This window comes from Malus domestica, chromosome 17 (assembly GCF_042453785.1).
Source record: "Malus domestica chromosome 17, GDT2T_hap1".
Lineage (NCBI taxonomy): Eukaryota > Viridiplantae > Streptophyta > Magnoliopsida > Rosales > Rosaceae > Malus > Malus domestica.
The window spans coordinates 29482726-29765999 of NC_091677.1; the positions used below are offsets into that span (position 1 = coordinate 29482726).

Here is a 283274-nt window from a genome sequence, read left to right on the forward strand (position 1 = left end):
CCACAAACAGGGAGTCCTCTAAAAGTTATAATAATTATAGCCGTTGGATAAAAAATGAACAGCCCAATGGGCCTGGTCAGGAGGATCCTTTCCATTTGCTCAGGAGAGGATCCTGATCCCTCCTTTAAATTGCTTCTATAGTTTTTTTATTTGGTTGAGGATCCTCTTCGGATTCTTTTTATGGGGATCCTAAGGATCCTTACATTATGACTGTTCATCGTATATTATGCAGTCAATTTTCGTTAGGTACTATTTATGTTTAATTTTAAATAAAAAAAATTAAAATAATTTATAACAGCACGATAAACGATAAATAGTTAAGATGTGAGGAACCCTAAGATTCGCACAATTTAAATACAGACGAGATCCAAATCCTTTTTAATTATTTAATTTTATCATGTGTTTTATTTATTTATTTATTATATCTTTCTAGAGCATTCTAGCTGTCTCCTTTAATATTGCTTTTATGGTTTTTTATAATTATTTTAGTTCTTATGTTTTATTCATTTATATTTTGGTCCCGCAACCAGTCCTCCTTTTGGACAAAAAAAATTATCAGGAAACACACCATAGCTCAAATCAAAATGACATTTGGGTAAATCTTCCAACAATGAAGATTAATTAATCACGTTGATTATAATTGAATTACAAAGTTTAAACATTAATCGTCACATAGTCAAGTTCGATAATTAAAACGCAAATAGAGGGTATCACATCAGTGATATTAGATCTGAATCATCCAGATATAAATTGTATAGTGTTTGTTAAGTCTTCGATGTGAGACTATATCCAATATGATACTATTCTTAGTGCATCTAAACATTATTAGCGCTATCTTATTTTTGTTTAATTCAAACTATATTTTAACTCATTTAAATTATACGAAGAAGGATTCGAACTTGAATACAGAAGAAAAACATATCTAGTCTAATTTGGTTAGGACAAGATTACAACATTTTCTTGTCTTCGGAAATACATAATAAAAAAGCAATGGTGACAATATGGCACGTGATTCATTATTTCTGTCCCATTGGTAGACCTGTAAACAGGTTGAGTTTATTGGGTTTGGGTTGGGTTCAACCCGACCCGTTAACAATTATTATTATTATTATTATTATTTGCATAGAGTTTATATTTTGTTGTTAAAACTTTACTGAAATTACTAAAACATCCTCAACTAACAGGTGCTAACAAGTTGATCCAAAGTGACCCGTTATTTAACAGGTTCACCCGTTAGCAATCCGACCCATTATGTATCCACCCAAATACTAATATTAACGGGTCGGGTCGGGTCCAAAATTCCAGGTCTACCTATTGGGGATGGAATTTGGGATTTAAGAACAATTGTTGCATGGTCACTTCAACCAAATTCTTAGATTTAATTGCAGGCCCGGCTTTGAAGGACAATCGTTTTGTTTTGGAACTCTAACGAAAAACTTCTGGTAATGTTCACTTTAACAAAAACCATATTTTTACATTAAAAAGTCAATCATGGTACTATTCATTTGACCCTTTATTTTGTCCTTATCGTTAAAACTCAAAATTTTCAAGCTCTTTTCATTAGTTTTTCTTTTTGTTTTCTAGTAATGAATGGACTTCAATTCAATCTAAGTTTTTATAAAAAAAAAAAAAAAAATCAATCTAAGTTGTTGAAAGGACAATGCATTTTTTTTGGGGCTAATATACGTCATTCATCTTTACCTGTAAATTAAAATGAATATATATATTTAAGTTAGTTATTAAAAGTATAAGAAGAAAATTATTGCTGGCATGTCATATTTGATTTGTTTGTAAGAAAAAAATGAAGAGTCTTTAAGTAGAGATTAGCAATGCAAAAAAGTATGTCTCTGAGTCCCTCAATAGTTTTGAAAATGTGTCGATAACATATTGATATTTTTCTCAACGAATATAATATTTGGACATATCAATTACATGTCGACCGTGAAAGAAAATTGTTTTAGAAACGTAGGTGGTTGCATATAAAGGTGGCAAATCAACCTATTGTGTTGTTAACTAGTCCCTATTAAGACTTATTTAGTTTAATTTTATTTTACACTATCATCTCTACTACCATTCTGACATCTATATTACAATGATATCAATTAAACGAATCTTAACGAATACTTATTTATTTACCACTTCTAATCGCATAGCGGGGCTCACAATCTTGAAGTATTTGCAAAAGGAGATTGCAACAATAATTTTGAGTCTAGCGGGGTTTGGTTTGAGGTACACTGGAATCTACGGGAGCTTACGTTTAGTTGTCTTTTTCTCTTCCCTTTATTTGTGTTAGTTGCTTTTTCAAAATGTTATATCAGCCTAGTATTTTTTTAATACGTCGATATTTCATATTTAAACAAAATTACAAAAAATGATTATTTGACATTTTGTACCCATATTTTTATTTTATTGGCAGAACACTACTCTTGCAGTGTACCTGTGATGTTTAAATTTTTCTTCATATAATTACCTAAGGAAAATGTTATTGACACTTCAAAAATCTCATTCTATATTTTTCACAAGTGTACTTTTCTTTCCAAATATAGAAAGTTTGGAGTGTAAAATTAGATTTTTGAAATGTCAATAACAATTCATTTACTTAATTATAATAAATTAATATCAAACTTGTCGTAGATAAAATTTAAACTCAACTTCTCACAATCAAATAAAAGTAAATACATGTGGATCACAATACAGAGTTTGAAAAAATGACTTAGAGTGAGAGCTTTGATTAAGGGGAACTTTAACGAAAAGTACCCGGTACTGTTCACTTTAACGAAAAACCACATTTTTACACTAAAAAGTCAATCCTGGTACTATTCACTTTACCATTTATTTTGTCCTTATCATTAAAACTCAAAGTTTTCAAGCTCTTTTCATTAGTTTTCCTTTGATTAAACGATGATTAGCCAACGTTGTTGTCGACACTCATTTCGTCAAATGTCAATTAAGACATCGACCTTTTTTGACTTGGTAAACATGTTGCAGACCTTGATCTCCACGCAATAATGCCACTTGTATTATTTCTTATTTATTTCTGTTTGCCTCATCTTTCATGGACCTGGTTTTGTTAATTAAAATGGAAACATACGTGTCCAACTAGAGAGATGTTTCAATATGACGAGAACATAATAGATACATCAAGTGTCATTAGTTGAATATTTAAAAAAAAATTCTAACCACTTGTATAATAACACTTAATGTACCGGACGATGTTCCTAACACTGAAGATTTCTCCAACTAGAATGCCAATGTGACGGTATTCTCAACCGATCACACAATTTCTAAATGGCAACGCGCTAAAGACTTAGGATATTCAGTATTGCATTCTCTGAATCATTAAATAAAAGCTATTATGATTTATCAGAATGCCATTTTAACTTCTATAAGTTTTACAGAACACGCATAAGATTTATATGTTTTAGGAACCGATCATGATCAACGGGCAATGAAGAAAAGAACAATCCACAGTTCATTTCCTCTTTCGCATTGTTCTTGAATTGTCAACTCATTTAAAATTTTCGCGGATTAAATGAAAATCTGTACAAACGTACTCAATCCACCTGAAATACAACGATAACACGAAAGAGAACTAACCTTCCTTCAGTTCTGCTGAAAAAAATATATGGCATGGAAGTTCACCTTTTGTTGGTTATGGAACAAAACACACCCTTCTACAGATTGAAAACCGGTGCTATCAACCGCTTTCCACAATATTTGATTTTCTCAAATCCTCCCAGATTACTATCCTCTTTCACTTTATAAAAGCCATAACCCGAGATCCATCATATGTGTAATCTTCTACTTTATCGTACGAATCAAATGTAAGATGATCAGTCTCTTCCAATAATCTCAAAAGTTCCTGTGATACTTCCTCATCTCTCTTATGAGGTTCACCAGTAACATACTTATCTAATTTATCACACAAATCAGCTGAAAAATAATCCTTTTCTCTAATTAATCTCAAAAGCTCTTGTGCTACTTCCACGTCTCCCTTCTCTTTCAAGTATTCAAGACATGCAGCCAAGGTTAGATGATTGAACTTCCGTCCTGGTCGACTTACCAATATTGCTTTTTTCATCGTATCCACTGCTTTACCCATCTGACCATCCATATGATATCCGGTTGTCAAACGAGTCCATGCGACTGCATCCAGCTCCTTACCGCTCTCTTCAAGCCGCTTTATATATAATTGGGCTTTCTCCAAAAGACCTTTCTTGCAGTACGCAGTGATCAGCAAGTTGGGAATTCGTATGTCAAAAAACTTGGCCACAGATTCCCATTCCTCCACAATCATCTCAGCACTATCAATGTCACCCAGCTTTAATAATGAACTTAGCATACAAAGATAGCCAGAATTGTATAATCCCACCTTATTTTTGTATATGTTCCAAATACGATAAACCTCATCTTTATTCCCAATAGCAGTGTATAAAGTGAGGAAGACTTCATATGCAAATTTATTTGTTTGATTGCCAACGAGTTGTTCTGATCGCCTAAGCATTGTTGAAGCCTTCTCTAATAAGCCAGCTTTCAAGAAACCATTTGCTGCAATAACATAACCATTCCAGTCTACATTGACCAAAGGATCGGCTTCTATCTTCATTAAAACCTTCTCCAACTTGTCTATCTCAGAAATGGCTGCATATGAATTCAATTGAATCTTCAATGTATAACTGTCATAATCAATGCCCTTTTCTTCCATCTCCTTTACCAGAATATCAAGCTTTTCATGTTTACCTATCTGAGAATAGAGGGTAAGCATAGCATTATAAACTAATGATCCTTTCAAATAACCTAATTTGTTCATCTTCTCGAAAATAATCTCAGCCTTTTCTGAAGATTTATTCTCTACATAGCTGAATAAAAGAGCACCATACACCTTGAAGTTTCTCAGTTGGTCTGGGATGCTATTAAAGTACGCCTCAGCTTGTTGTAGGCCATAGACTTTGGAGATCAAATCTAGCCGAACCGCAATGTCTCCTGGAGTTAGATACTGGTTCTGTGCATCACTCATCCATTCTGAAATCTAAAAGAATAACAATTCAGGGTCTTCCAGTTTCATCTTTTAATATATTATTGGTCACAATTCAGGGTCCATCTGTTTAATAACATGCAGAACACATACTATCAAATAGAAATGATTTGAGTTGACCATTGCTTCAGCAAAAACTTCCTAAGAATTTAAAAGCACATAACCAGAATCATTTACCACGGTCATCAACACACAAGCATTCATTAGCATCCACAAAAGGAACTATGTCTACTATGATTCATGAATTTGTGCTTTGTATTATTACATTTTCAAAAGCGTGTTCTTGAGAAACTTTACAGGTTGCAACGTGTACATTCTAATAGCTATAGCATTCTTAGCAGAGTGATGATAGTAGAAAGTTATAAGGGGAAAACAGAGTGTCTTTAAAATATTACTACGATAAGTAAATATCGCAAAAAGAGTACACTTGAAAATATACTAATGACAACCACCCTAGAAATGATAAAACAAACCAAATCTAGCAGTGTAAAACATATGTAACAGAACAAATTGTTGTTTTTGCGGCGCTTTTTCTTCAACCTCTTGTTAAATGGCAGTCTCTTTATTTGATAAGGAAATAAAATGTATACTACACGTAACTGCAGTCATCATATCCGCTTCTCCATTGAAACAATGTTGTCTTTTGCTAAAAACAATTTAACGATTCTCCGAAAATGATTATGGATTATCAGAGTTCATGTCATAATCAATTTTCATGTCAACAATCTGCGGTATATATGTAAATTAGCTCAGACTTCTTAAAATTTATAAATTGGGTTATTTATTTTCCATCATAATCTTTTCTATACGAATATTTTCTTCAAAATTTAATCTCACCGGATTCTTTGACTGAAATCGATAGGCTAGCATTGACTCCATTTCACATTCAATGCAATTTCTATGACAATATTATACAAGAAACCACTATAATCATTTCTTTTTCTTTTACCTGGAGAGCGTGGCTGTAGCGGCGATGTTTACGGAACAGCTTGATGAAACTCTGGAGCTCCCATTTCTTGACATCTCTCCCTTCTTCGACCCACTGATTGAGAATCGGTACAATGGAAACCCTCGGATTTCCGGCCTGGGAAATCCTAACGTGCAAAGGCTCAAACGGGGGTGGAGAGGAGGCCGTGGCCTCAATTGAGCAAAACAGTGCTCGAGAACTCCCAGAAATGGCATTACCACGCCATGGATTTGAACCAAGAAGCTTAATCATTGAACCCTAATTTCGTAGAGGGTTTTGGGAGAAATTGTGATTTTAGGGGTTTTAGGGTTTAGCAGTGTACTATGCCAACTCGACTTTTCTCATCTTTTATGTTTCATGTTTGTGAAGGGGCCAGTTCATTGCACAAAAAGACAATAGGAACGCGGCGTTTCGGATTAATAATATTAAAATATATGTTAATGTTTTATTTTTAAATATGTTCTTGTGTTATTAGGACGAAATATAAATGTGAGAATAAATTCATGCCATTCTATTCAAATCTCGCTGTTGACTAAAACTTTTCTCAGGTTTACTTTATGGGCGTTACTATCTCAATGTTTCTTAAGGAAAGTTTGAGATTAATGTTCATTTAAAAAAAAAATAGTAACGTTGTGCTTTAAGAATAATCGGTTGTAACATAAAGTAGTCAAATGTTTAATAAATTGTATTTTTCAAAGTGTTTTGAGTATGAAAAACAATATAAAAGCACTTGGTCAAATTTAATTACAAAATGAAAATGGTAGTAGGTGTAGCCGCAATTGTGGTTGTGATGATGGAGATAGTAGGGGGTGGAGGTGGTGGTTGTGGTGATAGGTTATGGTGGTCACACAAAAGAAACTATTAACCCTTAATATTACCCCGGCCTTAACTAATCTTTCCAATGACATTATACTGCACAATTTATGAGCAATTAGGGATGGGTTCGGTTTCATTTGGTTCGTCAAGGTATGAGATGCTGACGATAGTAGCACGCAAAGCGGGGAATCGAGGGTTCTGACTTATTAGTTTGGAGAAACACGCGGATTGCGTCCTAACGTAAGGTGTAGTAGGGTTTGAGTTAAAACTAGTGAAACAATGTCTTACGACAATTCAGTTCGGTTCAGCTTTTGAACCACTGAAATCGAAACTAAACCAGTAAATGGTTAAGAAATATGAAAATCCATTTGAATGGGCGAGTTTTATTCGTATCTGTCAAACAAGAAGCCGCATCTTTGGCCTCAAACACATGACAAAATGTTCTTACCACAGAAAATATAGATACATATAATTCCCTACGCGTCACAATGTATACAGCAGATACATCATTTATGTACCTGTGTTAGCAACAGGTATGTACAACATACCTCATTAAGCAAACTAATCCAAACTATCCACAAAAGCTAACAGCCCGCATACCACCACCTACGTCTGTCTGTCCGCTCCCAAGTCCTTCTCATGAGAATCGCGCGGCCAAGCAACAAACAGCTGCATGGTTCCCAGACAGCAACTCTATTCAATCTGCTCTGTAGAAGTGCAGCAACTTCAACGGTTTCACCGTTTCCTGGCACAAACAAATCAAAAAGCTAAAACTTGATTTTGCTATGACCATATTTAATCTCAGTTATAAAGGAAATCAGGTGAAGTATCCTACAGAAACCTCGATTCCCTCTTCAGATTGGGAAGGGAAATGAAAACCCGTCGAGCAATTCTCCAACATTTCAGGACTCTTCATCCATGCTCTACGTGCATCACTCACCTTTATCTTATACTTGAACAGCTGTGACATAGATAAAAAATCTACAGATTAGAGAAAGCAAACCGATAAGGTCTTTTTCCCTGCCTAGTTCTATCTGAGATATCAAAAGCGAGTTTTCTGAAAAGGTTTATCTCTACATAGCTTCTCTAATCTTTGATCATCACGTGCATGCTCTATCACAGGTATGGAAAATATAATAAGTTTGCCTTGCCAAAAGTTAATAAAGTTAAATTCAAGCACATAACTGTCGTGTAACAGGAATACCTGATACAAAGGGACATTTGGTTTCTCCAGGTCATCTTTATCTATGAGGATACCAGTGCCCTGACACTCTGGGCAGAATACAGAATACATTTGTGAGCTCAAAGCTATCATCTGACCATCTTTTCCATTGCACTTGGCTGCAGTTTTTCTCCTAGATCTTCTTCTCACTTTTGAACTAGCGGACTGATTTGTGATCATCTCAACCTCACACAGAAGTATCCAGTGTACAAGGCAGGAAGTATGAAACACATGAAAAGCCTGCATGCGCATATATCAAAATGATGCTAACTACTTTCTTTGAGAAAAAAAAAAAAGATAGAGAGAAACAGACTCTATTGCAGAATTGAATACATAGGTTTACAATTTTAAAGGGATCGAGGTACAGCAATGGGTGGGGGCGTGGAGGAGAGGAAGGAAGAGGATGAAAGCTATTTAGGGCTCACCCCATTCACATTTCGACTACTGCAAGCAAGCCTTCCTGTCTTCAAATTTATGAGAGTTGCTACATCTTTCCTAGGAAGCATCTTCTGTTGACAGATATCACACGTTCTGCCCGAAGCTAAACGCTGTTGCCGTCTTAACTCTCTCCTCATTGACTTGTTAATAAATCTTGTGTGCAGAAGCTGATCATCATACCGGTCTAAAAGCAATCTTGACGTTGACCCACTGGAAGCAGATGAATCTTCCCCGCATGAATCAAACTGATTACTTAGAGATTCACTAATATCCTCGGGGTCAGAGAAGAACTTTTTTCTCTTACCGCTGCTGCCCTCTGTTTCTTCTGTAGGACTGGATGAGAGAAGCATCCTTACATCATCAAGCAACCCCTTTCTACCCAAATCAATATTGTAACTGAAGGTAACAACAGCAAAGTTGTTCTCAGGAACCTTGAGTAAATCATTGCTAGCTGTCCTTGTCCCCAACCATTCACACCATATTCTACTAATAGAATTTGACACCTCATCCTGCTTGAGGAACCTTGCAGCAATTTGTCCAAAACCTACCTGCTTCACTTCTATGTCAGTAATTTCATCCCTAACCAGAATATTAGGGATCACAACAGAGGAATTCACTCCATCAGAATGCTCATTAGATTCATGACCATCAGCACCAAAATGCTCATTGCCATTAGATATCAAATTTTCCCCATATTTGACAACAGCAAGATTGTTTTCATCGTCATGAGACTTCAAAATCTTTTGTTTATTGCCATCTGGAATCACCAACTGCTTATCAGTCTCATCTGAATTATGAAAGAAAACCACACCATCGTTAAAAGGCCACGGGTTCGATTGCAAGAGAGTAACCTTAGCAGCAGCTAACCTGTCATTGTGAAGATTACCCTTCAAGTGATCAAACAACACTTTATCACTGTAACATGGCGCAAGGCACAAAGTACAGAAGAAAATGAACTTTTTCCCCTCTTCTCGTAGCTCAACATATGTGTGTCCTTGTGACCTCACATTGCGAAGAATTGTTCTTGTTGCTTGCTCTCTAAGACTACTAGCGCTAGTCTTTGGAAACCCAACGTCCCACCTTCCCGCCATCAAAGTTTCCTGCAAAAAACCAAATTCAACTTCGAGTGCAAAAGCTCCTTCAAGACCACCCAAGATCCAAGCTCAAATTCGAATATATCCACCCGTATCCATAGACAGAGAGCTTTCAACAACCATATGAAACTCGATAAAACTCAAATTTCAAGAACTTCTTTCAATCCCAATAACTCAAAATCAAACTTTCCCAAGAGTTACTCAAGAAGCTTCAAGAAACCCTAGAATTCATATACGAAACTCCGTTCATCACAAAGATCATAGAACTTTCAAAATCACCCGAACGAAACACGCAAAATCACCAAAATTCACTGTAACCCTAGAGCTTCTGTTCCCAACTCTTTAAATTCCGGCAGAAATACAGCAACAGAGAAACCGAAAACGGCAATAACAACCCTAAAACTAGGAAAATCTAGAAATGAACAGAGGAAACTCTAAAGGTACATAATGGAGGCGTACTCTGTATAGGATTCTTGAGGAAGCGCGGACTCCGTCGGTCAGAGTGGGGCGCGTAGCGAGCGACGCAGAGAAGCGAGTGAGAGCTGGAGTCCTCCATAGCCATCTCCATTGCACTCGAAGCTCGAACTTCGTAGGTGTTTGGAGAGGGGAGAAATTGGGGGAAAATCGAATGGGAAAGAGGAGAGACTGTTGAGATTTCAATTTCCAGATTAAATTTAAAATCAAAGTAGATTTCTTGGGTTCAGTTGACGTTATCTTTTAGAGTAATAATGTGATGATAATGATTGGTGTTCGTACGGTTGTGATGATAATTTAAAATCAAAGTAGACTTCCGGTTCATACGGTTGTGTTCATTTTGATCCTGAACAAGTCCCGGATTCATGAGAGTTTTAGAAAATTTAGTCATCTCATTCTCATAGAAGCGACCAATTTCTGCTCTCACATAAGTGACCACTGATTAAGAATAGTATGCTCTATTCCTCTTATTTATAAGATATCACTGTCATTAAGTATAAATATACAACCTAAAACTTCTGCACACAACACACTTCTTCCATCATAGGAATGAGGTATATAGTGTGTTAACTTCTTTGAATCATGCCCAACCAGTTTGCTTGTTGAACTTAGACCATGTGATCTCCAATCAACTAAGTTAGGTTTCCGCCCGGCTGATTCATTAGTTATGTTGGTTTCAACCTCATTCCCCTCGATAATCAACTTACTCTCTAGTCAAGCCTTTAATAATTGGTACCACTAAGGTTGACTACTCTTATGGTGTGCACTTCCATATTATGAAATTATTTTTCATATGAGAATAGTTGTAATGTTAAGTCCTCGAAACATATGTTAGGACTTACGTAATAATTTGCTAACACTAGGAAGTAGACTTCGCCCACATTTAAGGTATCTATAGAAGGTCTATAACATTGCCATACCTTAAACAATTACTCATTACAAGAGATGACATCTTGATTGTCTCATCTAATTAGCAAATTATGTTTCCATTCTTTGTAAGTAAATCTCATATCTCAAAAATAGATAAGCTACCCCCACAATTCTTCGATAATTGTGGTTAATTTCTAATGTTATTGTTAAATCGATCATGTTTTGTTCTTCAAAAAGTAGGAAACAACTAAAGATAGACCTTATGTATCTATCTTCCTAGGCCTTCATGCCTCACTAGCCATTATAGGAAAAGCACTTCTTGACTTTCATCCTTTCCATATTATGACTACCATGCATGACCATTCATATGCTTACTTAATAAGCATCATCATGTCTAATTTAATTTTGCAAGATGCTCCACACATTTTCAATATTTCGTCTTTTTCTTTCCAAAAGACCCCCACACTTTAACTTATTGGTTGCCATGACATTTCCCTCTTCTCGGAAATGCAGACTTCTTTAAAGCAGCATGAAAGTATGTACACTTTTATTGAGGTCCACACGCTAACTATCCAAACACTGACGTTGTTTCTCGTTTAAATAATTTCAAGACTTAATCTTCTCTCAATCATGGCCTCTTTGTATGTCTATCTTCTAAACCAAATTCCAGTGCCTTTTCATCAGATGATGCCAAGCGGTGCATCGTCTCAACTACCCCAAAGACACAATTCGGTGAAAGAGGAAAGACATCTTTTGGTGGTAATAAAAGGAAATCCTTAAAACATAGCTGCATTCAAATCCAGTGCTAACATTTACAAGGCATATCATTTTAATCCACTAATATTTCTTTAGGAAATATCGGGCACAACCAAACATTGAATTGCTCTGCATTTGTTCATGAATATATATGGGAAAAATCATCGTTCATGCTATCATCAGTCTCAACCAATTGGTTGGAATAGAGACCACGTAATTCATTTCCATTGAAACATATCATGATTTACACCTCTTCATATAGAGTTGTAACTTTCAGATTGCAAAATCTGAAAGAAAACCTATATCCAAATTGCCACATAACTTTCTTAATTTAATTACGGTCGTGGAAGTCATGATGCCCTTCCAACGTTTAGCAAAGAGACAGCCCTTTCCCTTTATTCATTTGTTGGGTATAAAAGGATGTCATCTCCAGAGACACGGCAGACGGAAAAACACACCAAGCATATAACTGACATAAGGAAAAACAGTTTTCCAAAAATTTGGAACTCCACTTTACCCCAAACAGCACCACGAGTTTGCATATTGATCATTGTATCAATTCCAATGTTTCTTCAATTCACCACCAATCCCTTCACTGGCTCTTGATCTTTCTCTATTTTGTATACTGAATATACAACAAGCAACATGCATTCTAATCTAACGCCAGACTCAGCAACAAATACTCAATTCTTTTTTTCTTTTTCTTTTTTTATTTCTCTGTAAAGAACACTCTGGGCATCATTCTATATGACAAATTCAAAATTTAACGTGGTGGGAACTGGTCAAAAACATCATACCCTTTCACTATCAAATGCATATATATTATTTTATTTTATTTATTAATCTCATATGCATGGCAGATTCATTTTATTGACAATAAGCAAAACATATGTCACACCAACATTTCGGCCTTTACTTTGATGAACTTTCTTCAACAACATTCGCCTTGGCTTCCATACTCAAAACCAAGCTCTTCTCATTCTTTCTGTTATCTTCCTCAATTCTCAGCCTCACAATGAGATCCTCAAGGGTTATCTCCTTACGTTTGTGCTTGAGATAACTCTTGAACTCTTTCCAAGAAAGTGGCAGTTTTTCTATAAAGGACGCCACTTGGAAAGACTCATTGATCACCATCCATTCAACATGAATGTCATGGATGATTTTCTAAAGATCTTCAGTTTGAGAGACAAGAGACTTGGAATCCACCATTTTGTAGTCCAAAAATTTGCCCACGACAAATTTCTTTAAACCAGCATCAGCGGTTTTATATTTTTTCTCAAGTGATTCCCAAAATTCCTTGTCTGTTTTGAATACCACATAGACATCATACAACGAATCATCTAATGCATTGAGAATATAATTTTTGCAGAGGAAATCATTATGTTTCCAGGCATCAATGGCCGTTAAAGTTTCTGCAAAAAAAATATTTTCCCCATCTGCATAGGCTCAGTCTCGTAGTGAACAGGGTTCACGCGTAACCGTTCACTCCAGCCTTGATTTTAGGGGCGTGCCTGAAGAATCAGGTCAACGCACCATCCATGAGGAAGATAAGCAGCACAACTGTACGTTGGAAGCAGGCTCCACCAATTCTCTAGTCCAGCTGTTGGAGGAAGCGGAGTGCAGACCACCCCAGAATTGCAGAGCGTCGAAGCTGCAGGCAGGAAGGCAACCCATCCAATTTGGAGACATACAACGGTTGCTCGATGAGCAACTTAGAGACTTCAAAACAAAATGAAACTTGGAGAACGCACTACGCATGTAGGCGGCTATCGTGAATGTTTCACCGTTCACAAACGAGATCGAGCAGAGACGACCTCCCCAGAGGTTCTCACATTGTTTGATGGATATTTGGACCCAGACCGGCACCTGAAGCTCTAACGAAGTGTCATGATACTTCCTTCACAAGCTGGACAAAGCCTTGATGCGCCATGACTTTGCACGGAGTAGTTCAAGATTGGTTCCATCGACAGTTTCGAACAACTCGCCTTCGTTTTCAGAAGGAATACTCATCCTGTCGAGTTATCAAGAATTGTCTGATCACCTCTTCAATGTGGTCAAGAAGCCCAAGGAGGCTATCAGGGAGTACATTCAGCGCTTCAAGACCAAGAAGGCCAAGATTGTCAACCACAATGAAACAGTCGTGTGAGCAACTTTCAAGCGAGGACTGCCAACATCATCCACTCCGCACAGACATCACCATAAACCCAAAGCAAATCTTAGCTGAGGTATTTAACTTAGCAGAGCATCACATGCTTTGGAACGACAAAAAAGGGGCAGCTAAGGCGCCATATTCTACTAAGAAGTTGAAAAATAAAATTAAACTAATTTGGACAAGAAATTAGCGAACCTAATGCTACTTATTGCTTATAAAATTGAAATCTTTTTCAGTTACCTCGTCCAAGAACTAGGCTGCGCATCTTGAGACGCGTCCAACAGGTTGCGCTCGTCTTGAGACGGCAGTCGCGTTCTGACTTTTTTTTGCAAGAAAGAAACCTAGTGGAACCTTCTTGAAAGCGAATATCCTGAAATATCCCCACCAATAACACGTACCAAGACTGAAACAGAACTTTTGGCAAAGGGTAACTTTGTCCAATCACTTGAATAAAAACCTCCCCGAAACGGCGGCAGTTGCATGATACCGCGTCCCAGTAGGTTTGGTAGGTTTTTCTTGTTTACTTTGAATTAGTTCACAAGTCTGGCTTGCTTTTTTGATAGACAATTTCAACGTTCTCATCTTCTCTTTCTACCAACATTCCCAGAAAATACATCTCTGCTTATATATTTAAGGAGTCTCCAAGTGTCTTACGGAAGACGTAATCGGGAACAATTTTCTCTCTAAGTTCCTCGAACAATAATCATCAGAAAATAAAAATCTGGTTTTGGTTTGAGAAAGTTTCTGGATTTGCGTCGTTTTGGCTGCGTAGTACGTCAGAGATCTTATTTAAATCCGATCAAAATCATGGGAGATTGCAGGCCATTGGGTTTCTTGCTGGGTTTGCCTTTTGCTTTGATCGCATTGGTCTTGTCTGTTCTCGGCGCTGTCATCTGGGTTTTCGGGTGAGTAGTAATTCTTTTTACGGGTTCTCTGTGATTCTGATTTTGTTGTTCTTGCCCTTCCTTCAACAAAGAAACTTTATACAGACGATTTGCATGCGCTGTTAACTATATATGAGATTATTATTTAAATTTTGTTTGATGATTAATCTTAATTTTGCAGGACGGTGTTGAGTTGCTTGTGCCCTTGCTGCATTTGTTTTAGTGGATTAGCGAATCTTGCGGTTTCTCTTATCAAGCTTCCTGTCAAAATTATTACATGGTTTATTGACCAGATCCCTTGTTGATCATGTGTCTCACACTTATTGTACGTTTGTACATTTCTTTCTTTTTTACTTGTTGATTCTTTATCATTGTATTTTAAGATTTTATTAGATTCGAATAAAACCGTTTACATCATATGGAACACTTTATTCGACCAATCCGGGTCAAACTCACTGACATCGGCCACCGGCCACCGTCCACCTACACCCGGCTGCACGATCACTACTTCTGGCATCTCCTCGCGGTACCAAACCATAGCCCCCTTGCATAAGGGCTGGTTTGGTATTGTTGTGCTTTGAAAAAAAAAACTGTTTCTACTGTACTATGAGAATAAGCAGCTTTAAAATAAAGCAGCAAAGTGTTTGGTAAACTTTTTTGTAAAAGTGCTTTTGAAAAAAAAAATAGTATTATAGTGTTTGGTAAACTTTTATATAAAACAGATGTGAAAAAAAGCCGGTTTTTCTAAACTGTGAAAAAAACTGAAATTGAATGTTTACCAAACAGAAAAAAACTCCTAACTTTTTTTTATACCCATTTTTTTTTCAGAATCACCTCAGTACCAAACCATATCTAAATTTAACCTTTGAAAGTTTTTCTCTATCTCCTTTCTAAAACGATCCCTTGCAAGTAATTTATTAAATTACAGTATCCGAAAATCTCATTAACTAGGGCAATTTGGACAGCACCTTCTTCAACTTCTTTTCATTAGCAATACAATCTGAGCCTATCTAAGATCAAGGAACTATTAATGGCTCTCTAAAAATCTAGTTATACGCTCCTCGTATAAGCGTATTTCTTTTTAAATATAAAAAGCTTAGAGTAAACCATTGAAATTTTAAGGCGTTAATAACAATCCCCAAAAAATAATAGCAACAATCTTTTTTGGGGCACGATTCAAGTTACATTCGACGAAAAAATAAAGGAGAATGGGAAAATATTTATAAAAAATCCCTATCAAAATTTGCTTTGTTCTCAAACATTCTCCAACTGTTGCCACGATTCTAATTTACATTCTATGAATAAATACAAGAAAATGGGCAAATAATATAAATACCCAACCCTTGTCTTCAAAATTTTTTAATGATCGCCGTTGCTCTTAAGAACATTTACAACTTACTCTTCACTGCGACACTTGTGGCTTATGTTTTGTTTCTTGGTGCTTTGAGGCTCTCACCAAATCTCTGATAGTATTGCATTTGCTGTGTACACAGTAATGGAATGAAACTTAAAAAGTCGTCGTACGGAAAAAAGAAATAGAAAAGAGAAGGAATTGTTCGTTGAGAGGCATTAGGCATATGAAAAACAAACATAAGCGTAGTACTTATCCATACCTGGTCAGTTACAGATGCTGCGATCTTAGCCAGTGCTTTCTCAAAGTGAGATTCTTTTATCGTCCATGGAGATGCATCTGAAATCCTCTCAGGTAATGTCAATTTCTCTTCAAGAGCAGCCATAGCAGCCTCATTCATCTGCATCAATCGATATGTGAGAGACAATCCAAATCACATCTCCTCCCCCTTTTTTCTTCCCCACCAATCCAAGAGAGGTCACGAAAACTCGACTCCAAATGAAATATTAAACTTAACGTCACAAACAAAGAAAATAATAGAATGCATATTTAAGCATAGACGAACCAGTGCACCAAGATCAGCTCCACTAAAATTTTCACACAATTCCCTTTGTCCAATCTCACTCAGATCTACACTAGCATCAATAGGCTTCTTCCTCGCAAGTGCTTTTAAGATCAAACCACGCTCATCTTTTGTGGGTGGGGCGACATAAATAAGTTTACCGAACCTACCGGGCCGCAGAACAGCACGGTCCATTACATCGGGTCTGACAAAAGGTATGACACGTAAGAGGTGCAGAATGATATTCCTTTATATCAACTAAAACTGAAGAATGAACAAAGAGCTTTACCTATTAGTGGCACCAATAACAAATACACCTCGTCGCTGCTCTGCGCCATCTAACTCTATAAGTAGCTGCAGTTGCAGACAGTCAGTTCATTCTATAAATGAATGAAAAATGAATAAGTTTCTACTTTCTAAGCAGTCAGTTCTTGACTGCCTTTGCAATTAATTTACCTGATTCAGCAGCCGCTCAATAACCCATCCGCCTTCTTTCCCCCGCTTTGTTGTTAAAGCATCAACCTGTCAATAAGTGAGGAAACAGCTTTAAAAGGCTATGAAAAGTAGGACACATTTTCCATGAATTTTTTTCCATGTCAGGATACCAGAGGACATGAAACCTATGTCACCTAGTTTCAAACAGTCATTTGGATAATTAAAAAGGAATTCAGTGTTTTGTATAAGAAAGAGTGTTAAATCAATTGAGATATTAGACATCAATACTGTCAATAAGTGAAAGAAAATGCTTTAAAAGGCTATGATTTGTAGGGCACATCTTTCCATGAAATTATTTCCACACCTGGAGACATGAACCGTATGTCACCCTTGGATACTTATACGAATTCAATGTTACGTATTCGGAAAGTGTACTAAATAGTTGCGATATTTGTCACTTTTTCAAGACAATGGAGTTTATATGTGGTTCTTTTCTGAGCAAACTTATGTTCAAACATAGATAGAACTATATCCTCTATTCCTACATAAAAAATAAAAAAACACAAACGCACACATGTAGTGTCCTCGTGTCTAGATTTTTGTAGTAGACAAGTTGGGCATCATATCAGTTTCAACACCCAGCAATAATGTCGATGCTCACAAAATGTAGGTAGAAAGTTTGGTTGACTCCTGATAGGAGCATATTTATGCGACTTTGTTATCTTATTTCTTTGCATTTACTTAGTTAATTTCTATTTATTTTGGTAATTTAAGTTATTTTCGTATTATTGTAGGTCTAGTTGGTAAAGATGACAATAAATAGCCAAATGGAGCAATTTGGAACAGTTTTGGACTTGGATTGGATAGCATGCGTGGATAGCATATGGGCTGGACGTTTTTGGTGTTTAAATGGTGTTAGACATGTGTTAAACTCTGGAGAAATCAAAGTTGAGGCTTGGAAGGCAAGGAATTACACAAGAAAAAGGAATCCTAGTAGAAAAGGAACATTATCTTATCCTATCTTATCCAACATTATCTTATCTTATCTCCAACTGCAAGGAGGAATCCTAATCACATTCCAACACTTTCTTATTCTTAAGAGTTCTAAAATAATTTAAAACGCCAAAACCTTTTCCTCTTTGGATTCAGTTGTTCCCCCCTATATATATGAAATTCCTGCAATGATTTAGGGTGTGCCGCACCTAACATTCATCCATTGAAGTTGCTGGAATTTTCAGAGTTCTTTCTATCTTTGTTTTAAGTTTCAATGTTTATTTTAGATTGTTTTTCAGTTATGATGAACATGTGTAACTAAGTTTCTTTTTAGGTAGAGGTGAATTCGAAGCTATGATCATATGTTTTATATAAATTGATTACATCTAGTTATTGTTTCATAAAACATGAAGGCGATTTACTTATCTGCTTTATAGAGAACTTATTCTTGTATGTTTATTAAAGGTGTACACTTAGTTTGCATGCAGGGATTTGATGCTAGAATATAAGAGAATTTCACCTGATCGTTATGAACTTATATTTGTAAGTAGTAAAAGTCACTAGTCATGATTGAGTTAAGTAAATTCTTGGCAGAAATATCATGCTTTTCATAGTTACGAATGTTTTGTCAATACTTATGATTTTCACAGAACTTAATGATCTTTAAGATGTATCTCTATCATGTTTTTCATAGTTAGGGAACTTGAGAAGAATAATTTAGTTGCGTCATTGAGTCCAATTCAATGAACTTAGGAAAATCTGAGAGTTAATTAGTGTTGTTCACACTTAATTTTGGGCATTGTCATTCGTGGTTTATAGAAAGAATAACTGGAAATCGATTTGTATGCATATGATTCATGTGTGGAGAAGAATCCTTTAGCTATCATTTCATCCATATTTCATTCACAACTTAATTTACTTGCTGCCATTTACTTTTGTTTTAATTAAATTCGTCCAAAATCCCCCTAGTCATCGTTTTGTTGTTAGTTTAACATAGATTTCAGTTTATTAAGTTTAATTTGTGTTGGTTAGCACTTACTCGTACTACAATTGCATAATTTATAGGGTTTAATTTGTGTGTTACCACATCAACTCCTCGCCCAGTGTTGGTGGAGGTCAGAATGGAAAAAGAAATATGGAGAACCACAGCAATATCATATATCTTGGTGTAAAAGAAAATTTTTGTAATGACCTGAAATATTCTAAAGGTTTAGCTTTCTCAAAAAAAATTTGCTATGGTGATCTGAAATGAGGTTTAGCACTATGTAGGACCAACTGTTGTTAATGACACTACAATAATTCAATCCAACTTCATCATGATAATCCCGTAATCTATTCCTTTATATGATTAAATGTTCAGATGAAATGATCCAAACCTATGGAAGCCGATAGTATTAATAACATTTAATAGGAAGAGAACCACAAACCTCATCAAAGAAAAGTATACATGGTGAGCATGTCCTTGCCCGACTAAACAATGTCCGAACTGCCAACTCACTTTCTCCAACATATTTATTCAAAAGTTCGGGCCCCTAACCAGTTAAAAAAGCCATGTCAACCAAATGGATCCTCTCAAATTATGCAAAAACATACATTGAAATGTTCATTGTTACACGACCTACATAAACAAGACCATACATCAATAACATTCAATGGGAAAAGCAATGACTGACCTTAATGTGAATGAAATTTGCTCCTGCTTCATTAGCGACAGCCTTTGCTATCAGTGTTTTACCACATCCAGGAGGCCCATAGAGCAAAAATCCTGTCTCTAAATCTACTCCAAATTCCTGAAACACAAGTCATTTCAAAAACATAATTAGCCACTTGATTCCAGACTTAAATAAAACAAATAAATAGACTAAGGTACAATACAGGCAGAAATACAGTATGAAGCATTGACCCAACAATATGATACCATAGAATACTGTAAATATTCATGTATAGCATGTACTGCAATAAATTAATAAGTCTCCACCGATGGTAATGTTTAGATTTAAGTTTCTAAAAGTTCATAATGTGTTCCAGCAAGTATTACATCAAATTTCCACGATAGTTCTTTATGGTGATATTCATGTTGTAACAAAGCGTGCAATTTTTTCGATAAAGTAAAAAATAACTCATGATATTGTTTGGCATACTATTCTTATACGTTGGTTAGTAAGTTCTCAACAAAAGGCCCATCAGAACCCCGACCTAAGCAAGCTATTTCACCAAAAGAGATATGTTTAAGGTGACATGTTAGGCTCTTTTTACTTGCAAAGTGAACGGTATTGGCTTACTAAGGAATGTGACGTTATCCTGTTAATTATCGTTTTTCACTAGCCATAAATGCCGCAGAACATAATTTGAAAATGAAATATGGGGTTAATACTAACCATATACAGATGAATTATAATTTTTCTACCGAAGTATGCACCATGACAATGAGCTATAAAGTATGGAGAGTTAAGCATCATTATTAAAATTTAAAAGTGGCAGAAATGGGTAAAGAAGATTCGTGTTGATCAACAGTGATTATGTTCAAGATCTTTTAGATCATATCAAGCCATTCCAAACCACATTTTTTAACAAAAATATATGACTTTATTTTACAAGCACACAACATACCAGCCATTCCGAGGAGACACAAACTTGAATAAAAAAGAAAAAAAAATCTTAATCTAAAAACGCATATACACAGATTAACAAAATTAGATAAAACAATAGAAAATGAAAATAACAATTACCTCATAGTTCTCAGGATATTTAACACGTCTAACAATATAGCGATCAAACTCCTTCCTTAAAAGATCTAATCCACCAACATCTTCCCATTTTACATTTGGAATTGCAGAGAATCCTTCTCTTTTTGACGACGGCTGAACCACTTCAACTGCTTCCTGCAGAAATGCACATGATAAGACCATTACCACGAGAATTTAATGCAAAATCAGAATAACTGGTTATTAACTCATAGGTAACTATGTAAGGCAAAATATGTGGGAGAAAAGGTATAGGTAGTTAATTTCGGAACACCTCAAAATCAGCCATAGTGATTGTGAGCTTTTCCATTTCTTCAGGCAACCATGGTTGCATCCACCACTCTTCATTGCCTTCCTCATCCATGGTATCTACAGACATATCAGTCTTCCTCTTGTGTATAATCCTTTTCATGGCAATGTTACCAGCTCTGTCAGCCAAGGCTTTCAAATCGGCCCCAACAAACCCTGGTGTCGACCTGGCTATTTTAAGAAGATCAAAAGAACCTTCAAGTTTTAGGTTGCGTGTAAGCACAGAAAGAATCTTAACCCTAGCATTTTCATCTGGAACGCCTAAAACAATCTCACGGTCAAATCGACCCGGCCTCCTTAGAGCACCGTCAACAGCATCAGGCCTATTGGTCGCTCCAATTACAAGAACATAGCCAGACTTGTTATCTGAACTTTGTGAGTTAGAATCTGCATCAGCTGATTGCACAAGCCTATGAGATTCATCCATGCAAGTCATTAGTTGTGTGACAATTCGCCTCTCCATCTCACGCTGCAAACTTTCTCTTTTCGAAGCAATTGCATCAATTTCATCAATAAATACAATTGAAGGGGCAGTTCTGTAAGCTTTAGAAAAAAGCTCTCGTATATTTTCTTCGGATGCACCTAAAATTAATGATAGCCATGGCAACTTATTACAATTTTACATAAGGAATTTCAGGAACATAAGAACCTTAACAGTACAAGATTTTTCAGCTTGAAAATTTCAGTCATTGAAACTATGAAATGAGTGATGGCAATACCTGAGACACCAGAGACGACTTCGGTGGCAGAAATCTTATAAAAGGGAATGCCGGTTTCATTGGCAATGGCATGAGCCAATTTGGTCTTGCCACAGCCGGGGGGGCCATACAACAGAATCCCAGACATTGGCCTAACTCCGAGCCACAGCGGGAGCTCTGGATGGCGAAGCGGCACAATCACCTCCATCTTCAGCTCCTCAATCACCTTCTCCATCCCACCTAAGTCTCTAAACCTCGGCCCCTCACTCCCCTTCACCTCAACCTCTCTGGAAACCGATCCCTTGGCTTCAGCTTCTCGGAATGTCTCTTGCCCCCCTCGCCCTCCATTTTCGCTCATCAGCCCAACCTTCTCGCGACCAGGAAGCTCAATTTCTACATTCTTCTCCTTCTTATCCTCGGCCGCCTTGGGCTTCAAGGCGCTGCTGGATCCCATATAAGATGCCCGGAGGCTCGATTTCATCACATCAAACTCCGGCTCCACTTTCTCGCTGTATATGGCGTCGTCCGAGTCCGATGTCGACACCGCCCCATCCTCATCCTCCTCTTCTTCCTCATCATCATCATCTGAAGATGGACGATCACCATTGCTCTGGCGAATCCTTCTGACGTGCGCCGTCTCCATTCTCTGCAATCTCTCCTCCATCTTATTGGCCTTCCGCCTCCTCTTGGAATTGCTATGGTCGACTTCTTCATCTTCTTCGTCGTCTTCTAGGTCGCTGACATGGATTAGGGTTTTGGATAGCTTGAAGGAAGGGGAGTCTAGGGTTTGCTGGACGAACTTGGTGAAAGACTGGAGCTTGATGCGGTGGTAATCTTTGTAATTAGTGCGAAGTTGGTGGACGATTTCGTCGAGAGAGGAGGAGCGGAGGTGCTTGAAGGTCTCCAGACGACAACGGAGAACCTTCTGCTTTTGTTCGGAGAGGGACCTCCCGCCTCCATCGAACCTTCTTCCCGTCTTCTTCATCTCTTACTTGGCAATGTTGGGTGCACAGTATCAGGGAGCCAAACCAAACTCAATTGAAACGTGAGGCGCGCTTAATTTAATTAGGGTTAGGATTTAGGTGGCCATTAAAACGGCGCAGTTTAAATGCTGTTGATTATATAATTTTTATTTTTCAATAATATTTTTTATGGATTTTTCAATAATGTGTTGGTTTTTTGGACAGAAAAAAATAGAGGAGTAATTAAGGATTTGTTTGCAATAGTTACATGTATTTAGGACAATGTTTACCTTAATAGTCAAATGATAATTGTATTAAATACACATATTCAAATTAATATTTCTTAATCATTAAATACATGCAATATTATAATCAATCCCGTAATTTAAACCAATCCAATTTAAATGATAAGATTTTAAATTTGTGGCCGAATTTTTCACGTAATATACTTTTTTTTAGTACATTGATTTTTTACACTAAGGAAATGAGGAAATCAGCTAACCCACACAATTGGCAACCTAATATAGTATTGAATTGATCATTCACGAGATTCGAACCCAATACCTCACTTCAATGTGAAAAAAAGTACCATCAGACCGTAGTAATGAGTGGTTTTCACATAATATACTTTTATGAACATTATTATATTACGCATTATGAGAATGGTATGATATCTCGTCTTCTTTTTTCAATCGAAAGAATAGTATCTTCAATATATCGAAGTCACCAAATTTGTCACATATTAATCATGGAAGGAGATTCAATAACAAATATAGCCATGGGTCTACAACCATCTCTGTATCAAGCTAGATTCGCAACAATTATAGCCCTTGGAGGGTGGATTAACTCGAATATGAAGCAAGGAAGCGACTCAGCCACTAAAACGATGAGGGCCACGATCACCTTAGAAACTAACCGGTAGAAAGTGATTTCGACCCACCACAACCACATGCCCGACTCAAACCCACGAATCTATCCCGAAATGAAAACATAGAAATGGTTGAGGATGACACTTTATTTAATGCACTAGAGAGATGGGAAAGGATGAGGCGCAAGGAAAGGGTGGAGAGAAGGAGTAGAGTGAGAAGGAAGGGGGTTTGCTGCCGACTCTAACTGTAGCAAGAGGTCAGTGGCCGTAAGATCTTTAGTTAGGGTTTGGTGTTTAGGTAACAAGGCATAGGAAAGGCAAAGAGGTTTTTCAAGACTTTATATGGTGTATAATGTGCCACATTATTTAATGCACAATTTTTTTTTTTTTTTGTTAAAAGTTGCTTTATTCCAACACAATAATTACACAAGAAAAGACCCAAATACATACACAAAAACAAAAAAAAAGGACCTCAGAAACGACTAAAGAGCCCAAAACAAAGAAAACGCCGAAACAAACCCTAGCAGCTTCAACCAGCTGTCGTCGGAAAGCTGCTTACCAACCAACAGAAACAAACGTTCCCTGCACACACCTAAAAACAAGCTGAACAGAACCCCAAAACAAATTCCAAGACACTGCCGAGCACCACACCGGTAGCAGCCACACATCGGCAACAAAGTGAAACCCAAAACAAAAGAAGCTAGTGGGAAAGAGCAACCCACTAGCAACAGTGTCATCAAAGGCAATCCCAAGGAAGGTGGTGGTGTGAATATCCGAGTGAAAACTCTACGCACCTTCCGGATAAAATGCAAAAAATCGCGGTACAAATATGGAGACACCAAACCAGGATGTGAAGTCGAAGAAAGATGTGGCTGATTGGGTGGAAGATGGATTGAAGTGTCGAGGAAAGTGGAAGAAAAATGAGAAAAAGATGGAAAGAAGATGCAAAGAAAGGGAAAAAGGAAGAAACGGTAGAATGATAAAAAAGAAAAAGGAAAAAAAGTAGAAGGAAGGAAGAAGGAAAGTGGAAGGGAGGAGAGAAGGGAGAAAAAACGGGGGAAAAGTGGAAGTTGGAAGAAAGTGACGATCAGGCCCTTGGAGAGGGGGAAACTGAAGCTCAGGGAGAAGGAAGGAAAAAGAAAAGTGGAAAAGGAGAAGAAGAGGAGTGCCACCGATCCTGGTCATAGCTTAAGGTCTACGGCTGCGGGAAGGATGAAACGGAGAACACTCAAACATTGTTGAGAAAGGCTCTCACAAGGAGAGAAAAGCTGAGAGCTTGCTAAGTTTTAAATTGGTTAGGGACTGATTGTATGAATTACAGAAAAAAGGTTCAGCATTTAATGCACAACTTTGGTGCATGAAGTATATGCAGCACCACCCATTGTGAAATATACAACTTATGAATCATGAATACTGACGACGCTAAAGATCGAATTGTACTAAAAATCGCAATGCACGATGATAGGTGTTGTGCTAGACCAACCCAACAAGAGTTCTTAACCTTCTTTTGGAAGAAACGAAAGCAAAATAATTTTCTGGAAAGTTCCAAGGACACCATCTTAACTGTTCATGTTCAATTACTTAAACTACAGTATGGTAATATTCCTCTTCACTTGTAAGTGTGAGGTATTAAATTCGAATTTCGTAGATCACGAATTCGATATCGAATTAGGTTGTTCATTATGTGGCTTCCGAACTCTAATGTAAAATATATCGTTGTACTTAAAGATCTGACAAAAGAATGAAAATTCTAATTGAAAATTACTATCGTTGAAACCGTATTTTGTTTAAAAAAGTTAAGAGAATACGTTGATTTATTAAAGAGAATATATAGATTTGTTAAAAAAAAAAAAAGTAAACAAGTATTCGCGCAAATGGTTGATCATGCCATGTTACTTGCCAATATTCTTATATTCTCACAAAGGTAAGGTTACTATCGTATGAACTCATTTATAATGTTTGCCGATATTTTTGTCTATCAGAATATGAAATTTAAGAAACTGTTTCTACTACAACAACGGGTTGTATTGTTCTTTGTTAAGATGTTGTGACACAACAAAATCATGTCACCACCAAAAACTTAGTGATTAAGTATCAAATCTTTCGTAAAAATTAACATATGCTCACATACAAAGTGTTTGTGAAAGGTTTTAATTTTATTTTAAAAATAAAATAAGAGAAGAGAGAATGTGGGACTGGAAACAGAGGTTATTTTTATTTTTTAATTAGAATTCAAATATGTATAGCTTAAAAAAAAAATTAATGGTGTAAAATTACATTATTATCGGTTTTTTTTATTTATCTTCAAATTTAATTATAGTGTTAGAATGATATTTCATGAAATTTTACAATAAAAGGTCTATTAATATATAATTTAAATTTCCAATCTCTCTCTACAATTTTCATTTTTCAAGTTTTTACTTCTCTATACTTTTCTTCTCCACTCTCCCTCTCTTACTCTCTCCTTTTATTTTCTGGAAAAGATTCAAGGATTTTCAGAACTAATTGGAAAAATATTCCATTTAAATGGAAGTTTAACTGATTACAACATCGATCTCATGGAAAACTATTGAATTAAAACGAGCCTTGCTGCGGATGAGTCGATGACCCATTAATTCAGGGAATTCATAATTTATTTTTCATTTAAAAAAAAATCGGCAAAGGAGACTGAATAATTTAACATCAATTAGTAACCATAAAAAGTAATAGCATCGCAACACATAATCCCCAATCGAAGAGATTCAATCATTCAAAAAGTGAAATTCATATATAAAATCCAAGCAAACAAACACCCCTACATCGTTTTTACATCAAAATAAGTACTACAAACGGAAAATTAGACATAAATAATCAGCCCTTCTTCCACGAATTTCCTAAATAATAGAGATGGATCAGCGTCTGATGTGCTTAACCCTGAACCAGCCCTTCTTCCACGAATTTCCGACGATCCTCACTCCTTTGTTCACCAAGTGTTTCAGCTCCCTCACCTTGTTCCCCAACCCTGCCATTCTTTCTACTTTCTAGAGAGAGAAACCGCCTCAAGTTTTAGAGAGAGAGAAAGAGAGCAGCAGAGAGAAAGAGAGTAGAGAGAATGGTTTGGTTTCGCGGGGTTTTATGGGGGAACCATGGCGGTGCTGCTGCTGTTAGAAGAGGAGGTGCTGTTATTGTGTGTTGGCACGTCTCTTTTGAGAAGGGAGCCTCGTCGGATCCAACACGCGTCATTACGTGGCGGAAATCCAACGGAGAATGGTTTAATCGTGTCAATGCGTGATTAGCCGACGTTCATTGCGGGATAAGAATAAGGATGAACTGACATGTGACAATGATATGTGCCTTTAATAAATTGTAAAAGATTTATTGAATACTTAAAGAAACATACTTTCATTATATTTTAATACTTCGTATAAACACTTACTTACACAAAATATAATAGATTTATTTAAATCCGCTTAGACCCCACCTAAGCGTTAAGCTGTAGCTCGCCACCGATTAGCGCCTAGTGTGTGTTTTAGAACCATGGCCTCTGATGTGCTTAACCCTGAACCAGCCCTTCCTCCACGAATTTCCGACGACCCTCACTCCTCTGTTCACAAAGTGTTTCAGCTCCCTCACCTTGTTCCCCAACCCTGCCATTCTTTCTTTCTACTTTTGAGAGAGAAACCACCTAAAAGTTTTAGAGTGAGAAAGAGAGCGGAGAGAGAGAGTAGAGAGAAAGGTTTGGTTTCGCGGGGCGGTGCTGCTGCGGTTAGAAGAGGAGGTGCTGTAATTGTGTGTTGGTCACGTCTCTTTTGAAAAGGGGGCCGCCTCGGATCCAACTCACGCATCACACGTGGCGGAAATCCAACGGAGATGGTTTAATCGTAATCAATGCGTGATTAGCCGACGTTAATTGCTGGGTAAGAATAAGGATGACTTTATTTTATTATATGGGACCACAACCGTTTGTAATTTATTTGGAGTTCTAGTCGACACGAAGTGGTGGGTCTTGAGTAAGGTATAAAATATTGATGATATCGAAAATATCGGTAGTCTAAAAATATAAAATATTGATGATATCGAAAATATCGGTAGTCTAAAAACACGGAAATTTGGATGAAAATATTAGAATATTATCGATATTGATAAAAATTGAATTAAAACCATGAAAATTGTAAGAAAAACTTGGAAATTTTTATTGAAACTTTGCAGGATGTTTATTTAGTCAATTATCTATTAGTTTATCACAAAAAAATGGAAGGAAATGCATTGCATGATAGATATAACTGATTTAAGTTGATTATACAGTGAGCTGACAAACATTGTGAGTGTAGAAAATATGTAGTAATTAATGAAAGAAGTTTAAACACACCATAATCATTTATATATAATGAATTAGTACAATATTTTACACTTTATACATTGCATGGTAAGATACATGAGTGACCTAGCAAGGTCTAAAATATCGATGATATCGAAAATATCGGTAGTCTAAAAACACGGAAATTTCGATGGAAATATCGGGATATTATGGATATTTTAGACCATGACTCTTGAGTTGCTCATAAGTTTCGAATCGTTGCTACAGTACGGTGTCCAATTCAAAATGGAGATGGATTGTCTACCCTCCCATCTCATGCCCTTCTCATCACGGTTAAGTCACGTTAACATTTTATATTGATTTTTTTTATAGAAATAATAAGACAAAAAGTAATGAGAATATAAAATGTTGACGTGACTTAATCGTGACCACATAAATAGAAGATGATGAGAAGGGCATCAAATGGGGAGGGGAGACAATTCATCTCCATTCAAAATAACTTGATGAAGTTGTAGGCCATGATCAAAAAAGAAAAAGAAAAAATACATTTAATCTAAATTAGTTTTTCTTAATTAAAAATAATTAAACATGGGCATGTTCCAACTTTGAGAAAATAAAAATTGTTACAAGTTAAATACTTAATGCTACATTGAGTAGAACCAAGTGAAGGTGGTGGGTGAATCTGGTGGTGGGTTATAGTAGTTAGATTTCTTTCTTTTTAATTCTTTACGTTATGAATTCAAACTTTTTTTCTTTTCTCTTTATGATGCGATTGATACGCAAAAGAGAGTTTGTGGGAATAATTTTCCATGACTTTTCCTAAGGCATGAAAAATACATTTCTCCATTTTCACATTTGGTGAAGTTGGAAAATGAAATAGAAAAGAAAGAGATAATTTAATCTTATACCGTAAACCAATCTTATCATGACATAACTTTGACAAAAGGTCCAATGTTATACAATAAATAAAGTACATTAGTAAAGAACCTTATCTTTAGGTCATGTTGGAAAGCAAGTATATATGTGCAAGCACTAATCATGATACAAATCTAGGGCCTTCCTGGATGGACTGACCTCGGATTGATTTACTCTGGTTATTTCCCACTAACTTCCTCCTTCATTCGAAGAAGTCACCATCAATGAAACTAGTGAAAAGTTGTACACAGAAGAGAAGTGCAAAATGGGTAAGGACGAAGACTTTGGAAGCAAAAGACGCACCAATCACTGATTGGCTCTCTTCCAGCCCTATTGGAATGGTTTAAATTTTAGGAAAACTAATGAAAAGGGCTTGAAAACTTTGAGTTTTAATGATAAGGACAAAATAAAGGGTAAAGTGAATAGTACCAGGATTGACTTTTTAGTGTAAAAATGTGGTTTTTCGTTAAAATGAACAGTACCGAGAGTTTTTTGTTAAAATTCCCTTAAATTTTTTGTAACAAAAGAGGTGTGCAAAAACCGTTGTGGCGTAACCCTATTCTATCATGTGGATGTTAGTGGGGAAATGACTTTGTGACCTGTATCCATATACAAAGGGAAGAGGTTGGCAAATGGAGAAAAGAAGAATATGATGATTCCTTCAAATCACATATTTCTGTTACAGAACATAATTATGACTTGTTGAAATCACCATGGTCCATGGCCCCATTCAAACTTCATCATAACAGCTTCAAATTAAAGAATGCCAGTTGCCAATGATATTCTATCATTCTGTTATTCCAGTCTTAAAAAGTGTTTAAAATATCAATAGAAGTAAAAATATCAGTATGCAAATTTAAAGAAATATTAATAATGGTTGACTTTGACGGAAATTATGGAAATTTTGCAACGGAATATGTACATCAACACTTTCAAATTTAGTCAAAATTAAAGAACTTTTTCTCAAAAAAGTTCAAATGTTTGAAATTTGTAATGAGTTGCGGCAAAATTTATTTAGTAAATCTGGTAAATATAGTCGATATTAATTGATTTTCCCATATCTCGCCGATATAGAGTGAAGTTTTCATTTCACCTATCCCTTTTCGCATCAGTCCTTGATTTTTTGAATATTTTGACAGAAATATCTACAATTTGGTGGAAACTTTAAAGAATGACTAACGAACAGTTTATACACTTTATTTTATAAATTGGGTAAAGGGTTTAACCAAAGACGCTTTGGCCGAGTGGTTAAGGCGTGTGCCTGCTAAGTACATGGGGTTTCCCCGCGAGAGTTCGAATCTCTCAGGCGTCGTTTCTTTTTACCATTTTGTAGAATTTGGTGAGCAATTGCTTAGTGGGGGAGGGTTGGGGTCGGTGGCTGGAAGGCCAGGGTGGTTGTTATTTTTTATTTTTTATTTTTTATTTTCTAATTAATTTTATGATAATTTAACAAACTAACAATGTTAAATTTTGAGTTAATTTGAAGGACACGAGTCAAAAGACTAGAAAAGAGACACAAATGAGACATGAAATTTAGTACAGCAAATCATCGACCTTGACGTTTAGGCCTAGGGAAAGGAAGAGAGAGAACAAGGAGATGATGCGTATTTTTTCTATTGGTCGTGCTTTTAGCTTAAGTCTACATCTCCTCATTATATTATAAAATAGCGATATTTATGCACCAACTTGACGATCAACATTAGCATTAGTCTAAATTAGAATAGAAATTATTTTGTTCACTTGTTGGAGCCAGTCGGTTTATGTTATTGAAACTGAAAGGTTCAAATATAGTGGGAGTTACTTAAAGTGGTTACAAAATCGAGTGAGAGCTCAAGTTTCCGGTCCAAGAATAAGAACATCCAAGTACATATCCAATGATGAACAACTGTAAGAAATTCTCACCAGATGAGTGAGCTGCACTAAAAATATGCGAGCTTTTCAAAACTGCAGACTGCCATTCATAGTGGACCAAATTTACCGTTTCCTCCAGCACAGGAGCGACAATGCAGTATACGAGGACATAAGCAGCTTGTGAGATGTTGCTGCTTAATTAACAAGATTTCCTTCAGTACAGGGCTGTTTATATCCTGCAACGACAAGGTGTAAAATAAGTTACTTGAAAGAGAACAGCATTTCCAGAACATTGTTAAACTGATGATCTATTCGTTCAGAGAAACATGAATGAGATGTAATAAGAATTTGAGAAGAATTTGACAACGGAAACGTATTAGACTTGTCTGATGCAGTTTTGAGATCCTATTTCTATGATATCATTCGCCGCTACCTAACATCAGCCAACATAAAAATGCTGAAATCCTTCCATCTCGTTACCTGAAATGTGTGTTTACTACTCACTAAGTAGTACTAGAGTGTCAGCTGCAGAATCATGTCAGCAAACCAAGTCATCAGGCCATGCAACAAAATATATGCATCCAGGTTTCTGATTGCCTTTGGTCCATTTTGGTTAGTTTGTTTTGTTGAATACATGTCAACAATCTGTGATAAATTTATATATGCTAATAAATAAACAGTGTATGAACAATGAACTAATATTAAACATAAATATTGAAGATCGAGGCTTGCGTACCGCAATGTCCTTGAAACAGAAATTTCGCCCCTACTCAGTGTTTGTAGTTCTCTGGACGTTTGTTTCACCAGGATTCAACGATCAAGTTAGAATTCCAGCACCGGAAAACTTAACTACTGACGAATTTCTTTGTGGTACTCTCAGTAAGAATGCTATGGATTATAGAAGGAGATTTATGCTTTCTGTGTTATAAATGTCATGCAGACGGATGTATATATAGTGAGATTATGTATGTTCGCAACAGGTATGAGAATGAGATGTGACTGTTGGGAGACATCTCTTTAGATGGGGTGCTGTGCTCTCTGCGTTTTTCATTGACTTCAAACTTCATCTGAAAAGATGAGTCTGTTAAAAAAATTAATTTAATTAAATTCGAAAATACGATATTCTAAACTACTTTAATTTACGGGTAGAGGATTCAAACTTAGGTGAAGGGCGGACAGAGCATACTGCTCTGGCCAACTTGTGAACGACAACGAACCTGGGAAGAAGCTTCATGGGTGCTTTCAGTTCATCACAAAAGCATTTGAAACAATGTTGGGAGCTGCATAATAAAGTGGTGGATTTGAAAGTGGTGCAACAGAGAGAATTATGGGGATAGGAAGGAAGCTAGGGGATTGGAAACATGTCCTCCAAATCCAATGGATTTTTAAGGTTGTGCAAACTGCCACTGGATATGTACTTGCAGTATTATATTTAAAATGCACAGGTGCTTAACAAAAGACGCTTTGGCCGAGTGGTTAAGGCGTGTGCCTGCTAAGTACATGGGGTTTCCCCGCGAGAGTTCGAATCTCTCAGGCGTCGTTTCTTTTTATTTTTCCCTCAATTATATAACCTTTTTTTTTTCTTTCGTTTTTTGTTCTGTTTCTCTTCGAGTGTGTTAGTTATCTTCGTGTAAGGGAGGCCGCCTATTTTTCTCCAGTCGTTGTAGATTCATCTCCGAAATTTTTCGAATTCCCGGGAACCATCTCCTTCCTTCCTATAAGCTCACAGCTCTCTCACTTGTACTGACCTAGGTATGTCTTATCCTCTACCTTCACTTTCTCGTTTATTCTCAAATTTACGATTTTATCAGAGGGTTTTAGTTTGGGGTTAGGATTCGTATTAGATTTTAGTTAAGGGTTTGGTAATTAGGATTTGGCTGCTTTTCTACATTTCAATGCACTTCCGTTTTATTTTATTTTGTTTTTTAATTTTTAGTTTCCATTGTATGTTTATGAATAGTCCATGATTGTTTATTATCCGAGATATCGACAAATTTGTTGGTGATGTTAAAATTTATCTTCGGGGAGGTCTGTATCCAAGATCCTCTCAGACACAGTTCGGGCAGGTCGTATTGTTTTAATAGGTTCCATAAGCTTGGGAAATTTCAAAGAAACAACAAAACTGCAGAAATTTCTTTAGAGTTTTTGGCTTGGAAAAGAAAAAACTTAGGGCCCGTTTGATTACTGTTTCGATTTTTTTTTGTTTTTTTTGTTTTTTCACTTTTGGGTTAGAAATGAAGGGAAATGCGAACAAAGAAAAGATGACTAAGGAGATGGAGGGTTTAGGGTAATAGGTAACAAATAGTGATAATGTGAATATTATGCCACCGTTGTGCAAATTTTTACGTGTTTCTACTGACATTGCAGAGGAACTTGCAACAATAATGAGTTGGATTTTTGGTGTGTTTGGGGACTAGGAAGGCAGTTTGGACACATCAAAGTAATTGGACAAAGGTGGACTGTCGGTGCTCGTGCTCAAATATATAGAACAATAAGCAGGAAGCAAAAGTAAAAAAGAAAAGATATGTCGGAGACTCTCTGAACAAAGATGATTCTTACAACTCAAAAGAGATGTACAGTAGAATTATATGTCCAGTCTACAAACGTTTCATACACATTACACCACAATGGTCCAAGTCCATACATACAAACTACAAAAACTCCCTTAATTTGGAAGGGGCATTGGCAAGCCAGTTTGCTTCTATCTTGCAAGCTTGCAATGATGAGTCTCTTATCCAACAAGGTAGACAAGTTCATGCACATGTTATTTGCAGCGGACTTGTCAAAAACAGCCTTGTCGGGACAAGGATCCTGGGTATGTATTTTCTCTGCGGGAGCATTATGGGCGCCAAGAACATGTTTTATCAGCTTGATTTGAAATATACTTTGCCTTGGAACTCGATGATTAGAGGGTTTACTATGATGGGTTACTTTGATTATGCCTTGCTGTTTTACTTTAAGATGCTGAGTTCTGGAGTTTCACCTGACAAGTACACTTTTTTGAGTGTAATTAAAGCTTGTGGTGGTGTGAATAATGTAAGATTGGGCAAAGCAGTATATGATACTATCCAGTTTATGGGTTTTGGAGTTGATATATTTGTGGGGAGCTCCTTGATTCGACTGTATGTGGACAACGGTTGTATTCAGGATGCATGGAGCTTGTTTGTTAAAATGCCTGTCAAAGATTGTGTTTTATGGAATGTTATGCTTCATGGTTATGTTAAAAATGGACAATTAAATAATTCTGTTAGAATGTTCTTGGAAATGAGAAGTAGTGAAGTTAAGCCAAATGCAGTGACGTTCGCTTGCATTTTGTCTCTTTGTGCTTCAGAAGCTATGATTGGTTTTGGTACTCAACTTCATGGGCTCGTTGTTGCATGTGGGTTGGAGTCGGATTCTCCGGTGGCTAATACATTGTTAGCAATGTATTCTAAATGCCAATGCTTCTCTGATGCTCGCAAGTTGTTTGATATGATGCCTCGAACTGATTTAGTGACATGGAATGGAATGATATCTGGTTATATACAAAGTGGGTTTATGCTTGAGGCTTCACGTTTGTTTCAGGACATGATATCTACTAGTGTCAAACCTGATTCGATCACATTTGCAAGTTTTTTACCTTCGGTTGCTGAACTAGGTAGCCTCAAGCAAGGTAAGGAAATTCACGGTTACATTGTAAGGCACTGCGTGCCTTTGGATGTGTTTTTGCAATGTGCACTTATTGATGTATACTTCAAGTGCAGGAATGTGGACATGGCACGTAAAATTTTCAGCAAAAGCACCAGAACGGATGTTGTCATCTGCACAGCTATGATTTCGGGTTTTGTTCTCAATGGGATGAATTGTGATGCATTGGAAATTTTTAGAAGGTTACTTAAAGAGAAAATGAGACCGAATTCTCTAACACTGGCAAGTGTTCTACCAGCTTGTGCTGGTCTGGCTGCTCTGAAATTTGGAAAGGAATTGCATGGAAACATCCTTAAGCATGGGCTTGATGCAAGGTGTTATGTGGGTAGTGCCCTTACAGACATGTATGCAAAATCTGGAAGACTCGATCTTGCTCATCGAGTTTTTCAAAGACTGTCTGAAAGGGATGCTGTTTGTTGGAACTCGATGATAACAAGCTATTCCCAGAATGGCAAACCGGAAGAGGCGATAGATCTATTTCGTCAAATGGGGACGGAAGGTGCCAAGTATGACTGTGTTAGCATTTCAGCTGCGCTTTCTGCTTGTGCAAACTTACCAGCACTTCATTATGGGAAAGAGATCCATAGTTTCATGATTAGAAGTGCATTTAGTTCCGATCTATTTGCTGAGAGTGCACTGATAGACATGTATGCCAAATGTGGAAACTTAGATCTTGCTCGCCGTGTGTTTGACATGATGGAAGAGAAGAATGAAGTTTCCTGGAACAGCATCATTTCTGCTTATGGGAATCATGGTCGTCTTAAGGAATCTCTTGTTCTGTTTCATGAAATGTTGAGTAAAGGGATCTTGCCCGATCATGTCACCTTTCTTGGTATATTATCTGCTTGTGGCCATGCAGGCGCAGTTGATGATGGAATTCTCTACTTCCGTTGCATGATTGAGGAATATAGGATCCCAGCTAGGTTGGAGCATTATGCTTGCATGGTAGATCTATTAGGGCGTGCTGGACATTTACGTGAAGCATTTGAAACAATAAAGAGCATGCCATTCTCCCCAGATTCGGGTGTCTGGGGAACAATGCTTGGAGCCTGTCGGCTCCATGGCAATGTTGAGCTTGCAGAAGAGGTATCAAGATACCTTTTTGAATTGGCACCGCAAAATTCTGGCTATTATATACTCCTCTCAAATATACTTGCTGATGCTGGAAAATGGGGGAGTGTGCTGAAGGTTCGAACGCTAATGAAAAACAGAGAAGTTCAAAAGGTTCCTGGGTACAGTTGGATTGAGGTAAACAACAACACTCATATGTTTGTTGCAGCAGATGGGAGTCACCCACAGTCTGCTCAGATATATTCATTGCTCAACAGTCTTCTTCTAGAACTAAGAAAAGAGGGTTATAATCCCAGACCTTACCTTCCAACACATCCACAGACATTGGGGATTTAATCTATAGACAGAAAGAAAATAGAAGTTCACTACACTCATTCGGTAGTTGGATTGGTAACATTTAAACTTACCTCCCCAGAGAAGGAAAAAGGGGTTCAACTCTCAAATTAGAAATCTGAAAAACTGCCTAAGGGGTCCCCTCTTGATTGTGTTTCCGACCTTGAAGATAATTAAACCGATGTGGTTTTGGAACCTTTTGCCACTTATTTGGAGGGTGTTTTCAGCTATGAAGGTATGAAGGTGGGTTTTCATCTGGACTGGTTTCCAATCCTAAGCATTTTTCTTATATTGAGGTCAATTTGCTCATATAACATATACCCATTTTTCTTCGTTGGTACAAATGTTCCAGCTTGGCCAGATGTTTTATGTTTGTCCCATCATACAAAGGTTGATAAACCAAAAAGACAACGGTGGAAATACTCCTTTGCATTTGGCAACAATGTACCATCATAGAGAGGTTGGCATATAAGGACCAACATAAAGCTCTTAAAGTGTAGGGTCATGACAGCTCGTGACGTTGCTGAAAGCAGTTTGGGAATTGTTGCATCACACCAGGGGGTAAGTTTCTGTGCTATCTATTGTTATAAAATTACGGATGATTATGCCTTACTACAATTTACAACCAAAGGAAGGATCATAGTTCTAGTCCATTGGGTTCCATTCTTTTTCAGTTACCTAACGAGGAAATCCATAGGAACAGGGTAAAATACGTTATTAGTGGTGGCCACACTAGTTGCCACGGTGACATTTGCAGCCAGTTTCACAATGCCAGGCGGTTACAGCAATTCGGTCCTCATGAGGGCGTCACAACCTTGTTGCAATCAGTCTCATGGGGTGTACACAGCTCTTCCATTACGGCACAGGGACTAACTCGATCATTTTCGAAATAGCTGTCGCAGTGCTGGGCAATGGTCATGCACTTGACCAAAGATTTGGAAGAGGTTCAAACTGCCTTATTTTCCATCACATATTCAGCCTATCCAAAGCTTTGGTTAACCTTTTTTTGGGATAGTTTCATTTGGGCCTGGCGGTTCTTTGTTTGGCTGGTATTCTTATCTTTTTCCAACGTTATTTCGATTTCGTCATCAATGATCTCTTCATAATATCCAAGTGAGGAGTGAACTTGTTTAGTAAACAGAAAAAGTCATAAAAATGGTTAAGTTAAGAAACACATGTCGAAAATATATCAAGGAGACATGAAAAAGACATATATAACTTGTTTGTATGTGTTTTTAAAATGACTGAAAACGTTTTTGGTGAAAATGTTTTTAAAATCAATTCTTAGTAAAAATGCAAGTAAATTATGGAAAAATGTTTTTAGTCATTTTAAAAGGACGTTAGCCTATAATTGGGAACAATGAATCTGTGGCAAGTGAGGAGTGTAACTTATTTAAAATCAATTCTTAGTAAAAATGCAAGTAAATTATGAAAAACGTTTTCAGTTATTTTAAAAGCACATTAGCCTATAGTTGGGAACAATGAATCCGTGGCAAGTGAGGAGTGTAACCTGTTTGATGTTTAAACAGAAATAGTCATTATTAAAAAATGATGCTGCCCATGTCATTTTAAAAGGACATTAGCCTATGGTTGGGAACAATGAATCCGTAACAAGTGAGGAGTGTAACTTGTTTGATGTTTAAACAGAAATAGTCATTATTAAAAAATGATGCTGCCCATGTCATTTTAAAAGGACGTTAGCCTATGGTTGGGAAGAATCTGTAACAAGTGAGGAGTGTAACTTGTTTGATGTTTAAACAGAAAATGTCATTATTAAAAAGATGATGCTGCCCAGGATCGAACTGGGGACCTTCAGTGTGTAAAACTGACGTGATAACCACTACACCACAGCACCTCTTTGATGAAAGATGTTAATATTATCTTAGATAACTAAATTAATTTGAAAGCAAAACCCACACTTTTCGTGGAAACCCAGCGTGTATCCAACCGTAACACGGTAACACCCAATCCGTCCAACACGAAAAACGAAAAATCCGGAAACCTTGCGATCATTAAAACTGATAGAAACGAAGGTGGACGTCGAATTTCCGATCCTCCTCCTCTTTGGCGTAGCTTCCGATCTTCAATTTCGTTGGGTTCCCTCCAAATTTTTGTAATTTTGGTGAATTGGGTGGTAGGTCAGAGGGCGGAGACAGACGGATAGGATGGGAGGGGTGGCGAGGAGCTGCGTGCAATCATTGCTCAAGTTGGTGAATTGTATGATTGGGATGGTAGGGCTCGCCATGATTATGTACTCGTTGTGGTTGTTTAGCGCGTGGCAGAGAAACATGCCTCACTTTCCCCCACCACTCGACCACTCTCACCACCATCCTACACCTTGGTTTGTAAATCTATCTAATCTTGGTTTTTCTTTCCTTTCTCTGGATTTTCTCATATTAGGGTCTGTTTGTTTCCTGAGAAAATGTGGGAAATGCAAGGGAATCCAGACTTTAAGCTTTCCATGCTGTTGAATTGTGTTTTCTCATTTTCTTAGACTTGGTTTTTGTTTGAAAAGTTAATTGCTTGTTCAGGAGGTTGCCATCATTTGCTATGGTGGGTCATTTCCCCTTTTTGACTGAAACCTGCCTTTTTGTTTCTTTTGTATAAAATTCGTAAGAGCCTTTTACTTTGCTTTTCGATTTATAGAGAGCAAAAAGGAGAGGGAAAAAATGGAAAGATTAAAGGAAATCACTGTGTCCGTCAATTTTTTCTTTTTCACGTTTAGATATTGAAAATCATTCTGATTTGGACGAATTTTTTGTAAGGATGATATTTGAATGTAGATCTAGAAAATGAACGGTCATGGAAAAATGTTGTGGAGAGGGCTCAAATAGTGCCATATGAAGTTACTTACTAGTTAGCGCTTGGGCGCTTGGGCACTTCTGATAGTGGGAGGCTTATGCATTGAAGAGGACTAGGAGATAACTGACATTCAAATCTGAAGTATAACAAAGATGATCAGAATCCACACTAATCAGACTAAAAACAAACATTGTTCTGCAAAACTCCCTTCTGCTGAAAACTGTCATCGCACTCACCTCAAGTGGACTTGTCCCTTCTTGACACCCAAAAAACCGTAAACTTTGCTTCCTCACATTTGCTGTGGACCAAGCCAACTCAAATTTTCTGTCCTTGACAATCTCCACTCCAACTCCAAAGTATTTGGCCAATGAAGAAACAATTTGTCAGTGTTTTCCACCTCCCCCTAGCACTACAGGGCAATAGTAAGAAAAACTAGCTTTAGGTATTCTCCTTTGAACCATGACAACTTGACAAGTGTTTACCTCAGCGTGAAGTGCTTTTTTAATAAATTTAGTTCTTCCTTAGTCATTTAATCATTTGTAGCAGTTGATTTTGGTGCGAATTGGGTTTTATGTCTTGGTTTTTGACTTTTTGGATGAAGTAAATTTGGTCTTGTCCTCAGCATTGTATATTTATTTTTATGTAAGTATACAATCTTTTTCTCAGTGCTGATTTAAAACTTCTTTTATGTTATTTTTTGGCATGAATTGCAGGTTCATATACACTTTTCTTGGTCTTGGGATCACTCTGCTTGTGATCACATGCTCAGGTCATATCGCCGCTGACACTGCAAATGGTTGTTGCCTTTATTTGGTATCCTTTTGTTTCATATATCTTTATTAGCTATTCAATTATTTGGAGTCAATAACGTCACATTCCCCACCAAATCGCCTTCTTCTTACTCAACCTTAAATTAAGCAACTCTAACAGCCCTTAACGGATCTGTTTCTGAGTGCTTCAACTGGAAGTGATTTTTCCACTCTGCAATTTTTCTGATAGCATTGTTGTTAGATATATATAGTTTTTGTAGTTTTTATTTTTCAAATTTTTTGTGCTTCTTGTAAATACACTTGGAAGTGCCCTTAGGAAGCATCAACTAGGTGCTTCTAAGAAAGCACTACAATGGGCTAAAATGGGCTTATCTGACTCAAAAGAACACAAGTTATAAGATCAAAGAATTTATTTCTCTTTATCCTTTTGCTGCTTGATACTCTTCCGTTTTTGTTCTATGATTATAGTTGTGTATATCTGTGTTTTCTTTCTCTTTCAAATTAACTTTTAATTATATTTATTAGGCTTGCAACAGGATCATTTCTTTCTTCCCTTACAATTTGTTCACGTCTCATTATAAATGTCATTATTAGATTCTTAATATTCTGTTAATGTGTTCATGTGCTCTAAATGGGGAGGCTTATGTGCTGCATCATTTTTTGATAATACTTACATGCTTGATAATTCTTTTCAATCTACAATTTTGAACACCTGAAATAGCTGCTACAGTTGTACTTGTATGAAGAGAGGTAGTAGGGTAAAATTAATCTACGTTAGATAAATATTGCTTTAAAGCTAGATAGATATTACTTTAATTTCAAAAGGCATATTGTCCAGTAGTTTCATCATAGTGGGTAGATTATATAGTAAGTGCTATTTATCATCATAGCATATGGACTTGTCTTTCTTTGGAAGTTAATGGATTTTAAACTAGATTGTCAGCTCCATATTTGCCATATCTTTTCAGATCATTTAGATTCATTTTGTTTTAGATATTGATTATTCATAAAACATTTGTAGAAATGAGTACAGTTCAATGGGGCTTCACTTTCTTTTATTTTTTTACCTCTGTTATCTTTAAATATATAGCCGACCCCACTTAGTGGGAAAAGGCTTTGTTGTTGTTGTTGTTGTTGTTATCTTTAAATATATATGACAAAAATGTCTGTGTTTTACCTTAATTGCATACAGTACATGGTGTTTGTCTTCTTACTCTTCATGCTTGAAGCTGGAGTGACTGCTGACATATTTTTAAACCGTGACTGGGAAGAGGTATATATCGAGTACAGTGTAGTTATTTTTGGTTAATGGGTTAATGACTTAGAGACAAGCATATTAGCGATTTGGTTATAATGCTGATAGTTTTTTTATTTGTGGCCAGGACTTTCCAGATGATCCAACTGGGAGATTTGATCAATTCAAAGAATTTGTAAGGTCGAACTTTGATATCTGCAAATGGATTGGCTTGTCAATAGTTTGTGTACAGGTCTGTCTCTCTCACTCTCTTTCTGTCTTTGTGTACTGCATGTTTGTGCATGCTTTTTTGTAACTTTTTTTAACATCTTGTGAGGAAATAAAAGTTAAATGTTCAATGAGTCTCACTTAATTTGTCTTACTAAAACTAGTAGACGCTGCAGAATCAGGCGAGTGTTTTAAATATATTTCAGGGTAAATGACCCCAATTTCCCTGTAACTTCAACCCATGTCTCCAGTGGCGGAGAAAACATGGGCACAGGGGGCACCGCTCCCTCTCATATTTTCTTTTTGGGGACTGTTGATATTAATCTAGTTAACTAGTTCCAAAATTGATTTTGAGTCGCAAGTGCCTCTATATTCTTCTTTGCTTTCTCACTCGTTCATGTCAAAAACCTGATTTTGTTGCGTATATTTTGTTAATATGAATGACTATTACATTATTAATACAACAAAGTAAAGAAGAATTTAGAGAAGAGAATGATAAAATTAGGAACGTTGTAACAATTTGCGCACTGCTAAGGGCTATCTGGTTTGCAGATCATGGCCATTCCTTATATGTTCTCTGTCCTCTTTCTGTTGAACGTTCGTTGTCTTCTTTTGCAGGGGCTGTCTTTGTTATTGGCAATGATACTCAAAGCTCTTGGGCCACATCCGTATTATGATAGTGATGATGAGTATATTCCTGAGAGGGTTCCACTCCTAAAGAATGCTGTTCTTCCACCTCCTTATGTCGTTGGTGACCCTGTATATGGTTCCAATGTATATGGTTCCAAAAGTGATTCATGGAACATAAGGATCAATGACAAGGTAGGAATGTTCGATTTTTTGAATGGGCCATGTTATATATCTGCGGCATTATTTCTTTACTTTTTTAAATCAAAGATCTGTATTTCGTTTCTCATAATTTATAAAACTCTGTTTCTAATTCTTGTGCCTTAATCTTTGTTACTTCTTTTCACTGGAGTATTTATAAAAAAGAAAAGGATCCTCTTATCTGATACTTTCACGAGTCATTCAGATTCTGTAGGACAGCTGAGAGTGTCATAAGTAGTGCCACTTTTATGGAACACACATGGACGTGTATACGTATATATTATAAATATTATATATTGATTAATATACCCTTTTCAAAGTGTGAAAATATCCCGTTGATTAAGTGAAGTCATGTCTTAATATCTGGTCCTGGGACAGTCTTGTAACATAACATGCTCAATGTCTCAGAATTTGTTTCGCGATTATGTACTACATATAAAATTTCTGTATAATGTATATTTACAATAGCAGGCCCTTTCCTGAGGGGATTCCCATTTTCAAGGATCACATTGGGCTCGCATATTTCCACCATGAAATGTGGTCCAATAAACTAAACCATCCTATTTTAAGGTCCTCATTGGATGATGATCCTTAAAAGTGACCTGCAACACAGAAAGGGGCAGGGAGGTTGTGAACCGCATTTGTATGAATTTTTGTTATTGATTCCTTCTGTTTTTTCCCTTTCTAAATCAGACAAACAGGTAAATCGATTGCTCAGCTGGGCTTCTACTTGTGGATGGATGGTAGCGTGGAGACACAATACGAGTGGAGGAACTGGATTGGAAAAATGAGTCATCTGATGTCGATTGACCAACTGAGCATTGAAGGTTTCATAAACTCGAGCAGATGAAGAGGGTGGAATTAGTCACGTACATACTTTAAACTCTCACTGTATACCTGAATGCTGAACCTGATGAAATTGACAGTTCATCGTTGCGTTTCTGTATATAGATTGTTAAACGATGCATAATATTTATCGATTTATTTGGAATCTCCGTTCAATCATCTTGTCAACTTTTACATGTTCCATGTGCGGACATCCCCAATTTCAGGATTAGAAGTTGGTTCGTTTCAGTTTCTTACAGGAACATGGGGGGTTTTGGCAGTTGGATTTGCAACTTCTTATGCATGATTTCTCTGGTCATTACAGGAACACGACGGAATGGTGGACGGAATCTAATGGCAATTGATTAATTGGCTGATTTTAAATAGTTCAAGGGTCAATTTCAACTGGAATAATAGTATAGAGTGTCAAACCGCAGTTTACCCCTTTTTTTTTCTTTCTATTTTCTAAAGTTTGGTTTACTTTTCGTCCTCCATACAATACAAAGGTATGATCTCTTCTTTTTTATTTATGGGGTTTGACAAATTCAAACTCGAACCTCTTTCTTACGTTAGAAAGGGAAATATCGTTTTAATGAAGGAACAAACTGTCAAATGATCTGAAGATATAAATTGACATGATTCAAAAATTTTATAATGTAATGTGGAAAAAAGGATAATTTTGTTGTTCATTTTGTAATTGCCTCAAACTTGAAGGGTGTAAAATGTAGTTAGCGAAAACTAGAATGTATTGTGTCATGAATAAAAAGACACCTACATTATTATTATTATTAAGAGAGGTGATTTTCACATTTTTTTATTTATAGCCATCAAATTAAATAAATCAAAAAATACCAAAATTAAACAATGGCTTGTGAAAATCATTGTCCGACACTAGGAACATGTCTTTCACAAATGAACAACCCATGCCACGAATAAATAAATAATATGGTATATTTGACTTTAAAAATAATGAAAAAAAATCTCATGTATTTTTGGTCAATCAAAAGATTGATTTACTTGCCTATCATTCCTTGCCGCATTAACATATATATAATATCCTCTAATAATTATGGGTAATGTTAGGGAGACCAAAATTTTAAACTAAATTTTATAAACCGAATGATGTGATTGTTGATGATTGAATTATTACTAAAATGTTGATAACGTTTCCTATTGATGACACATATTGGTTTGTAAATTTGATTTAAAAATTTGATTTCCTAGCATTATTCAATAATTATACACAGCCCATATATCTACGTATTCGATCTGACTGGGTTGCATAATTGTGTTCATAATTTATTTGCTCAAAAGTATAATTCTAACATTCTTCCTGTTTTGATCCATGATCCATCCACTGAAGACACGTAATTTTCAACTTCCTCAATCATACCATGCATGTTACCCTCCTAATGTACCCAATGACTGGGTTGAATAATTGTTGCTGTTGAAATCTTTCTGTTTGCTTTTATAAAAAGGCATGTGCCAAGAAATTCAACTTCTCTTAAACCCTAGCTAGCACAAGATGGAAAGTCTTGGGTGATATGGTTGCACACTCTGTAAATGTGCTCGCTCAAAGTACAGCCTTATCTAAGACTCTCCATTCAAGGAACCCATACAACACTTAAAAACACTTATAACTTAAAGTCACAAACCAAAACACGCAAAAAAGGGAAGGCATAATAAGAGGAAAACAATTGCAATGAGTTTATAATTCCGTTGGTTATAATTTACCTAAACGTGTATTTGAGGTTCAGTATGTTCGACTTCTTCTTGTAGGGGCTTGTATATCAGTTCATTAATAATATTCACTCCTGCATATGAGATTGCTCGTATCAAAGGAGGGAGGGGATATTTTTTTCATTCAGGAAAGCATGATTCAGCTTCTGTTTCTAAGAAGATCCCCATGTTCTTGAATATAATAAGTGCGTAGCTTGGTTCTTCATTGTCACAGAGATGAGCATTAATTAAGATAAAAATTGAGACAGTTTTTTTGTGGTACTTGCTGAATGGATTTTCAAAGTATCTTCTTCTACAGTTGCGCTACTTTAACTACCGGAAATTCATACTTTATTAGCATAATCAAAACACAATCTTATATATAATCAGTTCTAATTAAGCTTTATCTAGGAAATGCATCGTGCTTGCTTTATTGAATAATATATTTCTTTTAAGAGCACAAACTAACTCTTCATTTGTTCGATGCATTGTACTCATGCTTTATATCTTATTGGAGATGTGATTCTGTAATGGAGTTAGTCTTAATTAACTACTCGGTTAGCGATAATCAAGTACGTTTAATTAACTAAAGAATGTTATCTACTGGGTCCGGGCATCACCCCACACATACTTCAATGTTATTTTATGATGCTTGATCGGATCATCGTGCAACATGACTTTTGAAGAAGCACAAGGAAGGGCTTCGAATTGTTACCTCAAGCTTTAAGCTAGCTTCATATTAACTATGGTTCAAAATTGGAGGTTACAGTGCTAATATATAATTTATGCTCGATTCTTGTTTGCCCACCCACCTTATATTCGCACTCCACGAATAGAATTCTAAAAGAAAGATTGAAGGCAGAAACATGAAATTCAGCAGATAGGACAATTAGTTGGTGAAATTAACCAAATAACATCTTCTCTTAGAATTTTTATTTTTTTTCAAAAACTTACACACTTTGGCCCCTCGCATTCAAAACATTCACGCTCATTTGTATATGTGCTTCATACACAACATTCATATGCAAAAAGGTGCCTTCAAAGAGATTGAAGACCGTTTGATAACTATTTCGTTTTTACATTTTGTGTTGAGATATATATGAGAAAAGTATATGGGAGAAAGGAGAGATGAAGGAGGGTGATGGGAGAGAGGAAAAGAAATAAAGAATGAACGAAAAAAGAATCTCGAAAGTGAAAACAGTTCAACAAAGATTTTTGTTTTTTAATTTTAGTTTTCATTATGTGTGCCTTTTTCTTATACATCTGTGCTCATCATCCTTCATCCACTCTTCATTATGCATGAAATAAAAACATGATGCTTAAGTGGTTGTGTGAAGACCAATTGATTGTTTTGGTGCCAAATAGGGATTTTTATCACAATTGTCATTATGATTTGTGAAAAATGTACGTTTACTCCTTTGTGTTTCAAATCGATTAATGTCTTTTATGAATGTTGGCGGCACAACAATCAGAGAGAACAATTTTATTGAAAACAAAATAAAGAACACTATACAAGATAAAAAATATCAACAGTTTAATAAAACGAAAGTTGAACAATGAATTTGTAATGAACTTTTTTGCACATATAGAGGCTTGCGGACTTGTCATTTCTGATATTTGAACTTTAGACATCTCGTTACAAATGAAGAAGAATACCATTAAACCGTAATATTAAATAATAACTTAAAAACCATGTTAATTTTAACGATAAAACAAATGTTCATTTCCTAAGAAACATGAGTATTTCCCAAAGTGATTGCCCAAAAAAATCTGTTCAGACTTGATACCCTCATGTAGATGATGTCTAAAATACCCATATCGCTTGATCACCTCGCACAAGCTTCAAGGGAACTGGTAAAACTTGTAATTATTTCTTAGCAGGAGGAGCATTATCGTAAATCTGCTCACACTCATACTACTAGAAATTTGGCTAAAAGACACATTTTTTTATTGGTGTCTATTGTGGATATTTTCATTAATGACAAACCTTAATGGCCACTAAGCAGCCACTAAATTAGAAATGATGTCCTATGTAGAAGACTATATTGTTATAAACACCACAAATTAAATAACGGTGACACAATAAATAATTACACATTTGAACTTATGTGACAAGATGGTATGTAGTCATTGGCAGTATGATGATCCTCGTGACGCACGCACAGTAGGCCAGTGAAAGAACTTAGCCCATGTGACAAGATGATATGCAGTCATTGGCAGTATGATGAGGAGGTGGATTGTCTGCGCTCCTATTTTCATACTCTTCTCATTCTTTTCTGTTTGTATGGTTACGGTTAAGGCACGTTAACATTTTATATTGATTTTTTTATAAAAATAATAAAACAAAAAGTAATAAAAATGTAAAATGTTGACGTGGCTTAACCGTGACCACATAAAACAGGAGGAGATGCAAAGAGTAGGGAAATAGGACTGCAGACAATCCACCTCCGTATGATACTCATGACGCACGCACATTAGGATTCTTATTTGGTTCTTTCTATTCATGCATGTGCATGTAGGGTCCTGAATATTTATTTTTACAGCTTAGCCCATCTATGATTATTGGAGGCATTTGCCATTAACCTGACAATTTCTTACCTGATCTGTAAACACGATACTAAAACGTTATGAAAATAATAAATTTTGGATCGACATGATACTAATCGAATCATTATCGGGTCATCCAATAAGAACACATTATTAACAGGTTTATTATTGTAGGCCGTTGGCTTCAATTTACACCATATAGTTATAATCTAGCCATGTATGTATTGTTTGAACTTTGATGAAAGAAAACAAATATCATGATCTCAATGCTCTCAACATAAATCCAAAGCATAGATATGTCGATTGTTATTGTAGCTATATCTTGAAAGAGTTTGTAGTTTAGTTGATTAAGAACATTTTTATATGAATATTAGATTGAATCTAAATTATCTCTCCCCTATTTCATTGTAAGTTACCATCCAATTTGAAATCAGCACAAAATTCAATTCTTAATTCTAGCTAATTTACTACATGGCCGGAGTCCTTCACATATTTTGGAAAGGCTTATGGACGAATTAAGAGATTGATTTAAACTAGTGATCTAAGCAGCAGTTTTCTTTGTTTTCAAGGTCTTTTTCTTGGATCAATAAATATATATCGCTAAGAACCAACCAAGTGCAACCTTAGAATATAAACAAGCAAACAAAAACCGGATAATTATATATCCATGAATAGATGCTTAATTCCACTTCATCCACTTGCTTATCTCCACTTGTTAGGATTGATAAACTACAAATTTAGTTCGTGCACCAGACAACATTTTGTCTCTTGGGCCACACAAATTATAACCAATATTAAATCGTGGCTTTACGTCATGATTTCTCAAGTACACGTGTTTTAAGATAACTAATAATATGGAAACCCTAATGAGGACTTATTGGTAAAAGGCGTTATTCTTTCTACACTAGGAACTTTGACTAAAACCATATAAACTGTCAATTTTAATGGAAGTACTCAAACACAGAGGGCTAGCTGTAACATGTTTCCATAAGAAGAGAGGATCAGGTAAAGGACTAGTAATAGCCAAAGTAATATAATACGTTTAATTGATAAGAACAAGGGGAAAGCTTCATTTGAGTTCAATTTTGTTTCTTTAGATTGGTTGTTGCTTGTTAACCAACTAACTTTTGGTGCAAAGTACTTCATTAGCTTGATGTAAATATTGTTGGTTTCGTTTCATGGCAGTTTAAGTTTTTAGAGGCTAGTGTTTGTCAAACATGGTATTAAAGCTCTAGTTCTAAGAGTTTATGGTCAGTTAGAAACCTATAGGCCGCCTCGTTTGTGTTTCTTTCCATGTTTAAGAAGAGGATGTACGTGACATAGGGTGTTAGTATGCATTGTATGACACTTAAGTTTTTTGGGGCCTAGTTTTTTCTAACATTTTCCTTCTCACAATTGAAAGACATTTCAAGTTTGAATCTTCGTTTAGAGTCTTTTTCCCCTACGATCCCTTGGAGGGAGCAAACCAAAGTAGATGCCAGGTCAAGATGTTTCACAAAACGGCTCCCTATCGGCTATTAATAATGAACTTTAATCGCTTTAGCTAACTTTCAACCAGGCGCTTAATTAGTGCAGTTGTTCGTAAGTTATTTCCGTATTTGTTGTTTCTCTCTTTGCTTAGTTTCAATCTATTTCCCCCTCTTTCATGGCAAGGTGGGCAGCTGCCTACAAATATTGTAAAATTTTCTCAATCATATGAGATTTTACCCATCTAAAAATTGAGCAGTTGAGTAATAGCTTGATCGTTACATACATTTGGCAAAGATATTTTTGTTTGTACTGGTAACGCAACCATCATGCGACATTTTCATAATATTAAAACTCATCATCAACAATTTTTTCAGTTGTAATGTTGCTTTTTATGATCATTACTAGTGCCGGTTAATTTTAAAGAGTTTTCCTTGTTTAACATAACTCAAACGTTTTTGTACGTCGTTTCACTTAATTAAGATATGTTAAGGAGACTCTTTTAAAATTGAGATTCTCCATAAACTCTTTGTTATCTATTGTTTTAGCATAATTATGTGGCAACATTATAAAATATTATGTAAAAAACATGAGATATCGGAGAGGAACTCTAACAAATGAAACATTATTCTTCTAGATAAAATCAGTTAAAAGAAGTCAACAAAACCTGCCAATATCCCGGAAAATGTGTCAGCCAATTGTTCACAATGCGTTTTCTGTAACGGCGTCCTCCGTGGCCACAATTGCCCTCCCAGTATTTGTTGCACAACTGCCCTTCACGTCCTCATCTTTTAACGGCACACCGTTTACTTCATTCCTCCGAAACGACAAAAACACCCCTCCCTCCCCTCCGTGACTCCGTCCGGAATGCACAACTGAACAAAGAAACGACGTAGGGTAGAGTCAGGCGGAATTGACGCCTTAACCGTCGGTAGGGCCCAGGTTTCAGTGGCTTTTATCGTAATACAATGACAGGACATGGGGCGATGGTCATAGTGAAATTATTGAAGCTCTTTTTAGTTACGGCAGAAATACGAATATCATATGTTTTTTATGCAAGTGGAATAAAAAATTTTAGTTTTTAAATTATTAGTTTTTTAATATCATAAACCATCATTTTCATAAAAACACGTGATATACCATTTCGATAACGGTTATACTAAAAAATCTCTTATTACTGTGGCAGCTTTGCAGCAGGTGCTATATATCCTATATATAGTTATATACGATACAGAACATAACCTAAAATCCAAAGCATAGAAAAGCCTCTAATTCACTACACATTTGTCGGCATAGCTTTGTGCTCACTGTTGACCCAAACCAGTGCTCAGAACTTTCTCCGCCGCCGCCGCCACTCAACACCCACTTAATCAAACATTCTACCTCACAATGCAGCTCCTCCACCGCGGCTTCGGCCTTGTGTTGGTTCTGAATTCGTTGCTTCTGCTTGTGTCTTGTCAAGTTCAGCAACCCCGGGCCAGCACCCGCTGGCTCCCAGCCATCGCCACCTGGTACGGCAACCCCGAAGGCGACGGCAGCGACGGTAAGACCCTACCCTCAAACACAATTCAATTTGGTTTTAGCTTACAATGCCGCATGTTTAGACAGTCAAAAGTATCATTTGTACGTACAGTCTCAACAGATTTTGTACATCTCAGTTGTATTATACTTGCGTCAATTTAAATTTAGTCAAGTTGATTAGATCAATGTGCTTGAACTTCACTGCACCAAAGTTTGAATTTTCTTTTCCGTTAATAAAGATAAATTTAGAGTAATTAAAGTGAATTTTTTATACTTTTCTTCTGTTGAGATGGTACAAATTATTTTAATTGGTCGTGAATTAATTATGTCGGCATGTGCTTAATTTTGGTAGGCGGAGCGTGTGGGTACGGGTCAATGGTGGACGTGAAGCCGTTCAGGGCGAGGGTTGGTGCGGTGAGCCCGGTTCTGTTCAAGAGCGGCGAGGGGTGCGGCGCGTGTTACAAAATCAAGTGTCTCGACCAGAGCATCTGCTCGAGACGACCCGCCACAATAATCGTGACAGATGAGTGTCCGGGCTGCTCGAACGGGCCGATCCAGTTCGACCTCAGCGGCGCCGCCTTTGGGCGCATGGCTGTGTCCGGCGAAGGCGGTTTGCTCAGAAACCAAGGCGAACTCTCCGTCCTTTACCGACGGTAACGTTCGCATATGTCATGTTTAGCTTGTTTGCTTTAACGGTCCTCGTTCGCACAAGTCAATTTAATTATTTTACCTACAGGACACCATGTAAGTATCCTGGGAAGCAGATTGCCTTCCATGTAAATGAAGGTTCAACAAATTATTGGCTATCACTGCTAGTAGAGTTTGAGGATGGAGATGGAGACGTCGGATCAATGCATATAAGACCGGCACGTTGTCCTTCTCTTTTTTATACATTGCTGCATGCCTCTTGCAACTTTACTTACTTTACTTTTACATTTACTTTTGCTATTAAGAAAACAAAAATGTTCCTCGTACTACATATTTGCACCATATATCTAATAGAGATGAGACTCACATATGTTGGTGTGCCTTGCCTTTATTAGAGAGATGATACAAATGATGATACAAATATATAGTAAGTGTAACATTACTCGAAAGAAAATGCATGCCAAATCAACGAAATTAAAGATAGTTTTTCCTTGAAATATAACGAAGTACTTAGTCGTACAATTCCACGTTTTCAAATAAAAAGCAGTGTAAACATGTCCAAACTGGTTTACAAACCTTCAAAGAAAATGATACTTGTGTAGTGAATATTTTAGTCATGAGAAGCAAGACTTACATGTTATGAGCATATTGTTGCATTAACAATGTACTCGTGATATGTAATTGAGTAATTTGAGTTGTTATCTTCCAGAAACAACACAATTCCTATCGCAGACCTTAATCCGAAACAATTTTGCAAAGCCATATTTTAGCGTTAATTAAGTGATTAAAGAATTTAAAGTTCACTAATTTTTTATTTATATTTTTGTGTTGGTGGGATGGTGCAGGCAAGTTCAAGCGAGTGGATCGAGATGAGTCATGTATGGGGAGCTAATTGGTGCATAAATGGGGGTCCTCTAAAAGGACCATTCTCAGTGAAGATTACAACTCTCTCGACAGCAAAAACTCTCTCAGCCAGAGATGTCATTCCCGGTAATTGGTCTCCAAAAGCCACTTACACTTCTCGCCTCAATTTCCACTACTAGCTTGGCTTAATATTTGACAAACAGGTCATGATATATAGAATATAAGCACTTTTTAATATTTGACAAACAGGTCATGATATATAGAATATAAGCACTTTTTTGACTAAGCATTTTCTAGGCCCGAAAAAGGGCTTGTCCGGTTGTCCCCATGAGACAAAAGTAGCCGTTGTCGGGTTGGTGTTTTTTGTTTTTAAAGAAAAGTAGCCGTTGGATTGCACTAATTAATTATAATGGCATCCAATGCTCTTTCTTTTTCTTGTTTTTTTTTCCTTTTGAACTTTCCTGCTGTTCCGACTGCACTGAGATATGTTGCCAGCCCTCTCCAAAAGGAGAGAGAGCGTGTGTTCTTGCTTTGTTAATGCTATATGTAAGTTTGTGGACCCAATGGTGTTTTAATGAATTTGGACCCTTTGATTGCACTTTAATGTCGCGTACCATGGGAGATCTCTGAGCATACAAGAACTCATGTTGGAGAGAAAAGCTTAACTATAGAGTAAGATAAATAAGAAGATATACACCAATGTATAGATAAACTATTGTCCTTATGTATAGGGTGATGTTAAACACTTTAAAAAAGAAATTACAGACAATCACTCATGTAAATTTAATTGCATCAACGATTAACAGACACTCACATACACAATAGCTAGCTTGGTTGTCTGAGTATATAGTCTCTAGTGCGGCAAAGTAAGTGAAGGAACAAGATAGAGTTTAGACTACGTACTTTCGGCTGTAGAACATTAATTTATGAGTTCATAGAAGGGGCCAGGGGTTTCTATTCCTATTCCAAAGGGTAACAGCCCTAAAAATGAATGTCAGAACCTGTAATTGGACTGCATAATGATATTCCTCTTCACTTGTAAGTGAGAGGTCTTAGGTTTGAATATCGTGGATGACGAATCCGATACTAAATTGGGTTCCCTATTGTATAGCTTAACCGAACTCTCCCCTCCCTTAGTGTAAATATATCGTTGTACTAAAAAAAATGGAGATGTTTTGGTCACATCACATACATATATGATCACCCACACGCTGATGTGTTTACAACCTTCAAATCTCTCACAATTTGCAAGGGCTGCTTGTGTCGAGAATTTTTAGGACGCCGGGAATACTCTCGTCATATCAAGTATCATAATATAAGTAATTAAAATATTCATTTTTAAATATCTAACTACTTGTATTATAATACTTGCTATATATATTTTTTTAAATTTGATCATATTAGATTTTAGCCATTACATTCAATGAATTTATAAATATAAAACTAAAAAAAAAAATACACATATATGGTGGACTAGCCTCCACCCCATCAACCCATGGGAAATTCTAGCCTAAGTTTGCTCTAAAAATGAGTTTGGGGTTAACACTCATATTTGGCCTAAGGGTTGGAGCAAGTTGAGGTAGATTTATAACTTAAAATTTGAGTTTTACTTCAAGCGTTAGAGTAGGTCTAAAAAATAATAGTGGGCGGTTATTTACTATTTGATTTTGATCTTAATTTATTAAAGAAGTATAAAAATAAAAGTTAAATAATCATTGACCGTCAGATTAAAATTGAACGGTTGATGAGCATAATATTATTTTTTTTTTGAACCATAAGGTCTTGGAGAACAAAATTCTTTTTTTTTTGGGTCAATATATACGAGATAGGATCCTCGCCGGATCCTCTTGTGGGGATCCCAGGAATCCTTTAATCCTATCCACTCATCATACATCATGTGGTCAGTTTTCGTCAGATACTATTTGTGTTCAATTTTAAATAACATAATTTAAAATGATTTCTGATCGTACGATGTACAAAGACATGATTAAAGTATCCCGAGGATCCTTAGGATCCGGCGAGGATCCTTAGGATCCGGCGAGGATCCTATCTCAATACATACTATTTATTTTTGTTACTCCTCACCAATAGAACTTTGCCAACTCAAGAAGATATTTGTAAGAAACAAAGTTTTATGAAAAAGATTCTTAAAGATTATGCAAGGAAAACCAATAGCTAGGAGGAGCAGCAGGAAGGATCAAAAAAACATTTTATTAAGTGGGGTGCAATATAGAATACGTAATTAAGATAAAAGTCAAGTTAATGATAGAGAATGACGTGATTATCACTTAACATAACAAGGTTGGTAGTTAGATTGTGGACATTCTGTTACATTGTCAATGTAAGTTTTTCTATTTCAACGTGATTGAATTACAAAATCAACGTTTATTGTACACCAATCGTGTACTATTACAATATAGACGTATGTTATTACTAGGGAATGTTATGAACTTACACAACATCGTAATCGTGCATTAAAAAAAACCTATTAGTTTTAACATAAATTTCTTAAGATAAAATTGCGGATTTAAATGAAAATATCCCCAAACGCAATGATACAGTGAAAACCTACAGTAATGTCGCAAGCAATTAAATGAAAACCATCTGAACGAGAACGACCCGACAAAATATGCTAGAGGTTTTTAATTTTGTATTTCTTTGGGGTTGGGCGGGTTGGAACGACGCGGGGGGGGGGGGGGGGGGGAGGGGGGGGGGAGGGGGGGAGGGGGGGGATCATAGAAAGACAATTGGGAATGTAAAAAAGACTTGCGAGTCTATTGGTTGGCAGCACGGTAGAGATTAGAGAGTGTTTCACTCTCATGTTATATATGAGTCTGGAAGTGGAAGTATAGATCATCTATGTATGCTCTGAGGGAGCTAGGGGGGCCGAAGGATTCCTCATTCGACCTTATAAATTTCTCAACCTGAAAGTATAATCATCTCAGGCTACATCAAAGTTGGATCATCCTGGTATCCTATCAACTGCCTATAAATATTCCACGTTTTAGAACTAGACGTATGATTAGTAAGATAGTGCTATTCAAACACTTGTAATTTTTGTTCTTGTTAATATATAATACTTGATTAGGTGAGTTACATTTAGAGTTGGAAAGAGTTGACGATGACAGACTCAGCTGAGGAGAGCAATAGTGTAAACGGAGATCACTCCGTAATTCAAGGGAGGAGGGAGAGAGATGTGAGTTAGAAATAAGTGATGTGGGTAACCAAACTTCGAGGGGAAATGAAAGAGATGAAGACGAATTATTAGCGTCCCTCATAGAAAAAAGCTTCCCCAGGAATTTTCAGAAACAGATCCTACTTGCATATTCAGAGTCCTTAATAAACTTGGCAGGGACAATGAAAATGCTTTTGTTCCACGAGTGGTTTCAATCGGGCCGTATCACCACGGACGAAAAAGGTTCCAAGCCATGGAAGAATATAAGCTACGGAATTTGCAATGCCTCCTCAAACGCAAACCAACTCCAGACACCAGTTTGGTGAAGTTTGTCAAAGAAACCAGAAGCAGAGAAGAGTTTCTTCGTAACTGCTATGACGAAAAGTTTGATGATCATCTGAGTAGCGATCAGTTAGTAGAAATGATAGTGGTCAATGGTTGCTTTATTTTAGAACTTATCCGCCGAATGAATTCGATTTCCAGAGATCATGATGTTTTCAGTATGCCAGAGGTGCATTCGACAGTTAAAAACGACTTGTTGCTGCTTGAAAACCAGCTTCCGTGGAAAGTCCTCGAGTGTTTATTCAACCTGACAAAAGAATCAGAAGAGACTTCTCTACATCGGCGAACTTCGCTATTATGTTTCGAAGTTATGCATACTTGGACGATCAGAGATTCCTTTTTAGAATTTATAGATAATGAAAGGGAGACATGGAAATTCAGACATTTACTTAACAATGCAAGAGATTTGCTTGTTGGATCAGTATCGAGGAATAAGGAGAGTCTTTATGAATATTGGGTTCCTATTCCCTCAGTGACACATCTTGAGGAGATTGGAGTCAAATTTCAACTTGCATCCTGGGGGACAGAGCTGTTGTGCATAACCATCAACAGGGAAAATGGAGTGATGAAAATTCCACATATGACAATTGGAGCCAACACAGAATGTGTCTTTAGAAACCTCATAGCCTACGAACGGTGTTCAATGAAGCCCCATTACATTTTGTCTTATGCCATGCTGTTCAATCAGCTTATCAAGTCTACCAAAGATTTAGACTCTCTCATTCAGAAACGAATTGTACGAACCGAATTGAGCAAGGAGGATACTGTTGTTTGTTCAATAGCCTTTCCAATGACACTGCATCCATCTCGTTCGTTTACTCTCGACTCGCCTGGCACGTGTATGAATACTATGAAGATCGTTGGCTAAGGTGTTGGCTAGCACGGATCAAAAGGGATTATCTATACAATTCATCGTCAATCTGGTTAGTTTCAAATGCGGTCATCATTATTCTCATTCTTACCGCCACGCAGACCTTATATATATTAAGGATAAAATAGTCAAAGATACATCTTAGCTTGCTGTGTAATTGGTTAGATTAGTTACAATCGTCAATAGTTGGTTAGTTGTTAGAATCTACTTTGTACAAGTGTGTACATCAAGCTTTGTGTATATATACACTATGTAATCTTATTATTTTTTTAATAAGAAATGGAAAATTATTTTCTCATTATGGTATCAACCACCTCTGTCTAACGACCTTCTCCTGATCCCCTTTTTTCTTTCTTGCTTCCTCTAATTTTCTTCTCAAAACCCTAGCTATGGCGGCTCAACCTTCTCCGTCCTCTGATTCAGCTTCTCCAGTTCATTCCCTTCCTACTGAGGTTTCGTGCTCTAATTCTTCGATCCCTTCCATTACGATTCAGAATATTGGATCGCTTGTTTCGATCAAGCTTACTACAACAAATTACCTCACTTGGAGTGCTCTCTTTGCTCCAATCTTTTGCCGGTACAATCTTACTGGTATTATTGATGGATCTATGGCTGCTCCGCCGAAATTTGTTTGTGATTCCGCTGGAACTCTCACACTTACACTGAATCCAGCGTATGTAGCCTGGTTTGAGAATGATTAAAACATTCTCATTTGGATCCATTCAACTCTCTCTGAGTCTTTGATTCCGTATACTGTGGGAGTCACATCTGCTCGTGATCTTTGGTCTAAACTTGAATCGCGTCTTGCCACAGCTTTTCAATCGCACATTCATGAACTTCACTCTTGACTTCGTAATATTACCAAAGGCGATTCTTCTGCTACCGCCTATCTTCAACAAATTGAAGCTATTGCTGATGCTCTTGCGAATACCGGTGCTCCAATTGATGATTCTGAATTGATTTCGGTGACTCTTCACGGTCTTCTTCCTGAATTTGATTCTTTCATCGATGCGATTCAATTTCATCTTGGATCTACCACTCTTGATGAGCTTCATGGATTGTTCCTGAGTAAAGAAATCCAATTGGCTAATCGAAAGCCATCAGTGCCTTCTTCTTCATTTCAGGCATTTCATTCAGCTTCTGGATCCTCTTCTCCTGGTCTTTTGCCTACGCCATTGCAAAACCCTAATTCTCAGGCGTTTGTTGCTCATAATTTCAACATTGTCCACTCACACCAAAGGCGTGGCATGGATCGTGCTTCTTCCAACCCTAGGTAGTCTCAATCTCGTGGAATGGATCGGCATTTCTCCAATTATCGATCTACAAATCAGCGCCATAATTACACTCGTCCAAACAATTCACGCCAAACCTACAATTGTGGCGGCCGTTCTGGTCGAAGAATTTACTGTCAACTTTGTCGAGAATATGATCATGAAGCCATTCAATGTCTTCAGCGCATGAATCCTCATTTTGGCATCAAATCTTCTCAGTCTGCTATGTGCGCCAGTGTCAAATCTTCTCAACCTGCTACTCCTACTTGGCTTCTTGATTCAGGTGCTAGTTCTCACATGACAAATTCATATGACAATCTACAAAATCCAGAGGCATACACTGGTCCAGAACAAGTTTATATTGGCGATGGCAAATGTTTGCCCTTTCTTAATTCTGGCTCTTCTAAAATTCATACCTATGCTCATACATTTGCTCTCAATAGTGTACTGCATGTTCTTGATTTGAAACAAGATTACTCTCTGCAAATCAGTTTACAATTGATAATTGGTGTTCTATTCACCTTTATCCCTTTCACTTTACTGTGAAAGATCTTTCTTCGGAGATGATGCTTTTTAAAGGTCCTGTGCGAAATGGCTTTTATCGTTTCCTTGCATCTCTCCTTCTTACTGGAAATCAACATGTGTTTGCTGCTTCTATCACTGCCTTTCAGGATGTTTAACATCAACGCTTGGGACATCCCTCTGTCAAAGTGTTGAATAAGTTGTCTTCAACATCTAGTATTCCTGTCTCTACTAGTGTCACCAAGTCTTTTGTTCCAATTGTGTTATAGGAAAGAGTTCTAAACTCTCTTTTGGGTCTGTAACTAGTACCACTTGTAAACCCTTGGAATTCTTGCATATAGATGTATGGGGACCTTCACCAGTTCTTTATGTTACAGGCTATAGGTATTACATCATCTTTGTTGATGATTTCAATAAGTACACTTGGTTCTTTCCTCTCAAGTGTAAATCTAAAGTGTTTTCTACATTTGTATATTTAAAGCTCATTGTTGAAAACTTGTTGGGAAATAAAATTGTTACACTTAGATATGACTCTGGTGGGGAATATCTCAGTTCCATGTTCATCTCGTATCTCAAGGATAATGGTATTCATCATCAGTTGAGTTGCCCTCACACCCCCGAACAAAATGGGTGTGCTGAGCGCAAACATATGCATTTAGTTGAAATTGCCAGAACCCTTTTAGTTGCTTCTTTGGTTCCACATGTTTACTGGGTTGAGGCTTTCTCCACAACCATTTATCTCATCAATCGATTGCCCACTGTGCATCACTCTTCACCTTGGGAATTATTGTTTCACAAGCCCTCATATTATACTTCACTGAGAATCTTTGGTTGTAGCTGTTTTCCCTGGTTAAAACCATATACCTCATTTAAATTGGAACCTAAAAGTAAAGCTTGTGTTTTCATTGGTTATAGTCTTAAACATAAAGGCTATAGATGTCTTGACTTGCATTCTAAGAAAGTCTACATCTCGAGACATGTTCAGTTTGATGAGTCTACATTTCCCTTTCATTCTAAAGTTCCAGATTCACCATCTCATCACTGTTATCCACCATTATCTCCACCTACTATTCTTACTACCCTTATTTTTCCTCAATTACATGTTTCTTATTCTCCACCCTCCACTTCCCTTCCTTTTCAATCTTCTATACCTTCATCCTTGCCATCTCAATGTCCTTCTCCTTCCCCAGCGGATACTTATATCCCCCTCCTCAATTCCTCACCCTCTTATCTCTAACCCTCCATCCAACATTCATCCTATGCAAACTAGATCCAAAGCAGGGATTTATAAACCCAAAGCCCTTCTTTCCACTAAACATCCTCTACCTCTACATCTATGTCTAGATTACTTGCCTTCTACCTATATGCAAGCTTCTAAATTCCAACAGTGAAGACAAGCAATGCAAGAAGAATTCAATGCTCTTCTTCAAACTGGTACTTGGAAATTGGTTCCTTCTCATCCATCTCAAAATATTATGGGCTGCAAATGGGTATTTCGAATAAAAAAGAAGGTTGATGGTTCAATAGATCGTTATAAAGCTCGGTTGGTGGCCAAGGGGTTTCATCAATAAGAAGGTTTGGATTACACAGACACTTTTAGTCCAGTTTCAAAGTCTGTTACCATTAGGCTTTTGTTGACCATGGCAGTTCAGTTTGACTGGTTTTTAAACCAACTTGATGTTAGTAATGCCTTTCTCAATGGTACTCTATCTGAAGATGTTTTCATGAAGCAGCCCTTAGGTTTTGAAGATCCCATTAAACCTGCTCATGTATGTCACTTACAAAAGTCTTTATACGGATTGAAACAAGCTTCGAGAGCTTGGTATGACAAGCTACACAGTGCTCTATCCTCTATGGGTTTTATTGGTTCTCAAAATGATCACTCATTGTTTATTAAAAGAGATCATGTCTTGGTATTTGTGTTGGTGTATGTTGATGATATATTGGTGACAGGGCCTTCTTCTCAAGCTTTTCAAGCCACTATTACTCATCTGAGTTCCTTGTTTCCTATCAAAGATCTTGGTCCCTTGCATTATTTCCTTGGACTTGAAGTTAAGAGGTCTTCCACAGGGATTTTTTTGTCTCAAACAAAATATATCCTTGATCTGTTGCAGAAAGCTAAGATGGATGGTGCTAAGGCCTCTGCCACACCTTTAAGCACCTCCAAATTAGATCATTCATCTCCCTTACTCTTTGATCCTATTGAGTATCGAGCTTTAGTTGGTGGTTTGCAATACTTGACTTGGACTCGGCCTGATCTATCCTTTGCAGTCAACCTTGTATGTCAATTTATGCATAGTCCCAGACACTCACATTTTCAAGCAGTTAAAAGGATCTTGCGATATCTCAAAGGTTCTCTTGATTTAGGTCTATGGTTTCCCAAATGTGCTAAAACTCTCAGTATTCATGCTTATTCTGATGTTGACTGGGCAGGGTGTTCTATTGACAGGAGAAGTACTGGTGGTTTTTGCATATATTTGGGTGATTCTCTCATCAGTTGGAGTGCTAAAAAGCAACCAAAAGTGGCCCGATCTTCTACAGAAGCAGACTATAGATCTTTGGCTAACACATCTGCAGAACTCACCTGGATCTGTAAGCTGTTAGTTGATATTGGTCTCATACTTCCAGCACCTCCCCAACTATGGTGTGACAACATCTCTGCAATTTCATTAGCTAAACATCTAGTGTTTCATGCACGAACAAAGCATGTTGCAATTGACTATCATTATATTCGTGAACAAGTCATCTCCAAAGCTCTTTCTGTGCACTTTATCTGCTCTCAGGATCAAATTGCTGATGTTTGTACTAAATCCTTGTCAAAGTCTCGATTTCTTTTTCTCCGAAGCAAACTTTCTCTTCGGGTCCCTCAGTTCAATTTGAGGGGGCATATTAAGGATAAAATAGTCAAAGATACATCTTAGTTTGCTGTGTAATTGGTTAGATTAGTTACAACTGTCAATAGTTGGTTAGTTGTTAGAATCTACTTTGTACAAGTGTGTACAACAAACTTTGTGTATATATACACTCTGTAATCTTATTATTTTTTTAATAAGAAATGGAAAATTCTTTTCTCATTAATATAGTGTTCTCACCTACTACAAGCAGTAACCTTCCAATCGGTCAATGCTCGCCGGAGGACATAAAACGCAACAAGACTTTTGTGACTGCAGGCAAGGCTATGAAATAAAGTAGTGCTGTAATTGATTATGTGTGACAGTCATACAGTTTGGAACTACCTTGCCATTTGTTCTTTTTCAACTTTTGAATAATTTGTAAAACTATTAGGTATAGCCTTAAGCTTGCTTTAATTAAGTGAGATCGGCGTGTTCGGATCGAGAGAGAGAGCCCGTGGCAGTGGATGATCATATGAGAGTCTCTCTCTCTCTCAATTGCTTACGTGTGAGAGAAGCATAATTGTTGGTGCAATTGGGAGTACAAGTTCTGCGATCTTTATATTATGATTGACGCGTGTTTATAAACGTAATTCTTCTTAAAGATTTATTCATAAATTTAACACGTGTTAATTAACAATAGAGACTACACACAGAATGGATGCAGAAGATTTAAACTCACAAACATTGGTTTTTTATATTTACAAATCCAGAATTACATAAATTTGTAATGCTCATGAGGTTCATTTTTTTTAATTTTTTTTCTAACTTTCTACGATTATTTTTTCTTAAATTATACACTTACCATATTTGTATCATATTTCTAACAAAAAATAAGATCTTCATGTGTTAGTGGGCTTTATCTTTATTAAAAAAATAATACAAGTGCGGTATAATGTAGCATGAAGCACTACTCTTTTTTTTTCCTACGTACCTTAATATTTGAAAGTCCATTACCCAGAGTATTGAAAATCTGACACCAAAAGCCACTGAACTTAGTGTACATAATCTTTAGAGTAAACTGTCGATATGCCCCCTGAATTATCACCAAACTTTCGATTTCTCCCTTGAACTTTTTAATTGGAAAATTAAGGACTTAAACTAATTTTTTTGGCCGATTTGCCCCTGCTGTTAATTTTTCATTCATTCCATCCAAATTTCTATTAAATGAAAGCATGTGCACAACATGTGTGGGTAGTTCGGTTGCTTCATTCTTTAAAATAATTGAAAACCTTAAATTTCTATAATATAAACCTATGCAAATATGTGTGATTCTATAGCTTTTGTGCTTGAATGTATAGTGAAGTAACGTTTTTGTTCACAAATGAGAGTTACGTGGTTTGCACATAATAAGAGTTAACATTAATTTGGATGAAATCTATTAAAAACTAACGGTAGGGGGGAAATAAGCCAAAAAAATTAGTTTAAGTCCTTAATTTTCCAATTAAAAAGTTCAGGGGGTAAATCGGCAGTTTACTCTAATCTTTATATATAAAGCCAAGGTCCCAATGAACAATATTTTTTTTTGTGTCACAAGCTTTACTGAAAATAATTGGACAAAAATGCCCTTCAAACAAAAAACTTCAAATGCAACCCAAAATAATGCATCAAATGTGGCAGGGGTATTTTCATCATTTTAATAGTGTCTTTTTAATAATTAAATTTTTTGTATAGTTTTTTTTATTTTAATAATTAATACCTCACAACAGGCTAGCGATAATGTGATTCAATTAGTTGTTCATTAAATATTATTTTCTCTATTTTTAAACATATTCAAAACATTTTAAGAGGCATGTAATGCCGGTTATAAAAAATATCTTTTACACGCGGATAATAATGTGATTAAATTAGTTGTCAAATAATAATTTTTTTTTTTTTTTGGAACAAACGATATTATCTACACTAGAGGGGAGAGGGTGAGTTTAGCCTTATAATGAGTTAGCAATAATGTGATTCAATCAGTTGTTTATTAAATATTAATTTTTAATTCTTAATATAAATTCAATATAGACCGATTTTATTATGTCGATTCAGCTGTTTAATTAATTTACGAGGGTTTCTTCTCATAACTAATTTTACTCCATAACTACCATGATTGGAATTTGAACATGCCTTGCCATGATTTGCTTTTTGTATTGAAACCAAACAGTAAAAACTATTTGTATTATGGAACAAACTAAGTTATAGACTAGATATAATCGAAACGTGGCCTCTAGAAACTAGAGAAGGGTCTATGTTTTTTTGTCTTTCATTTGTAAATAAAATATTTTAAGTTTGACTTTCATGAAGAGTTCTTTTTATTTTATTTTTTTAATGATATTATCTATACTAAAGAGAGAGGAAGTGGTTTTAGTTTCACAATGAACTAGTAATAATGTCGGTCAAATTCGCTTTTGACGAGAATCAAACGTAAAATCTCTCAATACAATTTATTCTCTCAACTCTTTCACATAATGCAGGAGAAAATTCACAAATTAAACTATGAAGTTTGCAAAGCCGCCTAGATCGCAAACCAAACATCACCTTTAGAAACTAGAACAGGGTCTACACTTTATTATATTCATTTGAAGGTAAGATATATTAGATTTAAATATCGTAGATGATGAAATCAATACTATTTATTTCCTCAACTCCTTTATATAAATATATCGTTAAAAAATCTATTAATTTTAACCTAAATTTCATGACGTAAAGTCTCTGGTTTTGAATAAAATTTCTCACAACGCAATGAAACTGTGAAAACCGAAGCTCATTTCACAAGCAATTAAATGAAAACCAGAACGAACAGACAAAATACTAACAGAAGAAAAGGACAAAGAAATGAAACGCGCAAAAAGGTAGAGTAAAGCAAGATAGACCAGAGTACAACGTACGTGGCTAGAGTTCTTTTTATTTTTATTTTTTTGGGGAAAATAGGAAGACTATTATGAAATGAAAGTGTAAAAGAACTTAAGTCAATTTAGGGTTGACAGTGGCAGTACAGTTGAAAGTGTTACTTCCTCACATTATATACGAATCTACAACTAGAAGTATAGATCTATGTATGCTCTGTGGGAGGGAGGGGGGCCGAAGAATTCTTCAGTCGACCTCATAAGTTTCTCAACCTGCATATATAATCTCTTGGATCATCCGGGTAATTTTTCGTACTAACTGCCTATAAATATAGATCTAGAGGCATCATTAGTATGAAATTTCTGCTTTTTTCTATTTTCCATCATAGTATATGTTGGAAAATCGTATATATAAAATGGAACTCAGTTAGGTCATGATTTAGCCGAATTAACGAATTTCAGACCATCATTTCATTCTTACGAGACTTCTTTGTTCCCGAGCACAAACATTACTACTTTTAGGATTCTGTTGCATATAGCCCAATTAAATTGCTTACGTACTTAGTCTTAGAAATAAAAATCAAACTGACATAGTTTTCTCACCTACACCTTGCAAGAATAGAACTCGTAGGGAGAGATTTGTTTGAAGGATGGGGGCTTGGAGGTTAAGCCAAACCCATCCTCATTGACATATTCTATATTTTTAATTTATTTTCCAAAATAATTAAAAAAGGAATATTCCTAAAGAGACATTAGTATAATCCATCTTCTATACCGAGTGAATTATTATTTATTCAATAAATACATTAAATAAATCTGACGTTATAAATTTTTTGTATGGTTCCAATAATAAATTTGGTAGTTTAATAAATTAACGTATTGACACAATTTGTAATTTTTGTTCTTGTTAATATTTAAGACTTGATTAGGTGAGTCATATTTGGAGTTGGAAAGAGTTGATGAGGACGGACTCAGCTAAAGAGAGGAGTAGTGCAAACATAGATCATTATGTAATTGAAGTAAGAGAGGAGGGAGAGACAAGTGAGATAAAAATAAGTGATGTGGGTAAACAAACTTTGAGCGGAAACGAAAGAGATGATGACGAATTATTAGTGTCCCTCATAGAACAAAAGCTTCCCCAGGAATTTCCAGAACCAGATCCTACTTGCATATTCAGTCCCTAATAAACTTGGCAGGGACAATGAAAATTCTTTTGTCCCACAAGTGGTTCCAATCGGGCCCTATCATCACGGAGGAAAAAAGTTCGAGGCCATGGAACAAATTAAACTATGAAAAGCCACTGAACTTAGTGTACATAATCTTTATATATAAAGTCAAGCCCCAATGAACAGTGTATTTTGGTGTCACAAGCTTCACAAAAAAGAAAGGGACAAAAATGCCCCTCAAATAAAAAACTTCAAAGCAATCCAAAAGAATGCATCAAATGTGGTAGGGGTATTTTTGTCATTTTAATAATGTTTTTTTAATAATTAAATTTTTTTGTACAGTTTTTTTTAATTTTAATAATTAGTGTCAGTAATAATGTGATTCAATCAGTTGTTCATTAAATATTATTTTCTCTATTTTTAAACACGTTCAAAACATCTTAAGAGGCATGTAATGCTAGTTATAAAAAAGGTTTTTCGTACGCGAATAATAATGTGATTAAATTAGTTGTCAAATGATTATTTTTATTTTTATTTTTAACAAACAATATTATCTACACTAAAAGAAAGAGATGAGCTTAGTCTCACAATGGATTAGCAATAATGTAATTCAATTAGTTGTTTATTAAATATTATTTTTTCTATTCTTAATATAAATTCAATAGAGACCGATTTTATTATATGGATTCAACTGCTTTAATTAGTTTAGGAGGGGTTTCTTCTAACATGATCTAAGATTATTTATTTACTTCAAATATTTGTTTTTCTTTTGTCAATATATAAATACATTTAAAACATATAAATCGCACGTAGTACGTTGTGATAAAAGAATGTAACGCGCGTGTATGAAAGCTAGTAACTTTTATGCCAAAACAATCGACATTGAGGGACCATGTGAGGGGTCATCTCAAAATTGTGAAATGAGGGACCATTTCCTAAATGTTAATGGAAACCTACCACCTCTAAAGTTGTCCTTTTATTTTATTTTATATTATTTTTATATAACAATATATTTACAATAAAATAATATAGAGAAAATAATTGGATTGAATTTGTTATTTATAGTAAGGGATGAAGATATAAACTTAAAATTCTTTCACTAACTACTGAAGATAAATATCATTACGAGGAAGGCTAAGGAGCTCTCTCAAAAGTAGGACTCTTTATGGGCTCTCTGACACCTTTTGTTTTTGGCACATTGATTTATAATGTTGGCACGAGAATTGACGTTAAAATATGAAATATTAGAAAATCTCACTTTTGAAAGAATCATTTTAACATTTCTCATATCAATACCATATTACTCAGTGGCACTCCAAAAGTGTCTTAACTAATTTTACTCCATAACTACCATGATTGGAATTTGAACATGCCTTGCCATGATTTGCTTTTTGCATTCAAACCAAACAAAAAAAACTATTTGTATTATGAAAGCTAGTAACTTTTATGCCAAAACAATCGACATTGAGGGACCATGTGAGGGGTCATCTCAAAATTGTGAAATGAGGGACCATTTCCTAAATGTTAATGGAAACCTACCAACTCTAAAGTTGTCCTTTTATTTTATTTATTTTTATTTTTATATAACAATATATTTACAATAAAATAATATAGAGAAAATAATTGGATTGAATTTGTTATTTATAGTAAGGGATGAAGATATAAACTTAAAATTCTTTCACTAACAACTGAAGATAAATATCATTACGAGGAAGGCTAAGGAAGCTCTCTCAAAAGTAGAACTCTTTATGGGCTTTTTGGCACCTTTTGTTTTTGGCACATTGATTTATAATGTTGACACGAGAATTGACGTTAAAGTGTGAAATATTGGAAAATCTCACTTTTGAAGGAATCCTTTTAACATTTCTCATATCAATACCATATTACTAAGTGGCACTCCAAAAGTGTCTTAACTAATTTTACTCCATAACTACCATGATTGGAATTTGAATATGCCTTGCCATGATTTGCTTTTTGTATTCAAACCAAACAATAAAAACTATTTGTATTATGGAACAAACTAAGTTATCGACTCGATATAATCGAAACGTGGCAAACTAGAGAAGGGTCTATACTTTGTTGTCTTTCATTTTGTAAATAAGATATTTTAAGTTTGACCTTCATGGATGAAGAGGTTTTTTTTTTTTATTTATTTATTTTTTAATTTTTTAATTTTTAATTTTTAAACGATATTACCCACGTTAAGAGAAAGGAAGTGGGATTAATATCACAATGATTTAGTAATAATGTCGTTCAAATTACTTTTTGATGAGAATCGAACCTAAGATCTCTTAATACAATTTATTCCCTCAACCCTTTCACATAATGCAGGAGAAATTCACAAATTAAACTATGGAATTTGCAATGCCGCCTCGATCACAAACCAAACATCACCTTTAGAAACTAGAACAGGGTCTACAATTTGTTATATTCACTTGGAAGTAAGATATTTTAGATTTGAATCTTGTAGACGATGAAATCGATACTAGTTATTTTCTCAACTCCTTCATATAAATATATCGTTAAAAAAAAAGAAAAAAAAAAGAAGTCATCTATTTTAACCTAAATTTCATAAGATAAAATCTCTGGTTTTGAATAAAATTTCTCACAACGCAATGAAACGGTGAAAACCGAAGCTCATTTCACAAGCAATCAAATGAAAACCAGAACGACCAGACAAATTACCAATAGAAGAAAAAGAAAAAGAAATGAAAAGGGCAAAAAAGTGAGAGTAAAGCAATAGAAGAAAAAGAAAAAGAAATGAAAAGGGCAAAAAAGTGAGAGTAAAGCAAGAGAGACGAGAGTACGTGGCTAGAGTTTCTTCCTCTTTCTTTTTTGGGGGAAAATAGAAAGACTTTAATGAAATGAAATAGTGTAAAAGGACTTGCAAGTCAATTGACACATGGTTGACAGTGGCAGCACAGTAGAAAGTGTTTCTTCCTCACATTATATACGAGTCTGGAACTAGAAGTATAGATCCATGTATGCTCTGTGGGAGGGAGGGGAGCCGAAGAATTCTTCATTCGACCTCATAAGTTTCTCAGCCTGAATATATAGTCATCTCTGGATCATCCTGGTAAGTTTTTCTACCAACTGCCTATAAATATAAGATTTAGAGGCATTATTAGTATGAAATTTCTGCTTTTTTTTTTCCTTTTTCTTTCTATTTTTCATTATAGTATATGCTGGAAAATCGTGTATATTAAATGGAACTCAGTTAGGTCATGATTTAGCCAAATTAACGAATTCCAGACTACCGTTTCATTCTTATGCGACTTTTTTGTTCGCGAGTACAAACGTCACTATTTGTAGAATTATTGGAAGTAGGGTTAAATCAACAACTCAAGTGCACTCAAGTGTGTCTCCTAAGTGGTTAATCAAGTGTGTAGGGTTAGGGTTAAAGAAACTACTCAAGAGCACTCAAGTGTGTCTCCTAAGTGGTTAATCAAGTGCACTCAAATGTGTTTCTGATGCGAAAATTAACTTAACACACAAATTAAACCCTCTTGTTATCAATTGTAGTAAAGAATGTAAGTAGGGATCGTTCTAGACCGGGGATTAGGAGGGATTGCTAAAACACTTGAAACTGACTTAAATATGTGAAAACAAACTTAAAAGCATGAAATTAAACTTACAAGACTCAAAACAGATTATAGAGACTCAAAACTGCCTAAAAACAACTCTAAGGCAGTTTCTGCCACTAACACAAAGTTTGGACGAAAATTGATTTTATCTTGACTTAAAACACTTAAAACACAATCTAAAACAAGTACTAACTAATACGACTTTAATAAAATAAAGGGGATTGTGGTTTTGGACGAAAATAAGGAAAACAAAGCAAGAATAATTTAAACAGATTCTTAGACAAATTTAAGTGAATTGATGGGTGATGAGTTAAACTATGGATGATCGGCTAGCTAGAGGGTCTTTCTCCACACATGATACACTTGCATATAAAACGATTTCCAGTTGCTTTTCAATAAACCATGAACCTCAACACCCCAGATTAATTAGGTACGCTTAAATTAATCCTCAGATTTTCCTAATTTCATTGAATTGGATGATTGCATACAACAACCCAAATCATTCCCCACAAGTTCCCTACATGAATTACATAATAGAGATATAAGCAAGAATCATTAAGTTCTATGAAAATCATAAGCATTGACGAAACACTTGTAACTATGAATTGCATGAAACTTATGCCAAGAATTTACTTAACACGGTTGTGACGAACAACCTTTACTACTTGTGAATATAAGTTCATAACGATTAGGTGAAACTCCCTTATATCCTAGCATCATATTTATGCATGGAAATTAAGCGTGCACTCTCAACCAACATACACAAGTCAGTTTTAATTCAAATGGATAAGTAAATTGAATTCATAACTTATGAATCACAACTAAAAGTAATCAAATCATATTGCAAGCATGAACATGGTTTCGAATTCCCCCCTAGCTAAGGGGGTTTTAGTTTCTCATACTTACAAAGCAAAGATAAACAAATTTAGACATTGAAAACAAAAGAAAGAAAACACCTAAACGCTCCAACGATCCAAGTTGTATAGCAAGCACATCCAAGCACTTTCCTTCCCTTCCTTTGCTACGGCACAAGGTGTTAGTGAGTGTTTGAAGGTTTGTTTGTATGAAGGAATGGATGTGAGGATGAATGAAAGTGTTTGGATGAAGGTTGTAAGATGTGAATGTAGTGTCTTTGGATAGATCTCCCCCAATTATGGTGAAGGGTGGATGTATTTATAGGCTAGGGAGATGAGTGTATGGAGTTGTAATGAGTGGATGTAATGGGTGTAGTGGGTGAGTGTTGTGGTAATGAGTGGATGTAATGGGTGTAGTGGGTGGATGTTTGGTAATGAGTGGATGTAATAGGTGTAGTGGATGAGTGTTTGGTAATGAGTGGGTGTAATGGGTGTAGTGGGTGAGTGTTGTGGTAATGAGTGGATGTAATGGGTGTAGTGGGTGGATGAGTGGATGTAATGGGTGTAGTGGATGAATGTTTGGTAATGAGTGGATGTAATGGGTGTAGTGGGTGAGTGTTGTGGTAATAAGTGGATGTAATGGGTGTAGTGGATGAGTGTTTGGTAATGAGTGGATGTAATGGGTGTAGTGGATGGATGTTTGGAGTTGTAGGTCAACACACTTGCACACACACATGCTAATTTCTAGCCTTCAAATATTCAAAAACGTCCATCCTCATGTCTCCATGCTTGCACTATCCAATCTTGGCTAAAAAATGCTTTAAAATGCTCAAAAATGCACTTTCTTGCCAACTTTGTTATTATGACCTACAAACACACGAAAATAGCTTAAAATACATAATTAACTAAGAAATAACAACACAATGCACAAGAACAAGCTAACTAAGTCGCATAAATATGCTCCTATCAGTCTCCTAAGTGGTTAATCATTTGTTCTCTTTTCTTAGGAGTCCACCGGTTGTGGCATAACTCAAGGAGAGTTCATCTCCTTATATTTGGCTGAACAATTGTAATGTTTGCATGAAATAAATAATATACAATCCTTGAAAATCAATATGGTATCAGAGCATGAAAAATAACCTGCTTCTGCTTTACTATCATCCGAACGTGTTCAATCTTCAAAATGGCTGAAGACAATCCAATTGGGTCTGATGCTGAAAGGTCACTGGTTATTTCCTCCATGAATATGCCTGAGGTGGATGTCAATCCAAATCAAAGATTAAGCTCAGTCTTGTTGAATGAGTTTAATTATTTGCCTTGGTCGAGGGCTGTATCGCTTGCCCTAGGTGGAAGGTCCAAGTTAGGATTCATAAATGGAAGCATTGAAGTTCCTGATGCTTCCTCACCAGCTTATGAATCCTGGCTTAGCAAGGATCAGCTGGTGATGTCATGGCTCCTGAATTCCATGGAACGTAAACTAGCTGAAATATTCAGTTACTTTGAATCTTCACTCCAGCTATGGGAGACTGTCAAGGAAATGTATGGCAGTCAGAACAATGCTGCACGAGTTTTCCAATTAAAGAAGGACATCTCCAACCTGCAACAAGAAGGTAAGCCCTTTGTACAACTTCTAGGTAGCATGAAAAACATGTGGAATGAGTTGGAAATATATCACCCTCATACCACTAATGCGGCTTTGCTACGGAAGAGAGCAGAAGAAGACAAGATATTTCAACTTTTGTCCAGTCTCGACTCAGAATATGAAGACCTATGAAGCCACATACTCATGAACACTGAACTTCCTTCCTTCACCAGTATTTGTGCAACAATTCAACGTGAAGAAGTAAGAAGGAAGGTCATGAACATTGGTACAAAGGCCAATGTATCTGAAGCAAGGGCCTACCTAATCAACGAGAAGAAGTACAAAGTGAAGCATCCAAACTTGAAGTGCCAACACTGCAACTATACGGGCCATGTTAAGGAGACATGTTGGATTTTACATCCAGAATTAAAGCCTGATTTCATGAAGGACAACAAGGGTTGACAAAGAGTGAATCGTATTGTACATCGAGCAAATCATGCGTCTGCCTCCTCTTCCAATGTGTCTGACACAGTCAAGAACTTCACAGTTAATCCAACTGCACTCATAAATGAGTTTGCATTGTATCTTCAAAGAAAGAAAGGAGGGGCTGGAAGTGACCAAATAGACAACGTTGAAGACGGAAACCCAACAGCTTTGCTAGGCAAGTTTGTTGGTTTCTTGGCCGACACGAAACACATACCTCAAGAAGACATGCAAGGTATCATGAAAGCTTTCAAAACTGCTCTTAATATAAATATGTTGCATGATTTTTGGGTTGTAGATTCGGGTGCCACAGACCATATGACCAACCATGTGTCTAAGTTTCATAAGTTTGAAAAATTATTAAATCCTTCCCAAGTTTCAATTACAAATGGTGAAAATGAAAAGGTTTTAGGAAAGGGAAAAATCAACTTAATATTTGATGAAATTGAGTCGGTGGCCTTATATGTTCCTTCCTTTCCATTTCAACTCCTATATGTGGGAAAAATCACAAATACCTTAAATTGCTTAGCCATATTCTCCCTTCACAATGTTGTTTTTCAAGAATGTGCCACCAAGAAGACGATTGGTGAAGGGTTTTATCTAGATGGTCTCTATTACATATCGAAGAGTAATCCCAGAGGGTTTCAAGCCAAGTCCTACTCTATCCAAGATAACCAATTATGGCATCGACGTTTAGCTCATCCTTCTCCACCCATTTTGTCAACTTTATTTCCAAACTTAGGGAAGGATGTAATTCCATGTGAAACTTGTCACTTGTCTAAGGCCACTGGATTACCTTTTAACTCTTCCTTGTCCAGAGCTAGTAAGTGTTTTGAACTTGTCCATTCAGATGTATGGGGACCAACTTTAGAATCTTTTGATGGTTATAAGTATTTTGTGATCTTTGTTGATGATTTCTCTAGAGCCACATGGTTGTACCTTCTAAAATCTAAGAATGAAGCTATGGAAGTTTTTAAGGATTTTCATAATCTTGTTAAAAACCATTTCACTTCTCAAATTCAAACTTTAAGGTCTGACAATGGCACCGAATACACATCTCATATCATGACACAATATTTGAGCACTCATGGCATCATGCATCAAACAAGTTGTGTTGGCACACCTCAACAAAATGGCATAGCCGAAAGGAAAAATCGTGACTTACTTGAAAAAACTAGAGCACTAATGCTACAAATGAATGTACCAAAGAAATTTTGGTCCCAAGGAGTCATGGCAGCTACCTATATCATAAATAGGTTACCTAGCAGAGTCTTGGAGTTTAAATCACCCCTTGAGGTCATGAAAGGTAGGAAAATCGATCTTTCACACCTTAGAGTCTTTGGCTGTATTTGCTTTATACATATTCAACCTCATCATCGAGGTAAATTGGACCATCGAGCTGTTAAATGCATTTTCCTTGGATATTCTTCTACACAAAAGGGATATAAGTGTTATAATACCCAATTAAGGAAATTGATTGTGTCTAAAGATGTTCGATTCCATGAGACTGACCCTTTTTTCAGTAAGTCACTTGAAACTACAAGTCAAAGAGAGTGTATGTTGGAGGTGTTTCCTCTACCAAGAATCGACCTTGATGCTTCAACAAATAAAGTTCTTAGCCATGTCAACACTGAGGCATCACTCACTGAAAGTGGCAATGAAGGCCCTCATTCTACTGGTACAACGCATGAAGATGGTGACAATCAAGATGATCCTCACAGTGTGGCTCAAGATGTGAACGAGTGTGAGACAACTCACACAACAACCCCACGATGCAATCCAATGCGTGAAAGACAACCTCCACCAAGGTTTCAAGACTTCGTCACCTACAAACCCAAACATCCAATCTCCAATTATGCGTTATACCAAAAGGTGACTCACTCTCATGTTGCATTCCTAAGTAACATTGCAAGTTGTAGTGAGCCTCAGAATTTCCATGAGGCTAACAACAAAGAAGTGTGGAAAGAAGCAATGCAAGAAGAACTTAAAGCTCTAGATCAACACAAAACATGGAGTATAACCACACTTACAAAAGGAAAAAAGGGTTGTGGGTTGTAAATGGATTTATAAGATCAAATTCAATTCAGATGGCTTAATTGAGAGGCATAAAGCAAGGTTGGTGGCTAGGGGATTCACTTAAACTTTCGATGTAGATTACAAAGAAACGTTTGCCCCTGTTGCGAAAATGAACTCAGTTAGGGTTCTATTGTCTGTGGCTGTCAATAAGGGATGGTCCATGTACCAAATGGACGTGAATAATGCATTCTTACATGGTGATCTCAAAGAAGAAGTCTATATGAAATTGCCACCAGGGCACTCTCAAAGCAATGAGCATGATTTAGTGTGCAAATTGCACAAATCAATTTATGGACTGAAATAATCCCCCCGAGCTTGGTATGGCAAGCTAAGCTCAATTCTCACAAGTGTTGGTTTCAAAAGAAGCAATGCCGATTCCTCATTATTTGTTCGCACTGGAGCTGTGGGCAGATTGGTTGTGTTGATCTATGTCGATGACTTAATAATTGCAGGAGATAATGCTGAAGAGATCTTCAAACTCAAACAGTCACTCAGACAAAGGTTTGCAATTAAAGACCTTGGGGGTATTGAAGTATTTCCTTGGCATAGGGATGGCAACTTCTCACAATGGACTATTTCTAAATCAAAGAAAGTATATCCTGGATTTGCTCAAGGAAGTTAACATGAGAGATGCCAAACCTACAATTACTCCTCTAGATAGCAAGCTCAAACCTAGCTTGAAGGGCATGCCATTCACTGATATACGCCATTATCAGAGGCTTGTTGGTAAGTTGATCTACCTAACAATCACCAGACCAGACATCACATATTCCGTAAGTGTCGTAAGCCAATTCATGCACTCTCCCACAATTGAGCATTTTAACCTTATTAAGAGGATATTACGCTACTTAAAAGGGTCTGTGGGTCGTGGCATCATCATGAAGAAGAATGAAAACACACAACTCATGGGATATTGCGATGCTGATTGGGTGGGAAATGCAATCGACCATAAGTCCACAACAGGTTACTGTACATTTGTTGGTGGAAATTTGGTCACATGGAAGAGCAAAAAAACAAAATGTCATCACACGCTCAAGTGCTGAAGCCGAGTATCGTGCAATGGCCTCCACTGCGTGTGAGCTGATATGGCTAAAAGGCCTTTTGAGCGACTTAGGAGTGTTTACAACTCTCCCCATGTCTTTATTTTGTGACAATCAGGCAGCAATGCATATAGCATCAAACCTAGTGTTTCACGAGAGGACGAAACATATTGAAATTGACTGTCATTATGTTCAGGAACAAGTCCAGTCGAAAGTGATTCAGACCCATTATACCAGAAGCTGTGATCAATTGGCCGACATTTTCACCAAACCCTTAGCTTCTCACTAGTTTCAACGACTTTTGTCCAAGCTTGGATCCATAAATCTTCTGGATCCAGCTTGAGGGGGAGTATTGGAGGGTTAAATCAACCACTCAAGTGCACTCAAGTGTGTCTCCTAAGTGGTTAATCAAGTGTGTAGGGTTAGGGTTAAAGCAACTACTCAAGAGCACTCAAGTGTGTCTCCTAAGTGGTTAATCAAGTGCACTCAACTGTGTCTTCTAAGTGGTTAATCATTTGTTCTCTTTCCTTAGGAGTCCACCGGTTGTGGCATAACTCAAGGAGAGTTCATCTCCTTATATTCGGCTGAACAATTGTAATGTTTGCATGAAAGAAATAATATACAATCCTTGAAAATCAATAAGAATTCGGTTGCATCTAGCCCAATTAAATTGCTTATGTACTTTGTGCTAGAAATAAAAATCAAACCGACGTAGTTCTCTCACCTACACGGCTTGCAAGAATCGAACTCGTAGGAAGAGATTTGAAGGATGGTGGCTTGGAGGTTAAGCCAAACCCATCCTCATTGACATATTCTATATTTTTTAATTTATTTTCCAATAATTAAATAAAAAAAAGAATATTACTCAAGAGACATTAGTATAATCCATGTTCTATACTGAGTGAATTACTACATTATTCAATAAATACATTAAATAAATCTGACGTTATAAAATTTCTGTATGGTACCAATAATAAATTCGGCAGTTTAATTAATTAACGTATTGACACTATTTGTAATTTTTGTTCTTGTTAATATATAATATTTGATTAGGTGAGTCACATTTGGAGTTGGAAAGAGATGACGATGTCATACTTAGTTAAGGAGAGCAACAGTGCAAACAAAGGTCACTCCGTAATTGAAGTAAGAGAGGAGGAAGAGAGATGTGAGATAGAAATAAGTGATGTGGGTAACCAAACTTTGAGCGGAAATGAAACAAATGAAGACAAATTATTAGCGTCCCTCATAGAACAAAAGCTTCCCCAGGAGTTTCCAGAACCAGATCCTACTTGCATATTCATAGTCCCTAATAAACTTGGTAGGGACAATGAAAATGCTTTTGTCCCACAAGTGGTTCCAATCGGGCCCTATCACCACGGAGTTAAAAAGTTCAAAGCCATGGAACAAATTAAGCTATGGAATTTGCAATGCCTCCTCAAACGCACAGACACCAGTTTGGTGAAGTTTGTCAAAGAAATTAGAAGCAGAGAAGAGTTTCTTCGTAACTGCTATGACGAAGGGTTTGTTGATCATCTGAGTAGCGATAAGTTTGTAGAAATGATGGTGGTCGATGGTTGCTTTCTTTTAGAACTTATCCGCGGAATGAATCCGATTTCCATATATTGTGATGTTTTCAGTATGCCAGAGATGTTATCGATAGTTCAAAACGACTTGTTCCTGCTTGAAAACCAGCTTCCGTGGAAAGTTCTCGACTGTTTATTCAACCTCACAAAAGAATCAGTAAAGTGTTCTGTACATTTTCTAACTTCGGGATTAATTGCCGATGTTATGCATAATTGGATGATCCAAGAGTACTCAATTTTAGAAATTATGGATAATGAAAGGGAGACATGGCAATTCAGACATTTACTTGACAATACAAGAGATTTGCTTGTTGGATCATTATCGAGGAATAAGGACCTTCCACGTCGTTATGGATTTTGGGATCCTATTCCCTCAGTGACACAGCTTGAGGAGATTGGAGTCAAATTTCAACTTGCGTCCACAAAGACAGAGCTGTTGGGCATAACCTTCAACGTGAATAATGGAGTTATGGAAATTCCACGTATGAGAATTGGGGCCAACACAGAATGTGTCTTGAGAAACCTCATAGCCTACGAACGGTGTTCAATGAAGCCCCATTACATTTTGTCTTATGCCATGCTGCTCAAGCAGCTTATCAAGTCTACCAAAGATTTAGACTCTCTCCTTCAGAAACGAATTGTAATAACCAAGTTGGGCATGGAGGACACTGTTTCTTTGTTCAATAAGCTTTGCAATGACACTGCATCCATCTCGTTCGTTTACTCTCAACTCGCCCTCAACATTTATTTATATAATGAAGATCGTTGGCTAAGGCGTTGGCTTGCAAGGATCAAAAGGGATTATCTATACAATCCATCGTCAATATGGTCAATCTCAAATGCGGTCATCATTATTGTCATTCTTACCGCCATGCAGACCCTATATAGTGTTCTCGCCTACTACAAGCAGTAACCTTCCACTCGGTCAATGTTCGCCGGAGGACAAAAAATTCAACAAGACTTGCGTGACTACAGGCAAAGTTATGAAATAAAGCAGTGCTGTAATTGATTAAGTGCGAGTCATACAGTTTGGAACTACCTTGCCATTTATTGTTTTCAACTTCTGGATAATTTGTAAAACTATTTGGTATTTTTTATCAGGGAACTTTAACGAAAAGCACCTGGTACTGTTCACTTTAACGAAAAACCATATTTTTACACTAAAAAGTCAATTCTGGTACTATTCACTTTACCCTTTATTTTGTCCTTATCATTAAAACTCAAAGTTTTCAAGCCTTTTTCATTAGTTTTCCTTATCATGATTCAACAATTTATTATGAATATATTACTTGGTATCTATAACATTGATTTGTTCTATACATTTACTAAATAATCTCCGATTGAAAAGATTTTTTTGTTAGGAGTGATATTCAAATAAAGATTAAGAAATTGAGTGATTTCGATTATGAAATTTGTCCGGTCAAAGGCACGTTTTTCAAAAATATTGAAACCAGTTTGTATGGATGAGTTGTATGTATGAGTTGTCATCCTCACTTTAGCTAAAGTCATAGGCTAGCTTGTCATTCACCTTACATCAACCTTTCCATAGCTTGCCATTCACCTTACATCAACCTCACTTTCCATAGCTTGTCATTCACCTTACATCAACATTTCTTAGTTGCTTGTAAAAGCTTCTTTATTTGTAATTTGGTTTTTGCTTTTCCACTTGTTAGGGCAGATTTTAGGGATTGTATTTGTGTAGTTATCATACAATCTATTGTAGCTTTCTTTTGGCTCTCTATAAGAGTTGCCTTTACTCTCTTGTAACATTCATAATGAAATATACAACAAATATTGAAACCAAAACTCAACAAAAAAATAAATGTGATAGCGTTGAATTCGATGAAGGTGGTTTTGCTTACGAAGCAAGCCTGCAAAACCCTAGAGGAAGTTTGGAAGAAAACTCTGCAGTCTGTACATTCCATTCGGTAGAATGATTGTGTTTATTCTTCTTCTTCATAGTAAATTTCTAAGCATTAGACTCAAAGATAATGTAAAGAACAAAAAAAAAAAAATGAAGGATCATTACTCTGCAGGAGTTAGGGTTTCCGAATGTTGCTCACACTCTAGTTCAGCAGGAGCCTCTGGTTTTGATGAAACAGGTGCACTTGCAGCTGCAGCTCCAGCTGCGGTTGGTGAATTAATTTTTCCATTCTTCGCATCCTTTCCTCCTTTTCTCCTTTTGCATCTTTTGTATCCTTTCCATCCTTTGCATCTTTTCCTTTTTTTTCTCCCTTTGCATCCTTGCCATCTTTGGCAGGTGGGGGCGGCATCATGTGTGGCGGAGGGTTCTGTTTCAACTTCAGGAAAATCTACCGCATCCTTGAAAGATCAGTCGGTTTACCAGGTTTTGGGCCCTGGTGAAAACAATTGGGGGCTGCTTGTCAGGATCTTTCTTCCCTCTCTTCTTCTCAATATTAGGAACCTCACGAGGAATCATTTGTCAGCTTCTTTGTGGAACTTCTCTTGGTTGGCCAGGTACAGATACATGGAAAGTCAAATTCACGCCATAGATATGAAGCACCGATGGTGATCGTAGAATGCACGTACAAGCAAGAAAGGCAGAGGGAGGGAGGGTGAGAGAATTAGGACTGCAGAAGATGTAGAACAACATGATGGGTTTTAGAATTGAGCTTCCGTTTCTCATAGAAAGCCCGCCTTAAATTCTTCAGCTTCCTCGATAATTTGGTTCCGCATCTCCCTTTCTCTTTTTTCCTTTCCCTCTAGATGAATGACATTTAGCCTGCAAGTATTGACCCCAACAGGTCAAAATCAAATATTCTTTATCAGTGCAGGGGAAAACAATGGGAAAGAAAAGACATTTTGTTTCAAATAACTATGTGCTCATTTAGATGTGCTACTCTAGAAAGCGCTTTTACTCACTAGTGCTTTTTGTTTGTAGCACTTTTGCATGGCGCTTTTACGAGGAAGCAATTTATTGTTTGGCATGCAACCACTAAGTGATTTTTATATTGTATAGAAGTGTTTTTTTATATTAAATAGAGTGTTTGGTTGTCAAATAAAAAAGCATTTTTCCTTAATAATTCTCAATAATTTTTTCTTAAGTATTTTTTTTGTATATAATTAGCATGCAACTTGATTAAAGTGTTGTTGAAAATTCAATTAAAAAAATAATGATCATTAACAAAATGATACATACTTATTAAGAATATATGTTTGTTTCTTAAAAAAAAAAACACATTATAGTTGCATGATAATTAAATGTGAAATAAGTATTAACTAGATATAAGAAGATTATCAATTCTTTCTTGTTCAACATCTAACTCTCGCCTATGAGTAAAATTTTCATCAGCAATCTCTTCATCTCTATGATCTTCCTCATGTCCAGGCAGAAGTAGCTCATCATCATCATCATAAGGTTGGAACTCTTGATCTGTCATGGAATGATTTCTAATAAAATTATGCAAGGTCATTGAAGCAACAACAATTTGTACCTGTTTTTCAAAAGGGAAGTTTCGCATGAGACGAATCATTGTCCGTCTGTTTTTCCAAACACCACAAGTTCTTTCTATTGTGCACCTTAGGGATGAATGTCTCTGATTAAATATCTATTTTTTCCCTCTAGGAAGATGATATCGTTCACCCCTATAAGGTCTAACAAAGGCAAGATTCCTAATGGGGATCTTCATATTATCATGGAAGCTGTAATAATCTATATGCATGTTCGACTAATAATTAGTTATGACATGTGGGCTAATAATAATCTATATGTATGTTTGATTCAAAGGATATGAAACCTTTTTGTTTGAATGACTTTATGTATTGCATTACTATTTTAAAGATCCATATAATGCTACAGATAATAATAAGAGGGCTTTTTTTTTCTCTTAAACAGGGTGATGTTTTAAAGATCCATATATGCATGGGACACTTATTCTCTATCAACAGGAGGCCGAAGGTTTGGTTTATGTTTTCTCCTTTTTGTTTCAATTTTGAGACCATATTTTATTACTTTTGTCACGCCCTGATCCTGATATCCGTCCAGGATCGACACGTGACATCACTAAATACTCGTATATCTTACATACCCCGCCTCCGGGATATGGCAAATCAGAACATGAGAATCAATTTTCAAAGTAATTTTTTGCTTACTTTATGGCTGCATCTAACCTCCTCGTTAGATTGCCTACGTACCCTCAATAAGGATCAAGCCATTCGTAGTTCACTATTCGTCAAGCTCTGGAACATTTTGTAAAATACTTCTAACATAACTCATAAAGTACCACACTACACATCAACCTTAACTCTAAATAACAAATATCACCTTATCATGCACGCCGGTATGCCATTTTCACACAGATGCTTTCCAATTTATCCACCATATAAATCACATTGTTTCACATAATACCGCAATTCATAGTATGTAACATATCAAAGAACCAACGAAGCACAATATTATTCTCAAGTCACAATGATCAACTAATCTAATCATAATAATCTCAATCAAACCCAACTTCATTCCGCGATCACGTCAATTAATCAATTCCATAAATCCAAGATGCACGATATTAATCTCCAACTACATAAATCAATTAATGAAATAACATATCATTTCCCGAATTTAATTAAAGAACTCTATTGTCACATCTCGGCCCAGGGCAAATCACTTCCCGGGCCCGCTCTACCACTGTAGCACAATATTGTCCTCTTTGGGTCCCGACCATGCCCTCACGGTTTTGTTTCTGGGAATTCACGAGCAACTTCCCATTGGGTCACCCATCATGGGAGTGCTCTGGCCACCTTCTCGCTTAACTTCGGAGTTCTGACGAAACCCGAAGCCAGTGAGCTCCCAAAAAGCCCCGTGCTAGGTAGGGATGAGAATATACATTTAAGGATCACTTCCCTAGACGATGTGGGATGTTACAATCCACCCCCCTTAGGGGCCCGACGTCCTCGTCGGCATACTTCCGGCCAGGGATTGGCTTTGATACCATTTGTCACATCTCGGCCTGGGCGGATCACTTCCCGGGCCAGCTCCACCACCGTAGCACGATATTGTCCGTTTTGGGCCCCAACCACGCCCTCACGGTTTTGTTTCTGGGAACTCACAAGCAACTTCCTAGTGGGTCACCCATCATGGGAGTGCTCTGGCCAGCTTCTCGCTTAACTTCGAAGTTCCGACAGAACCCAAAGCCAGTGAGCTCTCAAAAGGCCTCATACTAGGTAGGAATGGGAATATACATTTAAGGATCACTCCCCGGGACGATGTGGGATGTTACATCTATGTAATTCCCTACTTGGATTATGAGTAATACACATGGTAATTCTAATTTATATTCACAAGGTCTATTGGGAGTAATTCCCATTCATAAAATCTAGGGTTCTAGACTAACCTTATGAAAATGAACAAGAGCAAAGATTCCGGACCACTCAACGGAACTGAAATACCATGCTACTTCTTGTTATCTACCCAGACCTGTCATAAGTAAAATCAGTGCCTACATCATGGAGATAGCACACTGGGCAAATCAGACATTCGGGTAAGCTCCGAAGCTCGAGTGAGTGACAATAATACAAGTATGTGATATTCAATTAAAACAGACTATCGCTCACAATCTATAAACATCAAGTATAGAATCTTGCTTTATGGAATCATCATCAAGTCACTGGAAACTCCGAATGAGTCACCCAGACATCCAACGGTTTTTCTAATTCAAATCACAAGATTCTCAAAAACCATCGATCATACGTACATTAAAAACTAGGGCTAGATGGACCCAGTTCGGCCGAAGCCTACATAAGTAACCAAAAAGGAAGTGGCCCCCCAAGGCGGATTAACCAAGCAGCGCCACCCTAAGAAAGTAACTAAGTAGGCAATGACCCCCCCAATGCGGATTAACCAAGCAGAGTCACTCATACATCTGTTAGGAAGTGATCACCCAATGCGGATTAACCAAGCATGATCACTCCTAAGCATACATGGCCATAAGGATTGCCCAACGTGGATTAACCAAGCACGATCCATATATAGTATGGTCCTCCAATGTAGATTAACCAAGCAGGACCACTAATGAAACCCAAGCTATCACTCAACAAAATCGTGGAGTATGAGGGATTCCGGACCACCACTCAAAGGAATCGCAGAAGGCTAACAACCATATATACAACAGCTCAAAGAAATGAGACAAGCACAAGTTACCTAATTTACAAAAGCTCAATCAAGGGAAATAAGGCACAAATACTAAATTTAGAACGAATCAATGAAGCAGAAGATGAAACCATATCGAAGCAACAAATCCCCATCACCATGGGTTAACGGTCTACCACTAGTCCTCACATTTCATCACAACATGCCAATCAAACGAATAAAGCCATATTTCAATATATACATGTCAAATATCATTTCATAAACTTAAATCAATGGCTAAGCATTAAAAATAACAATTCAATAGAAAACATAATTATAAAACCAAGTCATATCCACATAGGATAACAGAACATGGTAATCACCAATATCACATATATTAAAGTCACTCACCTGAGGTCCACACTAATGCACTCTAGCACGGAATTCAAGGCATCAAGCTTTATCATCGCCAAAAACAAAGCACAAGTCCACATTTAGATTCTCTCGATAAATTCACATACCCAAAACTCTCATAAGTTTCCCACAACGACATTTAATGAGAATCAAACCGTCGATCAAAGGTATGGTCCATGATCTTACATCACTTGCTCCGTAAGATCCAACCACTAGATTTTTATTAGTAAGTTCCTAAGGTCCTTAAACAATATCTACAATATCATACTAAAAATTTGGTGTCAATTCAATGGTAAGATCATCAATTGATAGAATATTCATGTCATGCCCCGATCCCAACATACGTCCAGGATCGACATATGACATCGCCAAATACCCGTATCTCAACCTACCCCACCTCCGAGATATGCACATAGCATAATTCAAGATCCAAATCTCATAGAAATTTTTGTATATTTTATGGCTGCATCTAACCTCCTCGTTAGCTGCCTACATACCCTCAATAGGGATCAAGCCATTCGTAGTTCATTATTTCACTACAATCGAATATCCATCACATAAAACGTTTTGTCCCAACAATATACCACAATGCATATTATGCGATATATCAAAGAACAACGACGAAGCACAACATATTTTCTAGCCATATTTATCAACAAGTCTAATCATAACAAATACAATGATATCCAACATAACAATCCCACATGACGATTAACATTTCCACTTCATCCATCACTTAAATCATCATGTTTCACATATCACCGCAAATCATAGTATGCAACATCTCAAAACGGTCAACGAAGCACAATGTTATTATCTAGCCACATTAGTCAACAAGTCTAATCATAATGGCAACAATCACAACCAACATCATTCACAATCACATCAATCAATATCACATATCATAGACCGAAATGTAGGGCTAGAGCGACACAGTTTGGTCGAAGACTATATTTCTGGAAAAGGGATTTTGGACCATCCAACAGAATCAAAGCACCAAAGGAGACTCCGGACCATCACTCAACTGAATCCAAATCAGGATACGATTTCGAACCATCACTCAACGAAATCGCGGAGTAGAAGGGATTGCAGACCATCACTCAATGGAATCCAAATCAGGATACGATTTCGGACCATCACTCAACGGAATCCAAGCAGAACTCAGTTCCGGACCACTCAACAGAATCGAACGGAACTCCAAGAAGCATAACTACGGCTCGAAGGAACAAGACATGATTCAAGTTAGTCAATTCACGAAGACTAAACGAAACGAAATAATATCGAGCAACAAATCCCCATCACAATGGGTTATCGGTCTATTACCAGACCTCACATCACCCAAGCAATTCAATAAGCATTTCAATCACATGTTACAACCATTTCCAATACACAAATCAAATCACATTTCACTACATCTTACCAATCATTATGTTTCCAACATTATATCTCAATCCATAGCTTGTAACATATCAAGGAATCACGAAGCACAATATTAATATTTAATTAGGTTAATCAATCAGTGAGATAGCATATCATTTCACGAATTTAATTAAAGAAATCTACATAATTCCCTACTTGGGTTATGAATAATAACATGGTAATTCTAATTTGTATTCACAAGATCCATTGTGGGTAATTCCCATTCACTCAAATCTAGGGTTCTAGACTAGTCTTATGGGAATTAGCGAAAGTAAGGATTCCGGACCACTCAACGGAATCCAACAACATCGGGTTCCAGACCACTCAATGGAACCAAAATATCAAGCGGTTTCCCACAATCTACTCAGACCTGTTATAGGTAAAATCAATGCCTACATCATGGAAATGGTGCACTAGCCAAACGGAACTCGGATAAGCTGTGGAGCTCGAGTGAGTGACAATAATTCAAGTATGAGATATTCAATAAAAACAGACCATCGATCACAATCTATAAACATCAAGTATAGAATCATGCTTTATGGAATCATAATCAAGATCACAATCTATAAACATCAAGTATAGAATCATGCTTTATGGAATCATAATCAAGTCATTGAAAACTCCGCAGGAGTCACCCAACATCCAATGGCTTTTCCCATTCAACCAACCAAGATTCCCAAAAACCATCGTTCATAAGTGCATTAAAAACTAGGGCTAGAGGGATGCGGTTCGGCTAAAGCCTACATAAGTAACCAAATAGGAAGAGGCCAATGCGAATTACCCAAGCAGAGTCACTCCTACAACTGTTAGAAAGTGATCACCCAATGCGGATTAACCAAGCATGATCACTCTTAAGCATACATGGCCATAAGGATCGCCTAACGCGGATTAACCAAGCGCGATTCATATATAGTATGGTCCCCCAATGCAGATTAACCAAGCAGGACCACTAGTGACCCCTCGATGAAGATTAACTAGGCAGGGTCAAGATAATCAGGTAGGTAGTGATCACTCAATGCGGATATACCAAGTATGATCACTCCTAGAATGCGTATGGTCCCCCAATGCGGATATACCAAGCAGGACCATCAAAGTACAACTACTACATGGTGTAGTAAGATCAACACACAACTCACATACCCTTATCTCATCTGTTATGATTTACATCGTAATCACTTGCACTATCAACTTCTTATGACCATTATCTTATCATACAAGCATAAAAATTCTACATAAACTTCTCATAAGATTTTGGGTTCACATCGTCATAAAAACAATCATATACATCATACTAATCATACATATCTAACCACATTTCATAAACGTTTCCAAGCTACAGTCGATTCACAATTAATAAACATAGATCGATGCTAAAAAAATAAAGATAACAATTCAATAGAAAGTACATTTAATAAACAAGTATAACTCAATATGATGCCGCTAATACATATATCGAGACACGTCAACTGGAAACGACACTTCATTGTGATGAGCCAACTAAGCTCTATCAAGCCTCAACAACAAACTAGAGATAAGCGACACCCTAGAGTAAAACACATTGACTAGAACATCAACCGTCGATAATGTAGGTCCATTAAGGTCAACAACCTCAGGTTATTCAATCCGGAAGATCCGCACATCAGACTTTTGATCTGTAAGTTCTCAAAGGTCCAACAATTGACAACTAGGGTGTTCACAAAATTGTACAACGAACAAACGATTGGATTGTCATCAATCACACAAATAAGTGGCGGTCCAATTTGATCACCACACCAAACAATTGAATTTCAGGAAACCGAGCTAGACATAGGTTCACAGGGTCACTAAAAGGTATTTGGTACTTAGACAACACTCGTGGACGGTCCCACACACCGCAACACGTGGGTTAGTCAAGGTGAAGGGTTAGAAACCCCAAATTTTCAACATTAACTAAATAAGCTCAAATTTACATGGTAGCTAGAGCTCAGCAATGGAAACACTTTTCACAACTAGGCCGACGACAAATTCTAACCGAAAACCGCCCAAAATCACCAGTGAAAACCGGATTTCTAAGGTTCTACACACCTAACTCTAAAATGAATACGAAAGCACAAACTAAGCATACCAACTTGAAGATTATAAAGATTAGATGAAGTTTCATACCTCACTTGAAGGAAATGGTTGCCGGAATCGCCGGAAAAATGACAAAACCGCCGGAAAACCCACGAGACTTTGCTACCTCGTCAAGAGCTTTCCATGGACACCAAGATCACCCAAAACGGAGAACGGATGAAGAGATACAAGCGGGTCAAGTTTGTGGTTTTATAGGTCGAAAACGCCCCAAAACAGGTCAAAAAAATCAGACCCATCCTTCCTTTTTTTTTTTCTTCAGAAAACTCCCTTCTTTCTAATTGGTCCCTCCCTCTTTTATTAAACTCCCTTAACCTTTAACCCACATGTGAGAATTACATAATTCCCACAATCTATAGTTCACAACTTCAAACGTCCGTAACTATACCGTTATAACTTGGACTAGCAAACGGCTTTCGCCTATGCGCTCGTAGCTTCGAGACCTATTCGAAAACGTTACTTGTGATCTCAAAAGGTCAACGAATTTTTTATAATTACCTTCCAAACTTCAAACTTTGTAACTAATTTAATTAAAATCTAAATCCAAATAAATTAATATAATTTCTCAAAAATAATATAAAATCTCAATAATACAAATATGTAGATTATAATAGTGAAATCCAGGAACGGGATTTCACAATTCAAGTGGCGGACCTTATCGAAACTATACTCAACCAACAACATTTCTTAAATCGAATGTCACACATAGGCAAATGTGACTTTTTCCAAAAATTCTCAAATTGTACAAGAATGAAGGTCTCAACAAGTAGAGCAAACTTTATACCTGTGGTCGAGTCCAATTTGGCCGGGAAGGCCCTCAAATTGGCTCGCACCCATCGAAAACCCTAAGATGGGTGTTCTTCAATTCGGCTTCCTTGGTGTTCCAACGCCACAACAACCAGTTGGATCTTGTTCCTGGGTCCAAGGGAAGTTGATTGAGGGTGATGATAAATAGTGATACCCGCCGGAACGACGAATCACCGTCTAGAACCCCCGGGTTCTCCGGTGGAGTTCTACCCAAAATTGGCCTTAAAAACCCTTGATTTTTGAGCAAATTTGGTAAATGAGAGGTTGTGTAACAAGTTACAGGTGCTGGAGGGGGTGAGAATGGCCTGAAATTTAGTGAAGATTGGCCGGAATTCGACTGGGACGGGTTGACCAAATGGGGAAAAAGAAAATGTCCCCTTCCTTTATTGGTCCTTTCTCTCCCCTAAAAAAATCTGATTGGTCCCCTTTTTAAACTAACTTAACCTTTAACCCACATGTGGGAATTAAATAATTCCCACAATCTATAGTTCACAACTTCAAACGTCTGTAACTATATCGTTATAACTAAAACTTGCAAACGGCTTTCGCCTATGAGTTCGAGATTTATTTAAAACACTAGTTAAAACTTCGAAAAGCCAACGAAAGATAAAGATTGATTACAAAAATTCAAACCTGATAACTATTTGTGTGAAATCCCGTCCTCGAAATTTCATTATTCATTATGTATCTCGTAATTTAAGTTCGTATTTCACGTTTACGTCCTTTTTATTACTTAATTTTAATTCCGTAAATTTTGGGAATTAAATCGAATAGTTATCGGGTTTTAATTTTCGTAATCAATCTTTATCTTTCATTGACTTTTTGAAGTTTTAACCAGTGTTTTGTTTAATAGATCTCGAACCCACGAACGCATAGGCGAAAGCCGTTTGCGAGTCCGAGTTATAATGGTATAGTTACGGACGTTTGAAGTTGTGAACTATAGATTGTGAGAATTATTTAATTCCCACATGTGAGTTAAAGGTTAAGTGAGTTTAAAAATGGGAGATTTCTGAAAGAAAAAAAAAGAGAGGAAGAAGGAGAGGGATATGATTCTAACCCGTTTTTGGGGTGAATTGGACCCGTTAACCCACAAACTTGACCTGCTTGTATCTCCTTCATCCGATCTCCGTTTTGGGTGATCTTGGTGTCCATGGAAAGCTCTTGGCGAGCCCTAAATCTCTGTATTGTTAGATTTCCTATTTTATTATCCATTTTTCCAGTTCTAGGCAGCAAAGTTCCATGGGTTTCTGGCGGTTTTATCATTTTTCCGGTGATTCCGGCAATCATTTCCTTCGAGTGAGGTATGAAACTTCATCTACTCTTCATAATCTTCAAGTTGGTATGCTTGTTTTGTGCTTTCGTATTCGTTTTAGAGTTGAGTGTTTAGAACCCTAGAAACCCGGTTTTCTCTGGTGAATTTGGAAGGCTTCCGGTTAGAATTGGTCATCGGCATAGTTTTGAAAAGTGTTTCCCTTGTTGAGTTCTAGTTACCACGTAAATGTGAGCTCATTTAATTAATGTTGAAAATTTGGGTTTTCAAAACCCTCCACCTTGACAACCATCGTGTATGGCGGTGCGTGGGACCGTCCACGAGTGTTGTCTAAGTACCAAATACCTTTTAGTGACCCTATGAACCTATGTCTAGCTCGGTTTCCCGAAATTCAATTGTTTGGTGTGGTGCTCAAATTGGACCACCACTTGTTTGTGTGATTGATGACAATCTGAACGTTGGATCGTCACACAATTTTGCGAGAACCATAGTTATCAATTGTTGGACCTTAGGAACTTACTCATGAAAATCTAGTGGTTGGATCTTACGGAGCAAGTGATGTAAGATCATGGACCATACCGTTGATCGACAATTTGATTCTCATTAAATGTCGTTGTGGGAGACTTATGAGAGTTTTGGGTATGTGAATTTGTCTAGAGAAATCTAAATGTGGACTTGTTCTTTGTTTTTGGCGGTGATAGAGCTTGATGCCTTGAATTCCATGCTAGAGTGCGTTAGTGTCGACCTCAGGTGAGTGACTTTAATATATGTGATATTGGTGATTACCCTGTTTTTGTAATTGTTATCCTATGTGGATATGACTTGGTTTTATAAATATGTTTTCTATTGAATTGTTATTTTTAATGCTTAGCCATTGATTTAAGTTTATGAAATGAGATTTGACATGTACATATTGAAATATGGTTTGATTGGTTTGCTTGGATGTTGTGATGAAATGTGAGGACTAGTGGTAGACCGTTAACCCGTGGTGATGGGGATTTGTTGCTTCGATATGGTTTTGTTGATGCACAAAATCAGTGAGGACTTCGGTACAACAGAAAGTGTTAAGTTTGTGATCTTCGGTAGATTGCTTCGGTCACTAGTGTAAATAAGTATGTAAATGGATAGGGACAGGGAAGCAAACACAAAATGTACGTGGTTCACTCAGATTGGCTACGTCCACGGAGTAGAGGAGTTCTCATTAATTGTGAAGAGTTTACACAAGTACATAGGTTCAAGCTCTTCTTTAGTGAGTACTAGTGAATGATTTAGTACAAATAACATTAGAAAATATTGTGGGAGAATGATCTCCTTTTATAGAATAGAGTTTCTAGCTTTGTTTTGACATTGACACGGGTCGTGTTGTGATTGGCTTCTGATGTTAACACGTGTCGCGCTATGATTGGCTTCTAATGTCGACACGTGTCACGCTGTGATTGGCCTCCTGGTTGGAGGGAAACTCTTATGGATCCTTGACAATATAGCGTTGACCGGTGCTCAGTAGTTTCTGGATTGGTCAAGTATGGTACAAACATGTTTCATCTCCCGCTTCGTTGATTCGTTCTAAATTTAGTATTTGTGTCTTATTCCCCTTGGTTAAGCTTTTGTAAATTAAGTAACTTGTGCTTATCTCATTTCTTTGAGCCGTTGTATATATGATTGTTGGCCTTCCGCGATTCCGTTTAGTGATGGTCCAGAATTGTATCCACTCATATTTCCGTTGAGAGATGGTTCGGAATCCCTCCTACTCCGCGATTCCGTTGAGTGATGGTCCGGAATTGTATCCATTCGGATTTCCATTCAGTGATGGTCCGAGATCGTATCCACCTCGGGTTTCATTGAGTTTGGATTAAGATAGCTTCAAAGATGTAGGCTTCGGCTGAACTGCGTCCATCTAGCCCTAGTTTTTAATGTACATATAAACGATGGATTTTGAGAATCTTGTGCTTTGAATTAGAAAAGTCGTTGGATATTTGGGTGACTCCTCGAAGTTGTCAATGACTTGATTATGATTTCATAAAGCATGATTCTGTACTTGATGTTTATAGATTGTGATCGTTGACACAAATTTTACATGCGAGAAACCGATTGATAATTTTGGTTCCGTTAAGTGATCTGGAACCCGATGTGGTTGGATTCCGTTGAGTGGTCCGAAATCGTATCTTGATTTGGATTTCGTTGAGTGGTCCGGAATCCCTACTCTTGCTCATTTCCATAACTTGTACCCTGGATTCGAGTGAATGGAAATTACCCATAATAGATCTTGTAAATATAAATTAGAATGATCAAGTTATTACTTGAAATCCAGGCAGGGGATTTATATAGAAGTCCTTTATTAATTTTGTGCTTGAGGTGTGATCTGATTGACTGATTAACATAATTAAATGTTAATATCGTGCCTCCTTGATATCATGTAATGGGTTACTTGAGATGATTGTGGAAGGATGTTGAATATGATTGTTATTAATATGATTAGATCAGTGATCATTGCGACTAGAGGATACTATTGTGCTTTATTGATTCTTTGATATATTACATGATATGAATAGCGATTTTATGTTGAACTATAATGATTTATATGATGGATGAAATAGAAACCTTGATTGTCATGTGGGTTGTTATGTAGTTTGAATCGAATAATTCATGTTTGTTAAGCTCTAATAATTGATTGAGGAATGCTATGCTTTTCGATTTGAACGTATTGTGATAAACGTCGAAGTGTATTGAATGTTGAACTACGAATGGCTTGATCCCTATTAAGAGTACGTAGACAATCTAACGAAGAGGTTAGATGCAGCCATAAAGTATACACAAAATTATTATGCATCTGGATCTTGAATTATATTTTGTACATATCCAAAAGGCGGGGTATGTTGAGTACGGGCATTTAGGGACGTCACGTGTTGATCTTGGAAGTATGTCGAGATCGGGGCGTGACAATTTGATCTTGGAAATTCCGGGGACGGGATTTCACAACTTTCAAGTCAATTAACGACGAGAGAGAGCGTGTGGCAGTGGATGATCATATGAGAGTTTATTTCTCTCTCTCAATTGCTACGTGTGAGACTGTTGAGGGAAGCATAATTGTTGGTGCAATAGGGAGTCCAAGTTTTAATCTTTTGCGATTATTTTGTGTTTGGTTTCTTTATAGCTTATCATTGATGATATCGTTGCAGCTACGTAACTAGCTAGCTCTCATCTGTGAGCTCTTCTCTATGAAGTGAGAATCCTTCTCATTCCTTATGTGACACTTTCAAATCTAAATATCTTCGGTGGCACGAGCTATAGTTTCAGTTGGGGTCGGTTGTTGTGTCATCTTTTCTCTCTTTTCCTTCTTTTCTCCTTGCATCTACTGGTGGTTCTCCCAATTTTTCAATTCGGCCTATCGAATTCCTCAACCCCGAGGGTATACCTCTTCCCGGCTCTTCCTTGCTTCGATCTTTAGCCATGTTTTCTGTTGAGTTCGTGTGTAGTGTTCCGGCGCTTTCACCTACTCGGGTGTTTCCAACACCACCACGTTCTCCTTGTTATCTGCCGTTTTTGACAGTGCCACTCAGAGATTTCTCATAACTTCATACAGGTGGTTGGCTTCTCTCTCTTGGTTGTCGACTATCTCTTACTTATGGTTGTTTATAAGTGCAAGTTGAGACTTTGTTTGTTTGTACGTGTGTGTTTGATGTTTAATAAAATATACCCCTTGACAAAAAAATAAAAAAATAAAAAAAAATCATTGATTGATATGTGTTTATAAACTCAATCCTCCTTAAAGATTTTATTCATAAATTTAACACTTGTCAATTAATTATACAGACCACATACAAAATGGATGCAAAAGATTTAAACTCACTGACACTGGCTTTTATATTTACAAATCCAAAATTACATGCATTTGTAATGCTCATGAGGTTCATTGTTTAAGTTTTTTTCTAGGGGCTTTTAGATTTTAGGACTTTAATAAGATTATTTTTAAATTTTAACCTAAATGATTTTTAAAATCTAGCTAATATAAGTCCCTATTTTTAAAACTTATCAAATTTAAGTAATTATAGCACATTTATTATTTATAAACTTACCATTCGGAATTCTTCACCCATCCATAATTTTTTTTTTTGTGCTCTAATCATATTAAGAGATAAAAATTTATTCAAAATTCAATTTCATACTATTAAAAAAAATTCAACAACAATACAAAAACAATTTATACATAACTTTCGGTACCTTATTTTATTCATAGGAATAGAAGTATTGGTACGAATGTATCGGTACATAACTTTAGGTACCTTATTTTACTCATAGGTACAAAAGTATCAGTTCGTAAATTTCGGTACATAATTTTCAGTATGATTGGATCGGTACAAATGTAACGATGTGAATTTACGAAAATGCCCTTCGAGGCAAAGATGTTGACTTTTGTGGACCATCTTGTCATGTCATGTAAGGTTTGTTTTCTTGGCGTATCCTAGTAGTACCTGTCGCTACGAACGCGTGGGCTCAAACAGAACGTAATTTAGAGTTATAACGAATGAGATATTAATGTTTAAAGTTGGGGGCATTTTAGTAAATTAACTAATTTCAAGAAAGCTCCAAATTTTTGAAGCAAAATTTGGAAAGCCACCTGTGTGGCCTAGATTAAAAGGAAAAAAAAAGAGCGGTGTAGATGATAGTTAAAGGAGAGAAAGGAGGGAGAGGTGAGGAAATCAGAAAATGAGATATGAAAGGGTGACCAATCAGAGAAGAGAGAAATGAGGGAATAGAGGGAGAAGAAGAATGAGGGGAATCGAACCGGTTCCCACTTGACCCGACAACCTTGCTCGACCCGGTTGATTTTTCCAACGAAATTCGTCAAATTTCAGACAAATTGAGAGAATCCACCCTTACCAATCATCATAACGTTACTCCCTCTTCAGTTTTCCACCTAAATTCGAGATGAATTGGCCCATTTCCTGACGAACTTACGTCGTGGGTGTCCCGAGCCACAGCAATGGAATCCGTTGTTTCTGCAAGTCCTTCCGTCGACCACTACCATCATCCAGCTCTTCTTGAGCCCAGAAACAAGACCTAAACAAGATTTGGGACGTCAAAGCACCGGAGAGGAAGAATCAGGGTTCACCCATTTCTAGGGTTCTGACGGGTTTTAGTGAAATTGAGACTTTTCCCGGCCAAATTGGCTTTAGTTACATGTATGAAACTTGCTCTAGTCGTTGATATCTTCATTCCTATAAAATTTGAGAATTTTTAGAAATAGTTAAATTTTCCGACAAGTCGGGGCGGCCGACCGCCACCTGCAGCGACGCGTGGCCAGTGGGCCACTGATGCTATTTTACGCTAAATTGATATCTTGATCTCAGATTTGTTGTCCGTATGATGTGATGTGATTTGATTATTGTGAACCTAGTTTGATTAAGGTACCTCACTTGAATTTCATATGAATCGACGATCCAACCATTGGATTGTCACCAAACTTTAATAAGTTATAGTACATAATATTTGAGAACCATAGGAACTTACGGATGGAGAATCTGACATACGGATCCTCCCGAAATGGGTTTGTAAGTTCATAAAATAAAACGTTAACCGCCACTTGAATTTACAATTGGCGGAGATCCAACCGTTGGATCGTAATGAAACTTTAGTATGATGTTTTAGAAGCATAATTTGGATATTTGGAAGTTACGGATCAGAAATCCAATGTGCAGATCTTCCAGATCGAGTTATGTAGGGTTGTAGACTCTACCATCGATCTTTGACCGACGGTTGACTTTTGGTCAATGGGTCTCAAATCACTCTAGAACGTCCTTGGGGATGTGTTTTATGTAAGTTACATGTTCTATTGATAAGGATTCTGAGATGTGGTTTGATAATTGTTCTAGGCAACGATCGTTCGTGACGCCTCAATGTTTGTGCTAGGAAGTTGTAGTGTGAACTCCAGGTGAGTGGGCTTTTGGCTTTCTATATATATGTATATATGTTTTCCATTTTCCTAGAAATGGTTTTAAATGGATTTATGCTTTTAAATGCCATGTCAATTGCATTACATTATGCATTAGTATAGATATGCATAATATTGCGTGACACTGTGCACATCCAAGTAAGCTTCAGGTGAGTACATATTGATGATAATAATTGCAGTGTATATCTTTATGATTGGATGCATTTAGTGCTTATTATCTTGCTTATTATCCTGCACCCCAGTGTTAGTGCTCCGCTCGAGGCCAGAGCCTAGCATTCACGTGATCGTTCACCTCCTGCACCACACGCTCACCTTGGATCCAAGGGAGGTGCCAGCCTATCGTACATACCACATTAGGTGGTTCCGACTCGTAGGTGACTTGCGATACTTTTCACAGCCTTCACGTGATCGTAGCACTTGAGCGTACTTATTTACGCCCAACCTGTCATACAGACCACATTAGGTGGCTCCGACTTGTGTGCAAGAATTGGTAGACGAGCTATAGGTTCAGCTGTACAGGTCACGTTAGGTGCCTCTGGCTGACATATCATTTTACATTGATTTATTTCACCTGGCTTCTTATTTCATTACTGAGATACTTGACATGGCATATACTTGGTTTCACTACTCTCTAACATGATTTCTACATATGTATGTATTACGATTTTCTAGGAAATTATACGGGTTTTATGGTGAGGGGTTATTATTTTTGGAAAGAGAAATGGTTTTAAAAAGCTTTGCTTTTGCCCACTCACGTTTTCTGTTTTTTTTTTTTCGCCCCTCCAGGTTTGAGCTGCTGAAAGTTCGTATCGACGAGGATTCTTGACGAATCTCAGTATAGGTGATTACCTCTGAGGGTATAATCCTTACCCACACTATTGTACTTTACTTATGCTCTGACGTCGCGTGTGAAATTGGTTCATTCCCGCTCACAACGCACTCTTGTCCTTAGGCACTTTTAGGTTTAAATTTATTCACATTTTCCACGTCACCATACGTTATGGCTTCGTCACGTTTCAGGTGTCGGCCAGCACAGCTCAATTCTGAGTCCTAGTAGACATTCCGGGTCGGGGTGTGTCAACAAATGTCTCGGTACGTATTGATAGTATCTAAACATACATATGTACGTAATATGCATACACATATATATGGATAAATTCACGCACAAAAAAAAATATACGATAATATATGACTTTTCTTATTATGGGAACTTAATAATAACTATCAATGATAAATAACATTTTTATTATTCATGGGTATCAATAACCTACAGACAAAAAACTCAAACTCAATAATTATTACAAGCTATTTAATATTAAATAATTACAATTAAAGCCAAGGATTAGAATTAGTTTTTAATCTTAGACAAGGTTTTATTCAAAAAGTAACCTTAGACAATGATTAGAATAAAAATTTTTGTTTTTTCTATCTAACTGTTTGGGATAAAATCTGAACTTTGGGCCAGAGAGAAAGTCGGCCCAAACCCAAGGACCAGAGAAAACTTAGGAGGCAGGAAAAAGGCTTTCGGCTGGGCACAAGTTACAAAGGCCACCTGCTTACCTGCTCAAAGACCACAGGGGGTAGGCTATTCAGTCACTACACAGCCCAATAAAGTACTTTATTGGTGGCATTCATGTAAAAAAGCTAGTGAGTCATCACCAAACCGCATTCGGGCACCGCTATTGCTACAGGAACCCAAGTTGAAGTCGTCTATAAAAGGAGGAAGAGAAGACAGAATTAGGGACACTCAAACAAACAAACAAAAGCCAAAACTCTGCTCAAGCCAGATTTGCCTTCAACGAAGCTGTAGTCAGCACAAGCCTTCATCCCATTCGGGATAAACCTTCCCAAACCCCTGTAATAGCTCTGCTACCTTGTTCATGGTGGTATCGATTCATTTTGTATCCTCTTCTCCCCCATCAACCCCTCTAAAAGCTTTCAGACCTCTGACAGAGCCACAAAGATAGATTTTGTAAGAAGTTCAGCCTTGGCCGATAAGGTTCAAACTTACCCGACTATCTTTGCTTTGTCTTTGTCTTTTCTTCCTTTTAAAAGCACAATAACATGTTATATATTCCCAGTTATATACGAGTTATTTCTAGCAAAGTCATAATGAAAATGAGTCTTCAGCACTTGAATCCGATCTGAATCGCGTCAGAGTTCAAATCAGATCTAAGTCTTAAGCCCGGCGGGCATGTAATTTAAAGATCAGTTTAAAAGTCCTTGGCCTCAAGGCATAAAAAAGAACTCTATGTGGACTCAACCCATCCACGACAATCCTTGATAAGCGAGAAGTCCGAAGTTACTTGGGGCGCAAGTAATCAATCTATTTCTCCGTTTTGTTGCTATTATATCTTGATTCGTAGAAAAGGCTTAAGCATGGAGTGAATTCTGATAGAAAGCCTCAAGGCCTACACCTAAGGCCCCACGAAGGCATCTATTTAGCTTCATTTCATGTTGCGGTCTAGTTGGTCCGAGTATAAGGATTAACTCTGATGGGAAGCCTAAAGGCCTATACCTAAGGCCCTACAAATGCACTCATTTGGGTTCGTCCTACCTCTTGGATTCAGATAATCAAAGGTATAATAGTGATAAGACTCTGGCAACCATAAAAGACCAAATATGATACATCCAAGCGCTGGTTTAGTTTGATAGGAAGCCTCAAGGCCTATACCTAAGGCCCCACAAAGGCACCTGTTATATCTACCTTGGTTTCTCGGGCGTATACATATTCAATCAAAGCTTAACACCCATTCAACATCTGCCATACTGAAGATGGCAGTGGCACGCCTGAGCACGACAAAGTTAATCTTGATTGTGAGCCTTAAGGCCTACACCTAAGGCCCCACAAAGGCACCCTTTCAAATTAACTCTGTCCTTCTCTTTCAGAACTGCCCGACGAGCCTTGCCCGAAGTGTGTCTTGCCCGACCAAGATCTGCCCGACAAAGGCTTGCCCGAGCGAGCCCGAGAAGAAAGCAGAAGTACGACAGATACCCTCAACCGACGCCATTCTCCCAGGGGAGCTGTGTGCTCGTCCGCCAGGAGATTCCTGCGACGAACATAGTTTTGGCACGCCCAGTGGGACAAGAAACAGCTACACTTCTAAGATCTTACATGTCCAAAAAGAGAAGCTATAAACTTGCCAAAAAAGAAGCCAAGAAGGATCTTTTCCAGATGACAGAACAATCAGAAAATCCTTTATCCCCATCCGGACAGGTGGTCTCAGGTAGTTCGACTGCATCTGAGAAATCACAGGGGAAAGGGATTAATGAAGAACTGCAAGCTACAATGATCCAAGTGTTGAAAAGCATGGAAAGAATTTCCTTGGAGACTAAGGGAGAAGTAAGCAGACTCTGCATGCTTACAGGAAATCTACAAAGGAGGCTGGACTTTGAGTTCTCTACTCCAAAGGGTGCTCAAGGAAGTGGAATGGGTCCAGTTGTTATAAGAAGTGAGCCAATCATTCCTTTGTTTCCACTACTAGAAGAAGAAAAGGATAGGGGAAAGAAGAAGGTGATACCTGAAGGAAGTCAAGCAGTGATGGAGTCAGCTTCAGAAAAGGAGTTTCCCAGCTTCCCATTATTATCATTTAATAATAGGAGGCAGAGCGAACAAGAAAGAATGAAGTTTGGACTGCCAGCCACGGCTGGAGAAACTAGCGGGAAAGAAACAACCACTACTACGTCAGATAAACCTCTACCTTATAGGCCACCCCCGATGGTCAACAAAGGTGGAGGATCTAACTGGAGAAAATCTGAAACCAGGAGGGAATCAAACGCGGGCAATGACCGGAGTCCGAAGATTGAGTCAGTTATCCATGGCCAGAATGATAATTTAGCTACTCAGCAACTAAGAGAAGAATTGGCTGAGTTAAGAAGAACAGTGATTCAAAACGCCCAGCCTCGAGTTCGTCCAGTATTCAGGGTTACCTACCAGAAGCCATATCCTGAATATATCGATGAGTTAAATCCATTCCCTCTTAATTTCAAGATGCCCGCATTCCCGACTTTCACAGGGGAAGATAGCAGTGTGTCCTCCAGAGATCATATTTTCAAATTTTCTAATCACTGTGTGGCGTATGAGGACAATCCAAACTACAAATTGAGGTTGTTTGGAAATTCACTAGCAGGATTGGCATCTCAATGGTATTCTCTATTACCCCCCAATTCCATTGCTAACTGGGGGCAAATGGAGATGGCTTTCCATGAACAGTTCTACAGGATAGAGCCAGAGCTCACCATTAATGATCTGGTAGAAGTGAAACAATATGATCATGAGTCCACCGAAGATTTTATGATGAGGTTCAGGAGGACAAGGATGAGATGTCAGTTCCCTGTCAACCAGGCACAGCTCATATCCATTGCTCAAAGGGCTTTAAAATTACCTTTGAGAAAAAGGTTCTATGATGCACAGTTTAATGAGCTACAAGAGTTGGTGATTGCTGCTACTAAGTATGAGAGGCTGTTACAGGAGGAACAGCAGGTAAAACATACTTCCAAAACTCCTCCGTTCTACAAAAATAAAGCTACTATTCACCATGTAGAGGTAGGGGAAGCCGGACCCGAATGCAAAGATGATCATGAGGAGAAGAGTATAGATGTGTGTGCTGCTGAGATGACCACACCCTTCAAGCCATTGACGATCAAAGGGTTAGTCAAACCAGTCAAGGACCAGAAGATCGTGATGAATGATGGTGGGTTCGTACCCATGAAACCCCCAAAGTATCAAAGTTATTCTTTCGATCTAACCAAGGCGCCAGAAATCTATGAAGAACTTGTGCGGGCAAGAGTCATTTTGCCCGACAGCACCAAAAAGATGCCCAAGCCCGAGGAACTCAGGGGGAAGAAGTATTGTAAGTTGCATTATACCTTCAACCACTCTATAGTCAATTGTGTCCAGTTTAGGGACTGGGTACAGGATCTTATAGTGAAGGGGAAGTTACTACTCGATTCACCTCAGGCTAGTATGATGGTGGATACTAACCCTTTCCCCGAAGCTCCTATTAGCATGATCGACCTCGTTTTCAAGGAGTCGGGGTTATCAACAGAGTAAAATGCCATTGAAAGGACCCGGGGGCAGGGGCTAAGATTGCCAACAATAAAGATGGAGGAGAAAAGCAGGTAGGCAATGGGGCATAGAGTTGCCTGAGGCCTATCCAAATGGAGCAGAACAGAAGGAATGTTACATATCCATTCTAAAACAAAAAGAGATTACAAAGTAATTCTATTCCAAGAACTTTACATCTTCACATAAGGTGATTATTCTAGAATGGTATGTTCGCATGATGGTAAAAATCCTATTTGGTTCAGCCAAGACAGTATGGCTGTTTACAAGTTCAGACTTGGTTTGCTCTAACTCTGAAGTCGTTTTTTCCACCCCTTCGATCTGTTGCTCAAGGTTATCCAGAAGAGTTGTTTGCTCCGCCTTAAGGATCATCAGTTGTCTCTCCAACTTCTGAATTTCAGAAGAAACAACTTCAATCCGTTCTTTGGTCTGCATACTCTCTTCCATCAGCCGACTAACTTGGGTAGAGGAGCTCGATTCTCTCTCTATGAAGCATTTTGCCCGGTTAGCCAGCCGGTCTGCTCTCTGATGTTGCTCCCTGAGGGCCCTTAAGTTTTCAAAGAAAGAAAGGAAAGAATCATACTGAGGCTTGGATAAGCGATCGTTTTTAAAGAACTCAGTAATGACTCTCTCGAGGTCACAGAGAGCCTTGAGGCTAAATGAGGCAGTGAATTCTTTCTTTGCCCATGTTTGAAAGATTTGTTGCTGCTCCGAAGACATAGATTTTGTTGAAGCCTGCTTTGAAGACTTCAACCGCGTCTCAAGTCGCCCGAGTGCTTCGAAAAGTTTGGGCAACTTGGCAGGATCAGAGGAGGAAGGAGAAGGGTCCGGCATAACAGTTTCTTCTGGTGAGATAATGCCTATGGAAGGGGCAATTTCTGTTTGTTCAATCGGTTCATCTCTAGACAGAGAGGTGTCAACATCTCCAGAGGAAGAAGGAGGTTGAAAGCACCTTGGGTTACTGGCCATTGGAGGAGGGGAAGTTTCTTTTGGGGAAGCTCGCTACAAAACTTCAGGATCAGGACAAGATGAACTATACACAAGTCAAAACAAAAGAGGCTTTGGAGAGAAGAAAGTTACTTGACTTAACCCCGGGGTTTCACCAGAGAATGCACTAACTCCTTGTCGAGGTGAAGATTTTTCACCACCAGCGACAGATGGGAAAGTTGTGCCTGAACCTGTGCCTACATCCTGGTTGTATCCGAAGAAAGTAGTGATGATCAGCAAAAGGTCACCAGAGGAAGAAACAAGAAGAAAATATTCCAACACCTGAGGTTGATCTTGAGGAGAAGAAGGAGGTTCATCGACCGTCTGGCGAGTAAGCGCTTGCGAAATAGTTGTGTCTAAAGATACAGGGATCTTAGGAACTATGGGTTCTTTATCCAAGGCCACTGACGGGGAAAGGGGTTCATATCCCGAAGATGGCTGTAAAGAACATGGATAGGAGTTACTTGGGTAGCAATGTGCAAAGTTGAAATGAAAAGAAAGAGTAACTCACCAAAGTATCATCCTCATCCCCAAAATGCAACATGATTCCTGTGGAAGGATCAAATTGAGAAGAAGGGGTTGCATCTAGGGCAGGTTGCGGAGAAAGATTTTCTTTCCTTGTAGCCTAAGCCAAATTATTCAAAATTCAGAAAGGTTTGAAAATAAGAAAGTATAAAGATAGAAGTCATACCTCTTTAAGCGTAGCAGCCCTTCGTGATTCCTTCTTAGAAGCAAGGGTTGACCTTTTAGAAGCTTGAGGTCCTGTTGAGTGATAAAGGGATAATCAGATAAGGGAGAAAGGTAGCCATTTGATCCAGAAGAGGAGAGACTCACTGGAAGATTGTTCTGTCTCTTTACCCGCTTCAGAAACAGGAGCAGATGGGGCTGCTGGTTTAGGAGGCACGGTGACTCTTGCCCGCTTACTCTTTCGGGTAAGAATTGGTCGTGTGGTTGCTGAAGGAAGTGCTGGATCAGAGATTGTGGTTTTAGTTATGGCCACCCTCTTTCGTTTAGACGCTTTGGTCGTATCTTTGGCTATTTCTTTAATTGTTTCTTCGGCTCCTGAATCCCTAAGAGATTCTGAGACGTCTGTCCCTTCCCAGGCTTCCCGCCTTTCAGCTTCTGCTGCAGCACCATGAAGAACTGCGGCATCAGCAGAATCATTCTCTGATTCGATGGCTTCGGATTCAGTATCAACTGAAGCTGCAGAAATAGGTAAGAGTGAGGAAAGTAAACAACAAGGAAAGCAAAATCGGATGGGAAGAAAGTCACCTATTAGGAGTAATCGGTTTTTCTCTTGGATCATATCTTTCCAATTTGCAAGCTCGCTCGAGCTAGGATATGATTTAAGAGAAAGCTGGCTGAAAATACGATCGTGGTTCACTTTCAAATCTCCTCCGTATTTTCTAGTCCACCTTTCCTCCCACCAAGAGGAAAACAGCGAGGTACATTCGAAATTAAGAACAACGGAATGTCGGGCTGCTTGGCTCATCACGTCCAAACTACGGCGGGCAGCTCGAAATATTGCTTCAGAAGGAGTCTGTAACCGAAATGAAGTGCCACAATGGATGGAGTCGAAGAATGGGACAGGTATGGATTGCCTAAATCCTAACTGCCTGCTGCAGAAGTTAGGATGATACACCTCCAAGCCTCGATCATACCGATTTCCCCGGACCCCTCAGGCCAAGTCTCTTGGCTGAATACAGCTGATAAACTTTTCCCTGCAGAAGGGAGCAGCATCCTCACCAGGGGCATCTTGGAAGGCTTGGTCAGAAAACCAAGGATATCTCCTCAAGACCGATGCACCCCATTCCAAGTCTGACCGAGTCCTGCAGACTCGAAAAAAGTAGAAGCATGCAAAGGTGGAGTGATCTACAGGAGGAGCTTCAGCCAGGATTCGGGCAGGAGCCACACCCTCTGGAAACTCTAGATTGATAGCCCGAAATTCTGGAAAATACCATTGTAGCCAAATCTGTATCATCCAGATGGGGCCGTTCAAATTGGTCTCAAAGGGCTCATCCCGGGTCATGTCAAAAAGAAGGTGATAGAGATGGGAGAGAAGGAATGGACCTGTGGCAACATCATCAAAATTGTGAAGAACCTCTACCAAGGGGATCCATTCTACCCGTACCCCCTTGGATTTGTTGGGGAAGACGTGCTTGTTAAGCCAGTAAAGAAGAAAGTACATATGCTCTTGATCTTTGTCGGCTTGAGGAGAGCCTGCCCCGAAGTTCTTCTTGACAAAAGGGATGAATCCTTTAAAGGAGGTCCCATAACTTTTGAAAGTAACTGAGTTATAGCTGAGAGGAAGGAAGTAGGTGGAAGAACTTGAGCCCCCGGTGGTAGAGGATGGAATCCAATATTGAGTAACATCTATCACCCTGCCCAATGGCCTCAACCCGAAGACTTGGGCCATATCAAGAATGGTGGGAGACATGGGACCCATACGGAAATCGAAGGTGTTTGTGCCCGTATTCCAAAAGAGGAGGGCAGAAGCAAGCAATTCGGGCTTAGGGGTAATTGAAATATTCGAAAGCATAATCAGTTCGTAGATGCCGTTACTCATCCATTTCTGCTTGAAGGAAGGTTCCAATTCGTCAATCCACTGGGCCCAGGCAAGATCATTTACCAAGGGAAAGCCTCGACGATGAAAATACCACTTAGAAGAAGAAATGCCCGAGTCGGCCAAATAAGGATTTGGGGTAAACCAGTTTCCCCTAGGCATATTACTCTCTACTACTGAGGGAACCCGAGAAATCCAGGCAGGACCCAAAGATTGAACCCCATGTATCTCAAAGAAGAGTTCAGAATGCAGACCTGCCCGTGGACGATGCAGCCCGTTGAGCAGACGGCGTAGAATGGCAATTCCTTCACCAGACTCGTAGGATGGTAGGGTTTGGCCGGATCCTGAGGCCATTTAATGAAGGTCGTGGGGAAGAAAAACAAGGAGAACGGTAAAGATGCAACCTCGTCGGACAACGAGAAAGAAATGATGAAAGAATTGGGGAAGTTTTGTTCTATCAGAGAAGGTTTTCTTTTTACGAAACACAGAGAACGGAGAAGTTCACTCACAAGGGTTCTAAGAGTTCTAAGGGTTTAAAACAGGGGTCTCTTTCAATTAATATTGGCGCCTGGGATCCCAACCTTAACATCAATTGAAGGGGGCACTGTTTGGGATAAAATCTGAACTTTGGGCCAGAGAGAAAGTCGGCCCAAACCCAAGGCCCAGAGGAAAACTTAGGAGGCAGGAAAGAGGCTTTCGGCTGGGCACAAGTTACAAAGGCCACCTGCTTACCTGCTCAAAGACCACAGGGGGTAGGCTATTCAGTCACTACACAGCCCAATAAAGTACTTTATTGGTGGCATTCATGTAAAAAAGTTAGTGAGTCATCACCAAACCGCATTCGGGCACCGCTATTGCTACAGGAACCCAAGCTGAAGTCGTCTATAAAAGGAGGAAGAGAAGACAGAATTAGGGACACTCAAACAAACAAACAAAAGCCAAAACTCTGCTCAAGCCAGATTTGCCTTCAACGAAGCTGTAGTTAACACAAGCCTTCATCCCATTCGGGATAAACCTTCCCAAACCCCTGTAATAGCTCTGCTACCTTGTTCATGGTGGTATCGATTCATTTTGTATCCTCTTCTCCCCCGTCAACCCCTCTAAAAGCTTTCAGACCTCTGACAGAGCCACAAAGATAGATTTTGTAAGAAGTTCAGCCTTGGCCGATAAGGTTCAAACTTACCCGACTATCTTTGCTCTGGCTTTGTCTTTTCTTCCTTTTAAAAGCACAATAACATGTTATATATTCCCAGTTATATACAAGTTATTTCTAGCAAAGTCATAATGAAAATGAGTCTTCAGCACTTGAATCCGATCTGAATCGCGTCAGAGTTCAAATCAGATCTAAGTCTTAAGCCCGGCGGGCATGTAATTTAAAGATCAGTTTAAAAGCCCTTGGCCTCAAGGCATAAAAAAGAACTCTATGTGGACTCAACCCATCCACGACAATCCTTGATAAGCGAGAAGTCCGAAGTTACTTGGGGCACAAGTAATCAATCTATTTCTCCGTTTTGTTGCTATTATATCTTGATTCGTAGAAAAGGCTTAAGCATGGAGTGAATTCTGATAGAAAGCCTCAAGGCCTACACCTAAGGCCCCACGAAGGCATCTATTTAGCTTCATTTCATGTTGCGGTCTAGTTGGTCCGAGTATAAGGATTAACTCTGATGGGAAGCCTAAAGGCCTATACCTAAGGCCCTACAAAGGCACTCATTTGGGTTCGTCCTACCTCTTGGATTCAGATAATCAAAGGTATAATAGTGATAAGACTCTGGCAACCATAAAAGACCAAATATGATACATCCAAGCGCTGGTTTAGTTTGACAGGAAGCCTCAAGGCCTATACTTAAGGCCCCACAAAGGCACCTGTTATATCTAACTTGGTTTCTCGGGCGTATACATATTCAATCAAAGCTTAACACCCATTCAACATCTGCCATACTGAAGATGGCAGTGGCACGCCTGAGCACGACAAAGTTAATCTTGATTGAGACTTAAGGCCTACACCTAAGGCCCCACAAAGGCACCCTTTCAAATTAACTATGTCCTTCTCTTTCAGAACTGCCCGACGAGCCTTGCCCGAAGTGTGTCTTGCCCGACCAAGATCTGCCCGACAAAGGCTTGCCCGAGCGAGCCCGAGAAGAAAGCAGAAGTACGACAGATACCCTCAACCGACGCCATTCTCCCAGGGGAGCTGTGTGCTCGTCCGCCAGGAGATTCCTGCGACGAACACTAACTTTCTGCAATTTTTTTTTTATAATTATACTCTTATCACATTGTATCATATTTCTAACAAAGATGAGATCTACATGTGTTTGTGAATCTTATCTCTAATTAAAAATAATAATACAAGTGCGGTATAATGTAGCACTACTCTTTTTTTTCTTTTTTTTTTGGTTTTTCCTACATACCTTAATATTTGACCCAAACATATTGAAGATCTGACACCAAAAGCCACCGAACTTAGTTTACATAATATAGTCTTAAATAAATCTCATAAAAACTATTTGTCTTATGGAACAAATTAAGCTCTCAACTCGATATAATCGAAACGTCGCCTCTAGAAACTAGATAAGGGTCTAGACTTTTTTGCCTTTCAATTTGTAAATAAGATATTTTAAGTTGGGTAATGCTAAGGAGATTAAAATTGTAAATAAAATTTTGTAAGCTAAATGATATAGAAGTTGATAATTAAATTGTGACCTGCCCTGACCAGTCGCTACTCGTGGGTTCAAGACTCGTCGCTAAATTTGTAAATAAAATTTTGTAAGCTAAATGATAATAAAATCTTGTAAACTAAATGATATAAAAGCTAAAATTAGACCTGCCCCGACCCGTCGTTACCCACAGGTTCAAGACCCATTTGCCCACCCCTACCTACACTTTGCTAGATTCAAACTCAAATGAGAGATTGGTGTCAAGGCTGTGAGGGAGAAACTCAACTAAGTAATTTCGTCACATAACCATGCCCAATGACCCCTATATTGAGTGGTCTTGCTAGGGCTAAAAGAAGGTTTGGTACTGTTACCGTAACATAATTATCATACCAAACTTTTTGTATGGAAAAATTCAACACCACTAGCATACCTGACACACCTAGACTTGGAAAGTCCACTAGGACTCCGAATCGAGCTGTGTTGGCCGACACACATTGGGTTGTAAGATCCCACATTGCACAGGGGTGAGGATCATGTAAACCTTATATGTATATTCTCATCTCTACCTAGCACGAGGCCTTTTGGGAGCTCACTGGCTTCAAGTTTCATCGGAAGTCTGAAGCTAAGCGAGTTCGTGCGAGAGCAATCCCATGATGGGTGACTCATTGGGAAGTTCTCGTGTGAATTCCAAGAAACAAAATCGTGAGGGAGTGGTAGGGGCCCAAAGAGGACAATATCGTGCTACGGTTGAGTCGAGCCCGGGATGTGGTGGGGGCCCAGGCGGGGATGTGACAATTTGGTATCAGAACCAATCCTTAGTCGGATGTGTGTCGACGAGGACATTGGACCCCTAAGAGGGGTGGATTGTAAGATCCCACATTGCCCAAGGGTGAGAATCATGTAAGCCTTATATGTATATTCACATCTATACCTAGCACGATGCTTTTTGGGAGCTCACTGGCTTTGGGTTCCATCGGAACTCCGAAGTTAAATGAGTTTGTGCGGGAGCAATCCCATGATGGGTGACCCACTGGGAAATTCTCGTGTGAGTTCTTAAGAAAAAAAAACCGTGAGTGTGTGGTCAGGACCCAAAGCGGATAATATCGTGCTACGGTGGAGTCCAGCCCGGGATGTGGTAGGAGCCCGGGTCGGGATGTGACAATACCAAACTTTTAATATATCAAATTTTGGTATACTAAATATTCGGTTAGCATAGCATGGTAACGACAATGCCATTCTTATTGGGCCATCTGTTTTTTTTTTTTTACTTTTCCCTAAATCTATTTTGTTTTCAATTCTATTCAATGATGTTTTTAGCCCAAAATCTTGTTTAAGCCTTCAATTAGGCTTTTTAGCCCAAAACCTATTTTTAAAAGTTAAAAAGTGTCTAGTGAGTCTTTAAACTTTGAAGTAATCTAATATATCTACTACCAACAATAAAAATTAATTCACATTACACACATATTTAGTAACTCAAGTCATGCACCAAAATTTAAGATAAACGCTAAGTTACAAATCAAATACGAGTTAAATTACAAACCAAATGAAACGTGAAAAGTATCTGAGTTTCAAAGTTTATTCCAGGCACCATTTTCTTCGATCTTAAGATGTAAAAGCATTTGGAGGAGGCATGGATTTAAAAATAGCATTTTGATTAGGGGTGGTTCGGTATGGGATCCCATACCGAAACCCTTGTCCCGATTCCCATACCGAAATTTTCGGGAATCTCAATTTCAATACCGATCCCAAACCAAATTTTCGGGAATCCCAATTTTCGGCGAATCCCGAAATAATTTCGGGATTTCGGGACAAATTGGGAATCCCGAAATAATTTTGGGCTTTTGGGCTTTTGGGCTTTTGGACAAAAAAAACTAATATTGGTCAAATTGGACAAAAACCTAATATTGGGCCATGCCCACTGAATGTAACAGTCCCATATGGGCTTAACTTGATTCAATCAAATAAAAAAATTATTGGGATAATTGATGTTAGCCCAGGTCTACCAATTTGTGTTGTTATGAAAATGTAGGGTTCACAAAGTTTTGGGTAACATCAATCAAGTTCTATTACACATGCATGCAATAAAAATAAATTAAGTACTAAATCCAAAAGCAAAAATATTAGTTACAAGCCAAGGTTTTAAAATAAATAAAGTAACAAACCCAAAAGCAAAAAAATTAGTTACAATCCAAAGTTTTAATAATTAAGTTACAAACCAAAAGCAAAAAAACAAAGTTTCAAGTTTATGAAGATTGTTGACCTCTTCGGCCCCTTCGGCCCCTTCTTGTTGGCACTTGTAATTTTCCCCTTGATATTGATGGTTGAGCCCTTCCCCTTACAATGGGTGGTCGTGGTCGTGGAGGTAGTGATTGATTTTGACGTTGTTGAACTTGTACTTGAGGTGGTCGAGGAGGTGGAGGTGGCATTTCATTTTCTTGTGTTGTATTCTCCTCACCTCCCAAATTAGCCATGTCTAAAACAATAAACCACAAATCATTTACATTAAATTATAGTCTAATAGATAATAAATACTAAAAAAATAAAAGATGAAATTAAATTGTTTACTTACTTCTTTCTAAGCATTCAAGCTCCTCGTAGAAACATAATTCGTCAAGGGTAGGCTCCTTGTAGAAACAAAATTCTTTTCCTCTAAGCCAATCACTAGTACACACTAAAGCCTCAACCGTTTTAGGTGTTAAGGAAGCTCTAAAATGATCAACAACTCTCCCACCAAGACTAAAGGCATTCTCACTAGCAACGGTGCTACTAGGAAGGGCCAATACATCCTTAGCAACTTTACTAAGAATTGGATATTGACCACAATTTCCTTTCCACCAATCCAAAAGATTGAAACCCTCATATGTTAGGCTTTGATGTGGATCATTGAAGTACATATCCACTCCATTGGCTATCTCATTTTGTTGTGCCTCCGCTCTCTTTCTTTGGATCTTCTTTGCCATCCTTGAAGCAACATCAATATCTACCATCACACCCCCCGCCCCATCATCTAGTACAACAATTGACCTTTGCTCCACATTTGAGGTAGCACTACTACTAGTACTACCACTACTACTAGTACTACTAAGGACCACTCCCTCCTTATATGCATTATACAACTCGGTTACATAACCTTTAACCCTTACTTTCTCCTCCTTTATTTTGTCACATCCATAGCCGAGCTCTTCTAGATTTGTCTCTAACATATCAAATTTGTACCTCGGGTCGAGTGATTGGGCCACAAAGAGAATAGGATTCACCTTTTCAATGTCACCCCAATATTTGTCAAACTTGAGCTTCATTGAGGTAGCCACACTTTGCAAAGTGGAATTAGAGGCGTTTGAAATTTGTTCTTCTATCTCCACTTGCAAGGCAATCACCGTGCTAAGTATTAAGTGTGACGTTGGAGTAAGGGTTGCACTCAATGTCAAGGTGGCATCATAAAATTTTTTGAGAAAGTGAGCAAAACTCACCGACCTTTCCCAATCATCCACCTCCGGATGACCCACCCGCTTAGCCTTTCTTGTCACCCCATCAACCTCTTTCGAGACCTCCTCTTTAAAGTAAGCAATAAAAGAGTCACATTCAAATGCCATCTTAGAGAACACTTCTTTAAACTTGAAAGCACTATTAAGCATTTGATATGTGGCATTCCACCTTGTGACAACATCAAAAGGAATACTTGACATCCTATCAAATCTCAACAAGACATAATATTCCCTAAAAGACTCCAACCTTGCCGGGGATGAGTGTATAAACTTCACACAATTTCTTATGGCATCAATCTCCCTACTAAGCTCCGTCATTCCATCCTTAACTATCAAATTGAGGATGTGACAAGCGCACCTCATGTGCAAGTGAGCCCCATCAAGTAAAAGAGTACCATTTGACTTGAGTCTTCTTTTCATGTATGCAATAGCGGTGTCATTTGCACTAGCATTGTCAACGGTAATGCTAAACACCTTGTCTATGCCCCAATCATTCAAGCAAACCTCTAGACATCTTCCAATATCATCACCCTTATGAGAAGTAACTTGGACAAAGTTTAGGATCCTCTTATGTAACCCCCAATTAGTGTCCAAAAAATGAGCCGTGATGACCATGTAGTTTATCATTTGAATTGAGGTCCAAGTGTCGGTTGTAATACTCACTCTCAACCCCTCAATCACACTTTTTATTTTTGCCTTCTCTTCAACATACAACTCCAAAACCGCCGCCACCACCTTATGCCTATTAGGAAGTTTGTACTTTGGATTCAAGTCACGAATAAAATCTCGAAAGTCCTCTTGATCAACCACCCTAAAAGGCATCTCCGCTATTATAATCCACCTCACACATCTCCTATCAAGTCTTTTTTGATTGAAAGTGTGAGTGACAACCGGACCTCCCATCTTCGCTTGTGTCAATGTAGGTTGGTTCAGATCCACATTCTCAAAGAGACTAGAACCCGGACATTTCCTCAAATGCTTAAGAATTCCCGTTGTCCCATGAGTTATAGGATATGCCGGTACTAAGAGTTTGCAATGCTTGCATTCGGCCATGTAAGATTTCTCCCCATTATTATCGGTGATCGTTACCCTCTTAGAATCATTCCACACCGGACTTGGACCCTTTCTCCTATTGCCCTTTTTTCGAGGAGGACCATCCCCTTCTACTTCTTCTTCCCCCTCTTCCCCCTCTTCCCCCTCTTCTTCTATTTGTTCTAATGCAATATCCTCCTCCACATCCGGATCATCATCCCAACAATCTTCATAATAATCATTATGCAAATAATCTTGAGGTGAGGGAGTGCCTAGTTGAAGGGTACTACTAGGTTGGGTTTGTTTTCGCTTTCCTAATACCGAGACCATATGTGTACTAGATTGGCTACTAGATCCGTCCATCCTAACAAATAAAATAACAATGCACATTAATATATCACAACCACAGTTCAGCATATATCCAAATTCCAAACAATAAATAAAATCAATGGTTCAAAAATCTGAGCATTCAACATAGAAGTATCGTGTATTTGAATTTGAACTAGGAAGCAAATAAAAACCAGCTCGTTTCTAAACTAGGAGAATATAAGTAGCCCCACCCCCACAAAGATAATACAAACATGAAAGTTGGAACCTACAAACAAGAGTTTTCAACACTTACTTGTAGCGCTTGTATGCTAAACCTTTAAAAGCTGCTCGAGAATAAATGATTCAAGAAAAACAACCTGAACAATAATAATTCAAGAAAATAATTAGCAAATGCAACGTAACAAAGATACAGTCTAGGACAAGAAAATATTCCACCTACATGGAGTTACAACTTACAAATGGAATGGAACTCAAACATTAATCAATGCAGTTCTGTGACCATGAGAGAGAGAGATCGCGAGAGAGAGTGGTGGTTGTGTGGTGAAGGAAGGCTGGAGAGTCAGAGACAAGAGTATGGTGTGGTGGTGGGCCGGTGGCTGGTCGGAATTCGACAGTCTGGTGAGGGATGTGAGGGCTGGAGGCTAAGGGTCAGGGGGCTGCACTTCTCAAATCTTGAACTACAGTTGAGAGTTTTTAGCAGACCAAACATTACATCTATGTGTTAGAAAAACATAAGGATAGAACTTGAAGTGTTCTTAAAACGCAAACCCAATTGCTTGATATTTTGAGCCAACTCATTAGTCATTGCAACAAATTTGGAATCGAAAACAACTAACATAATTCGAACCACAGATATCATGAATTCTCTATAATTGGTGCAAACTTCCCAATTATAACTATTACAAGACAAATGCATAATCTAAGTACCTTGTACACAGTTCCAAAACCGCCTCGCCCGATCTTATTACTCGGATGGAAATTATCCGTCGCGGATCTTAATTCATTGTAGGAGAAAACCTTGATATTTTCCAGCACATTCTCTATGAAACACACATAACAATCAATCAATCACAATAACAATGATGATCCGCAGAATCCAATGAACAAAAAAACCACAGTACGGAGGTAAAAAAAATAACAAAACCAGGAAGTGGGAACATTTAACCATGTCCGTACCATCAGGATCATGGCCAAATTGACCAGAACCAGATTTCCTTTTCCTCTCAGCAACCGAAGCACCAAAGCAGCTGCAACGCATATTAACTTGTCCACAATAACAAATCCTACCTCCTGGGTTCTCTCAAATTTACAGAAAAATAGCTCCCTTTTGATCAGAGAGCCCTCCCTAATCAGATTTGGACCGACCCATGTTGCCAAAATCCTAAATTTCACAACCAAATAATCACAAAAATTTCCTCAAAACACCAAAAGTTCAAACTAATAAGATTTGAATATTCGAAAAAACCCACCTCGTGGATTTGCAGATTACCAATCAAGTTCTGATGTCCTGATTCCCTTTAGCATCTGTTTCTGTCAGCAACTATGGAGAGCGAGAGAGAACTGGAAATTCTCAGTCTGGTGAGGGATGTGAGGGCCGGAGGCTAAGGGTCAGGGGGCTGCACTTCGAAACAAATGAACGGAGGAATGAAATGTGATCTGACCTAAAAAAGAAATCAACGACACAGATTAAATCCAAAACAATCAACGGTTGAAATAATTCTCTTATAATTAAATAATTATATATATATATATATATTTTTTTTTTCGGTTCGGTATGGGAATACCGAAAAAATGAAATGCAATACCGAATCCCATACCGAAACTTTCGGTTTGGTTTGGGATTACATCCCGAAAATTTCGGTAATTTTGGTTTGGGATCGGGATTTTTTTGGTTTGGTTTGGGATTTTTGGGATTTTTTTTTCCAGCCCTAATTTTGATATTGTTAATGCCTTAATCTTCTCTAATCAACATATATCAGTGCACAACATTATAACATTGGACTTATCACTTTTTTTTATAGGAAAAACTTATTCTGTAAATTAAACAGAAAATTTGATTATCATCTTTGAATAAGACCTAATTCTCATTGAATATAGATTATAGTCATTTGATTTTAATACATATACATATAACTAATCTAAAGAGTTTTTTTTTTAATATGTATAGAGTATTAAAATTTGGACCAATAATATATTTCAAAACTTTCAGATTATAATATAAAGAGTATTTTTTTAGGCCCTCAAGTTTAAATGCCCCATTAAGTCCAACCATTGAATAATTTTAATTCATGCTTTCAAAATCATCAAATTCTACAATTTCAAGAGAAACCTCTATATATATTTGGATGTTAACCCAAGCCTATCATCCTTGGGAGAAATTTTTGATTGTGATGGGAACACGGTGGTACACCACGTGTTTTTATGTAAGTGGTGGGAAATTTTATTTTTTAAGTTACTAATTTTTTAACACACATGTCTCACCATTTGTATAATGACAAATGATGTACCACCTCGTGTGTCAGTCACATTGAAAAAATCTCTCCATCCTTGGCATATAATTCATATCTTTTAATTTATTTTTCCAGTAATTAAAAAGATATTACTAAGGAGGCATAAATATATTGGATGGATTGTTATTTATGTAATAAATACATTAAACTAGCAGTATAAAATTTTTGTATGGTTCCAATAATAAATTTGGTAGGCCTTTAATTAATTAATGTATTTGATATTTTTTGTAATTTTTGTTCTTGTTAATATAAAATTCCGGATTAGGCAAGTCACATTGGGTGTCGGAAAGATTTGACGATGACAGACTCATCTGATGAGAGCAATGCAAACTGTGATCGCTCCCTGTAATTGAAGTAAGAGAGGATGGAGAATGATGTGAGATTGACATGAGTGTTGTGGGTAACCAAACTTTGAGCGGAAACAAAAACAATGAAGATGAATTATTAGCAACTCTCATCGAAACAAAGCTTCCCCACAAATTATCAGAAGCAGATCCTACTTGCATATTTAGAGTCCCTAATAAACTTGTCTGGGACAATGAAAATGCTTTTGTTCCACAAGTGGTTTCAATCGGGCCGTATCACCCCGGAGGAAAAATGTTGCAAGCTATGGAACAAATTAAGCTATGGAATTTGCAACGCCTCCTCGATCGCAAACCAACTCCAGACACCAGTTTGGTGAAGTTTGTCAAAGAAATTAGAAGTAGAGAAGAGTTTAAGGAAAACTAATGAAAAGGGCTTGAAAACTTTGAGTTTTAATGATAAGGACAAAATAAAGGGTAAAGTGAATAGTACCAAGATTGACTTTTTAGTGTAAAAATGTGGTTTTTCGTTAAAGTGAACAGTACCGGTGTTTTTCGTTAAAGTTCCCAAGAGTTTATTCGTAGCTGCTATGACGAAAAGATTGATCATCTGAGTAGCGATCAGTTTGTAGAAATGATGGTGGTCGATGGTTGCTTTATTATACAAGTTATCCGCGCATGCATGATGAATAAAGATAGTGATCCTTATGGTGTTTTGAGTCTGCCAGGGATGTTGTCGAGAGTTCAAAACGACTTGTTTCTGCTTGAAAACCAGCTTCCGTGGAAAGTTGTCGACTGCTTATTCAACCTCACAATAACATCAGACAAGTCTTCTCTACATGAACTTACTTTGGTCCAAACTTGCGAAATTATGAATAATCCGCTTATTATTTATTACTTAGGATACAAATTCATGGATAAGCAAAGGACGACATGGCAATTTAGACGACATTTACTCACCAATGGAAGAGATTTGCTCGTTGGATCATCAACGAGGAATGATGACGTAAGAGATTTGCTTGTTGGATCATCAACGTGGAATGAGGACACTGAGGAGATGCGTTACGGATACTGGACTGCTATTCCCTCAGTGACACATCTTGAGGAAATTGGAGTCCAATTCAATGTGCACCACTGCATATATGTTCGTTGAACATAACTTTCAACTTCGAAAAGGGAGTGATGGAAATTCCATGGATGAAAATTCGTGTGAACACAGAATCACTCTCAGAAATCTCATAGCCTACGAACAGTGTTCATTTATGCACCGTTACATTTTGTCTTATGCCACGATGTTCAATCAGCTCATCAATTCTACCAAAGATTTAGACCGTCTCATTCAGAAAGGAATTATAGACACCGAGTCGAGCAAGGAGGACACTTTTTCTTTTCTTTTTTTTTTTGTTCAAAAGGCTTTGCAATGACACTGAATGTATCTCGTTCCTTTAGACTGGCAAACGATGTGGATAGATATTATGACCGTCATTGGCTTGCAGGGATCAAAAGGGATTATTTATACAATCCATCGTCAATCTGGTCAGTTTCAAATGCGGTCGTCATTGTTCTCATTCTTACCATCATACAGACCGTATATAGTGTTCTCGCCTACTACAAGCAGTAACCTTCCAATCGGTCAATGGTCGCCGGAGGACATAAAACTGAATACTTGCTTGACTGCAGGCAAAGTTATGAAATAATCACTCTTTGAGTTTGCATTTGTTTGGTTATTTTCCATATAAAATAAAGCAGTGATGTAATTGATTATGTGTGACAGTCATACACAGTTTGAAAATATCTTTGCCCTTTATTGTTTTCAACTTCCGGATAATTTGTACGACTATTTGGTATTTGTTTATCATCATTCAACACTTCAACATTAAGAAATTGGTGATTTCACTGATTATATTAAAAACCAAGCATCCTAGTAGCTAGCTAGTACATGAAATCGTGGTTTCACTGATTATATTAAAAATATTAGGAAATTTTTTAGATACAAAAAGCAAATAAAGTTTGAAAAATCACTCACTGAATGTCCCAAGAGATCCTTATTTACAGCAACCTTTCCAATCCTGGCTATCCATCTTCCATGTTGATGACGTCTGCTACATAGAGAAGAAACAAAACAAAGAGATTTTTATTTGGTATATATATTATTTCTCATCTATATTTTATCTAAATTATTATATAAAATTATGAATAGCTAATAAGACCTTGTAATTCTTCTGTACATTGAAGCCCCTCTTGAGAATCCACTGCTTTTTGTGTAAAGACCGCATTATGTTAGTAATCAATTAGCACTTAAACGTTGTTGTATATATAAATCTACTGACTGCATGATTAGTAGCATGAACTAAAACAACATGGTTTGACAGTTAAAATGGTAAGCCAAATTATATGTGAAAAAAATGCTTACCCAGGTAAACTGAAGATTCATCATTTGATTGTAATTCCCCAGCTAATCAAAGAAAAACCAAAAATTAAAAAATAGAATCAGTATATAGTATGGAAAAGAGTCAGAACAAAAGCAGAATTTGACTGGAAAAAAATGCACATTTCTTGTAATTAAAAACATCATTGTGTATTCTAGACAAATCTTGCCTTCCCTTCCTGCTCCACCCTTCTTTGTTGCAACTATTGTTCCACAGATGCGCTTCGTATCAACCGGTCCATATGTGCCTAATCAACAGAAATGCATAAAAAAAGGTCGTACCCAGTGCACAAGGCTCCCGCTTTACGCAAGGTCTGGGAGAGGTGAATGTCGGCTAGCCTTACCCCCATTTATGGAGAGGCTGCTCCCAAGTCTCGAACCCGAGACCTACCGCTCATGGGCGAAGGCACTTGCCATCGCTCCAAGTGCGACCTCAAACAGAAATGCATCAAGAAATAAAATAAAAAAAACTTAGCATCGAGGCAACAGTTCTTTATGGTTTCATATAACAAAAATGCTCAATCAACCATGAATAAACAATAGCAATCATCGCTAATCAATCTTCCACCAAGAAACAACAAAAAAGCATACTTTTGAATATGCATTTGCAAGTAAATTTGTTGTCATGCCAACGTCAAGCTCTGGCCACCGAACTTATGACAATTTCCTCCATGCAACATTGAAGTTCCAACTCCTGCAACAAAATGCTTATGACAATTTCCTCCATGCAACATTGAAGTTCCAACTCCTGCAACAAAATGCAAGTACTTTCATAATTCTTCCAAATTCCTTTCTACATTCAACCAAACAAACACTATGTACTTGTCCAACCAATCTATTATAAACTCCTTCCACAAAACATTGATTTCACGAAAAATTAAAAATTCCTACCTTTAAATTTGCTCCAGAGGCATACCTTTGAAGATGCATTTCCCAATAAATTTGTTGCCAATCTAGCCACTGAATCTGAATGTCAAGGTCTAGTCAGTGGCCGTCCGAGAAATTTGTCGATGTAGGATTAAATTGCAACTTCTGGAACAAAATGTAAGAATTTTTATCATTCTTTGAATTCCTATCTATATTCAATGAAACAAAACAAATAAAACTCAATCTTGCAGACCTTTTGCGTTTTCTACCATTCCAGAGTCCTTTGATTATCTAACAGTCATCTTTGTAAGCATTGCTAGAGCATGAGATTGGATAAAAATGCAAACATGATCCGAATTTTTAAAAACCTTCATGATAAAAAAAACAATTTAAAATTTCTACAACCTTTTGATTAGTTTTCAGACTTACATTGCGTTTGTGGGTTTTTCAACCCCAACGGAGGTAACCGCGAAGTAACAACATAGGGCAGATCCCATGGAAGCTATTAGACAATTAGTAAAAGATGAATGCTTACAAAACTGAAAACAAAAACATTTAATCAAAGAAAAAATTACATACTTGATCACAAAGGGCTTGCAGCCTTGCAAGCTTGCAGACAAAAACCCCAATATTCGAAGATCAACGTTTCCTGAAAAGCAAAAATCAAACCAGATGAGACAGCCAAAAGCAAATCACCAAAAAAATTTAAATCAGGTACACAAAAATCAAACCAGTTCGATATTGAGACCTTACGAAATCTTGGCGTCGGGGACGTCGTTGACCGAGTGCTTCTCGACCTCAAACTGGAGCTGGTGACCACCGGGAAGTTCGCTGTTCTGTTTGGCCAAGAATTTGGAGCTTCGGAGAGAAAGCTATGCAGGAAAATTAAAGTAGATGGAGTTGACGAAGGGTAGCTAAATCGGAGTTGGACGATAACGGCAAATGAAGAAAGAAGGGTTTCTGGGAGAGAGAACAACAGAGAAAAAGGGAGAGGGAGCAAACGAAACCAAAACCACAGAAGCCAAAACAATCCAACTCGAATTAGAGGAAGGGAAGTGAAAAGCAACAGAAGGAAAAATAGTGAAAAGAAAGGGAAGAAAGATGCCAGAAGACGCTACGAAGGTGGACAGGTGGAGAGGAAGGGCAAAAACGACTTTTTACAGTAGATAATCCTAAACAAAAGTCAGCCAGGATCAGGGTATTAAATATCGGTAATATCGGAAATATCGATAGTCCGAAAACACGGAAATATTGATGGAAATATCGGGATAATATCGATATCGATAAAAATTACATGGAAACCACGGAAATTGTAAGAAAAACTTGGAAATTTTTATTGAAACTTTGCAGGATGTTTATTTAGTCAATTATCTATTAGTTTATCACAAAAAATTGGAAGGAAATGCATTGCATGATGGATTTAACATTATCAAGTTGATTATATAGCAAGCTGACAAATATTGTGAGTAGAAAATATGTAGTAATTAATGAAAGAAGTCTAAACACACCATAATCATTTATATATAATGAATTAGTATAATATTTTACACTTTATACATTGCATGGTAAGATACATGAGTGACTTAGTACCACATAGAGTTCCTATGAGGTTCAAATTTTTCACTATCTTGATCATCTCTATGTGTAGAATGAGTGTATTGTGAAGAGTAATTATCAAATAATAAATCCCCAAAATAGTTTTGCATGTAATTGTTAACATGCCACCCATATGGATCCGAGATTGGTTGACCTTGTCCATAAGCAAAATCATTTGAAGATTGAGTCTCAGATTGTTTCCATGAGTCGTTCGATTCCATCCCAACAGGAATGGGATATGAAGGGTAGGGAAATGGTTGGTTATGAGTATTATCATAGTTACTACTTCCCACTCCAACAGAGTCCGAAGTTCTAGATAACGAGTCATTTTCTTGACTTGACAAAATCCCTTTGCCTCTTTCTCTACGAGTATAGTCATTCCCTATGGCACCAATTCCTGGTCCTGCCTGCCTACTGTCATGGTCATCATCCTGTGTTGCATGCGTGAAGTTTGCCTCACTAGTGAAGAGGCTCATAAATCCGGGAGGTGGTCCAACATAGTTTCCATATCCACCACCACTACCTCCAGCTCCACTATATCCTTCATCATTCCCACCTCAGGTGGTAGGTGAGTCTCCTGATCTTGTACTAGAGCTATCTTTAGTATCAGCACGATGTTGTGGTTGTGTAGGATTGGATAAAGGTGGAATTCCAGTGTTTCTTGGTCTTGAGAGCAAAAGTTCTTCCAAAGAGTCAGCGCTGCTAGATCCCACCGCATTCTCTAATACTCTTTCTACATTTATCCCTTCATTACGTGCTTCTTCAGCAACTCTGGGAGCTGGGTTGCCTTCATCATCATCTAAATGAAGAGGTATAATCCATTGATAAAGTTGGTTACCCTCTGTATCATCATCTTCACAAACAATATCAAACACATCTAGTGGGTCACCACGGTCGACATGATCTATTTCTGCTTCCTTATCTCGAATTTGAAGCTTCATGTTGTAGTAGCAATAAACTAATTTTTCCAACCTACCATGAGCCAACCTATTTCTTTGCTTTGTGTGTATGAGTGCAAATGTGCTCCAATTTCTTTCACAAGCAGATGAGGAAGCTGTTTGTGATAATACTTTGATTGCTAACTTTCTCACAGTTGGTGCATCGATCCCATACATAATCCACCATTCAGCTACAATGAAAAACAATGTTTATAAGCCTAATAACTCCAACAAATTCTATTATAAACTTATAATGAAATATGTTTACACTCACTAGGAGACATTGTTGTTCGAGCAACAATTGATGTTGGTTCTCCAAAAGTTCTTCTTGCATCTTTAAACCATGTTAGCTGAATTCAATAAATCGTGTTAGTTTAATCCAACAAAGTAATTATTATAATTTAAGTAATTGTGTACCTCATTTCCAAATTGGCCAACTGCTGGTGATGCAGGGTCTAATTTAGAGTATACATTATGTACTGCACATATAAGGGTACCATCATCTCCAACACTGGGTCTGTATTGGTATCGAGGATTCAAATAATATGTTGTTCAAAGAAACACATACTCTAATAAGAGAAATAATACTTATGCAACTAAAGAAATGAATTGCAAATTATGACATAATTTATACATGCTGCATGCATATCATGGTATAATGTTTTATACCATCGGTCTTCAATTATCTTTATGACCCATCTTGTACCATGTTTTCTTTCCAATTCATCATTCACTACACGCATCAACTCATATACTGCCCCCATAGTAGGATACACTTCTGTGTCAATGATCCGTAAAACTTTGTAAAGAGGTTCAAACACTTGGCACATATGTTCTGATTGAGACCAAAAAGCATGATCAAGCACTATACTTTCCACCATACGACCTACATTTGAGCGGCTCAAATTGTGATTGGCCCAATCGTCACTAGTGAATAGTTGCTTCAACCCTGCTTTCTTCTTAAGTAGGTTGTCTAATGCAATATAGTTGGTGGCGAATCGAGTGGTAGCTGGACGAATAATTTCTCCTTTGCAAAATTCACGCATCTTTGCCAACAACCAACCGTGATTGTAAATATAATTTGTGATCGTTCTAGCTCTTTTTACCATAGTAGTGACATTCTCTCTCTTCCCCATTGCCTCAAACATGAGATCAATACAATGTGCTGCACATGATGTCCAAAACACATTATGATGCTTAATTAACTTTTTTCCAGCTTTGACAAATGCAGAACCGTTGTCGGTCACGACTTGGACAACATTATGCTCTCCCACCTCCATGATTACATCCCTCAATAATTTGTAAATATACTTGTAGTTCTTTATATGGTCTGAAGCATCAACAGACTTCAAAAAAATTGTCTTTCCCTTGGAGTATACCCTGAAGTTTATGATAGACAATCTGGTCGGGGTCAGTCCATCCGTCACACATGATTGTGCAACCATTAGTTTCCCACTTTGACCTCAACTTGTTAACATACTTGCCAATGTCTTTATACTCCATATCCAAAAATTTGTTTCTTATCTCATAGGGAATGGGAGGTTGTACTCCAACACCAGCATGTTGACATCCCACTACCATATTTTTGAAATGATGTGATGATGCTTTCTCAGCAGAGACATTTTCATAGATAAAGAACTTGCTAATTAGACGCCCCAGTCCCTCCTTCACATTACCTCCAGTGAAATAACTTCAAACACTCTTTTGGCGTGCTTTGGATGACTTATATAAACTTGGGGCTATTGGTGGTGTTGGTTGTGATTCTCTAAGACTACCTCCCCGTCTCATTTGTGCACCACCACTTGTCCCGGAACCTTGTGCTCTATTAGGAATTTTATGAAGGTGTTCTCTTTCCCATGCTGACTGTTTGGAGGCACATAATGCTTGTTTCAAACTGCGTCGTTCTTCAGGTCCCATGTCATCATTACATTCGTCATCATCGTCATCATCATCACTGTCAACCGTTTGGCCAATGACTTCTCCTCGTAGCCCAGCTCGAATATTTTCCATTCCATGTGTTATCTTTTCCTTCTGCTGTTTTTTATTTTTTAATAATGTGCTAATGAATGCCTTCACTTCTAGGGGACATTATCGTATCGTTGGATATTTTTTGCTGGATCTAATCCACTATTATGGTACTTAAGTCGTGTCACTCCGCCACTCTTCATTACCCGACCACAATATTTGCAAATTGTGCCATGTTTGTTTCCTTCTATTGGGTCTCCATGTTCCCAAGCTGGATCACGTTTAGTAACTCCACTGGACATCTTAAACGTACCTATATTTATTTTTCATGAAAATTAGACAATTATTTTTTGGCCAAAAAATATAGTAGTGATGATGGTTATATAAGAGAACCTAAATAATAAAGTTATTATACAGAAGAATTAAATACGAAGTAAAGAAAATGATTGTAAAAATGTAAGTAATTATACAAATAATATGGAATAATAAAACCTAATATTAATGAATAATAATCTAATTTGATAAAAAAATAATCCTAATATAAAACATGGTGATGAATAATAATCCAATTTGATAATAATCTGAATAATCCAATTTGATAATAATCCAATTTAATGAATAATAATCCAATTTGATAATTAAAAAAAACCTAATATTAATGAATAATAATCCAATTTGATAAAAAAATAATCCTAATATAAAACATGGTGATGAATAATAATCCAATTTGATAATATTCCAATTTAATGAATAATCCAATTTGATAGTAAAAAACCTAATATTAATGAATAATAATCCAATTTGATAATAAAACCTAATATTAATGAATAATAATCCAATTTGATAAAAAAATAATCTTAATATAAAACATAGTGATGAATAATAATCCAATTTGATAATAATCCAATTTAATAATAATCCAATTTGATAATAAAACCTAATATTAATAAAATAATAAATAACATTAAACATATTAAAATTATCCTAGGGAATAATTATACAACATTACTTAATTACTTAAAAAAATTAACATGTAATTGTTAACATTACTTAATTACTTACAAAAATTAACATGCAAGTATTAATTATTTAAAAAAATTAACATACGAGTCTACACAAATTTATTTGTTGTTGTATAAATTACAATAATATAAATATAAGTTTGTAAACTTACCTTAAATATGGAACCCTTTGTGTTCAAGCTTTGGAATGGACTGGAATGGCTTTGAAAGGGGTAAGGGAAGAAGAAGAAACGAAAATCCTTTGAATGGCTCTGATACTCCACCTCTGAGAATGTGAAAGAATAGAATAATTATACAACATTACTTAATTACTTACAAAAATTAACATGCAAGTATTAATTACTTAAAAAAATTAACATACGAGTCCACACAAATTTATTTGTTGTTGTATAAATTACAATAATATAAATATAAGTTTGTAAACTTACCTTAAATATGGAACCCTTTGTGTTCAAGCTTTGGAATGGATCTGGAATGGCTTTGAAAATGGTAAGGGAAGAAGAAGAAACGAAAATGCTCTGAATGCCTCTGATACTCCACCTCTGATAAGGTGAAAGAATATAACAGACAATGGCACACTGTTTTGCATGTGAAAGAATATCACGGACTCACAGTGGCACACGGTTTCATTATGAAAGCACTATTATTTGTTGTCCATGGTCTGAAATTGCAAAAAGTTATTGTAAAATCAGTCAGGTGAGTTAGATGAGATGACCCAACCACACACACACAGAGACATGCCACCACACACGCACACTCACTTCACACGCATACAGTCTCTCTCTCTCGAACCTTCTCTCTTCTGAGTCTTCTCTAAACTCCCTTCTCCCCCTTCTCCATTCTCCCACACACACAGATCTCCCACACACACATATAGAGACCCAAGGTCTCTCGATCCTTCTCCCACACACACACACGCACAGAGACCCAAGGTCTCTCGATCATTCTCCTACACATACGCATAGAGACCCACATTGTCTTCTGCTTCTTCCTCGTCGGCGCCGTCTCTTTCCTTTCTCATGCACCGAGGGTCCGAGACCCACATACACACACGCACACCCATCATCATCATCAGCAACCTTGTCTTTCTCCCTCTCCTTTTGGGACGAAATCGGCTCGGGAATAGGCACACCCATCTCCGGCAAAGCCGTGGGTGTCGACGAAGTTTCCGAACACCTCCGACCGTTTCACGGCAAACGGAATATATAAAAACGTTCATCTCGTCTTCTATTTCATTTTCATACCTAGATCGGAGTCTAAGGTCCTGTTTTACAGTCGGCCGGAGCTGTAAAAGCTCCGGCGTTCTTCTCTGAGTGCCCAGTTCCAAATCTATCGCGATAATTTCAGAAATATAGCGATATTATCACGAAAACCATTTGGATAGTTAAAAAAATATCGGTACCCTTAAAAACCGATAATATCGGCGATATATTGCCGATATTATCGGTATTTTGTTCCTTGGCCAGGAGGACAGCATTGTAAGGGCATTTTCATCGTTTTACTGCTCTAGAACAGTACCACATCAGTTTGGGTTTTAGTATATATAAATATTAAATGAAATAGTGTAAAAAGACTTGCAAGTCAATTGACTTTGAGTGTTGAGAGTCTTTCATTCTTCATATTATATGAGTTTGGAACTCATAAGTTTCTTCATTCGACCGCATAAGTTTCTCAAAGTCGGATCATCCTGGTAAGTTTTCCTACCAATTGCCTACAAATATTCGACGTTTTAGATCTCGAGGAATTATTAGTATGAAATTTCTGTTTTTTCTATTTTTAATTATAGTATATGCTGAAAAATTATGTATATTAAATGGATCCCACCCAGTGGAATAATGAAATTCAAACCTCTCATCTCGTTCTTGCGAGTCTTCTTTGTTCGCGAACACGAAAGTCGTCACTTGTAGAATTCGGTTGCATCTAGCTTAGTTAGATTGGTTATGTACCTTGTTCTCTCAAACCAACATATCTAAGCTTTTCCTTGCTAGATTCAAACTCCAAGGAGAGATTTGTGTCAAGGCTGTATGTGAGGAAGAAATTCCACAAAGGAATTTTGGCTCATAACCATGCCCAATGACTTGTATATAGAGGGGTCTTGCTAGGGCTAAAAAAAGGTCTGGTACGGCTACCATTATCATGTCAAACTTATGGTATATCGAATTTTGGTACACTAATTATTCGATTCACATGGCATGGTATTGACAATGCCATTCTTACTGGGCCATTTGTTTTATTCCCAAATCTGAATTCTTTTTAAACTTCTATTCACTGATGTTTTTAGCCCAAAACCCTTTTAAGCCATTTTTAAGCCTTCAATTAGGCTTTTAGCCCAACCTATTTTTAAAAGTTTAAAATTACCAACTACAAAAATTAATAATTCATCATTCACATTTCACACATATATTGTAACTCAAGTCATGCACAAAAATTTAAGATAAAAGCTAAGTTACAAATTAAATACAAGTTAAATTATAAACCAAATGAAACGTGAAAAATATCTGAATTTCAAAGTTTATTCTAGGCACCATTTTCTTCGATCTTAAGATGTAAAAGCATTTGGATGAGGCATGGATTTAAAACTAGCATTTTGGTGTTGCTAATGCCTTAATCTTCTCTGATAAAAAAACACTTATATTCTGTAAACTAAACAGAAAATTTGATTATCATCTTTTAATACATGTACATATAATTAATCTAAAGAGTACCTTTTATATATATATATATACACGTATAGGTCTCGTTTGGCATTTCGGACTGTACTAATTATTTCTGTCATGCTCCAATCCCGACATACATCCAGGATCGACACGTGACATCACCAAATACCCGTATATCTATCATACCTCGCCTCCTAAATAAATACAAAGTATCCTTCAAGATCCAGATGCACAATAATTTTTCATATACTTTATGGCTGCATCTAACCTCTTCGTTAGACTGCCTACGTACCCTCAATAAGGATCAAGCCATTCGTGGTTCACCTTATCACAAAATCAGACGTTTATCCACTAAGTTCAAGCAGAAAAGCATAGCATTCCTCAATCATTTATTATAACCTGACATCATGTAATTCCTGGACTCAGGCTACATAACCAATCCCCATGAAATCATGATTTCTCTCCCACCAACATATAAATCATTATGTCTCATCATGATATCGCAATTCACAACACACATCATATTTAAGAGCCGACGAAACACAAAACCATTCTCTAGCCGCATTAATTAATTAATTTGATCAAAGTAATAACAATCATTTCCATATCTTCTAAATTTATACCTTATGAAATCATAATCGAATCATATAAAATCCCGAATGAGTCATTCAGACGTCCAACATCTTTTCTAACTCAATTCACAAGACTCTCGAAAACATTGACTCAAATATATATGTAAAACTAAGGCTAGAGTGACACAGTTAGGCCAAGCCTACTTCTCCAATTAATGGGATTTTAGGCCACTCCACGAAATTCAACAACCTCGGGTTCCGGACCACTCAACGGAACCAAACCAAATATGATCGCCTATAAAATGTACTAAGTACAACCAATCATCATCACCTCTAGAATGCGTATGGTCCCCCATCGCGGATGTACCAAGCAGAACCATAGGCATAATATCATCGTGCAGGCAGTGATCACCCATCGCGGATATACCAAGCATGATCACCCCTGAATACATATGGTCCCCCATCGCGGATATACCAAGCAGGACCACATCCATGTACCATTACTACGTGGTGCAATCTCATCATCACACATTAAACATAATTATACGCATACATGTTATTGATTCCACATATCAACCAGCATCTAGTCATATGGAACACAACACAAGGAATTCCCTTAATTACTATTTCTACTAAAAATCTAATAAAGTACCTAACTCATCTCCATCTCAAGCTAGGTAGCAATGCCAAGTTCAAATAGGTATTTAGTTGGCAATCATATCCAAATAATTATCAAATAATAATCAAATATCATAATTGTCATAACATTCATCATAATTATCAATCACATTATTAAAAAGATAATTAAGCACATATATATCACAAACATCCTCAGTGTACAAGCCAAATCCTATTTAATAAGCATAGGTCTATGGCTAAATATATAAAATCACATTTCAATATAAATCACATTTATAAAACCAAGTCGTAATCACAATTGATATTAATATAAGAATTTAAGGTAATCACCATAACCCATATATTCAAGTCACTCTCTAACCAATGTAGGCCCACTAGGCCTCACTGCGTCTCCCGTAGTACTAATTTTAGTATTTAGAACGTTTCGATACATGTTGACCAAAAGTCAACTCTCGATCAAAGGTAGGGTTCACAATTCTACATAACTCGATCCGTAAGATCCGCATGTTGGATTTCGGATCTGTAACTTTCTAAAATCCACATTATTCCTCTAAAACAACATACTAAAATTTCTTCACGATCCGATGGTCGGATCTGCGCCACTTACAAATTCAAGTGGCAACCAAAGTTTGATTTTACAAACTTAGAAATTCAATACGGAATGATCCGTACGTCGGATTCCCGATCTATCAGTTACTATGGTCCTAAAATAATACGTACTATTACGTATTAAAGTTTATTAACGATCCAACGATCGAATCATCGATTCATATTTTGATCAAGTAATGTATCATAGTGAAATTAGGTTCAAACGATACGAATATCAAATACAAAGTCAAGACATCTAATTGAACTTAGAAAGTCATCGTCGGCCCATTGGCCACGTGCCGCCGCAGGTGGCGGTCGGCCACCCTGACTCGCCGGAAAATTCAACTATTTTAAAAAAATTACGAAATTTTGCAGGCAAGTAGATCTCAATGAGGAGAACAATTTTCATACATGTGACCAAGGCCAATTTTTCCGGGAAACACCTCGATTTTACACAAACCCGCCGGAACCCTAGAAAAATGTGTGCTTCGATTTGGATTCCATACGAGCTCCGATGCCTCCACCACTGCTTGGGCTTTGTTCCTGGGGTTGAGAGGAGTCATTTGGTGGTGGTCATTGACGGTGAAGCTTGCCGGAGCCACCGGAAAAAGGATAAAACCGTCCGAACACCCGTGGGTTTGTGACTTCAAAATAAAAAAACTGGGAGATAAATTGAGAAATCTAACACTACAGAGATGTAGGGCTCGTCAAGAGCTTTCCATGGACACCAAGATCACCCAAAACAAAGTTTGTATGAAAGAGATATGAGCGGTTCAATTTTGAAGGTTTGCGGGTCAAAATGACCCATTTCTGGTCTCCCTCCTTTCCCCCTCCTTTCCTCTTTTTCTGATTGGCTGTCCACCCCCCCCCCCCCTCTTTTCTCTCCCGCACTCTCTCCTTTCTCCCCTCTCCCTTGCTGCCACTTGGCAGCTTCTAAACATTTAATTATTTATTTTCCAACAACTAAAACTTCTCTAACTTCTTCGTTATAGATCCATTTCACGAACGGTTTGCGCCTACGCGTTCGTGAGATCGAGCTCTATCCAAAGATATAAATTGTGACCTCGAACGGTCTATGAATTTTAAATAATTAATTTCCAAACTCTAAATTTCGCAACTAGTTTAATTAAAGTATAACTTCAAATAACTTAATATAAATTCTCGAAAAATAATATAAAATCTCAAGAATATAAACACGTACATTATAACAGTGAAATCCGGGAACGGGACTTCACAATTTCAGTCGGATAGGATAAATAGTCGTCGGATAGTATTGGCTAAATTAATCGAACGTTTTGTGCAATATCGGACTAATGACCATATTATTTATACAGTGTTTGGTACTTGTTAATAACACTTTTGGATTGATAATTCAATATAAAAATAAAAAAAACAAAAAAAAAACACACAAATGTGTTTTCCAACCAAAAAAAAATTTCACAATCCAACCAAAAAAAAAAATCACAATCACTTGTTAATGGAAGCTTCAAGCAGACTCTCCGCAAAGTCCCATGAGTATACACCAATCAAAACCTTCAAATTTGCAGAATCAAACCCCCAAATTCTTTCATTAAAAAGGAAACACAAATAAAAAAGAGTAAACGCTCAAAATTTGAATTTCTTTTATTAAACATTCATGCCTTTTAGAATTTTGATCAAGGTGCTTTGGTACATTAGATCACATCAGTATTTCTTATTTTTTAAATTAAAAATAATAATTGTATTTTTTAAATTAAAATTTTACATATTGATTTCTAAATTTGTCCTTTTAATTAGTTGAGATAATTTTTTTTTATCCGGCCATTTTTTTATTCATGTATTTTAGGAGTTGTGGACTCTTTTTTAGGAGATAATTTTGGTTTTTTCGCTCAACATATTTATCCAATTATCTCTTTTAATTTTTGTTTTCGTTCAAAACATTTTTTTATCCTAAAATTGAAAAAATAATTGAAATGATGGACGCTTAGATTTTTTTGTTTGTTTATTATTTAGTATACTTTTTGTTAGATAATTATTTTGTATACATTTGAATTTGTACATATTGTTGATTAGTGATAATGCTACGTTTATTGTTTGTACATATTGTTGATTAGTGATAATGGTATGTTTATTGTTGGTTATCATATATTGGTTTTGTATTGATTGGTACGTTTATTTTTAATTTTTGGGTGTACATATCGTTGATTGGTACGTTTAGTTTTAGCTTTTGGTACGTTTTGTTTTAGCTTCCGGTACGTTTAGTTTTGTTCTCGTTGATTGATAGGTTTTTTTTCACGATTTTGTTACGATTGTTTTTTATACATTATGGATTGTACGATTAATATTATACATATCGTTAATTGGTACATTTAATTTTGTTCTTCAACATTGTTTACTAGTACGTTTATTTCCGGCTTAGTAGGTTTGTTTTCATACATATATTTTTTATTGGTACATTGTTATTATTCTTGATGTTATTTTCTTATATGAATTACTACAAAAATTTATATATGGATTACTACAAATATCTTAAATGGTATTTTATTTCTTCATTGAAAGGAAAAAAAAAATCAAACAGTAGGGTATTTTATTCCTTAATAAATTGTAGATAATCATTTTTTTTGTATAATTATCTTTAGAGGGAATTAGGAAATTTGTTTCAATATCTCTGCATTTTTTTCCTGACGTGAAGAATTTAGGCAGTGGTAAGATCTGTAATTTTGGTACAAATAAAGGACACTTATGATAGATGAGATTCCAAATTTGTAGGAAAAATGTTTAATTAAATTTCTAAAACCAACAAATGTTTAGTCTATAGAGTTGAAAACTCAGGCACTTATATCAAAATGCCCCAATAAAAAAATCATCAATTCCATGCTTTCCAGGAGAATCGGTGCAGCCAAAATCCCATATGAAATAAAAAAACCCCAGTTTTGAGTTTCTACTCCATTGAATTAAAAATACCCAGATGAAATCTCCCCCAAATTTGAGTTTCTAATCAATTAAAATAAAAAATTCAGGTGAAATCTCGCCCAATTTTGAGTTTAATCACCACACATCAACAAAATCAAGGAACAGTTAAGCCAAAAGCACTGATAATGTCTCTCCAGAACAAGAACAACGTGATTTGAGTTCGATATGCCACATCTGGTTTTCCGTTGAAATATTCTTAATGCTGATCAGAGGTGGGGATGGAGAAAGAGGGAGAGAGAATACATTGAGAAAGAGTTAGCGATGTGCAGGGCAAATGGTGAGATAGCTTAGAGAAAAGCCAACGTATTTTTGTTAGCGTGAACTTGACTAATTTTACTAGGGGTTCAATTTGGATTGAACCAATCCGAACTCGTCCATGTCCAACTCGACTTTAAACCCCGAACAAGTAGGTTTTTTTTTAGTTATAACCCGCCCGAACCCAACCAAATTTCAACCCATTCATTGATTGGGCTGAGTTGGGTTGATCATTTGCCTGTCCATCCCCAACCCAACTCGACTAACCAAACCCAATCTTATTGTAATTCATATCAATTAATGTTCTTACTACACCAAAGTGAGCTAGGTCCAAAAACCAACGCGCTTTCTAATATTTTTTTAATAAATTACCCTTTATAATTACTTAAGCTTTTAGGGAATAAGAGACTTTAATTAGTCATCTCATATTTGTAGTCTTTAAATCCTAAAGCTTTATAGTAGATGGATTTATGAAATTAAAGTTAGCTAGCTTTGACGCTATTTGGCTTAATTTTTTTAGGAATTCTTGAAAACTAAGTTGTTACAAGATTAAACTTGAAAAAGTTGGGCAACCCAAACCCAACCCAAGTAAACCCTAAACCAATTAAACCCAAGCCAATTTGAACCCGAACTCAAACCTGAGCTCGAATTGTAAAAGTTGGGTTAGGATTGGATTGACCTTTCAACCCACCCGGCCCACCCGAGTTGCACCCCTAAATAATGCCAAGGTTTTTAGACGGGATAAATAAGCAGGTGTAAGGAAGATAAAATAGGTGGGGACAGATTAATAGTGCGATGCATATTTAGTACAAAAATTCACCATACACCTGCTTCACATTATATAATATTATCTGGTGTCTTATACAGTGTGCCAAACGAGGCCATAGAGTATTAAAATTGGGACCAAAAAACTGATTTCAAAATTTTCAGATTATAACCTAAAGAGTATTTTTTAGGCCCTCAAGTTTAAATGCCCCATTAAGTCCAACCATTGAATAATTTTAATTCATACTTTCAAAATCATCAAATTCTACCATTTCTAGAGAAACCTCTATATATATGTCTTGCTAGGGTTAGGTGGAGGTTTGGATGTTAACCCAAGCCTATCATCCTTGCATATTCTATATCTTTTAATTTATTTTCCAGTAATTAAAAACATATTACTAAAGAGAGTATAAATATATTGGATGGATTGTTGTTTATTTAGTAAATACATTAAATAAAGGGAAACTTTGGATGCGGTCCCTAGTTATGAACAATCTTTGACTGAAACTTTGTTGGTTTTCAATTTTTGATCCAAGTCCCTAAAATTAATTGATAATTTATTTCTATGTACGTTACTATATTTTTTAAATTAAAAAATAAAATTTATAGTTGTTTATAGTAATGAGATTTTAAATAAAAAATATAATTTGTGGGATTAAAAATATTAAAATATAAATATACTATTGTGTGTGTGTGTGTGTGTGTAAACATGGGTACATTCATAAAAAAATAACCAAAAAATGATTGTATCAAAACATGGGTACATTCTTCAAAATGGGTACATTTAGCAAAAAAAAAAATGGGTACAAATAAAAGAAAAAAAATGGGTACAATACAAATAAAACTGTAAAAAATATGGGCACAAAAAGAAATTAATATATGGGTACAAATTAAAATTGAAAGGAAAATTGGTACAAATTAAAAAAGGGTTGCAAATTAAAAATGGGTACAAACTAAAAATAAAAATATATGATAAAAAATTTAGCCATAAATATAAATATACTAATTGTAACATTTTTAATATTAAATGAATATACTTAGAAATAAAAAATATTTTATTATTGAAATAATTAATGATATTATTAATACAAAGGACCTTGATAAAAAATTGAAAAGTAATAAGGTTTTAATCAATAGAGTAGTAAAAATAAGGATGAAAACCTAATTACTCCTTAAATAAATCTAGCAGTATAAAATTTTTGTACGGTTCCAATAATAAATTTGGTAGTTTAATTAATTAATGTGTTGATATTATTTGTAATTTTTGCTCTTGTTAATATAAAATTCCAGATTAGGCAAGTCACATTTGAGTTGGAAAGATTTGACGATGACAGACTCAGCTGATGGGAGCAATGCAAACTGTGACCACTCCGTAATTGAAGTAAGAGGGGAGGTAGAGAGATGTCGTACCCAGTGCACAAGGCTCCCGCTTTACGCAGGGTCTGGGAGAGGGGAAAGGTTCCATGTGAACGGCACTTGCACATGGGTTAGTCGATCCTAAGAGACGGGGCCCGTCCGACAGCGCGTCTCGCGCGAACTTCGAAAGGGAATCGGGTTAAAATTCCTGAACCGGGACGCGGCGGTTGACGGCAACGTTAGGGAGTCCAGAGACGTCGGCGGGGGCCTCGGGAAGAGTTATCTTTTCTGTTTAACAGCCTGCCCACACTAGAGAGATGTGAGATAGAAATAAGTGATGTGGGTAACCAAACTTTGAGCGGAAACAAAAACAATCAAGACGAATTATTAGCGTCCCTCATCGAAACAAAGCTTCCCCAGAAATTATCAGAAGCAGATCCTACTTGCATATTTAGAGTCCCTAATAAACTTGCCAGGGACAATGAAAATGCTTTTGTTCCACAAGTGGTTTCAATCGGGCCGTATCACCACGGAGGAAAGAAGTTGCAAGCTATGGAACAAATTAAGTATGGAATTTGCAACGCCTCCTCGATCGTAAACCAACTCCAGACACCAGTTTAGAGAATTTTGTCAAAGAAATTAGAAGCAGAGAAGAATTTCTTCGTAGCTGCTATGACGAAAAGATTGATCATCTGAGTAGCGATCAGTTTGTAGAAATGATGGTGGTCGATGGTTGCTTTATTGTACAAGTTATCCGCACATGCATGATGAATAAAGATCGTGATCCTTATCGTGTTTTGAGTCTGCCAGGGATGTTGTCGAGAATTCAAAACGACTTGTTTCTGCTTGAAAACCAGCTTCCGTGGAAAGTTCTCGACTGCTTATTCAACCTCACAACAACATCAGACAAGTCTTCTCTACATGAACTCACTTTGGACCTAACTTGCGAAATTATGAATAATCCGATTATTATTTGTTACTTAGGATACAAATTTATGGATAAGCAAAGGACGACATGGCAATTTAGACATTTACTCACCAATGTAAGAGATTTGCTTGTTGGATCATCAATGAGGAATGAGGACATTGAGGAGATGCGTTACAAATGCTGGACTGCTATTCCCTCAGTGACACATCTTGAGGAAATTGGAGTCCAATTTCAATGTGCACCCCTGCATACATGTCTGTTGAACATAACTTTCAACTTCGAAAAGGGAGTGATGGAAATTCCGTGGATGGAAATTCGAGCGAACACAGAATCTCTCTTCAGAAACCTCATAGCCTACGAACAGTGTTCACTGATGCCCCATTACATTTTGTCCTATGCCACGATGTTCAATCAGCTTATCAAGTCTACCAAAGATTTACACCGTCTCATTCAGAAGGGAATTATATACACCGAGTTGAGCAAGGAGGACACTGTTTTTTTGTTCAGAAGGCTTTGCAATGACACTGATTGTATCTCGTTCCTTTACTCTAAACTCGCAAACGATGTGGATAGATATTCGCACTGTCATTGGCGAAGGAGTTGGCTTGCAGGGATCAAAAGGGATTATCTATACAATCCATCGTCAATCTGGTCAGTTTCAAATGCGGTCATCATTGTTCTCATTCTTACCATCATACATACCGTATATAGTATTCTCGCCTACTACAAGCAGTAATTAAAACTGAACAAGACTTGCTTGACTGCAGGCAAAGTTATGAAATAATCACTTTTTGAGTTTGCATTTGTTTGGTTATTTTCCATATAAAATAAAGCAGTGATGTAATTGATTATGTGTGACAGTCATACACTGAAACTATCTTGCCATTTATTGTTTTCAACTTTTGGATAATTTGTACAACTATTTGGTATTTGTTTATCATCATTCAACACTTCATCAATAAGAAATTGGTGTTTTCATTCATTTGAATGACTAAATGATTTCTGATTAAAATAATTTTTTGTTAGGGTGATCTTTCAAATGAAAATTAAGAAATTGAACGATTCTAATTATGAAATTTGTACGATCAAAAGATATGTTTTACACAAGGGAGGAATGAGCTTATCCCCCAAGGGAGAATGCAAGTTTATGCAAAAAAAATAAATGTGAAAAATTGAATTCGATGAAGTTGGTTTCCCTTAGAAACTAAGCCTACAAAACCCTAGAGCAAGTTAGGAAGAAAATATCTGCAGTCTGTACATTCCATGCTGCAGACTCTGGATCATTGACAAATTATTTTGTTTATTCTTCGTAGTAAATTTCTAAGCAATAGATGAAAAAAAATATGAAGGGTCATTACTCCGCAGGAGTTGGCGTGGTTTCCAAATGTTGCTCACCCTCTGGTTCAGCTGAAGCCTCTGGTTTTGATGAGCCGGGAGTACCATTGGCAGTGACATCTTTGGCAGGTGAAACAGGTACGCTTGCAGCTGCAGCTCCAGCTGCGGTTGGTGAATTAATATTTCCTTTCTTCGCATCCTTTCCTTCCTTTGCTTCCTTTGCATCCTTTCCTCCTTCCTTGGCATCCTTTGTGTCCTTTCCTCCTTCCTTGGCATCCTTTGCGTCCATTCCTCCTTCCTTGGCGTCCTTTGCGCCCTTTCCTCCCTTTGCATCTTTTGTATCATTGCCATCCTTTGACTCCTTTCCATCTTTTTCTCCCTTTGCATCCTTACCATCTTTGGAAGGTGGGGGTGGCATCATGTGTGGCGGTGGGTTCTGTTTCAGCTTCAGGAAAATCTGCCGCATCCTTGAAAGATCTGTCGGTTTACCAGGTTTTGGGCCCTGGATGACAACAATTGAGGGCTTCTTGTCAGGATCCTTCTTCCCTCTCTTCTTCTCAATATTAGGAACCTCACGAGGAATCAGCTCCGCTATTGCTTTCCAGTAATGTTTGTCAGCTTCTTTGTGGAACTTCTCTTGGTTGGCCAAGTACAGCTGCGCAGAAAGTCAAATTCACGTCTTAGATATGAAGCACTGATGGTGATCGAAGAATGCATGTACAAGCAAATAAGGGAGAGGGAGGGAGGGTGAGAGAATTATGATTACGGGAGAGGTAGAACAACATGATGGGTTTTTAGAATTACTACCTTCTCCCTTTCTCTGTTGTGAGCTTTGTTAGTTTCACAATTGAGCTTCCGTTTCTCGTAGAAGGCCCGCTTAAATTCTTCAGCTTCCTCAATAATCCGGTTCCGCATCTCCCTTTCCCTTTTCTCCTTTTCCTCTAGATGAATGACATTTAGGCTGCAAGTATTGAGCCAACAGGTCAAATCAAAATATTTTCAATGACTTTTATCAGTGCAAGGGAAAACATGTGATTTCTGAACTCATTTGTTTCAAATAATTATACAAAGCAAAACCGACAAGCAATATACCTAAATTCAGAAACCCATATTCCCAAAAGAAGCAATATACCTAGGTAACATGGAACCCATTGGCAATTCAACATCTAGTTTCTATCCAGTGAACCAGAAGTGAATCTTAGGTTCCTCTTAACGACTAGACATTGTCTCCATGTAATATCATGGCCTGTTACTTGCCATTAGTTCCGATACAAATGGTCGGAATCTGCTAACTAAAACAATCAAAAAAGGATAGACGAATTCGCACATATGCAATGATCCAGTCAAGATCTAAGCTCATTTTGCAAGCAAATCAATCAAAGTTACCCCATTTCAAATCTACACGCACAGAAACTCCTACAGTAAAGACGACTTTTTTACGTACCCTCATATCCCACTTACCAAATACATGGACTAAGCTCAACATCGTTAATTCAGACCCCAAACTAATAAGAACAAGATGTTATTTAAGACCCTTAATCCCATGCATGCACAACATTATTAATCATAAAACAGCTTTTAAATCCAACTTAATCAAATAATTAGTGTCATGGTTATAATTAAGCTCTGTTTTTGCAAGCGAACAACTTCAATTCAGAATCGGAATCCTTAATAATTATATGGTCAAATTAACAAATTAGGAACTGAGCTCACCGACGCCACTCACGGCGAGCAAAGCCTTCCTCCCGCATCTCCTCGGGCGGAGGCAGTACCGGCTCACCGGAGGCGAAAATGTCCCCGTCGTCATCACCAATGCCGCCACCACCACCCACGACGCCATTGTCCTCGGGCACCGCCGAATCAAAAGGTGACACGAATTCCGGGTTAGGGTTGGAAATGCCGAACCCGTACACCTCGGGGGACTGCTGCTGCTGATCAATGTTGTGGTGACCGTCACCACCGGGGAGAACGACGTCGTCCTGGAAGTCAGAGTGGAGGGGAGGGGGAGGGTCGACGTCGGCGGGGGAGAAGTCGTCGTGGTGGGTGGGAGGGTTGAACGACGAGTCGTAGTTATGGGAAGCAAGGCCGGGGTCGTGAGCCATGTAGGCATCGTCGTCGAAGGGCTGGCCGGCGGGGGAGTGGCTGTGGGGATCGTGGGATTCGTCGTCGTTGGGGAAGGAGTCGAAGGACGACATGGTTCAGAGGGGAAACGGTCTTGTCGCAGAGTAATTGAGGTAATGGCCTTAAAGCTTGTTTTGATCAAGTACGATCGGCATGTTCGGATCGAGAGAGAGAGTGCGTGGCAGTGAATGATCATATGAGAGTTTCTCTCTCTGTCGCTCGGAATTGCTACGTGTGTTGGAACCATAATTGTTGGTGCGATGGGAGCATTTGGAGTTGCTACGTGCATTTGTAGTTCGAATCTTCTGGCATTCATTTGTGCATGGGGACTCTTGTGACTATCTTGAAAATTTGACACCTATTCATTCACCTAACAAAACTTAATACTTGTTAAGTCTTCTGTTATCTCCTATTTAATTAAAAAAATTAAATGAGAAGCGATGCAAAAGCCAATCTAATGCGAGGTGTATTTTTCAATTTTGTTGTCTTTCTAATTTTTTTTTCATTTTTCCTGCACACCTTGAGATTTGAATATCAGACTCCCAAAGCCACTAAATTTAGTGGATAATATATTTTCTTAAACAATTTCATAAAGAACAATGTGTACTCTCAATAATGGACAATGATTGGCTGCCCTCTTTTTGTTTATGTCATTCCATGCCTTCTTGTTTTATGTGATCACGATTCAACTACGTTAATATTTTATATTATTTTTTTATAAAGATAATAAGATAAAAATAAATAGCAATATAAAATATTGACTTGGCTTAACCGTGACCACACAAATAGGAGGGCATAGAAGGGCATGAAAAAAGGGAGGGCAGACAATCCTTGTGTCCCTCAATAATTCCTCACTGGTAGTCTAGTAGGATGTATTGACTCGTGACAAATCAACCCATTAGGTTGTTAATAGGTACTCATTAAGACTCATTTAATTTAATATCATCATAATATAGAGGTGAAACTGGTGGTTGTGATGATAATATAAGGTGAAATCAAACTAAATGAGTTTTAATGGTACCCATTAATAACCCAATAGGTTGATTTGTCACTTTTACTTGTGTCTCATCTTCATTCCCTTTCCCATTAAAAAAGTAGCTCACATCACTTAGAACTACGGTGTATTGATATAACCCTTTACTAGTAAGTAAGAGATTTTATGTTTGATTTTCATCAAAGACGAATTTAAATTATATTATTGCTAATCCATTATGAAGCTTAGATCACTTTCTCACTTTTAATGTAGATAATATCGTTCGTTACAAAAAATAAAATAAAAACAAAAAAATTAGCTCACAAAATGACCACCGTCTTACCTCTCAAAGTCAAATTTATAAGGAGCAAGTTTGCCTTCCACCAAAAAAAAAGGCAACTCTGCCCAAACTAGGCAAACTAATAAAGTCACGGGTTGGCCTTATTTTTCTGGTAAATGATATGATATGATATGATATTATGCTTGCACCAAGAAAGATACAGTTTCTAATTCGCGTTTATCTTTCCATCGTGGAGACGTGTAAGCAAACCTACTCACACAATCCACCTAAATCAATGCGAATTAAATAACAGTCGGCAAAACCTTTTTTTTTTTTTTATGAAAAAAAGGTTTAGAATAGTCAGAATTATTGGTAGCCACTAGTTCATGCATGCAATGCTAACCAAGTAAACCATGCAGACACTCAAGTGTCTCTACAGCCACAAGATATATCCTGATGGCCCCCGCTCCACTCCGATAATTTGTTTCTCTTCTTCTCCATTAATCTTTGGTGAAGGGTTTAGGAGGTTTTTCTGAAACATTCAAGAGGAGATAGAGGAGGAGGAGGATATACGTTGGAGATGAAAATTCAGTGCGATGTGTGTGAGAAGGCTCAGGCGACGGTGATTTGCTGCGCCGATGAGGCAGCGCTGTGCGCCAAATGTGACGTGGAAGTACATGCAGCGAACAAGCTTGCAAGCAAGCACCAGAGGCTTCTCCTCGAGTGTCTCTCAAAGTCAAACAAACTCCCTAGATGTGACATATGCCAAGTAATTTCTTTTTCTTTCACTTAATTCCCCATTTTCTTCTGAGTGAGCATATTCCAATCACCAATTTTGATTTTCCTTATTTTTGCTGGATTTTGTTTACTTTTCGAAATTCATCTGTTCATTCAAGTAATATATTATCTCTCTGTGCTCAATTGTAGTAATTTTTTCGCTAATATCTGTACCAAGTCCAAATCTTTTTTCTTTTAGTTTAGATGAATCAGTAGATTATAATTTATCTTATCGTTTGTAAAATAAAAAATTGTAGTAACTTTACCTTTTAATGCAGATAAGTTTTTAGGGTTTGAACCCCGTCCAAGGCCTTGAACATTTTAATAGTGCTAGTAGTTTTTCCCAAAACCAAGTGAAAACCAATAGAGAGGCAGAAGTACTGGATGTCACGGTTTAATTAGTATACTGAGATGTCCAGTGTAGATGCATGCCCATATGGTATTTCAAATTTTCAACACACTCCTCTCATGTCACGTCGATTAATTATATTGAGTGAGGTTGAGCGCATGATTCGAAGTTGAGTTTGGCGTGAATGAATTGTCCGCGCGCTCTGATACTATGTTATAGTTGTAGCTAGCATCGGATATGCGAATGAGGTTTCAATGTTCGTGTTAGCATCACTAAATGATCTGATGAGTTTGCCAGTTCTCTTATAGTGCCTCAAGTTTCAGTCTCGCGTTGGTTGGTTGGTTGGTTGTTTGTTTCTCTCATATATATTGTGATTTGCAGGACAAGGCAGCTTTTATATTCTGCGTCGAAGACAGAGCCCTCATTTGTCAGGATTGCGACGAATCGATTCATTCAGCGAATAGCCGCGCTGCAAACCACCAGAGGTTCCTAGCCACTGGAATCCGAGTGGCTTTGAACTCCGGTTGTTCTAAGGACACTGAACCGAATAGCTTGGAGCCACCCTGTAGTCACAGCTCACACACGATCGTTTCAACAAAAGTTCCAACACCACAGGCTTCTGGTTTCTCGCCCCCTTGGGGTGTTGATGACTTGCTGCAATTATCCGATTTTGAATCTTCCGACAAGGTTAGAAATATCCCTCTATATATTTGCTCTAGTTGTACACGCGTTGAGCGCAACACGTAAAGATGCTTACATTCTAAAAGATGATGTCATTTGCATTTTCTTTCATCTGTTCATATCCTTAAACAAATCTCTTGTGTATGCTCTCATCAGAAAGAGTCTTTTGAGTTTGGTGAGCTTGAATGGATAGCAGATATGGGTATTTTCGGCGTAGAGCAATTTCCTCAGAAAGCGTTGGCAGCAGCTGAAGTTCCTCAGCTTCCACCGTCGCAGGCAACCAATTTTACCTCGTATAGACCTGCCAAATCGAACAGTCCATACAAGAAGCCTCGAATCGAAATGCTGGAGGACGATGATGATCATTTTACTGTCCCTGATCTTGGCTGATTTTAAACGCATATCAATTGGTTTCATGGTATTAGTTGACACGTTGAATTACATAATGTCCATACAAAGTAAATGCTTGTATGCATTTATGTATGTGTACAAGAATTTATAATGCCTTTTCGGGAATTACCATTTTATTTGATCCATCGGCATGTAATTTCGCCTACTCTGGCAACAAGACCGTACTCCATAGAAATATATGCCTGTTATTTTAGTTCATGTCGATTGAAAATAAAACTGTTGTGGGTAATTGATATATACTCTTGCCTGCCTGCCTTGCATTAAGCTTGATCTTCCTAAGCATGTCCATGACTCAAATCCCTCCGTTACTTTTCTGTCACAAAAGAACAACTTTTCCATTACGCCAAAGTTCTATCTCAAACAGGCTCAGACACTTGTAGTTACAAAATGAGCAACAGCAGGCTTAACCTCAAAAGTTATTCAGTGTAACGTTCGATTAACCCCTTCAAGAAATTTAATTCCTTTCTAGTCAGGCACATATCTTTCATCACCCAACGAGGACAGACAAGGGCAAGTGACCATTTACCACAGTGGTGGAAAATAATTGAGCCCCTGCATAAGGACATGCATTCGAACGCCGTCGGTGACTAATCTAACTTCCAACAAAATTTATCGTTTGACAAGAAAAAAATCAAGGACAGACAAGGTAACTTCCAATGAAACTAAATGATAATAATTTTTAGGTGCACGAAAAAAAATCGGAATGAGGTTTCTCCCTTCAGTGACAAATTTTCAAGTCAGATTTACTGCTTTTGATTACAATTACTTGATAACCCCCAGCACTAAAAACACTCGAAAGAAATTTCTTAAAATTCTTTAGTCTGGGAGCAAAAGTCGTGGACCGAAATTAATACAAAGAAACTGTATACAAGATCTCAGAAACTTCTATAAACAGGAACGGGTTCTAACTCGTACAGAATAAGCGGTTTCATATGAGCCAATTAACAGTAACGTTGCCAAGCCATGTAAACAAGGGCAACTGAGCCAAAGCAATAAAGATCAACAGATAATGGTGCTTGCTTGTATCAGAACTCCTCACCTCCGCAAAGAGAACTCTCTTCATAGTCTTCACCAAGAAGACTCCCATGCATATACACGTCCAGGGCATCAAAAAGTAGTACGAGTAGCTTAAGATAATCCGTCCAAGTACAGCCAAGCACAACCCCGTGAAAGCATACCCACCATATGCCACCATGTCAAGCAATGGTGCCTCACCACCACCCAAGGAAAGCAATGATACTTTCAGTAGTGCAACTTGCATAAACCAGCCAAGCAAGCCCTTGATAAACAACCAGTTTAGAGCTTCAGGGCTAAACCTGGCAGGCAGATAACAACAAACAATTTTAAGATATCATGAGTGCCAAGATTTATACGAGTTCTGATGTTAACAGATTGAAATGCCAAAAACATAAATAAACACAACAAAAACAAAGCCACTTAAAGAAAAACACAAATGGAACCATGATGCAGTTCAGGAACCTCTGAGGTTCCGACCAATCAACAATAAAAATATAATTAAAAATATAAAAAAGAAGGAAAAAAAAGAATGGTAACAAAATCTTGAGGTTGATCCAATATCTAATTGTTTCACATTGATGTCCAAGTGGAAATTATTTCTCTCTTCAAGAGTCAACACCTAGAAGACTCCCAAATCTAAATTCATTTGCTACAGCAACGAAAAAACAAAAACAAAGGAACGGGAAAGAAACTAAATCATCAATGGGGGGTCCTGCTTTCTCTAACACAACAGCTATAGTTGCCCACAGGTTACCAGTCAAAGAATGGTATAGTCTGCTAAAAGAGTGATTTGTTGCATCAGCAGCATACATTTTGATCATATATTGAAAGTCACAGGCACAATCATGGAAACCAGTGTTAATCTGAGCACTATTATGGATGATATATTGAAAGTCCTCTTAAAAAGCCTTAAGAAACTAAAAGGCAAAGTGTTCAGAGTTTTACATTTTACTCTTGACCTAAATTATTTTGGAGTTGTATTGTACCAAGCCCACGAAACATTTGACAGAGAGATATTTTATTGTTATCTACTTTTACCTTTTTTTTGGGCCTCCCATAACATGTTTAAGAGGTTAAAACAATTGTACTACAGTTATCATACCTGGATATTGAACTGAGATGAAGGAAGACCATGAACAAGGGAAAAACTAAATGCAGCTAGACTATAAAACAATGAAACAAAAGGACCACATCTGTTCCATAGCAAATAGAACCTTTTTCCAAACTTTGATGAAAGTAGAAAACTAATAGTAGGATACAGAATTGCAAATAGAGGAAACAAAAGCAAAATAAACAAATGCATAGCTCACTTCTACAGTGAAAAGAAAACCCCTTCGTTCTTATAGCAACTGATTTCCCATGAAAGCATTAACCTAAATAGAAGAGAAAACTGCATAGAGTACATCTAGGATTCATAAAACTTACTTTCCTTGAAGACCCAATGAGAAGCCAGCCAGAACCACATAGGTACCAAATGCCATAAACGGAATGTATAGATCTGGTGCGTTGATGTCATAGATTGGGGGTTTATAAGAAAGCCTGCCTCCTACCGGCTCAGTTATTCTGGTCCAATGGCCCTGAAATAAAAGAGGGCAGGAGGAATGAGTAAGTTCTGTAGCAGGGTAATTTGATTTCACAAGAAAAAATTCAAATGGTAGCACTTACCCTGTGGAGAAATGGAAATAGAACGACCTTCAATTTGTTCCTCACATACTGGTCATTCACTTGGAAGTAGTATTGCGGATCAGAGAAATACCTACTGATCTGCTCATTCCAACAGAAACAATCAATATTTAACTCGATTACCTTGAATTATGTACGAACTTAAGAGCCCTTGCTAACATCCAAAAAGTACTAGAAATTAAAAACGAAAATCTGGTCACTTGAAGACAATCATACTAGGCAATTACCGTGTTCAAAGCAGTTGACAATATAGCTTACATGAGTTAGATATCAATGCAAAATGTTTTAGGTAGCATAATAGTATAGAGGCATTCTATCGAATACTAGTACATATAGCAGCATCTCAAACAAAACTCCAAACTTATGCATCGGGAAATTATGTACAAATACAATGTATATCGATCTAACTAACAGATCCTCAACCTTTTACCCAATAAAGAGCATCACGAGATTTAAGAAAAATCATAACAAATTAAAAGTATTCTAAATTGATAATAATTTATAAACCCTAGGGGCAAAACTGATTCGCAAAAATCAAAACTTGATTCAGAAATTTTACAATTTGATCCTAAATTCTTCATATTTCATAGTTAACCAAGATCGTAATAGTGGACTCTGGCTACTTACATTGCTTTGTACATACTCAGAGCTTGATCCTAAAATCTTTTCTCCATATGCACCCAATCCACCACGGATAAGTCCTGAACTAGCACCGTACAACGTATTCCCAAACGGACCCGGCTGCGGAGATGCCGTCGGCATTCCCACCCCAGGCTGGCTTCCCACATTGTTGTACATTTCTGCAGTTAAACACACACACGCAAAAGGGGGAAAATATAAAAATCACTGGAGATGATTAATCTCTATTGAAATTAATCGACGACGTTGCTAATCTAAGTCTCAATACTGCTAGGTACTTGCATAATACCGCTAATTAGCACAAGATTTGTATAACACCTGTATCTGGATTCTGGAGGTTGAGGTGGAGGGAGGAGGCGGTGGCGCGCTAGACCGAGAGAAAGAGACTGAGGAGGAGAGGGGATTCGTGGGTGGCTGATGACGGATGAGATGGGAGACTGGAGGTTGAGGCGGCGTCGATTTCTGCCGCGGGTTGGCAGCGACCGCGTCGGATTTGAGAAATTTTGGAAAGTCTGTAGCTCAAGGGATCTCTCTCAGTTTTATTTATTTAATTTTTTTTTTTAGTGTCAAAACTTTCATTAAAAAAAAAAAAAAGCCTTTCATCATTTGGCCAATAGGGCACTACCATGTGGCAATAATACTGTGAAGAGCTTACAAGAAATTGGCTTGGGGTCACCACTCCTCAGGCCTGGGCCGGCCCGACCCAATTTACAGGCTGTATAAATCCCCAACAATTTGAGCAACACGCACCTCTAACGTATAATTTCTCTTTACAAAATCTAATTGAACTTGCTTAGCTTCCCTTTGTTCACTAATCGTATGATTTGTGAAAATTAAATCTAGGGATTAATGATGCAATATAAATGATAATGTGATGTTTATGCAATGGATCTATCATGATTGTTGGAACCAAAATCCTGCAAGATAAGATGTTATGCCCTCATCCGAATAAACATGAAGATTGACGAGGCAATGGGAGAGTATTTGGGGATGCGGTTGTATGCGTGTTGGATTGCCTATTGGGGGTGTATTGTATATATGGAGTTTGATAGACTTTGCTTGACTTCAAATACAAGTGTATTCAATATAAACTTTTAAGGAATCAACAAAAATCACTGGTAGTAAATAAAAACTTTATATGACTTCTAAAATGACTATGAAAATCTTGTGGTATTCAGTTATGACTTTTTGTGAGTCTATAAAGTGTATTCAGAATTTCATCTATTTTAAAAAAATTTAAAAGCCATGGATTTTTAAGTGCTTTTGTGATAAGTTTTTTTGTCATAACAAATTCAACATCTCCCCTTAAGATTTTGATAGATTTCATATTTCTTATACTCCATCGTCACCATAATGGGTAGCGAGAAAAATCATCAGTAAAAAATACATAATACCAAACCAAATAACAGAACTAATTGAAGACATCCACACATTAGAATGAATAATATAAAATAAGGAAGAAGAACGATTAGTCTTGGAATGAAACAGAAGTCGAGTAGACTTGTTGTCGAAACCCTATAACTTTCTAGGAATCTTACACCAATTACAATTGAAAATTATATTTCTATAATACTGGGATCATTTCATTCGTTATGAAATTAAAAGTGCAAGGTCAATTAGTGAGGTCATAAAAGCTTCATACAATGAATGATCGGCAATTCTATTTGTGCTTTTAGCAAGTAGGCAATGCAAATCGAAGTTGGATGTTTCGATATGGTTCAATTCATGTGTTAATATAAGAAACAAGTCTTCCTGAAGGAAATGTAAGTCTTGGCTGCTGTTCCCTCGGAAGCCCCCCCCCCCCCCCCCCCCCCCGCGGGGGAAGGCTAGGTGTTGTGCAATAGCTCTTGGGGAATAACAACAGACCAACTGATGAACAAATTTGATCTCTGTTTGTTGCACCGGACTATTTTCGACGGGATTAGTTTTAAGGACTAAGTTGGAATGACTTAGACTAGACTAAGCTGGACTAACTTAATAAAATGTTTGATGCAGTGTCGGATTAAGAAGCATGATAATAAAAATATTACTGCCACTAGTTTGGTGTTTGTATGAACTGAGACTACATTATTGTTCTATTTTAATTTCTTTTTTATTAAAGATATTATCAAAATTAATAATATTGGATAAGTGTGAGACTCACAATAAAAACTACAAAAACCAAATTTCTTGCCAACAAAAGAAACATACATGATTCAAGAGTAACATTGTTCCAAATATCAATATAACAAAGGTGTTCTCCTAACAATCAACGGGGCTGAAAATGTTTTTCTTAATTATTCACCTTTGGTTTGATTCCATTCAATCCCAAGACCATAATGACGCGTGAGGTGCAATGGAAAATGGATAGCCAAGCCTTGATCATTGCTACATTTGGATTCCAAGCACGTAAATTGGTTTGCTCCAACTAGTTTGATGAAAACCAATAACAATATGCAAAGGGAAAAGATCATGAACAATTTATACATTTTTGAACTAGTAATAATAATAATCACTAGAGATCTAGCCCACGTGTTAATGCACAAAACCGGAGGTCTTGGAACAACGTAAATTCGACCGTGAATCTACAAGTAATGTAAATAACACAAGATGTATCGTGGTTCACCCCAAGGTTTGGGATACGTCCACACTGATTATGTATTTCTCTGTTTGTGAGTGAGAGAGATTCAGAGCCTCTGAGGGAGAGAGTGAGGTCTCTGATGGCCTAGGAATTTGCCTCCCCTAATTGTGAGGGTGAGGAGTCCTTTTATAGAATAAGGGCTCCTCACTTATTACATATTTGCCCCTTCCTTTATTACATAATTACATTTGAGTCCCCCGAGTATTTATACGAGATCTAAATACGGAGGCCCTAAGTATGGTATAAACAGTATACATAGCATGTAAAAACTACAGTAGCAAAGATCTTAAACAGAGTTGATAATCTCATTAACAGGCACAACCTTCTTATTTCACTTCGCAAGTTCATCGGCAATGAGGGTATTGCTTGACATAATCCAATCCACATCATATCGTGTTATGTCAAAGTTGGTCACATCATTCAGTTCCTGAAATTTGATTGCAGCTATATCATAAGCCTCAACAGCTTCCTGTTGTGTGCCTGAAAGGTTATAGATTAAAGATAACCAAAAAAATTAGGGTTTTATAAAAACTCATAAAAGCATGAGCATCAAATTTTAAATCTGGGAAAGCATAGGGAGCCTTTGAGAGCAACTCCACCTCTAAAATAATGCACCAACACCCAGCCCATTTAATCCACTCAATGAACAATGATAAACCCCAATTAACAGTAATAGGCCAAATGCATATCCACCCCTACAAAATGCGCTGGCACCCAACCCATTTAAAATATTTTTTTTAAATAATAGATAAATAAAATAGTTTTAATTTCAGATATGATTTTTAACCAATATCATCACGCCATGTGCCATTATCTGAACGTACTATTTTGTGAATAGATTTCTGCTAAGATTTTCAACCAATCCCGACGTGCCTCGTGTCACTATCTATTTACAATAATTTAGCCAAGATTGCGATAAGATTTTCAACCAATCTTGTCACGCCACATGTCATTATCTGAATGTACTATTTTAGGAATAGATTTCCGATAAGATTTTCAACCAATCCTGATGCAACACGTGTCACTATCTGTTTACAATAATTTAGCCAAGGTTTCGATAAGATTTTCAACCAATCACGTAGTGCCATGTGGCATTGTCTAGAACCTCATCCTTTCTTTTTTTGTCCATATAAACCCTATATCCCTACATCCATCCTCACACCAAACTCAATCCTTCTTTTTAGCTCAGAATCCTTCTTCATCGTTTTCAAATCTTGAGTTTTTTTTACAATGTCTTTTTCAAGGAAAGTGTATAAACAGTTTAAGGAGCAACGGAAAAGATTGTTGGCACAACAGAAAAGATTGTTGGCGACATAAAATGAGCCAAAAGTATCATTTTGGAAGCAGTGCCTTCATTTGATACATGGATTTGGCATGCTTTTTTTGGTGTTCCAAAAGCTCAAAATGACCTAAATGTCCTTGCCCAATCTCCAGTGTTCGACGAACTACTGCAAGAAAAAGCGTCGAGATGCACATATTAGGTTAATGGTCATAAATACGATGGACCATACTACCTTGCAGACGGCATTTATCCAAGGTGGTCAACGTTTGTCAAAACAATCTCACATACATAGAGTGAAAAAAGAAAAACACTTCGCAAAATGTCAAGAAGGGTGTAGGAAGGATGTGAAGCATTGCTTTGGTATTCTGCAAGCTCGTTAGGCGATTGTCAAGGCTGCTACTAGAATGTTTGATGTCGAGGCTTTTCGATCCATCATGATAACATATATTATTCTCCACAACATGATTGTGGAAGATGAGTATGATTATGATGTTGTCAATGAATACGAGCCAGATACGATGAACAACACAAGAACACGTATCTACTATGCTCATGATCGGACCGAAGATCCCGTGCAACACGAGCTGTTAGAACGGGATGAACGTTATAATGAATTGATCGTTGAACGGTACACTTCAGTGCAAGAGCCATACTAGCACCTACGCCACCAGAATGACTTGATTGAGCACCAGTAGGGATTGCAACAACGTGAAGATAATTAAAATAAGCTTCTGGTTAAAGAATAAATTGTATTTTTTTAAGTTTATGAATTTTATTTAGTGTGTTTTTTTTTTAAGTTTATTTGGTGAGGTTATGTAATTTTATTGGGTTTTTTTTTAAGTTTATTTGGTGAGGTTATGTAATTTTATTGAGTGTTTTTTTAAGTTTATTTGGTGAATTTAGGTAATCTTATTTGATGTGTTTAAATAAAGTTCCAAAAATAAATTTGAAATTACATGAAGTTTTAAAAATAAATAAGAAATTACACAAAATACTAATAATAAATAAAAAAATTACATCTATTAATAAAAATAAATAAGTACTAAAAATAAAGATGAAATTACATAGGCCTCGTTTGGCACGCCGTATTAAGGATCAGATAGTATTAATAATACGGTTGCAGTTGTTTGGTACTCATCTGTACTAATTAAGCACCGAATAAATTAAACCGGTCCCACCATTTTAATACCCCTCACACCCGCTAATTTATACCCTCCAAAACCTCCGTATAATTTAGTCGGGTCCCAAATCACGCTCGCCTTCTCCAACCTCTCCGCTCTCCTGCGCATCGCGAAATCTTCATCCAAATATTCCTTTTTCTCCCTCCCCACCTCCGATCAACATCAAGCATATACAAACAGAAAATCATAGGTGGCAAATTAAACCCAGGCCATGGCGTCTTGGGTTGAACTAGAATCGAAGAGCTGTGCTACTCCAGAGTCGTCATTGCTGTATAATCAACTTGTTCTCATAAGCCTCATCATCACTGCCCATGATCCACTGCTTCTCTATGACTGCCTGCACCATCGTCTTGCACGCAAATATGTTCTGCACCGTCTGCCTGACATAGCCACTGCTGTTGTATATTGAAACAAGGTCCTGTGGTTGCAAACTGTTGCCGCCTTGAACCACTGCATGAACCCAAACCCAGAAAGCACCAAATCCATAGCCTTGCCCCCGCATCGTACCAGACCATTGGGGACGAAGGCTACCAAAGAAAAATCCTTAATTTACCTTTTTTTTTCAAATTAGGTTTTGCTCTAATTTGGGGGTTTTTTTATTTGCTTCCTATCGTGTAGATATGATTTGCTTCCTGTCAATTTTTTTTTAATCCGGTGTAGTACCAAACACAGTATAAATAATACGGTTATAATCCGATATTACACCAAACACCCGACTAATTTAGTCAGTACTATCCGATGACTATTTATCATATCCGATTGAAATAGTCATTACAGTCCGAGCTGCCAAACGAGGCCATAAAGTACTAAAAATAAATATGAAATTATACAAAGTCTATGGAGCTAGGATCTTCGTTTCTAGGATCTGTGTAGCTAGAACCCCATCGACTTGTTTCCGCATCTCTTGCACGCCTCATTCGCACAACGTCTTTTTTTTCCGAAGTCCAAAAATATTTTGAATTTGGAGACAGTCCTACTAGAGGCTTTTTCATAATGTCACCATTTTCTTGAGCCATCCTTTCTTCTCTAAGCATCTCATTTTCTCAATTAAGTGTTTCTCTAATCATCTCGTTCTCTCGATTAAGTATTTCTCTTTGTCTCTCAACCGCCGCATCATGTCTCTCAGTAGCTGCTAATATTGCTGCCATAGCAGCAGTTTTTTCCTCATCTCTAGCCGTTTTCCGCACCATGTTCAGTTCACCTTGGCGAGCAAGTTCGTCCATATATTTAGTGTAGTCATTTTTGGAAGAACTACATTTTTTCTTTGATGCCTTTTTACCTTGAGGCCTGAGGAACTGACGAATCGGCTGGGTCTCCAGCACTTCTTCAGGCGTCCCTTCCGTTTCTTCAAATGTGTCATCTTCTTGTTCGGTCGTGTCTACCTCTGGCGAACTGTGTAAACCCATGTCATGCATGCGAACTTTTGGACCGGTTGCCACAATTTTGTATCTGGGGAAATCTTTGACAATTTGCCAACATTCCCATTTGCTGAATGATTTGTTCTAGTTCTTCACATTGTAGAATATTTGTGCTTGTAGTGTCATGTGGGATAAGACAGTATTATAAAATGCGGGTGTAACACAAATAAATAAATTAAAATATTGATGCGGGTGGAATGCATATAAATAAATAAAAATATTGTCACATGATCCGCTAAACTTGTCCCACTACGCAGATTACCGGAAGCATGAGAGATGGCATTTTTCCTACAAGCAAAGGATGCGTTGAGTTTTTTCCAACGGCCTTGAAGACTTGACTACTTCTAGCGTCTTTTCCATGTACTTCGCAAAACGCTTTCGTAATTTTACTCCACATTTCTCGCTTATCCATCTTATTACCCGTAATCGGGTTATGAGTAGTGTGAACGTAGCATTCACACAAAGTAAGATCTTTGATGAGCTTCCATGTAGTCATTTTGTTTCTCTCGAAAATTATATGAAAGCTTTGGTAAAAATTGTTGAAAATATTGAAATGTGGTGTAAGGTGGAATATGAGGGTTAGGTATTTATAGGAAAAAAAAAATTTAATTTTTCTGTATTTTTTAACAATTTTTTTATCAATTTTAATTCAGGTAATTAATCTGGACCGTTGGATTTGAAAAAGATTCAAATCCAACAGCCTATACCTTAACACGTGGCCAACGGTCATAATTTTGACCGTTGTGCCTTTTTTTTTATAATTTATGATGGAAAAATATGGACCGTTGATATATGGATCGAACAGTCCAGATTAAGCCACGTCACTAGCCGTTGGATTTCAAATTCAAAATTTTTTGACCGTTGGAGAAATCCAACGGTCCAAAAATCTAGCAGTTGGAAATCCAACGACCGAGGACTGCCCACATGGCCTCCCATCAGAAAGGTTTAGTGCGCCTGCACAAGCAGACCTGCCTTTGTTTTGTTGTCGGTGAAACGCGCCCAGTCGCGCGTCCTTCCCACGCCCCTGGCACAAAAAAAAAAAAAAAGGCCATTCGACGTCACGCTAACATCAAATAGGCCGTCCATTCCCTCTGTCGATTATAGGCTGGCCTGTGGCCTGGCTTGGGCGGGGGTGGAGCAAATATACAAGATGCTGGTCCATTTTTTGGACTGGGTGCCAACCTAAAGGGCTAGGGTGGAATTGCTCTGAAGGAATAACGTTAGCAAAAGCTTAGTGGGCACGTCAAGCTAACCACCAAGAACCATACAATAGTATCCATAACTAGCTAAAAAGACAACAGTTTTAAGAGATAAGAGTGCTACAAAGATTGGCTTTTTAAAGTCATGAAATCATATCATTCACTCTCTTTTTATCCTACAATCTAAAAATAATGATAACATGCTTGAAGAATACACACAATGGATATTTTGCATTGTAAAAGTGAAAGTTTGAAAAATCACTCATTGGATATCCTAAGATAAAGATCCTTACAGTAAGGTGTATCCATTGTTAATAGTTTATTTATGTTGAATGGGAATGATTTCTAATTTTTATAATTGTCATGCAATTTATCTTAATTATGCCAGTTTATTTATCTAAATACTTGACAAAAATATGCTAATTATTCCAGTTAGCAAGCTTTATTTATATCCAATAGGTATATAATTTCTATATGTAATGTGGATGTATGCTTTTTTAGCTTTAGCTCATACCCGTAGCCCAAATCCATCATTAACTAAACCATCTTTCAGTTTTGCCATTTTTGCTTTAGCTCATACAATAAACAGATGAAGGATCAATTTAAAGAGATTGAGAATCACTTTATGTGGTCTCTTTTCTTGTTACTACCTGTGAAACTATTAAGTATTTATGGAGTTAGACCCTGGTGGAACCTGTTTGTATCTATGTTGCTTAGTACAAACACACAACACACACACACACACACACACACACACACAACTTGCATACATCAACACACACATAGAAAGTACATAGATACACAGAGTACACACATACACACAAAATTAGTATACATCGACACACACACGCACCCAAAATCAGCATACATGGACACACACACACACAATACATACATACATACATACATACATACACATACACTCAGACTATATACATAACAATTATTAGATGAAATTCAACGATGGCAGTACAAATATTAGATGAAATTCATATATATATATATATATATATGAACAAACAAATCCACTTTATGACAACTAACATATGAAATTTATATCAAATCCACTCCAATAAAAGCACTAAGAACTACCAGATGAAATTTATATCAAATCTACTTTATGACAAATATTAGAGATCTGGAGGTGTCGATCATATGAAGAAACAATAGTGAGAACGCAGAAAAGTTGAAATTTGAAAACCCCATCTAATATCAATTTGAACCTAAAAATAAAAACCCTAATTTTTTCAATTGCATAGGTCAATTATTGGAAAGTTTTTGAACCCAAAACAATGAAGTCGTTCATAACCCAGAATTAATTTACCAGACAAAATCGAAGTCAGTTCACGATCAGCAAAACAAAATCAAAGAAGAAAATCATCATATTCGAAATTTACTTGACGAGAAGCAGATGAGAGCGAGCAGGATGCAGATGAGGGCCAACATGAGGAGGGTGAAAGAGTAGGACATCTCTCTCGCAGGTTGTGCGACGTCTCTCTCGTAGGATGAGTGACGACATTCTCTCTGCATGACGGTCTTAGTAGTGTTGTGAAATTTGGGGGTCCTCATTAAGAACTCTTAGCAAAGGAGTTTGTCCGAGCGAGTCCGGTTTTATCACTTTAAATGTGAATGAGGATTGAACGGATGTGATTGGAGGATATTCGGGATTCTCACAAAGAGGATCCGGCGAGGATCCGGCGAGGATCCTCTTTCATTAAACATAGTCCCTTTACCTACTAAACATTGGACTATGTAATACTTAGTCCAATCTAGTCCAGTCCCACATAGTGAGGGCAAACAAATGCCCCTTTATGTTCTCGAAGGAGTGAGTGAACGTTGTGAAAGGTGATACAGAGAGGGTTCCAAAGTGATTACCTCTAATTTAACAATGATATACATTCGATTTGTGTTATAATCGATTTTTTTTTTGTTACATCAGAGTATCGTATTCGTTATAACATTTCTTTAATGCTACTTCACTTTGTCGAGTAATAAAACACATATTTCAATTCAGAATTTTTTTAGGAAATTTTAATGAAACACTCCCGGTATTGTTTACTTTTAACGAAAAAGACATTTTTACTCTAAAAAGTCACTCATGGTACTATTCACTTACAACACTTTTTTGTCATTTTGATTAAAACTCAAAGTTTTCAAGCCTTTTTCATTAGTTCTTCTAATTCTTCAATTAATAAATATTACACCAATGTAGACACTACTACATATGGTGAAAAGGAGAATAGTTAATTAATGAGTAATGTTAGGGAGACCAAATTTTCTAAATTTGCAAAATAAATGATATGATTGGAGAAGATTGGATTATTAAATAAATGTCGATTAACGTACTTGTTTCTTATTGGTGACACATCATTTAGTTTGCAATTTGGTTTAAAAAATTTATCCTCTCAAGAAAATGTGAGAGAGAGAGAGAGAGAGAGAGAGAGAGAGAGAGAGAGAGAGAGAGGAAGAGGAGAGGTAGGGGGTGGGAGTAGGGGATGGTTGCCGAAGTCCGCCAGGACCACCACCAAACATGCAACAGAGAAAGACAGCACTGACTTTGTAGGGGTTGGAATGTAATGTGGCAAGGAAATGGTCGGTGGCCGGGGGTGGAATCCCTCTCTTTCTCTATCTTTTTTCATATCCTCCGCATCCTCATGGGACCTGTCGGACGAAGAACGTTTATGATTAATCGGGATGATTTGAAGTGTATCAAAATACCATATAAATAAACAAATAAAATGGTACAATAGTTGTAACTCTAGTATAGTGTGTAATTTTTAGCTCGAATATTAATTTACTTAGTTGCTTTGCTTTGGCAACTCTATCAACTTTGAAAAAGTATGTCCACTTTCATTTCATAAAAAGAAAAACAAGAAAAGGTGATAAACTAAAAAACTTATATATTATGTAAGAATATGACATGAATCTTGAGTGCGGGCACCATTAAAATGTGCTTAATTTCTAAATTAATTCATCAGTATTTTTTTTCTATTTATTAATGCTAAATTTACAACGTCAAACAGCTCTCGAAGCCCTCTCTCTCTCTCTCTCTCCAATGGATGATGATGCGCATGCGTCCTTGACCTCGCCCCTTGTGTTGAGCGGGGGGGACGACGAAAGATGCGAACCACCAGAAGAGGCAGCAAACTGCGATCACCAAATTACTACAAACACAACTACGTCTTTTCTGAAAACATTTTTCAATGGTCTCAATGCCCTCTCAGGTATATTTATGTACATTCTGCTTCTTTAATTTTCATGCATGCATGTTCTCTGTTGGCCGTATACATTCTAGCATTTCTTCCTGTCATTTTAATTGTTTTTGTGTGAGCATGAAATTCCAACTACGTTGTATATGTGACAGCTTGTAAATTTGTTCAATTATCTCAATTCCTCCTTTAGACATTTTTTATACCTACAATTTCTTACTTGAAAGGGCTATTCGATTGTACTCCAAGTATGTGTCCTGCACTCTAAATTCATAGGCTCGTTTGATATCCATTTTGTTTTCAGTTTCCAGTTTCTATTTTTTTTTCGAAAACTAAAACCTTTTGATATTAGTTTTTAGTTTTCTAAAAAAACTGAAAATTAAACTGAAGCCAAAATTTGAAACCTGAAAAAAATGGCTTTCAGTTTTTAGTTTTCATTTCTTTGTAAACTAAAAATAAAATGATTATCAAGCTGCTACTTAATGTGTTATAATTTGCAAACACTCGCAGGAAATTAGGAGGGGGAATATATTGATATCTGACCTAATTAAGAACCTTTATTTTTTTGGGTTACAGACCTTTCATGTATACATTCTATTGCAACTGTAAGTACTTTTGTTAGTGCTAGCTCAAGCGATCCTGTGGAGTTTTAATACCCAAATTATATACACTGTTTTTAATGTGGTTTCAGGAATTGGGATACTGTCAGTTCCTTATGCGCTAGCATCAGGAGGATGGCTAAGCTTGATACTTTTTTTTGTTACTGCTGCTGCTGCATTTTACTCAGGGTTGTTAATGCAAAGAAGCATGGACGTGGATACGAGTATAAAAACTTATCCCGACATAGGGGAACAGGCATTTGGGAAAACAGGAAGAATCGTGTTGTCGATTTTCATGAACATAGAACTCTACTTAGTTGCAACAGCTTTCCTAATCATAGAGGGTGATAACTTGCACAGCTTATTTCCAAACATGGATTTGCAGTTGGCTGCTTCAGGGTTCCCAGTGAGTGGGAAACAATGCTTTGTTATGATCGCTGGAATTGTTGTAATGCCGACTGTGTGGTTAGATAACCTGAGTCTTCTTTCTTATGTATCGGCAACTGGGGTTTTTGCCTCTGCTATCATACTCGGCTCGATTTTGTGGGCTGGCGCTTTTGATGGAATTGGATTTCACCACGAGGGATCTGTACCACTTAATTGGAATGGAATCCCTACAGCTGTTAGCTTGTATGTCCTTTGTTATTGCGCGCATCCCGTGTTTCCTACCCTCTACACATCAATGACAAACAAACGTCAGTTTTCAAATGTAAGTAGTTACAAACATGTTACTCTATAGCTACTTTGGTTATAATCTAAATGCGATATCTTGGTTAGTAGTGCTGGTGAGCGTTGAGTCCCACATCTATATAAGTACTGTTTAATTGCTCAGTTTCGAATATCTGATGTTTCGTTAACTGATGCAGGTCCTCCTCCTGAGCTTTATCGTTTGCACTGCGAGTTACGCATCAATGGCAGTTTTAGGGTACTTAATGTTCGGGTCAAGGGTTGAGTCCCAGATAACTCTAAACCTTCCAACTCAAAAACTTAGCTCAAAACTTGCAATATGCACCATTCTTCTCAATCCACTGTCCAAATATGCACTGATGGTTACACCAATTCTAAATGCAGCGAAAAATCGGTTTCCTGGTCAGCACAACAATAAGATACCTTTAAGCCTATTACTGAGTACTGCCTTGGTAATCAGCAGTGTGACAGTAGCTTTGGCTTTGCCCTTTTTTGGGTATCTCATGTCACTGGTTGGAGCATTTTTTAGCGTCATGGCTTCGCTTATAATACCATGCGTTTGCTACCTAAAGATTTCAGGTACTTATCGAAAGATCGGATGCGAGATGGTGATTGTTTGGTGTATAATTTTAATCGGAGTTGTGGTCGTGATATTTGGTACTTACACGTCTCTATTACAAATTGTACAGCATTTGTAAACTTGATGAAGCAGCTCACATAACTGCTCCTCTGTTTTCACAATGTTTGCGCTAGCTGCTGTTGAGATGAAAATCTTTTCCAGAATTCCAAATTTCTTTCAAACCTTAGCTAATAAGATGCTTTTTATAAAAAATAAATAAATAAAATCTTCCGGCTGAATCTGCTGCTGTCATCATATATTTCAAACTGCATGACTTGTCTGTTGAGAGTGAATTCCACATTGATTAGATGAGAGACCTTGCATGAGCTTAAAGTAAGTTGGGCTACTCTTCATATTGCCAATTGGTTTTATGGTGGAACCCCAACTTTCTTCATAGTATCAGAGCAATGTGAAGCCAAACTGTCATATTCGCTCCACATTACTTCGTCGTGTTGTCTACGTGTTCAGCTTAAAATAAAATCCGTCACACCTAAGGGGGCGTGTTGAGAATATGAGATTCCTCTAATAAACTAATTGGCAATATGAGGAGTAACCCAACTTACTTATAGCCCATGCAATGTCTCTTTTCTCATCAGTATGAGATTCATTCTCAACAATCTCATTAATTATTGGTTTAGGACACTACCAACTTAGCGTCTCCAGATGTTTAGTTATAATACACTATTATCGTAGCATCCACTCCCGTGACAGAGAAATTCTTTCTTCTCTTTTGAGGAGTACATTTTAGCTCACCATCCTAAAATGGTGGTAACATTCACCGTCTTACTAGTTGCAGTTAATTAAGTTTGATTATTTATTTACGACATATATCTCGAAATTAATCTCATCTAACAACCATCAATGCTTTTGTTGTGCCTTGGGCATTCCCATGGGCCTTCAATGCTCTAATGCACCTTAGGCCTTCCCGAGGGCATGAGTTTGGGATGGGGCTTGAGTTGCAATTGTGTCTCCCTGCGCCTAAACTATCAATTTTATTTTTGTGAAAATTTTCTTTTTTCATCTTCATGTTCTAAATAAAGTAACGTAGGAAAAGAATCAATGGAAAAAGAAAAAACAGAGATTTTTTTTTTTTTTTATAAAGGATACGATTGGTACTTCCCTACCGATTTTCCACAAGAACTGTGGCATGCAAGGTAGCGACAGTTTCTTGAACAAATTGCTAGCAAAGTAGCGACGATAACTCATACCAATCGCTAGCATCATACTCAACCCTCCTTTTCAAAAAAAAAAAATTCTTTTTTGGTTTTTTTTTTTTTGGTAATTTTGTTTTTATTTCTCTTACCATAACAACAAACTATCATACTTATGTCCTTCAAAATATATTGTGTTGATGCACAAAACCGGAGATCTTGAAATAACGTAAATCCGACCGTAAATCTGCAAATAATGTAAATAACACAAGATGTATCATGGTTTACCCCCAAGGTTTGGGCTACGTCTACACTGATTATTGTATTTCTCTGAGAAGAGAGAGAGAGCCTCTGTAATGAGAGGGGATGTGAGAAGGGTGAGAAGGCTCCAGAAATTGCCTCCCCTAAATGTGAGGGTGAGGGTGAGGGTCCTTTTATAGAATAAAGACTCCTCACTTATTACATATTTGTCATTTCCTTTACCACATAATTATATTTAAGTCTCTCGAGTATTTATACGAGATCCTAAATATGGTATAAACAGTAGAACAAACTCCTTAACCACATAATTCATTTACCACATAATTCATTTCTCAAAAAAAATAAAAAAAATAAAAAATAATAATAATAATAATGAAACTCCTTAATAACGTTACCAAAAAACAAAAGAACAAACTCATTCATAATCGAGTGTAGAAACTTGAGCAAAATCACGGTTAACCATCATAAGCATCAGTGTAAAACTTAATCTCATACCACATGTTAGGAGCGTAACTACCTTCACATAAGAGTGAGTCCACCTGTTTTAGAAGGGCAAGGGCAATAAGAACATTCTTGAGGGGCGTCAAACATGCGGACCTTCACCTCGTCAACGGCGTCAAATATTCTCACGACTATAGGGGAGGTTTGCGGCGGCGTGCCAAAAGAAGGAGGTAGAGTAGCCACCGAAGCGGATATATGATGGGCTCTTGAAATCTAGAAGCTTGGAGTTGTGTTCTCATGGTTAGTGAGGGAGGACTGGAGCAGAAGACGAGAAGGGGAGCGGAGGACGAGAAAGGAAGAGGGAGGAGATTTTTCTCTTTTAGTTTTTTTTTTTCCTTCCTATTTTGTTACATATTAATATTCTTTACATGGTCCATTTACTGCCACATCATTAATACCCTTTTTTAACATTTTTTTTCTTCTTATTTAGTTTTTTTTTTTTTTACTTTTAATTGTCCACATGGAGCCACAATGTCACGTGGATGCACATTCATCACCTAGTCAATGAACCACATCATCAATAAAGTGAGAATTACACTTCATTTTATTTATTTATTTATTTTCTTTTTCCGCTAAACCCAAGCATATCATGGTGTCGCATGCTTGTTTGTGGATTAAAAATAGAGAGTTTTAACGAAAAACCCGCGGTATTGTTCACTTTAACGAAAAACCATATTTTTACACTAAAAAGTCAAACCTAGTGCTATTCACTTTACCCTTTATTTTGTCCTTATCGTTAAAACTCAAAATTTTCAAACCTTTTTCATTAGTTTTCCTTTAAAAATATTGTGCCTTTGCAAGGAATGTTATGCTTTGGTCATACATGGAATCAAACACTCGTTCGTCCCTTCCCTTCGTTGCGCCTTTATAGGCAATTGTGCATTTTTGTGAAGGATAGATCCAAACAAGCACGACATGACAAAGGCAGGCACAAATAAACATGTCATGGCAAAGCGTGGAAAAGACATGAGAAAGGCAAGGCACGAACAAGCCTGCCAAAGGTTACCATTCACCGTTTCGGGAAGTTATGAGTGAAACTACCATTCTCCCTATAGTGCACTTGTACGCCTTCACATATTATTCACCCTAAACCCTAAAGTCTTGCTTGGTGGGCGCAAAACTATAAGATTTTTGAGCACGCAAAACAAGGCAAACTCGACATGCAAAATAAGACGGACTCTGCACACGTAGAACTAGGCAAACGTAAAACGAAGTGGGCTCTACTCACAAAAAATAAGTTGGGCTTTTGGCACGCAAAACGAGACGGCTACGTATGCAAAATAAGGCCCACAAATGAGGCAAGCTGTCACATGCACAATGAATCGGACTTCTGGCACACAAAACGAATCGTCGCACGTAGAACGAAGCTGGCTTGTCACATAAAAAATGCGACACACAAAACGAGGCAGGCCAATGCACACTGCTGTCATATAGACATCGAGATGTTCTTGTGCACTGGTGTCATGGGACCTGGAATTGCCCTCACGCTTGCCAAAACTGCAAGGTATCAATTTGATTGTGCTTTTCATGCATAAAGTTTCATGTGCTGCTTTTCAATTGTTTGCTAATAAACTTCATGTGGTTGTCTTTGTTCAAAATGGTTCTTCAGTAAACTGTTGAACTCGTTGGCTTTTTACATTTGAGCTTCTAAGTAGACATTTATCGTACACCACTTATGAATTATATGATCATGAATACATTTCATTAACGTTAATGAGCTACAACCGCTGCTTCCCAGAGAAACTTTTCCTCAAGGCACTCATTGTGTGGTGGAAATATAGAATTTGTGTCACTCTTCCCTTGAACTTGCATTATAAACCTCATGATGTTTTTTTGAGGATCGAGGAATCAGATGATATTCTTTTCCAATTTTTGTCTCTTCTTCTCGCACTGAATCAAACCTTTGTTTGTCTGTTTCTTCAAATTATTCACTGTTTACTTGTATTGCCTCTTCTCTGTGAGTCAGTCTAAGATTAAAGATATGGTAAATGCCCTGGAAGCAGCTTCTGATGCTGCAGAGGTTGTCTGGAAACGTTGACTACTAAAGAGTGGGGATTTGCCATGGCATTAGTGGAAACGCGTACGTGTTCCTCTCGCTCTACCAACCGACAGGAAATGTTCTTATACAGAGCGAAAGATTTTGCTTGTTTCTTACTCGATAGAGCTCACAAGCTCATATCACAGGGTGATAAGCATGGAGGTGATAGCCCCTACTCCTTGTTTGAAGGAGTTGGACTTATGGCTTATCGTTTTTTCGACATGGTTGAACCTTCTTAGGCGAATTTCCTGCTTACGAACACTGAAAGGTCTTTGTACAAGGGGGATGTGTAGAAATTACCATCACTCCTTGTAATTTACTACTGAGTATATGTGTATACATGCTGTTTGTACCATACTTGACCAATCCCGAAACTACCGAGCACCGGCCAACGCTATACTGTCAATGACCCAGAAGAGTTCCCCTCCGACCAGGAGGCCAATCACTACTCGACACGTGTCAAGATTAGAAGCCAATCAGAGCGCAGCACGTGTCGACATCAAGAACCAATCATAACATGACACATGTCAATGTAACAAAGCTACAAGTTTTTCTATAAATAGGGGTCATTCCCCCACAATATTGTCTAATGCCATTTGTGTTAAATCATTCACAAGAACTCACTAAATTGAGAGCTTGATCCTTTGTACTTGTGTAAGCCCTTCACTACTAATAAGAACTCCTCTACTCCGTGGACGTAGCCAATCTGGGTGAACCACGTACATCCTGTGTTTGCTTCTCTGTCTCTATTCATTTACGTACTTATCCTCACTAGTGACCGAAGCAACCAAGCGAAGGTCATAAAACCTGACACTTTCTGTTGTACCAAAGTCTTCGCTGATTTTGTGCATCAACACATGCAAACCTTTCTGACCAGGAACCCGAAGATATACGGTTCCATTTAGTTCTGTTACCTCTCTATAAGCTGTATTTAAATCTTACAGTAGCAATAAAATTTGTTAGCTTGATCAATTGGAGGTTGTATCAATCTCTTTCACTAAATGTCAATGAAATCACATGAGTTATACATCCATATTATCAATTTGATCTGAAAATTTGAGAGTTTGCTGGTGTGTTTTCCTGTTGGGATTTATTGCCGTCATATGTGACTTGGATGTGCCGGCTGGTTTTGTTGGGCCACCATTTCCTTTAATAAATCTCATTAACCTAAATTAGAAGAAAACAAATAGCAATTTTCTCTGGAAAATTAAGGGAGCATACTTCCAGAACAAATAAGCAAATCAATCAAGTAGTGATAGCAGTACAGAGGAACAGGAGCTACATTTTCTTTATTCCCAAATATGTAATGCAAGGCGTCGCCTTTTAGGTAATGCTTCGATATTTCCTCTGCTAGTTAAATGTTGTTCTTAGGCACATTGAGCATCTGCATTAGATACCATGTTTTTCGAGGAAACTGATGATGAGCTGATTAACTTGATCAGGAAATTGTTCGTGCACAAAGTGGCTCCCTTCTGCAATATATGCAATGTCCAAATCAGGGACAAAATGCTTCACTGCTCCAGTCCGTAAGTAGTCCTCCACTCCCGGAAATTTCAGGAAGTAGTCCTTCTCACCCATGATAAGCAGTGATGGAGCAGGCACTTTTGGATCGCTGCTTAATCCGTAATCCACGACCTTAGTTCTGGATCTGTGGAAGGAAACTCAGATGAAATTATACTGTTCATGGATGTGTTATGTTAGGACCAATCTATTTTCCTCATCTACTTTTCTCGTTGGAAAAAAAACAGGAACTTTTGGAGAAATTAAGGAACTTATGTCCGGTGAAAACGGAAATTAAAGTAGGAGTTTTTGTTCTTGTTACTTACTGGTATGTAACTTGGATGGGATAACGGAATCCAGAGCTCTCATATAGAGATGCATAGACTGCAAGATCTTCCTCCGAAAGCCATGGTGGTAGAGGAGTGGCAGGGTCTACCAAGTCCATGATTTCTTGATCAGGAGCGGCTACTTGGAGCTCACTCCCGGAGAAGAGAATGTAAATGTTTCGTATCACAGTCTTGACATCGAAGCGGCCAAAATCTGCTTCTGCCCGCCCCGGCTCCTGGAAATAGGTAAGATTAGCAATATCTTGCATAGTAATTAGTAAGTGATCAACCTTGTATTGTTCTTATTCATGACAGATGAAAAATTTTCATGGAAAAAAATGAATGTACCTTCCATCTTGACATGTAGAAGCCTTCAGGTAAGAGATCAAATCGGACAGGAGAGTTAGCCGGGTTGAGGAAAGGAACACCTACTGTTATCATGCCGGCTACACGCTCTGGGTGGAGAGCAGGTGTTAGGTATGCAGGCAGAGCTCCAAAATCCTTCCCAACAAGAACAACCTGGTTTCAATAGTTAAACATTAGCTTTTTATTTTTGAATTTAATCAAGTTTAAATTCTTGTAATTAATATTTTACCTTGTTAATGCTCACAGAATCAAGAAGGTCAACGACATCGTCAACAAGGTCTTTCCAGGTTGCCTTTCCGGGTTCAGCCGGCTGCTCGGAAAGCCCAAAGCCTCTGAAGTCAATGGCTATCGCCCGGTAGCCTTTGTCTGCGACAGCAACCATTTGATGCCTCCATGTGTACCATATCTCTGGAAATCCATGCAAGAACAGCACCACTTTTGGACCTGCAGAAACAGCATGAAAGCAGGGAATCAGTGATGCAAATTGACAAAGAAAGTGGGTGGGATGTTGAGGTGGTATTAGAATTGTGGAGCTTGCCTCTTCCAATTTCAGCTACATGAAGCTTTAGTCCTCTAACTTGCACATGTCTGTGCTGGATCTGTTCCATGAGAGCCAGAGAGAGATTCCTGAAGATCAGCCGGCAGCACTGAGAGGAGAAAGCGTTAATTTATTGTCATCTCTCAGTCTTCATGTTTCTTTTTTACTTTAGATGACATCGAGACGTCACAACTGTCACTCGTTTGGATCCACTTAGTGCTAGGGCTGGTTTGGTATTGTTGTGCTTTAAAAAAAAGCTGCGGTGAGAATAAGCGGCTGTGAAATAAATCAGCAGAGTGTTTGGTAAACTTTTTTGTAAAAGTGCTTTTGAAAAAAAAAGCAGTCTGATAGTGGGTCTTTTCATTAAAGGAGCACTGTAGTTCTGTGTGCTTTGAAAAAAAACCAGTTTTCCAAAGCCACAAATTGCAGCATCAGCTTTTTCCTTTGATTTCAGCTTATTCTCACAGCAGCTTCCAAAATAAGCCTTTTTTTAAGTTTACCAAACACCAAAAACACTCCCAGCTTTTTTTCATAAGAGCTTTTTTTTAAATCACCTCAATCTCAAACTGGGGCTTACAACGTCGTCTCATGAACATTTCATTTTTTAAGTCATCTTTGAAGATGACTTGTTAGCTAAAGTGGTTTCTAACATTTGTATAACTTGTTATTTTAGAAGATTTAAAATCAATAAAAGTGATCTACGAGATTGTCCAACATCAATCATATTGGGAAGAGTTATACAAATCTCAGATGTCATTTTAGTTAAAAAGCCTTTGAAGATTACTTCTACAAAAAAAAATGCGGAAATTGTTTTACCGTTTGATTCTTCTTGTAAAAAATTTCATTGTTTATATGAAATGTTAAGTCTGTCTATTTAACTTGTTAGATGATTTTTTTTTTTTAGTGAAACAATATCGTTAGTAAGTTAAATGTTAGATTAGCCACTGACGGGTTCGAACCCGCATCGTTATGCAAGAGCATAATACATTTACACCACTATGATAAAAGACCACTTGCACTTGCTTGTTAGATGATTAAATGTTTCCTGATTTGGTTATTTCATTTTTTGCATTAGTGATCTTTTGACTTATTATTTAAAACATTGACAGGTTTGGATTATGAGATGATCCAACATGATCCTTCCTGGATTCTTTTAGTGAGGATTCTGAGGATCCGTAAATCGTGTCCGTTCATCGTACATCGTGCAATCAATTTTTATCAAGTACTATATATGTTTAATTTTAAATAAAAATATTTAAAATAATTTCTAACCGCACGATGTACGATGAACGGATAGGATTGACATATCCCCAGATCCTCACAAACAGGATCCGGCGAGGATCCTGGTTCATGAGATGATGTTGTGGGGTGGGTCCAAAGTGACATTGTGGTGTATTAATTGATGGAAATGGATCCTCTCCGGATCCCTTCCATCAAGTCCTAGGATCCAAACCATTGAAATTTAATTCAACGATTACAAATATGAGTTTACTTAAAAAGTTATAATAACTTTAGTCATTTGATTGAATTTCAATGATCCAGATCTTTGGACTTAGTGAATTAAGAAGAAGGGATTCGAAGATGATCAATTTCCTTAACTGACTAGTTGGTTAGTATTTGAATAATTTGCTTTTATTTTATGAGAGCTGCTAGACCCACCCCGTTGTCTTATTTTCCCACTCACATTATATTACACCCACCATAAAAAATTAAAATGTTATTTTCTCACCCACTATTATTCCTAAAATAAGCCTATATATATAATTAGAGATAAAAAGTCACAGAGCTATGCTTCAATTATACAATTCGACAAATCAAGATGACCCACATAAAATTATTTTTTACCTCTTTGACGGAAACATAATCATATACTTCTTCCGTAGAAACATCATCTTCTAAGTTCATTCTTTTTACTTTCTCTGAATGAAAGGATTTTATAAATAAATAAAAAAGTAATGTAAAATGGGATAACTAAGGTCCTTATTAGTCATTTTACAAATTGACAAATTTGTAATTAAAAAATTCATAAAAAAGTTGATGAGAAGATAAGACATTGGGGTGGGAATAACAGCTCTCTATTTTATTTGTTTCCTGGAATAGGGAATATTAACAATTTTGTTAACCAAAACGTTATTGTCTTACATGGAAATTTCTGGTGCAGCGTCATTGTTTTTAGTTTGTTTTCTCTTTTTTTTTTTTTTTCTTCTTCCCATTCTTTTCATAAATGTGATTTACCCAAAAAAAAACTAAAGCATTTTGGTTTGGACGGTAAGTGGATGCTTTGGACAAATTTCTTTGTCCAAAGATATTGACATCTACATTTATGTTTAACCAGCTTGAGTAGAGAGGTGTGTTACATTCTCTGCACTAAAGTTCAAATCTTTATTCTTGTAATTTACATAATTTTAGTGTAGTTGTCACATTATTTGTTATTATGTTTAAAAATTGATGCAAATTTGTCCAAAGATACTGACATCTAAATTTATGTTTAGCCGGCTTGAGTAGAGAGGTGTGTTAAAGTTCGAATCTTTATTCTTGTAATTTACATAATTTTAGTGTAGTTGTCACATTATTTGTTATTATGTTTAAAAACTGATGCAAACTAGTAATGATGTAAGATTGACTGTATTCGAAATATTTCTCCAACTTCTAATATTTATCCATCATCTATTACTTAAGAAGTACGTCATAAATGTGGGGCTTTATAGCTCGAGTTTAAAGCAGTTATCACCATATCATAGGTCCCGGATTCGAATACCTTCTCCGAAATATTCGATAATTAACAAAAATAAATAAGTAGCCAAGTACCTTTGCGAAGCACATTTTTTTTTTAAATCTAATTACTTCTTATTTATCATGCCTCGCTCCTCAGGCGCATTGAGCTCATTGAGCAGATACTCATCAGATAGCATGCTTGTCGAGGAATGTGAGGATCAGCTGATTAACTTTCTCTGCAAGTTGTTCGTGCACAAAATGGCTCCCGTCTTCGATGAATGTAATGTCCAGATCCGGCACAAAATGCTTCACCGCCCCAGTGCGAATGTAGTCCTCCATCCCTGGAAATTTTAAGACGTAATCCTTCTCGCCCACGATCAGCAGCGATGGAGCCGAGACTTTGGGATCAGTTATACCGCAATCCACGGCCAAGGTTCTGCAGCAACAAAGGCACTTTAATAATGAAATGATATTTCGGGAGTCTTCAAATTTGTTCACCAAATGACGTGTCAACATGCATCTTGTTACTGATAAATAAGGTTTAAGTGGAGCGACACTGGATCAATCAAATACTGCTATGTCATTCAATAAATAAGCATCGTATTTTCCAATGTTGAGAATTGTCCCACATCGGTGAGGGACAAGGTTTGCTATGTGTTTATATAGTCTAGGGCTACTACCTATATTACCAATTGATTTTATGGTGGAACCTCAATTTCATCGTGGTATCAGAACAGGTTGTCCTCGTGTGAAGCCAAACGGCCGCACACACTCCACGTCACCCAGTTATTGTCCACATGTAGGCTTGAAAATCCGTCACACGTGCGGGGCGTGTTGAGAAATCTTAGTAAACTGCTAGACTAGAGAAAGGATAGCATTCCTTGTGAGAACAGAATTATGTTTCGGTACCTACCTGTATGGAACTCGCAATGGATAACGGAATCCAGATTTTTCATACAAAGATGCGTAGACATCAAGATCTTCTTCCGAAAGCCCTGGCGGCAGAGGAGTTGCAGGGTCAAACAAGTCCATGATTTCTTGATCAGGAGCAGCTGTTGGGATCTCACTTCTAGAGAAGAGAATGTAGATGTTCCTAATCACCGTCTTCACATCAAAGCGACCAAAATCTGCTTCTGCCCTCCCTGGTTCCTGGAATTAGATAATAAGAACCTAATTAGTACCTTAATTATATGTCATAGACGAATAAATTAAGCTTATGAATGATTGGAACATGCCAGTGTGGAGATTATTAGCCGAAAACTGAAGGTGTTGATGGAAAATTGAATGTATATACATACCTGCCACCTTGATATGTAGAACCCTTCAGGAAGGAGATGATTTTGGACAGCAGAGGGACCTGGTAGCAAGAAAGGAATACCTAGTGTAACGACACCAGATACACGCTCCGGGTGGAGAGCAGCTACTAAGTACGCAGGCAATGCTCCAAAATCTTTCCCAATAAGAAAAGCCTAGTGCCAATAACATTCTGTTAGGCTGTGTGCATATAATTAACTTCAAGTTCTTGACGAAAATGTACTGAGTGTGAGTACTTAGACATATGTATTGTATATGGACTCACACAATTACCCCTAAATATCGCCCGATAGCCTTAATTTTTTATTCCAATTACATGTAGGGCAGAGAAATGAGAACATATCTGCATTACATCAAAATGAAAGTACGGAGTTGGATTTCGATTACGGGATACTGGTGTGTGTACTTTAGTTAGATCAACAGGAACATTCACTACATTGAGAAATCTTAAGGAGAAATACAAAAAAATGTCCCTGCAAAAATCCATCAAAATCATAAACCAAGTCCACAGAAATCCATCAAAATCCATATAGAAATCCTTAAAAATCCATATGGAATTTGTAGGAGTTTTCAAATCCTATCAAATCTAAGTCTTTTAAAATCCTCCTAAATTAATATTACCTTGTTAATGGCCAAAGAATCCAAAAGGGCAACGACATCGTGGACAAGGTCAATGAAGGTGTCCTTTTCAGGGTCAGCCGGCTGCTCGGAAAGTCCATAGCCCCTGAAATCAATGGCTATTGCCCGGTAGCCCTTGTTTGCCAAAGCAACCAGTTGATGCCTCCACGTGTACCATATTTCCGGAAATCCATGAAGGAAAACCACAGCCTTTGGACCTGCACAAATTCATCAGCATATCATTTTTCTTTTCCTTGTTGACAACAGAAAGAAAATTACAAGGAAGATCCTCGTCGGATCTTTAAACCCTAGGTATATGACCTCCTTCGGGAAATTATAAAACCAAATATAAAGAACGATTATACTTTATGTCCTAAGTTCGCAAAAACGTCTGGTGTTATACGTACCGCTTCCGATTTCAGCTACGTGAAGCTTGAGTCCTCTTACTTCCACATGTTTGTGCTCGATATTTTCCATTACTGAAACAGATGGAGAGAGAGAGAGAGAGAGAGGAGAAAATTAATCAAGATAGAGAGAGAGAGAGAGAGAGAGAGAGAGAGACTTGGAGCTGAGCGAATATTAAGTAGTTAGATGATGAGCATTGTTGGTCAACTGCTTCTTGTCTTCACGTTGACACCATCCGGACCTTTTTGTGAGGATCTGTCGGCCAATGCATCTTGGCCGTTGATGTAGATCGGCGGCCAGATTTTATCTTTATTTTTTTAACTTGCAACCTGCTCTGTCTCTTCTTCTCTCCCTTCTCCCGGATGAAAATTTGAAGTAACAGTCACATAAAATTATGACTACACGAAGTGGGCATGGGAAAAGTTTTCTTCATTTATTCCAGAAATAAAAATTTGGCAATTGTCATGAGGGAAGAACAAAACTTTATTTCTTTATAAATTAAAAAGTAAAAATTTGAGAGAACCACAAACAATTGAGCACATTGGATTGCACCATCAAATGGGAACTCAAAACGAGCAAGAGGTAGCAATGGCGACGCCAGTGGGTGGTACAATGGGAGGCACTAGTCGTAAAGTAGAAGCCGCTGGGTGGTATAAATTCGAGCCCCAACGAGCATTTACAGGTGAGCACGGTCCGGTTTCATCCTCAAATTGGAATAAAAAAATATCAAAGGTTTGGTTTGGTGCGGTTTTACTTAAATTTATTATTAAAACCGTACAGTTTGATTTACGCCAATTCAGATTCAGTTTATGCCGGTTTACGATTCTAACCAAACACATATTTCAACACAAATTCAAGCAAATTTGAGTTCTCACTACTATATCTACTAGAATTGTGACTCGAAGATAGAAAGTTTACATATAAATATAAATCAAAAGATAAAAAGCTTCATATCATGACCAAAGTGTACATCCTGGAATGAAATTAAAATGTACATAATGCATATAGATAAATGAAGAAAATAAGAGAGGAGAGAGAGGGATGAAAATTGGAATGTGAACGCCGGCTATGGTGGAATGGATGGGTTGAGGTAATTATTTTGGGCTTGAAATTTTTTTATATAAATTTTTCGCGAGAGCCCTTCTCTCCTTTTGTGAGAGTTTCCTCCCTTCCTTTCGATGAGGGTCTTCATCTTGCTCACCTTTTTTGGCGCCAATTAGACCTGGTAATTTCTTACACGACACGTAAATGACACGAAAATAATGGGTTTCGGATCAACATGATAACTAATTGGGTCACACGATAATAATCCTTTAATAACGGGTCTTTAACAGGTTTACACGAGAGTGACACGCGGGTAACCTATTTCGACACGATAAGAAAAAAGTTATTTCGATGATTTTAATTTTTTTTAAACTACTAAAAAAAACTTACTATAAAATACAATAGATATAATGAATATGTATATATTGTTCATTAATTATTATTCTATATAAATTTTAAAATTTAAGTTTTATTTATTTATTTATTTTTATAGTATATTATAGGCAAATATTCTGATTAAAAATCATAAAAACACATTAAAAATAAAAATATCACGTAATTTAAAAATACCAAACACATTAAAAAATTATAATAATTCATTTACATGTGCAAAAAATATGAAAAAATATGCAAACGCTCGTAGTCACATCCTCTACATTTTAAGGATGTGTATATGATCGTTTGAAATTTTAAAACCATACAAACTCTCATGAATAGTATTTTTAAGGGAGTTCAAAATAAACAAAATTCATAATCATTAATGTATAAGTCTGAAAGAAGTGAAAGCATAATTTACGTTCATAATTGCATCCTCAACGCTAAAACGATGGTTACATGGTCGTTTAGATTTTTAAAACTCTCCAAATCTCATGAATAGTGTTTTTTATTTGAGTGCAAAATTAATAATAATTATTGTAGAAGTGTGAAAATGTAATCACTCGTAATGAAAAGCTTTACAACTTTCATGAAGAGGTCAACTCCGAAATTTAGTATTATGTTTTACATTTTGTGGGGTCAAATTATGTTTTTCATTTTCATTTTTATTGATTTAAATTTTTTTTTTAACTGGTAACAGGTTTGGTCATATTACCTGATAATATTAGCGGGTTGATTTCGGGTTGGGTCATATTACCTGTTTACTTTAACAGGTATTACACGACACGACCTGTTAAACATCGGGTATAATACGAAAACAACACGAACACGAGAAACACGACACAAATGCCAGGTCTAGCGTCGACTCTGGCTTTGGCTAGAGTCGGTTGCCACTCTTCTCTTCCTCCTCCTGTTTTCTCCCCGTATCCCCTTCTCTGCCTTCCTCTTTCTTATGTTCTTCTTCTTCTTCTTTTCTTTTTGCTTCTCCCAATGCTTCTTCCTTTTTTCCTGCTCTCCTTTTCCAATATGGCCATTTCTTCCTACCCCCAGCGGCGTTCCTTCTTGCCCCTCTCTGCACCCACTTCCAAACCACGACTTGTTGTTGTTGTGATATTTCAAGATGGTGAATAGAGTTCTAGTGTTCCCACCGGCTCGGGTGTTCCACACCACCACTTTCTCATTGTCTCTACCTTTTCCGGCAGTGTTGTTCGCGGGTTGCCACGAACTTCATCTTGATAGTTGGCTTCTTCCAATCACTTGCTAGCTATCCTTTCTTTGTGGCTGTGCTCAGGACGTTAATTGATGTGCGATGCTGCAATTGATATGGCGATGCTTGGCTGTGGACAAGGACTTGGTCGGATCGAGAACATCGGCGAAAGTAGTAGAATTGTCTGGTGTCTGTAACCTCTTTTGTGTGTTTTGGGCTTCAACTACTGGTTGGCCATTTGTAGTTTGTCTTTTTTGGCCCATGTTTTGCTTGTTTATGTGTGATCTTTGGGCCTTGGGTTTCCTTTTGTGTATCTTTTAGTTGTAATAAATGTGAAGAAGCCTTTTTCCAAAAAAAAAAAAAAACAAAGAGATAAAGAATTACAACAACAACAACAACAAAGTCTTTTCCCACTAAGTGGGGTCGGCTATGTGAATCTTAGAAAGCCATTGCGCTCGGTTTAAAGGGATAAAGAATTAGATTTTTAAAAAAAATTAATAGAGATGCTCCGGTGCGGTTTCTTCGGTTCTTGAGAATTAGAAACCAGAATTGGAACCATTTTAAACTAGTTCGGTTCAGTTTTGGTCCAAGTTTGAACGGTTTTGGTGAACTTGGTTTTTTATGATTTTTTTCATCTAATTCGGTTCGGTTTCACAGTTTCTCGATTTTTATGCCCACCCCTACAAGCATCTAAAGGATGTTCATAATTCAGAAGCACTAAAAATATATATAACAATGTTTCTGCTTACCTTTCAAATGTTAATATTTTTCATTGATGTGAAATTGCATACAAAGACAAGTACAGCAAGCATACTACCATGAACGAATTTGATTCCGAAAAATCTAATAGTTGTAGACCATAATACAAGTATCCCATTGTCAAACCTGTAAACTTAACAAAGAATACAACTCAAACATGTAATGTGCTCCCTCTGGTAGCTATTTTATTCGGTTGCAAAGAACCATCTATACAAGCGCAAGGTTCTCTTTCGAAATCTGCATCCTGCAAATTCAGACTCACAGTAGTTCCATCAGTTATGTGAACACTGCGATGAATTACGAATGATTAATCTGTATCCTTTTCCAAACCAGTTGAAGGATGGTAAGATGTGGAAGATATATCTGTTCATCGAATGAGCTTTCCCGAACAATCATCCTTTCTGCACAAGGTGCTCGACATCTCCTAGTTCCACTTGACCTCCTTTCTGATCATGTTCAGTTTGAAAAAGCGACTCAATCTGCTCCAATGACTTTCCTTTGGTTTCTGGAACACAGGTGTGGACAAATACGACAGAAAGAGCAGCGACTGCAGAAAAGATAAAGAATGTTCCACCAAATGAAATTGCATTGGAAACTGAGAGAAAAGACATGGCAACCAGGCCACTGGACACCCTATTACCCACTCCTCCGAGTGCTGCTGCTTGCGCACGCACCCTTAGAGGGAAGATTTCAGATGTCAAAACCCAGCAAACAGGTCCAATTCCAACAGAGAAGAAGGCTACATTTCCGCATACGGATAAAATTGCCATTGCAACGCCAAACTGTCCTTTCCCAAGAAAAGAGAGAGTAAATCCTAAACTGAATAAACAAATCGTCATTCCAATCGTGCTGACATAGAGCAAGGGCTTTCTTCCGAGCTTGTCTATAAGAAGAATAGCGACCATTATAAAAACAGTCTTTGTGACACCCACTGCAACAGTTGCAGCAAGTACATTTTGTTTATTTTTTATTCCTGCTTCTTGGAAGATTTCGGGGCTGTAGTACACAGTCGCATCTATTCCTGTTATCTGTTGAAAACATTGAATTCCAAAACCTGTGATAAGCATCCGACGAAGTGAAGGAGATGGATTCATTAGTTCACTCGTCACGCTTTTCTCCTCATACTTCCCCGCACTAGAATTGTCAGCGGCTGCTAGTATTTCATTCAGTCTGTCCTCCACCTCACTTTCTTTCTCATTTGTTTTCATCAACACTGATCTTGCCTCGTCAACACGGTTCTGAAGGACCAACCACCTTGGAGACTCGGGGATTACGAAAAGTGCAAAACCAATGAAAATTGAAGGCGTGATTCCTACTGCAAGCATTATCCTCCAGTTTATATGTGCCGGAAGACCAGAAAATGCATAGTTTGAGACGTAGCCGAGTAAAATTCCCAGATTTATAAATATTTCTGGGAATGAGGTGAGTGAGCCTCTGTCAATGGTGGGTGATATCTCAGCGATATAAACAGGGGCAATCATGACACCAAAGCCAATTCCAACGCCCGCAAAGAGTCTTCCAATCATCAATATTTCAAATGAAGGAGCAAGGGTCATTGTAGCTGCACCTGCTTGAAAGACAACAGCAGCCAAGGCCATGGTCCACTTCCTACCAATGATATCTGATGTTTTACCGCCGGCTAAACTACCGAAAAGCGAAACAATGCTCAAAATCCCAACAAGAACTTCTTCTTGTACCTCGGTTATCTTTAAATCTTCCTGAATGAATATGATAGCTCCACTCATGACACCTACATCTGCCGATTCAAACAAAAAATATAATTAAACACATATCTTCAGAATCACCTTATTCGAACAATTTAAAAATTAGGGTACTTGCGAACTGGTATAAACATCATCATTTTTGTTTACTAATCTGTTGCAAGGAGGAGTTACAAGATTGATGAAGTTAGGAAGACGGTTGCCTTGTGGTGAATGGAAACTTATTAGACCCGAAAATTTTAATAGGGACTACCAGCAAATAAATCACATAGCACTACCAGCAAGCTTAGGAATTATTCATAAAAGGGAACAGTAGATTCTTAAAGCAATTAGGCACTACAGTTAACCAAACAAAGCAGATCATAACAGAACGTACATGCCAATTAACAACGTCCACCGACAGCAGCAACTTCCTATAACAATACCAGACAGAGCTCACCTCTCTCCGCACAAGTTCGAATTCTCCTCCCCGTAGTTTAGATTAAGTAATTAGAATATCGCTCGAATAGATAAACAAACGCACAGAGCAGACATTATCGCGCGCACGAACAGATGTACATACACAAATACATAATTACATACAAAAATACACACATTTCTATAGATACATGTACAGATACACATCCATACATAAAAGGTAAAGCATGTAGTTACCATAGCCAAGAAGAACAGAGTTGAGAGAGGCAAAAATGGCGCAGGCGAGGACATATTTCCTGGTTTTTTTGCTCCTGATTTGTTGAAGGTGGTGGCGAGAAGCACCATCCTCGTTTTCCTCTGTGAGCTCGACCTCGGGCTCAGAATCCATCCTCTTGTACTTGTTCTTGGTTCCCAATGGAATCCCAGACATACCCATTTCTCCATTTCCAATTTCTGGAACACCCACCAACCCCATCTCGATTTTCTTTCTGAATCTCTCTGTTTCTGAACAGAAAACTCAACGAACAGAGCACAAGTCAGATGTTTTTTGGGGGGTTTGGTTTGGTTTGGTTTGGTTTCCGTTTGACTGCCCAATACTTGGAGACTAGAGGAAGAGATCCATGGGATTGGCTTGAGTTTTAGATCTGAAACAAAAATTAATTAATTAATTTATGATAAATAGAAAAATAAAAATTGAGACGCGGGCAAAGGTGGGACCTTTCTTTTTGCAATGCAAGAAAGAAAACCCACTTGCGGCAATTTTACATGTGCGACCGATTTACCGTCACAAGACCTCGACCTCTCACTTAATCAGGCTCAGCTGCTCAGATGGCGCTTTCCAGGTGACAGCTGTGCAGATTGTCTGTAAAATATTAGATATTTTTGTGCTCTCATTTCTAATACAATGTGGAAAAGGATTTCTCGTTGTTTCGTTCATTCTCAAATATACAACGTGTAGTGAGTATGTAAATTACATATAATGAAATTAATCCAAACAATGAATCTAATCTCGAAGAGCGATCTCACTAATATGGTCGTTGGTTCTCATAAGAGCAAGTTGTATAAAACAATTTTACAATCACCTGACAATATATTATTAGATCAGAATGTCACGTGGTGATGAAATTATATATTAAGTACTCGTCTCATTGTTCTAAGGTTCTGTACAAGTCTCATTTGTTTTAAAGCGATGTTATCCACACGTTTATTTTTACATCCCTCGAACTCTGTTAATTTATGTTATTTGATCTTCTTCAATTCATTCGAGTGAAATTTGAGAAAAATGTGTAAATAGCACCACCTTTATTTTATATTTTACCTCAAGTGTTTAACACAATAGTTAATTTAAATCATACCCAATAAGTTGGATCTTCCAATTTTTTCTTTCTTTGTGACACATCTAGAAGACAAGCACCACCATAACAGACAAGACAACATTCATACCCAATAAAATGAAAAGACAATGTAATATTCTTAGTTTGCACTAATTATTAAGTGGCTTAGTGGCATGCACCTCTTTTGGGTAAAGATTTCATTTTCTTATCCAACAAGTTAAATTTAATTTAAAACTTATTACAATTGAAATTTTTACAAAATCGAGAATATTGATAAATCATCTGCCACCATATAATCTACCATCACCAATTGAGGGAGATTTTCATTGATTGGCGTAAACACGACCCAACTAATGGCCAACCATGTTAGAACGTATCAGAACTCTACAAATACAAAATTTGAAGAGATAAAGGACCCCGATCAATTACGTAAATTGTCACTCTATATTATGTTCGATTCTTATCCAAGCACAATGTAATCTTATCTAGATTTTTTTTACGCAATTACCTTCCCACTCTTGTATTTCATTTTTTTCTTTGCATTACACAATTTCAATTTACGCATGGTATTTTTATTCTCTTGATTCACGTACTCGCATTACAATCGTTTGATTAGAATCAAAGCCTAAACAAAAATCACACATATCTTGTCTACGTCGCCGGTCGACCAATCTAGACCAAAGCTAGAGCATGTACGCAAAATAAAAAGTCAGAAAATCCTTCAAGGCCGCCAAATCCGAACGGATGGAGGGAAACAATCTGATCTCTAGATTAGCCATAGGTTAATATTTAAATTCTTTATTAACCTTTCTTTTTCTCCTTTTTTTTTTTTTTGGTTTAACTTTATTAACCTTAGTTGAGGAGAAGACAGGTGTTAAAAAATAGGGTGTGTGGTAGCAAAGGCCCCTGAACTTTACCTCATGTTTAGTTTTCGTCTCTGAACTCTTATATTAGTTTCTCGTGTCCTCCAATTTAACTCCGTGTTGCACAATTGGTCATTCTGTCAAATATGTTATATTTTCTGTTAAATTTAAGGGTATAATGGTCTTTTTAAGTTATGAATTCTAAGATTCCCAATATGTGAATTATATACCTTTCTAGATTAATTTTCCCGTAAAAAAAAAGCTTATTGTGATATGCTTTTGCCCCAAAAAAAAAGTCCAATTGTGATATGCAATTTTCCTATTTAATCCAATTGTTTATCATATGAGTTAACAACGTAGTGTTGCCTTAAGGAGTCGTCTTTTAGTGATGTATAAACTAGTTGTTTATCTTATACAATTTTTTGGCATAACTCAAGAGTTATCTAAGTTTAATAATAATAATAATAATAATAATAATAATAATAGATTAATACTAAAACAACAAAGTGTGCTAAAGATCACCGAAAGTATCGATAACATAACAACTTCATCAAAAGTACCAACATTACCAAAATAAAAATACCAGCCTTACCAAAATACAAAGTTTACTACACAAAATACGTACCAATTCTACAACCACATAAAAGATGATTTATGCTACAAAAAGGAAGTTCCAAAAACAACATCAGTGATCCCATTGATCATGCCCAATTTTTATCCCCAGCATGATTTCCGTTGTTTTTTCTTCTTAAAACCGTGGTTGTGATTATGATGTCCTTGCTCCATTTCCTTTTGCAATTGATGATGAGATCTCTTTGTCTTTCTCAGTTGAAACCTAGACATCATATGCATCATATACATTACGAATCCTTCTATAGTCACCAATACATCCCAAATCATTTTAGAAGCACACTTACTGGTTTTTGTGTTGCTTGTTTGCCCTTTCCTTTTGTTATACCACAACCTTTTGGTTTCCCTATCCCTGTAGAAGGGTTTGGCCCATTGATTTGATGAAAGTGATCACTATAACCCTACACAAAGCAAATAAAGTAAAAATATTAGAAATAGTGCTTCACAAAGCAAAAGAAATTAAAGAAGCAATTGTATATACCTGAGCTCCCTCTTGGATGTTAGAAGAGCTATTTTCCCCTTCTTTTTTATGACTTAACCTATTATGTCCTCGTTGGCCACAAATTCCACACTTTACCTTTACAAATATTCTTTTTAGCTTTGCAGGAGGTGGAATATAATCTGGTGGGATGGGGTTTGGAGGGGGTGGAGTAGGTGCTTGAACCTCACCTACCTCTTTAGTTCTTGACATTTTTGGCCTTCTAGGTTGCTTCTTGTATGGAGGAGGGCTAATTGCAGGCAAACCAGTTTTCTTCCACTGATCCATAGATGGAACCGGGTGAACAATGGGATCATATGAAATCAAGTAAGCCTCTTGCTTATAGCAATCATGTGTATAGTCACACACATTTTCATCTGTAGAAAAAATGCAAGAAATAGCATGGGGGCATGGGATCCCACACAAATCCCATCTTCTGCAAGAGCATGTTTTTTCTTTCAGATCCACAACAAACTCAGCCTTATACATATGTTGTACTAAGAACTTCTTGTCCCCAGCCATTATAGGAATGCATTGACTAGCTCCTAACTTGTTCTTCTCAATGATTTTGAAGATCCTAGGTCCAATTGGATGCTTCCAATGCCTAGCTGCAATTCTTCTATTAGCCATCCTTAACATGATATATACCATAATTCTCTCAAAGCATGTTAATATTGCCTTGTCTCTTGCATCTAGAATGCGAGAGTTAAACGATTCACATAGGTTATTCAACAAAATATCACACTTGAAGTGCAATGCAAAATAAGCTCTACTCTAATTTTGTGGAGGCCTTTTCTGAATCCAAATCCAAGCTTTTTCATCCTGTTGTTTCATCTTTTCCATCTCTACATCAAACCATGGAATAGTATTGGATGTTGCTAAGGCCCACAATGTATTCTTCAATGCAAGTCCTGGGTGCGATGCTTTAAAGTTGTTATATAGATGTCTCCAACACATTCTATGCTCAGTTGTTGGAAGGACACTCTGAATGGCAGGAATGAGTCCTTTTTGCTTGTCACTTATAAACACCCAAGCTGCCCCATTCTCAATATTTAAATCAGCTTTCAAAAGTTCAAGGAACCAAATCCATGAACTCTTATTTTCAATTTCCACTATAGCATAAGCAATTGGAAACATACCATTATTCCTATCAACTCCAACAGCGGTTAAAATTTGACCCGTGTATGGTCCTTTCAAGTGGCAACCATCCACACCAATCACAGGTCTACACCCCTCCAAAAAACCTTTCTTACAAGCTTCTAAGCACACGTACATTCTACGGAAAACTGGTTGATCGCCCTCCATCTTATTACTTATAACCATTGTGCTTCCTTTATTAGCCACCTTTAGTTGTTCTGCATAGTCCCATAACCTAGCATATTGTTCTTTATAGCTATCTTCAATAATCAACTTGGACAACCTCTTTGCTCTGTATATTTGATGCCTGCTAACATTCATACGGTACTAATCTAATACCTCCGACTTAAATGCTCCGACATTCCAGTGAGGATTTTTCTTGATCTTGTCAGCAAACTTTTCAACTAGCCACTTTGAATTAGCAAACTTTAGCTTACCAACTTTCCCACAATGATGATCTAAGCAAAGAGTCTTGATTGCAAAAGTGGGCTCATCTGAATCTATGATGGAAGCAAATATAGTGAACGGGCACTTCGTTTTCTTATTTCCAACACACTTTGCTCTCACACTAATTTTATCATCTTTTACAAATTTGACTTCTCGTCCGTTGATAATAGCCCACTCCTTTATAGCTTCTTTCACCTCTGCTTTATTGGCGAATTGCATTCCCAATCGAAATTCTGGATTTCTCAAATCTGTGTCTCTCCTCCACTGTTTAAAACTCGGTAATTTCCTTTTCCTCTTCTTAGATAATTTATTAAAGTTTTGTTCACCTTCCTCTTCATCACTACCAGAATAAGGAATATCAATGTCTTCACCATCAGATGAAATCTCCCCTGTAGCTTCATTAGGAAGATGAAAATCAAGAACTTTGTTGATGCACAAAATCAGCGAGGACTTTGGTACAACAGAAAGTGTCAGGTTTTGTGACTTTCGCTTGGTTGCTTCGGTCACTAGTGAGGATAAGTACGTAAATGAATAGAGATAGAGAAGCAAACACAGGATGTACGTGGTTCACCCAGATTGGCTACGTCCACGGAGTAAAGGAGTTCTCATTAATTGTGAAGGGTTTACACAAATACATAGGTTCAAGCTCTGGTTTAGTGAGTTCTAGTGAATAGTTTAGTACAAAATGACATTAGAGATTATTGTGGGAGAATGATCCCTATTTATAGAGGAGAGTTTCTAGTTTTGTTCTAACATCGACACGTGTCGTGTTGTGATTGGCTTCTGATGTTGACACGTGTCGAGCTGTGATTGGCTTCTGATGTCGACACGTGTCGCATTGTGATTAGCCTCCTGGTTGAAGGGAAGCTCTTCTAGGTCATTGACTGTATAACGTTGACCGGTGCTCAGTAGTTTCGGGATTGGTCAAGTATGGTACAAACAGTGCTCCCCTAAGTTCCCGAGTGAGGGAAGCTCCTCGGTTGGGGACTTGCAAGATCCAAGCCGCTGAGTAATCACGAAACTTCTAAGTACTGAGGTGTGGTATCGTCTTCACTTGCCTGATCTTTCTCATAGGTAGATGTGACATCTTCTCTAGAAGTACGCTTCCTCCATTCAGGGGTGGTGTCCTTAACCGGTAGAGATGCACAAGGTAAGGTATCAATTTCACTTGAAGCTTACTTGTAGTTTCGGGCTTGGTCAAGTGCGATACAAACCCTATAGTAGAAGTCCCCCAAGTCGCCGAGCTAGGAGATCTGTCGAAGGAAGCAACCGACAAGGTAAACAGTCAGGCTTCCAAGCAAGCAACCCAGGATCAGAGGTTCGACTTCGGCTTCCGGTTGATTGTTCTCCTTCTCCTTGTCTCTCATTCAGCTGCCAGGATAAGGAGAAACAAATGGATAAGAGATGATATGAGATACTTTTGCTTTTGAAGAAATAACTTTCCACAGGCTTATTCTTGAACTGTACTGGAGGGTTTTCTGGTTCCCTCCAGAGTATAAGGCCGACTCAAGAATTTGAGGGTCAAAACAAGTCCATCAAATCTAGAGTATGATCGACTCTGATGATATGGGATACTCTTGCTGTTGACAAAGTAGTGAATGTGGTATGGCGAGGTTTTGCTATTCGGCGGCGGTGCTAGTGAAAGGTTGTTGAAGCTTCTCGTGTTGTAGCGATCTGTTTTAGCTCATCGTTGAACCTTCTGCTTCAATCTTTTGCCTGGCAGAAGTGGTGTGTAACCTTTGTATTTAAATGGTCCTTCAGAACATTTCTTCCTAGTGACTCATCCACGCTTGGCAGCTTCAGTGTAAAGAGCCAATATCTGATCAACTGTCATGAGGTATTTGCCAGTGGAATTCGTGACCTTGACAGCAGTTGAGGATGATTACTCGAGAGCAATGTTGAGTAAGCAACCAGGCAAAGGTCTCAGGCAGTCAGTTCCAGATTGGAGGTTTGATTTCAGATTCCGACTGACTGCTCTCTTTCCCCTTGTCCTGCAGGTGTGGACAAGGACAAATACAAGGATAAGGAGAAAGCATGATATGGGATACTCTTGCTTTCAACCTTGATGATATGAGATACTCTTGTTTTTGGTGTGGCTTATTTGCTGAGGTATTATCGGGGGGAAATAAAGCTGAGTATTTCGAGAAGTTATGTTGAGGGTGCTTTCTCGAATGCGAGAAAGAGTTAAGCATTTTCGCAGGTTTGCCTGTCCTTAGAGGAGGGAGGTCGACGTATATAGGGATTTCCCAATAGCAAGTAGTAATGCTATTCATTTACCCTTCTTGGTCACAGCAATGTAGTGGAAGCTGGCAGCTTCACGTGTTTTAACTTTGTCAGAGCACTTTGAAAAAAGTGGTGTGTGGTATCTGGAAAGCTGATGTCACGTGTGAAGATTACAGACAAGCCTTATCTAAGGAAATCTGGCTCTCGAAGTTCTGAGAGATGTGCCTCTTCGGTTTTCGAACAAGCAATCCCGTCGAGGATCTGACTCTCGAGATTCGGAAAGCGGTGCTACTTCGGTTTTTGAGAAAGTAATTATGTTGGGAGTCTTTTCTCGAATGTGAGTAAAGGTTGGACGTTCTTGCTAACCTGTCTTGCCGCAAAACACGGAGGTCGACACACATATGGACTTTCCAGTTGTCAAGCAGTGGTGCTGTTCCTTTACCCTTGTGGGTAATAGTAGGGTAGCTGGAACTTCGAAATTCTCGTGCCTAAACTTTGTCAGAGATCTTTGACAAAGTTATATGTGGTACCCGAGGAGTTGATGGTGCATGTGGAGAGCGGTGATTGAACAGTAAGATTCGCGTGTTTTCTACTTCACCAGAAATCTTCGACAGATTGCCCGTAATTTCCGCAAAGCTGAGTGTGCATGTGACAGGTGCTGATGAGGCTGAAAAAGCGGGTGCTTCTTCGATTTCTGAGATCGGCCCTCGTGGTCTCTGAGCAGCCCAGCTTTTGAGAAAGCAAACGCCTCTTCGATTTCTGAAGCTCCGTCGAGTGCAGATTTTTATAGAGGCTGGCATTAAGTTCCACAGCATACTTGAATCTCCACCAGTAGAAGCTCCCTACTTGCACTTCTAAGATCTTGATTTGTCCAACCTCTTCTCTCTTCAACACCTTTGAAAATGTCTGGCCCCTCTGACCGTCGTTTTGATTTGAACCTTGCTGAAGAGGCAGACACGCCTTCTCCAGACAACATATGGCGCCCATCCTTTATATCCCCTATTGGTCCTCTTACCGTTGGGGATTCTGTGATAAAGAATGATATAACCGCTGCGGTGGTGGCCAGGAACCTTCTCACTCCCAAAGATAACAGACTACTTTCCAAACGGTCTGATGAGTTGGCTGTTAAGGACTCTCTGGCTCTTAGTGTGCAGTGTGCAGGTTCTGTGTCTAATATGGCTCAACGCCTATTTGCTAGAACCCGCCAAGTTGAATCATTGGCTGCTGAAGTGATGAGCTCAAACAGGAGATTAGAGGGCTCAAGCATGAGAATAAACAGTTGCACCGGCTCGCCCATGACTATGCTACAAACATGAAGAGGAAGCTTGACCAGATGAAGGAATCTGATGGTAAGGTTTTACTTGATCATCAGCGGTTTGTGGGTTTGTTCCAAAGGCATTTATTGCTTTCGTCTTCTGGGGCTGTACCTGGTAATGAAGTTTCAAATGATGAACCTCCAATGCCTCCTCCTTCTGGGGTTTTGTCAAGTACTGAGGCTCCGGATAACCACCCTCCGGTGCTTTCTCTTTCTGGGGCTCTACCGACTGCTGAGACTTCCCCTAAGCAACCTTTGTGAAGGCTCCCTTTTGTTTGTTTATTTTGACTCACGTATATGTACATATTTGTGGCTTTATCGAAAATATTAATAAATAAGCTTTGCTCCATTTCAACATATTGTGTTAAATACACCAAAGCCTTCTTCAGAAAGTTCTCTGAATTTTTTCTTTTGTCGAAACTTGTATTGTTGAAGCTTTGTGAGTGAAGCATGTAGTTTGAGGTAGTGTTCCCTTAATTTCCTGAGTGAGGAAAACTTCTCGGTTGGAGACTTGAAAAATCCAAGTCACTGAGTGGTTGTGAGACTTCCGAGTATCAAGGTGCAGTAGCATATGGTGGGAGTCCCCCAAGTCTTCAGGCGAGGAGAGTTGCCGAATGAGGTGTCTTGCTTGCTACTAATATGTCAAAGTAACGAAGCCTTGTTTTGATGTCATACCTTCACATATGCTTTATCTAAAAATATTTCCAACTCTTGTGTGTTTGATGCTGCATGCTATTGACTAGACAAGATCAAGTGCAATTAGTAGTTTTTCTCTCTGTTTCATCTTTGCTTTGGTGGAATGGCTTTTCGTTTCCACTAATCAGCCTGAGTGGATGCAAGATAACACCATGCTCTATAGCTCAGATTGCAAAGTCGTCTTTATGAAAGTTGTTCCTTATCTTGTGAACTACAACATATCCAAATTTGAGATCCATCGGAGTAGTACAACTTCAGAAATTCAAGTATGATGAGTAACTGTTCATCAATTTTCTGTTAACCCGTCAGACTTGTTGTGAGCTTCGAAAATCCATTTTCTCTTGTTCAGATCAACCTACTTTCTTCATCGAAGTTGTTCCTCATCATCTCTTCCATAACATATCAAAAATTTAGAACAAACTAACGGTTGAATATTTCCAGATCTTAGAAACACCGCAGCAGCTTTAAAGCTTGCAGAAATCTGACCGTCATGTTTGGAGCTTCAACACTCTAACTTCCGTCACTCAAATAGAAAAATTTCCTTCGTGAAAGTTGTTCATCTGCTCAAGAACTATAAGATGTCCAAAATTCAGCTCCACTGGAATTAGCTTCGCACTATCTTGATGAAGAGTGTGTGAAGCTTTTATGTGTTTTGGTGTTGAAATTTGGTAGTGTAGGTGAAGTTTTGGTGTTGAAGCTTGATAGGTGAAGCTTTGTGTTTGAAGCTTTATAGGTGAAGCTTATGTTGGCACCATAAATTGATTGTGCTTCGCACTATCTTGATGAACATAGTGCGAAGCTTTGGAGATTGATACTTGTCCTCCATTGATGAAGCTTTTGTTGGCACCATAAATTGATTATGCTTCGCACTATCTTGATGAACATAGTGCGAAGCTTTGGAGATTGATACTTGTCCTCCATTGATGAAGCTTTTGTTGGAACCATAAATTGATTGGGCTTCGCACTATCTTGATGAACATAGTGCGAAGCTTTGGAGATTGATACTTGTCCTCCATTGATGAAGCTTTTGTTGGCACCATAAATTGATTGTGCTTCGCACTATCTTGATGAACATAGTGCAAAGCTTTTGAGGATTGTAGTTGTGTTCCATTGATGAAGCTTTGTTGAATTTCCCAATTTCCAATTTCCAATTTCCTCTTTTTTTTTCTTTTTTTTTTTTTTTTTTTTTTGTTTTGGGAAAACTAGAAATTTGAAAATGTGGGAGAGACAACGTATACAAATTTTGCTTCCATACTGTTAAGCGAGAGATTGTGATGCAAGCCACATCTTGTAGTAGTCGAAGGTTTGGATGAACCATATAAATTGAATTTGCTTCGAACAGTCTTGATCAAGAGCGTTTGAAGCTTTCTATGAGTTGTAGTGTTTGCATTGTTACAGAGGAGAAATGTCTGAAGCAGATGCAAGAGGGCTGAAGAGCTTGATCTTCGTATACCATGCATTGAAGCCATTGTTGGCTTGCAATAAGACTTTGTTGGTGACTATAGCTCTTGTTAGGCATAAGTGCTCCCCTAGTTGAGTTGTAAAGCTTGATGGTTTTTTATTATTTGTGAATGCTAGGAGTTCACATGTACAAGTTGTACCACTCGTCTTCTGGTTAATGAAAGGAATGGTAGGTTGCTTTCATCACTTGGTTGATGGTACGAATGTGAATTCCTTAATCACCTTTCATCACATTTCATCACCTGGTTGGTGACATGAAGGAGAGTACGCGTTGTACATTTCATCACCTGGTTGGTGGCATGAAGGAAAGTACGCGTTGTACATTTCATCACCTGGTTGGTGGCATGAAGATGAGTTCCTTCTTCACCTGATTGGTGATAAGGGTGGCAAGTTTCCAAATAATATTAGAGTACGGGTTGTACATTTCATCACCTAGTTGGTGGTACGAAGGTGAGTTCCTTCATCACCTAGTTGGTGAGAATAAGGGCAAGGTGTCGAGGCACATTGTGGCAAATGTCGAATGACACAAAGTGTGTTGAACCCTTTCGAAGCACAGTTGGCTTATGTATGGATGTGTTGGAATGTATGATGTTTATGCATGAATGTGTTGGAATGTATGATGTTTATGTATGAATGTATTGGAATGTATGATGTTTATGTATGAATGTGTTGGAATGTGTGATGTAGATCCTTTGTATAGTCTTGTTGACACATACTTAGATTTTGTTTTGTATTGGAAACATTTGCGTTGAAGGTTCAACACTTGAGTGTTTCATTGCTCAGAATGGAAAAGAGTTTATGGCCGAGTTGGCTAAGTCACCTCTTTATTGAATTCATACCAAATGGTCTTTGTTACATAGGATGCCGAATGGCTGTAGCTTAACACTTGTACAATGTGAGTCTATGTGTAATAGTACTTCAAGTGGTCAGCATTCCATGGATGGCCAAGGGTCTTGCCGTCGGAGTTTCTGAGCTTGTAGGAGCCAGGGCGGCTGATGCCGACGATCTCGAATGGTCCGTCCTAGTTAGGACTGAGTGTTCCTTCACTCGGGACTCTATCACAGAGTAATCTTTTCTTCAGTACCCAGTCTCCCACTTTGAAAGAGCGAGGTTTGACCCTTGAGTCGTAGTAATTGGAGATGCGCTGCTTGCAGGCGACATTCCTCAGGTGAGCCTGATTTCTGTGTTCCTCGACTAAATCCAGGTTGAGGGTGAGTTGCTTGTCGTTCTCACTCTGTATGTAGTTCTGGATTCGGTATGTTGCTTGCTCAAGCTCAACCGGGACAACTGCTTCTGTACCAAAAGCAAGTGAGAATGGAGTTTCTCCTGTGGAAGTTCGATATGAAGTGCGATATGACCAAAGAACTTGGGGTACGAATTCTGGCCAACAACCTTTAGCTTTGTCCAAGCTAGTTTTCAGAGTGCGCTTTATTATTTTGTTAACGGCCTCGACTTGTCCGTTAGACTGGGGATGGGCTGGAGAGGCAAAACATAAGTTGATGTTGAACTTAGAGCAGAACATCTTGAACTTCTTGTTATCGAACTGCCGCCCATTGTCAGTGACTATCGCATTGGGAATGCCGAATCTGCAGATGATGTTCTTCCATACGAAGTCTTCTATTTTTCCCTCAGTAATGGTTGCCAAGGGTTCTACTTCAGCCCACTTTGTGAAGTAGTCAACTGCAACGATTGCATAGCGGACCTTGCCTTTCCCTGCAGGCATTGAGCCGATCAAATCAAGTCCCCATTGGGCGAAGGGCCAAGGGCTGATCATAGGAGTGAGCGGCTCGGGAGGGGAGTGAGGGATAGTTGCGTAGCGTTGACACTTATCACATGAGCGAGATATTCTGATGGCATCTTGGTGGAGTGTTAGCCAATAGTATCCTTGGTGAAAAGTCTTGTGTGCTAGGGATCGAGACCCAGCATGATCTCCGCAGACTCCTTTATGTATTTCCCGAAGGACAATTTCCGCCTCCGCAGGTGTAAGGCATCTTAGGTATGGCAGGGTAAAACCGCGCTTGTAGAGTTGGTCATTAATGATCAGGTATCGGGCAGACTTGTATCGAATCTGCTTAGCTTGGACTTTGTCAATTGGGAGGCTGCCATGAGCAAGGAATTTATAAATTGGGGTGATCCAACTATCTCCTTGCTGTAAATTGCACACTTCCATGACCATGGTGCTTGGTGCTGCCAACAATTCGACATGAATTTTTCTCCCAATCTTGTCTTCCACTGCCGAGGCGAGGCGAGCCAAAGCGTCTGCATGACTGTTTGCCGCTCGAGGAACTTGGGTGATCTGGTAGTGGAAGTGCTTGAGCAAAAGTCGCGTTTGCTCAAGATATGCTGCCATGGAGCTATCCTTAGCATCAAAGTTGTTCGTGACTTGGTTGACCAATAATTGGGAGTCACTGAAGATATCAATTCGTTTAACCCCGAGGTGCTTGGCCAAACGTAAGCCTGCTAGAAGGGCTTCGTATTCGGCCTCATTGTTCGATGCCTTGAATTTGAAACGAAAAGCGTATTCCATCGCCACTTTGTCGGGGGTAGTGAGGACTAATCCTGCTCCGCAGCCTTGTTGGTTGGATGAGCCATCAACATACAGACTCCATGCTGGGGTTGTTGATTCTATCTTCTGAGCTTCCGATGGTAATGAAGCTACTGCTTCAGGTGTAGAAGCAATGTCAACAGGATATGTGAAGTCGGCTATGAAATCTGCTACAGCCTGACCCTTTTCGGCTGGTTTTGGTTGGTAGGAGATGTCAAACTCACCCAATGTTATCGCCCATTTGATCATTCGCCCAGACGTGTCAGGACTCTGGAGTATCTGTCAAATAGGGTGATTGGTAAGCACGATGATGACGTGTGCTTGGAAATAAGGACGAAGTTTTCGAGCAGACATGACCAATGCTAGAGCTAATTTCTCAATGTTGGAGTATCGTGTCTCTGCATCTTGTAGAGCCTTGCTAGCGTAGTAGACGGGTCTTTCAGCCCCATTGTCCTTTCGAATAAGAACAGAACTGACTGCTGAAGCCGAAACCGATAGATAGATAATGAGAGTGTCACCAACTTCTGGTTTGAAGAGCAGAGGGGCTTTACTCATGTACTCTTTGAGGTTCCTGAATGCCTTAGCACATTCCTCCGTCCATGTAATGTACTTTTTATTTCCCTTGAGTGCTTTGAAGAAATGAGCACATCTGTCTGTGGCCTTAGAGATGAATCTGAGTTAAGGCTGCCACCTTGCCAGTAAGGCTTTGGATATCTTTTGAAGTTACGGGCTCTTTCATGTCGAGGATTGCTTTGATCTTTTCTGGGTTAGCTTCAATGCCTCGTTGGCTGATCATGAAGCCTAAGAATTTTCCAGAGCCCACGCCGAAGGCACATTTGTTGGGGTTCAACCTCATTCGATACCTCTTTAGAATGGTGAAAGTTTCAGATAGGTTGGTGATGTGTTGGTCAGCATGTTTGCTCTTGACTAGCATATCATCAACGTAAACTTCCATGCTCTTCCCAATCTGTTCGGCGAACATTGAATTGACTAGTCTCTGATAAGTTGCTCCTGCATTCTTTAGGCCGAAAGGCATGACTTTATAGCAATACAGTCCCCTGTCAGTAGTGAAGGCCGTGTGTTCTTGGTCTGAGGGGTTCATGAGGATTTGGTTGTATCCTGAATAAGCGTCTATGAAGCTCAAGAGCTCACACCCTGCCGTAGAGTCTATAAGTCTATCAATGAGAGGAAAAGGGAAACTATCCTTCGGGCATCCTTTGTTTAGGTCGGTGTAGTCGACACACATTCTCCACAAGACCTTTTGAAGCAGGAGACTTTCCTTGGTCGGATTTTTCTTAACAAGGACAACATTTGCTACCCATGTTGGGTAATTGACTTCACGGACGAAGCCTATGTCCTTGAGTTTTTCAACTTCTGCTTTCATCGCCTCGTATCGCTCAACATCATAAGATCTTCGCTTCTGTTTTACTGGTTTGGTCTTGGGATCAATACTCAAGTGGTGACAGATGATATCAGGAGAGATGCCCGGCATATCCTTATATGACCAAGCGAAGACCTCGGCGTTCTCTTGTAAAAATGAGATCAGCGACAACCGAATGGGTGGTGACAAAGTGGTGCCAATCTTCACCATGCGATCTGGATGGTCTTTGGAGATAGAGACATTCTCTAACTCTTCAGGGGGTTGTGCTTGCTGGGTGAAGGAGTCATCTCGAGGGTCGTCGGGTTGACTGTTGCCATCCTGAAGACCCGAGTTGGATTCATCTGGACTGGTCTTTATGACCTGGTTATGTACAGAGAGGGTCTCCTTGGGGACATGCAGGTGTTGTTGCTTAACTGAAGTGTTGTAACATGATCGAGCACTAAGTTGATCTCCCCTGATGTATCCATTGCCGAAAGGGGTTGGAAACTTCATCAACAACATATGTGTGGATACCATGGCCTTGAGATCATTGATGCCTGTGCGCCCAAAGATGACATTGTATGCCGTCGGGCAATTGACCACTAGGAAGTTAGTGGTAATAGTAGCTGTGTAGGGGCCTGTACCAATGGTGAGGGGTAAGTGTATACTCCCCAAAGGTTGTACGATATCGCCAGAGAAGCTTATCAGAGGAGAAATCGAGCGATCGAGCAAATGTTCAGCTACATTGAGTGCCTTGAAAGCTTCAGCAAACATGATATTGACTGAAGCACCTGTGTCTATCAGGATTCGTTTCACATCAAAATTTGCTATGTGAGCTTCCACGATCAACGGGTCATTGTGAGGGTAGATGATACCTCTTTCTTCCTCAGGGTAGAAACATATTGGATCCCAGTTAGGCTTTTGATACTTGCCTCCTCTGATGTCTTCCACGTGAAACACTTGATGGCCAGGTCTCAAGGTTCGTTCACTGCTTTTCATGGCCCTATTGGAAGATTCAGACATGGGTGTGCCGCCGCTTATGGAATATATCACATTCACCTGGCGTTGGTTACGGTTATCCCTTGGAGGGTGAAGGAGGAACTGATCAATTTTTCCTTCACGTGCCAAAGCTTCAATATGGTCACGGAGGATAATGCACTTCTCACTATCATGGCCATTATACTCGTGGTAGCAGCAAAACATTCCCGTGTTCTTCGTGGACTTGTAATCTGGCTGTCTTGGCTTTGGCTTTGGTATCAGGTGAGCTATACTGGGGTAGATGGCAGCACATGTAGCATTCAAAGAGGTGTATGTCTCATACCTCGGGGTAGGGCCTGTCTTGACACGTGATTGGCCCACTGCGTTGACTGCTTGAGGGCGGGCATTATTGTGACGATATCCTGAGTTATCGCGATAATGCCCCTTATTCTTTTTATTAAAATGAGATTGGTGAGGATGGAAGTCTTTCCTTTTGCCCTGAGATTGATATGTCTGCTGACTTGGCGAAGCATTAAATGAGGCAGGGGGTGTGCTGCTACCATTTGGAAGGTTGAGGTCTTTTCATTCGGTTGGATCTGGCCTTCACTCCCTACTTGCTGATAAGGGGTGACTGTAGGGGGTTTCCCTTGATATGTCCTTGCCTCGGCGGAGGCATGGTTGTAAGCTTGTGTCATCACCTCAGAGTAAGTCTTCCAAGTGTTGGCATTGATCATGTACTTGAAGAAGCAGTCACGTAAGCCTGCCGTGAAAGCCTTGAGGGCGGTTTTGTCATCTGCCTCAGCGCAGCGAGAATACTCATGGCTGAAGCGGCCAGCGTACTTTCGTAATGACTCGTCCGGCTTCTGGCGAATAGTGTACAAGTCATCTGCGGAATGCAAGCGATCGGTCTGGAAGATGTGTTGAGAGACAAACAGCTTCCTCAACTCTTCAAATGAGTCTACTGTCTCAGGTGGAAGACGGCAATACCAGTTTAACGCTCCGCCAGAGAGGGTGGAGGGGAAGAGAAGGCACCGTTCTTCGTCGGTGTGTCCCCGGTATACCATGGTAGACTCAAAGAGGTTAAGGTGTTCAATCAGGTCTTCCCTTCCAGTATAGAGTTGTAAGTCAAGCTTCTGCTTTGTCTTCGCTTGGAGGGGAGTGTTGAGGATCCTTCTTGTGAGAGGGCCAGGCTTGGGTTGGTTCCAGTCAGGTATCTCGGCTTGACGTTCAGCCTTCAGCTTGTTTACTTCCTCAAAGAGCTGCAGGACAAGGGGGTCCTGAGCGGAGTCGTGCACCACCAAAGTCTTCTTCTTTAAGTCCCCATCGCCTCTTGGAAGTAGGAAAGTTTGATCAAGATAGTGTGATCTTTCTCTGGACTCGCCACACTGACTTCTAGAGTGAGTATGTCGGAATGTTTCCGAGTCCCCAGTACCTTCATACTCTTCTGGGACTTGTTGCCAATTCCCTAGATTGGCGGCTGGCCTGGGTCGTGGAAGAGGACCGAGTCTTTCAGAAACCCTTGGGTCATTGATCTTCGAGCTTATGTGGATGGGATTCTCTCGACGTTGCTTTAGGAAGTCTCGACAATCGCGATAGACAGCTTTTGATCCTTCCACTCCCTCTGCGAGGAGGTGTTTTCCTCTACTTCTCCTGCTTCGGGTTGAAACAGCTGGGTTGAGAGAAGTCTCATGTTGATTATCACATTGATGTGTAGCTTGATCCCTATCAGGGATGTCCGTGTCGGATATCGGCGACCCTCCGTGTTGGGGGGCATTCAGTTGATTGTTGACCTCAACAGGGGCGACGAGCTTATGTGTTTGAGCCTGCCTAGCCTCGTGAAGCATCTCAAAAAGTTTTTCATATTGTTCCTGGAGGACTTCATTCTTCATCGCTATCTTGTTGTCCTGAACTTCTAGCTCATCGACTTTAGCTTGAAGAGTAACTCTATTTCCTTCCTGTTTTCGCTGCTTCATACTAGGTCCAGCGGGGGTGTCATTCTGTGTGTTGTGGCTTCTTTCGCTCCCCATGTCGGAGAGAGATGCTTGGCCAAAAGAAAGTGTACGAGCGGTGGAAACCAGCTTGACAAAGCTGAAGAGAGTGGGAGTAAGTGTCTTTCCCACAGACGGCGCCAAATGTTGATGCACAAAATCAGCGAGGACTTTGGTACAACAGAAAGTGTCAGGTTTTGTGACCTTCGCTTGGTTGCTTCGGTCACTAGTGAGGATAAGTACGTAAATGAATAGAGATAGAGAAACAAACACAGGATGTACGTGGTTCACCTAGATTGGCTACGTCCACGGAGTAGAGGAGTTCTCATTAATTGTGAAGGGTTTACACAAATACATAGGTTCAAGCTCTGGTTTAGTGAGTTCTAGTGAATAGTTTAGTACAAAATGACATTAGAGATTATTGTGGGAGAATGATCCCTATTTATAGAGGAGAGTTTCTAGTTTTGTTCTAACATCGACACGTGTCGTGTTGTGATTGGCTTCTAATGTTGACACGTGTCGAGCTGTGATTGGCTTCTGATGTCGACACGTGTCGCATTGTGATTAGCCTCCTGGTTGAAGGGAAGCTCTTCTAGGTCCTTGACGGTATAACGTTGACCGGTGCTCAGTAGTTTCGGGATTGGTCAAGTATGGTACAAACAAACTTCATTTGGATGATTAACATCAAACACTTCATTTGGTGCATCCACACCATTTACCTCTTCAACATTGATTGGCTCTTCATCGTCACTTACCCCATAATCACTGTTAACAAATACTTCATTCTTTTATTCATTTTCACCTTCTTTTTCATTATTTTCATTATCCTCTTCTGCTTTATCTTCATTATATTCCTGAATATTACCATGTATACCAACAGATGCAGCTTCATATGTGTTGACCTTTTTTACTGAATTGTCGGCATTGGCTAGGCGATCAATAAAAGGCCAATATTGGTAACCCTTAAATTCATCAGTGCCACCATTATAGTTTTCAGAATCCAAACTTGGCCATACCTCAAAAGCTTGACTCCCAATGGTGTTTAGATCAGTTGGATCATGATAATACAATTGAACAATTCTATTACCAGGAATGCAAGCAATTAGCCCTGGAATAAAACTATCATCTTTCACCTCTATCAATGCACTTGCACCAAACTTACCAGGTTTCTTGTAGTACACTAACTTGTAACCTTCTGAGTTATGTCAACATTATAGCCAAGTTCTACACCAATCTTTTGTAAATCCACCAATGACAAATAGTCATCAACACAATTGTCTACATAACATACCTTGCCACCTTTATAAACTCCATTTTCTACCAACCCATAATGGTTAAGTTCAAGAGTACATAGCTCTAGACCACCTGCCATATATAATATACAATGTGAGGTTGAGCACTCACCAAAATCAAATTCTTACAATAAATACCCTCACCAAACTCCAATATATGCATATTGGGTGTGGTGGACGCTGGAGCAATGGTGAAAAATAAATAGTAATAAGGCCAACACATAAATGCATTTGACCAAAAAGACAGAGTACCACCATACATATAAAGCCAAAGTGAATAACAGAATACATATTTAGACAAAAACAATCCAAACGAAATTCATGAAATATAAAATTAAACAATGAAGGAAAGACTTACTGTATTGTGGATGCTCTCCAGACCACCGAAACGTTGTCGCCATGTGAATAATTAATCATGAAAGTGCATTCCCAGCCAATAATAGTGAATTTCCTTTTCAAATTTCTCAAACCCTAGAACTGAGCTCTCAATCTCCTGTTGAACTCTTCCCCAAAACTTTTGAGTTCTCCATTCTATAGCACGTGAGATTCCTTTGGGCCAACAAAATGTCATATTTGCCCACCACAAAAAGGTCACGTGCAAGGCATGTGATCATATTTAACAGAAAATGTAACAAACTTGACGGAAAGGACGATTCGTGCAACACAAACTTAAGTTGGAGGACGAGAGAAACTAATATAAGAGTTGAGGGATGAAAACTAAACTTATAGTATAGTTCAGGGATCTTTTCTATTATTTACCCTAAAAAATAAATATGATTATTTACCGAAATATAAAAAATTATTTATTGAACTGAACCAACCCTTCTCAAAATCTCGGCCCATCGGACCTGAACCCGCTTGCCCGCCCATATTTGACGGACTCGGCATCAAATTTGACCCATATTCATATTCTTCCAACTTCTCGCAAATCGTAATCGTCTCTCGCACTCACACATAGGATCACACATCGATCTCGCCATGGTGTTCATCACATCCCCAAATCACAAAACCCTAACCCTAAATCTAAACCCTAAGACCACCACCCTCAAAACCTTAAAGCTTCAAATCGAGCAAAATTCTCACATACCCATTTCTCAGCAGCGCCTATTCATCTCCCAAAGCCTCCAGTTACTCACCCAATCCGACTCCTCCCTCCTCTCCGACCTTGGAGTCCGACCCCTGTCAACCCTAACTCTTCACATTCCCTTATTCGGCGGCACCCAACCTCCCGCCGTCCCTAAACCCCGCCTCGAGTTCCTCAATTCCAAGCCTCCCCCGAATTATGTCGCTGGGCTCGGCCGTGGTGCCACTGGCTTCACCACCAGGTCCGATATCGGGCCCGCACGTGCTGCGCCAGACCTGCCGGATAGGTCGGCCACCACAATCGGCGGCGCTGCTGCTCCTGCTGCCCCGCCTGGGGTTGGCCGCGGACGCGGGAAGCCCGAGGAAGAGGAGGAGGATGAAGGGGAGGATAAGGGGTACGATGAGAATCAGAAGTTTGATGAATTCGAAGGAAATGATGTCGGGTTGTTTGCATCGGCGGAATACGATGATGAGGACAAGGAGGCTGATGCGGTGTGGGAAGCCATTGAGCAAAGAATGGACTCGAGGAGGAAGGACAGGAGAGAAGCTCGGTTGAAAGAAGAGATTGAAAAGTACAGAGCTTCGAACCCGAAGATCACGGAGCAATTCGCGACTCTGAAGAGGAAGTTGTACACCGTGTCTGCTCAGGAATGGGAGAGCATACCTGAAATCGGAGACTATTCGTCGAGGAACAAGAAGAAGAGATTCGAGAGCTTTGTGCCGGTGCCCGATACACTTTTAGAGAAGGCAAGACAGGAAAAGGAGCATGTTACGGCATTGGACCCCAAGAGTAGGGGAGCTGGTGGTATGGAGACTCCATGGTCTCAAACTCCGGTTACGGATTTGACTGCTGTAGGTGAGGGTAGAGGTACTGTTTTGTCATTAAAATTAGATAGGCTTTCTGATTCTGTTTCTGGATTGACGGTTGTCGACCCGAAAGGGTACCTTACTGATCTTAAGAGTATGAAGATTACTAGTGATGCTGAGATTTCGGATATTAAAAAGGCTAGGTTGTTGCTTAAGAGTGTTACACAGACGAATCCAAAGCACCCACCTGGATGGATTGCGGCTGCCAGGCTGGAGGAGGTGGCTGGGAAGATTCAGGCAGCTAGACAATTGATTCAGAAAGGGTGTGAGGAATGTCCTAAGAGTGAGGATGTGTGGTTAGAGGCATGTAGGCTTTCAAGCCCTGATGAAGCTAAGGCCGTGATTTCTAAGGGAGTGAAGTCGATTCCCAATTCGGTGAAGTTGTGGATGCAGGCTGCGAAATTGGAGCGTGACGATTTGAATAGGAGCAGGGTATTGAGGAAAGGTTTGGAACACATTCCCGATTCTGTTAGGTTATGGAAGGCGGTGGTGGAGCTTGCCAATGAGGAGGATGCGAGACTTTTGCTTCATAGGGCTGTGGAGTGTTGTCCCTTGCACATTGAGTTATGGCTTGCACTTGCAAGATTGGAAACTTATGAGAATGCAAGGAAGGTCCTTAATAGGGCAAGAGAGAAGCTATCAAAAGAGCCTGCCATTTGGATCACAGCAGCGAAGTTGGAGGAAGCTAATGGGAACACAGCCATGGTTGGGAAGATTATTGAAAGGGGTATAAGGGCTTTGCAAAGAGAAGGGTTGACGATTGATAGAGAGGCATGGATGAAGGAGGCTGAAGCTGCTGAACGTGCAGGGTCTGTTGCAACTTGCCAAGCAATCATTCGGAACACGATTGGGATTGGTGTGGAGGAAGAGGATAGGAAGAGGACATGGGTTGCTGATGCTGAGGAATGCAAGAAAAGGGGTTCCATTGAAACAGCCAGGGCCATTTATGCACACGCACTTACTGTCTTTTTAACCAAGAAGAGCATATGGCTCAAAGCCGCACAGCTTGAAAAGAGCCATGGTACTAGGGAATCTCTTGATGCTTTACTTCGTAAAGCGGTGACTTACCGACCACAGGCTGAAGTCTTGTGGCTTATGGGAGCTAAGGAGAAGTGGCTTGCTGGGGATGTGCCTGCTGCTCGTGCCATCCTTCAAGAAGCTTATGCTGCCATTCCTAATTCTGAGGAAATTTGGCTTGCTGCGTTTAAACTTGAATTTGAGAACCATGAACCAGAGAGAGCCAGAATGCTTCTTGCCAAAGCCCGAGAAAAGGGAGGTACTGAAAGAGTGTGGATGAAATCAGCAATTGTTGAGAGAGAATTAGGGAACATTAATGAGGAGAGGAAGTTGCTTGATGATGGGTTGAAGCGCTTCCCTTCCTTCTATAAATTATGGTTGATGCTTGGACAGCTAGAGGAACGCCTTTGTCATTTGGAAAAGGCCAAGGAGGCCTATGATTCAGGTCAGAAGCACTGCTCCAGTTCTATTCCACTGTGGCTTTCTCTTGCTAATCTTGAAGAGAAGATGAGTGGGCTGAGTAAAGCTCGTGCAATTCTGACGATGGCCAGGAAGAAGAATCCTCAGAACCCTGAATTGTGGCTTGCTGCTGTTCGAGCTGAATTAAGGCATGGAAATAAGAAGGAAGCTGATATCTTGATGGCAAAGGCTTTGCAGGAGTGTCCCAATAGTGGTATCTTGTGGGCTGCATCTATTGAGATGGTACCCCGTCCGCAACGGAAGACAAAGAGTATGGATGCCCTCAAGAAATGTGATCATGATCCCCATGTCATTGCTGCTGTGTCTAAGTTATTTTGGCATGACAGGAAGGTTGACAAAGCTAGGACTTGGCTTAACAGGGCAGTGACACTAGCGCCAGATATTGGGGATTTCTGGGCCTTGTACTACAAATTTGAACTTCAACATGGGACCGAGGAGAACCAGAAAGATGTACTTAAAAGATGCATAGCTGCAGACCCAAGGCATGGTGAAAAATGGCAACCTATTTCAAAGGCCGTGGAGAACTCCCACCAACCAACCGAAGCTATCTTGAAGAAAGTGGTGGTTGCTCTTGGGAAGGAAGAGAGTGCAGCTGAAAATAATAAACAGTAGTTCAAGCTGTTCTGTTCCAGGTTCTGCTTTTAAAAACTTGTAATACAGAAAAAAATTCGCTGATGAAGCATACATCGCATTAATTGTAGCTTTGCTCCTTTTATTGATTGTATATAGCATGAATTCTCAGTATCAACAATGATGAAGCATGTCTTTATTTATTGTTCGAATTACGATGGCATGTGTCAACTTATCTTTATTTATTGTTTGAATTACGATGGTTGTGTGTTTTTCTTCCTTCGTATGGTCAGGGTCTGTTGTAGATTCTTTTGAAATCTGAGTGTGCTTGATGATCTAGCTTTCTCAAACACTTTCCTTGTTTCAATTCAAGTATTGTAGGTTGTGTTGCAGTTTTTGTTATGACTACTGCAGCTCACATGGTTACCCCTGTGATTGTATCCAATGGTGTCAGGCTGTGTTTTGTCTTATCGTCATTTTCCCTTCTTTTGCTAGTTTATCTTGAATCTTCTTGTGAATTGATTGAGTTAAACCTTGTAATCCAAGATTCAGTTAATACTCTGCTTCTTAGGTTCCCTACCTGAATTTTGTATGCGAATTGAACACTTGCTTGTAAGAATGTATTTCTTGTATTAGATCACCTTGTTATTTAACCTGGATTTGGCGATGAAATGAATGACTATATCTAGTGCTACTTTTCTTTCTGTATTACTGCCGTGCCAATCAACAGAAGCTTCTTCTGTTGTAACGGGAAATAACAGTCTTAGATTTACTGAGGTCTGCTATCATATCAGAAGCATTTTCTATCATGTTTCTCTTTGTTTGGTTTTTGGTTTGAGTTTATAGAAGCGAGTTCCCTGTTCCTTTTGGTATGGATTTTCTAAAAGGTTAAACTAAGGCCTTCCATTGTGTTTTGCAGGTCGCTCCTCCCCCTTTCCCCCCTCGCACACGATTCAGATGTATGCCAAGTGAACTATATGGTACCAAATTTCTCATTCCAAATCATGACATGTCTGTAGGTACTTTCTTAAGTTAATGAAATCTGGTTGGCTTTTATGTGAGTCGGGATCCAACAGACAATCTCATCGGCAGCCAACTCAGTCTCATTGTCTGTCTTTCCAATACAATTCTTCCGATCAGACTAGGGGGTATCGAAGAGGACTGGAACGAGTAGGAGTATGTACAATGAAAGAGGCCTCATCGACCTGTGAGATTGATGATTGACAACGTGCATTTGTACGAGTATGAAGGGCTTCAAGCAATAGGTTAGTGATATTTTAAACATTGTCGAGGAAACGAAGATTTCTTGGGAATTTTTCTGAGGTCAAAGGAAATGGAGAAGAACAATTTTTTCCCTCTGCAAATCTGTTTATACCCGATCTTGCACTATCGGTAAATATGTTTGGAGTCGTTTGATTAAAAGAGTATATTATTGGCTGGGCCTGAAAGTCCGATTTCGGCCGAGTTGGTAGAAGTTAGTCTAGAAAGGAGGCTGTGAGTCTCGGCCCAGTAATGCATTGGTGGTGGCGCGACCGAGTCTTAGACGAGGTAGGATTGGTTAAGGATCAGGATTGGCTTCTGCCGAGATTTGAATGAGCTGCTAAAGGATCATGATTGGTTTCTAACTAAAATGTGAATCAGTCGCATAAGCAAATCTAGGATCAGAATTGTAGTACGAGTCGAAGAAGGTGAGGCTTGGGTCAAAGATAATTCTGAGTATAACAAGATAACATGTCGAGGAATTGCAATCCCTGTAGGATTCTATCATTCATTAGACTTGCCATCGAAGAATTTGTCCCCATAAATACAAGAGGATTTGTAGTGTAGAAGAGACCATCAACTCAACACTCACCCTGAGGAAAATATTAACTGCTCCACTAGCAAGCCAGCACAATTTCAGTTTGGTTAAACAGTTTTGAGTTGGCAGTCGACGGATGATTACAATTTGGTTAAACAGAATTTTCAGAGGCAACCGGCAAATGTGACGTTTGGTCAAACAACACTAGAGTCGTAAAATCGGCTTGGCTAAGGAGTTTTGACAGTTTGGTTAAATAGTAGGTTCTCTTTTTTCAACTAGTTATTGACTCAAGTCTCTGCCGGCGATTCTTCATGGAACAAGGTCATTTCATCAATTTTCTTGGTGAAGTGAGCTATTACCAAGTTACATTTATGTCCAATACTTAGACGGTGGAATCATTTTTGGATTTCACATAAAAATCATAACCTTCTTTTAGGTTTTAGAACTAAGGCCGAGAGTGTTTCTTTCTCGGGCAAAATTGCCTCATTCAAAAGTTAGAAGTGCATTATATCACACGATCATATTTAGAAGTACTCACTCGAACTCGGTAGCAAATTGGCAAGGCCATAATCAGTAGAAGAACGTAGTTAGCTCATAAGCAAGGTCTAAAATATCGATATTATCTCGATATTTTCATCGAAATTTTCGTATTTTTGGACTACCGATATTTCCGATATCATCGATATTTTAGACCTTGATAGGAACTCTACGTGGTACTAAGTCACTCATGTATCTTACCATGCAATGTATAAAGTGTAAAAAATTGTACTAATTTATTATATATAAATGATTATGGTGTGTTTAAACTTCTTTCATTAATTATTACATATTTTCTACACTCACAATATTTGCCAGCTCGTTATATAACCAACTTAAATCAGTTAAATCCATCATGCAATGCATTTCCTTCCAAATTTTTGTGATAAACTAATAGATAATTAACTAAATAAATATCCTGCAAAGTTTCAATAAAAATTTCCAAGTTTTTCTTACAATTTCCATGGTTTTTACTCAATTTTTATCGATATCGATAATATCCCGATATTTCCATCGAAATTTCTGTGTTTTTGGACTACCAATATTTCCAATATCATCGATATTTTATACCTTGCTCATAAGTTACTTGGTCTGCGCAACACAAACTTTGTAATTTTAGGGTCAACATTTTGGAACGCCCAATGGGACATAATTGCTAAAAATTGCGAAGTTTAAACGATGTTTCCATATTCCAGTTCATCTGATTGGACAAGATCTAAGCAAATCTAAGCTCAATGGGGAAAGACACATTCAAAAGAGTGAGGAGAACAAAAGGGGAAGGAAAGTGAGGAAGACTCTTGATGCACATGAAGAGATGAGAGCTTCCGTCACCTTCCAAGAACAATAGATAAAAAAAAAAGACATTGCCCGTTTCAATACATGGTTAGTTGAGAAAGGGTAGTTGAGAAACACTTTCCTTATGTTCTTCCATTATTATTTTTTCTTTTTTTTTGAACTCTTTGTTGGAATTTTCAAGAGGGTTTTTGTCTTAATTCAGTTCTCTCTCGATGTTGATATTTCAGCTCAAACCTACTAGGTGAAAATAATTAGGATCTTCCAAAAGAATTTGGTGAAGTACTAAACTTTGGAATAAAAAAGTTTTTGATACACTCTCGGGTTACGCACACAAATTACCTAATCCAGCTTCTAGGGGTAATGCTAAAACTGAATTAGTTTAAAATTTTCGTTTCCGTAGCTTTATTCCCTAATCCAATTCAAAACTTTAGTTGATCAAATCACCTTCCATGCGCGGCCGATTAAAACTAATCTCAATTAACAACATAATCATCATTATCTTGTAGCAGCCCTCCTCTGGTGGTGACATAATTAAATTAAAATATTGGGGTTACGGCTGAATGAAAGTGTTTGTTGGCTTCACCACTATTTGAGATATTTTGGAATCATTTATTAATTTAATAACGTCAACCTAAAACACTTGATAAGTTCGATTAGGGAAATTGGCATATGGTTTGTAATTATATCATGTTCCTTAATCCTTGTCGCTACTTGAGTGATATCATGGGACGGCGACCGGTCCCACCTCCCTCATCATTCAGTCTTATCACTCCTCTTAGCACGTTGATCAAAACAATTAATGTCCAAAGTGTTCTTGTTTTCTAAATTTTTTTTTTTTTATGTAGGGAATTCTCTACTCATTCATTTAACTTCTTCCACAACTTTATTCAATCATTTCTTATTGGTTTTATTAGATCATTTTTAAATGAGATGTCAAAAATTATACACAAATTGTTTTAACAAAGATATTTTTTTTGGTGTTCTAAAGAAAATGTCAAAATCTTACGAGATTTGACATTCTCTACTTTACTGCTAAATTTGAAAGCAATGTCAAAATATATTTTGCTTACATGAATTGTCATTCGAATTACAAATCCCTAAAAAGCCATTTACATGTTTTGAGATATTATATACATCTTGGTCCTTAAATCGTTCATCAAGGATTCAATAAGAAGGTTCAACGACTAAAAATTCTAGTGCGTAGGACATTCCAGGACGTGTTAAAATTTCAATAGCTAAAAGCTGAAAGCGGAAAGTTACAAATATATGAGAAACAAGTGAGTTGTGACGGTGATTGGATGACCACCGTGCAGCTGCTGACTTGGTCTTTTTGTTCATTGTGCTTAGAAATGGAGGAGAAAAGCCAAAAGTAGTTTTTTGTTTTGGGTAGAAAAAGGGTCTCTGCAACATAAGTGTCACCCCGTCTTGTCCAGCAACTAATTGAAAAAAATCTGGGTGGAAATTTTCTCAAAGTGCGTAAAAAAGTCGTAAGATATTCATGTGATTTAAACTTTATATTTTGTCTTTCTTTCTATAAAAAAATTGACATAATATATTGACGTGATCTAATAGTGATTGTTGAAATAAGAGGAAAGGCAAAAAACAGAAGAGGGAATCATACTCCGTCCCGATGAGTAACTGCCCATATTGCCATTGGTTATTTGGAGAAGAAGAAAATCATACATTATAAATAGTATCATCAACTGAATTTTACGTTGTACTATAAAAAAGGTCATACCCAGTGCACAAGGCTCCCGCTTTACGCAGGATCTGGGAGAGGTGAATGTCGGCTAGCCTTACCCTCATTTATGTCGGCTAGCCTTACGTCGTACTATACATACAAAATTTTAAACTAGTGTTGATAGAAGATAAATTAATAAGGAACCGTTTGATAATCATTTCATTTTTTATTTTTAGTTTTAGCTTCAACTTATTTGAAATCTGAAAATTGAAATTTTGTTTGGTAATTACCTTTAATTTCATTTTTCAAAAAATGAAAACTAAAAACTAAAAATGAGATTATTATGAAACGCCCTAAACTATCGCAAGAGGTAACTTCCCACATCGTCCAGGGATGAGGATCATGTAAGCCTTATATGTATATTCTCATCTCTACCTAGCACGAGGCATTTTGGAAGCTCACTGGCTTCGGATTCCGTAAGAACTCCGAAGTTAAGCGAGTTCGGACGAGAGCATTCTTAAGATGGGTGATCTACTGGGAAGTTCTCGTGTGAGTTCCCAGAAACAAAACTATGAGGGCGTGACCGGGGCACAAAACGGAACAATATCGTGCTACGACATAGTTGAGCCTAGGATGTGATGGGGCCTGGGTCGGGATGTGACACAAGAACCATCAATGTCCTGATTCACAATATTAATCGGCTCTCATATTTACTCTGCGAACCTATCATTCATAGTCTTAATTCAACTACAATTTTACTCCTTTATTTTATTTTATTTTGTTGAGGAAAATCATGAATAAGCAGTAGAAAAGAAACTGAAGGCTCGCACACAATCATAATGCATAAAAGAGAGTACTAGTCTTTGTACAAACACAGCTACAAATACATAATATGACAATAGAAATAGATGACCAATTCCAAAATGTACAAATAATATTGATAATTTGGCATTTCCACTCCAGGAGCTGAAAAACGAGAGCTCGTGATGGTCGGACTGCTTGAGAAGGAGATCACAAAACCGTCTCCCTCTACAGCGGTCATGCCTTGGATAAAAACTGAAAACTAAAAACATGCTCGTGAACATTACACAGCAGTGACTTTTCCTAACTACACATACTATTATTTACTTTACAAGACATTGGCTATAATTCCACTTTCTGGCAACAAAAACTAAGGCATGGCCCAACAAAAAGCATGAACCAGATTGTGCCACTGCTGAAAGGCCTGAAAAAACAAGCAGCCTTTGTGCAGCAGATTGGCCTGAAATTTGAAGCTTCAAGGATCCCTTGTAATAAAAACTCACAAGGCTTCTAGGATCATAGGTTGTTTTCCGAAACATTGCAACCGGCTGTGATGACAAATTAGAGAGGGGGGAGGGAGAGGAGGGAGAGGAGGGAGAGGAGGGAGAGGAGGGAGAAGGGGGAGGGAGAGGATGGGGTGGTGGTGTGTGTGTGTGTGATGACAAATTAGAGAGGGGGGGAGGGAGAGGAGGGAGAGGAGGGAGAAGCATAAAAAGGAAAAGTTTGAAATGCAACTCCTGACCGGGTTCCGGAAAATGGAACGAGTGAGAAAGGATGAGGGAAATGGGCTTGTACTAGTTCTACAACATAGAGGTGTGACCGTGTGAGTGGGAATTGCAAAGCTCAAATTTAAAAGAAATGAACTTTTCAATCTTGGTCCTTCCAAAAGAAGTTCTTCATGGGATATGAAGAGGAAGAAGAGGAACCCGTACCCGAATTATGGAGCACTTGTTGAGGACAAATGTTAGTGTTATAGTCCTGCTGGTTTGGATTGGTAAAAGGGAGATGTGATTGCAGCAAAAGATTGTTGTTGGCGTCCAAATCATCCCACACAGGACTACCTGGACCCCAACCTGCAGGAATTGCATTAATCCAAGCATCTGCCATGTCCCCCCAAACAATTTCCTCTTGCTGCGAATTCCCTCCTGCGCAATCCGTATTTGCCTCAATTTCGTCAATCACTTTGGCCTCACTAAACTCCAGTCCCGAATCATTGTCAGTGCTATTCTCTTCTTGGGTATGTGGAATTGGTGGTGGCGGCATTGCCTCCACATTGGAAGCGCTTCTCTTGACTTTTTGAGGTTGCTTGCGGCGCCTGGTTGGCTTTGAACTCTCATGGGTTGGAGGCGAAGTAGCTGCTGAACTTGGATCTGAAGAAGTTGGAACATCTGATTTGTCTTTGTTGAGAAAAAGCTCAGGGAAATTGAGCCTGGCATTCTCTCCTCTCAATTTGAAGGCCTCGCGGTCGTAAGCCATGGCGGCATCTTCAGCTGTGTCAAAGGTGCCAAGCCAGAGGCGAGTCCTGTTTCGAGGAAGGCGAATTTCAGCTACCCATTTACCCCAATGCCGTTGCCTCACTCCCCTGTAAAGTTTTGTAGTATTATACGGCATTGCCGGTGCTCGAAACATTGGCCTTCCATCTGGTCCCAATCTGTTCATCATCATCGCCCTCCCTCTTGGACTCAAATTCAAAGCATCACTCCAATACTGAAGAAGTTGCTGGTGCTGCTGCCAAGTCAACGTCGCTGGGGGCGGATAACTCATCTGCTGCTGCTGCAGCTGCTGGGATTCAAAAGATATCATTTGCTGCGGATTTTGTTGCTGTTGCTGTTGAATTGGTGAGGGCAATAAAGGCACATTTGTGGGGTTGAATTGTTGGGGGAATTGCATCATAGGCTGTTGAGACCCGTCGAAAGAAAACGGAAAAACTATTTTTGAAGAGGAAGATGGATAGGGAGCGATGATTGGCGATGGTGTTTGATGAGCTAAAGAAGGTGAAGATTGAATTGGGTCTTGCCTTTCAGGGCTCTTGACTTTCTTGAGAGGCCTATTCGACGCCATGGACGCCTCACTAAAACCGGGCTTCCATGGCGGCCTCTCGAAGGAAAAATCAAGCTCCCCATCTTTGTTAGCCTCCCAATCTACGCTTGTTTCCATCCTGGATTTACCACTCTTTTTTGCTGCAGCCATTGTTGCTTGCTTTACCTGCTCGCTTTCTCTTTGAGACTCTCAAACAAATTCCGAAAGCCGAAAGGAGATTCAAGAAACAAATTGAGATGGGTCACGCAAGAAAAAGGAAAAAAAAAAATCGAATCCGATGATTCCAAAAATCAAACCAGAAAATCAAAAGAAAAGAAAATTCAAGTACCCAGATGGAATTTTGGTCTAAGAATTAATAAAAAAGAACAAAGACTGGATTTTGGAATCTGGGTTTCGATTTCAACAGCTGATCCGATCGAACAAAAAACAGAATCGGATGCCAAAAGCGGAAATTCTTGAGGAACCCATCTCAATTCCCTGAATGCAGTAGCTTGAATTCAACAAAGAGAGCGAGCAGGTGACGGCAAGTAACGAATATCCGAGTGGTTGCGGATGAAATTGTTGGGTGGCAGAAGGCGAAGAAGCTGGGGGAGCGAGAACAGATGATTTTTGTGCAGAGAAGCGGAGGAGGAAGGAGGGTTTATAAGAGAGCAGATAAAGATTTGAAGCGAGACTTTTTGAGGAAAGAGAGAGAGAATTTGTACAAGGCTCGGGATTGGTTGGCTTTACATTGGGACCCACACGGATTGGTTTTTCTTGGTTTCCTTGCTTCCACTCCAATTTCTCTCTGCCACCTTCCACCAACGGAAGCCACGTGTCTACATCTTTCTTTCTCTCTGTTTTTATCTGCGTTAATTAAACCTAATACAATATTTTGTTCCAGAAACTTTCCGATTTCGCACTTCCATTTTCCTTTGAACTCCTCTCTTCTTCTACCGTCTTACGATTCAATAAATTCAAACTTATCTCCCACGGTTTACCAAAAAAAATAACAACCTTATCTCCTACGTGGCATGTACTCATTGGTCGTTGGACATCAGCAGGAGCAAACTTCTTAAACAAATCTTTTAAGCTCATTCGACGATAATAAATAAGACGGTGGATATTACCATGATTTAGGCATGGTGAGCAAAAATATTACTTACATGAATGATTTGTTATCTCGCCCATTTGTTTGGGTACAAATACTGCTAAAATACATCCAATAAGTTAGAACACAATTTGAAAATCTAAACACATGAGAGGTTTAGAATTACGACAAATGTATAATGCTGCTTTGGGTACCATCTAATAGTACCGTTTAATGGTATTCTTTTCTAATCCAAATATTGTAAATAACAAATTCTATACTAATTTGTTCTTACCTCGCCAATAAAAAAATTAATAATGCTACTTTGGATAACTCATATAGAAGATAATTATTCAGCCATAAAACGAATGGGTCGCAATAGTTACTAGGAAGAATTCACAACAAATTTTTGGGGTGGCAAGACGGTCAAACATGCAGCTATTTCAAACAAAGATATGTCACCAAAATTCCAACCCCAGCCGACCACCTGCTTGATTTATCAAAGTACAATTAATAACTCAATAATTTTCTATATATATATGTTTTTCGTCTATATTTTTTATTGATAGAAAAGTTAATCCGCATTTAATTCATGGAACAAATACAATACAGGAAACTTAGCCTCAGCACTAAACCAATCAAGGCCACTATTAATTATGCACAATAAGAGAAAATTTTTTGTGTGACAATATCTATTACACCAAATGTAATAATTTAATTGGTAGAAAAAAAATTATTCAAGTTTTCAACTAATTATATTATAATACTTAAAAAAATTTATTCAGTACACTAAAAAAATAGAAAAACTAATAAAAATAGCTTGAAAACTTTGAGTTTTAATGATAAGGACTAAATAAAGGGTAAAGTAAATAATATCAAGTTTGACTTTTAATATAAAAATGTAATTTTTCGCTAAAGTGAACAATACTGTGAATTTTTCGTTAAAACACTCTAAAAAAAATCTCTAGTGCAGTGAATGATCAATCAAGCCCACTGTTTTTGTTTTTGTTGTTATTCAATTCTTTTCATTACCCTAACAGGCTACCACCGTCATAAATGTATAAAGTAGTCTACAATCCACCTACTACCAATGTGATTATCTAATTTATTAACCTGATCCATTGTTAGCAAAATGATCAATTTTTTATTTTATTTTTGTCAGTGCACAATGATTGAACTATCCATGTTAAGTTAAACGATATTGTCACCTTTAATTTAATCCAATTGTCACAGAAGTTCTTACCTTTAAACTTGTATAAAACTTCACCAGTTTAGGTGTCTAATGCAATGAGGCATATTTGTTGTTTACATGGAGCCAAGTATTTACACGTGCATAATTAAAATCTAATACAATTTGCAATAGCCACTTAGTACTACAGTCTAGTGGTATTATTCTCTATTTGTAAGTTGGAGGTCTTAGGTTCGATTTTCGGCAAATACGAATTATGGTTAGGCTCACTCTCTCACCCCTTTAGTGCATGTAATATTGTTTGTTCAATAAAAAAAAAATTACAATTTGCAATAAGACGATATTTTTCTTTTTTTCTTATACAGATAGGAAGAGAAGAGAATTGAACTCAAAACTATGGTGGAATGCTAAAATATTTTGAGAAATGAAAGGAGACTCTCTCGAAAATTAGACTCTTTGTCATCTCATGTTTTTCTTTTTTGCATAATATTTTATAATGTTGGTACAAAAACTAATGTGAAAATGTGAAAATGTTGGTACAAAAACTAATGTTAAAACGTGAGTGACTGAGAGACCCACTTTAAGAGAAATTTTCAAATATTTTTAGACCTTTAGGGTCAGCTTTAGAGGTGTTAGGTTTTATGTCCTTTTCTTTTTCTTGTATCTTTGTTATTTTTGTTTAGAGGGTAAAGTTTATGTCCCCTTCTTTTTCATATATATTTTTTCATCCTTTTTTCTTGTATTATGAAAGGTTAAATTTATGTTTCCCCGATTAAGTGTACCTTTTTTTCGCTACCAATAAAAATTTTCACGTACCGTCAGGATTTTGTAGATAAAAAAAAACTACAAACGCTTAGATTGCTAAAGAAAGTAGGGAGAATACAACTACAAGTGATCCACGAGTCCACGTTTGGGGGGTCTCTCTCTCTCTCACTTTCGGTGGAAGCATGAGAAAATAAAATTGTGAGATCCCGCTTGTCTTTCCGCAAGTCAACAACCATAAAACGGTTTCATCCGAGGGACGGTGAGAATCGGCACCTGTCGGTGGTCCACTCTTGCTCTCTAATCATTCTTTTCTCTCTTCTTTTTTTTCCATGAATCTTTGTCCAAAGTCCACTAAACAAAGTCGTTCATCTTTTTATAAGTATCATGTTTCCTCCAAGATATTTTGTGCAGCCAATTTAATGAACAAGGAAGTGCCACATGAATGTTCCGTCCAAAAAGAAGGACAACAAAAAAAATATCAGTTACACGACCTCTAAAGATATAAATTTTAGAATTTAATTTGTTGTTGTCTTCTTCTTTTAGAGGCTATATATATATAAGGCTACATATAACTTGTAGTACAAGAGAAAGACATGTAAGAAGAATTTGTGAATGGCTACTAATTCTAAGCATGAATTTGTAAATTTATCTCACATATCTTTCTAATGCTCGTGAACTACATTTCCAATCTCTTCTAAGTAACAATTTGTAATACATTCCTTACTAACTTGAACTCAATCTCTTGAGATTCGGAAATCCCACCAAAACATGGCTTAAAAAAAAAAAAAAAACTATCCAGCTTATTAGACACGTGCATATATACATAAGCAATAACCAAAACCAAAAGAAGCTTTTCTGTCGAAGCGCTGGGAATGAAATTTGACCTAAAGAAAAAGAAAGAAGTTGGGAATGAAACGTGGCGTTCATTCGAGCATGCATTGTGGTTGCTTTCAGCCATCTCTCTCTATCTAGAAAGCAGTAGAGAGACTTTCAGCCATCTCTCTCTATCTAGAAAGCAGTAGAGAGAGAGAGAGAGAGAGAGAGAGAGAGAGAGAGAGTAGAGAAATATAAGATCTCCTGTTCTTCTTCTTCTTCTTCTAAAAACCACCATTAATGATTCAGGGACAAACAAAAATACCCGTCTTTTTCTTTGACTACGTACACCAATAATACAGTTTACCGAAAGTAAGGCATTAGGCATGCACTGCATGCGCATGTCGTGGAGTAATTGGGCTGACGATATTTCTATAGTTCTAGGCAAAATCCACGTATATATACATGTAATGTGTGTCACATTCACAAGTCATATGGACTCTTCCAGATATGTGATTCAATTCCTTGTTTGGCATACAAACAAATCACATATATATGCCCTTATGTATAAATACAAGTTATTTAACCAAGGAACTATTGTTATAAGACAAAATGAGAGAGATTTTGCTAGAGATTGACGTGGAACGAGAATGAAGTGATGGATCTCTCTCTTTATTTTTTACACGGATATCAGACAAGAAAATGAGGTGAGAAAAATGTAGTAGAAAGATTCCTTTATATAGAGAGTAACATTGCTTCTCTCCAATGGAAGTTTGGATAGGCAAAAATAATGAAAATCATGTAGGAAAAGGATATGGCGGATCCTTTTCCTAAGGATCCTAGGGGTCCCACGATCGTGATCGTTTACCGTACATTGTACGGTCATAAATCATTTCAAAATTTAAAATTTAAAAGTAAATTTAAATAGTATCTAACAAAAACTGACCGCACGATGTACAATGAAAAGTCACAATAGCGGGATCCCTAGGAACCCCAAGAAAAGGATCCGGCGATGATCCTTTTTCCAATCATGTAGGTAAAAACCTATAAGTCTTTGAAGCTACATACACCAATAGGGAAGAAGATAAAGTCTTCAGCAACAAAGGCTTTCAAATTCTTATGAGGAATAGATGACATGCACATAAATAGCTCACAATTACGTGTGAACGAATGGTTTTTGCTAGCATTTCTCATGTCACTACATATAGACATTTTATATTCTTGTTTACATAGTTCAAATCATGAAAACTAGTGACGGTTGAATAATAACCATGCGTTGATCAAATTAATTAATTTTTAGGAGAGGTTAAGCTGTTGTTATATGCTATAGATGTGAGATAAACAAGGTATTTTTTTTTTGTTGATAAATGATAGCATATGCTTCTGTACAACATGATGTAGCAGATAATTCATGAAGAATCTCATTTTTAGCATTTTTCGTCAATATCATACTCATGAGCGGTGAGTGCATGAAAAAGTTTTACCTATACAATTAACTGAGTCCTCGTAGTGGAAAACGATGCTACATATTAAGCCAAATTCTCAACCTAATGTGTACGATTAACAATAATATACATTTAGCTAATTACTTCCCAAATTATTAACAATATCCTTCTCCAAAACTTTGGTGCAACAATGTCTAACACAATGTAGGTTGCACACGTATGCTAAAGACAATTGTACCTACATCATTACTCACACCGCTCTTATTATTTAACAATGGCGAGTGATGCCGAATGCAGCAAGCTGTGTTCTGCTGCCATTGGCTAGTTCCTAAACATAGGTTTCCTCGAAACCAAGTCCATTCCATATATATATATATAATTATAAACTATGTTATCAATCTGGAGCTTAATTATGAGGTTTAGAAAGTCAACCCTAGCTAATCGGCCAATTGGGGGATGTTTTTTGCACTGATCCGAAATAAGTCTTAATCATCCTTGTTGGACCATTAGTTCAAATTGTTGATGCTGATCAGTTGAGGATTGGCTATGGCTGGGCTGGCTGATCAAGAACAATGGTGGTCTCCACACGCTTCCCTTGCAAGAGTTTTGAGTGCATGCATGGTAAACATATTCCTGTTTATTAATTTAATTAACAACAGTTCTTCCCACCTTCATTTGTATGCAGAAGTTTGTTGACAACCATGTTACATCTACATACATACATACATACATACATACATACATATATATATATATATGCGTGACACTAATTTTTTACACACGTTTTTGTAGAGTCCACTTCGTAATACATTTCAACGATTTGAACTATCTATCTTTTAGAACCTCATTCATAAACCATCTTTGCCACAAATTAGTCAATCCAAAACAACTAAAACATTCATTTGTAGTGAAGAAAATGGAGAAATACAGTTCTATAAAGAAACTCTAAATCCTTAATCCAATGGTCATATGGTTTCAGATTTGGATGATCTTTTGTAGGAAAGACCTAAAAAATATATAATTCGGATCGTTAAAATACATTATGAAATTGGCTTTGCTAAACCATGTGCCAAAAATTGTATAAAAACAATGGTGTCATAGATCCGCCCTATACGGGGGATTTCAGAAATTTGTTTGTTTCTTGTAGTAGGAAGCCAGTCCTAATCAAGAACATATTTAATGGAAGAATAAAAAAGAAATAATCAACGGAAATTTATATTAAATTAAAGATAAGCCCCATAAGCTTATCAGATAACACACCATTGTATATAATATTATATATAAGTCATGACATTGACAGGTAATAGTTGGAACTTGGGTTTTGATAGCATAAGGGGATATCTACTTGTTCTCCAATCCCAGATAAGTATTGGCAACTGCGATCATTAGTGGAGAATGTTGGAAAGTACGTACGTACAAGCATATACTTATAAATACAACAAAATAAATACTTAACTGGTGTGATGTGATCTAGTAACATTTTGTGGTGGCTAGTCCCCAAAATACAATAAAATAACTACGTTAGAAGTATACCAATGTTTTTCATGAGCACCTAGTTCCAATGATGATTCAAGACGATCCTGTTACGTCTTGAACCGTCTTAGTACATTATGGTCGATGTGTGCGACTCAAATTTGGCAGTTGTTAGCCTATTTTGCATATGAAATATTATCTTGTTAGATATTTTGTGTTTATAGCATGGATTTATATTTGAAATAATTACGAACTAAGAAGGCGAATAGAGAACCGCTATCCTAGTGTCATGAAGTTGTGTGTATACTTAATTAGTGTAGTCCTTAACAACGGTTAATATTTGTGAGAACAAACTTCACGAATCAAACTATAGAAAAGAAAGAAAAAACATCCCTTACCTAAAAGCTATTAGTGAAGGCCCAAGAAAATTTATAGTTCTCAAGTTTAAGGTATGGCACTTGTAGAAACTCTCTTATTGGATCCTGTATTTCTATGAGAAGCCCTACCATATTGAGCCGATTACAAATAAGAGGTCTAGTAATAGGAGTGGCCCAGTGTTGTCCAAATCTAAGACGTAGGCTTTCTCAATTTCAAAGTTGGAACTTCGATTCTTTTCCTTGTCAAATGGATCGCCACGTAACGTTGATTCGCTCGAGCAGTTTCTATAATGCACGGAGCAACATGAACGACGATATTATATTTGAATATTAACATCATATTAATACCGTTATATTGACGTATTTGTGGAGCAAAAAATAATTTAAAAAAATATAGAGGCGACACGTGTATTTTTAGGTGAAAAAGATAAAATTATCCTCGGGGCACATCGAGAACTCTTACGCCCAAGCAGCGGACAATCACGACTTAATCAGAGTCAAAAGTGATCAAAATTGGTATTTATTCAAAACATACTTCATCCATCCTTATCAAATCCTCCCACGAGGTAACCTTCAATTATTCATTCAAAATATGATTAATTACCTAAATTAATTAATTAATTTCCTAATTGATTGCAAAATATTATTTTGACATAATATCTTACAATTACACCCAAAAACCATCATAAGTGGCTGGACCTCTTTTCTAGCCACACCCCCATAAATACCACCTCATTTCTCCAAAAACCTAATCCTAACTTTCTTGCTAAATTCTCCAAATTTCTCTCAACACTTTTCCCTCAAATTCTAACTTTGGTATTGGAGGTTCTTCAGCCAAACCCCCCCCCCAATTCATCGAGGGCGCGTGAGGCTCTTGGCCTTGACCTAAGATGTTAATTGTTTTGCATGTGCATTTTCATCCAAGAAGAAGAAGACAGAAATTTGCATTCACAAATTGGTGTTTCCAATCGACACTGTATTAACGGCATCTAAATACAAATGCTTACATCTTCCTTTAATTTTTCTGAGTTCTTGAAAACGTCGAAGGAAACGTTTTCCAACCACATCCTCATTGTAGCCTTGTAGTTCGCACACATGATGGAGTCCTATAAACCAAGGTGTTGGACCATCTCAGAGTTGGTGGCCTCAGTGAGCTTAGTAAAAGGCCAAGAGGTATCCACGAGTCTAGAAGGGCTCGCAAGTGAGATTGGCCCAGCATGGCCTAATAAAGGAAGACCAGCAGGATCAGTGTGAGAGATAGCGATCCCTATAATCGTCGCGCGGACATAGACCATGAATTCGGATGGTGTTAAGAGCCTTCCCTAAACTACTTGATTGGTTTCTTTCATCACGTGTCTCTTTAATCAATTGTTCACTAAATGGGCATGAATTCGGAGATGTTAAGGGCCTTCCCTAAACTTCTTGATTGGTTTCTCTCATCACGTGTCTTTTTAATCAATTGTTCCTTAAATGGGCAAGACAACAATGACGGTGATAAATCATTTTTCTCTCATCACACGTCTCTTTAATTTTATGTTTGTGGGAAATTCGTTTCGCACAATAATGACGGTGATAAATCATTTTTGTCTAAAAAAACAACAAAATACAACAGTTTAAGACCACAACTTTGTTAAAGAATGCCATTCCACATTGGAAACTTAATAGGATAAATTTTAATGGTTATGCTCCTTATTGCAAAGAGACATTTTGTGATAAAATTCAACACTTGTTGGACGATTAGGTGGTTAAGTTGGGATAGTTAGTGTGGTAGTCAATAGCTAGCTTGACTCTAAAATGTTGACATGGTATCAAAGTGGGTTCCCTCCAAATTGACTGCTTCAAACGTGAACAAGATCCTAAACTAGCGAACAATCTTCTGCTACTTCAGAAAAAAAAAAGAGGAGATTCTCAAAGTAGAATTGGTTGCACACATGATGGGGAGTGTTGAAAAATCTCACATTGGATAAATGATACTAAATGTGGTTTCACTTGAGACATTTTGTAATAAAATTCAAAATCTGTTAAATTATGCAAGTGGTTAAATTGAGACAATATCAATATAATTAATAATGAACTGTTGACTTGACCTTTTAAATCTTGACAAACTTTACATAACACCTTCCAAAGTAAAGAATTACATACATAATCAATTTCTTCATTGACACCCTAATAAACATTTGCGTAACCATTATTAGAAATCATGAGGTTATGATCAAAGACCTTAGCTAGCCTAAACTACTATGGTTATAATACGACCTAAAAAACACAACTTGTTTGTTCCATTGCGAAGAAACACTTGAGCGAAAGGCCGTCTGCTCTGCTGTAACAAGTGAAAATTTACCTACGTCTGCATGTAAATATTTCGAAAGGAGGAAGGGGGTCCAGAAATAAAGACAAGACACTAGGATGATGAGGGGGCATGGGGCGAAACCGACCGCAGGGAAGAGACTGACCAAAACAAGAGGCCAACCACCATCACACATTCACCTTCTCCCTTGGATTAGATAAGATAATGGATCTCCTTCCACGTGGCAAGGTCATAGTGGTGCCTAGTGATAAGGCTAACTTTCAAATTGTTCCTCTGCTTCATGTGGTCTATATGCTGTAATGTCATCAGGTACATCATCCAACGGTCTGTGTTTGCTGGTAAAATGTTCATGGGATCAGGACCGTAGGATAGGACAAGGGTAGTCAGAGCACTATATATAGGAAGGCAGGATAGGAGCTGCGTATCTCAACCAAAAGAAGTAAAGCACTCAAGCAAAGAAGAGAAAACAGAGAGAGAGAGCAATGGCTTCCTCCATGATTTCCTCCGGTACCGTGGCTACAGTTTCCGCCCCCGCTCAAGCCAGAATGGTTGCTCCATTCACTGGCCTCAAGTCCTCCTCAGCTTTCCCTGTCACCAGAAAAAGCAATGACATTACCTCTATTGCAAGCAATGGAGGAAGAGTGCAATGCATGCAGGTAAGAATTAATCGATACTAATAAATTACTAATCCCTTAAAAATATATTAATACATTTAATTAAATTGAAAAACTACTAATCAAATACATTTTCATAATTAATTAGTACAAAGTTCTATTGTTTTGCTTTCGCTCCTAAAAAATTAGTTAGTACAGAGTTACTACATCATCTATCAACCTATAAATAAATTATTATTAGGAGTTTGATAATTTAACATAAAAATATCTTTGCAAATATATATGCATATATACTTTCGGGTCAGATTCTTTGCAAATTATTTTTTATATCTAAGGTACTTACATGTATTATTTTGTATAATTAGGCCGAAATAATACATATATCTCGTCTTGTTTTTTGGCAAAACAAAAGGTACTTACCGAAGTACAAATTCAGTTTATCAATTATTTTGATGAATACAGGTGTGGCCTCCACTTGGACTGAAGAAGTTCGAGACCCTCTCTTACCTTCCTCCCCTTTCTACCGAGTCCTTGGCCAAGGAAGTTGACTACCTCCTCCGCAAAAACTGGGTTCCCTGCTTGGAATTTGAGTTGGAGGTTAATAATTTCGAACCTTGTATATATATATATATATATATATATTAGTTTGTTAAATTAATGATTTGACGTGGTAACGTACTTAATCGTTTGCTAACTTAATTCTCTTGTAAAAAATTGTGATAAACATATAGCATGGATTCGTGTACCGTGAGAACCACAGATCCCCAGGATACTATGATGGAAGGTACTGGACAATGTGGAAGCTGCCCATGTTCGGATGCACCGACTCTTCCCAGGTGTTGAAAGAGCTGGAAGAGGCCAAGAAGGCCTACCCCCAATCCTTCATCCGTATCATCGGATTCGACAATGTCCGTCAAGTGCAGTGCATCAGTTTCATCGCTTACAAGCCTCCAGGCGTCTAAGTTGTTCTACAATTTTCATAAATAATGTTGTTGTTGTATGTACCATTGTGGCTCTTAGCCAAGGGTCCCGGTGGTCTGTTTAAGTTTGTATTTGATTAGGGCTTTCAAGACCTCTGTCTATTTGTTTCTTTAATTCTCTGTCCCTTTTTCGAGGCACTCTCGTTTGTTTTCGAATTTGGTGTTTTATCGGATTCAAGATGGTGTTGGTTGAGAAATTCATGATTCAATGAGATCCGTATTTTATTTTTATTTGGACGAGTAATGTATTATATTTACTGATTATATTATTTATTATATCTTCCACATACCATTGTGTATATAAATCTCTTTATTTAAGAAGATTGTTCAACAATGTAATTCATAAATAATATACAATTTTTTTTTATTGTTTTACTATTAGCATTTTCTTTGACTCTTATTATTTTACTATTTCTAATTACAAATTCAAACCTTCTTTACACACATCACAAACTTTTAACCTCTGTTTTTGAGATTTAGAAAAATGATCACTCGAGCATTCGAGATTATTGTGAAATGCTTGAATCCCACTCGATCGAGGACCTTAGGGTAGTGTAACCAAACTCATTAAGTGGTTAAAACCCTAAAATTTGAAGAAACAAAATAGGCTGCAAGACACATGATAGAAATTTGGTTGCTTTTCAAAATTTTCCACCGAGATTGATTTAATCACTTGAATAATTTACTTCATAATTCAATGTGCCAATCGGCTTTTTTATGTTAATTAAATTCGTTTAAACATAATTAAATGTTATGCAACGCAGTTATTCCTTCAATTTGTCTTTCTTTCTTCTAATTTTTCAACTCGTTGGGAAATTAATTAGGTTGTAAAATATTCCCTTTGTAGGTTGTAGATAGCTTAATTAATAGCCACAAATCATCTACAAAGCAGGTTATCAAGAGCCACAATTCCTTTTTGCATATTTCATAATTGAGCGGCCGATTTTGTTGTATCATCCACCATTGATAGCTACACGTATGGACATGCATTTGTTCAGATAAACAAACGGATAAGCTGCTCTTTTCAAAGTTGCCGCAGTCAAAAACTTCATGCATTCATATTCCTGCAGTTAATTGCTCAAGGCTGAAGCACTTTTGGGTCGCTGTTTGGGTGCTTTTGTAGTGTTACTCAATGTCCACAAGCAAAGAAATTATGCTACTGATTAGTTAGTGAGGCTAGCTTTCAACAGTTTTTTGGTTTCTCTCTCAAACATACCAATTAGAGGACGCCGTGTGCACCATCATGGGCAACATCATACTCAACCCTACCAGTATAAAAGGACATGGCCCTTCAACCATGAGAGGTAACCGTTCCTCCGCTAAGAAACACTAAACTCTTGATTTTTCATTCATCTTTAAGTCTAACTTTAAGTATCGAAAAGCCACTTCGTAATCACCTTATGGTATCCTTTACTTGTAAATGAGAAATGACAATATTAGCGAGTGATGTGTATTTAAACTAACCTAAATAATAGATTAATTCAAACTAATTTTCTCGCAACTACATGAATCAATTGTAAGAGCAACTCCAGCCTTGCTGGTTGCTCGGGGGATAGTGGAGAGGAAAGGGCCCGAGGCCCTGTGGACTGAGCTCCAGCCGTGTGGAGCCCGAGCGACGGTGGGAGCCCGAGCGAAGGGGGGGTGGGGAGTCGACGGGCCTGTGGCCCGAGGGCTTTGCAATTTTTTATTTTTTATTTTGTGTCAGAGAGAGAGAGAGAGAGAGGGGGGGACCGGAGCTGGGCTTCCATGGGTGCGGAAGGGAAGTGGGTCATCGAGGGGGCGGGGGGTGGGGGGTGGGTCGTCGCGGCGGCGGGGGGGGGGGGGGGGGGAGGTAGCTGGGTTCTGGTTTTTGCAGGGGGTTCTCGGGGGTAGGAGGAGAGGTGGAAGAAATGGATCTGGGTTCGGGTTTCTGTTTTTTTTTTTTTTTTTTTTTAATTTTTAATTTTTTTTAATTGGATTAATATTATAATATTTTTAATGTATAAAAAATTATTTATTTATACCAAAGATTTTGAAAAGATAACGACACATGACACGATAACATTGGATAAAAATCTTATCGAAATCATTCGCTAAATAATTATTTTTTTGGATAAAATGACACGTGACGCAACGAGAACGATTTAAGAATTTTTATCCGAAATTACAAATAATTTTATTTTGTATTATTTAAACAAACAAAAAAAATATTATTTTAATTGTCTATTGCCAGGGGGAGGGCTCCAAGGGTGGAGATGCAAATGGCAATTACTGTTCATTTATGGCAGTTACTATTCATTAAAGGCAGTTACTGTTCAAAATGGTGGATTCAATAGTGGATTGCCAGGGGGAGGGCTCCATGGGTGAAGTTGCTCTAATAGAAATATGTAAATACGATATCGAATCCACCTGGGTTGAATTAACAATTGAATCCTATCACTGTTAATTAACTAAATGAAATAAAGATTGGATTTGTTTCGAAGAAGAATAAAAATTAAACAATGATTAAACAAAAGTATGATTGAAACCAAAGAAAAAAAACACTAAGTTGGTTCCACTACTAGTTGTCATACCCTAGTATCCAATTGTCAGCTCATGAATTGTCAAATTAACAAAAACTTCCATGCGATTAACAAAAAGAACTGTCGTGCATGAGTCTATGGTTAAGTACACATGCCAATAATTTCCCAAAGAGATGTGAATTTTACTGGGATCAGGCTTAAATTCAACTATTCCTACCATCTATATATCCATAGTCCAACATACACAAACAAGCAGAAATTCAATTACGCATAGTGAAAAACAAATTAAATACTTATCAACTTGGTCATGTCATTTTCAAGGAAGCCATACAAACTAATATTTGTTTACTGTCAGATCAAAATATAATGATTTTCATACACAAAGCATGTGTAGAATCTATTCAGAATCAAATATAAATTCATATGCAAATAATTTCAATACTCAAATCCTAGGCTATGATCAAGCACAAAGAACAAAATATAAAATTCCAAAAAACTTAATAAATGAAACTTAATTATCAATCTGAAATTCAAACAATTACAAAACTAGAGTAGGCATAATTAAGATTATGTCTTAGTTAGTGGCAGAGCTAGGAGTTTCAAATATGGGTCATAATATCAACTAAAAATGCTTCATTGGGCCATTTTGTAGAACTCCTAGTAGACACCTGCCAATTCCTGCAAACATATGCCGAAGGATTATGCGAATATTGTCGACAACTACTATTATTAGAGGCTTGTCGATGCATGCATCATGTGGAATAATGTTATAGACTAACAATGCATGTCAACTAAGGTATTTCATCAAGCATACAAAAAGAGAGACAATAAAGACAAATACGATAGAAGTAAGAGGAGAAGGTTGTAGTTTAATTTGCTTAGTCATTTATAGGATTCAATACAATACAAAACTAACTATACACGAAGTTTTTAAAGTTGTTAGAATCAAAAGCAATCGATGATCCCATGCTAGCTCACCAGTGGCCTTAGTTTTAGCTAAGAGTCATGATGATTCTAGAAATTCCCACCGCTTGGAATTGAGCTGGAAAATGTAATTCGTAGTTTATCTTTGTGTGAAGTTGAAAAGCCCTTCTTTGTAAGTTGAAAACAACTCACATAGGCGCACCAGCTGTTGGTCCAAATAAATGAAATCACACCAATTGGTCTTCAACCCAAAAATAAAATAATAATTAATTAAATAGATAAAGCCAACGTGAATAGGAAGACTAAAACATAATGAACGTGTTAAGACCTTGTCAAATTCAACTTTTTACCAACACACGTCTTTATACTTGTAAATTACAAAAGTATGGTAATTTAGCTCCAAATAATTTGAATGAACCACTAGCAAATATAAATAATAGGGTAACAAATGTCATAGCTACGTGTCTATCAGCAAGTTCACAAATAATTTATTCATCTACCTTTATGGTGTAAATATATAGGAACTGGATCAAACACTTATTGAAAATGAAAACGGCTCTTCTACTTAGAAATAAAATGTTCTTGTAAATTCTTACTCCCATTGGACCATTTGTATCTATATGCATTAGAATTCCAATTCATAGATATCTCAGTTCGAAATATAAAAATAAGAAGATCGATACATGGGCAAGACCAAGACAGCGTAACTGACAAATAACCAGAACCCATTTATCTCCAAAAATATGACGAAAACACATTTACAGATGAATACACCAATCTATATCACCGATAAGTTTTTATACAGACTCTTCCTGGTGATTACCAGAAAAATCAAGACCCATCTTAATATTACAACAGAGCAAAAGGCTTTAAACATATACAAGCCCTTTCTCCAGAACACAAGGCTTGACAGTTTGACACTCTCTCGTGATGTTCCATCACGATACTTGTAGATATTAGCAACTTAGATGATCATCGACGACAACAAACGCTATATACAGTACTAGTAGATCTCAATTTCTCCAAAAAATTGTCAAAATTCGCTCTTCTTGATAAGTCCGCTGTACTTGTGAGCTATGGTGGCTTTAGCTTTCCTTCTTATATGTACACTTACTTTGATGAAGTTTAGGCAAATGCTGGGATGCGGGAGTTTTGGCGATCCCTATTGAGACAATCAAATCCCTCTACTCTAACTGCAGCAGGTTTAAGCCCATACTTCACTCTCACACAACCTGCTTTGCGTGGCGACGATAAAGTTGATGGAGATGGAACAGGCAATGCCGAAACAGGAGCGGTCTTCTCATCTCCAAATCGAGCATCTTGAATTAATGGGTTAGCAGCCCTACTGGGAGGAGAAACGCAAAAATATGGGGGCGATAAGGCAACCTCGTTAGATGATTGCTCCAACCCATAACCCTCCTGTAGATGCCAACATGTTAGCCAATCGTAATATCATAACATCAAGTACAAAACAATAACATCACCATGGTTGAAGTCATTTCGGAAAAAAAATAATATACAGAAATACTGTTTGTGCAACAGATATCTACACAATTTACCATACAAGAAAAAGCAAAACGCTCATGATCAAATAGCTTGCAGCTCCAAATTTGATACATCACTCAATCGTGTATGTGTATGAACTGAATCCATATCATCATTGGAAATAACAAGTTTACCTTCCTGAGAATAAGGTCCAGAAGGTCTGCCCCAGCCTTTGAGTCGCATAACTCGGGTTGATGACTGCTAATTTGCAAAGATGAGAAAATACATGTTATCACCTATAAATAAAGCATAATAACCAACGTAAGGTGGAAGGGACAACACTGGAGAAGTAAAAGTACCTCATCTGCCATCTCAAGGGCATAATGGGGTTGTTAGACAAAATCCCGACTCGCCTGGGCTTGGGGCAAACCACAGGCTCCTTGGTGTCAGACATCAAGGCAGGACCTCTGATGCCTTCACAGCCCACGAAAGAGGCGTTCTGCTGCTGAACATTGAAATGGTTCATTTTCGAAACCGTTCCTGTTCCACAAAAGAACGCCTGTCCATAACAACACAGCACCACCAAAGAAAAACACGAATCAGATCAACTTTCCCATCAATCTTCCAGATCCAAGGAAAACCTTAAAATTGTTCATCTTACACACTGAACCTCATTTTAATTGGAAAACAAAAGTTACCCAAATTATTAATCAAAGTCACACACACACATATGTTCTGTAGAAACGAGCTAATAATTTGATTAAGTTTACTAAATCAGAAACAAACACAGAACAAAATCAATCCCAGAAACTTTATCCCCCCTCTAAATTGTTTGATTGATCATTCTCTACTTTCTTGGACTTTCTAGGCAACCAAACAGGAAGATAGAAAATTTCACATCTAATATATCACACCTCCGCGAAAACGGAGATTTCCTCCGTTACATACACCAATTCGAGAACAAAACACCCCAAAAGGCCGTAACTGCTCACATAAAAAAAAACCCAAGCTGAGACGGTTTCGATTTCCTCTGAATCGCCCAAAATCGCATCAGAATCAGGGGTTTAAAATTGGTTTTGCGAATAGTAAATACAGCTCAACCCGATTTTGCAAAACAATATTCGACCACAAAATTCTTCAGTCTTCCACAAATTACAAAAGATATAATTCAGAAAAAAAAAAAATCAAATCCAACCAACATTTGGGTCGGATCAGTTAGTGGGTTATTGACTAAAATTAGGGAAATAATAACGGCTAAAAATTCAAAGCTCCAGATCTGAAACAACCACTAGGCCAGCTACTATCGGAGTTTGTAGAGAGAGAGAGATACCTGGCGGGAATCCTCCGGAGGAAGAAGGCGAGGGGGGTAGGGGCAATGGCGGAAGGAAGGAGGGTGGGTGGTGGTGAGGGGATCTGGGATTCATTTTATAGTGGTGAAGTAACAGTGGTGGCGAAGGTGAAACGACATCATTTCATCCACGTGATTTGTTTCTTGACTTTGTTTTATCTGAATCCGCGTGAATTTGTTTCCTCTTTTATCTTTAAATTGTCTACCAGATCACAGCTACGAATCCGCGTGCATTTGTTTCCCGATGCAAACGACGATTTGTTTCTGTTCACAAAGAAAAGCATAATTTATTAAGGAAAAATTAACGAAAATAGATCGAAAATTTTAAGTTTTAACGATAAGAATAAAATAAAAGATAAATGAATAGTATCAGGAACTTTTTAATGTAAAAATGTGATTTTTCGTTAAAATAAATAGTACCATGAGCTTTTCGTTAAAATTCTCATTTATTTTTGCCCTAAATAGATTATTAGACATGTGGTAATAGAGTAGTCATAAAACTGAGCCGCCTCTACCGTCATTTTCTCAATTTCAATAACCTCCTTCACCTTGTTAGACAAATGAAGCCTCGATAATATCTACACTAAAAGGATGAGAGAGTGGTTAAGCTTCACAATAGCTTAACAATAATGTAGTTCAAATTATCTTTTGGTAAGAATTAAATCTAAGACTTCTCACTAACAAATGAAAAAAAATATCAGTAGACATTGGTACTAGGAGACTATATTTCAAGGTTTAGATGGCAAAAACTTTTTTTTTAACAACCGATATCGTCTACACTAAAGGAATAGAGGAGTGGGCTAAATCTCACAATAGGTTAAAAATAATATGGTTCAAATTCGTCTTTAACGAGAATCGAATCTAAAACCTCTCACTTACAAGTGAAGATAAATACCCCTAGGTCGTAATACTAAGTAACACATGTCAAAGTTTGATACAAGCATTTGTATCCAATCTTTAGTTAACGGTAAAAATTTAGTTGGAAGTCATGATGGCATATCACATACAGTACAATGACATATATAAAATTTGGTACACATAACATTATATTATTATTACATAAAGCTATATATAATGATGATTTATTACTTTCATGCACGTTGCTCTTCTACACAAAAAATATATATTCAAAACACGAGCCATCATACCACATGATACAAGTTGATGGTCACTTAAAAAAAACTTTTATCCACTTATATTATAATACATAATTTATCAGCTTGTGTTCCAAATATGTGATAGAAGTTCTCATTCCATACTAAACCAGTTGGTTGTTAGTTTTGTACTTGACCCACGATGACTATCTTAAAAGCAATAAACTAAAACGATCTCCATGACTTATAAGGATTTGAAAATGATATCGTTGTCGTTCAACACTTGAACTTTCAACCCAAAGTTGCGTGCGTGCCAAAACCTTCCCACTAATAAATCGACCAATTTCCATTTTTTTTTTATTGCGTGTCATAATATAATTGTGATAAGTTTTATTTTTTATTTTTTAATAACCGATATTATTTATATTAAAAGAGGAGGTGGACTTAGCCTCATGATGAATTAGCAATAATATGATTCAAACTCGTCTTTAACGAAAATCGAACCTAAGACCTCTCACTCACGTATGAAGAAGAATATCGATAAGCTTTTTAACTCGAGTGTTAATACATGGTGTATCAAATTGTGTTTCAAATCCATTAAAACGTTTATCTCTAATTAGATCGCTTCTCCAACACTACATTTAACACTTGCTCTTTAAATTAATTAATAAACAAAAATATTCTACTCTTATCACACTTTCCTTACTTCTTTTATATCATTGTGAGACTCATATATGTTGATGAACTTTATCTTTATTAGGAAGCTGATGCAAACATGATTGAAAAATATAGTAAGTGTATATTACTTTTAAGAGTAATGTCAGATGAGATTCTCTCAAAAGTGTGACATTTTATGGACTCCTCATGTTTTTGCCACAATGTTTTGCAATAATGACACAAGAATTGACATTAAATTATGAGGTAACATAGAGTCCACATCGAGTCTCACTTTAAGAAAGCCTGTTTAACATTTCTCTCCTTTTTTTTTTTTTGAACAAACACTATTATTTATGCTAGGGGTGGGCTTAGCCTCATAATGGACTAACAATAATGTGTTTTGAATTTTTCTTTAACGAGAATCACTAAAACCTATCACTTACAAATGAAGGTGAATATCATTGGATTGTAGTACTAAGTGGAGTTTACTTTTAATTATTTTAATTTTTCTATGGTCAATATTCCCATTTGCTTTTAGCCAAAAAAAAAAAAATTAATTCCTATTTGCTTCCTCCTTTCCGGGCCCTTCATTTACTTGGAGTAATTATTAATCATTACTTTTGAACAGAATCCCAGATGGCGTTGAAACTCGGCTAGCCATACAGTCGCCACCCTTTCCTCCCTTCCCGGAACAATTGAGCTTCCTTCCTTCCTGCTCCAATTCATATCTCATTTGGTTGCTCTCGTTTCCAACTCTTACAAGAAACTCCAACGTTTCAGAGCTGAGGGCGGTCAGCTTTTGTTTCCGAATTACAAAGAGGAGGAAGAGCACGGAGGCAGCAGCAATGGCGCCCAAGAAGCGGCAGCTGCCAGGCGTCGACGAGAAACTGCAGAAGCTTCTGGATGCAAACATGGATGAAGCTCCCGCCAGAAGGCGGGCTCGTGAGGCCTTCAAGGAAATTCAGCTTGGGATTGACCATATTCTATTCAAGGTATTTTGTTTCTTTAATCCATTCGGCTGTTTTGCTTTGTCTGTTTATTTATGGTATTCATAAACTGAACTTTTTATTTTATTATTTTTTGTGGGGCTGTTTTAGTTAGATTGTGTTGTTGCGTAGACAAGTTCGCTAGTGCAGCGTGATTGCCCTGCACGCAACGTCGAATCCCGCGTAGTTTAGATTAGTTTAGAATATGGCTCAAAAAATTCGTGCAAGTTGTGATTTGAGAGAGTGTAATTAGGTTTTGTGGTGGGTTGATGATGATTTACACTGAAACTTTTAAATAGGTCAATGACAGTAAGTGGTTGGGATGAATGGATGAACTATTTTTCGACGTAAATTTGTTTTCTTTACATTGACATAATTACTGCTGCTCAAAAAATTTGTCCCTGAGTTTGATTTTTAGTTCAGTCTTGCAGTACACACGGCAGCACGAACCGATACTGAAACTTGCTATTTATACTATTTTGCTTTGGTTTTTTTGGTCATGTTTCTTAAATGGTATTTCGAGTTCAGGATGTTATGTAATTGTTAGGGTGACATTGCAGACATTTTGTAATACATCCTTGGAAGATTTTCTTAGTGATGTTTATTGTTTTACTTTTTGGTTAATTTGCAGACACCGACCGATGGATTGAAAATGGAGGAGGTAATAACTCTTTTATGAGGGTAATCAACTTGCATTTTTATTTCATTCGTTCATATGTAAACTAGGAGTAGCCGAAATTGAAGGAAATATGAGAGAAAATCGGTTACGGTGGATTGGACATGTGCAAAGAAGGCCTACTGATGCTTCGGTTAGAAGATGCGACTACGGGACAGAGGTTAGGGCCGAAGGGGTAGAGGAAGACCTAGGAAAACTTTGGAAGAGACTCTAAGAAAAGACTTAGAGTACTTGGATCTAATGGAGGACATGACACAAAACCGAGCGCAATGGCGTTCTAGGATTCATATAGCCGACCCCACTTAGTGGGAAAAGGCTTTGTTGTTGTTGTTGTATATGTCATTTCAAGTTTCCCTGCTTTCCTATAATTAAGTTTAAGCGATCATGTATAATGCTAGGATACGTTATTCAAATGCATTGGGCCTCCCTCTTTAGATTTCCGAAGTTTCTGCTCTCTACTTTTCGTATGAAGATGATCACATCATATTCTATTGTGTAGTCATATGAGGTGAACTCCAGGGGATTGAAAATATTCTGCAAGAGTTGGCTTCCAGCGACATCTCGTCCCAAAGCAATAGTGTGTTACTGTCATGGCTACGGGGATACTTGCACTTTTTTCTTTGAAGGCATGTAACCTGTGATCAGAGTATTTGCTGACCAAATTTCTGTGTTTAACATGCTTCTTTGTGGAACCTAATCATTTCATGATATCTGCAGGAATTGCGAGGAAGTTGGCATCAAATGGTTACGGAGTTTTTGCAATGGATTACCCTGGCTTTGGTCTCTCAGAAGGTCTACATGGCCATATTCCCAGCTTTGACAGACTTGTAGATGATGTCATTGAGCATTACTCAAAAGTCAAAGGTGTGCTGAATAAGTTATTAACTTTCTTGTTTGAACTTTCTAAGGTGAGAAATTGTTGTACCATATTGGCCCTTCAAACCTGCACCGCGTTTGGAACTGAGAAGCATGAACCTGAAAATCTGATTGTCAGATGAACTCTAATGGTGTGTTTGGACGAGAGATTTCCAAGTACAAAGGGATTAGGATACATTAGTAAGAAATGCACTAGAAAACGTTAGATAGAGGGATTGAAACTGCAGTACATGGGCATTACAAAGCCACTACACAAAGGATTTTGAAACGACTCGTTTCAAGCAGTCAATTATAAATGCCTCGTGCACTGCGTCTAGCATTTCAATCTATCTAATATTTCGCAGTGCATTTCTTTCTAATCTAGCATAAATCCCTTGGTAGTTGGTATTTGTAGCCTGTACGCATCTTGTCAACCTCACCACGCTGCCTTGACCAATATTCGGGATAGTATTGTGATCATTTACTAGTATAAAAAGGCACAGTTGCAGAGAATTTGACAGGAGAGCATCTATAATAAAAATTGCTCCCCTTCGCAGAGATGTTGGGAGTAGAGAGGGCAAGGGAAAATTTCTCAACGACTTTATTTGACTATTAACGGTTGATAACAAATGCAATGAGGGCAAATTTTGTGTCAAGTTAACTTAACATACGAAAAATCAATTTGCTCTCTCATGCCCTCATCCAGCCCACAAGAATAGCAGTGATGTGAAAAAAACGAATTCAGGGAAAAAAATTTCTTCTGAATTACTGTAGCTCTTCTCAGCTACTTATTCTTTTGTACTTTGCATCTGAAATAGGGAATTGAACTCCTTGGCTGGTGATAGATCCTTTGCTTTATTTCCCATCCGACAATCAAGTGATAGAGACTAAAGGATCTGTACACAATTTATTATGCTGTATATAATGTCTGGTCTGTCTATTCAAACAAGAAATATACAAAATGGCATCTTCATTTCAATATATACATGCTTTGGTTTGGACCGCAGAGCAGCCTGAGTTACGTGGGCTCCCGACCTTTCTCTTTGGACAGTCCTTGGGTGGAGCTGTAGCACTGAAGGCTCACCTAAAACAACCTAGTGCATGGAATGGCGCAATACTAGTTGCACCGATGTGCAAGGTAAGTGTTAGCATTAGGAGCAATGTTTTCCATTGGTTTTTACCTTCTTTTACTAAATGGTGGACATTCTCCATTTTATTTTTTGTTTTTGTAGATTTCGGAGGACATGGTTCCACCATGGATACTAACACAAATCCTGATTGGTGTGGCTAAGTTCCTTCCAAAGAAAAAATTGGTTCCGCAAAAGAATCTGGCTGAGGCAGCATTTAAAGACTTGAAGAAAAGAGAAATGGTTAGTCTTTTCTTTGATGAATAATTTCAAGCAGTAAAAAATTAAAAATATGGAAGGTCTGAATCATCTGATGTTCATAAGATGGGTGGTAAACTGTGGCTGACAAGTTGTTCATTATCCTGAATGTAGACAGCCTACAATGTTATTTCCTACAAGGATAAACCACGCCTGCAGACTGCTTTAGAAATGCTCCGAACTACTGAAGAGATAGAACGCCGATTGGAAGAAGTATGCCAATCCATGACTCCTCTTTTATTACAGTTAATTTCTAAATCAACTGAATCACCATTTTAATATTCTTTGATTGCATCAAGTTCTATCCAGTATATTCAGTGTGAACCTTTTCCCTTAATAAGTAACGCCTATTGCTGCATATTCCTAATCTCTTCTTTGTTCTTTGAGGCCGTTAACAGTTCAGGCGTCTACATAACTAGGTGGTAATTCTTATTAAGCTGAATCCTCGGATGTTTGGTTGGATCTGAATTTGAAATAACTTTAACTCAGTACAGTTTGACTGGATTACAAATTCAAAGAAGAAATAAAAAACGACTTTAATATTTTCATATACAACCTACAGCTCTTGTAGATCGTGATTTGTGATACGAAGTAGCACAAGACAAATACACCACATTTCCATGGACCATTGGTGATGTGTTTTCGTAGAAACCATTCTTCTGTATCCAGCTTGACATAACCCTATTTGGTTCAGCTTTGGCTTAGTGAAATTTCCGGTTGGGCTTCATTTCTTTTAGACCAATGAAAATCGATGGTATTGCACTCAGAACAGACCTGAGTCTTGCTTGTAGACCCCTATTTAACTCTAGAACCAAGACGTACTACTACTTAGGACCTTCACTGCCAGTAAATCTATGCTATTATCTTTCTGTCAACAAAGCCCTATACATCTTTATGAAATTTCCGGTAGATTCAATATATGTTAGTGAAACGCAAAACTGTATGAAAGTTGGTAGTTTCTTATCATTTCAGGATTGTGCTGGGGACTGGACAACGGTGTTAGTTGACTGTCTTTTCAACAAATACACAAATTTATTTGAAATTTCAGATATTATGTTTTACCCGAAAAGTTCAGTTGATTTCAGTATAATTTAGCAGCAGTAGCACATAGAATTCTAACTTTATTGGGTCACTTATATTAAATCTCATTCCAGGTCTCTCTTCCATTATTAATCCTGCATGGAGAGGCTGATATTGTAACTGATCCATCTGTAAGTAAGGCCCTGTATGAGAAAGCAAGCAGTTCCGACAAGAAGCTCATCCTTTACATGGATGCATGGCATTCCCTTCTGGAGGGTGAGTCAGATGCAATGATAAATCGAGTTTTTAGCGACATCCTTTCATGGCTTAGTGAGCACAGTGAAAAATTAACAGGCAGCTAACTTCTCCGTGCGCATTTGTGAGCACCCGCATTCATGTTCTTGACGTGTGTTTCAGAAAAGGGGTAGGGGGGGGGGGGGGGGGAAGAAAAAGGAGCACTGGATGCGTCTATTGTGAATATGCAGACTCTTTGGTGAATAACATTGGATTATTGTATTATTTATGGCACACTGCAAACTCTATTCCTCCATTTTCATACGAGAGGCTGGAGCTTTTGAAATTTGCTTTCCTCTTGCTTGGTGAATGAAATTCTCACTTTTTTTTCTAGAAGTTGCGTAGCACTGAAGCCACATCCGCCTATAAGATTATGGTTAGTTTAATTGCTGGTTGATTTAATTAAAACTGGAATTTCATTTTATCAGAACCTGTTCAATATGGTTTGTATTTTATGGTAGCTTTGAGGAACGAAGGACCTGTTCAATTTATGAATTGTCATTTTTCTTCCTTTCTTTGGTCCACTCAGAAAGGTAAAAACAAACGCAGTACAAGCGGGCTGCAGGGAATGGTAACTTTCGTAGCCAGGAATGAGTTGCATACCAATTTACCAAATGGTGAGTCACACGATGGTGGTCAGGAGAGGCTGAATGCCTCTGAGTCACGATGATGGCTAAGGGGAAGGCTTGTGGCTAGGGGCAAGCTGTTGAATCACACGTTCTGAGTTTGATTCTTATTGCTGGTAAATCATATGATAATGCCCAAAAAAGACTGAAATACCTATGTGAATTTTTTTAACACCTGAAAGAATGGACTGCAGTCCCAAAACCACAAACTATCCACAAACTAGTCCTATAAATAAATAAAAAGTATTCATAATATTTTGCTTTTTATATTAGCACCCCACAAAATTTTGAATGCACCTCACATTAAAATTTAATATTAAATTACTTATTTACCCTACTAAGCAATGGTAATTTTGACCTTATTAGGTTTATAAAAAAAAAAAATTCTAAATACACCCCAAATCACTTTTAACATATTATTTATCTTCTTTAACTATCAAAATCTCTCCGACCCTCCATTGTTGAACAAAACCCTAATCAATGAAACTACAAACATGTTGATTGAGAAAAATTATTTTTTACGAATAAAACATGAAATCGATGTTTCGGAAGCTTCACATGAGGTAAGACTGCATATTCTTTATTGTTTTAGTGATTTTGACGACATCGATAATTATTTAATCTTGTTTTTGCTGCGTTATTCAAGTTTCTATGTTCATATTCATCTTTTAGGGATCATAGGGGATTACATAAAGAATTAAATACCTAAAATTACCACCAAATATTAAAAACAGACAACATGAGTTTTAATGGTGGAATTGAGAACAACCCACATATGCTTTAAATCTTAGGCAACATTTTTTGTCAAAATTCCAGTCGGCATTTTTTGTCCAAATTAAAAGCTTTATAAGATTTGAGAATGTGGGGTGAATAGAAAATATGGGGTGCATGTAGAAAATATAAGGTGTATATTGAAAATGTGAGGTGTGAGGGTATTATGGGGAAGCACGTGGGGTGTATTAAGATAATTTTCCATTGAAAAAGCAAATATGAGGTGTATTAAATATGTGAAGTTTATTCAACAATTTGTAGATTATTAATATAATAAGCCCTTAATTTTTCTCTTTGACGGTTAATTATTAGTTTGGGATATGGTTGCAGTCTTGTTCAAGATGAAAGGTAGGACTAGTTTGGTATTGCTGTGCTTTGAAAAAAAAAACTACTTCTATTATGATGTGAGAATAAACTCATTTTTTGCTACTTCACGTTCTTCTTTTACCCAAAACTATGAAAATAATTAATTTTTAACACCTTTAGACCAACTCCAAACCTGGGTTAAAAGCCAAATTACCCCCTCCAAACACTCTCCAACCCATGTTAAAATTTTGAGCTAAATGCCAAATGATATTTCTGGGCCAAATACCCCCCAGCTTTCCTCCCTTGCGCGATTGGACTCGCTGGCCTTTGGGCCAGTCTCGGCCCGTTCACACTCCAACGCGCCCCACGCGGAGCGCCTGCGTTTCGTTCCCGACAGCGTGGGACCTAGCATCAGGGCCATGTCGGCCACTTGCCCGAGCCCAACGGCTCTTTTCTGCATCTGACGGCCATTGTTTAAGGATCGTTGGTTGATCCAACGGTCCAGATTCAAATTTCATTTAAAAAAAATATGTTATTTTAAAATACATTGAATCCAACAGTTGAGATTGAATATACTCAAATCTAACAGTAAAAAAAAAGATCTAACGGCCCAAATTAAAATCCAACGGCTAAAATAATTAAATAAATTTATTTAACACAAAATTTACCCAAAAACTCTATAAATACCTATGTATTTGTTCAAACATCCACACAAAATTCAATTTTCTCCTACAATTCTTCCAATTTATCTTTCTATCATTTCTTTCCATTTCCAAATTGTTCAACATGGCAAGAGAGCATGTTAGAGGTCATAATTGGACATTTGAGGAAGATGTTTCTTTATACTTGGCATGGGTTTCTGTTAGTGAAGATGGTGCAGTTGGCACAAGTCAAAATAAAAAGGTTTTGTGGGATAAAATCATTGCAAAGTTTCAAGAAAACTGCAACGGCGGCAGGCGGGATGGTGGTGGTGTTTATGATCGGTGGAAGACTATCAACAAAGCATGCACTTTATGGAAGGGAAGCTTGGAGAGAGCCATGGTTGGCATGCCTAGTGGAAGGAGCGCCATAGAAATTGTGAGTTTTTTTCTTGATATTTTATTTTGCAACTAATTATTTTTATGTATTTTTTGCATAGGGTGACAAAGCAATGGAAATTTACAAGACAAAAGTAACACCAAAAAATCAAGTTTTTAAGTTGCAACATGCTTGGAACGTCCTCAAGGATTGTCCAAGGTGGGCAATCGATGCAGACCAACAATGGGGAAGATTATTTCAACGTGAAGCCGCACCGAGAAATGAAGGTGTTGATGAAGGTGTCGATGAAATGACCCCATCTCCTTCTTTAGCTAGGCCCCCAGGAAGAGATAAGCAAAAGGAAGCAAAGAGAAAAGGGAAGGCCCAAGATTCGATGAGGGGAGACTTTGCTATCGGAATTGCAAAATTGCACGAAACTCATAGCGCTCGCCAAGAAGAAGTGGCCCGAATGCGTTTGCAAATGAAGGAAATCTTGGATAGGGAGGACAATAGGATTGAAATTGAATTCATGATGAAGGACCTCATCAAATACACTCCAGAGAGAAAGAAGTTCTTATGTGATAAGCAAAAGGAAATTATGCGAAAGTCTGCCTCAAGGAGTATATTTCAAGATGATGAATCCTCTGAACCATATATCCCAACATTTCAACGAAGTCCATCACCAAGTGAAGATGGTGGATATGACTGTTAAGTTTATGTAGTGTATGAATTATGTGCTTTATTAATTAAGTTTATTAATTGTCGTTTGTATTAAGTTTATGTTGTTTATTATGTGGTTTATGTACTTTATTAAATATATGTCTTATTAATTAAGATTGGTGAAAGTTGAAAGCTTGCTTTGTGAAAAATTTAATGATTTTTCAATATTTATCGGAATTTAAATTTTTTTAAATTAAAATGTTAATAAAATTAATTTACAATAGTCTACATATTTATTTAAAAAAAAATTGATTTAAGAAAAAAATTAGCCTAAGTTCATTTTTTAATAATTCCAAGCTAAAATTTTAGGCTAGAAGGATTGGAGCAGAAACAATATTTCTGGGTTAAAAGCCAAATTTTTCGGGCTTAAAAATTTGGTTTTTAACCCAAGGTGGGAGATGTTCTTATCAGATTGTTTAAAATCACCAAACCAGTGCCAAGTCTCTTGAAGTGGAAGGGGCGAGATCAGTTTCACGTGAATGGCTGCTGTCCTCTCCCTCCGCACTATCTCCCAACTTCATCCCAACCTCTCTTCCCGGAGGGTTACCATAAAGCCCAGGACCGCCCTCCATGGAGCCCGCAGAATGCGAGTCCCTTACCAGCTCAAACAGGAACAATCCCGTCTTTTCCACCGGCTCCCCTCCGGCCTGAACATGGAGGTAATCGTGCACAAAAGAGTTGCAGAAAAGCAATCAGACGAGGAAAAAGAGAGACCAAGTGAAAACCCACCTCTCGTTTTCGTCCATGGAAGCTACCACGCTGCTTGGTGCTGGGCTGAGCACTGGCTCCCTTTCTTTTCGGCTTCTGGGTATGATTGCTATGCAGTTAGCTTGTTGGGTCATGTGAGTGCCTTCCATTTTTATGCTCCGCTCTGTTGATTAATTGCCATTTTTTTTCCTGTCTGATTAGATGTCTCATTTGTGGTTGTCAATTCCATAACTTGAATGTTTATTTGATCAGAGTAGTCTGTAAGAATTTGATTACATGGATTCGTATATGCTGACATTTTTGTTTTTGTATTGAATTTTGGATTATAGATGACAGGTATTATATGGAAACACTGACCACAATAAAGGGATAGAGTTTATTTCTTTTGGTGAATTATGATTTATGGGTTTACCGTCATAACTTTTTTAGGGGTTTGGTAAAAAAATGTTCTTCATCGACACTACTAGCATCAGCCTGTGGTAGTTATGAGTCAAGTTTTAATTCCAAAAGTTAAGGAAGAAGCAATGAGTAAACACGTAAAGTTTGGGTCATACAGTACTACAGTCTAGTGATATTCCTCTTCACTTGTAAATGAAAGGTCTTAGGTTTGAATAAACCACATTATTGCTAGCCCATTGTGAGGCTAAGCCCATCCCCTCCCCTTATCGTTCAACAACAACAACAACAAAGCCTTTTCCCACTAAGTGGGGTCGGCTATATGAACCCTAGAACGCCATTGCGCTCGGTTTTGTGTCATGTCCTCCGTTAGATCCAAGTACTCAAGTCTTTTCTTAGGGTCTCTTCCAAAGTTTTCCTAGGTCTTCCTCTACCCCTTCGGCCCTGAACCTCTGTCCCGTAGTCACATTTTCGAACCGGAGCGTCAGTAGGCCTTCTTTGCACATGTCCAAACCACCGGAACCGATTTTCTCTCATATTTCCTTCAATTTTGGCTACTCCTACTTTACCTCGGATATCCTCATTCCCAATCTTATCCTTTCTCGTGTGCCCATACATCCCATGAAGCATCCTCATCTCCGCTACACCCATTTTGTGTACGTGTTGATGCTTCACCGCCCAACATTCTGTGCCATAAAAACATCGCTGGCCTTATTGCCGTCCTATAAAATTTTCCCTTGAGCTTCAGTGGCCTACGACGGTCACACAACACGCCGGATGCACTCTTACACTTCATCCATCCAGCTTGTATTCTATGGTTGAGATCTCCATCTAATTCTCCGTTCTCTTGCAAGATAGATCCTAGGTAGCGAAAACGGTCACTTTTTGTGATCTTCGCTAGATTGCTCCGGTCATTAGTGTGGATAAGTATATAAATGGATAGAGATAGGAAAGCAATCACAAGATGTACGTGGTTCACCCAGATTGGCTACGTCCACGGAATAGAGGAGTTCTCATTAATTGTGAAGGGTTTACACAAGTACATAGGTTCAAGCTCTTCTTTAGTGAGTACAAGTGAATGATTTAGTACAAATGACATTAGAAAATATTGTGGGAGAATGATCTCGTAACCACGAAACTTCTAAGTACTGGAGTGTGGTATCGTCTTGACTTTCCTTATCTGTCTCATAGGTAGATATGATATCTTCTCTGGAAGTACTCTTCCTCCATCCAGGGGTGGTATCTGTAACTGGTGGAGATGCACAAGGTAATGTATCAATGTCACTTGAAGCTTACTTGTAGTTTCAGGCTTGGTCAAGCGCGATACAAACCATGTAGTAGGAGTCCCCCAAGTCGCCGAGCTAGGGGATCTGCTGAAAGAGGTGACAGACAAGGTAAGCAATCAGAGCTCCGGCTGATTGTTCACATTCTCCCTATCTTGCAGGCAGCATGAAGGATAAAGAGAAGAAAAATGAGAAGAGATGATATGGGATACTTTTGCTTTTGAAGAAGTAACTTTCCACAGGCTTATTCTTGAACTGGGCTGGAGGGTTTTCTGGTTTCCTCCAGAGATAAGGCCGACTGAAGAATTTGAAGGTCAAAACAAGTCCATCAAATCTAGAGTACGTTCGACCCTGCTGATATGGAACTTAATGCCAGCCTCTATAAAAATCACTAAGTTTATTGTAAACTATATAGTGAACAATAACCACACACTCTCCAAATCGTTTGATGTGTATAACACAATTGAAATAAGTTTCAAGAGAGATAGTGGGAGTTTAGGGACCATGACTATTGTAGTCAAAAGGATAAGTCAAATGAAGAAAGCAAAATAAACTCCAAGGGAACCAACTTTCTTTATGAAAGGATGGACATTAGAAGGGGTATTTGCAAGAAATGTTTTGCAAGTGTCAAGAACACACTTTTCGAAGGTGTTGTAAATTGTTCTTGAAAAGTTCAAAACAGTTGGTTCTTCTACTTGAATGCTTGATTCCGTACTAGTAACTATGTTTTACAATCGTTGTAAAAGTGTAGCTAATAAAAAGTAGAAGATTAATGAGAGAAGAGAAAGTACTTCACATTTGGAACGTGAATCAAATGTAGATCTCTGCGAAAGCAGATGGTACTTACTTCCTCATATGAACTACCAAAGAAATTGGAAAAACCAAAGATTGTCTTTACATTCCAATTTTAAGGAACTTAATTCCATCACTATAAGGGATGGATGAATGTTTTGTTTGACAAAACATTGTTCTTTATTAATGAATGATTAGATTATTGTAATCTAATTGATTGTCTCTATAGTAGAGATGATATGGTAGTGTTAACTGTTTAGAATATAACGATGCTTAAAACCCAAAAGGTTGCAAGGTGGTGACTAATCCCAACTGAGTTGTGATACCTCTAAAACATAAATTATGAGTTGGTCATAGATGGATGCTTTGGATCGTTAGATCCGGATCCAATGCCTTCTTGTTAAAATTGTATAGAGGCAAAATGTTTGAATCTTTATTCTTTTGGAAAGGAAGAAAGAATCACAAAGTTGTTGATGTTAATTCACTTAGATGTTAGTGGCACTTGTCCACAACATAATACTACTCATGTTGTATGACATTCACCGAAGATCGCTCTCGGTTGAACTATCATTTATTTTGAATAAACACAAGTCCGAACACTTTGCAAAAGGTTTCAAAGAATTCAAGAAATGTAAGTTGATGAGTAAGATGTCTAAAGTATTTACCTCTTTAGATTTGATCCAAGGGAAGGTAACACTTTAGAACAGTTTCCTTGAAAGATATCAAGGAAAGAAGCATCATATGATAATGGATTTCTCCATTAAGAGAAGAACGAACTCGAATAAGATTTAGTTCGTTGGATGTTATCAATTACCCATATATAGGATATATACTTCTAAAACAATATGATTGTCAATTAGAAGATCTTCCAAAATTTTCATGACTCCATAGGATGTAGTTGGAAAGAAAGACAAATCTTAATCATGTTAAGATTTGGGGTTGTGTGCTAATAAGCAATATTTGTTTGAGAATTATCTTATGGATATCCTTAAATTAACCTTTGAATATCACTTCTATAAACCAACTAACAAATGTTGTTTGTTGGGTAGTTCATTGTAATCCTACAATATGATTTGCTTAACGCAAATGAACGAGAGATAGAACTCAAAGAATGGGTTCTTTGAGAGACAAGATGATAATCAACAAATATAACAACCTAGTTCCTACGACATAAGCTCCAAGTTAGTCGAGAAAGATTTATAAATTGTCTCAGTTGAATGGTTTGAACTTTATGACTATGTCATAGAGTTACACCTCTTAATTCTAAAGAAATAAGAATGAAAATCCTTATGACTACATTGAGTGTATATACGATATATACTCAAGGAAATGGTAAAGTACCATTTGACCCGAAATAATGAAACCTCCATAGCTAATTGGTAGCTTAAGGTGACTACAATTAAAGAGATTGGTTGACTTGGAAGAAACCATCTTTGACGTAGTCTTGGTTTTAATTAATTCGAAGATTGCTAGCTACAACTAGATGGTGATTCAATGTTTGGACATAATATGGGTTTCCGAAACCATTATTAAGATAGTCTTGATAATATATGTCTAAAACTATGAATCACAAGACATGTAAGTTGTAGAGATCCAACCATCATGGATCTTAGCAAGCTAGTGGGAGTTATAAGCGTCTTATGAGAGAAAGATCAAATCAATTGATTTCTCATAAAGATGTAAATTAATCTTTTGTTTACTAAGTTTACAAAAGATTAGTGGGAGTTAATCATATTCCTAAAATTGAATATATATGATATATTAATTTTGGAAATGAAAAGAATACTTCTTCGTTAAAGTTATGACTTTAAACATTCTATAACGATAGAATGTATATGGGAGATATAGTCTAAATACATGGGATGGAAATCTATAATGATATATTTCAAGATATAATTGGATTATATCAATCCCTAATAATAGACAAAAGATGCTAGGAAGTTTATCATATGATGATAAACTTCAATTAGAAGGACGACTCTAGTGAGACTAGCAAGTTGCCCTTCTCAAAGGGAACGTACCCTTTGACTCCCAAAGAAATAATGCGTAAATAGAATCCTTTATGCATACGTAGAAAGGTGATTTATGTATTTCATATTGTATGAAAACATTGATATGAGTTGTACCTAGAAAGGTACAAGACGATATCAGTGCAACCCCAGGATCAGAACCATGGCAACCGTCAAGTGAGTCCTTGAGTATTTAAGAAATACTAAAGGATAGATTCCTCAAAGAATGAGGAAGAATTAGAGTAACGAAATGGAAGCGTAAATGTATTAGATTATGAATCTAATCCATCATTGGATGTTTCTTCATTATGAATGAAGAGATAATCAGATATCTCTTTATTATGACTAAAAGAGATATTTGGATGGAAACATTAAAAGTAATGACTTTAGTGTGTTCCATTGTGAATGCAAAATATATTGCTATATAGAAGCTTACAACAATGTTGTTTGGATAGGAAAGTTCATTTATGAACTCTCTATTCGGTTCCAACCAGAAAGTGTCTCTAGTGTACCGACACTACGACACTAATTGGGTGATAGCTCAAGCCAGGGAATCAAGGTCTCATCACGATCTGAACTCAAATGAGAGACTGAACCACATGATTGAGAATCATGTATAATGGTGATGTCGTTATTCTCAAAGTTGCTTTTATGGATAACATATAGATATCCATTGTCTAGGCCTACTACTCAGCCATTTTTGAAATGACTACAAAAGAGGTATCATCACTGATGACCAAGCTGATTGGCTCTAGTGCAAGTGGGAGATTGTTGGAAATGTGCCCTAAAACCAATCATATGATGATACTTTATGGACATTTCACATGTTAAACTAATCTAGTTTAATATCAAGGGCATAGATTATTGTTTTAAGCCGTCTCATATAAATGTTATATGCTTAAACGATGAGTCCAAGGAAAATGTAATTAGGAGAATGTAATTTAAAGAAGTTAGATTCATGAGACCATTCTCTTTCGTATACATATCCTAAACGTTCCTGATCATAGGATTGCCAATTGGGCATTGACAGTCCATTAAGATCAATATGTGCTAATGCTTCTCTTAGTGAAAGTGACTGGTCTCGAGTCATTAGTGTGACTGACACCAAGACAAGTACGTAGGTGCTCAATAAGGAATGAGTTCACTGAACACGATCAACGAAGAGTTCTCATACTCATGTCACATGAGAACTCATGGTTGGGATAATGCAAAGTAGTCCTTTGACCTGAGGCATCATAGTTGTCTTGTGGTTAGGTCCTTGATCTTTGATTATGTCAAAGTCACTCCATTCGCGGGTGTCCACGGCATAGTTGGGGTTAAGCCACTTAGTCATGGAGGCAAGTGAATGCGCAACAAGGGATCTCTAACCTTCAAACCGTTTGAAGGAGAATACTCTATGATATGATTAAGAATCTCTGGCCAGAGTATGAATGAGATTTAGGAAGTCATTCCAAATCACATTCAAAGTAATCATATAAGTAAATGAATCACATTGGATAGTAGACATGAATAAACTATCAAACCAAACAATGTGATCAAGAGTATTGTATTAGAGAAAGACCGTATTGCATTGTAATCCTAAACTGAATAGGTTATCCACCTCTTCTGATTAGCTTGGGTAGCCATGACATACTGCTAGGTGTTACTCATGGTTTGTGGTAGCCCTAAAGGCGAGTAATCACTAAAGGGAGAATTGAAAGTAAGTTTCAATTCACAATCGATCGTTAAGAGTAACAATCGCCCACTGCCTCGCTAAAAGGAACCTAATGGATCGTACACCGTGTAAGGTAGAGATTGAAGAAACAACGGAGATGAGTAAGGATAATTAAATAGTTTAATTATATATTTATGGCTAGAATTAATTAATATGTTAATTAATCAAACGAATAAGTTCGTTATAGACTTAGGGTTAGTTTTGGGCCGCAAGGCCCAATAGGATTTGAATGTCAAGCCCATTAACTCAAGTTGTATGACAACTTGAATAAACAAAGGGCTTGAAAGCCCAATAAACCCTTAAGGCCGGCCATTTAGAGCAGGGTAGTGAACTTGCTTTAATTACAAGTTTGCCACTCCAATGAAGGAAGGTATAAATATGACTTTATAGCCAAAATTCATTTAGGGTTTTCTTTTGGGGAAAGGATGAGAACACAAGCTCTCTTTTCTCTCTAAAGAGGCCGGTCACCCTAGAGGAAAATAGCTAGCAATCTTACTTCCTCTAGGTCACTCATTTCTTCTTAAAATCTTACCTTGGTGTGGAGACTTAGAGGTTCTCAATTTTGAGAACTTGGAGAAACCTATTCTTCCATCCAAATCCATGGATCTAAGAAGCAAGGAATGAAGGCCCTATCTCTTGGGTGATTATCCTTTGCTTTTGCAAAGAGGAATCTACAAAGGTATAAATTTCTCAACTGACTTTCTTTTGAGTTGAGTCTTGGTTCACCTAACTACTAGACTTTGAATTTCATGGGTAATGTTTTGTTTTGAGTGCATGCAAGCATGATTCCGCCTTTAATTGTTAATTGCATGCTATAGATGTTGCTCAAATGAATATGTTTTTCACAAAATTTCCTTCAAGCCCCAGAAGACGAAGGCAATAAATGCCTTTGGAACAAACCCACAAACCGCTGATGATCAAGTAAAATCTGACCATCAGATTCCTTCATCTGGTCAAGCTTCCTCTTCATGTTTGTAGCATAGTCATGTGCGAGCTGGTGCAACTGTTTATTCTCATGCTTGAGCCCTCTAATCTCCTGTTTAAGACTCATCACTTCAGCCGCCAATGATTCAACTTGGCGGGTTCGAGCAAATAGGCGTTGGGCCATATTAGACATAGAACCTGCACACTGAACACTCAGAGCCAGATAATCCATAACAGCCAACTCATCAGACCGTTTGGAAAGTAGTATGTTATCTTTGGGAGTGAGAAGGTTCCTGGCCACCACCGCAGCGGTCATATCATTCTTCATCACGGAATCCCCAACGGTAAGAGGACCAGTAAGGGATAAGAAGGATGGGCGCTATATGTTGTCTGGAGAAGGCGTGGCTGCCTCTTCAACAAGGTTCAAATCAAAACGACGGTCGGAGGGGCCAGACATTTTCAAAGGTGTTGAAGAGAGAAGAGGTCAGACAAATCAAGATCCTAGAAGTGCAAGAAGGGAGCTTCTACTGGTGGAGATTCAAGTGTGCTTTGGAGCTTAATGCCAGCCTCTATAAAAATCTGCACTCGACGGAACTTAATGCCCGAGCAAAGGGGGGGTGGGGAGTCGACGGGCCTGTGGCCCGAGGGCTTTGCAATTTTTTATTTTTTATTTTGTGTCAGAGAGAGAGAGAGAGGGGGACCAGAGATTTGTTTTGTGTGAGAGAGAGAGAGAGAGAGGGGGGGGATCGGAGCTGGGCTTCCATGGGTGCGGAAGGGAAGTGGGTCGTCGCGGGGGGGGGGAGGGTGGGTCGTCGCGGGGGCGGGGGGTGGGGGGTGGGTCGTCGCGGCTGGGGGGGGGAGGTAGCTGGGTTCTGGTTTTTGCAGGGGGTTCTCGGGGGTAGGAGGAGAGGTGGAAGAAATGGATCTGGCTTCGGGTTTCTGTTTTTTTTTTTTTTTTTAATTTTTAATTTTTTTTAATTGGATTAATATTATAATATTTTTAATGTATAAAAAATTATTTATTTTTACCAAAGATTTTGAAAAGATAACGACACATGACACGATAACATTGGATAAAAATCTTATCGAAATCATTCGCTAAATAATTGTTTTTTTGGATAAAATGACACGTGACGCAACGAGAACGATTTAAGAATTTTTATCCGAAATTACAAATAATTTTATTTTGTATTATTTAAACAAACAAAAAAAATTATTATTTTAATTGTCTATTGCCAGGGGGAGGGCTCCAAGGGTGGAGATGCAAATGACAATTACTGTTCATTTATGGTAGTTACTATTCATTAAAGGCAGTTACTGTTCAAAAGGGTGGATTCAATAGTGGATTGCCAGGGGGGAGGGCTCCATGGGTGGAGTTGCTCTAATAGAAATATGTAAATACGATATCGAATCCACCTGGGTTGAATTAACAATTGAATCCTATCACTGTTAATTAACTAAATGAAATAAAGATTGGATTTGTTTCGAAGAAGAATAAAAATTAAACAATGATTAAACAAAAGTATGATTGAAACCAAAGAAAAAAAACACTAAGTTGGTTCCACTACTAGTTGTCATACCCTAGTATCCAATTGTCAGCTCATGAATTGTCAAATTAACAAAAACTTCCATGCGATTAACAAAAAGAACTGTCGTGCATGAGTCTATGGTTAAGTACACATGCTAATAATTTCCCAAAGAGATGTGAATTTTACTGGGATCAGGCTTAAATTCAACTATTCCTACCATCTATATATCCATAGTCCAACATACACAAACAAGCAGAAATTCAATTACGCATAGTGAAAAACAAATTAAATACTTATCAACTTGGTCATGTCATTTTCAAGGAAGCCACACAAACTAAGGTATTTCATCAAGCATACAAAAAGAGAGACAATAAAGACAAATACGATAGAAGTAAGAGGAGAAGGTTGTAGTTTAATTTGCTTAGTCATTTATAAGATTCAATACAATACAAAACCAATTATACACGAAGTTTTTAAGTTGTTAGAATCAAAAGCAATCGATGATCCCATGCTAGCTCACCAGTGGCCTTAGTTTTAGCTAAGAGTCATGATGATTCTAGAAATTCCCACCGCTTGGAATCGAGCTGGAAAATGTAATTCGTAGTTTATCTTTGTGTGAAGTTGAAAAGCCCTTCTTTGTAAGTTGAAAACAACTCACATAGGCGCACCAGCTGTTGGTCCACATAAATAGAAATCACACCAATTGGTCTTCAACCCAAAAATAAAATAATAATTAATTAAATAGATAAAGCCAACGTGATTAGGAAGACTAAAACATAATGAACGTGTTAAGACCTTGTCAAATTCAACTTTTTACCAACACACGTCTTTATACTTGTAAATTACAAAAGTATGGTAATTTAGCTCCAAATAATTTGAATGAACCACTAGCAAATATAAATAATAGGGTAACAAATGTCATAGCTACGTGTCTTTCGGCGAGTTCACAACTAATTTATTCATCTACCTTTATGGTGTAAATATATAGGACTGGATCAAACACTTATTGAAAATGAAAAAGGCTCTTCTGCTTAGAAATAAAATGTTCTTGTAAATCCTTACTCCCATTGGACCATTTGTATCTATATGCATTAGAATTCCAATTCATAGAGATCTCAGTTCGAAATATAAAAATAAGATCGATACATGGGCAAGACCAAGACATCGTAACTGACAAATAACCAGAACCCATTTATCTCCAAAAATATGACGAAAACACATTTACAGATGAATACACCAATCTATATCACCGATAAGTTTTTATACAGACTCTTCCTGGTGATTACCAGAAAAATCAAGACCCATCTTAATATTACAACAGAGCAAAAGGCTTTAAACATATACAAGCCCTTTCTCCAGAACACAAGGCTTGACAGTTTGACACTCTCTCGTGATGTTCCATCACGATACTTGTAGATATTAGCAACTTAGATGATCATCGACGACAACAAACGCTATATACAGTACTAGTAGATCTCAATTTCTGCAAAAAATTGTCAAAATTCGCTCTTCTTGATAAGTCCGCTGTACTTGTGAGCTATGGTGGCTTTAGCTTTCCTTCTTATATGTACACTTACTTTGATGAAGTTTAGGCAAATGCTGGGATGCGGGAGTTTTGGCGATCCCTATTGAGACAATCAAATCCCTCTACTCTAACTGCAGCAGGTTTAAGCCCATACTTCACTCTCACACAACCTGCTTTGCGTGGCGACGATAAAGTTGATGGAGATGGAACAGGCAATGCCGAAACAGGAGTGGTCTTCTCATCTCCAAATCGAGCATCTTGAATTAATGGGTTAGCAGCCCTACTGGGAGGAGAAACGCAAAAATATGGGGGCGATAAGGCAACCTCGGTAGATGATTGCTCCAACCCATAACCCTCCTGTAGATGCCAACATGTTAGCCAATCGTAATATCATAACATCAAGTACAAAACAATAACATCACCATGGTTGAAGTCATTTCGGAAAAAAATATTATACAGAAATACTGTTTGTGCAACAGATATCTACACAATTTACCATACAAGAAAAAGCAAAACGCTCAAGATCAAATAGCTTGCAGCTCCAAATTTGATGCATCACTTAAACGTATATGTGCATGAACTGAATCCATATCATCATTGGAAATAACAAGTTTACCTTCCTGAGAATAAGGTCCAGAAGGTCTGCCCCAGCCTTTGAGTCGCATAACTCGGGTTGATGACTGCTAATTTGCAAAGATGAGAAAATACATGTTATCACCTATAAATAAAGCATAATAACCAACGTAAGGTGGAAGGGACAACACTGGAGAAGTAAAAGTACCTCATCTGCCATCTCAAGGGCATAATGGGGTTGTTAGACAAAATCCCGACTCGCCTGGGCTTGGGGCAAACCACAGGCTCCTTGGTGTCAGACATCAAGGCAGGACCTCTGATGCCTTCACAGCCCACGAAAGAGGCGTTCTGCTGCTGAACATTGAAATGGTTCATTTTCGAAACCGTTCCTGTTCCACAAAAGAACGCCTGTCCATTATAACACAGCACCACCAAAGAAAAACACGAATCAGATCAACTTTCCCATCAATCTTCCAGATCCAAGGAAAACCTTAAAATTGTTCATCTTACACACTGAACCTCATTTTAATTGGAAAACAAAAGTTACCCAAATTATTAATCAAAGTCACACACACACATATGTTCTGTAGAAACGAGCTAATAATTTGATTAAGTTTACTAAATCAGAAACAAACACAGAACAAAATCAATCCCAGAAACTTTATCCCCCCTCTAAATTGTTTGATTGATCATTCTCTACTTTCTTGGACTTTCTAGGCAACCAAACAGGAAGATAGAAAATTTCACATCTAATATATCACACCTCCGCGAAAACGGAGATTTCCTCCGTTACATACACCAATTCGAGAACAAAACACCCCAAAAGGCCGTAACTGCTCACATAAAAAAAAACCCAAGCTGAGACGGTTTCGATTTCCTCTGAATCGCCCAAAATCGCATCAGAATCAGGGGTTTAAAATTGGTTTTGCGAATAGTAAATACAGCTCAACCCGATTTTGCAAAACAATATTCGACCACAAAATTCTTCAGTCTTCCACAAATTACAAAAGATATTATTATTACATAAAGCTATATATAATGATCATTTATTACTTTCATGCAAGTTGCTCTTCTACACACAAAAAATATACTCAAAACACGAGTCATCATACCACATGATACAAGTTGATGGTCACTTAAAAAAACTTTTGTCCACTTATATTATAATACATAATTTATCAGCTTGTGTTCCAAATATGTGATAGAAGTTCTCATTCCATACTAAACCAGTTGGTTGTTAGTTTTGTACTTGACCCACGATGACTATCTTAAAAGCAATAAACTAAAACGATCTCCATGACTTATAAGGATTTGAAAATGATATCGTTGTCGTTCAACACTTGAACTTTCAACCCAAAGTTGCGTGCGTGCCAAAACCTTCCCACTAATAAATCGACCAATTTCCTTTTTTTTCTTTTTATTGCGTGTCATAATATAATTGTGATAAGTTTTATTTTTTATTTTTTAATAACCGATATTATTTATATTAAGAGAGGAGGTGGACTTAGCCTCATAATGAATTAGCAATAATATGGTTCAAACTCGTCTTTAACGAAAATCGAATCTAAGACCTCTCACTCACGTATGAAGAAGAATATCGATAAGCTTTTTAACTCGAGTGTTAATACGTGGTGTATCAAATTGTGTTTCAAATCCATTAAAACGTTTATCTCTAATTAGATCGCATCTCCAACACTGCATTCAACACTTGCTCTTTAAATTAATTAATAAACAAAAATATTCTACTCTTATCACATTTTCCTTACTACTTTTATATCATTGTGAGACTCATATATGTTGATGAACTTTATCTTTATTAGGAAGCTGATGCAAACATGGTTGAAAAATATAGTAAGTGTATATTACTTTTAAGAGTAATGTCAGAGGAGATTCTCTCAAAAGTGTAACATTTTATGGACTCCTCATGTTTTTGCCACAATGTTTTGCAATAATGACACGAGAATTGACATTAAATTATGAGGTAACATAGAGTCCACATCAAGTCTCACTTTAAGAAAGCCTGTTTAACATTTCTCTCCTTTTTTTTTTTTTTGAACAAACACTATTATTTATACTAGGGGTGGGCTTAGCCTCATAATTGACTAACAATAATGTGGTTTGAATTTTTCTTTAACGAGAATCACTAAAACCTATCACTTACAGATGAAGATGAATATCATTGGATTGTAGTACTAAGTGGCGTTTACTTTTAATTATTTTAATTTTTCTATGGTCAATATTCCCATTTGCTTTTAGCCAAAAAAAAAAAAAAGTCCTATTTGCTTCCTCCTTTCCGGGCCCTTCATTTACTTGGAGTAATTATTAATCATTACTTTTGAACAGAATCCCAGATGGCGTTGAAACTCGGCTAGCCATACAGTCGCCACCCTTTCCTCCCTTCCCGGAACAATTGAGCTTCCTTCCTTCCTGCTCCAATTCATATCTCATTTGGTTGCTCTCGTTTCCAACTCTTACAAGAAACTCCAACGTTTCAGAGCTGAGGGCGGTCAGCTTTTGTTTCCGAATTACAAAGAGGAGGAAGAGCACGGAGGCAGCAGCAATGGCGCCCAAGAAGCGGCAGCTGCCAGGCGTCGACGAGAAACTGCAGAAGCTTCTGGATGCAAACATGGATGAAGCTCCCGCCAGAAGGCGGGCTCGTGAGGCCTTCAAGGAAATTCAGCTTGGGATTGACCATATTCTATTCAAGGTATTTTGTTTCTTTAATCCATTCGGCTGTTTTGCTTTGTCTGTTTATTTATGGTATTCATAAACTGAACTTTTTATTTTATTATTTTTTGTGGGGCTGTTTTAGTTAGATTGAGTTGTTGCGTAGCCAAGTTCGCTAGTGCAGCGTGATTGCCCTGCACGCAACGTCGAATCCCGCGTAGTTTAGATTAGTTTAGAATATGGCTCAAAAAATTCGTGCAAGTTGTGATTTGAGAGAGTGTAATTAGGTTTTGTGGTGGGTTGATGATGATTTACACTGAAACTTTTAAATAGGTCAATGACAGTAAGTGGTTGGGATGAATGGATGAACTATTTTTCGACGTAAATTTGTTTTCTTTACATTGACATAATTACTGCTGCTCAAAAAATTTGTCCCTGAGTTTGATTTTTAGTTCAGTCTTGCAGTACACACGGCAGCACGAACCGATACTGAAACTTGCTATTTATACTATTTTGCTTTGGTTTTTTTGGTCATGTTTCTTAAATGGTATTTCGAGTTCAGGATGTTATGTAATTGTTAGGGTGACATTGCAGACATTTTGTAATACATGCTTGGAAGATTTTCTTAGTGATGTTTATTGTTTTACTTTTTGGTTAATTTGCAGACACCGACTGATGGATTGAAAATGGAGGAGGTAATAACTCTTTTATGAGGGTAATCAACTTGCATTTTTATTTCATTCGTTCATATGTAAACTAGGAGTAGCCTAAATTGAAGGAAATATGAGAAAAAATCGGTTACGGTGGATTGGACATGTGCAAAGAAGGCCTACTGATGCTTCGGTTAGAAGATGCAACTACGGGACAGAGGTTAGGGCCGAAGGGGTAGAGGAAGACCTAGGAAAACTTTGGAAGAGACTCTAAGAAAAGACTTAGAGTACTTTGATCTAACGGAGGACATGACACAAAACCGAGCGCAATGGCGTTTTAGGATTCATATAGCCGACCCCACTTAGTGGAAAAAGGCTTTGTTGTTGTTGTTGTATATGTCATTTCAAGTTTCCCCGCTTTCCTATAATTAAGTTTAGGGGCATTTTGATACAGGCGCCTCGTTTTTTAATTTTTTAGACTAAACATACACTCCTTTTGAAAATTTGATCAAACATTTTCCTAAAATTTTGGTTATTAATTTCAGTTCCTATTATCCCTATTATCCCTATATTTATGCATTTATTAACCATCTCCTGGGCATTTCGTTTTTTTTTTCCTATTATCCCTATATTTATGCATTTATTATCCATCTCTATGCATTTTTTATTGTTTTTTTATAATATTTACTTCTTCTTTTTTTGTGAATATAGTAGAATATTTATAAAAAAAATTGTCAAATTTTATTATTTAGAAGACCCAACACATAGTAAAGATTTGTTTGATTATATACCTACGTCTAGTTACCTATAATATGGACACATTTAGTTTTATAGTGGATTTGATTTTTTGTATTTCTTGGTACATTTGGAATGTAAATGTACCAAAAGGGTTATCTGATAGAGGCATTTGGTTTTGTGGTACATTTGAGATTTTGTTCATTTGGTCTTTTGGTACAATAGGAATCTAAACGTACCAACAGGATTACCTAACAATGGACACATTTGGTTTTATGGTACATTTGAAATTTTGGTACATTTGGTTTCTCTGTATATTTGAAATCTAAACGTACCAAAAAGGTTATATAACAATGGGTACATTTGGTTTTATGATACATTTGGTTTCTCGGTACATTTAAAATCTAAACGTACCAAAAGTCGATACTTTTGTTCTCAAATGTACCATAAGTTTTAAGTATATTTTTAATATATCTATACATGAAAAAAATATGTATTGAAGACTTTTTATTGATACAATTTTAATAGAAAGAGTATTGTTTTTTAAATACTGATAATAAGGAAATGAAGAATTAGTTAATTAATTTTTTATTTTATTTTATTAAAAAAATGTCATTTAATGCTCAGAATGGGATTGAGGAAATTAAATTCCTATATTATAGGCAATTAGTTGCTAAGCTACCTTATGCCTATATATAAATGCATTTAAATTAATGACATGGAAATTAAATAAATAGAAAATTATTGAGGTGGCAATTGATTGAAGCACCTTAATCAAATCTTTAAAAGGGATGAATGTTTAATCTAAAAACTATAGAAAATATGTAGGGCATTCTAATTTTCCCTTAAGTTTAAGCGATCATGTATAATGCTAGGATACGTTATTCAAATGCATTGGGCCTCCCTCTTTAGATTTCCGAAGTTTCTGCTCTCTACTTTTCGTATGAAGATGATCGCATCATATTCTATTGTGTAGTCATATGAGGTGAACTCCAGGGGATTGAAAATATTCTGCAAGAGTTGGCTTCCAGCGACATCTCGTCCCAAAGCAATAGTGTGTTACTGTCATGGCTACGGGGTTACTTGCACTTTTTTCTTTGAAGGCATGTAACCTGTGATCAGAGTATTTGCTGACCAAATTTCTGTGTTTAACATGCTTCTTTGTGGAACCTAATCATTTCATGATATCTGCAGGAATTGCGAGGAAGTTGGCATCAAATGGTTACGGAGTTTTTGCAATGGATTACCCTGGCTTTGGTCTCTCAGAAGGTCTACATGGCCATATTCCCAGCTTTGACAGACTTGTAGATGATGTCATTGAGCATTACTCAAAAGTCAAAGGTGTGCTGAATAAGTTATTAACTTTCTTGTTTGAACTTTCTAAGGTGAGAAATTGTTGTACCATATTGGTCCTTCAAACCTGCACCGCGTTTGGAACTGAGAAGCATGAACCTGAAAATCTGATTGTCAGATGAACTCTAATGGTGTGTTTGGACGAGAGATTTCCAAGTACAAAGGGATTAGGATACATTAGTAAGAAATGCACTAGAAAACGTTAGATAGAGGGATTGAAACTGCAGTACATGGGCATTACAAAGCCACTACACAAAGGATTTTGAAACGACTCGTTTCAAGTAGTCAATTATAAATGCCTCGTGCACTGCGTCTAGCATTTCAATCTATCTAATATTTCGCAGTGCATTTCTTTCTAATCTAGCATAAATCCCTTGGTAGTTGGTATTTGTAGCCTGTACGCATCTTGTCAACCTCACCACGCTGCCTTGACCAATATTCGGGATAGTATTGTGATCATTTACTAGTATAAAAAGGCACAGTTGCAGAGAATTTGACAGGAGAGCATCTATTATAAAAAATGCTCCCCTTCGCAGAGATGTTGGGAGTAGAGAGGGCAAGGGAAAATTTCTCAACTACTTTATTTGACTATTAACGGTTGATAACAAATGCAATGAGGGCAAATTTTGTGTCAAGTTAACTTAACATACGAAAAATCAATTTGCTCTCTCATGCCCTCATCCAGCCCACAAGAATAGCAGTGATGTGAAAAAAACGAATTCAGGGAAAAAAATTTCTTCTGAATTACTGTAGCTCTTCTCAGCTACTTATTCTTTTGTACTTTGCATCTGAAATAGGGAATTGAACTCCTTGGCTGGTGATAGATCCTTTGCTTTATTTCCCATCCGACAATCAAGTGATAGAGACTAAAGGATCTGTACACAATTTATTATGCTGTATATAATGTCTGGTCTGTCTATTCAAACAAGAAATATACAAAATGGCATCTTCATTTCAATATATACATGCTTTGGTTTGGACCGCAGAGCAGCCTGAGTTACGTGGGCTCCCGACCTTTCTCTTTGGACAGTCCTTGGGTGGAGCTGTAGCACTGAAGGCTCACCTAAAACAACCTAGTGCATGGAATGGCGCAATACTAGTTGCACCGATGTGCAAGGTAAGTGTTAGCATTAGGAGCAATGTTTTCCATTGGTTTTTACCTTCTTTTACTAAATGGTGGACATTCTCCATTTTATTTTTTGTTTTTGTAGATTTCGGAGGACATGGTTCCACCATGGATACTAACACAAATCCTGATTGGTGTGGCTAAGTTCCTTCCAAAGAAAAAATTGGTTCCGCAAAAGAATCTGGCTGAGGCAGCATTTAAAGACTTGAAGAAAAGAGAAATGGTTAGTCTTTTCTTTGATGAATAATTTCAAGCAGTAAAAAATTAAAAATATGGAAGGTCTGAATCATCTGATGTTCATAAGATGGGTGGTAAACTGTGGCTGACAAGTTGTTCATTATCCTGAATGTAGACAGCCTACAATGTTATTTCCTACAAGGATAAACCACGCCTGCAGACTGCTTTAGAAATGCTCCGAACTACTGAAGAGATAGAACGCCGATTGGAAGAAGTATGCCAATCCATGACTCCTCTTTTATTACAGTTAATTTCTAAATCAACTGAATCACCATTTTAATATTCTTTGATTGCATCAAGTTCTATCCAGTATATTCAGTGTGAACCTTTTCCCTTAATAAGTAACGCCTATTGCTGCATATTCCTAATCTCTTCTTTGTTCTTTGAGGCCGTTAACAGTTCAGGCGTCTACATAACTAGGTGGTAATTCTTATTAAGCTGAATCCTCGGATGTTTGGTTGGATCTGAATTTGAAATAACTTTAACTCAGTACAGTTTGACTGGATTACAAATTCAAAGAAGAAATAAAAAACGACTTTAATATTTTCATATACAACCTACAGCTCTTGTAGATCGTGATTTGTGATACGAAGTAGCACAAGACAAATACACCACATTTCCATGGACCATTGGTGATGTGTTTTCGTAGAAACCATTCTTCTGTATCCAGCTTGACATAACCCTATTTGGTTCAGCTTTGGCTTAGTGAAATTTCCGGTTGGGCTTCATTTCTTTTAGACCAATGAAAATCGATGGTATTGCACTCAGAACAGACCTGAGTCTTGCTTGTAGACCCCTATTTAACTCTAGAACCAAGACGTACTACTACTTAGGACCTTCACAGCCAGTAAATCTATGCTATTATCTTTCTGTCAACAAAGCCCTATACATCTTTATGAAATTTCCGGTAGATTCAATATATGTTAGTGAAACGCAAAACTGTATGAAAGTTGGTAGTTTCTTATCATTTCAGGATGGTGCTGGGGACTGGACAACGGTGTTAGTTGACTGTCTTTTCAACAAATACACAAATTTATTTGAAATTTCAGATATTATGTTTTACCCGAAAAGTTCAGTTGATTTCAGTATAATTTAGCAGCAGTAGCACATAGAATTCTAACTTTATTGGGTCACTTATATTAAATCTCATTCCAGGTCTCTCTTCCATTATTAATCCTGCATGGAGAGGCTGATATTGTAACTGATCCATCTGTAAGTAAGGCCCTGTATGAGAAAGCAAGCAGTTCCGACAAGAAGCTCATCCTTTACATGGATGCATGGCATTCCCTTCTGGAGGGTGAGTCAGATGCAATGATAAATCGAGTTTTTAGCGACATCCTTTCATGGCTTAGTGAGCACAGTGAAAAATTAACAGGCAGCTAACTTCTCCGTGCGCATTTGTGAGCACCCGCATTCATGTTCTTGACGTGTGTTTCAGAAAAGGGGTAGGGGGGGGGGGGAAGAAAAAGGAGCACTGGATGCGTCTATTGTGAATATGCAGACTCTTTGGTGAATAACATTGGATTATTGTATTATTTATGGCACACTGCAAACTCTATTCCTCCATTTTCATACGAGAGGCTGGAGCTTTTGAAATTTGCTTTCCTCTTGCTTGGTGAATGAAATTCTCACTTTTTTTTCTAGAAGTTGCGTAGCACTGAAGCCACATCCGCCTATAAGATTATGGTTAGTTTAATTGCTGGTTGATTTAATTAAAACTGGAATTTCATTTTATCAGAACCTGTTCAATATGGTTTGTATTTTATGGTAGCTTTGAGGAACGAAGGACCTGTTCAATTTATGAATTGTCATTTTTCTTCCTTTCTTTGGTCCACTCAGAAAGGTAAAAACAAACGCAGTACAAGCGGGCTGCAGGGAATGGTAACTTTCGTAGCCAGGAATGAGTTGCATACCAATTTACCAAATGGTGAGTCACACGATGGTGGTCAGGAGAGGCTGAATGCCTCTGAGTCACGATGATGGCTAAGGGGAAGGCTTGTGGCTAGGGGCAAGCTGTTGAATCACACGTTCTGAGTTTGATTCTTATTGCTGGTAAATCATATGATAATGCCCAAAAAAGACTGAAATACCTATGTGAATTTTTTTAACACCTGAAAGAATGGACTGCAGTCCCAAAACCACAAACTATCCACAAACTAGTCCTATAAATAAATAAAAAGTATTCATAATATTTTGCTTTTTATATTAGCACCCCACAAAATTTTGAATGCACCTCACATTAAAATTTAATATTAAATTACTTATTTACCCTACTAAGCAATGGTAATTTTGACCTTATTAGGTTTATAAAAAAAAAAATTCTAAATACACCCCAAATCACTTTTAACATATTATTTATCTTCTTTAACTATCAAAATCTCTCCGACCCTCCATTGTTGAACAAAACCCTAATCAATGAAACTACAAACATGTTGATTGAGAAAAATTATTTTTGATGAATAAAACATGAAATCGATGTTTCGGAAGCTTCACATGAGGTAAGACTTCATATTCTTTATTGTTTTAGTGATTTTGACGACATCGATAATTATTTAATCTTGTTTTTGCTGCATTATTCAAGCTTCTATTTTCATATTCATCTTTTAGGGATCACAGGGGATTACATAAAGAATTAAACACCTAAAATTACCACCAAATATTAAAAACAGACAACATGAGTTTTAATGGTGGAATTGAGAACAACCCACATATGCTTTAAATCTTAGGCGACATTTTTTGTCAAAATTCCAGTCGGCATTTTTTGTCCAAATTAAAAGCTTTATAAGATTTGAGAATGTGGGGTGTATAGAAAATATGGGGTGCATGTAGAAAATATAAGGTGTATATTGAAAATGTGAGGTGTGAGGGTATTATGGGGAAGCACGTGGGGTGTATTAAGATAATTTTCCATTGAAAAAGCAAATATGAGGTGTATTAAATATGTGAAGTTTATTCAACAATTTGTAGATTATTAATATAATAAGCCCTTAATTTTTCTCTTTGACGGTTAATTATTAGTTTGGGATATGGTTGCAGTCTCGTTCAAGATGAAAGGTAGGACTAGTTTGGTATTGCTGTGCTTTGAAAAAAAAACTACTTCTGTTATGATGTGAGAATAAACTCATTTTTTGCTACTTCACATTCTTCTTTTACCTAAAACTATGAAAATAATTAATTTTTAACACCTTTAGACCAACTCCAAACCTGGGCTAAAAGCCAAATTACCCCCTCCAAACACTCTCCAACCCATGTTAAAATTTTGAGCTAAATGCCAAATGTTATTTCTGGGCCAAATACCCCCCCCCCAGCTTTCCTCCCTTGCGCGATTGGACTCGCTGGCCTTTGGGCCACTCTCGGCCCGTTCACACTCCAACGCGCCCCACGCGGAGAGCCTGCGTTTCGTTCCCGACAGCGTGGGACCTAGCATCAGGGCCATGTCGGCCACTTGCCCGAGCCCAACGGCTCTTTTCCGCATCTGACGGCCATTGTTTAAGGATCGTTGGTTGATCCAACGGTCCAGATTCAAATTTCATTTTTAAAAAATATGTTATTTTAAAATACATTGAATCCAACGGTTGAGATTGAATATACTCAAATCTAACAGTAAAAAAAAAAAGATCTAACGGCCCAAATTAAAATCCAACGGCTAAAATAATTAAATAAATTTATTTAACACAAAATTTACCCAAAAACTCTATAAATACCTATGTATTTGTTCAAACATCACAAAATTCAATTTTCTCACAATTCTTCCAATTTATCTTTCTATCATTTCTTTCCATTTCCAAATTGTTCAACATGGCAAGAGAGCATGTTAGAGGTCATAATTGGACCTTTGAGGAAGATGTTTCTTTATACTTGGCATGGGTTTCTGTTAGTGAAGATGGTGCAGTTGACACAAATCAAAATAAAAAGGTTTTGTAGGATAAAATCATTGCAAAGTTTCAAGAAAACTGCAACGGCGGCAGGCGGGATGGTGATGGTGTTTATGATCGGTGGAAGACTATCAACAAAGCATGCACTTTATGGAAGGGAAGCTTGGAGAGAGCCATGGTTGGCATGCATAGTGGAAGGAGCGCCATAGAAATTGTGAGTTTTTTTCTTGATATTTTATTTGTCATGTACATAATATTATTTTGCAACTAATTATTTTTATGTATTTTTTGCATAGGGTGACAAAGCAATGGAAATTTACAAGACAAGAGTAACACCAAAAAATCAAGTTTTTAAGTTGCAACATGCTTGGGACGTCCTCAAGGATTGTCCAAGGTGGGCAATCGATGCAGACCAACAATGGGGAAGATTATTTCAACGTGAAGCCGCATCGAGAAATGAAGGTGTTGATGTAGGTGTCGATGAAATGACCCCATCTCCTTCTTTAGCTAGGCCCCCAGGAAGAGATAAGCAAAAGGAAGCAAAGAGAAAAGGGAAGGCCCAAGATTCGACGAGGGGAGACTTTGCTATCGGAATTGCAAAATTGCACGAAACTCATAGCGCTCACCAAGAAGAAGTGGCCCGAATGCGTTTGCAAATGAAGGAAATCTCGGATAGGGAGGAAAATAGGTTTGAAATTGAATTCATGATGAAGGACCTCAGCAAATACACTCCAGAGAGGAAGAAGTTCTTACGTGATAAGCAAAAGAAAATTATGCGAAAGTCTGCCTCAAGAAGTATATTTCAAGATGATGAATCCTCTGAACCCTATATCCCAACATTTCAACGAAGTCCATCACCAAGTGAAGATGGTGGATATGATTGTTAAGTTTATGTAGTGTATGAATTATGTGTTTTATTAATTAAGTTTATTAATTGTCGTTTATATTAAGTTTATGTTGTTTATTATGTGGTTTATGTACTTTATTAAATTTATGTCTTATTAATTAAGATTGGTGAAAGTTGAAAGCTTGCTTTGTGAAAAATTTAATGATTTTTCAATATTTATCGGAATTTAAATTTTTTTAGATTAAAATGTTATTAAAATTAATTTACAATAGTCTACATATTTATTTAAAAAAAAATTGATTTAAGAAAAAAATTAGCCTAAGTTCATTTTTTAATAATTCAAAGCTAAAATTTTAAACTAAAAGGATTGGAGCAGAAAAAATATTTTTGGGCTAAAAGCCAAATTTTTTGGGCTTAAAAATTTGATTTTTAACACAAGGTTGGAAATGTTCTTATGAGATTGTTTACAATCACCAAACCAGTGCCAAGTCTCTCGAAGTGGAAGGGGCGAGATCAGTTTCACGTGAATGGCTGCTGTCCTCTCCCTCCGCACTATCTCCCAACTTCATCCCAACCTCTCTTCCCGGAGGGTTACCATAAAGCCCAGTGCCGCCCTCCATGGAGCCCGCAGAATGCGAGTCCCTTACCAGCTCAAACAGGAACAATCCCGTCTTTTCCACCGACTCCCCTCCGGCCTGAACATGGAGGTAATCGTGCACAAAAGAGTTGCAGAAAAGCAATCAGACGAGGAAAAAGAGAGACCAAGTGAAAACCCACCTCTCGTTTTCGTCCATGGAAGCTACCACGCTGCTTGGTGCTGGGCTGAGCACTGGCTCCCTTTCTTTTCGGCTTCTGGGTATGATTGCTATGCAGTTAGCTTGTTGGGTCAGGTGAGTGCCTTCCATTTTTATGCTCCGCTCTGTTGATTAATTGCCATTTTTTTTCCTGTCTGATTAGATGTCTCATTTGTGGTTGTCAATTCCATAACTTGAATGTTTATTTGATCAGAGTAGTCTGTAAGAATTTGATTACATGGATTCGTATATGCTGACATTTTTGTTTTTGTATTGAATTTTGGATTATAGATGACAGGTATTATATGGAAACACTGACCACAATAAGGGGATAGAGTTTATTTCTTTTGGTGAATTATGATTTATGGGTTTACCGTCGTAACTTTTTTAGGGGTTTGGTAAAAAAATGTTCTTCATCGACACTACTAGCATCAGCCTGTGGTAGTTATGAGTCAAGTTTTAATTCCAAAAGTTAAGGAAGAAGCAATGAGTAAACTAAAGTTTGGGTCATATAATACTATAGTCTAGTGATATTCCTCTTCACTTGTAAATGAAAGGTCTTAGGTTTGAATAAACCACATTATTGCTAGCCCATTGTGAGGCTAAGCCCATCCCCTCCCCTTATCGTTCACTTCAAAAAAAAAAAAAAAAACACGTAAAGTTTGGAAACGAAAAACAAAAACTTATCAAATATTTATAGCAAAAAATAAGAAAACAAAACACACTTAACCTAAAATTCAAACTTCAAACTTTCATGTCATCATCATCATCATCATATATATATCATTCGTACCTTCTTTCTTTCAATTCCTTTTCTATTGTTGAGCCAAGTTTTTATACTAGTGACAATACCTCTTCCTTTGGTCTTCACTTTTGCAGAAAAGCACTTGAACTTGATAGTCTTCTTTGCTCTTAAGGATTGATTACCTTACCTATTGAACACAAGATTTTCCCCTTGTCTCTTCTCACGACAAAGTCTTTCCTCCTCCAAAACACTCATATATATCAAATCATCCAACTCCCACTTTTGTTTTTGGGCACTATAAGTGGTCTTAAGTTGTCCAAACTGTAGCGGAAGAGAGTTAAGAGTGATATGAACTAAAAAGGGATCCGGGATATGAATATCCAAATGTTTCAACTTATTGGCCATACCTATCATCTTCAAGATGTGCTCGCGAACATTGCTGTTGCCATCATACCTCATAGTCGTTAAAGAACTCATTAAGTTTCCGGTTTCAGCCTTTTCAGACTCTCTGACGTTTTGTTCCACAGTATCTAAGAAGTGTTTTGCATTGTCACAACTAGGAATTCTTCCAGGAACAGTCTCAGACATGAATCTCTTCATAATCAATATAGACAAGCGATTAGATCTTTCCCATTTTTCATACTTTTCTCTTTGTTCTTCAGAGCTATCCTCAGTCGGCTTAGGAGGTTCATCTTCCCTTAGTGCTAAGTCGAGATCCCTGATTCCAAGAGCAAATTCTATGTCCAGCTTCCACTTTGCAAAATTGTTCCTAGTCAAAGTCTCAACGGAAGAAGAATCCATAGCAGAAACTGGAAAAACAAAATCAATACACATTAAGACCATGTAAATAACATGCATTACAAGAAAAAGAAGAAACATATACATAATAATTTTCAATTGTTCTTAAAAGTGTTATACCCTAACCCAAAAATCAATCAGAAAACATAACCGTACACGTTTTGAAAAGGTACGGTAAGACTGTACACGTTGTGGGCTTTAGGGTTAGGGATTATACAAACGAAGGTGTGTAACCAAACAAAAGAGTGCGCAGAAATCACTTCCCGTTAACTTATAGGCTCAAAAAACAAAACCCTAATTGGCTTCTGCTAAACAAAAATATGAACTTAAAATATTATTTCTGGATCTCAAATTGAGAGCGATGGCTTTGATAGAACATGTAAACTTTATGTAAATTAATATGATATTTGATTCGTAACACAAACAAAAACAAAAATATAACCTTTTAATCAAGTATATGAAAGAGAACAAATACCTAGTGTCATGAGATAGCGAATCAAAAGCAAAGCTTTCTGCTCTCTGCAACCCTGGATTACTTTAAAAGTTTATTGTTGTGAGAAAACAGACCAAACTTTATACAGGACCAGTAGGACAAAGTCTCACTCGTTGAAGAGTTTTTACCAAATCACTGGTCTAATAAACATAGGATTCTTAGATTCTTAGTCCAAAACCTTTTTAGTAATTAAGGAAAATAAATTTTGCACTATCTTTTCTTTCTTTTTATTTTGATTTGTTTAATCTAACGGCTAAGAAAAAAAAAGGAGTATGATAATTATATTCACAAAATTACAGATCTTCAAGCTGCAAAACATGCCCATCAAACACCCAATTATTACTAAGATAAATTCTTATTTTCTTCATCCTGATTTTTAAATTCTTAATCTATACCATTGACTTGGCACAAAATTGAGCGCAATGGCTTTCTAGGATTCATACAGCCGACCCCACTTAGTGGGATAAGGCTTGGTTGTTGTTATACCTTTCACATAGTAGCATGTATCTGGGTGATACGTTGAGTTGGCATCGTTGTATTGTTTCTATACTAGTCTGCTTCTGACTTGTAGTACTCCTTTGATTTATCAGGGTGAAAGTGATGCACCCAGCGCTTCTGTTTCTGGTACTCTCCAGGTATAGTAGTTTTCCGCTAGAAAAAAGACTTCTTTTACTAGGAATTCACTAGTATGTGCATGCCTGTGTCTAATGGTTTCCATACTCAAAATGCTGTTCTTATTCCTGTTCACTGCATATTCTGCAGTAGACGCATGCAAGTGATGTTGCTGATTTCATCTGCAAGAAACTCACGCTTCCACCAGTATTGATTGGACACTCTTTTGGAGGGCTTATTATTCAATACTATATTGCAAACGCTAAAACTAACCAGATTTCAGGTAACTTCTACTTTTAACTACGTAGAATAAAATCTCCAGACTGATGAGACATGAGCCATAACGTTTAATGTGGTTTGGCTAAATCATGTATTGCAGGAGGGGTGAAAAAGCCCTCAATAAACATTGAAAACTTACAAAGTATTTAAACACATTATGATAGAGTTTAGGTTTGTGGCTTCTCTTTGTATCTCCTTTAATTTTATAGTGAAACTGCTCTGTCGGCCTACAGCGATAATCTATGTAACTCATTATTTTGTTTATTCTGAATAGTTTTTACAATTTTTTTTCGGATTATATCATAGACAAGTAATTTTGGGTTCTATCATGATAAGTTTAACTCTGCCTGATAGGCTGATACCATAATGCACACTTTGATATTTGATACTCAAACTTTAACTGAATGCACTATCAAGTTTCCTTCCTGACTTGGGCTGTGGTATAGCTTATAAGCACATCAAATTTCATCTTATGTAGTATTTTTCTTACTTGCAAGGTTATTTCTTATATATTCTTTTTCTGTGCTGTTTGGCTTATTCTAGACAAGAGAGATTTGTTCCCTAAGCTTACTGGTGCTGTGCTTGTCTGCTCCGTACCTCCTTCGGGTAATAGGTAACTAACCTACTTTCCTTTGTCTGATTATTTGTTCCTTTCTTTCTTTCAATTTGAATGTAATTAGTCCAGACTGACATTTCTGATTTTCTCCAGTGGCTTAGTGTGGCGTTATCTCTTCACCAAACCTATTGCTGCTTTTAAGGTTTTGATCTTTCTTTTATACCATATTCATACTGGAAAATTGCTACACAAAACTTTAGTTAATAGATTTTTTACGCCTTAATTATATATCTTCCTTCATAACTCTGGTTCCATTTTTGACTAAATATCTCTGAGGTTGCATCTTTTCATTTATACTCGTACTCAGTCTGTTCAACCTATCATCCCTTACATTCTTTGGACAGCTGTTCACCACTGTTTTCATGGATATCTAAATAGAAAATGTGATACTCTTTTCCGCAATACTTTCAGCTTTCTCATGTGTAAACAGTAGACATAGAGGTTAATTTTACGTATTATTAAGGCATTCTTTGTTTGAACTTTTGAGTAGGTTACACGCAGCTTGGCAGCTAAAGGGTTTCAAACATCTCTCTCTCTTTGTAAGGAGACATTTTTTTCTGCAACAATGGAGGATCACCTCGTTTTACGGTTTGTTTGCCAGCAATTCTTTTCAAGTCATTTACACATTTCATAAAATGACAGATGACGTTCAACATTATATATCTAGTATTAAGTTTAAGCATTAGTTTGTGCACGGGAAATGGAGTAATTTCATACACATTCAGTCAATTTGCCCTGGTACTACGGCTTAATTATATTTCTGCTTGAAGTTCCCATAAACTGTGTATCTGTACACTGAGCCTCATCAGAACAGAAAACTTAAGAAGTGTATTTTTAAAAATGGGTGCAATAAAGGCACTAAAGGAGGCAAGAGTGTCTGTGTCAAAAGAAACGTCCACACCAAGAGAGGGTGGTTGTCTACAGAGGACTAGAATTACTAAGCACTATGTTTGGTTGAGGAATTTTCAAATACCATGGGAAATAGGATAAATTAGTTACAAATGAACCACAAAACAATAGATGGAGTGAGGAACTTGATAGTTCAGGGGGCGGGGGTGTATCGTGACACATAATCTTGTAATCAAGTATACCGAACCATGTAATCTCATGGACGTAGGGGCAAGTTTACTGAACCACGTAGTCTTGTTTGTTTCTTTTTGGTTCCCTTTGTCTTTGTTAATTGCTTGATACTTCTTCTATGCAGTTTTGTGGGATTTTTCATAAAATACAAATTTCCTTCCCAAAATGTCTTTGTTTGTGAAGATAACTTTTTAAAGTTCTATTTGTCTTTCAGCTATCAAGAGCTAATGAAGGAAAGTTCAAGAATGCCATTGTTTGATCTGCGGAAGCTCAATGCATCGCTGCCAGTTCCTTCAGTGCCAAAATCAGCTATTGAACTCCTCGTGTTGGGTGCAAATGATGATTTCATTGTGGTAAACTCCTTATACATACTACTTGATTCTTTCTTTAATGTTGTCAATGTAAACATGTTGGTCTGTAATTTCCACTATTTGCTTGCTTATTTCTGTTTTCCGCTACTGTTTTTCCCTGTACAAGGATGCTGAAGGCCTCAACGAGACAGGCAGGTTTTATGGTGTCTCTCCTATCTGTGTTAAAGGGGTTGCCCATGACATGATGTTGGATTGTTTACGGGAGAAGGGTGCAAAAGCTATCCTATCATGGCTCGAAGATTTGAAGAGAGAGCAACTTAGATGATTACGAAGGTAACTGTATTCAGTGTCATTTTTGCCAGTGCAGATCTAAGTTCTTACTCGTACCTTTTAACTAGAAGGAAAATTCATACGTTGTGGCAGCGAAATTAAGAAATCTGAAATTTTGAATTTTATATATGAACCTGTAGAAAGACGGAATCACAAGTACTCGTTACAGGTCTCTCCTTCGGGATACTTTGGGCCTAATTCTAATTACTAAGACGTTTTTGGCCATTTTAACATCGTTGCACAAAGTGAGTCCACTGCTAAAGCACTCCATGTTACGAAGGTCCCAAAATACTAATGAATATTAAAGCCTAACATAACTCAATGCAGTGCAGGGGAATGACGTGATAAAATATGGAAGTGATTTCCGCACTTTCTTTTCTCTCCCTCTTGGCATTCCTTATTTTCTTCATGGACATTACGTCGAGTGGGATTCACTGGTTCTGTTTAACTAGAGTTTCTCCACCTTTAAACCGCATTTCTGGCTGCTTAGTCTTTCTGTAATGTTTAACACTAACTCATCTCAGTTGGCATCAGTAATTCTTGCCCTACAAGGTTTTCTTCTTACATACAATAAATCTTCTATTTAACTGAGTCTTCTAGACTTTGATTTTGTTTTTGAAATGGCTAAAATCACTTTACGATAATCAAATGCACTTTCGATTGCATTTAGCAAAAGAAAAAAAAAAAAAAAAAAAAGGAAAGAAAGTGTTTATACAAGTATGTTTTGGCAAAGCACCTGCTAGATTTTAGAAAGCACTTTCATTGCTTTATAGGAAACACTCGGATTTTTATTTAAAATGTTGATGTGTTTTTTATAGAAGCACTTTTACCAAAATTCCGATGCACTAAATGAACTCTAAATTCTCTTTTAATTTGAACTTGAATTTAACCATTTTTGAGATTGGCTATTTATACTTATTGGAAATTCTCCTCTACACATTTTTTGTGCATGAGTGAACGATTGAGACTTACTAATTGAGATTTAGTTAAATCTCAACTGTTCACTCATGAAAAGAAAAACATGCGAGTCAGCAAAACTTATATACTAACTGCTAGATTGGGACTGCTGTAGAATGATCCCACTAGATCAAAGTATTGGGCCGCATGCTTATTATTTTACTAGCCCGTTTGTAAATTATTACGGACCTAATAGTCATCAGACCACCGTGTACAGAAAAATTGACTTCATTGTTTTTTTTTTTTAACTTCTTTAACCAACGATTGAAATCCATCTTATTTATGTTAGTTAGTACTACTACAGTCTACTACTATTTTTCTTCACTTGTAAATGAGATATTTTAGTTTTTTTATTTTATTTATTTAAGGGTACCATCTTGTGACTTCTCTATGACAGTCCACCCTTCCAGGGGGCGAGAAGACTGACAGAGGCATTTCAACCTCCTTTAGCCACCATCGTATGATTCAACGGCGTTAGGAGTCGAACCAAAAGTGTGCCGAGTGAAATACGGGCTTGAAATTTGCTCCCAACTACTGGTGGGTTGTAAAAGGTTTAATGTTAGAAGCTCATAAATGATGAGTTCGACCCTTATTTATTTTTCCACCTCGTAATATAAATATATTGATGTATAAAAAATTGATCTTATTTATAAAAACTACTAAAATTGATATATTTTTTATTCGTATATTTTTACTACATATCATGGCACACTAGCACAGGCATTCTCATGACAGTGCTAATATTACATATTACATACGCTTATTGTAAAAAAAATGAAAAAATGCAAAATTAATAATTTGTGTGGTTTGCACTAAAGCAAAGATGTGCAACTGCGTAATGAAGTTCATCAGGCTTGGAAGAACAGGCTGCTCACACCCGCTCGATATATCTGCAACTCGGATGCGCCTGTTATGCGAATCCGAGTGTTTGCTGGTGCAAAAAGAACGTCTCCTTCTGTAATTACATCCCCTTGAACATCGCTTGCGTATATAATTCCTTCCCCGAACGTGACCACAAAAATCGAAGGCCCTGGGGCTGCAGGGAATTCTGCTGATTCTCCCTGCGGAAGTTGGCAGCGATCAACCTCAAACTCATCGAAAGGCGGGAGATACCTTGTCACATAAGGACCTACTGCAACTCCTTGCAGAATGTCAGGATACCCCTGCAAAAGAAAAGACGTTAAATTTCAGACATGCATGCGAAATGCGAGGAAAATCCGCACCACACAAGTTGACGTTAAGAGTGTTAATTCCACGGCGGGGATGCTGTATTTTACCTGCTTGTATGTGAGCATAGAACAAAGGGTTTGAACATCCATATGCTTTGGAGTAAGGCCAGCCCTCACTACGTTGTCTGAGGTTGCCATGCACTCAACGCACTCACCAAATATGTAGGCGTGGGGTTCATTAGCCCCGATGTACAGCGCTTCTCCGGGATTAAGTTTCACATGGTTCATGAAGAAGGCAGATATAACACCCACATCAGTTGGATATTGCTTTACCAACTGCAATACCAGCTGTTCCTTCTCTGTCAAACGCCTCGCCTGCCAAAATAGCGAAAACTGTTACACAAATCCAGAATGAGCATAGCAGGATCTTCAATCAGATCATCCTACGGGCGAAGAAAAAACATAATTTGACAGTTACATTGAAGAAAAACACATCAGCCAACCTGACTTTCGATGTGTAAACGATCCTTCATTTTAGTAATAACTGTGGTTATCATCTCCTTGCTGGCTAACATGAGGTGGGTGAAAACCGAACGCAGAGCGGACGTTACTTTCTCCTCCTTGTCTTGATCAGTGATTCCGGAAACTTTTTTTGCTTCTTCACTGCCAATTAGTTCTTCAATCTCAGGGACATTAGCAAGCACAACTTTAAGCTCCTGTCAAAAAAGATAGAAAAATTATAATTGTAATTAAACGTGTAATTATAATTAAAATTAGTTGGAATGCCACATAGATCCCCATACAGAAGGCAATATTCCTTGAGAAAAGAAAAACAATTGGGAAGAAAAAGGTATCCTAGCAAGAGATACTCAACGACTGAAAAGTAACACTACACCTGCTCTTGCCCTCAATTATAAAATATAATCTCAGTTTAATTAATGAAATAGAAGTTAATACTTCAACTAGTGATGGAATCGATTGCATTATGATTTCGGGTTTTATTTATTTATCGTAGAGTATTGGAGAGGGCATCAGCAGATATTTAAGTTTTGTGTGTACAAACAGATCTTAAAAAAAAAATATGACCGATTACATTTGTCGACACTTTTGTTAATTCATGTGAAGTTCATATATAAAAATTTGGGATGATGCTAGAGAAACAATCTGCTTGATTCATATTTTGTAACATGATGTGGTAATTGATGGTGAATTCATTGTTTAAATTATTAATGAAAATATCAAACTATCAACCGACACATCATGTGATTTATATAATATGGTTTACCTAGTATTTTTTTTATTAAATTTGAGCCCCTTGTATTAAAAAACTGTGTGCCTTCCTGTCCAAATAATTTTATTGATTTTTTTACCAATTAAAGCAAAAATAAATGGTTTGATTTCTAAACAGTTGGAATGAGAAAAAGTAATTTTTTAACTCATTTGGTATTATATCATTATCTGCCTAAATAGTCCTCATGATTCTGATTTTGACAAGGTAAATGGCCAATTATTCAATGGGCCCCAGACAAGATTACAACTCATTTGTTTAACTTTGTTTTTTTATTTTTTGGAACAAGGCATTTGTTTACCTTTGTTTAATATCAAAATAAACACAATAAAAGGAGGCACGTAAACATTCAAAAGTGCTAATGATTTTCGTGAAAAGACTCAGCAACCAAACAATTCAAACCAACCCAATGTCTAGGAAAATTATGCATAGTAGGCATAGGACAGAGATGTTAAGAAGGGAATATACAGCTCTCTTTAGTCAAAAATTATTTTAAGATTGTTATCGTTTCTGAGATTTAAATGAACACATGAAAATGATCTTTACCTGAGGAGTGATGAAACCACACAGAGCCTCAAAGTGGGTTGTGGCCAGGGCCATCTCAGGCTTGTGATTAGCATCCTTGTAAACATTTGGCTTCAACTTGTGCAAAATCTTGGCCAAATCCTTATCTGGGTGTGCCTGTATCGACAATGCCTTCCCCACAGAAAGCACCTAAAACACACACAACACACACACAAAAACCAAACAAAGAAAACTCCACACCAGAGTCCACAGCCCCAAATTTTAAACAAAAAAACCCAAAAATAAAAAAAAATAAAAAAACGATAGGTTACCTTGAACAAAAAAGGGAGGTCAGAGCCCCATTTTTGGATCACCTTCTCACCAAGCACATTTGGGTTTTTGGAAATCCAATCTTTGAGAGATATAATCTGAGACCCAATTGGGAAAAACCCATTATTCTCATCCGAATTCTGAATCAAAAAGGAAGGTCCGGACTCATGGGTTCCCATCCAAAATTCCGCATATGATTTTTCTGGGTTGATCCCAGAACCAGAGTTGAAAGCAGAGAGCCTGGCCACTTGGGAATCTTGTCCCCTCTTCCCCCAATCGTAGTTCTGAACGGAGCATCTCAGCCGCTGAAGCGAACCAGTCCTCTGGTTTTGATGCTTCATTGATTTCTTGATGACGGAGTCCATGAATGATTGGACAATTCAGTCAAGCTTGTTGTAATAAAACTGCTATCGTTTCGCCTCAGCTTTATTATAACAAAAATGGAGAAAGGGCGAACAGAGTGTGCAAATGAAGGCTAAGAGAAATGAAGGGAATGCGAATGAGATGCGCATAAGATGATGGTGGCCGTGAGGGAGGGATTTGAAGGACAAGTTGCTGCTTTTCAAAGCGTTTGAATGGGGAGAGAGAGAGGGAAATTACTAGAGAGAGAGAGAATGTAAGGGAGAGAGTGAAGGGGAAGTTAAGAGAAAGAGATAGAGGAGGAAAGTGGCAGTGGGGTCTGCACGGCTCTGAGTCTCATGACTATCCAGAAAAGGTTTCCAGTCGTCCTTCCCAATGCCCTCAATTCTTTCCCTGTCAGATTAAATACACGCTGGTTTTTTGTACTTGCAGGAACCTTCCTAGAATTCTTTTTTCTCAAGATCCTTAACCCCGATTATTACGATCCAGTAATATTTATTTTCCATAAATATTGTGCGAAAAATTAGATTTAATTCTCTTTATAATTTAATGAGTTTGGTATCAATGTATTAAAGTAACTTAGGCAACATATTAATGTATAAAATATCACGTGCTTTTTACATAGTTTTTAGTTTTTTATTTTATTTTAACAATTACACAATTTTTGGGTTTGGATCGAGGAATAGTTGTTGTACTTGGGATTTGTCGATTACATGTCCTTGACGGCAATACGGCAGATGTGCTGATTACGATCTAGGGGCATTATGTTGGTGGTATATGTGTGCGTAATTAATATATATTTATCTCTGTTATCTATTTAAAAAGAATCTGAAATATTCTTCCGTTAATAAAAATGAGGAGAATACATAAGGAAATGAAAGGTCAATTAGCACAGCTTGCTAATTTTTTTTTGTATCCACATGGAACAAAAGACTTTTCCTTATCAATATCACAAGAAATTTAGATGGAATTTAAGAAGGTGGAATGTGATTGATAAATTTGATAAAGTCTAAGATTTGGTAGGTGTGAGTAAAAATGGTAGGGAGAAAGCCACGTTAGATACGATGACATATTTAACTTATGGCCACTATTCGAATGGAGGGCATCAAACCGAACAACCCCAAATTCGACAAAACAACAAAAGCCTTCGGATTTCCCGCTCGGCGAATGAGAATCGAACAACGCCGTCTGTAAACGCCAATCGTCGGTGGATTTTTATGTTGACATTTGGGTGGGTCCCATATCTTAATATGCTTGACAACAATTGATAAACTCATATGTTAAGCGTATAATTTTTATGCTTATAAAAAGAGCTTATATGATATGTATTTACCGTTAAGTTGCGTTATGTGCTAATAAAATAAAAAAACACGTTTATTTTCTGTTCATATATCTTTGTTTTATTGACATAAAACAGCACATAATAGAGTATCATGTAAGTTGTTTTTTTGTAAATATTTTTTTTTTGGGTCAAAACATAATTAATAAATGTTGGACTTATTTTTATTTTTCTTGAGATTTTTTTATTCTGAGATTTTAAAGGGAAAATTGTGATATCTGTCATGTGACATGTATTCTCACGTGGTGTGCTTTCAAGTTTCTACGTCAAAGCAGTTGGGCACCATTGCTCCTTTCCCTTCTTTTTGGTACAAAAACTTTGGCTCCACTTAATGCGTTTCGAACGGGAATCGCATGAACTTTGTCTGATGTCGTAGTGGGCAAGTTAAGGCTTAAGAGTTTGATAGGGGTTGCCCATTTATCTGGCGAAGTGTTGCCTGGACCAAACAAGAAGAAGAAGAAAAAAAATCCATTGTCCATTTTAACTAAAATTGTTGACTTATGTTCAAAAGGTTGTTGACTTGTTGTTTGGGAATATTAAGTATTGATTGACAAAAAGTTCGAAACTTTATAGCGCTCGTTTGAAAGTTTTTTCTTTAAATGACTGAAATCGTTTTATGAAAAAAGGTTTTTAGTTCCAAAAATATTTGAAGTGTTTTCTTCAAGAAGCATCGGTTATGTGCTTTTTGTAAGAAACTGGTTCTTTTTAAAGAAACATTTAAGTACTTTTTAAGGATTCATTAAATTTTTACTAAAGATTGGTTTCAAAAATATTTTCATCAAAAATGCTTTTGGTCAATCTGTGAGTTGCAAAATTAGTAAAAATCAATTTTAACATCCTCAACAACCGGAATCAAAGGATAGGAATCCGCCCTTCAGCAACCAACTGCCTGGACCAACCTGATACAACTTGGTCCTCTCCCTGCTAAGAACTCAACGACATGAAGTTCAGAACATTCGCATGCCAGATTGTTCCCCATATAGTAGAGATAGACCCCGACGAACATAAAGAAAATTTTGTTAGAATTCCTCTATCCTAAAAGGTTTGAGAGCAAGTCCTTTATATAGAATTACCTCATTCTAACTATCACCAAGGTCTTTTGTATTAAAACCCCATACCTGAAGGATTGAGCAAGTGGTCAAGTGGGGATAGTATCGGTATTGTTGGAGTGGGCCCATGACCCGTCTACTTGAAATTTAACAAATTCAACCCCATTTCTGGTAAAAGCACTTTTTGCTAAAAGTGCTTATTAAACCTTTTATGCTCGTGAAGAAGCATTTTTAAAAAGTTTGTTATGACTCAAAAACACTTAAAACTATATTGATATGTTTTTCTGGGTTCTGGGTTGTTTCACAAGCTCCATCGCTTTTCCAAAACTTGGAATTATGGGTTTTCTGGTTTTATGCATGTGAATTTTTCTATGAGATAGAATAAGAGCAGGTTATTTTCAAATACAATCGAAAAAAATAAAAACCTAGTTGAATTAGTTACTTCTTTTTAACTGGGAAGATGATTCCTTTCTGGCCTCTGTTCATTTTTTCTAGGTAAAGGATAACCATAATTTAACTAGGGAGCTGATCTCTTTGTGCGGTTCATTTAAATTTTCCGCAGAACATTTTGGAAAATCACAAAGGGCAGTGTCCACAAAGCATGAACATGAGATTTCTATTTGTGACAAGTAAATCAGAATTTACTTTTATCAATTTACTAATTAAAAATAAATTTGAGGATACAAGCAATTGAGCCACCATGTTCTACATACAACTATGGCCTTGCACATCGTACAAGTAGAACTAAGGAATCTATGTTTTGTTCTGCAACTGCAATTGGTACTTTGTTGAGCAGTATTTTGAGCTCTCATGATTTTCATCCGTTCTTTGTATAGCATAAGCGGAAAAAAGAAGAACAGAAGAAAAGAATGATACCACATTGTTTGCTCGTAGAATTCTTCAATTTTGTGGCGATTGTGTGCTTTATCGTCATTGTTGATCATTTTAACAAAAGAAGGGAAAGGAAAATAAATTTACGACAAAACCAATATGCTTGATAGTAATAGGTTTTTTTTTTCTTTCCCTGATGTGATAGGTATAGGGCTAACCAAAACTTGTAGCCAAACACTATTTTAGCGCCATATATAAGTGATTTTTGGTATTTTTTTCACCCCTTATTTTCACATCTGGTAGGGTTTTTTATTTTATTTTTTATTGATCGTGGAGGGGGTTTTGTTGTTTGTTTCACTTTCAAAATCTGATAGGGTTTTGTAAAAATCGAGAAATCTCAGGAGTGTATATGTAATTAACTCATTCATTCTTCATTATAACCATAATCCACAGGTCCCACATGCTACAATTTTTCTCCAACATTTCCAAATCATTGTCCTAGAGTATTTGGTTTTGAAAGCCAGAGATACCTTGTTGTATTACATTTACATGTCTCAATGGGTAACTCAGTGATCCAATCAATACACGAAACAAGTCTCCTTCTTATATTTATATTTCATTAATCTTATAATTAGTGGTTTGTCCAAATGATTAGTTTTTCGATTAATATCTTTCTAAAACTTTTATCATCCCTGTAATAGTTTTAGGACACACATCCAACACAGGACATGACATTAGTTTTTAGTACATGGGTAAAAACCATAGGTTCTCCATATATAACTAGACAATCCACTAGGACAAATTAAACATTCAATAGAGGACTTCTCAATCAAGCTCAATTACCTAGATACAACTAAGCAGCAAGTTGGATACCTCTGTGCAACCTGTGATTTCTTCTCATCAACACTCAGTTCATTCATCACAAGCACAACAATTTATCAACTCGAACTATTCATAAGCACAGTGCTGAATATTTTTTCTTCCTTTTCTCTCTTCCTTCTCGATGCACTCTGGTTTCTCTTCTTCTCTTTCTCAAATGCCCACTCCCTCTCTCTAAAAGTCCATCTCTCTCTTCCTCCGAACCACTCACCGTATTTTTCAGTTTGGAAGAGTCCTCATCCTTAGCAGCATTTTAGATCAAGTTTTCACTACCCTCCAACCATGTAGAGTTGCTGCACAAGTTTTCACTCACCTACCATAACATTGCAAATTCAAAAGTTTTTACTCATCTGTTGGTTCCACTTTTTAAATATTAATTTCCTTTGTTTTGATGTTAATTGGATTGTGGTTTGCCTTCATCTTCTACACACCAACATATTCCTAACTCACATAGAAACTCCAACTTATATAATTAGAGCTGATTTTGTCCTAAGGGTTTACCATGTGAAGATTGACAAGAATACAAATAAACTTAAATCCACTGACCATTCTTGGGTTGTGCTTCCTAATAATTTATGTGTTCAGAATGAAGGTTTACTATGAGAAGATTGACAAGAATACAAATAAACTTAAATCCACTGACCATTCTTGGGTTGTGCTTCCTAATAATTTATGTGTTCAGAATGAAGGTTTACTATGAGAAGATTGACAAGAATACAAATAATATTAATTTCAAACTTTCTTAATGTTGCGTGCATATATTTCGGTTAGGAGTTAGATGTATATATATTTATAACTTTTTACATGTTTTATATGGTTCTAAAACCTGCAGCATCGTGCGGGGGCACTTTCGCTAGTGACACTGCTTGAAATCACCATGAAACTAAATTTAGAACTAAAAGATATGAAATATATCATGACGTACAGATTCAAAACTACAACCGAAAACCCTAGTTTATTTAAATCGATATACACACAAGCATGCAGATTTTGACGTTGTTAGCTTTATTAAGTTTTAATTGTATTGTTATCAAGATTCTCTCATCTTCGTAAATCTCTCCATAATCTCCTAGATTGCGTCAAGAATAGAAAGTGGCGTTGGACATGTCTTACTGTGCACTCCAAGTCGTTAATTGTAAGTAAACTTTGTATTAATATATTATACATACATACATACATATATATATATATATATATATATATTGTGTAATTGGGAATGAAATAATAAAAAGGAAATTATTTTTGTTAATGGTGTCAGAAACTGATTATTAACTAATTAACCTGAAGTAGTCAAGAGTCGAGCAGACCTGCAAAGTCGAGCAATCTTCTGCACACTCACTGTCCTAGATACAACCTTTTGCTAAAACGTATAGGAAAATAGTTGTAAGGCTGTGCAAGATCTAGCTGAACCGTTTGTTCCTTCTTGGTGGTAATATTCTTCAACTTCACTCTTTTACCTGCTCCAGACTCCACCACCAAATTAACCATCCAATCTCCCTAATCTTCCCACTACAAAATCACAATTAGTGGGAGGGAAAAACAGCAGAGAAAACTATATATAAATAGAGGCAAATTGAACTCATTACAAAAGAAATCACACGTAATTATGAACAACAAGGATATCCCATTCCAATTAATGGGGTTAATCACTAGATATGAAATAAGTCGATTAGGGTTTAAGTTTATACTGGAAAACGAAGAGAGTCACTGAGTCAGCAAAAGTGGAGGAGCAATGCTTCAAAGTTCCCTCAGGCTTCCAACATTCCCATACTCGACGTTGATCGATCATAGTACTGATATGGAATATTGGAAGCCCTTGAGGGAAGTTGAAACCTTCTCCAAAACTCAATCTCACCAAACTTGACGACTTTCCAGTTGACACCAACCTTCACTGGATGGGTTTATATAATAATACTGAGAAGTTGCTTTTGAAAATTTAGAAGCTGACAAACGAATCCGATCTTTAACGAATATTAATTTATAGCTAGGTGTCTTTGTAAACGAATAAGGATCCTCTTGGCGATCCGCGTATCTTGTCCGTTTATTGTACATCATGCTGTTAGAAATCATTTTAAATTTTATTATTTAAAATTAAATACAAACAACATCTAAGAAAAACTGACCGCACGATATACAATGAACGGATACGATTCACGAATTCCTAGGATCTTCACAAAGAGGATCCGGATTCTTTGTAAACCCTAAACCAAATATAAAATAAAACATGCAAAAAAAAATTAAACCTTTGACTTTGCGACAGATCGTGGATACCGACTTCTTTTTAATCAGTGTACCTAAAATTCTTTGTTTGGAGAACAAAGATAGACTTATTCCCTCTCCCAAGGGTCGAGGGAATTTTATTTTTTTTATTTTTCATTTTTTGTACACACGCACACATAGGAAATGTCTAGTGTTTAAAATTTTCATGTGATTCAATTGAGGGTGGTGAAATAAATCTCAAAATTTAAAATCATTTAACGGTAATAAGTAAGGTGGTGATCATTTACCACTTAAGGGTAGTGAGCATTTACCACTTAAGGTAGTGAGCAGAAATACACCCAATATAATTAGGGAGGTGCTAGATTGATACTTTTTTTTTTACCTTTCATACATCTTTCTCAATTTTCCTGTCGGATTGAATGGATTGAACATGACTAAAGGACAAAAATTAACAAAGAGTGTGAGAGGTAAAGTGGGTGTGTGGATAGCACCACCGTTTAATTATTCAAGAACTTATACTTTCAAAGTTTAGATATCTGAAAAACACAATAAAAGAGAGCATTGTGGCTTTCTCATCCACCTAAGGGCTTCTCCAATAAGAGATGCAAAATGCTTTTGCAATGTGCATTGTATATCTTTTCTTTGTTGGAAAATTCTCCGATGGCAAAATGCAAATTATTCATCTTCAACGAAATATGTAAATATAAACCTAAATTTATATCCAGCATAACATTTGAGAAACGTCAAAGGTGTTTGTGTTACTTTCAAAATCTGAGGGGGTTCTATAAAAACCTGAGAAACCTCAGGGGATGTATGCATAATTAACCCGGCTATGGAATAATATGTTTGATATATTAGAACACGATGAAACTTACTATAATGAGTCAATGACATGACATAATCCTAATCAAAACATATGTACATGTTCTTGAAGTGTATGTAGTTGTCCTCTGAAATAGTTGTAATATCAAACTTGTCATTTTTATATAGTTCCTGCTCATGGCAAGGAATGAAATGAAATGAAAAGGAGGTCAAACAACCGAAATAACCTTGAACATAAGGCATATAACTTATTTTTAATGAAAAATTTAACGGAGTTAGAATGAGATAACAAATTAAGGCCATCTCCAACCAAATGGGCTATGTTTAGCCCTCGTCCAAATTATAACCCTGTAAGAAATTATTTTTTAATGAACAGTGTCCAACTGAAGGGTCTATGTTTTAGCCCTCTTACTACTTTGTCTATGTTTTAGCCCACTTACTACTTTATTATTTTAAGTTTGTTATTTAATTATATCAATTAATATTGGAATTAAACTACCATATTAATATAAGGTTTTCAGACATATTTTGAGGGTCACTTGTAGCTAAACGTTGTTTTAAGTTTCATGTTATTAAAAATATTTTAATTTTACTTGCATGCTAACAACTTAAATATTAAAATGAGGTAAGATAGTATGGTAGGGTGAAAAGGATGTGAGAAATGGCTTAGGTATTTATAGGAAAAAATTAGAATTTTTTTTTTTAATTTCTTCTTTAGAAAAAAAAAAAAAAAGCCTACATGGTGTCGGCTAGCAGCACAACTGGGCCTAACTTTCAAGGTTGGCTATGTTTGCCCAGCCGTCTGGCCATTTGGCTATATTTTGGCCTAGTGGGTCCCAAGTTTTTTTGGCACAACCCTCCATTCGAGATGAATTTTGTGTCAAAACAGGCTATGTTTTGACCTATAGCTCTTTGGCTGGCTCAGTTGAAGATGGCCAAATGATTTTGAAAAGTTGATATGATAATTTGCTTAAAATTTTAGTTTATATGACAAATTGAAAAATGTGTAAGTTCATTTGACATTTCAAAAAGATGTAAAAGTTAATATATGACATTTCAAAAAAAAAAAAAATTCTTATTAGTTTAGTTAATGCATATAATTTTGAAGTATGGAATGATAAAATGTGATACACATAAATGTAATATCTTGTATTTTATTGCAAAGAAATTTAAGGTGAAGAGGTTTTTTTGTTAAGGAAAACTAATGAAAATGGTTTGAAAATTTTGAGTTTAATGAAAATGACTTGAAAATTTTGAGTTTAACGAAAATGACAAAATAAAGGGTAAAGTGAATTATCACATCTTGGCCTGGGCCCCTACCACATCCCAAGCTCAACTCCGGCATAGCACGATATTGTCTATTTTGGGCCCCGACCACTCTCTCACGGTTTTGTTTCTGGGAACTCACACAAAAACTTTCCAATGGGTCACCCATCCTGGGATTTCTCTCGTGCGAACTCGCTTAACTTCGGAATTCCGATGAACTCTGAAGCCAGTGAGCTCCCAAAATGTCTTGTGCTAGGTAGAGATGAGAATATACATATAAGGCTTACAGGATCCACTTCCCTGGGCAATGTGGGATGTTACAATCCACTCCTTTAGGGGCCCGACGTCCTCGTTGGCACACAACTGGCCAGGGATTGACTCTGATACCAAATTGTCACATCCCGACTTGGACCCCCACCACATCCCCGGCTCGACTCCGCCGTAGCACGATATTGTCCGCTTTGGGCCCAGCCACGCCCTCACGGTTTTGTTTCTGAGAACTCACACAACAACTTCTCAGTGGTTCACCCATCCTGGGATTGCTCTCGTGCGAACTCGCTTAACTTTGGAGTTCAAATGAACTCTGAAGCCAGTGAGCTCCCAAAAGGCCTCGTGCTAGGTAGAGATGAGAATATACATATAAGGCTTACATGATCCACTACCCTGGACGATGTGGGATGTTACAAAATAGTATCATGATTGACTTTTTAGTGTAAAAATTTGATTTTTCGTTAAAGTGAACATCATCGAGAATTTTTCGTTAAAGTTCTTTTTTTTAATCTTTTATTTTTGGTCACGATTTATGCATGCAACTTTATCAAGTATGTAGAAATGCAGGAAGTAGTGCAGTGAGAAAGCCCAGTGGCAACCATGCACCTGCTGCAGTAAAACTTGCTATCTAAAAACTGTAAGTCATGCTTTAACCTAATAGGAATTTAGTATACGGATGAAAAAAGTAAATAGATAAAAACATGAATCCTTAAAATTTTCAGAAATATAGGTGGATGATTGGAAGGGCATTAGAGATGAAAGAAACTTATCGAATCTAATGAGTTATTGGAATAAATAAGTTTCTTTAATGAGTAATTACATAATTTTTTTTCGTTTCTTCATCAGCACAACTTGAGTATAATGAATTATTGAATCCAATTTGAGACGCCAGATATATCCACAAGGGTCCTATGGTGTCCCCCTTTATATCCAAATGGTATTCATTCGACTGGTGAAGAGAGGATAATCGAATGCGCTAAATCTTCGTAAAAAGTACAAAGTTTTGATTTGATATTGAAATTAGTTCACCTTTTACAGCTTCTAATTCTATACGCAGGCCAGTTGTAGAGATTTGAGATATATGACTATTTGTAATACATTGTGCTGATAACGTTTGAAAAATGAAATAATTGATTTCTATACGTGATTCACAGTATCAAAAAAATGGACCGTTACAATATAAAAATATTGCTTTTATGATAATTCGAGTTTGTTTGATTCATATAGATAACTAAAAGTCTTTAAGTTCACTGAATTTTTCTAGATGACATTTAGATAATGATTAAAAAAATGAACAATTTAGATTAGGGAGTTTTAAAAAAACACTCTCGGTACTGTTCAATTCTAACGAAAAACCACATTTTACCTTTCTCTAATGCTATTCACTACACCTTTATTTGTTATTTTTCATTAAAACTAAAGTTTTTTTGAATTTTTTATTAGTTTTTCTTTTAAATTATGATACGGTAAAATACTATCACGATGTCATGTAAAGATGTTCTCTTTATATGTAAGGAGTGAAGCAATATCTCTGGTTAAATCATTATGTTATGGTGGCATACACTTTTATTAAAAAGTGATTCTTCTATAGCTTGTCTCTCCGTACGGATGACTTTATTCCTCCATGATTAATTGGGCAATAGTTCCGCTAAGATGAGCTTGCCTCCCTCAACAATGATGTGACATGACTCCCTCCGCAGGTGGTTTTTGTTTCTTTACCTTCAAATTTTCTTGGCATGCCATGTTTCTAAATTTTAAATTAATGTAAATCTCGAATTACAAGTTAGTATCAGTGTATCACTCTTCTGATATGTGATTTTCATTTTATCCCCAACAAGTGGTTTTAAACACGTTGTCTACAAAGTCAACTTGCTAGTGGCCATAAAGCCAATTTTATATGAAACATTTACTTAATTATACTCCACTTGCAGATTCAATCACACCATATAGCAGAGAGCATCTCAGACTACTAAAAAAGAATGTAAGGTCATCTCCAACCGATGACTGGTTAGGCCATCTCCAACCGATGGCTGGTCAGAGGGCTCGTTTTAGCCCTCTGGCCTCTAAGATTCTTCAAGATATTAATATTTTAATGAACAGTACAGAATCATATTTGCCTCCGTCTCCAACCGAGGGCCAAAGGGTCATAGGGCCAAACATAAGTTATTATTTAAAAACTACAACTTAAATTCAAATCCAACCACAAACAAGTACCTACAACAAGATCTTGTTGCACATCTTTGGGCCCAAAGAAGCATTGAGTAGGCACTTACGTTTTATGTTTTTAAATGTTTTTAAAAATGTTGTTTAAGTTTCATGTTGTATAATTTTTATGTTGGTTAATGTTATTTAATGTTGTTTCATATTGTTTAATGTTGTTTCATGTTACTTAATTTAATTTAATGTTGTATAATGGCTTAGGAAGTTATAGGAAAAAATAGAATTTAAAAAAAAATATGAAACAAATTTTGTGAAATAGAAGTTATAGAAAAAAATGGAATTTAAAAAAAATATGAAACAAATTTTGTGAAATATAAGTTATAGGAAAAAAATGAAGGAAATTATTGAAAAAATATTGAAGGAAATTATTGAAAAATTGAAACAAATATTATAGATGAAGGAAATATTGGAAAATATATTGGAGGAAATATTGAGAAATATATTGAAGGAAATATTGAAAAATATTGAAGAAGGAAATATTGGAAAATATATTGAAGGAAAACCCAACGGCTAGCTGACTCAGCTAGCCGTTATATTAAAAAAAAATTCAAACTATTAGTGTCGGTTATAACCGACACTAATAGTAAATAAAAAAAATTGCCTATGAATACCTATTATTGTCGGTTATAACCGACAGTATTAAAAAATCCTTCCTTAATGTTGTCGGTTATAACCGACAACAATTGTAAAACTATAAAAAAAAAAAAATAGCCAGCCCAGGGCTGACTGGCTGGCCGAAAGCAGCCAGCCCTTTGGCCCTTTGAAATTCCGTGGGGCCCTCTCAGATTCCCGAGCTCTCTGGCCTAGCCCTCGGTTGGAAACGGTTTTAGGGCTATTTTCGACCCTCTGGCCCTCTGGACCATTCAGTTGGAGATGGCCTTAGAGGGCTCGTTTTAGCCCTCTGACCCTCCAAGATTCTCCAAGATATTAATATTTTAATAAACAGTACAGTACCATATTTGCCTCCATATCCAACCGAGGGGTCAGAGGGCCAAAGGGCCAGATGGCTCGTTTTAGCCCTGTCACAAAAAACCGTCTCCAACCGAGGGCTAGAGGGCCATAAGGCCAAACGTAATTTATTATTTAAAAACTACAACTTAATGTTGTTTCATATTGTTTAATGTTGTTTCATGTTACTTAATTTAATTTAATGTTGTATAATGGCTTAGGAAGTTATAGGAAAAAAATATAATTTAAAAAAAATATGAAACAAATTTTGTGAAATAGAAGTTATAGGAAAAAATAAAATTTAAAATAAAATCGAACACATTTTGTGAAATAGAAGTTACAGGAAAAAAAAAGAATTTAAAATAAAATGAAACAAATTTTGTGAAATAGAAGTTATAGGAAAAAATGGAATTTTAAAAAAATATGAAACAAATTTTGTAAAATAAAAGTTATAGGAAAAAATAGAAGTTACATGAAAAATTTTGTAAATAAAAAATAAAAATAAAACTGTAAAAAAAAAAATTCAAATGCAATGGCTAGCCGTTGCATTTGAATTTTTTCTTAAGAAATCTTGTTGGTTATAACTGTGGATGCAAATTTCTGCCTTCTTCTTCTTGGACAAAATTGCACCTACAAAACAATCAACACCTTTGGTCAAGGCCAAGAACCTCACGCGCTCACGATGAATGGGGGGCTTTGGCCGAAGAACCTTCGATGCCAAAATTAGAATTTAGCGAGAAAATTTGTTTAGAGGATTTTTGGGAGTTTTGCAAGAGTATCAACTTATCTTGTTAGAAGAAATAGGGTCATATATATAGGGAATGGGGCGTGGCCGGCCTTTAAGTGTGTTTTGGGGTGTTATTTGGTGATTCAATTAGCAATTAATATATTAATTAGGTATAAATATATTAATTGGCTAATTATCATAATAAAAGAAATGTTTTTGGATGTTTTTGGAGGTTATGGAATGAGGATGGATGAGACAAATTTGAACTTGTTACCGATTTTGGGTACTCCTGATTTGGTTGATGGATGATTCTCCACTGCTCGAGTGTAGGAGACCCGATATGCCTCGAGAGTAAATTTGTCATCTTCACCAAAAAATCCACGTGTCGCTTTGTGATTATTTTTGGCTCCACAAATGCCCCCACACCTGCTGGGCTGCTCGTAGGAAACTGCAGCAGGTGTAGAGGTCTTCTTGCTCTAGGAAACTTAGGACTGCTTCTTGTTTTGATGTAGATTCCCTCTTTAATATGAAATTAGATCCTTCTACGAAAATGAAATAAATTTCTCGCCTATTTAAGTCCACCTTAAGTGGGTTATTAAATCAACTTTGGAGAGTGATTTATTCTACCCTACAAGAGATAGAGAGCTTAGAGGATATTTGTTCCTCCTCATCTAGCAATCTTCTATATCTTACCCGTGCAAATGACCATCTTTCGTAGCTTTCTTCGTCTTCTCCGTGTCGCACCAATGTAATAAAAACTTAATTTCTTCTTGTCTTTTTCTTAGGTGGTGCTGCCACGGGGCAATCGTCTGGGTGGTGCGGCACGTCGGCTCGCAGGGGCCAGGAGTCGACTTGGCATGGGCCAATGAGGTGATGTGGCAGGGGCCATTGCTTGAGCAGCTTGGCTTGATTCTAGCCAAGGATTGGTTCGGCATAGGGCGAGGAAATGGCGTGGGATAGGCAATTGTTTGGGCTGCCTGCTGAAAATGAGGAAACTGCTTGAGTTTGATTTTTCAACATTTGTTGCTTAGTTGATTTTCAAGCATTTGATCTTTTGAACTATGTGGCCTTCTTGCACTGAAGAGCTTACTCAGATGGGTGTCAGGGATTTAGTTTACCCTCTTGCACTAGAGAGCAATTAGTTTATCCTTTCGCACTGGAGAGCAAACTCATATGGGTGTCGGGGAATTGGTTTACTCTCTCGCACTGGAGACCAATTAGTTTATCCTCTCGCACTTGAGAGCAGACCCTTTTGGGTGTCGGGGAATTGGTTTACCCTCTTGCACTGGAGAGCAATTAGTTTATCCTCTCGCACTGGAGAGTAGACCCTTTTAGGTGTCGGGGAATTGGTTTACCTTCTCGCACTGGAGAACAATTAGTTTATCCTCTCGCACTGGAGTGCAGACCCTTTTGGGTGTCGTGGAACTGGTTTACCCTCTCACACTGGAGAACAATTAGTTTATCCTTTTGCATTGGAGAGTAGACCCTTTTGAGGCTTAGTTGGCACGAGAAATTGGGCAATTGCTTGGTCAGGAGCCTTTCTATTTCTTCCTGAATTTTCCTTTATTGGGGTGGTAGAGCTCTCGACTGACCCCGATCGTGATGTGCTGGTCTAAGCTGTTCTTCCATATGTTCGGCTTATCTATGTCGCGGCTGCGGTGGGTGTGGTATGTTCCCAGCAGGCGACCATGTAACTCACAGGCTGCTGGTTGAACTTGAGCCGGATTAAGTAACTGGTTCTTTCCATCTGCTGTGCTGCCTGCTCCGATGTAATGTGGAGGATACTTCTTACGAGCCTAGCCATGAATGAATACTTCGCTTGGAAGGCTGCTCATGTTGATTATCGGAGTGTGTCCTCAACCGTGAGTGTATGCTCGTCCGTGGGCCTAGTCAATAGTGCACGCTCATCTGCGCGCTAAGACGAGAGTATACATTATCTTGGGGGCCCAATCAGGAGTGTACTTTACCCAAACGCTCGATTCGTGGATGGTCGAGTGGCTGTTTGCTAGGATGCTGCTGGAGAGGTTCTTTTTCTGCCTTTGTCCTACTTTGGGACACCTCGTTTGGGGCACGTTACATCTTGGTGCACTGTAAGAGCTGGTTCACTAAGGTCGTTTGCTGTGCTAGGGCGTTTGTCAACTCTATGACTTGTCGAGACAAGTGTTGTTCACCATTTGGATTGGAAGAGCTTGGAAGGAATGTGCCTCCTTAAGCAATGGAAATGTGGTAGACTCCGGGCACGAGATTTGAGTTGGGAAATGTTAAATCCGCAGAGAAATGTGGTGAGAATGCCTCCGGTTCGATCGTAAGCCCAAAAATTTGAAATCAGGATGGTTGAACAAATCTTGGACCGATTTGGGCTACGAGAGTGAGCTGCTCGTCGGGAGCAGGCTAGGCCACAAGAACGGGCTGCTCGGTTGAAGCACGCTGGGCCACGAGAGCAGGTTGGACCACGGGAGTAGGCTGCTCGTCTGGAACAGGTTAGGCCACGAGAATGGGCTGCTCGTCGGGAACAGGCTAGGCCACGAGAGTAGGCTACTCGTCGAGAGCAGGCTACTCGACTTGTGATGCTCGCGAATGCGAGGCTTGAGCTCGGCTTGGCAACACATAGGGCTCACGTTGGGCATGAAGTAACATGGCTCGGGCCGTGGTGGTGGAGTCATGGACCTCGCCGTGGGTGAATGCCATGGTGGCCACCGTGGTGGTTGCCATGGTTGAGCCTTGTGGTGGCGGTGCCGCTCCCCCTAAGATCACATTTAGTCTTGTGGATCACCGTGGTCCCATTTCTTGAATATTGGAATTTTCACTTGTGGAATTTTCTAAATTTCTAGCCATTGTATTTCTCTTTCACATTTTATCAAAGAATCTTTGCAAATAAAAATTTCTAATAATAAGAACGTACGAAAAATACAAATGGACTAGTAAATAGAGAAAATAGAGAAAAAACCTTTTTGTGCGAGAATCTTCTACTAGTGTGAATCTCAACTCTCAATGAAAACACCAATTTGTGGATGCAAATTTCCGCCTTCTTCTTTTTGGACAAAATTGCACCTACAAAACAATCAACACCTTTGGTCAAGGTCAAGAACCTCACGCGCCCACGATGAATGAAGGGGGGCTTTGGTCGAAGAACCTTTGATGCCAAAGTTAGAATTTAGAGAGAAAAAGTGTTTAGAGGATTTTTGGGAGTTTTGCAAGAGTATCAACTTAGCTTTTTAGAAGAAATAGGGTCATATATATAGGGAATGGGGTGTGGCCGGCCTTTAAGTGTGTTTTGGTGTCATAGCCCGTCCCGGGATTCCATATATCGAAGACGTGAAATGACGGAATTACCCTTGACGGGTACTAAGGTATGTGTGTGTGTGACATATTATTTGGACTAAATACACATATTTCATAAGCTTTTGGAAAATTATTAAGTTGGATTAAAATTGGGTTGTAAATTTGTGTGGTTAGGGAATGATGTTGTGACTTGTTTTTGGGTGGACCACACAACACACACATGGGACTCCCCTTTCCTTTCCCCCGTGCTCTCTCTCTTTCTCCTCTCCGTTTCAGTCTCACTCTCTCCCTCTCGAAACCGTACGGACAAGACTAAATACCCTCGAACTTTCACAGATCGACGCCAAAAAGGTAAGGTTCTTCATCCTTTCGACCTCCTAAGTCGTTTGGTACTAGTTTTAGAACGAGAAACCTTCGAAATCACGTGAAACCCGAACCCCAGTTTTATGTCACTGTTCATGCATTCGTGATATGTTGATTTTCAGGGAATTCTAAGCTTATAATGAGCTTAGTGAGGTCCCAAGGAAGCTTGGAGTGCTTCGTTTGAAGGTTTTGGACGTCGGGATCATTGAGTTCGAAATTGGCCGGTTTTCTTGGAATTTCTCTGATGAGATTTCGTAGTTTTTAGAGCCTTAAAGTAGTGTAACGTGAAACTACATGCTTAAGGCTTCATTTTGATATAAAATACGAAGAAAATAGTTGAGAAATGACAGAGAACAAGGAGATTGAAAAATCTCCAGTTTTCCGGCCACCGGAAAAACCAGTCCGACGAGCCCAAGGTAGGAGACGCGCGTGGGGGCACGTGGACCCGTGCCTGTCCAGGCGCGTGGGGGCGCGTGCAGCCTCAGATTTTTTTCTAAAAATTTTTCGACGTCTGTGACGTCGAGTAGGTCGATGTGGTATATTCATATACCTAATTTGAGCACCGTATGAGAAGTTATTACGAATTGTTGGTTATGTGCTTTAAATAACGTTGTTTTAGTTGTTTCGCATATAGGTGACACCTATCCTGAGGACGAGCGCATCCAGGGACGTCACGGGGGTTACGACCCATCAACTTACCAGTGAGTGGGCATTTATTTTCTATATTTACCTTTATACTATTGATTTTCCCAGAAATTAAATTTAAATGAAAGTATGTTTTAAAATGCCATGCATGCATATTGTGAATTATATGAATTGATATTTGATGCATATATATATGTGAATTGGTGCTGTGGGCGCACATGTGAGTATGAGGTGAGTTTTATGTTATTCATACGATTTATTATAATGTGAATTGCGTTGAGAGCTCATAACCTGCACCCCTAGTGTTAGTGCTTATATTATTCACCGCACCGCACTCTCACCTTGGATCCAAGTAGGTTCATGTCGTACAGACCATGTGAGGGTTCCGACATGCTAGTCGTATAGATCACTAGAGGTGGTTCCGACTAGTAGGTGACCTTAGATTATGCGCGCAGATGATTGATGAGAGAAGCACTAAAGCGTATTCTTACACCTTTCTTATCGTACAGACTACTTTAGGTAGTTCCGATTTATGTGCAGAGTAGTGTCGTACAGGTCACCGTGGTGACTCCGGCTGGGTTGGATATTGAGCTATAGAATGAACCGTACAGGACCAACTGCGGGGTCTCCGGTTGTTTCATTATATCACCTGTTATATTGATGCATTCATATTCTGTCATTGACATTATTGCATGGCATACTTGTTGGATTTTGGTAAAGATTAATGTTTTGAGAGATTTGATCAAATATTATGCTATTATGTTATTTTCTGGGAAAGTATACAGGTTTTACAGTGAGGGGTTAGAAATGTTTTAAATGAAATGTTTTGGAAAACTTTGGTTTTACTGACCCACTCAATTTTGTTTTGCGCCCCTCCAGGTTCTAGTTAGTAGCGTTGGTGGCCTACGAGGATCCCCACGGCATACTGACAGACTACCTAAATGTAGGACTCACCTACGGGTGTTGTAATCTAGTTATGGTCCTACTTGACTGCACCTAGTTCTTAGGCTCTGAATATGTGTGTTTCACACTTAAACTTATTCTAGCACGTTACTTGGTCATTCTGCTAGTATCTGGTTTTTATTACTCGTATGTTCTTATCTATTGCTTCCGCGTCGCACTTTTGGTTACGTCACGCTCACGTGACGGCCAGCACGCCTTGATTCTAGGATCGGGGTGTGTCATTTGGGGTGTTATTTGGTGATTCAATTAGCAATTAATATATTAATTATGTATAAATATATTAATTGGCTAATTATCATAATAAAAGAAATGTTTTGGGATGTTTTTGGACGTTATGGAATGAGGATGGATGAGAAAAATTTGAACTTGTTACCTATTTTGGGTACTCCTGATTTGGTTGATGGATGATTCTCCACTGCTCGAGTGTAAGAGACCCGGTATGCCTCGAGGGTAAATTTGTCATTTTCACCCAAAAATCCACGTGTCGCTTTGTGATTATTTTTGGCTCCACAATAACCGACAAGAAATCCGACACATTTTAAAAAATTCTGGCCAGCCCGGGGTTGGCTGGCTGGCTGGAAGTGGCCAGCCTTCTAGCCCTTTGGCCCTTTTCGATTCTGTGGGACCCTCTCAGATTCCACAGCCCTCTGGCCTAACCCTCGGTTGGAGATGGTTTTCGGACTATTTTTGACCATCTGGTCCTCTGGACCCTTCGGTTGGAGATGGCCTAAGGGAAGACCAATATAAGATTGCAAACTTTTGGGAGCGGATTAGACATCAAATGGCCCAACTCATTAGACGTGTTCAACTGTAATTTGTTTAATTAATGTCATTCACTGGTACTTGGATCAAGGGATTCATTCTGACAGATCAACCGTAATTTGAGACTTATCTGTATTAAAAAGTTAGTTATCCCTATTGTCAAGTAAATTTATAAAAAAATCATAAGTACTGAACAAACTAATATAAAACATGACGGGTCTATATGGTTTTTTTTTTTGGACAAGAACGGGTCTATATGGGTTAAATGATGGATTATGGATGGTCCTATGGATACTTCGTATACCACCCTTATCACCATTACAAACACAAACATCATCACTCACCGCTATAATTAAAGCATATCTACACTAAAATAAACCTGCATTTAACTAAATAGGTACCCATTGATCATCCGCAGTGATCAGTTTAACAATATTTCTAAACATAGTAAATATTGCACAAATAGCATTATTGGTGTCAATTATATTACTCCATGATCTCATAACAAACAGTATGTGAATAAATTGTTTAAATCACATTTCTAAGCCTTTGTTATGAGTGTAATACACCAGTCCAGTAGAAACTTTACAACTACTATCACAGTG

The 283274-nt window shown here is 37.5% G+C and overlaps 30 protein-coding genes, 2 long non-coding RNA genes and 3 other non-coding genes across 55 annotated transcripts; 19 read left to right on the forward strand and 16 right to left on the reverse strand.

Annotated features, from left to right (window-relative positions):
• Nucleotides 1-3449: 3449 nt before the first annotated feature.
• LOC103405669 (pentatricopeptide repeat-containing protein At2g20710, mitochondrial-like) lies at nucleotides 3450-6388 on the reverse strand. Of its 2 annotated transcripts, none has more exons than XM_008344696.4 (2): nucleotides 5985-6388; nucleotides 3450-5029 (listed from the first exon to the last, which is right to left on the reverse strand). In XM_008344696.4, the coding sequence occupies exons 1-2, from the start codon at nucleotides 6252-6254 to the stop codon at nucleotides 3755-3757; spliced, it is 1545 nt and encodes a 514-aa protein (XP_008342918.3). In that variant the 5' UTR covers nucleotides 6255-6388; the 3' UTR covers nucleotides 3450-3754. The 2 variants fall into 2 exon arrangements, with proteins under 2 accessions (XP_008342918.3, XP_070672948.1); XM_070816847.1 differs by having other exon boundaries at nucleotides 3450-5022; nucleotides 5985-6326.
• A 793-nt stretch (nucleotides 6389-7181) lies between these two features.
• LOC103405668 (uncharacterized) lies at nucleotides 7182-10324 on the reverse strand. Of its 2 annotated transcripts, none has more exons than XM_008344695.4 (4): nucleotides 8466-10324; nucleotides 8023-8280; nucleotides 7660-7779; nucleotides 7182-7563 (listed from the first exon to the last, which is right to left on the reverse strand). In XM_008344695.4, the coding sequence occupies exons 1-4, from the start codon at nucleotides 9567-9569 to the stop codon at nucleotides 7516-7518; spliced, it is 1530 nt and encodes a 509-aa protein (XP_008342917.3). In that variant the 5' UTR covers nucleotides 9570-10324; the 3' UTR covers nucleotides 7182-7515. The 2 variants fall into 2 exon arrangements, with proteins under 2 accessions (XP_008342917.3, XP_008342915.3); XM_008344693.4 differs by having other exon boundaries at nucleotides 7654-7779.
• Nucleotides 10325-14490: 4166 nt separating this feature from the next.
• LOC103405667 (signaling peptide TAXIMIN 2) lies at nucleotides 14491-15125 on the forward strand. Its single transcript, XM_008344692.4, has 2 exons — nucleotides 14491-14729; nucleotides 14890-15125. The coding sequence occupies exons 1-2, from the start codon at nucleotides 14632-14634 to the stop codon at nucleotides 15011-15013; spliced, it is 222 nt and encodes a 73-aa protein (XP_008342914.1). The 5' UTR covers nucleotides 14491-14631; the 3' UTR covers nucleotides 15014-15125.
• Nucleotides 15126-15907: 782 nt separating this feature from the next.
• Nucleotides 15908-22855, reverse strand: LOC103405666 (cell division control protein 48 homolog C-like). Its single transcript, XM_070817682.1, has 10 exons — nucleotides 21822-22855; nucleotides 21068-21684; nucleotides 20779-20931; nucleotides 19723-19839; nucleotides 19477-19581; nucleotides 17078-17143; nucleotides 16911-16975; nucleotides 16625-16826; nucleotides 16322-16459; nucleotides 15908-16189 (listed from the first exon to the last, which is right to left on the reverse strand). Exons 1-10 carry the CDS (start codon nucleotides 22783-22785, stop codon nucleotides 16130-16132), a joined length of 2487 nt encoding a protein of 828 aa, XP_070673783.1. The 5' UTR covers nucleotides 22786-22855; the 3' UTR covers nucleotides 15908-16129.
• Nucleotides 22856-30072: 7217 nt separating this feature from the next.
• Nucleotides 30073-30154, forward strand: TRNAS-GCU (transfer RNA serine (anticodon GCU)). The gene has a single exon. It is a non-coding gene; the product is annotated as a tRNA-Ser (tRNA).
• A 1997-nt stretch (nucleotides 30155-32151) lies between these two features.
• TRNAS-GCU (transfer RNA serine (anticodon GCU)) lies at nucleotides 32152-32233 on the forward strand. The gene has a single exon. It is a non-coding gene; the product is annotated as a tRNA-Ser (tRNA).
• Nucleotides 32234-32287: 54 nt separating this feature from the next.
• Nucleotides 32288-36876, forward strand: LOC103432251 (pentatricopeptide repeat-containing protein At4g21300-like). Of its 9 annotated transcripts, none has more exons than XR_011578403.1 (4): nucleotides 32288-32445; nucleotides 33061-36027; nucleotides 36137-36345; nucleotides 36488-36876. XR_011578403.1 is itself a non-coding variant. In XM_029096987.2 (2 exons), the coding sequence occupies exon 2, from the start codon at nucleotides 33265-33267 to the stop codon at nucleotides 35785-35787; it is 2523 nt and encodes an 840-aa protein (XP_028952820.2). In that variant the 5' UTR covers nucleotides 32313-32445; nucleotides 33063-33264; the 3' UTR covers nucleotides 35788-36876. The 9 variants fall into 9 exon arrangements, 1 of the variants encoding a protein (XP_028952820.2); XR_011578404.1 differs by having other exon boundaries at nucleotides 33061-36019; nucleotides 36459-36876; XR_011578405.1 differs by having other exon boundaries at nucleotides 33061-36019; nucleotides 36482-36872.
• A 690-nt stretch (nucleotides 36877-37566) lies between these two features.
• TRNAV-UAC (transfer RNA valine (anticodon UAC)) lies at nucleotides 37567-37639 on the reverse strand. The gene has a single exon. It is a non-coding gene; the product is annotated as a tRNA-Val (tRNA).
• On the forward strand, nucleotides 37567-42651 carry LOC103405670 (tetraspanin-19-like). Its single transcript, XM_029096988.2, has 6 exons — nucleotides 37567-38125; nucleotides 39300-39399; nucleotides 40549-40629; nucleotides 40739-40843; nucleotides 41437-41640; nucleotides 42340-42651. Exons 1-6 carry the CDS (start codon nucleotides 37950-37952, stop codon nucleotides 42349-42351), a joined length of 678 nt encoding a protein of 225 aa, XP_028952821.1. The 5' UTR covers nucleotides 37567-37949; the 3' UTR covers nucleotides 42352-42651.
• Nucleotides 42652-49353: 6702 nt separating this feature from the next.
• On the forward strand, nucleotides 49354-51835 carry LOC103405672 (expansin-B3-like). Its single transcript, XM_070816643.1, has 5 exons — nucleotides 49354-49747; nucleotides 50078-50378; nucleotides 50462-50591; nucleotides 51219-51440; nucleotides 51487-51835. The coding sequence occupies exons 1-4, from the start codon at nucleotides 49594-49596 to the stop codon at nucleotides 51414-51416; spliced, it is 783 nt and encodes a 260-aa protein (XP_070672744.1). The 5' UTR covers nucleotides 49354-49593; the 3' UTR covers nucleotides 51417-51440; nucleotides 51487-51835.
• Nucleotides 51836-54665: 2830 nt separating this feature from the next.
• LOC139193458 (UPF0481 protein At3g47200-like) lies at nucleotides 54666-55622 on the forward strand. Its single transcript, XM_070816482.1, has one exon. It carries the CDS (start codon nucleotides 54666-54668, stop codon nucleotides 55620-55622), a length of 957 nt encoding a protein of 318 aa, XP_070672583.1.
• Nucleotides 55623-59058: 3436 nt separating this feature from the next.
• LOC139193459 (uncharacterized mitochondrial protein AtMg00810-like) lies at nucleotides 59059-60339 on the forward strand. The gene has a single exon (XM_070816483.1). It carries the CDS (start codon nucleotides 59059-59061, stop codon nucleotides 60337-60339), a length of 1281 nt encoding a protein of 426 aa, XP_070672584.1.
• A 6843-nt stretch (nucleotides 60340-67182) lies between these two features.
• Nucleotides 67183-76675, forward strand: LOC139193879 (UPF0481 protein At3g47200-like). Of its 2 annotated transcripts, none has more exons than XM_070817683.1 (2): nucleotides 67183-67382; nucleotides 74979-76675. In XM_070817683.1, the coding sequence occupies exon 2, from the start codon at nucleotides 75006-75008 to the stop codon at nucleotides 76419-76421; it is 1416 nt and encodes a 471-aa protein (XP_070673784.1). In that variant the 5' UTR covers nucleotides 67183-67382; nucleotides 74979-75005; the 3' UTR covers nucleotides 76422-76675. The 2 variants fall into 2 exon arrangements, with proteins under 2 accessions (XP_070673784.1, XP_070673785.1); XM_070817684.1 differs by having other exon boundaries at nucleotides 67287-67614; nucleotides 74569-76675.
• Nucleotides 76676-77321: 646 nt separating this feature from the next.
• On the reverse strand, nucleotides 77322-116841 carry LOC103417373 (uncharacterized). Of its 3 annotated transcripts, none has more exons than XR_011578410.1 (3): nucleotides 116540-116841; nucleotides 116371-116440; nucleotides 77322-78251 (listed from the first exon to the last, which is right to left on the reverse strand). It is a non-coding gene; the product is annotated as an uncharacterized lncRNA (long non-coding RNA). The 3 variants fall into 3 exon arrangements; XR_011578411.1 differs by lacking the exon at nucleotides 77322-78251 and adding an exon at nucleotides 115828-115956; XR_011578409.1 differs by lacking the exon at nucleotides 77322-78251 and adding an exon at nucleotides 116178-116293.
• On the reverse strand, nucleotides 113964-115656 carry LOC139193880 (uncharacterized). Of its 2 annotated transcripts, none has more exons than XR_011578407.1 (6): nucleotides 115516-115656; nucleotides 115095-115172; nucleotides 114910-114951; nucleotides 114707-114748; nucleotides 114523-114595; nucleotides 113964-114170 (listed from the first exon to the last, which is right to left on the reverse strand). It is a non-coding gene; the product is annotated as an uncharacterized lncRNA (long non-coding RNA). The 2 variants fall into 2 exon arrangements; XR_011578408.1 differs by lacking the exon at nucleotides 115516-115656 and adding an exon at nucleotides 115269-115406.
• Nucleotides 116842-122909: 6068 nt separating the features above from the next.
• Nucleotides 122910-132934, forward strand: LOC103405673 (UPF0481 protein At3g47200-like). The gene is made up of 3 exons (XM_070817685.1): nucleotides 122910-123002; nucleotides 131031-131133; nucleotides 131410-132934. Exon 3 carries the CDS (start codon nucleotides 131813-131815, stop codon nucleotides 132758-132760), a length of 948 nt encoding a protein of 315 aa, XP_070673786.1. The 5' UTR covers nucleotides 122910-123002; nucleotides 131031-131133; nucleotides 131410-131812; the 3' UTR covers nucleotides 132761-132934.
• A 238-nt stretch (nucleotides 132935-133172) lies between these two features.
• LOC103412735 (clathrin light chain 1-like) lies at nucleotides 133173-135742 on the reverse strand. The gene is made up of 3 exons (XM_008351273.4): nucleotides 135073-135742; nucleotides 134167-134320; nucleotides 133173-134014 (listed from the first exon to the last, which is right to left on the reverse strand). The coding sequence occupies exons 1-3, from the start codon at nucleotides 135552-135554 to the stop codon at nucleotides 133379-133381; spliced, it is 1272 nt and encodes a 423-aa protein (XP_008349495.3). The 5' UTR covers nucleotides 135555-135742; the 3' UTR covers nucleotides 133173-133378.
• Nucleotides 135743-137295: 1553 nt separating this feature from the next.
• Nucleotides 137296-139186, forward strand: LOC103432254 (B-box zinc finger protein 24-like). Its single transcript, NM_001328919.1, is given in 3 exon segments — nucleotides 137296-137502; nucleotides 138241-138546; nucleotides 138697-139186. Coding segments are annotated over 3 exon segments (729 nt in total). The 5' UTR covers nucleotides 137296-137313; the 3' UTR covers nucleotides 138931-139186.
• A 416-nt stretch (nucleotides 139187-139602) lies between these two features.
• LOC103432253 (uncharacterized) lies at nucleotides 139603-142894 on the reverse strand. Its single transcript, XM_008370436.4, has 5 exons — nucleotides 142609-142894; nucleotides 142279-142451; nucleotides 141634-141732; nucleotides 141394-141545; nucleotides 139603-140267 (listed from the first exon to the last, which is right to left on the reverse strand). The coding sequence occupies exons 2-5, from the start codon at nucleotides 142447-142449 to the stop codon at nucleotides 139880-139882; spliced, it is 810 nt and encodes a 269-aa protein (XP_008368658.3). The 5' UTR covers nucleotides 142450-142451; nucleotides 142609-142894; the 3' UTR covers nucleotides 139603-139879.
• Nucleotides 142895-153009: 10115 nt separating this feature from the next.
• On the forward strand, nucleotides 153010-155268 carry LOC103426164 (amino acid transporter AVT1I-like). The gene is made up of 3 exons (XM_029097428.2): nucleotides 153010-153214; nucleotides 153891-154507; nucleotides 154665-155268. Exons 1-3 carry the CDS (start codon nucleotides 153046-153048, stop codon nucleotides 155181-155183), a joined length of 1305 nt encoding a protein of 434 aa, XP_028953261.2. The 5' UTR covers nucleotides 153010-153045; the 3' UTR covers nucleotides 155184-155268.
• Nucleotides 155269-160276: 5008 nt separating this feature from the next.
• Nucleotides 160277-161944, reverse strand: LOC103405676 (epoxide hydrolase 2-like). The gene is made up of 5 exons (XM_008344704.4): nucleotides 161786-161944; nucleotides 161477-161691; nucleotides 161230-161400; nucleotides 160882-161117; nucleotides 160277-160703 (listed from the first exon to the last, which is right to left on the reverse strand). The coding sequence occupies exons 1-5, from the start codon at nucleotides 161853-161855 to the stop codon at nucleotides 160445-160447; spliced, it is 951 nt and encodes a 316-aa protein (XP_008342926.3). The 5' UTR covers nucleotides 161856-161944; the 3' UTR covers nucleotides 160277-160444.
• A 2550-nt stretch (nucleotides 161945-164494) lies between these two features.
• On the reverse strand, nucleotides 164495-167449 carry LOC103405677 (epoxide hydrolase 2-like). Its single transcript, XM_029097268.2, has 5 exons — nucleotides 166840-167449; nucleotides 166436-166650; nucleotides 165799-165969; nucleotides 165414-165649; nucleotides 164495-164936 (listed from the first exon to the last, which is right to left on the reverse strand). Exons 1-5 carry the CDS (start codon nucleotides 166907-166909, stop codon nucleotides 164687-164689), a joined length of 942 nt encoding a protein of 313 aa, XP_028953101.2. The 5' UTR covers nucleotides 166910-167449; the 3' UTR covers nucleotides 164495-164686.
• A 2752-nt stretch (nucleotides 167450-170201) lies between these two features.
• LOC103405675 (probable polyol transporter 4) lies at nucleotides 170202-173200 on the reverse strand. The gene is made up of 3 exons (XM_008344703.4): nucleotides 173078-173200; nucleotides 172598-173004; nucleotides 170202-171978 (listed from the first exon to the last, which is right to left on the reverse strand). Exons 2-3 carry the CDS (start codon nucleotides 172833-172835, stop codon nucleotides 170615-170617), a joined length of 1602 nt encoding a protein of 533 aa, XP_008342925.2. The 5' UTR covers nucleotides 172836-173004; nucleotides 173078-173200; the 3' UTR covers nucleotides 170202-170614.
• Nucleotides 173201-176439: 3239 nt separating this feature from the next.
• Nucleotides 176440-177123, reverse strand: LOC139193460 (uncharacterized). The gene has a single exon (XM_070816484.1). The coding sequence runs from the start codon at nucleotides 177121-177123 to the stop codon at nucleotides 176440-176442; it is 684 nt and encodes a 227-aa protein (XP_070672585.1).
• A 14826-nt stretch (nucleotides 177124-191949) lies between these two features.
• LOC103405680 (protein STABILIZED1-like) lies at nucleotides 191950-197455 on the forward strand. Its single transcript, XM_008344707.4, has 2 exons — nucleotides 191950-195186; nucleotides 196044-197455. Exon 1 carries the CDS (start codon nucleotides 192086-192088, stop codon nucleotides 195164-195166), a length of 3081 nt encoding a protein of 1026 aa, XP_008342929.3. The 5' UTR covers nucleotides 191950-192085; the 3' UTR covers nucleotides 195167-195186; nucleotides 196044-197455.
• Nucleotides 197456-200819: 3364 nt separating this feature from the next.
• On the reverse strand, nucleotides 200820-203443 carry LOC103405679 (ethylene-responsive transcription factor ERF054-like). Its single transcript, XM_008344706.4, has one exon. The coding sequence runs from the start codon at nucleotides 202924-202926 to the stop codon at nucleotides 201604-201606; it is 1323 nt and encodes a 440-aa protein (XP_008342928.3). The 5' UTR covers nucleotides 202927-203443; the 3' UTR covers nucleotides 200820-201603.
• Nucleotides 203444-212183: 8740 nt separating this feature from the next.
• On the forward strand, nucleotides 212184-214040 carry LOC103432255 (ribulose bisphosphate carboxylase small subunit, chloroplastic). Its single transcript, XM_008370438.4, has 3 exons — nucleotides 212184-212871; nucleotides 213292-213426; nucleotides 213561-214040. The coding sequence occupies exons 1-3, from the start codon at nucleotides 212698-212700 to the stop codon at nucleotides 213789-213791; spliced, it is 540 nt and encodes a 179-aa protein (XP_008368660.1). The 5' UTR covers nucleotides 212184-212697; the 3' UTR covers nucleotides 213792-214040.
• A 3902-nt stretch (nucleotides 214041-217942) lies between these two features.
• LOC103432256 (uncharacterized) lies at nucleotides 217943-220315 on the reverse strand. Of its 2 annotated transcripts, none has more exons than XM_070817687.1 (4): nucleotides 220050-220315; nucleotides 219079-219278; nucleotides 218914-218977; nucleotides 217943-218653 (listed from the first exon to the last, which is right to left on the reverse strand). In XM_070817687.1, the coding sequence occupies exons 2-4, from the start codon at nucleotides 219243-219245 to the stop codon at nucleotides 218360-218362; spliced, it is 525 nt and encodes a 174-aa protein (XP_070673788.1). In that variant the 5' UTR covers nucleotides 219246-219278; nucleotides 220050-220315; the 3' UTR covers nucleotides 217943-218359. The 2 variants fall into 2 exon arrangements, with proteins under 2 accessions (XP_070673788.1, XP_008368664.3); XM_008370442.4 differs by lacking the exon at nucleotides 220050-220315 and adding an exon at nucleotides 219634-219869.
• Nucleotides 220316-222386: 2071 nt separating this feature from the next.
• LOC103432257 (caffeoylshikimate esterase-like) lies at nucleotides 222387-227370 on the forward strand. 2 transcript variants are annotated; one of them, XM_008370443.4, is made up of 8 exons: nucleotides 222387-222810; nucleotides 223436-223465; nucleotides 223980-224106; nucleotides 224198-224344; nucleotides 225343-225473; nucleotides 225568-225705; nucleotides 225835-225933; nucleotides 226875-227370. In XM_008370443.4, the coding sequence occupies exons 1-8, from the start codon at nucleotides 222664-222666 to the stop codon at nucleotides 227100-227102; spliced, it is 1047 nt and encodes a 348-aa protein (XP_008368665.2). In that variant the 5' UTR covers nucleotides 222387-222663; the 3' UTR covers nucleotides 227103-227370. The 2 variants fall into 2 exon arrangements, with proteins under 2 accessions (XP_008368665.2, XP_028953461.1); XM_029097628.2 differs by lacking the exon at nucleotides 223436-223465 and having other exon boundaries at nucleotides 222437-222810.
• Nucleotides 227371-229523: 2153 nt separating this feature from the next.
• Nucleotides 229524-230466, forward strand: LOC139193461 (uncharacterized). The gene is made up of 2 exons (XM_070816485.1): nucleotides 229524-229814; nucleotides 229876-230466. Exons 1-2 carry the CDS (start codon nucleotides 229524-229526, stop codon nucleotides 230464-230466), a joined length of 882 nt encoding a protein of 293 aa, XP_070672586.1.
• Nucleotides 230467-230953: 487 nt separating this feature from the next.
• Nucleotides 230954-231538, forward strand: LOC139193462 (uncharacterized). Its single transcript, XM_070816486.1, has 2 exons — nucleotides 230954-231316; nucleotides 231512-231538. Exons 1-2 carry the CDS (start codon nucleotides 230954-230956, stop codon nucleotides 231536-231538), a joined length of 390 nt encoding a protein of 129 aa, XP_070672587.1.
• Nucleotides 231539-241000: 9462 nt separating this feature from the next.
• LOC139193881 (uncharacterized) lies at nucleotides 241001-242935 on the reverse strand. Its single transcript, XM_070817688.1, has 4 exons — nucleotides 242691-242935; nucleotides 242136-242335; nucleotides 241971-242034; nucleotides 241001-241711 (listed from the first exon to the last, which is right to left on the reverse strand). Exons 2-4 carry the CDS (start codon nucleotides 242300-242302, stop codon nucleotides 241418-241420), a joined length of 525 nt encoding a protein of 174 aa, XP_070673789.1. The 5' UTR covers nucleotides 242303-242335; nucleotides 242691-242935; the 3' UTR covers nucleotides 241001-241417.
• Nucleotides 242936-244140: 1205 nt separating this feature from the next.
• Nucleotides 244141-250341, forward strand: LOC139193882 (caffeoylshikimate esterase-like). 2 transcript variants are annotated; one of them, XM_070817689.1, is made up of 8 exons: nucleotides 244141-244634; nucleotides 245260-245289; nucleotides 246956-247082; nucleotides 247174-247320; nucleotides 248319-248449; nucleotides 248544-248681; nucleotides 248811-248909; nucleotides 249851-250341. In XM_070817689.1, the coding sequence occupies exons 1-8, from the start codon at nucleotides 244488-244490 to the stop codon at nucleotides 250076-250078; spliced, it is 1047 nt and encodes a 348-aa protein (XP_070673790.1). In that variant the 5' UTR covers nucleotides 244141-244487; the 3' UTR covers nucleotides 250079-250341. The 2 variants fall into 2 exon arrangements, with proteins under 2 accessions (XP_070673790.1, XP_070673791.1); XM_070817690.1 differs by lacking the exon at nucleotides 245260-245289.
• A 3529-nt stretch (nucleotides 250342-253870) lies between these two features.
• LOC103405735 (uncharacterized) lies at nucleotides 253871-261105 on the forward strand. 4 transcript variants are annotated; one of them, XM_029097312.2, is made up of 9 exons: nucleotides 253871-254307; nucleotides 256838-256882; nucleotides 257013-257142; nucleotides 257682-257751; nucleotides 257848-257896; nucleotides 258245-258342; nucleotides 259049-259187; nucleotides 259312-259478; nucleotides 260830-261105. In XM_029097312.2, exons 1-8 carry the CDS (start codon nucleotides 253945-253947, stop codon nucleotides 259468-259470), a joined length of 1053 nt encoding a protein of 350 aa, XP_028953145.2. In that variant the 5' UTR covers nucleotides 253871-253944; the 3' UTR covers nucleotides 259471-259478; nucleotides 260830-261105. The 4 variants fall into 4 exon arrangements, with proteins under 4 accessions (XP_028953145.2, XP_028953147.2, XP_028953146.2 ...); XM_029097314.2 differs by having other exon boundaries at nucleotides 260843-260973; XM_029097313.2 differs by lacking the exon at nucleotides 260830-261105 and adding an exon at nucleotides 259616-259700.
• LOC103405684 (mannose-6-phosphate isomerase 1-like) lies at nucleotides 261055-264461 on the reverse strand. The gene is made up of 5 exons (XM_008344714.4): nucleotides 263726-264461; nucleotides 263436-263603; nucleotides 262105-262317; nucleotides 261710-261976; nucleotides 261055-261595 (listed from the first exon to the last, which is right to left on the reverse strand). The coding sequence occupies exons 1-5, from the start codon at nucleotides 264086-264088 to the stop codon at nucleotides 261281-261283; spliced, it is 1326 nt and encodes a 441-aa protein (XP_008342936.3). The 5' UTR covers nucleotides 264089-264461; the 3' UTR covers nucleotides 261055-261280.
• Between the last annotated feature and the right edge of the window lie 18813 nt (nucleotides 264462-283274).

Coding starts and splice junctions, on each gene's coding strand:
- LOC139193458 (XM_070816482.1), top strand. CDS start 54,666: ATGGAAGAATATAAGCTACGGAATTTGCAATGCCTCCTCAAACGCAAA.
- LOC139193462 (XM_070816486.1), top strand. CDS start 230,954: ATGGCTGCTGTCCTCTCCCTCCGCACTATCTCCCAACTTCATCCCAAC. Junction 231,317..231,511: donor CAGTTAGCTTGTTGGGTCAT/GTGAGTGCCTTC, acceptor TTTGGATTATAG/ATGACAGGTATTATATGGAA.
- LOC139193881 (XM_070817688.1), bottom strand. CDS start 242,302: ATGAACCATTTCAATGTTCAGCAGCAGAACGCCTCTTTCGTGGGCTGT. Junction 242,035..242,135: donor CCCTTGAGATGGCAGATGAG/GTACTTTTACTT, acceptor GCAAATTAGCAG/TCATCAACCCGAGTTATGCG. Junction 241,712..241,970: donor TGGACCTTATTCTCAGGAAG/GTAAACTTGTTA, acceptor TGGCATCTACAG/GAGGGTTATGGGTTGGAGCA.
- LOC103432251 (XM_029096987.2), top strand. CDS start 33,265: ATGTACAGTAGAATTATATGTCCAGTCTACAAACGTTTCATACACATT.
- LOC103405667 (XM_008344692.4), top strand. CDS start 14,632: ATGGGAGATTGCAGGCCATTGGGTTTCTTGCTGGGTTTGCCTTTTGCT. Junction 14,730..14,889: donor GCTGTCATCTGGGTTTTCGG/GTGAGTAGTAAT, acceptor TTAATTTTGCAG/GACGGTGTTGAGTTGCTTGT.
- LOC103405675 (XM_008344703.4), bottom strand. CDS start 172,835: ATGGGGTTGGTGGGTGTTCCAGAAATTGGAAATGGAGAAATGGGTATG. Junction 171,979..172,597: donor CTCTGTTCTTCTTGGCTATG/GTAACTACATGC, acceptor TTGAATCGGCAG/ATGTAGGTGTCATGAGTGGA.
- LOC139193882 (XM_070817689.1), top strand. CDS start 244,488: ATGGCGCCCAAGAAGCGGCAGCTGCCAGGCGTCGACGAGAAACTGCAG. Junction 248,450..248,543: donor TAGTTGCACCGATGTGCAAG/GTAAGTGTTAGC, acceptor TTGTTTTTGTAG/ATTTCGGAGGACATGGTTCC. Junction 248,910..249,850: donor TAGAACGCCGATTGGAAGAA/GTATGCCAATCC, acceptor ATCTCATTCCAG/GTCTCTCTTCCATTATTAAT.
- LOC103426164 (XM_029097428.2), top strand. CDS start 153,046: ATGGATGATGATGCGCATGCGTCCTTGACCTCGCCCCTTGTGTTGAGC. Junction 153,215..153,890: donor TGGTCTCAATGCCCTCTCAG/GTATATTTATGT, acceptor ATGTGGTTTCAG/GAATTGGGATACTGTCAGTT. Junction 154,508..154,664: donor ACAAACGTCAGTTTTCAAAT/GTAAGTAGTTAC, acceptor TAACTGATGCAG/GTCCTCCTCCTGAGCTTTAT.
- LOC103432255 (XM_008370438.4), top strand. CDS start 212,698: ATGGCTTCCTCCATGATTTCCTCCGGTACCGTGGCTACAGTTTCCGCC. Junction 212,872..213,291: donor GAAGAGTGCAATGCATGCAG/GTAAGAATTAAT, acceptor TGATGAATACAG/GTGTGGCCTCCACTTGGACT. Junction 213,427..213,560: donor GCTTGGAATTTGAGTTGGAG/GTTAATAATTTC, acceptor ATAAACATATAG/CATGGATTCGTGTACCGTGA.
- LOC103405670 (XM_029096988.2), top strand. CDS start 37,950: ATGGGAGGGGTGGCGAGGAGCTGCGTGCAATCATTGCTCAAGTTGGTG. Junction 38,126..39,299: donor CACCACCATCCTACACCTTG/GTTTGTAAATCT, acceptor CATGAATTGCAG/GTTCATATACACTTTTCTTG. Junction 39,400..40,548: donor ATGGTTGTTGCCTTTATTTG/GTATCCTTTTGT, acceptor AATTGCATACAG/TACATGGTGTTTGTCTTCTT.
- LOC103405677 (XM_029097268.2), bottom strand. CDS start 166,909: ATGGAAAATATCGAGCACAAACATGTGGAAGTAAGAGGACTCAAGCTT. Junction 165,970..166,435: donor ATTCTTTGGCCATTAACAAG/GTAATATTAATT, acceptor TATTGGCACTAG/GCTTTTCTTATTGGGAAAGA. Junction 164,937..165,413: donor CCATTGCGAGTTCCATACAG/GTAGGTACCGAA, acceptor TTGTTGCTGCAG/AACCTTGGCCGTGGATTGCG.
- LOC103405680 (XM_008344707.4), top strand. CDS start 192,086: ATGGTGTTCATCACATCCCCAAATCACAAAACCCTAACCCTAAATCTA.
- LOC103405669 (XM_008344696.4), bottom strand. CDS start 6,254: ATGATTAAGCTTCTTGGTTCAAATCCATGGCGTGGTAATGCCATTTCT. Junction 5,030..5,984: donor GCTACAGCCACGCTCTCCAG/GTAAAAGAAAAA, acceptor TTATTCTTTTAG/ATTTCAGAATGGATGAGTGA.
- LOC103405673 (XM_070817685.1), top strand. CDS start 131,813: ATGATGGTGGTCGATGGTTGCTTTATTGTACAAGTTATCCGCACATGC.
- LOC103405735 (XM_029097312.2), top strand. CDS start 253,945: ATGGCTGCTGTCCTCTCCCTCCGCACTATCTCCCAACTTCATCCCAAC. Junction 256,883..257,012: donor CTGTTTCTGGTACTCTCCAG/GTATAGTAGTTT, acceptor ATTCTGCAGTAG/ACGCATGCAAGTGATGTTGC. Junction 258,343..259,048: donor GAGGATCACCTCGTTTTACG/GTTTGTTTGCCA, acceptor TTTGTCTTTCAG/CTATCAAGAGCTAATGAAGG.
- LOC103432257 (XM_008370443.4), top strand. CDS start 222,664: ATGGCGCCCAAGAAGCGGCAGCTGCCAGGCGTCGACGAGAAACTGCAG. Junction 224,107..224,197: donor TTGCACTTTTTTCTTTGAAG/GCATGTAACCTG, acceptor TGATATCTGCAG/GAATTGCGAGGAAGTTGGCA. Junction 225,934..226,874: donor TAGAACGCCGATTGGAAGAA/GTATGCCAATCC, acceptor ATCTCATTCCAG/GTCTCTCTTCCATTATTAAT.
- LOC103432256 (XM_070817687.1), bottom strand. CDS start 219,245: ATGAACCATTTCAATGTTCAGCAGCAGAACGCCTCTTTCGTGGGCTGT. Junction 218,978..219,078: donor CCCTTGAGATGGCAGATGAG/GTACTTTTACTT, acceptor GCAAATTAGCAG/TCATCAACCCGAGTTATGCG. Junction 218,654..218,913: donor TGGACCTTATTCTCAGGAAG/GTAAACTTGTTA, acceptor TGGCATCTACAG/GAGGGTTATGGGTTGGAGCA.
- LOC103405676 (XM_008344704.4), bottom strand. CDS start 161,855: ATGGAACAGATCCAGCACAGACATGTGCAAGTTAGAGGACTAAAGCTT. Junction 161,692..161,785: donor TGTAGCTGAAATTGGAAGAG/GCAAGCTCCACA, acceptor CTGTTTCTGCAG/GTCCAAAAGTGGTGCTGTTC. Junction 161,401..161,476: donor ATTCTGTGAGCATTAACAAG/GTAAAATATTAA, acceptor TATTGAAACCAG/GTTGTTCTTGTTGGGAAGGA.
- LOC103405666 (XM_070817682.1), bottom strand. CDS start 22,785: ATGAAGAAGACGGGAAGAAGGTTCGATGGAGGCGGGAGGTCCCTCTCC. Junction 17,144..19,476: donor GTATACTTTTCTTTGATGAG/GTTTGTGGTTCT, acceptor ACTTATTGACAG/GTTGATGCTTTAACAACAAA. Junction 16,827..16,910: donor GTTATTGGTGCCACTAATAG/GTAAAGCTCTTT, acceptor ACCTTTTGTCAG/ACCCGATGTAATGGACCGTG.
- LOC139193460 (XM_070816484.1), bottom strand. CDS start 177,123: ATGAATGTTAGCAGGCATCAAATATACAGAGCAAAGAGGTTGTCCAAG.
- LOC103405684 (XM_008344714.4), bottom strand. CDS start 264,088: ATGGACTCCGTCATCAAGAAATCAATGAAGCATCAAAACCAGAGGACT. Junction 261,977..262,104: donor GTTTACACATCGAAAGTCAG/GTTGGCTGATGT, acceptor CTATTTTGGCAG/GCGAGGCGTTTGACAGAGAA. Junction 261,596..261,709: donor CTATGCTCACATACAAGCAG/GTAAAATACAGC, acceptor TTTCTTTTGCAG/GGGTATCCTGACATTCTGCA.
- LOC103405672 (XM_070816643.1), top strand. CDS start 49,594: ATGCAGCTCCTCCACCGCGGCTTCGGCCTTGTGTTGGTTCTGAATTCG. Junction 49,748..50,077: donor CGAAGGCGACGGCAGCGACG/GTAAGACCCTAC, acceptor TAATTTTGGTAG/GCGGAGCGTGTGGGTACGGG. Junction 50,592..51,218: donor GATCAATGCATATAAGACCG/GCACGTTGTCCT, acceptor GGGATGGTGCAG/GCAAGTTCAAGCGAGTGGAT.
- LOC103405668 (XM_008344693.4), bottom strand. CDS start 9,569: ATGGCGGGAAGGTGGGACGTTGGGTTTCCAAAGACTAGCGCTAGTAGT. Junction 8,281..8,465: donor GTAGTCGAAATGTGAATGGG/GTGAGCCCTAAA, acceptor ATGCGCATGCAG/GCTTTTCATGTGTTTCATAC. Junction 7,564..7,653: donor AAGAGGGAATCGAGGTTTCT/GTAGGATACTTC, acceptor TGTTTGTGCCAG/GAAACGGTGAAACCGTTGAA.
- LOC103412735 (XM_008351273.4), bottom strand. CDS start 135,554: ATGTCGTCCTTCGACTCCTTCCCCAACGACGACGAATCCCACGATCCC. Junction 134,321..135,072: donor GCTCGCCGTGAGTGGCGTCG/GTGAGCTCAGTT, acceptor CAATACTTGCAG/CCTAAATGTCATTCATCTAG. Junction 134,015..134,166: donor ACAACAGAGAAAGGGAGAAG/GTAGTAATTCTA, acceptor CTTTCTGCGCAG/CTGTACTTGGCCAACCAAGA.
- LOC103405679 (XM_008344706.4), bottom strand. CDS start 202,926: ATGGCTGCAGCAAAAAAGAGTGGTAAATCCAGGATGGAAACAAGCGTA.
- LOC139193461 (XM_070816485.1), top strand. CDS start 229,524: ATGGCAAGAGAGCATGTTAGAGGTCATAATTGGACATTTGAGGAAGAT. Junction 229,815..229,875: donor GAAGGAGCGCCATAGAAATT/GTGAGTTTTTTT, acceptor TTTTTTGCATAG/GGTGACAAAGCAATGGAAAT.
- LOC103432253 (XM_008370436.4), bottom strand. CDS start 142,449: ATGTACAACAATGTGGGAAGCCAGCCTGGGGTGGGAATGCCGACGGCA. Junction 141,733..142,278: donor CTGAGTATGTACAAAGCAAT/GTAAGTAGCCAG, acceptor TGGAATGAGCAG/ATCAGTAGGTATTTCTCTGA. Junction 141,546..141,633: donor TATTTCCATTTCTCCACAGG/GTAAGTGCTACC, acceptor CTTTTATTTCAG/GGCCATTGGACCAGAATAAC.
- LOC139193459 (XM_070816483.1), top strand. CDS start 59,059: ATGGCAGTTCAGTTTGACTGGTTTTTAAACCAACTTGATGTTAGTAAT.
- LOC139193879 (XM_070817683.1), top strand. CDS start 75,006: ATGACGATGTCATACTTAGTTAAGGAGAGCAACAGTGCAAACAAAGGT.